This window comes from Pezoporus occidentalis, unplaced genomic scaffold (genome assembly GCF_034315485.1).
Source record: "Pezoporus occidentalis ecotype Australia unplaced genomic scaffold, CSIRO_AGI_Poc_V1 ctg207, whole genome shotgun sequence".
In the NCBI taxonomy this organism is placed as follows: domain Eukaryota; kingdom Metazoa; phylum Chordata; class Aves; order Psittaciformes; family Psittacidae; genus Pezoporus; species Pezoporus occidentalis.
This window is the reverse complement of record NW_026913932.1, coordinates 230,239-483,428: the sequence shown is the minus strand read 5'-3', so window position 1 is coordinate 483,428 and position 253,190 is coordinate 230,239. Positions and strand designations below refer to the sequence as shown.

Below are 253,190 nucleotides of genomic sequence, written 5' to 3'. Positions count from 1 at the left end.
CCAAAAGATCCTTGGGTGGATAGTTTACTCAAGGAATCGCTGGTTCCCAAGCACTATGGATGAGACTGCACAGCTTGACTTTGCATTGGTGATCCTGCATTCAAGTAGATGCATTTACCAGTGCAGAAATAGCCCCGAAGTCTGTTATGCAGGCTGTCCATCAATGCAGATAATGCTCAAGGCAAATCAAAAGTCTGGAGTGTTGTGACTGAGAGCTTTCAGGTATTATGATTTTTCATACAGTAAGGAATTGAGAATCTCAGTATTTTCTTAAGATACAAGAGCTGATGAAAAGTCCCTCTCTGGCCCCCAGCTGGACTAACATGAAAAACACACCTTAGACTGGATCCATCTTTGTATCAGTCAAAGAGTAAGGAGTTTTAAGCAAAGTTTTAATTGCCTCCCAACACAGAAGTTGAAAATACTGATTGTGTTCAGGGCTGTGTGTTTCAGCATGTTTTGTATTTTCTTCCCAGGAGACAGATCTAAAAAGGTAGAGTACTTGAGCTGAAAAGCAATTACATATTATACAAGATGTTTAAGAGCAGCTTCAAGGCCATCTTGGCAATCTCTTTTATTATCCTTTATTTAAGAGAGAGTAGAGACTAAGATCTCTGTCTTAAGGACAACTGTTCCCTTTGCTTGCCTCCTACCAGAGAGCTGGCAGGCTGTTGTGCATTCTCTCCTTTCCTTGCAGTTACCAATTTTCTAATTAAGTCTCTGTGCCTGCCCCCATTAAATCAATCAGAATGTCACCACTGTTTGCAGTGGGAACAGGATTTAAGGGCCAGATCTGCAGGAAAGCTCAGCGTCTATAATGGTGGCCAGGATTTCAAAGGAAGCGGCAATCACACGCAAGCCACTGTTGCTGTGAGAGCCTCTCCCAACCCTGCATTTGCCGTGCTGGCCTCAGCTTTGGGTGCAAAACACTTGAAACCTCCAGCTTTAGAAGCTAGCACTGCCCCAGTGAGCGCAGTAGCAATTAAGAGCTGTTAGCAGCCTCAGGAGAGGCAGTCGGCTCTCCTCCTTTCCCTGGCTGAAGCAGAGGGTTTGGCAAGTGGTTGAAGAGGAACATCCAGGCCCTGAGGTCCCAGGGACATGCTTGAAGTGTTTCTGCTAGGAGCAGGGTGAGAGAAGCAAAGCTGCTCATCCTGAACTCAGAGAGGGGTCAACGTTCTGGCGTGTGTGGTGTCTTTATGAACAGTAGGGTATTTTCTTTGTTGTGTGCTTTTACACCCAAGACATCACTACATCTGCCAACCACTGTCATCAGCAGTGTTGTTTCCAATGAACAGTCAGGCTTTCCCCAGACCAAATAGCATTTTGTTCTTGAGAAACAAATGTGGCAGTATGTCATCAGCCCAGCTCAATCACGCCTTTTCACTAAGGGGCCAGTAAAAAGAATGGTTTACTTGGACTTAACAGAAGGCTTCCTCCATCAAATGCTGATGGCCCTGGTCTCCGAGAGCCTGCAGGGCCTCCCAGGGACAGGCATATCCTGGCAAGGAGATGAACTGCCGAGTGTCCTCCCAGAGCTAAACCTGCTATTAACCTATTTAATCTTCAATGTATCAAATAGTTTCCCTATGCTTTAGTATATAACTGTTTTCAAAAATAAAAGTTTTATAGTTGATTTTCATCTTAGAAAATATTTAGTCAATAAAAGATAAATTTTATTATTCCCATGACTGAAAAATTATCTTTATGCTCTTACAGTAGGCAACATGCTTGAGTGCACACGTTTGTTGCTGGGCTGTGACAGTAATGCAGTTATCCGTACTAATATTTTCTTCAGCTGCCTGTTTCTTTTGTTGCTGCGCTTCTGTTGGTTTTTACTGTTCTTACTACCAGCTGTTGAACAGGGGTACTCATGGATTTATTGACTCAGGTGAGTTCTGCTATACTCCATTTTTTTATCTTATTTTGCCTATCTTTCTGCAAATCTTACAGGTTATTAGCATTGATTATTCTAGCACAATTGTTACCATATTGCAGATACAATCTGTATGTATCCACCAAGAGATAACTACAAGGAGGGCAAGAGACACACCTCAGCTTATATGGTTGCTGTACATTGTGTTCAAATGCCAAAGGAGTGGACTGACGTTTTGTGTCTGTGAACAGCCAAAATGCTGTAGTAACAGAACCCACAGAGATATGTAAAACTTATTAAAGTAAGGCTATGGAGGCAAACCCTCCGCTAACCACCGGACTGGTTTATTAAGTCTTGTTTCACCTGTTGTTGGACACATTTTTTAAAAAGTCCATTAAAAGTAGTGAAGCAGCTCTTTCTGATATATTCTGAAAATAAGCAGAATTTATGAACTAGTAATGTAAAATCCAGGCAGAAGTAGAGTAGAAATACAAAGAGCAAAAATAAGCAATGATAATAAAAAAGGTGTTGTCTATAACAACCTGGGGATAAGTGTACATGGTGGATTTTTGTTCTTCACCATTTGCACCCTATGTACTCATTTCCTATTGATACTGAAAAGCTAAATTCTGTTTTTCCAAAGGACTGAAAATCAAATCCATGAGATGTGCAGGTACCTGACTCACATGGGCATCAAGAGGACCTTGTTAAAAAACTCTGTGGGCCCAGGGTCTGCATCTCGGAGCATCTCTCACATTTGAGCTGCTATTTGGCAGCAAGGAAAGGTATCCAGATTTGCTTTAGTATTAATGATTGTACAGGAGAGTCAGTATGGCTTAGATTCAGATCCATGGGTGAAATTAGCCTCTGATGTAACTATTCATCTCAGTGAAATTGCAGCAGGGTTGATTATAATTAGCATGACTGGCAAATGTAAAGTACTGTAATTTTTAAAGTCCAGTCACGTGGGCTCATGCACTTACAGTGGTCAGTATTTTCCTCCCTGCATTTTTATTCAAATGAGACATTTGGTTAAAATTCACTGTTACAAACATGTTTATGTAATTTCTCAGAATTTTGTGCAATTTTCTTAGAAACCTGTTCTTTTTAGCAGTTTTCTTGTACTATGCAATATCAGACAGCATTTTCAGCTTTTTTTTTATTTCCCTGAAACATTAAACTTTCTAAAGATGTTTTCTTTTTCTTCTTATGACTAGGACCTGTGGGACTTTCCTGTACTCCAGCAGAGAACAGGAACCTGAAGAAACATAAGCCAAGAAGCTGCAATTTCAAACTGAAGTCATGATACGACAGTCCTTTCTATATTATATGTAGAACATACATTGGTTGTCATCGTGATGCAAAGTCTCTATCAACTAGAGTCTGGGGAGGATGACTAATCAGAGATAAGATTCGAGATAATTTACAGAAACTGAGCTGGTTTAGAATGTTGTACAATGTACCAACAGTTTAATCTTCATAGCCCTTCACCTGTAAAGTCAAAGCATTTAGGCTCATTTACACCAACCGCTCACATTGCAGGGTCAGAGACATTCAGAACAGCTTCTGACGTAACCTAGAATAGCTCTGCTTCTTGTTTTTTTTTCTTTGTGCAGTCACTTGTAGCTTTAAAGTCTAATGTCTTGGGACCTCATCAAGCTCAGAGAGAGTGCTGTGTGAGAGATCTGCAACAGTGCATTCCTGTTTCTACTCCAGAGGAGATGAGGTCTGTGATGTCTGATGCTCATCTTCTCTCACTTTGAGTCAGCAGGCAGGAGCTGTCTGTGTTCAACATTTGGAATGAAGGAAAAAAACATACGCCTGTCTGGCTGCAGCTTTTAAAATAGCTCTGGGAAGCTGCTCCCTATTGCTTTGGAATATTTTGCCCATTGCTAAAGAAGGTGGAGTAATGGGAGGAGAAACATACTGTGGGCAATAAACTGTAATAAGTGTGATTTATTTCATGGCTGCTACCATTGCATTTATGATGCATGTATGTCTAGAGTCTGTATCTGCATGCAGAAATGTCTTTGTGTCCTTACACTACTAGATTCCTGTAGTGCCCACAGCTAGCAGTGAGCAGGCTATCTAGTCCATTGAAATAATGTTTTTTTTTTTCCTTTAAAAGCTAGAAATATACCTTTTCTTCTCAAGATGGGGAGACGACTTAACTGGAGCAGTTACAGCTGTTTTCCTGCATGGTAGTCAACACATTTCTGAGTTCATAATATTTAGCTGAAGGGTGTATTTTGTCCAGTTTTCAGAAGGCATTTATATTACTTTGGGGAAAAAATGAACATTTTCAATTTGTAATTTAGTCTACTGGCAATATATGAAACATTTTTACACCAAGGTGTAGACTGTATTTTCAGCCATTTGACTTTTGGGCTGTAATGTCATAATTCCCCCAGAGCTGTTTGCTGAGGAAATGTGCCCACTTCTCCAGGGACTGAGCATTTGTCTGGGACACCATCAGTTTGTGGCAATTTAAAAGGCTGCTGCTCGCAAGTTAGAGCGCTGTGGCTCATGTACATTTCCTAGATTAGCCCAAAGTGAGAGGGAGTGTCTGCAATTAAATTAACTTTCATTTGGGTTTAAATTGAGTGAATTATCTAGCCATTTGAGCAACTCAAGAGAAAGTATGCTGCTGATGGCAGCACAGTAACTTAGCCAGTCACTGTGACTCAGTTGTGTTTAAACCTATGTCCAAAACCAGCTGTCCTTGCTCTACGCCTGCATCATTCTAGCCTGCTGAAGGAGGTGTTAGCGATCAAAGTGCAGAAGGCATGCTCAGACCTTGCTGGATACAGAAATGATGGCTCCAGCACTTTTGGAGGTATTGATGTTCAAGCTTGCATGTGCCGTAGCTTATTGATGTACACAAATAAATACTATCAATTCAGAATTTTCCTCTCCCAGTTCTAACAGTTTTTTGTTTACCCTTGATACCTTCAAAGTATTTCACAAATGCCTTTTGCTTTGTTAATACTTCCGCTATCATTCTGTGTTTGTGCCAAACAGGAACTGATCACTAGCACTGTGATTTGGCAGCACTTTCATAAGATGTCAATGAATGCACTGGGTTGTCACACCTAAAGAATTAAATCTCCGTGGCAGACTGCAGAGAGTCAGTCAGTTTTAGTCTCCCATGAATGAGACACAGGCCTTGGACTTACTGTTGTGTGGCTGAAATTTGATGAATCATTACACATCTGCTGAGTTGCTGTAACTATGCTCACAGAGGCACACAGAAAACACAAGGGAATGTGACTCAGCTTATACCTCATCAGGGCTGAACTAAAATGACCTTGTGCTTGCTCAGGTAGGAGAGCACACATCATCACTTGCTGCAAGGTTACTGGATAGCAGTGACATGGGAATCAATTCAGGCTTAATCAGGAGTATGGGCCTGTCATGGGTTCAGCAGTAGCAGTCATTTTTCCCCTTCTTGGTAGCTGGTGCAGTGCAATGTTTTGACTTTCAGCTCGGGAACAGAGCTGATAACAAACGATGTTTTGGTTTGGCCAAGGACTTTGTGAGCCTCATGCTCTGCCAGGGAGGAGGGGAGGCCAGGAGGAAGCAGAGACAGGACACCTGACCCAAGCTGACCAAAGAGGTATTCCATATGACAGCACGTCATGCCCGGGATGTAACTGGGAGTGAGCCGGAAGGGCTGGGAGACTGCAGGGTTGGAGGAGGTATCGGGCAGAGCTTGGTCGGGCTGGGGGGGCGAGTTATCGGTGGGCTGGTGGTGAGATGATGTATTCTCTTCCCTTGTTATTTCCTTTATCATTACTATTATTGGTGGTAGCAGTAGTGATTTGTGTTATACCTTAGTTACTAAACTGTTCTTATCTCAACCTGTGGGAGTTGCATTCTTTTCGATTCCCCCCCCCGGCCCCCCGGGCGCAGGGGGAGGGCAAGAACGGGGGGGGGAAGTGAGCGAACGAATTACCTGACTGAGTTTAAACCACGACAGTTCCCTTAATTGTTTGTGATCAAGAATGATTCTTAGTGGCATTTTGCAACAACAGGGAGTTGTTGCATTAGGCAGGGAGTCCTATGGGTGGAGTGTGTGTAGCTGCTTCCTTGTTAAATTTCTTTTGCAGTATCAACTGAGTATAAATTTCTTTCTTATGCCAGTTCCAAGCATTTGGGTAAAATTCATGTGTAGTGATAAGCAGCTGCTTTCTTGCATTTGAGTGGTGGATGGAGTTATGACTCTTGGGAAAACATAGCCTGTGATTTCTCCCAAGCACAATTTGAGGCTTATGAATAAAAGGAAATATTTCCATTGGTCATGTCTCCCTACATGCAACTGTGTGTGGCCTAAGTCAGCCAGCAGTGTTAGTAATTCCCATCCCATGGATTTCTGATCAGGGACAGCCTGACTGTGACTTCTCCTGAGTGGCTGCTGCAGAGACAAATGCTACACTGATGCTGCTCTCTTGTCAGAGTATTTCACCTTTTGTCTTACCTCCATTCTAATATAAGTTTTCTGGAAATAAAATATTCTTAAAGCCAGAGCCTGAATTAAAATCCATATGGACCAAATGCACCCTTAGTTGTCTATCCAATAGCTCCTGATTAAATGTTCATGGTTGAAGACAGGTGGTTCCCACAGGTGTTACACTGCGTTCAGCCTCAGTCCCAGGAAGGATGGTTGGGCAGAGCCTCTTCAGCTGTAGCATATTGTTGAGGTTCTTTTACAGCTCTCACCCTCCCACAGACATCCTATAACTCTTCTAAGGTTTCTCTAAAACGTAGGTTTCAGCAGTGTGGTTTTAACAGAAAAGGTACCCAAAACACTCATTCTCTTGCTGTGCTGGCGCCACCCTTGTGCTTGTATAGAGGGGACCCTCTCTGCTCTGACCATAGTAACAAAAGCGCATAAAAGCAAAAGCAGAAAGAGCACTTTTACACAGCACTCCTCAATACATGAAGAAGCAATCTTCCAGGACCAGTTACAGGCTTGCTCCATTACATGCCACAGAACAGTTGTCTCTCTGCATGCTGGTGCTTTTAAAACTGATACTGCTGTTGACTTAAAAGCTGTTTGTATTACATCTGTCTCTTAAGTATTAATTTCCATATGGAGAGCACCAAGGTGAACAAATCAAATGTACACCCACATCACTGGAGCACTGCTTTAGTGAACACATCCACTTGAAATTCTTACATCCCTGCCCATGTATTTTTTATTATCTTTTATATTTAAAACACCTACATAACATCATCAGTTTTTCTGTGGATGTGGTCACAATGGTTTGACAACCACCTTTGCACTGGTGTGGTACTGACAAATTACTGCTATACAAGAAATGGAGAAGAACAGTCTCCCCAGATTGGAGAATGCTGAGCGTATATTGTTCTGCCAACGATTTGTATTGTGGCCTTGGCTCAGTTTAGATGTTTTGGATATATATAGGTATATTCAGACTATCTGTTTTAGCACCAAAGGTAGATATAAATGCTTTCAAATCCAAGTTCAGAAGATACCTGGGGGCCATATGCAGGCTGCCTTTTATACATGCTCATATTTCTCTCATAGCTACTTCCTGGCTGGTCTAACAGTAGCTCTGTAGTGAGCATCTAAGTTGCTGTCAAAGTCCATGCACCATGCAAGGTGGTCTGAATACAGCCCTTTATCTCTTTGTTTCTGCTCCCTCATTTGTAATACAGGGACAGTAACATACCACAGCAAGGCTACAGAGAAGTTCAGATCCATGTGAAAAGGACAACATGGCTGCTTTTATAGGCAAAGATGTACTATGCTGAAACAACATTAGGGGACCTGGTTTTAGAGTTCACCATCTGCAAGAGCTTGCTCCAGATAGACTATCCAAGTCTATCCAAGGGATGTAGAAGTCAGCAGGAGTGTACCCTGCCATTCACAGCAGCAATTTTACATTGACTATGCTGAATTCCAGCATAGCTTTTCCCAGATGGCATAGTATTTTACAATTTCCTCTTGCAGTTGTCTGCTATTGTGCATATATATAGTACAACAAAGATGTACACAAGGGTGAATTATTGCCTATTCTTTGTTATACACTCTTTCCTGAACATCTGGGGCTTTACTTGTGCGGCATTTAGTCTTCCTCAGAAAAGTGTCTTTGCCTGGAAAAACAATATATGCAGCAGCTACAAAAGATAAGGAGAAAGAGAACAGTATGGCTAATGATGAGAACACCAACAGCAAAAATGTACAGAGTTTTGTCACAGTAATCCTGAGGCTGATGGAAAGGTGGGATGAAGTTTGGCAGGTACACAGAAAAAACCCAGTAGTTCCCAAGAATGAACCAAAGAAAGAGGAAAAGGCTGAGGGTTAGATGGGTGTAGTACTTGTGAGCATTCTGCCTCCAGGGATATTCGTCATCATCATCGTCATCAATCACAACGGACTTGGAAAGCAGCTGCCTCATCCTGGTTGAGTCGTACAGCAGGAGGGTCACCTGGAGACATTGGAAGAGAAAAGGGAGTAAGTCAATTGGCTGTGGAAAGTCTCAACGCATTCTGGTCACTGCCAGCCTTTGGGCCAAATTAAAATTGGATGTGGGAAAATCATGTAGGAGAAAGCTGAGGAGCCACAAATGAGGCAGATCCTGCTGGAAAAGAATGTATTTTTCCTCTACAGTTTATTCACCAGTGAGATTTAGGCCAGACATTGGAAAAAAACCTGCCAGTGGTAAGGATGGAAAGGCGTGAGAACAGATTGTGTAGGGAGATGGCAGCAGCTCCCACACTGGAGACTCTTAAGAACAGATTAGAGTAACTGCTAAATGACTTGAGTCTTTCCTGCATTGTAGTGGGTGGATTTGTCTCTCCTCATTATTTTTCATGGCTATATAGGTTAATCAGCTTAAATAAAATTATGAACAGTCTAGACTTTGACCTAAACCCCAAATAATTTGCTTCCAATACTTTGAATGATTCTGTCAAGTTTTCTTCAATTAAGCATCATTTTCCCAGATTGTTCCATTCCTGTCTTCAGTCAAAACCAGCAGAGAAACAGGTGGAATATCATGATACTGTGGGGATAGGAAGGTCTGGTCTATAGGGAAATGCAGCAGGACTCATCAGCAATGCTTAGAAGATTTCTGTTTTAGTCTCGGAACACGAAGTATGTCAGTAGGTTGACTGCAGTGCAGAGAAGCTTTAAAATTTGTCCCCTAAATGATTTTCTTAATTTTGGTATATTTATAGGAGAGGTATATACAGGGCTAAATGAGGATTTGGGACAAACATTGTGAAACCTGTGTTACCTTGCTACATTTGAAACACTTGGCCCAGTCCTCAAGGCACTAGCTATTGTAATTGCAGCTCCCCTTCTTAGGTACCTGTACAAGACTCCCTGCAGCGAGCTGTGTCTTTGGGAAAGGGACTTTAAGAAAGCAGCTGAGCAGGAAGTTGCCTCGGCCAGCCAGGAATGAAATTCAGAGAGAAAAATAAAAGATGTGGATTTATAAATGGCTGAGGGGAGGGACATACTCTCTAAATAGGGGTTCTCAGCCATGTTGTCTTTCCCAGAGTTATATTCTGTGCTCAATTTTATGCTTGAAATAAGAAAGAAGAGCACCATTTTACACCTTCTTCATTAGCCAGTGAACAATGGTGAGAATGCTGACCAAGGAAAACCCGTTTGGGTATATATTCTGCTGGGTTCAGGTTTTAGTCCATGTGCCCCATTTTTTTGAGGCAATGCTCAAAATCCAGAGAATCCAGGAAGAGGATTCTCTTGCTCCTCCCTGTAAAACTGTTCAATTATGTATAAATGATTCAATATTTTTTCACAAAACCAGCTTCTTTTTTTCTGGCCCAGATGTTGGCACCAGTTTATGAGAAACAGAGATTAAAGTCCCAGCACCAACTCAGGCAAAAAAAAAAAAAAAAGGTGTTTCCACTGAATGTCTGGCATCCAGCTGAGCACTCAAACAGGTAGGCTTGTTCAAGCCAGGAGAGCATCTTCTTCTCAGCTGGTCATTTATTTTAGGCAGGCTCATGACACACGGGAGGGGAAAACCTGCCTGGCCAGTGGGTCTGAGATTTCTGCACAGGGACTTGTGGCTCGACCTGCCGCTTTGTGGAGGTCCTTAGATTTGAGGTTAGCTCCGCACATAGGCAGATGCCTGTCGTCAAGCTTCACCAAGGTCAGCGATGGGAATGGGGTTAAATGGCAGATGAGCATCACCTTTGGGGAAGTCAGAGAAACCTCCCAGGTGGATTTATGGATCCCAACTGCATCTAACCAGTTTATGGAGAGTGTATTTCATTCTTACAGATTATTGCCTTACCAAGTTGTGATTGAAGCAAATGCTGGCAGTTGCTCACATTGTTAATAACTGTTGAACATACATTTATGGAGCAGCATGACATGAATTCAGCAGGCATCTCTGGATGCTGTGGAATGGATCAGTGGCCTTGGTGAATATCTGTAGGTCACCATTGCCTTGTAAAAGACGGGAGGTGGTAAAAAACTCGATCTGGGCCAGAGTGACTTGCCATTAAACAATATCCATCACAGGACAGCATTCATTCAGACTTCATCCTACACCCATTCTCTGACCTTTTAACTCTCAGACATCAATCAAATGTACTGCTCAGTGGAGTCGGTGCAGTCTGATGAATTTAACAGAGGCAGAGTTGAAAAAGGTGGAATTTGGCTACGGATAAAGAACTAGAAGATGATACAAGAGTAGATCAATCAAATTCTTACGAAATGTATTGTCAGACTGCAAAATGGTCAGTCCTGCTGTCAACTGAAGCCAAATTCAAGCCATTACTTGATGTCAGCATAAATATTAACTGATCCACTTACCATCTTATTTAGGGTAAGGAAAACTGACTTTAAACCAGGAGTAGCTGAGAAACAGTCAACATTTTTGATGAAGGCTTCAATTAATTAGCATGAAATTTTTCTCTCAATTCTGCTCTAATCTTCTCTAAACTATTATTAAATGAACCTTTGAGTATACAGATAGGCCACTGGTGTGATCAAATAACTAAGCATTTGCCAGTAGAAATCATAGCACAACATATTCCTTGGAACATGATTAAGCACTTTCTTTTTTTTAATCCATTTACTTATTTACTGACCAAAGGTCCTCAGGAGCGATGATTTGTATCCCAGTGATGCACTGCATCTTGGTTACCACTGTGAAAGAGTGCAGGGGAGGCTGAGACCTGCAGAGGAATATTCTTTCCCCTGTTTTGATCCTGGCAAAGAAAAGGGTCTAGAAATATTATCGCAGGGGACTGTAGCTAGCTCGTGTTTAGAGTGTCTACTAGCTGCAATATGCAGTGCTGTCAAGTGGGAGACTGGCAGGTTCCCTTTAAAGGGCCAGGCTGCCTATACTGAAACATTAGGACATGACCAACCCATCAGGTCTACCCTGTCTGGGCTGTTGGCGCTGGCCTCCTGGGAACATAGGTGAGTGCTGGGTTGCTGCTGCCCCCATTAGCTATGGAGGCCAGGCAACACCACCAGTGCAGATGTTCCCTCCCGCAGTAGCACTTGCTGTTCTTAGCCCTTCATGCCCCAGCGGTGCAGTTCCAAAGCTTTTCCTTCCCTCCCACCCCTTTTCCTTTGGCAAGAACATCTTCGGGCCAGCAAAAAATAGTTTTGCTTACTCCTGCTTAGAAGCCTTAAAGTAGCTCTGTAATCTGTTGTGACAAGTCTCTTCATGCACACAGACAGCCAGGTAACGCCATTTGCAAAGGAACTGTCAGAGCGGGGTAATCCTTTACCCTAGAGTCAATGCAAAATCATCTTTATAATGACCAAAGTGTAACATAGACATTGGGGTATACCTACTCATCAAGCAGCCAGGCTCAGGTTCAATAAAGAAGTGAGTATAGTCCACTAGAAGACAGGTAGTTGTGATTAGAAGATCCTGTGGTTAGAATATACTGTGCTTAGATTAATAAGCCCTGCTGTGATGCAGATATTTGTTTACTCTGAAAAGAAGCAATGGTGCTGCCTCTGTTGTTTTTCAGTCATTCTTTCTGGCAAGGTCAGACTGAGAATAAGTTGAGCTCTTGAAGGGCTGTACACCAACACCTGTAGTTTTATAGTATTCCTAAAGCTAGGAGAGTAGCTTCACTTCTTGTCCATCCTGTGTCTGAGAATGAAGGAGAAAGGTCTGGCAGGCTTGGAGGACCTCTTGTGAAAATAGGACCACATTTACCACAGGCATCCATGTTATGTAGTCATTTCCCTCAGTAGGGATTGCAGCAATGGTAGAAGCTGTGGTATAGGAGAAAGTCACACCACAGTGTGTAGGACAGTGCGAAGTGCTGAACTCATTAGCATCTCACTTCACTGATGGGTGTTTTAGGTGCTGGAACAAGCATAGTTCAGTCCTGAAAGCTCTCTTCAATACTGCATGCACATAGCTGTCTGGAGCCATCATTATCTCTTAACTAGCAAGTCAAAGTCTAGTCACACAAAGTATTTTTCACACATAGAAGGCACATTACCTTTAAGCTGCCAATCACGCCACCCACCAACAGATATAATGGAATTAGTGGCTGAACTGGGCAATCTTCCAAAAACTTCATTCCTGAATAGCAAAAATTAATGTTTGTTATCTCAAGTATTTAAATAGTGCAACAAGCTGTACAGTGAAAACTAAAAATGCTGTAAGTCAAGTGCTTAAACCCAAGACTTAATCTGGTGTCTGTCGAAATGGGGAATGAATTAAAGGAGGTTTGCATCTCCCACTACAGGAGTGAGGGGCAGGAACAAGCAAAAGGCAGGAAAAGGAAGAGAGAGATCAAAGGTAATAACAAGAAAGGTTGTTCTGGCATTACTGATTAGATCTGTGCACACAGGTGATTATCTTAAGCCACTGCATCTTTGTTTAACGAATGACTGACTGAGCCAGACCGGAAATTTTCATCATCAGTAGAAAAGTAATTGAAAATCAAAACTGTTTGTGAAAAGAAGGAATTCTGGTAAGCTTTTCCCAGGCCTTTCCTCCTCATTAGCTCCCATGAGTGTGACATGTTCGCAACTCAGATGTCTTAAAGCTTGGGAGCCAGTGCCTGTGGGAGCGCCTGGAACCATTTTAGCTTCCCAGGCAGCTGGTAGGAAACCACAGAAGCTCAAGTTTCCAAGATGTTTGGGTTGCTGGAGGCTAACAGCGTTGGTTGTTATGGAGCTGGGGATCCTGGCAACCCCCAAACCTACTGCTAGAAAGCTGGGTAAGTTTTAGGGAAGGAAGAGTGTGGCAGTATAAGGATGTTGTTGGCAGTAGACGCTGAAGCTTGTGATACAGGTCTGTGGCAGTGAGACTCATCTGTCCAAATATAGATGTCTGCAATGCAGGCATGCATATCTGAACTAGTTTTCTAGACTCTATAGTCAATAGGGAGAAATAGACACTTGTAAAATTCAATTCATCTCATCCTAAGATAGGCATTCGAAATAGGTCAGATGAGTTGGGCTCTGAAAGTGTCTCTTTCTCTCCATTGCTATACAGGAATCTAGAGAGCCAGCTGTAGATATCTAAAGTTAGCTGGGATAAATCCTCTGCCCAAATTTCTTAGCCAGTGGCATTTTTAGTCAATTTTAAACTGTTCATTACATTATAATTTTATGGTGATTGATCTTGTCTTTCAGGGCTTCAACTGATCAGTTGCAGAGAACAGAAAGGATTTTCTGTTTTCTTCTTGTATATGTCCTTTTCAAAGAGAAATTTTCACTTCTCTCTAAATAATCTGGGCTTTTGCTGGTCCAGAACATTGCTGATGTCCAAAACCTCTCCTGCACTTTTTTTTATAGCAATTATGCTGTATGCATTAACAGGTGTTGTGGACTGTGGTTACTTGAGTAGTTCTTACATTAGTCATAGGGTACAGGATGATTTGCTTTGTGTAAGGGCTGTGGAGTCCAGTGCACTCTTCTACCCTAAGTGTCTATTACCAGCCGACTCATAATTGAAAAGGGCTGGACATAGATGGATTTGGACTCTGTCCCCTTTTGTCCACTGTTGCAAGGCTGTAATTTTTTATCCCTTTTGCCGCTATGTAACAGTGAGACCTGCTCAGGCTCCCAGCTTTACAGGGGTGGGCAGCAGGGAAATCATCATGAATTATATCATGTTCAGAAAGCTGCTGCCAGGATTTCAAGAGTCCTTGGCCTTGTAATAGCCTGCCACAAAAGCAGCTGGCCAGGGATCTCAGGGAATACATTTAAGTTTAGGAACCTCAGCAATTACTATTTCCAGCGTGTTACTGAGATTTGGGTTTGAGGGGAAAAAAAACGCAAAACAAAACATGAAAATGAATGTGCCAGTTTGGCTTGGTTGGTTTTGTTTTTTTTCTCTTTTTTTCATGCAGCTATGATTCTGTTTTCAGACAAATCTATTATGAAGTTCTTTCATAGATGTAACATGACAGCAATCGGTCTTGGGAATGATTTGAATGATAAGCAGTGGCAATCTGTAGATTTGGGGGGAGTATTGCAGACAGACATGGTAACAAAAGGGGAGGGGAAACAGGGTAATACAGTAGTAACTTAAAAAATAGAAAACTATGGGTGAATAGGACCTACTGTTGACAGATGGGCACTGATATTTGTTAGAGTGAAATCTAGGCACATCATGTGCCAATCAGTTCACACAGAGCATGTGCCTGATTTATTTGGGAACACCAGAACTAGTAGGAGGGCATTGGTGCTAGCTTTTCCTTCCTATGAGTACCAAATATGTTTTCCTTGGACTGTTAAGGATGGGATGTATGGACTGTGAGAGATCAAAGCTCTGTTTCTAGTGCAATGCTCCCTGCAAGCCAGAGAAATCTGTGGTTTGGAGTGAAGAGCAATTGAACCTGGACATGACATAGACCAGCATATAAATCCAAATGAACAAACCAGAAATCTTTGCGAGCTCAGACACATCAAGGATGTCCAAGAGCTTGCATGTGTCCAAAGGAGAAAAAGAGATGGGAGGCTTGAGGGAGCAGAGGTACTTGCACATTTTACCTCTTTGTTATCATAGAACAACACTTCAGTGAGATCCAGGACACGAAGTATACCCTAGTGGAAAGAGCAGTTGTGAGTGCTCAGTGTATGAGCGTCTCTAAGGACACCATTTTGGGCAGTGCTGTGACAACAGATCACTACTAACCAAGTATCCTTGTGACTCATGATTATCCATGAAGTGAAGGGTCAGGATGAATGAAAGGCAATACAGCATTGGCCTCATTCTAGCTGCTTTGCTCTTCTCAGGAAGCTGAAAATGACTGAGTAAAGGTATCACTATCCCGTAGTAAAGGAGAGCTGCTGTATAGCAAGGCTAATGTGATGTCTGGTGCCCACTCCCCTCCTTCTCTTTTAATAGGAGGCAGAGGACAAAACATGCCAGGCCATTTTCAGTTGTTCCTAGTGGATGACTGCAGCTGCCATCACTTAGCAGACCTTGGTCAAGCCCTGGACTATGGGCTTCACACTAGGAGCTAGGTGCTGCAGAGGACTTTTCTCAAAATAATTGTGTTTGGGCACCATTTTATCAGAAAGCACATGAGCAAATAAGAGAAAACTTACAGAAACGGTGAAAGGCTGAAATGCAATGAAAGATTATGTTAACAGCTGCTAAAGGGCAAGAGTGGCCCTCACATAAACGTAGCGAGTCTGAGAATAGACATCAGACAACTATTGGGAGCACTTGAGAGCTGAGGAATTATTTGGTGTAGATGTAACCATGAGGAATAGTACTGGGGTAAATTTGAGCAGGGGAAAATTTTGATTGCCTATTGAGAAAATTATGTCATTAGCTTTCATGTGTGATTTAACTACCCTTGGGGAACACTGTGTATGAAGGAAGTCTAGACAATGTACAAGAATGAGATTTTGGGAGCAATCCTTCACTGTCCCAGAAACTAAAGCAAATTGTCAGAAGATGTCTATGAGGTCCTTCCATATCTCTGTTTTTAGAGTGTTTAGTGAAAAAAGGGGATTATCTCTACCAGTGACAGTTAGAAAGCTGCTAAACAATCTGTGGCTTGAACAATGTCACAGGTTTGGAACTTTGAAAATCTGCTGAGTCCTTTTCTTGTATCTTGATTTCTACTGTGATTTGCGGTACTACTAGATTTAAAAGTGTACAGGGTTAGCGTGTTAATGTTAATTATTACTGGGGTACCAGTTATTCATCTCTGAGTTTTAACAAATATTAGTATAATTTATTTGTTAACTTTTGAAAATACTTCTCAGTTTTTCTCTGCAGAAAGCAAGAGCCAAAATGACTGGAGGCACATCAATAAGTTATTCTCTGAGATCATGGTAACAGAATGTTATCAGAAAATCAGAGGCTTTTGCTTGGATAATAAATATCTGCATTTTGCTTGACATTTAATTTTCCTAGAAATGCCTCTGCAGATCTGTAGCTGCAGGAAGTGAATATCCTCTGACAACAGTATATTACAGTGACATTATCTCTTAATTTCAGTAAACTTTGAAAAAAGGGGCTCTGTATCTGATGCAGGAGATACCCAGAGCTCCAGGCTAATATCTTACCGTACGCTTTCTACTTCTCACTGATCTTAAAGGTATTATGAAATATTCCAAGGAAATTATAAATGAACAGATTCCAACCCTGCATTCATTTCCAGAGGGTTGCCTGTCAATATGCATGCAAGCTGTACCACACTTTGAGTTATACCTTCCCACCTCTCTTCCACTGCTCAGGCATATTCAGCCTAGGGAAAAGCTAAAGCTAAAGTCCTCTTAAGGGATAAATAGCAATTTTAAGTCATGAATAACCACAAGAACCTAAGTGTTGAGATGGAACAGTTCAGTCCATTTCCTTACTTTCTAATAGCTCTTTAATCCCTCATTAGAACTCCCTAATTCCTAATTAGGACATCCTAATCAGAATCCTTCCACAGTCTCTCACTGATACTCGGAAGGCCCCAGATAAAGGGTGCAGCACTGAACACTTTAGCTGAACACTTTTTTTGTGAGTTTGGCCAACTATACCTGCTAACAGGCTAGGTGCCCTGACTCCCCTAAAGGTCATCTCAATGCAGACACCTAGAAGAGGGAATGGGACTTTCACAGTCAAATGCAAGGGCAACACATGGCACTGAGCTTGGTTACAGTCCAAATCCAGGTAGGATGCATCTTGCCCATAGCATCTGCATGTAGAGTTCCTTTGTACCATCTTTCATGAACAAGGCAGAAGGTGAACAGCTTCTCAAGGACACCCATTTGGAATGACAGTAAGCACTCCTGAGGACAAGACTTAAAAATTGAAGTGCTTTGTTTACATTGGAAAAAGACATCAAAAATCCATGAGATGACAGCTGAAAAAGCTGAACACTGAATATAGGAGAGAACACTTCAGTGTAAATAAAAAACAAGAAGTGTCTGATAAAAAGCAGCACTAACAAAACCTGTCTGGGCTTACAATGCACCATAAACTAAATTGGAGCCAATGAGTTAGTGCAGAGAGAGCATGTTTCTTTTTGAGGTATGTTTACAGGAATCCTGCATGTTAGACAGAGGAGTTGAATATTCTGCACTCCTCAGCTGCAGTCCTGTGTTCCATCTTTTTTTTTTTGATGGGAGGAAAAGATAGTTACACTGGCCAGAGGCCAAAGGAGGGAGGCAAAAATGCAAAAAAAGAGGCTACAGAAACAGTGACCCGTGAGGTCAGGATGAAAAAAGCAGGTTTTGAGATCTCTGGAAAAAAAAGAGAAGATGAAGTGGGGTTATAATAGCAGCCTTCAAACAGTTCAAAGGTTCTCTTCCCAAGGACGGTGACCAATCTGTCTTTGTGACCACATAGGTAAGACAGGCTGTAATCTGTTTAATTTGCCATAGGGAAGATTTAGGTTGGATATGGGGAAAAATATTTTGTCTGTGAGAGCAATAAAATGCTGAAATAGGCTTTTGGGGAAGCTGTGGAATTTCCTTTAGCAAGGGCAAGTCAGACATCTGTCAGGGATGCTGTGAGCATGTGACCGTATCTGAAAGCAGAAGCGGGCTGGTGTCTCTACCTATGTTCCTCAAGAGGGTTACAACCCTGTGGAGGACGTGAAAGGACCAAAGGGAGCGATGAAGTGTAAGAAATTGCTCAGTTAATAAATAAATGAATAAATAAATAAATAAAATCTATGCTAATGGCAAGGAAAAGGTGATGCTTAAGAAAAGAAGAGCCTTGTGCAGTTTAAAAATGTATAAAATTCTGCCGTTCAAAGGATTTTCTTTTCCTTTCTTAAATATTTGATCTTGAGATGCTACTCACAAATCCAGCCTTTGGGGGGTTAGACAGAGACAGAGCAGCTGAAAACCAGTATCGCTTACAAAAAGCTGGAGAAATAGCAGCCTAGATCATCTCTTCTTCCCTTCCAGCCCTACACTTCTAAGGTTTTGCAGTGCAGTTAATACAGAGGGATCCTGATTAATGAAATATTCTGATGTGGCAGATTCTGAGCTTCCTCCCACAGACAGATCCCTGTACTGAGGTAAGACACTCTGGGGGGGGGGGGGTATTTAAGACAAATAGGGTCAGAATTCAAGCACATTCATTGTGGGCTGAGATTCTGTCTGAATCTGAAGTGTCAACACACAAGTTCAGCTAAGTTTCCCGACTCCCTTCTCCCTCTGGATGTATTAACCTGCCACACAGTCCTCGGAAGTTCCTGTTTTTAAATTGCTTTAGTAGGCAACTTACCTATAAAAGTCATGGACAGTGGTAAGACAAGGAAAGCAAGGAGCCCAAATATAAAGCATGCTGTGGATGAGAAAAGAAAGACAGTGTTATTGGGACTGGTTGAATTTCAGAGACCAGCAATTCCACCCAGTGCTTTGTAGATGCTGTTCATGAGGTTGTGTAGCAAGAAATGCAGTGCACTTGGTGGGGTGGGAATATCGTTTGTGGTGCAGCGTTTGATATGATGGGACCAGCAAGTGGCTTGTCACTCTCCCAGACCTCAAGCTTCTATTTTTTAACTCATACATTATTAGTCCTTGTATCAGTGGAAAAGCAAAGAGGGGCACAAACTGCTTTCGTTGCTGCTGCTCCTAGCAAGGGCAAAGTCTCAGCCATCACTACTACCTTAGCCACCCTCAGCTTCAGAGGCACTGCCAGGTGACTGTGCAGTAACAAGTAACTTTGCATCAGCTAATCCATGGCAACTAATGAGCCGTATCTGTTTACTAAGCAAATAGGAGCTTTAATGTCATTTCACTTAGTTTTCACTGATAGCTAAATAAACTGTCTTTATTGCAGATGTGAACAGTTTCTGGCTGCTTTAACTCCCTGAGCCAGCTCAGCTCATGAAAACAGAGGCAGCAGCTCCACTGCAAGGAGTGGGACTTGTCATTGTGATAGATCAGCTTAAGCTGCATGGAAGGATGCTCTTAGGGGTGCACATAGACTGTTCTAGCAGATGAGTGGATCTGAGGCGCTTAGTTACTCCCCAGAGGACTGCTGATGTATCTGAGCTCTGATACTTTCCCAGCACAGCCTGATGCTGCAGAGGATGAATGCTTACCTTTGCAGAAAGACAGAAACAATACCATCAAGAAGAGTGAGCAGCCTGTCTTACAAGAGCTGTCACCTCTGTGCCTAATCATAAACACTCGGCAATATTAAAGTGAAACGCTGCCCTGCAAAATGAGAGTAAAACATAATAAGGACATTCTGCAGCCAAGCATCCCTGCAGAGCGCTTCTGCAAATGGCTTAATCTGCAAGTAGATGCCTAAGGTGGCAAAAGGGCAGTAAGCAGAGGTGGGCATAGATTGCAGAGGGGCCAAGAAGGGCATGGATAAGAAAAGGAGTGTGATATCTCCTCAGAGGATTATGAAAAAAAATCTTTGAGCAAGCATTTGGGGTTGGTTTGGGACAAGCTCTTCCTCAGGCAAACTGTGTCACACAGTTCCTTGTGCCAAAGAACTGCAACCTCTGCAAGGCAAATGGCATCCTCCTCGCTGCGCAGGAGCGGGGACACTGCCAGCACCTTGTGTACAGTACCACTCTGGGAAACTGCAGCAGTGCCAAAGCATCACCCTCAGAGTGCCTTAGAGAAAAAGGGAAACATCATTGCCTCCATTTTATAGAAGGAGAAACTGAGACGGGGGACAGAGGAGCAGCATCAAAATTCAGGGCAGATCCACCAGGCTTTCTGACTCGCAGACACTTTTCATGGGAATACCCCATCCCCCACATGCTGCTTTCTCTGTCTGCACAGAACGAGGATCCTGCACTTGAGGATTTGGGAGACATCCTTCTTTCTCAGAACTAACGTGCTTGTTATCGCTATGAATTGGTAGAGACTGAAGATATTTTGAGTTAAAAAAGCATTTCTGTTCCTTTGTGCCACCCTCCTCCTATCCCCATCGGCCTGTCTCTGTCTCTCTCACAGTTTTTTCTCAGGCTCTCCTATCTCTTACAGGCAGTACAGTACAGGAATTCTTCTTCTGCTTGAATAGTGTCCTACACTTGACTAAGCTCTTTCAAACAACTCAGCCTAGAGCCTCCCTTTTCATCACATCACATCTCATGCTAAGTCTTCTTGCTTTGACATTATCTAGACTATTATTTTCATATTCAGAAGCAATGCTGTTGTAGCTGACTTGGGCTACCAACACACCCATGAACATCACCTGCACATAATGCCCTCAGCCTGGGCAACTCATTTGTCTGGTACCCAGATGACTGCAGTTCAGGTCTGCAGGAGTTGCATCAACTGCCTGCTGTTGCCAGAAGCTCTCTCATCACGGTGCAGCTCTCAGCAGTGTCGCACCTCTGTCTGTGGTTTAATAGCCACCTTCTGCTCCTGCCCTTGCTGCACAGGCAAGTACTCAGGACCCTGTCAGGAGGAGGCATCATGTAGTTTCTTAGTCATGCAGTGCTTGGTCTGTCTGACCCCTGGGGAGAGATGGATAGCTTACTGGGTAAGCTCAGTAAAAGGCTTGGTGAGGCCCATGTATGTGTGAGGCTGCACATCTGGCACACAGGTGTCAGTGTTTGCCTGTGTCTAGCATCTACCCTATAGCTTTATTTCAGAGGGGAGAAATGGGAGATAGGGACCATTTGGAGCTCAAGAGAAAGAGATAATGGTTCATTAGTTCCTCTCCCAAAGCAGTTGCTGGGAATGTATTTACTCATTATCTCCCCATTCAGCTACAGCCTCTTAGGTCTCGAATTGGAGGGGCAGATGTGTAGTCTGGGAAGGCTTCCAGATCCATGTTTAACAAAGTGAGACTCTCAACAATTGACTACACAACTGGCAGGGCCCCACAGCCACTCTCGGTGCCGCTAGCAGCACTGAAGAGCGTTATCCCCGAAGCGTTTGGGGTTTTCACAAAGCTGCTGCTCAGCCAGGAAGCAGCCACTCTCTGCCTGGGTTTGTCTGGGTTTTGCTGCCCCGTTGTGGCCCACAGACAAATTGCTTAAGAAAATGGTGTTGGCCTTAGGGCAGCACAGCTCAGCAGATAGAACCCTGCTGTCTGTGCAGCTTCACATGTGGGGCTCATGATATTTTTAACTTGGTGATATCGCCTCACAGAGATGCCCCTGAATCTATTCCTAGAAAAAGTAGCAAAAAGGGACTGTTAGTCTCTAAAAACAGAACAGGGTGAAGGAAGTGTCTCTAAGAATGACTTAGGAGAACATTCTGCTCCACAAAGCTGGTGTCAGGGCATCAGACAGGAAAGACCCGTGCTCTGTACCACCAAGGCAATGCATGGTGGGGCACTGGTGAAGTCCTCCTCAGGGAGGCATTAGTCAGTGAGTCCTAACGTGCCAGGAAATGGGTGAAGGGAAGAGCTCATGTCTGGGATCACAACAGAGGAAGAGGAGAGCAAGTGGCTCTGTATCTTGCACTTTCCTTGACATCTGTGGGCGCAGTGGGTGCAGATTTTGTCTCCTTCCCAGCAGAGACGTTTAGCTATTACAAATCTGCTCTTTAGCTGAGTTACTCCTGTCAGGGTCTTCCCAAAGAAGTAAATCAATTTCAAATCACCATTATAGTCTCTTTTCTATGTTATCTTATGGTTCCTCTTCTGCCTGGCACCTGACTCATTACAACTTCCATAACCATTCTTGTGCAGTGCAGCTCTCCCCCCCTCCTCCTGCTACTCCCTTGTTTTCTGTCCCCAGTTCTGTGCCTGGCCTCAGGGCACACAGCAGATTAGCTGTCTCCGGCATGTGGGACAGATCCAGAGGCAGTACTGGAGGTGGCACTAATTCACCTGTGGGCCCTCAGACTTTCTTTTGCTGCCATGATTTTTCAAAGCATTTGGAAGCTGCATAACATCCCAGGCTGTCCCTGTTTACTTTGAATATAGAGAAAAGTTTCTGTCTTTTCAGGTAAGAAGAGCTCTCATGGGATTTTCAGGAGTGATTTATGAGTACAGATCTCAACCTACCCACTCTTCTTAGGGTAGTATGCTAATACAGCTGTAGTGCAACCTGCTCAGTAGAGTGTGTGACAAGCTCTCTGATAATAAACACAGTAATAAATGAAGTGTTGTGTACATTACCATCACTCCCAAATGCTGTTTGGTCTATAGCTTGTCAGGCTCCTGACAAAAAAAGGAATATATATATATATATATATATATTTATATGATATATATATATATTTTATATGAGATAAACATATATATTTTAATATATATTTTATATATTTTAAATGAGATGCTACACACTTCCAAAAAAAATCTGCAGTTACCCCAGGATTTATCTGCATGAGCAAGCTGAGGAGCAAAACTCTGTGTGTAAACTCACATTACCCCCTTCAGACTCCCCATAGGAATGCTGTTGTGAAGGAGGCTGACTCTCAGCAGTGTGGATGTGAGAAAATTAGGGTCAATTGGCCCAGCCCCAGGAATGATCATGCCCCAAGGCAGATGCAGACGGTAGTTAATAGCTTAGTAGCAATGGCACTTGTCACACAAGTGTGCTGTGCAGCAGCATGGGCTGAAGTGCAGGCAGGTAGCAGATATTTTCATCCACATCTTATTCCTCCACAGTATCTTCAGGCATCCCCTGCAGTATTGATAGGGACTTGAAGAAAAGAAAGGATGCGGTATGTGTGGGTGCTGCAGTTGCAAAGTGAATCTCAATGGAACTCCCTGGGGATCCAGCTCCAGCAAGGCCATATGTTTTACAAACCAGAGAGGAGTCTGCCCAAGGGTTTGGTAGCTGTGGATACTGCATGTCTTTCAGGGATTTTGGGTGACAGGAAATGTCACTACATCAGGTGGGATATGCAGAAAAGACTTGATTGAACTAACTTTGAAGGAAAACAATTAAATCTGTTCAGCCTGGCTAGCCAAAGGCCAAATGAGAGAAAATAACCACAAGGTTTGAACACTCAAAAAGGACCTGTAAGTGGTGCACAGAGCTAAGAAAGCAGAGATATGAAATGAACTTGGGCAGAAACAAAGATTGCTTTGTCCATGAGTCTAAGTGCCATAGCAAGGAGACATATTGATAGAATAGTCTCCTGGGACAAATGGCAGTAACCCCACGTGGGGTGGTTTCATCTCTGAACAAACTGAATACTCAGCAGCTGGAGGATTCAGTGTAAGGAACAGCTAGTCCCATGGAGGTCTCTAGTCCCAGTGCAAAGCCACTGTAGGGAGCAAGGAAAGTGTGATAAAACTTACTTGAGACACAATCCAAGCTCGGGGTTTGCTGTCTGCCATCTCTGTTTGCTTAGACAGGGTTGTGTTACTGTGAAATACTTTGGTAGCCAGATAAGCTATGGCAGCGTCACACCACCTAAAACTGGAGGTTCCATCAGTGACACCAACAATGCTTCTCTCATCAGAAATGGTGGAGTAAGGAGGTGCCAGTAATCTGGGAACCTTCAAGACAGGGAGGATGTAGACAGAGATGCAGATGTAGGTGATTTGGGGTTAAGCAATGTTGCAGAGTGGGTTGTCTGGATTTTATGCCATGCCTCCAGCTACTGAACTGCAATCATGGTCTAGATCTAGGTTCTGGATTCAGCCCCTTGTGGTTAATTTGGAGATGTACTTTTAAAATAAGATTTAGGTGTTCTATAAAGAGCCACATAGTTTGCTTTGCAATACCCAGGGTAGTCAATTAGACATCTTTATTTTTGGTCAGTTAATTAAAGACTGCCCTAATGTTCTGAACTTAAATTGCTATACCAAGAATGGAAAGAATTCAAAAGATGCTGCACAGGTAGGTTGACTCTTTGGAGTCATTTAAATATCAGAAGACTACAGGGACAAATGTGGGGCTGTGCTGAAACGCTCTTTGAAAAATACACACAAGATGGTGAGAAAAAGTGAACTCCAGTGTCACCGTGCTTCAGGAGGGTTTGCATCCTGATGAACAGAAAATCAATTTTGGGTGCTTTAGCTGATCCATAGCTAAATCTGAGCTGATTCCGAACTTAAATGTAATGAAAAACTAAAGCTAGTGATTTTCCTGGAGCAGTATTTCTGGGTTGCCTTATTCATGGGCATCTTTGTTGGTAACTGAGAGAGTGCTTCCGTGTAAGAAAGCATACATGAGATCAGAACTAATCCCTTTCTTTAAAAAACAGTGTCAGAAAGATCATTTATTTTCTCTGTCATCATTAAAGTCTCAGTGGCAATTTAATACCAGCAGGGAATGGTGACATTTTGCTTGTAACAGGTAGGAACAAAAATCAGACAAAATAGCACTTTTGCCTTTTTTCATTGTGATAGTCATCAACATGCCCAGATCCCTGCTGCACGCCCTTTCTGTGGCTTGTGAGGGAGCCCACATCAACCCAATCCTACTCCCAAGGGCTTCTTGGAGTGCAGAGAGAGCACTGAAAGCTTTGCACCCCTCAGTGTTTGTCTCTCCCCATCCCTCCTTTCCCCTAGGGCAATGATGAGCAGGAACAAGTGGGGCAGAAAATACCCTCTCTTTCCTTGCCTGTGCTGGCTTCCTGAGGATGAGCCTGGTTTGAATGCAGGCCAGGGCTGTCTCTTCCCCGCCAGCTTGTTTTTCTCTGAAGGGTTGTAAGGCAGCAAGGAGTTTAAGGGGCTGAACCATTAATAAAAGGTCATTCTGAACTTTGAGAGATTTTCAATTGAAGGCAAAAGCAGGACTATAAAAGACCCCAAGGTAACAGCCCTACACTGGTAAATGCAGCAATTAGTGTGGGTGAAGTATCAGTTCCAGTGAGTGCTCAGGGGGTTTTCTTCTTCTCATATTTGAGTGGAATTAGAAATTGCTACTGCCTACAAGCAAAAGCAAAATGCACTTGCAACTCGGAGTTAAAAGGAGGTGCAGTCAGCGAGAGTAAGCTGCTTTAAAACCCTTGGATTTTAACCTTAGGCCAATGACACTTCTTTGGTCTTATAAAACCCCACCTCTGAAGCATAAGACTCCTGTGCCTCAGCCACCAGCCTAGGTCAGCTTTCTGTTGTGCTGCCTCTCAGAGAGCAAGAACCAGCTTCTTCTCCCAGTCCGGGAGCTGTTGGTTTGTTACATATCTCTGCATCCTCCACTATGTTAGGATGAACCTGTTGCTTTAAAACCTGGATGAGCCTAGGCTGTCCTGTGAAAAACCTGCATTCAGATAACTGATACTTCCTACCCAGAACATGTGGCCACCTCTGAGGGCTACCCATGCCTGTGTGCCAGGGACTGGGCAAATGAAGGGAACAAGACCCTGCTCCAAATGTCTCTGGGTGAAAGGGGGGGGGCTATTCCTGACCATACTCTATTGCCAGCCTTGTGTTCCTATGTCGACACACAGGCTGGCAGCAGTTTTGCTTTGTGGGAATTGGTTGTGGGGGACTTTGTTCCCAAGCTGACCACAGTGCTCTTTACCTGGTGTTTTTCCCTGCAGATAGTTCTGTTGGATTACACATAAGATACCAGTTGAACCAGGAGACGAACACAGCATATTGCTTAGGTTGTCTGCTGCAGCCCATATTTAGGTACTTGGTGGTGGTTGTATTTGTTTGAAATTTTATGCTGGTCTGCTATAATCTAAATACTGCAGCAGGGAGGCGCTGTAGGGACAGAGTTACTATTGTGCACTCCACCAGTGCCCAAAATTGCCTAGGAAGGAAATGCCTCAGAAAGGAGGGAAGGAAAGGGAACTTCAGTAGAAGATTCAGGCTAGACTTGTTACCGTCTGAACTCCTTCATATACCCGGCTTGGCAAAAGGGATACTTAAGCACAGAAGGTTACTACCAGAAGTGCCTTACCATTGCTGGCAATTTTTGATATGCACCGGTGGCAGGCTTTCTCCAGGCCAGCAGTCATTGTGAAGATCCTTTTTGGGTGCCTGTGGGGGTACAGAAATGAATATGCTTATGAAAAGTGTCTTTAACTTACCCAGAGTCACTCAGGAACTTTGGCAGGCTTTTTCTGCCCTCCAAAATCTCAGAGTATCCACAATCTAGACAGCACCCATCTTTGTCAGCTGTGCCTTTCAGCAGCTTTGGACTTGCCTACTGCTGATGCTAAAGCTTTGGGGTAACAAGAAAGGTGGGGAAAAAGTATTCATGCTGGCTTTCTGAAAACTTTAAAAGGTTCTATCTTGATTTTAATTGAGGTTGGGGCAGGACAAAGTGTATTTGACTGTTATGAGAAAATCCTGTGTAGCAGATAATGTTTGTTACACAAACCTCAGCAAAAAATACTTAGTGAGCAAAAATGATTTCCAGAAAAGGGGAGGAGAGAGGATGAAAACACGTTTAAGATCAAGGAGGATGCTGAAAATGAATATAGAAGAAAACCTGCAAGCCACAGGGAGCCCAGAACAAGATGCCTTTGATAAAAAAGCAGCTGGACTAGCACAAAAAGCAGAACTTTTACAAGGTGGGGTGGGGGGTGAGCAAGCAGCTAGGCATCCAAGGTCTAGGCGTCAGACAGTGCCGGACAGTTCAGTAGCATCCAGTGTCAATGGGAGAGTGGAAAGCTCTCTCACACCCCAGTCCTCAGCCTCTGGCCAGGGTCACCACAGGTTACCATCAACAGCAACTGTGATAGATGAAGGTGTGTGCAGAGGAGGATGGGACAGGGGAAGCTGCATTTCTGCACGTACCTCAAATTATCCTCTCTACATTTCCTGATGATGAAAGAGCAATATTTTAAGCTTAGCCTTATTCTGTTCTAAGCTGACATGAAGCCCACCCCAGTGGGATTTCTTGTCATCCAATATGGAGCCCAACCTGGCCCAGAGCCTACTAGGGATCACAGGCCCCCAGGGCCTGTGTTGAAGATAAGGATAGACTTGTCCCACCCAGCCTGTATGTGGCCACCCCCGCCTCCAAATCCTGTCCAAGCCCTACCAGACATGGCTGAGCAGAGCTGAGTGTCTCCTGGGAGTCTGCTTTCTCCTGCAAGCCCAGAGACCTATGAGCTGCAGCAGCACAGGACCCTCTGCTGCTAGGGGGAATGGATTGGGTTTGCTCCTCGCACGTTGTCATTGCAGTTTCTATTTCCCAGCAGAGGCAAGTCTGCCTTTACCTTGTGATGAGCAGCCAAGCAAGTAGCAGGGACTGAAGCTTTTGCAGACATCCCACCAGGTCAGTAACCCATGCTGAGATATTTGCATGTGGCAGTCAGGCACCAATATAGACATATCCAGGTTTCTAGTGCTCATCATAGCATCAGGCATCTCATGAATTCTAGCTCTCGTTTTCCAGCCCTCATCTTCATACTGTGCCACAAACCTCATATGATGGGTGTTACTGCCTTAATAAGCCTTGCAAATCCCAGTGGACATCTCAATCAAAACTAAACGATGGACTGGAAAGGAGATTATATGTGTGTGCCTGACCACTGGGGAGTGCATACTCCTCATCCTGGTCACCTAACCTTCTTTAGAAGAGCAAATACTGTGCTTTTGGGCTGCAAGTATTGACAAATATTTTAAGGAAGAAGGCAAGCACTGTCACATGCTCAAAGAAAACAGGAAGGGGGGAGGTATTGTGACAGCTTCCACAAGCAAATAACACATTAATTTTAAACTTTAAAACTTTTGGTGCAGATTTGTTCTCAGAAAGTGCACAAACAGGCATTCACTTTGAGCGTGCCATTGACTGCTGACAAATATATTCTAAATTATGCAGAGAGCAGTAATATTTCTTTACATAAATGTTCATGACTAGAATTGCAGCAGTAACTCTTACAGAAACTGTTAACAAAACCAATGCCATATTAAAAATTGGTTGACTACCAAATTGTGTTGAACAGAGTTGCTTGTGGCTGGGGATGCTGCATTTCTGTGAACAGAGGGTAAAACATACGTTTAGTCTAAATTTACTCTTATTTTATATGAAAGGAAAAAGACAAACAGAGGGACGACTCTGTATCTGGGAGCATGTCACCATCTAGTGATGGAGCCCAGAAATGACTGTGAATCAGAACTGTGAGTTTTAACATGTAAGATGAATAAAGTACATTACTGATGGCTGCACAAAGCATGTTCACACAAGGACACATCACACAAAACCACCAGGTGATGGTTTCAGTCCTTCCTCAGATATTGGTTTTGGCTCCTACAGGACTGAAAAATCCCTCAGAGAAGTTATGTTTGCTGGATAAATTGGTGTTGCCCCTTCCCCCATCCTTCAGAGGTTCTGCAGAAGTTGCTGTTGGTGTTAAAGATGAGTCTTTTCCTGTGTGATGAGAGTGTTAAAGTGCAATTCAACAGCCAGGTGGCTGGGTAACAGCTTTGTTCCCCAGCTGAAATAGTGAAACAATCACTGAAACTCACAGGAAACTGCAAGCAGCGTAGCATGAAGGCTGATGGCATGCAAAGGGAGGGTGAATGTCCTGCTGCCCAGTGCCTGCTGCTGGCTTGCTGGTGAGTTGGGAAAGTCACAGGCAAAATGGAAAACTCAGCCACAACTAGGAAAAAAAAAGACCAAAGCCAGCTTCTGTACCTCCCCCATTAGTCCTCTGGGGTTATTTGCCTGAGGTGAAGGGACCCCCTCCTGTGCTACAGGGGTTAGCAGGGGGCACAAGTTTCTGAGCCCCTTGCAGGGGGCTGGACCTCTCTGCACAGCCACTTTTTGGGGTGGCAGATCGTGATCAGCCACAGCAGAGCCACAGTACCCCTGCACCTCCCCCAGCCTGTCCAGCACTTCCCCACTCAATGCCCTCTCCACTGGTGGCCGGTGCCCAGGTCTGCCCCAGAGCGCTGGCTGCTCCCCGCCTGGCACTCATGCTGTCCCCCACACTGCTGCCTCTGTTGTGACTCAGAACAAGCGGCAGTGCTAAGTTCTAACACAGAGCCTCCATCCTGGTTCCTTTGTTATTTCAGCCAGTTTTAGCTGTGAACTGTTTTTCTCACTCTGTGAACATTATTCTCACTCTAAATGTTAAGGTAACAAAAATCAAAAGAAGAGGAGCAGTAACCAACTGTCATATCCCTGACCCACAGCAAACCTGAAAAGGCAGCTTCACACTAGTCCCACCATATGTCAGCCCAAACAAGAGTCACCTCCACACTTGTCCTACAGTGTTCAGTCTTCTCAAACTGAGCTCTGCCCTCTCCCAGCTTCAGGTGCCGCATTCTGCATTGGTGAACACAGCAGGGAGAGTTGCTGGGGCTTCCTAAGACCCTGGTTACCACTCAATGGCTCCTGACTGCCAGTGGGTTGTGCTGGGAGATAGTAGGTACACATGGGCCAGCAAGCCCCTCTGGAGCAAGGTGCCTTCTCGAAAGACTGCTAGAAGGAATGGTTTCTTTTTATCTTTCTAAAATATTCAAAGTCCTCTTCCAGAGATGGTTTCCTAACAGACCACAAAACCCCACTCTGGTTTTTATCCCAGCACATTTGCTTCCCAGCAAATCCCTCTTACCTGAGAGTGCCAGGGGTGCCAAATCCATTCACCTGTGTGTGTCTGGGAGACTAGGCAGAGGAGCCACAAAATCCAGCCTTCAGAGAGAGCCGTCTGGGCACGTCCTCTCCAGTGGGACCCCAGAGATGTGCTTGGCACGCAGGTGATGAGGTGCAGGGGGGACTCAGCTGCTTTTATTGCTCCTGTCCGCCCGCTCACACACCTCTCGGCAGCAGCACCGGGGGAGCTGTGGGATGAAGGAGCTCTTGCCAACAAAGCCCATCCTCATTAGTTTCCCCACTCCCACGGCTGGCTGGAGCCACAGCCCACCCTGTGCCGCTGCCGGGTGTCAGCAGGGGGAAGCAAAGGACCCTACGCATTTGTGACTGTACCACAGGAAGGAAAATAGAAATTTCTTTTAGAGAGTCTTTTATTTTGGAAACGAAAATAATTCATTTATTCAGAAATCAGTGCTGAGTGCAAAGTACTTGGTTCTTTCTTCACGCAGTTTCCCGTTCTTATCCGTGCAGCTGATAGAGCTGTTTGCAAAGTGCCACATACGTAACATCAATTGTTATCTAGCATACATGTCTTATGTCACCCTGGCAGAGATCTCTTAGGTGGTTACTTGCTAGGTCACCAGCCCATCGGCAGGTGACAATTTGGTACCTCAGGTCTAATTATAGGTGTGGCATCAATTTTTGGAAAGCCCTTGCTCTGAACTGGGTGAAGTGGGTTTGAGGGAGAGCTCCTCTGTGGGAGGAGTGACAGCATTAATAAAGACTGATTTACGCTTTGAATCCTTTTGGAAAGGCCCCACACAGGAAGAAAAGGTTATTTGCTGTGTTAGTCATCGGCAGGGAGCTGACAAAGTGCCTGCTCCAGCTCAGGAGGAACAACTCTGCCTTCAGCTGTCAGGTTTGCACAGTTCAGTGCCAGTATCATTCCCAGTGCTAAAGATCCTGCATTAAGGAAAGAGCATCCACACTGGGGTCAGCCAAGGGAAAGAAATGATAGTGTTTGATGACTAACTGTGTGCCACCGGGTAAGCAAAATGTATGTGCGTGTGCACAAACACAAGCACATGCTGGTTTTTGTACTCTCCATGCTTTTCCCTGCTGCATGGTCATCTGCACTGGAAAAAGCACTGACCACATGGTTATGTGACTGCCTGTTTTCCATGGCCTAGCAGAGTGACAGAGGTGAAATACTAACTCATCCCTGCTGTTGCATCCCTTGGATGCTCCTATTCTGAGCACAGGTAGCACCAGGGTTAGCAGAGAAGCTTGTACCACACCTGCAGTGCTGCCTGTTCAATCCCTACTCAGTCCAAACTAAGGTTTTAACGTATAAACCATATCACAGTCAAAGTCTTTGCTCTTCTGGTTTTATTCTTTAGGTCACATCTTTCACACACAATGTGAGGCTTCAGAGGTGGCTCTGTGGCTCAAGGAGATGCACTGCAGGGCATGGCACTGTGAGAATGCCACCAGATACTGTTAGATCTTTTGGATAAAATGGTGAGAAACATCATTGAGCACTGAAAGCAATGGATCAGAAAAGAGGTCCAGCCTCCCACACCAACAGCTTGGCACTTTCATGAGCCTTCAGCTCCATGGAAGAGGTAGCAGTAGCTCACAGGGAAGGTATCAGATGCAGAATGTGAGGTGGCAGCAAACACTGAACAGGGTAAAATCTCAACTGTGCCCACAGGTTGTTTCTACAGAAAGCCAGGCTAAAACAAAACCCTGGTGTGTGAAAAGTTACTAATGAAACTATTTATTTCCTTAGGGATGTTTGCTGTTTCTTACAGGAAAAAAAAAAAAGGCGAAAAAAGAAAAGCTTTATTTAATTTCTATTGAATGTCATTAATCAGAGATTGTCTCCCACTGGTAATTGAGAGGTGACCCTGTGCGTGCTTCTGTGTGTAAAGAGAATTTTCCTTGAAATAATAATACATTTATTTAAACCCAGTCCTCTGTTTCCTTGCTTACCTACTAAAGTGACAAATTGCCCAAATTAAAGTGAGCAAAATTTATCCATAAGCCCAGAATATTGACCAGGAAATTCCAGTGCTCATGAAACTTGTGATAAGAGAAAGTGGAATTACTAAAAGTATAAAAGCCAAAGCCCCCATTGAGGTCTATGTATTCTTCGTTTATGTCACTACAGAGTGTGCTGGGCAAACACATAGAGTTTGTAAAATCCTTTGGGAATCCCTGAAAAATTAAGTGGGGATTAGCTCCCCACACAAGGGCATAATAAAACTACTGAACATTTCTGTCTTAATTGTGTTTCGTGCTAGAGTAGAAGGGAAAGTTATCACAGAGGAATAAAATGCTGAACACTCCTAGCAGCAAAATGCCTCCTTTAATGTAATAGCAGGAATAAACCTCTCACTTCTAAAACACAGTTGACAAAAAAGGCTAATAACTTGTAAGGTTTTGCATACAATAAGAAAAGTCAAAGTGTATAAAGTTACTATAATGAAATATGATAATCTAAATCAGCAGTTTAATTTGCACTTCTGCAGACTAGAGCTAATACTCCCATTGCACACAGCCGTAATAAAATTCATTGTTCTACTGACAACAGAAGGAAACATTGTGTGTTTTCATTTATTTATTTCATTTTCTCACTCATAAAATACGCCTTTTGCAACCTGTCAATGCATTTACCCTCTGCTGGAGAATAGCAACCCACACTTGACATGGTATCTGTTCAACAGAACTGAAGACACGAATACTCCAAATGTGAGGACCAAAATCCCTACTTGTAGCCTTAACTCATGGGAAACAGAGCCATATGTTTAGTGTAGAGTAATTGTGGTAAGTGATAATGGGAAAAGCTGCAGAGGGGATTTCAAAGCAGGAATTCTGCAGTACAGTGAAGTGACCGCGGATGGGTTAGGATGGAGTTCAGAGCAATACTGACATGCTTGGAGTTAGGAGTTGTCTACCCATGAACTACCTATGTCATCCTAATGCAAAGAGCTTTTTCCCTTTGCTTCACTAGACAGTGGATCAGGTTCCAAGTTTTCCATCATCAGCGTGCAAATCTACTATTTGAGAACATGAATCGTAATATGTACTGAGCTTATATTTAATGAATGTAAAGCTTTGCTGGTCAGTCTTGCACAGTGACATATCAGTCATTTAATAGCTGTGAAGCCACTTCTCATCTGTTCTTTGATTCTGAGCTGTAAAATAGAGGTGTGGTGCACTTTTCCCCTCTATTGAATGTCTGTTTAGTCTGTTTTGGCTAAAGTCTCCAGGGTGGTCACTGTCCTGTTTAGTACAAGCAACACTCAGCCTGAGCTCCAAGGCTGGTGGGGCCCCTGTGGGTCATTGTCAGAAATAATAGTAATATTATGTGATGGCTTGATTAGTTCCCTAAATGCTGTAGGTATCCTGCCTGGCCTGCAGCCACCAGACCAGGAGGGTGTTTGTCTCCTGTAGGTCTTGTCTCATATCTCCTAGCCCTGGATAGATGTCCAGGGTAATCGAAGCACCTCTAGAAGCCTATATTTATCAGAACAGCTCTTGTATTGGCTAGGTCTGCACTAATGTGATGTGGGGCTGGGCACCTGCATTGTGTGTGTAGTTGCCCGTATCACTGACAGCCTCGTTCAGTTATCTGCAGTCTGGATCACAATGCCACCTCTGTAGTCGGTGTAGACAGGAAACGCAGGATTTGGTTAAGTTTGTGGTTATTTCTTCTGTAGGGCTGTGTCGGGAAGTATGTGCTAGAGCCCCCCATGCACGGAGAAATAACCCTCCCCTCTATGCATCTGTATATATGTACGTTTATGTAACACATTCAAATCTCTGTTTTGGGAGATGACATCTTGCCTCATGCAGTGCATCCCATAAATTAGGACACACCCCCACTGGTTCCTGATCCCCATCACCTGCTCAAAGGGACCAGGTTGTAGCTGAGAGGTTTGAGGTGGGAGCCCAGACTCATGGGATGCTTGTGAGAAAGGAGGCTGTGAGTGATGTGACATTTGGCTGCACGAGTGTCTCAAGTCTCACCAGATGGCACTACGTTCAAAGGTTGACTCTGGATGGCTCAGGGGAGGACAAGGTGTCCAAGCAGGAGGGGTAGAGGTGTTCACATGGAGTGTAGTCATTTAATAGCTGTGAAGCCACTTCTCATCTGATCTTTGATTCTGAGCTGTGAAACAGAGGTGTGATGCACTATTCTTTTCTATTGAATGTCTGTTTTGGCTAAATTCTCCAGGGTGGTCACTGTTCTGTTTTGTATAAGCAACACTCAGTCTGAACTCCAAGGCTGGTGGGGCCCCTGTGGGTCACTGTCATGAATAATAATAATAAAAACATGTGGTGAATGTTTTAGTAAACACTGATTACTTGAATTTATTCATCATTAGGAAAATAACAATATTGATATTTGCTGGAAGGTGGAACAGATTTTGCAAATCTGTTTTACTATAGCAACAGTAAAGAAGAAGAAACTGAAAAAAATGGGAGAAAAGCCATTAGAAAAGACAGAGATATGGGGAATCTGTTTTTTTTTAGATGAATTTACAGCATTCAGCTAGCTTAGCCTACTAAGGCCTATATACCAGGGATATATTTACCAAGAAAATAATTACATATACAAAATAAATTTAAATTAAAAAAAAAGAACAAATCAGTATAAAGGGGCTATGAGATAAAAGTTGTTTTCTAACCATCAGAGCAACAAGGATCAGAAACATCTCACTGTCTACAGAAAATGCCTTTTACTACGCAGGAGAACTATCAGACACTCTTCATCTGATCTGAAACCAGTCTGAAAATTCAGACTATTTACAGTTTCTCTGAGCTTAAATTCTTTAAATGAATCAACTGAAAGTCTTTTGGGGGGGGTGGGGGGGTTAGGTTTTTTGCTGTGTTTGGGGTAGGTTTGTTAAGATGATCCCTCACTATTTCTGGACATGCATGGCTGTACAGCATAGGCAGGGCTGTGTGCAGTGGTCAGAAGGCTGCCATGGAAAGGCCTCTGCACCATATTACTGCTTTTATAAGGTGATGACACGATGGAGTATCTGTGATTGAAGAACACTGAAACAGAGAAGTCCAGAGAGCTTTATTTTTTGCTAAAGCTGAGTCTTACAGAACGGAATTGTAACCAAAACTTGGCTTGATTCACTGGAAGGTGCCACAAAACATATGGTATGTATCTCATATGCAGAGCTTTGCTTAAAGTTGATAAAGATATTTTGTGATTCTGTAACTCCTGCCATCTCATTTTCTCTCTAAAAATGCCTGCTTCCCTCAGCACTTGCAGCAATAACAGATGGCCCCTTCTGTGCACAGTAACATTTCCAGGAACACAGATTCTCCCTTAACAATTTATCTCCACGTGGGCAGAAATTAAAGCCTTTGGACAGGTGAGGAAACCTGGCCAGACAGCTGCAGCATTGGTCAGAAAGTGATTGCTGCTATTTAGTGACAGATGAAGGACCACTGGGGCAGAGTACTTAGCAACCCACTTTGAAGACCCTGCTCATTGGTACACAGTGGAAATGGCAGTGTCACCACAGAGCAAAGCCTTTCCTCTCTCTGGGACAGCACACACACATGTGCACATACAAGTTTAACTGTTGCCATGTAATGAGTGGCATCTAATGATATATGTAGGGCATGGTCTCAAGTCCCACCTCTGCTGGACTTCTCTGGGAATCACATCCAGATTGCAGGCACCAAAATGATGCTGCTCAGTGTCCCACCTCTCATTAAGGCCAACAGAGAGCTGCTCAGTGGGGTCTGTGGTGGGATTCAAGTCACTGTAAAGTAGCACATGCCTATGCCCAGCTGAATTGCTCTCCAGACATTGCTGGCATGTAGACAGCAGCACTCAGACACCTGCATGCAGTCTGAACCTGAACTGCACCCCCATCTCATGACTTTGGAGGTTGTTACTGGCAGGAGTGATGCTGAAAGCACTTTTGAATAAAATCCATCTCCACATTTTACCAGGAAATTTGTATTGAATGGCAAAGGATGGGGAATTGAAAGCTTTGACCTCTTTGGCAAGGGAATTTACTTTGTGAGGAGGAAAGAGGCTATTGAAGAAAATCAGAAGAGAAAGAAATAATATATCCTGTTGCTGCAACTCCATGGATTAGTGGAAAGAGCTGGAATGTCAAATTTATACCCAAAGGTTTCACCATATCAGTGCTGCACACAGTGTTTATTGTGCTGTTTGCTGCAGTTACATCACAAAAACTTCTTGTTGAGAAAAACAGTGTTTTCCTTAAAATTCAGAAAGCACTTGACTAAATAGTATTCTTTCCATCACCAGTGTTTTACAGCTATAGTGTCAAATAGGGAGCTATAGCAGGAACATAGCACATAAAAACATTCTGGAAAGAAGAAACAGCCCCTGGAGGTAGGGATGAACCAAACTGAGAGAAGGAAAAACCTTTCTACAACCCAAGGCAAAACCTTTCTACAAACCCATTTGCAAAGAGGGAAATATCTCATCCGAGAATAAAAGGCTCCCTCGAGCAGGAAGACCTTCCTGCTGAACGGGATTGTATCTATCTGAACTATTCCTATTAAAAAAAAAAAAAACAAACAGTAATTTCTGAACTTTAGACAAAAATGTCAGAGCCACCCCACAAGGAAGAAGTGCTTTGGTAGAAGCTCCTTCTGGCTATAGCACCGTGACCTTTGAAGGTCTGAAAAAGCCTTGAAACAAAAAAAGCTGGAACAGATTTCCAAGGGTTATCTCCTACCAGTCATGGTGGTTTTTAATGTTGGTTTCTCCTACATTCCTCTCAAAGTATCTCATTCTTTCTGCCTGTCCTCAGTTGCTAGCTGAATGGTTGTTTTTACCATCGAGCAAGCTGGGTCGCTGAGGTGAATTTGCATCAAGGCCTCACAAACAGAAGTCGCTGGGACAGCGCTCTACAGCCAAACAGAAATCAAGAAACCTCTAAATTTTAATACAATTTACTTTGTATTAAAGTACAATACAACTTTGTCTGTCAGTAAAGCACCTCTTTCATATCCTGCAGTGCCAGTGGCTAACTTGCACTAATGCATTTCCAGTGTATATAATTAAACCCTTCCACAGAGTAGAATTTTGACTGACCAAAATTTCAAAGACTAGGAACAAAAATCCATGTTAAAATGCCTATTATAAAGGCAGACCTGATTTTCAAATACAGTCATCCACCACTTGATCCTGATGACTTTAGGAGGAGCATCCCATTTAAAAGTCAAACACCTCTTCTAAAGCAAGCTTTCAGGTAGATTTAGGATCACAGATTCACTTCTGAAAACCATCTGGTCTTGGCTGTATCTGTGCTCAGCTTTAGCTCCATCACTTGCACAACACAAGATACAGTGGCACTTACCTTGAGTGCCAAATTTAGGCATACAATCATAACAACATAATTTAAGCGTCTGCCTGATGTTTAGTGTAAGGACTATTCATGTTTTCCAGACAGTAACCAGGAGGAGGGCTGGTGAGGGTGGTATAATCCACAGACCGGTGTTCCTCAGAAACAAGCATCATGAAAATGAAACAAGCACCAGTTGTGGCTCATACTCTGCCAGGAGCCCAGAGACTCCTTCCAGCGTCACTTGACTTTCGTTCAATGGTTTCAGGCTTTGTGAAGTTATGTCACTGCAGGTGACCAGTGGATCACAGTCACCAGTGGGCATCAGAGACCCAACTGCCATAAGGACTGCACTTCTTTAAGTATTGCATGTCTCTGTGACAGAGTTTTACAAATGCTGACTTTTCCAGTAGCATGACCACAATTACTAGATCGCTTTGGGTTTTTTTTTCTTTCTGATGGTAGAGGTGGTAAGAGCAAGAAGAATACCAAGAACTGTACCAAGTAAAGACACAATTTTTTCAGTTTCATTTTATGTCTATACGTAAGACCTCACTCTAGTAAGAGAACAGACCTAAACCAGCATCAGTCTTGTTAGCCATTAGTTCTTCACTCCGAGACATATCTGCAGAAACCCAATGACTATTATTTTGATGACAGTTGAAAGAGTATTTGCAGACTTGTGGAACAAAATGATACAATTTAGTCATTTTCTGTGAGCTAGTAATGATGTTCTAATTGAAAAACATACTCTGGTATAATTATCCTACATCTTTATAAGCCTGCCACAGAAGCGCGGTAAAAGAACAAATGGGAATATTTTTACCATGCCATGTGAGAAGAGGCTCTCAAAGTTTTATTTGTATCACTTGATGCACATTCAGGACACAGAAGACTCATAAAAGCAAAATGAGTTTCTGATTTGGTCTGGTAACCTCTTGAGGCAGGATCCAGAGGAAGCTTTAGCCACATAAATCAGAGACAGATTTGAAGTGGGACTCTATGGGTGCCCCGTGCCCTGGTATACACTGGGATATCTTCCCCAGCTTCCACCCGCAGCTCCTCAAGGTCTCCTGTGTGTTATCTTCCGCCAGACCATCTGCAGATAGGTTATATATTCACGAGTGTCTCAAGTGCCCACCCTGTCACGGTGCCCTGAAGGCATCACGCAGGCACGGGACACTCCCTGCTCTCTCCTTCCTCACGCAGAGCAGAACAATGTTGCCACTAGCAGCATTGCATTAGCAAAACCCTCTGGGGCCTTTTCTGACTACAGCAAGGGATAGGCAAGCTTGTAATATATTAATAATCAAGAGGTTTTTATTTATAAGACAACCTGCTCCCTGCTGTGGAGCTGGAGGCACTGTGTCGTAAGTCATAATAAATGTAATAAAACTGTATAAATAAGTAACCAGCTTTAATCCTAGCTGTGGAATTATCAGGTAGATTAGGGAACGGAAAATTAGGTTCTTGTTTTCTCTTCATTGCTCAAGATTTGCATGATTCTGGAAGCTGTACATTTCAGGGGGGGATCTGTGAAGGGGCAGGAGACTCAGCCAAGGGTCAGATTGATGAGAGCGCCTCAAGCACTGGGGGAAAAGGGGAGTTTGTCCTCAGATTGGGACCTGCTGACTGGGGCTGGTGGAAGCAGTACAGTGCCAAAGGCTGGTCCTGGCAGAGCCACTCTCCAAACCAGCAGCACCCAGAGTTACACTGGGAAATGACTTGGGGAAATGCTGTCCTTTGGCCTGCGTGGCACAGGCTGACATTCAGGTGCCACTGCAGTTCATGCTGGCTGAGTCCTGGGCAAGGGTGTTCTGGTTTTCTGGCCACCTCCACAGGAGTCATTGGAAAAGCCACGAGAAAGTGAGGGCTTGCTGGCTGCTCAGAGCAGAAGATAATCTAACTCTGCAGTTTCTGACAACTCAGTCAGTGCCCGGTAAGGCACTGATAAATCAGCCCCTCAGATCCCCCATTTTTTAAGAGTGACACTTAACATTCCTGAGTCTTAATGAGACAACTGGTGCTGTTCCACCAGGTTTGGGCTTTGACTTCCCATTTTACTTCCTGCTGCTCTTGGAAGCATGAGGGGAGCATTTACCTGCTTGGGTGAGCCCCCTGCATCCACTGTGTGTCTGAAAGCAGTTTTGACCTCAGCCTTGCTGACATGGGCAGAAGATGGGGAAAGAAGTGGGAAGGATTACAGAAGTCAGCAACATGTGGGAAAAGATGCATGATGGAGGGAAAGTTGGCAGCAAGTCTCTCAGCAAGGGGGAAATAAACTTAGCAGTGTGGGTGTGGGGGTGTGTGTGGGGGGTGTGTGTGTGTGTGTGTGTGTGAGAAGAGCAATGGAGGGCTCACACAGGGACTTGGATTATTATTCACCTGCTGAGTTCCCATTGCAGGTGCAGTTACAGGAGCTTCTAACAGAAAATCCTTGATAACTGCAGTGCAACAGGTGGTCAATATTCAGCAATATTTTATGGAAGTGCAGAGCTGGTTCCCTCTGCTGAGCTGTGCCAGAGGAGCTGCAGATTTTCTCCCGTCTTGTGGAACTGAGCTCAGATGCATCACGTTTTTCAAGGCTGAGCTGTAAAGGCTGGTCTAGAGGCAAATCTACATTTGACCCTCTGAACCATCCAGGAGTGTGGGGGGAGAGGAGCGATAGTGAGAGGCATTCATCTGAGTCAAATCAGGCACTGAATTTTCCTGTGGTATGCTAGCATTAGTCCTTCAATACAGGATTTTAACATTGAAAAGGCTCAAGGACACAATGTAAGAAGCCTTTACAATTGCTGTAGAAGAGTCTGATGACTTCTGCAACTGTCAGGCATACTTAGGCTGTCACTCAAGCCTGTCACTCAAATTCAGTCCTTTGTGATCTGCTGTAGGATAAGTCTGCCTGTCCTGTTTAATTTTGCTCAAGTGAAATTATGTACCATGTCTTTTCTAAAAAACTCCATGAATATTTATTGCTCAGTGAATAACCAGCCCATAAAAAAGCCAGATGATTCAGACGGGGTAGGAATGCTTTGCAACCTCTGTTATCACTATTCTATTATTACCATGTAAGCCAGAGATGAGAATGACCTATTAGACCATTCAGTGCAACTTCCTGCAGATTCAGGACTCTTACCCATTAGAGCTTTATCATTAGATGATAAAGAGAAAAGAACCTTTCAGAAAATAACAGTATGCAAAAAGCAGTTGTCACTTACTATATTTTAATGTCAAAAAGCCAATAATGTATCCCAGTTATTCAAATCCACATGTCAAATTAACATTCATTTAAACTAAAATTAGGTGCTCTTTCTCTTTCAAAGAACTTGAAGCACATGAAATGCTCTTAGGAGAGCTCCTAGTCTTTTCTTCTTTCACAGCAGAGCAGAACAGTGTGTCCCTGGTGAGAGTGCTGTCAGTATAACACAACTGTGAAATTAAAGCATTACAGGATGCAGCACAGAGGAGCCAGAAGTTTAGCCAGAGAAATGCCTGTACCAATATGGGTTTAGACTGTTGGCAGCTCCCTTGAAAATACTCCATTCACTTAGTAGCTTCATAATGGTCCCTGCTTGGGTGCACTGCTGGAGAGAAACCACATGCAAAAGGCTTTACTGAGGCTGGTGGAAGATTAGAGGGCACCTGCTCTGCATCCAGCAGCTCTGGACCAAGGATGAATCCCAGTGACAAAGCAAATCTCTGCGAACTCTCTGTAGCAGTAAAGTAACGAGGAGAACGAATAAACTGCTGTAAGGAAAAGCTGGGTTACGTTTATCACTTCTGCAACATGCACATGGTGGCTTTCGAGACATGAAATTCAGAGTGAAAAAATACATAAATACATCTATTGGAAAAGCAGGTTTGCTGATCTGGTGTAGGTTGGCTGTCGGGACCAGGAAACCATAGGGCATCACTGAAGAACTAAAGGGTTTTGAAGCATGGCTTCACCTGGAGCTGGAAGACCTAAAGAAGCTGCTAAGGCCATGTGTGCCTCAAAAGCATCCATAGCTGTAACGCTCTAGTGCAAACACTCCTCTGAGCTGTTCTGATTAATTCCTAGCACTGTTGTTGCACAGCCATCACTTTCTATCTAGGGCTTTACTTATATTGGGATTTTTTTTGTGAGGTCTGAGGTGAACCTCCCTAACTGCAGTTTTGAACTATCTGTAGTCCTATCCACAGTGGAGACAGTGAATAGCTCTTCCATTTGCCACATGTTTGTCTGTCTGAAGCTCCACATTATCTTTAACCAAGTCTCCCTGGACTACCCCACCCCAACTCCTTTTAGCCTCCTTCACTGGCCGAGTGCTTTAGGTATCTGAAGGCTTCTGTCCTCCCTTCTGGTCCCCCTCAAAAAGATTGAAAAATCAGGGTAATTTGCAGCATCCAGACACAATCCCTGAAGATGCCAGAAGTCCAGGTTGCAGTGCTTGTTTCTCAAAAGAGATTCAGCCAGGAGTGAGGCAGTTGAGCCCTTCAGACACTAAGTATCAGTGCTGAACTGCACTGTTGCCTGTGTGTTCTTCCGCAGACCAATGCCACCACAAGAGCTCTGTTGTGTGCCCAAGAGTGTCTCAGCCCCACGTGCATGGAGAGCGAACGTGGAACTTAGTGGCACAAAGTCAAGCAGAACAGGCACCGTTGCAGCTTTATACCGCAATCAAACTTCCTGTGGTTGCTAGTCAAATGAAGAAGCATTAAAGCAGAACAATTACTGTAATTTCAGAGTAAACACAGTGATAAAACCCAAATAGAGGGAAACGTGGTGAACCTGAACAAACGTTATATGTTGGCAGTGCAATTAATTTAAAGTCAATGAGGTATGTGTGTTCAGTAAAGTTTTGAACACTTAGCAAGTCCTGCACAGAGTGATCTGACAAAGGGACACAGAAATCTGATGGACTGGCTGTGCTGCACACCCAGAGATTACCCACTTTCTGCTGCAGGCAATGCACTCCTTGCACTCCTTCCCTGGGCAACATTACAGAAAATGTATGTTACGGCAGAAGGGTCCCACTTTATCTGTAGTGAAAGGCAGCGCTGGCCTCAGGCACAAGCCAGTGAAGATGCCAATCAATCTGATATTCATATTTCTAGGTGATACTTAGGAGTCTTTTCTCTCCAAGTTTCTGCTCAAGCGACTCACAGCAGGCTATTTTCTGCTCAAGGCCACAACAAAGGTGGAAATTACGGACTGCAGCTTTGTACTAGAAACATGTAACAGCCCAAAGCCCAATGTGTCTTACACTTGCAAGCGTAAGTAGCAACTCCCACGCAGAGCAATAAAGAGATTGAGTCAGTCATGACAAATCGGCATAAACATTTGAGTGGGAGAAAGAATTAGCTCCTGAGCTCACCTGCACATATTTAAAATGCAGCATTGTCATCAGAAAGCATTCCCAGCGCAGCCGTGGAGCTAACTCGTGGGAGAGGCAGAACATGGAAAATGGTAGAGTCATTTAAGTCAACTAAACATGTCTACGTGTGTCATAAACCGGAATGGTAAGAGTGACAGGAGGAAATCTAATTTACTCAGTATGTGTATGTGTATGTGTGTGTGTGTGTATATATAGCTGTAATTTCCTATTCTGTGTGTCAGTCATTGCATAGGAGGCATGTCAAGAAGCTGGGAGGCAGGACTGTGACTCATGCAAATTGGAGGTGAGGAGAGCATGCAGCCACAAATGCCAATGCTGATGCTGTTCTCCCAGGAAGTTTGGCTGAATTCTTGAGAAGTTAGTACAGAGGGTTCTGTGGAAATTGAAGAAGGAGATAGAATCTGTGACTGAAAATATCAGATGGGGGTAAACAACCACACTTTCACCCATCAGATTAACGTCTAATGAGGGTCAAAGGAGAGAGGAGCCACAAAGAAACTGTATTTTTAAAACAATTCTAGAATCACATAAATCCACTAGACCAGATTGCTCAAAGCCCTGTCCAACCTGGCCGTGAACAGTGCCAGGGATGGGGCAGCCACAGCTTCTCTGGGCAACCTGTGCCAGGGCCTCACCACCCTCACAGGAAAGAACTTCTTCCAAATATCTAATCTGAATCTACTTTCAGTTTAAGCCCATTCCCCCTTGTCCTGTGACTACTTGGTCTTATAAAAAGTCCCTCTTGAGATTTCTTGTAAGACCCTTTACACACTGGAAGCTGCTCTAAGGTCTCCCCAAAGCCTTCTCTTCTCCAGGCTGAACAAGCCCAACTAATAGTGTTGAAAATCAATCTGTTTCTCCCTTTCTCTCTCTTTCTCTGCCTTCTTTTCTTCTTTTCATTCCTTTCTTTTTTCATCTTCTTGTATTTATTGATTAACTAGCAGCATGATCTGCAGAAAGGGAGGGAATTCCAGATTCTTGACATTTGTGGATTTGGTGGAAGGTTTTGGTCCTGATCCAGCAAATTTTTTCACTCTGTGCTGTCCCTCAGAATACTAGAAATGTTTCAAAGTCCCATAGAAACCCATGTTTAGAATGAAAAGAGGGATACCACTCTCATGGTTCACAGGCAGTATGAGAAGCAGGCAAGGGGAGCACTCAGATGGTGAAGTTGAGCACAAGCTGACACGGTTCATGATGTGGGCTTTGTCAAAATAAAATGCAGATTTGTGGCTGGGATCTTCAGAAACCCTGGTGGCAGTGCTGGAGTTGTAAAGATAAACACAGCTTGTATTTTGGATCTTTGGGTTTGCAACACAGGACACAGGACCACCACGCAAGCAACCAGCTTGGCTGCAAATTGTCCTCTTTTTGTGATATCCATGTGTGTGCCAGTGCATGTGTATGTTCACACTGACACGTACTGAGAGAGAAAAGGTGGCCAGGAACCGGTCTGTGTGTGCAGTGCAGGCAGAACACTGTGCCCCTGCCCTAGCCGTCCCCTGCACTGCCTCTGCTATTAGAAACATTGCTTCAATCACTAACAGCAGGAGCCGTGCAGTAACAGGCTTACCACAGTGTTAATGCTGTGGAAGCAAGTGACCTCACCGTGGGGCTGTGACAGCATACTTCTTATGCCATCACCTGCATCAGCATCTCGTGCCTTGCCATGCTGCTCAAGAATAGGATGGGAAAATTAATTAAAGAGCATACTTCTTTGGTCTGAATGGAAACACAACTGTCCACCCTCCACATTTTTAATGTGAGTTAAAGCACCATGATGTCGTTATCCCTCAGCACAGCTTTCTGAGTGCTTTGGTGTGGGAGCTTTGCAAGCAGAATTACCATTGTTATTATTATGATTCTTCGTGTGAAAGCCACATTTCCAGAGCTCTGGCTCTTAGCTAGCCTGAGAACACTGAAATAGAAATTGGGTTGAAAAGCTGTTATTTGGCTGCTCACCCTGCCAGTAAATTTCCAATTTATGTATGGGTTTTCTTCCCTGTTCTTCCAGATCACTCTGAGTGTTTGTGGCCTGGTGCTGTACTGCAGGTGGGAGGGAAGACTGTGAACCAAAGTAGCATCTTGCTGGGAGCACAGCGGGTGCCGCTTTTGTGAACATGCTCTCTCCCTGCTGACTCACAAAAAGCAGCTTTCCCTTCAGACTCTGTCTCAATTTCAAGCTGCAACCCAAACACATGAAGTCCCACTGAAGACAGGGATACATCCCCTGGTTTCTACTTACCTGTCATACATGCACTTAATTTTTGAAGTGACCTACACTGGCTTTACATCATATCACGGTACACAAAATCTTCTTCTTCTCAGTGGCACTCAGATTTGAACCTATGCAATTAGCAGCAATGTTTGATTTAAAAAGCCAGCACGAACAGCAGCCTGATGGGAGTCATTAATACTGTGAAATAATTGAGAGGTGAAGAAGAGATTCTATGACCTGACCCTTTGCGCTGATCAACTGGGGAGCAGCGTTTCCTTGGGAGCAGATGCAATCAAGGACTGATAGAGGTGGAACTGATTAATTGGGCAGATATCGCTTGAAGCACCCAAGGATGAATAGAGGGAATTTGTGTAAACCGATCTTCTTTCTAATGAAGGCATACATAACAGAGCCTGAAAGCATCCCTCCACAGGGAACCATCAGCCCTGCAGCAGCCTGCTGAAACCCAGCAGCAGCAGGGTTCTTTGCACTTCTGTGGTACTTCTATATTTATGTCGTATACATATATGGTGTATGGTGAATAGGTTCCACAGGTGAATAGGTTCCACAGGTGAATAGGTTCCACCTCCCTCCTTAGTCTCATGTTTAGACATTAATTATGGCATATACTTAATTTCCATTTAAGTAGGCCGGTTTCTTGCTAATTCAGCTTTTTCATGAGACTGAATCAGTTTTTCAACGCCTGGAATTTTCTCTTGCCAGTCCAAGGGTGCCAGATAACTGTAGCCCACACTGGAGTCATGGTCCATGGCTTTCCCTGAGGAGTCTTTTGCAGAGCCCTGCTTTCCAGAGCACAGATCTCTTGATCCTGAGGGAATAGTGATGCTTTCCTCCTGCAAGCCCAGCTCTGGAGAGAACTGTAGGGTTTTTCATGTGCATCCATGGCTGGGTGGGTTCGGGGTGGTGAGAAACAGCTCCTGGTGCTTTTTTTCAGGTCTCCACGCTTAACTTGCCCCACAGAACATACAAAAAATGTGCTACTCACCTCTTGGGTTGTGTTCCAGGGGATCTTAATTGTCATTTCAAGACCCCAGCCCTTGCACTGAATCTACACTATAAACCTTAGGTCTGGACTGAGGTCCAGAGCTTTAACTGTTGATATTCAGGCACCAGTGTGGTTAATGTCACTGTGCATGAAACTCCTACACATGTCCACAGGTCTGGGCTGGGGTGGCCTGTCTGACAGCAGACAAATGTCTCTCAGAGGCATTTTGGAGGCATTTCTCAGGGCATGACCATGGTCACCTTCTCCACTCCTTGGATGCAGTCACAGTGGAGGCCACAGAAACAGCAGTAAGAGCAAAGCAGTGCTGTACAAACCTCTTAAACATGACACAGTGATTTCCGATTTCCAGGCTCATGTCTGACCGAGTGCTAACCCCTGACTTCAGACACCTACACACCATTAAACCATACACTTAACACGTTCACACATGACGTGCTCATGTTCTTACTGCCAGCAACGGGGCCAACGTCTCTCGTGACAACCGTGACAAGAGGAATGCTATTTTTAACCCCATTACTGTTGATAGCACACTGTTGATTCCCATGTTATGGGAAACCTGTGGGCTGGACTTCCTACAGAACAGCTCAGTCATCAGGCAGAGGGCTGTGCTCCAGCAGCAGGATAATCTGCTCTCACCCCTCTGAGACCCACTTTGGCAGCAGGAGCCACCAGCTTCACCCCCATGGACCCCCTGCTATACTTTGTGTCCTGACCCTGTCCCATCTCCTCCCCTTGCTGAAGCTGCCCAGCCTAGCTCAATCCCAACCTTCCTCCTCAATGCATGGCAGGCTGCCTGGAGGCAGCAGCAGGTTATCATACAACCTATAGATACATGCTTTGAGAAACAGAGATAAAAAAAACAACAAAATGAAGCAGGCAGAAGTGCTGGCTGGAAAGGGAGGACACTGCAAGGAAAACCGAAATGGGTGTCAGCTACGGTCAGCACAGCCTTCCTCACTGTGTGCCTATTTCCCACTGAACATCAAACAACAGTGACAAAAACATGTGATGTTTCATTGCTAGAATGGCTTGTGTTTTAGGTAGAGACGTTGGACTCAGTTTAATGCTGGTGTGTGAAATTTTCAGCTTGCAGCCTCGAGAACAGAGACAATAACTGGTGCGGCACGCATTGCCAGTGCTGCTTATTTTTAGACTCTTGTAGGCGTTTGCAGTCATTTCAAAGTGCTTGATGATTTTTCACGTGCTTTCCCAGCAGGAATGAAGCTTGCTTCCTGACGTGGGGTGTAGTAACCAGTGGGCAAAAAAAAAAGACCAAGTGACTGTGTTTTCCCCCCAAGTCAGGGCAGATTCTGGGGACACAAGAGCAATTCTGAAGCTGCACAGCCATTTCTTCTGCTTTCTCTCTGAAGGGCTTTGTGATGTCAGCCAGAAATACTCTGCCCATTTTACCATGTTCTCAAGCAGGGACATGCTCCTCGGGGGTTGTAGGAAGGTTTCACTCTCTGATGTTGAGGCAGGGGCTGGTTTACTCCCTTGCATTCCTTGAAGGCGTGATGTCACCGGGACAGCATCGATTGAACCCAGATGCTTTAATTTCACTGAATAAGAAAACCTGTGAAATAATGCTTTTAGTGGGTAGCAGGCTCACAGCTCCTATGAGATCTGTGCTGGGTGGTTCATGGAATGATGCTGGGCTTCCACAGGACTGTGGCAGGGCTGAGCCAAACTCTGAAGGGACCGAGGAGCCGTGTGAGAGCTGGAGTGTATAATCACACTCACAATCAGATTCAGACCTGCCTGACACATACGCTTTGAAAAGTGCTTTTTACTCAAAGGTCTCTAAAATATGGATGAAATTCCTAGCACCATCTCCTGCAGTGCTTGGATGCTTTTCGTGGCCTGAATTTGGGCTCCTTTAATGGGACAGGGGGGAGAGTTCAAGAGATACAGAGGGAAAAAACAAATCATCTTTTAATAGAGTCAACCAATTCTTAGACCAAACATGTGTACCTGGCTGTGAATGCACATTGTCCATATTTATTTTTGTCTGGTGCATAGAGAGCCCTGGGCTTTAGGAAGAGCAAGATTTCAGGTGCCTAAATTGGCCTGTGCAGAGCAGCTGGCACTATAAAGATGGAAACATGTATGTGCACAGGGTTACAAGCACTGCATTTTCACTGCATTGTAATTTGATGGCTCCAAAAGGTGTGGTGGCATCATTTAACTCTAATCAACACTCCCCAGCCTGTCAGTCCACCTCATTTTTGGCTCTCTTGGGAGAGAGGGCTGCCAGCAATATGGTTCTGCTCACTTCTGTCAAGGTGGTTTTACTGATATGAAGTAAATGTGCCCTATGATGCTTGGAAAGGGCTTGGACATTGTCTGTATTGGGTTTGGGTGGCAAAATTTTGGTAGCAAGGAGGTTACAGGGGTGGCTTCTGTGGGAAGCTGCTAGAAGCTTCCCCATATCTCATAGAGCCAGTGCCAGCTGTCTCCAACATGGACCCACTGCTGGCCAAGGCCGAGAACACCAATGACAGTGCTACCACCTCTGGGATAACTGATTTAAGAAGGGGGAAGAAACCTGTGCAACAACCTCCAGTGAGAGAGAGGAGTGAGAATATGTGAGAGAAACATCCTGCAGACACCAAGGGCAATGCAGAAGGAGGGCGGGAGGTGCTCCAGAGCAGAGATCGCCCTGCAGCCCATAGTGAAATTAAAAAGGTCTGTGAAGTCTTGAGGGGCACAGATGTAGCAGTTGCCACTACCACAAAATTCAGGCATGAGCAGTATTCCCTGGTTTAAGTGGTTAGCATTTCCTGGCTTCCAGAAATCTAGTTTTAATCACTAGCCCTTTCCAAGTCTTCAGATGTTTGAAGTATGTGACCATGAACACAATGTACCAGAGAAAACCTTAATTCCCCTTTACCCAAGTTCTGCTGCAGGGTTTTGCTCTGAGTGCCATCCCACCAGCCGCTTCCAAGAGACTGGAAGTACCTTTTAGGTTACTGTACTGTGAAAATCCTCCCACACTAAGGGATCATTTCTGTAACTGTGAGGGACATCAAACACCACAAACAGCTCCACTGTATGCCCACAAAAAGAAAAGCCAGCACAAAACAGGAAAAGAAGGAAGCATCCACACAAAATCATGCTACTGTTGTGCAGTACTGTGGCCACATCACAGCCCCAAGGCTGGCATGAGTCACAGCCATGCAAGGACATTGAATACAAGAAACACAAGAAACTCATTATGGAATCTGAGTGTCCAGTATTGCATTTGCAATCAAAGGTAGAGATCATCCGTAGCATGATTTTTCTCTCATTATCCAGGGTCAGCCAGAAGAAAACATCAATGAGAGACAAAATCACCCTCTTGCTGGTTTTAAACATCAGCCACAGCCTCCACAAGGAGCTGGAGAAGCAGAGCTCTCTTTATTAAACTGTAAATTGCTGGTGCCATCTCTAAGGGATGACATTGGGCTGTTTACATTTCACTATATTAGATTGGCATTATCCTTTTCTTTTTTTCACCTAGTTTGACTAAAGAGCTGGATCCGGACTGCTTGTACCAGTTAAAGTCTTCAGCACATGAGGAGAATGCCCAACCAGCCATGCTCACCTGTCTCTCCATGATAAGGAATCGCTGCAGAGGTGGGATCCCTTCCCTACCCCAAAGCACTCTCTAGAAGCCAGGCTGGAAGCTGGTTACTACCCTAACTAGTACTGGTAGCTTCTGCTGTTGTTGAAGAGCTCATAGATGTTTTTATTTGTAGTGAGGGTCAGGAGGGAAGTGCTTACAAGTACTTACTGTGTGGGAAGGTCCAGATAGCAAAATACTACATCAGCTATAAAGCCTCAGGAGCAACATGGCTATCCCATTACACAGTTAACAATACAGTGGAACTGGGATCTTATGTTTTACGGGTTTTCTCAAATACCTGAGAATAGGAACTATGGGCACAGATAAAGATTCTAGCAGGGTTTAGATATGACCTTAACCTACTGTTTTTTTCTCATTATAATATTCATTCTTAGAAAGGACTTCTAGAGGATTTCAGGAATACTTAAGTGTTTTCAACACATGCACCATCTGCCTGCAGAAGATGCCCTGAAAATCTGCAGCAGGCATCCTGCTGTTCTGGCTGTGCTATCTCAAGATGATGCCATCCCAGAGTTGTTCTAGTGGGAAAGACCAGGGGAAGAGACCATTCAAAGAGGGAAAAGCTGTGTGAACACTTTCTAAAGCAAAGTGTGTGGTTGCCTAGAAAAAACATTTCTTTGCTATGCTGGTGAGTGTTAAAAGAAAGCCTGCACTGCTCATCATGGCAGTGTCACCTCCTGCGCCTCTACATTGTGGTGGTCAAAGCCCAAGCCCTTCTGGGCTCTGAAACAAGGATGCAGCTGGGTGATGTGGCAGAAAGTGGGCTGAACTGCACTGTTTAAAGGCAAACCAGCACATTCAGGCAGCCCTTAAGTAATGCCTGGGAATCCAGATGAAGACTGAGGGGCTGCACACTGCTCCTGGTGGGAGAAGCATGGCTAAGCTCTACCATTACCAAGCTTTCAGGAAGCGGGTGTCTCTGCTAGAAGTGTGAGGCCTCCAAGTGTGCTGGAAAGAGCAGAGACAAGCAGGTCTGTATCACTGAGTGCTCCCTCCCACCACTGTGGTGTCTTAACACATTACTCTTTCTCATTAGATCTTTCTTAGCAATGAACTGACATGGAGGAAAGCTGGTAAATGTTGGTTGACATTCATGACCTTTTGTCAGTTCTCAGCTTCTGGAGGCAGGGACAAGCAGCACATTCCTGTATGGCAACAGAAGTGGCTTTGGGAAATGCTTATTCCCAACACAGTGCCACACAGCCCCAGGCACAGGACCAGTCACGATGATAATAGCACATCTGATGTGAACAGAAGGACATGATGTCCACATGAGCTTTTGTGGCTGAAACACATTCCCCAGCTTTCTGAGGCCATGGGGAATGTTGGCTCCTGCCTCTGCCTGTAGCCAAACCAATCTCGTTGAGTAGAACAGCCATCTCACACCTCCCTGGTAACTGCTTTTGTGGTAAATAAAGTTGGGGCTGAATAACACTGATAAGGATAGCTTTCCTCAATTAATTACCTTCAAAATGAACTGGGATTCAGCCAAATGTTAAAGTCAGAGGGAAACTGGAGCTGGGCCATGAAGCAATGGAAAAGCTTTATCAGCACTTTAAGAGCTATATCATTTTCTTCACGAAACCAGATGGATACATCTTTCTGCAGCCATTTGCAGTCATTTCTCACACCTGAGCCCTCTATTCCTTTTGCAATTGGTATCACCTAAATCCTGCAATGGTATTTTAAATAGAAACTAATACAAGCTGAAAAACTGACATGCAGTAGGAAAGCCTGAGCCAGAACTTGAAAATATTAATAGAGTGAATGAGAAATAGCTTGTTTAGTCTGAAATAACTTGCTTTGTGTGGAAAATAAGATGGAAAGAAAGGCAAAACGGAAAGAAACACATGCAAGATGGACTGCCTAATATTTTTTAAGCACCAGATAGAAAAAGAGATGTAGGGACATCACTAATGACCAGTTGCCAACTAGATGTGATACCATTTACCACCACTCTCCAGGCTCTGCCATTCAGCCATTTTTTAATCCAGCAAAGAGTCCTCCTATGCAGGCCATGAGCTGCCAGTTTCTCCAGGAAAACACTGCGGGAGACAGTGTTAAGTGCTTTACTAAAGTCCAAATAGACAATGTCTACAGCCTTTACAGGTGGAGAACAGGTTGTGAAGGTATGCCATGTAGATGCTCATGTATCCCAAAAGTCTATGAGGTTGTTCCAGAAATAAGTCCCATTGTCCGACTGAAATTGGATGACATCTTCCAATGCCATCCCAAGTTTCTAGGCAGAAAAAGAAACCTGTGGGAAAGACCCAGATGTATGTCAGCCACTATTACATGTCTGGGACTAATATACCTGACTCCTGCTCTTCTGAACAGTGCACACTAGTCCACTTCAACCAGATCAGGGTAAAGAAAGGGGAGATGGATCTGAAGTCAGTGCATGGTGACCCGGGCCACAGTGTCAGCACCACATGGGACTGGAAAAATAAACATGACCCTGTGATCTGCTAAAAGTGCACATCATGCACTGGTGATGGTGAAATCCACCTGGAGAGGCAGCACAGGAGCTTTTTCTCTGTTGTTAAAACAAGAGAGGTGGTATGAGACCCTGATGACTTAGGCCTGGTTTCTCCAGACTCTGCCCTTGAGCTGCTGTGTATGGGGCCAGTTTTGCTTCCACACATGAATCCCAAAGCACGTTACACACAAGACACCAGCTGAACCTGCAGGGGAAGATGAGAAACAGAGAAGTCAAGTACTGGCACAAGTGGCAAATTTAAATGACCTATGTGCATTCTCTTGCCAGGCCAATGGCTTAAGCTTGGGGTGGCCTTATTAAGTAAATGAAAAGATAATTTCCTTTCTAAGGCAATAGAAGACTCTCAGCTGAGAAGAAACCATGGTCATCAAAGCACCAAACTCTGTAAACAGGAATCTTGGGATCAATAGAAAGGCAGGAAGAAAACAAAGAGCACTAATGTTCTTTCAGAGCAACAGAGGATAAATTGGGATAGCAGCTGACGCAGGGGAAGCAGCCATCAGGGGAAATGTGCTAGCACTTCCTAGCTATTGCTTTGGTACTGCCCTGTATGCAAGTGATGGTGGCAAGAGCTGGAATTACCTGGAGTATCATGGCTTGCTTTGTGCCTCAGTGCCTATCTGAACAACTCACCAGAATAAAGGGAATGTATCATTTGCCATGGTTTGCCATTTCTGTCTGTTTTTTTGGTTCTTGGATGTTCAAAGCCCTTTTTTGCTGAAGCCAGCATATGTGTTGCAAAATCTCTGTGGCCATTCACAGCACCAAAGGTGTGTATGCACAGCACCAAATGTATGTATGCACAGCACAGTTCATGAAAGGGGAAGAGTGTTAATAATGGTAAAATTCTCAGTACACCTACTGATATTTCTAAGCGTGTTTTAATTAATAAAGAAGTAAGCAGAAGAAGAGTACTCAGAGGAAGCACTGTCATCAGCTCCAATGGGTAAATGTGACACACGGATAATATACACACCTTGGCAGAACTTGTAACCTGCTCTTTTCATTACTCTTCAAGTCTCTTATTACAGTTTTCCAATGTGCCTCTTTTCTGACTTACTCATACGAGATGCTGAACATGAGCTGGTGAGAGTGGAAAGGGGGAAGAAGTTGTTGGGAAAATAGTCATATGTGTCTGATTCAGAGACCAATCACCTGTCTACTGGCGAGTTATGGTTTTGGTCATTTGTTTTTACAAATCTAGAAGTGAGTCCTTTTAAATTCCATTTTAATTTTGTTTTTTTCACAAACAAGCCAAGCAATCAGGAGAATAGGGGAAGACGGTGGTGAAGAGACATGGATGAAATGTAAAACATCTCAGACCTTACTGGGGTCAGAAACTGCTCAGGTCACTTCACCTGTGCCTCAGCTCAGCCTCTTGTAAGATGCCATCAACACTTTCCTTGTGGAATTGGCTTGATGTTTTGATCACCTTTATCTCAGGGTTTGCATTTAATAAATGGTCAGGGAGTTAAGTAACAGCATCAGTGACAGTGTTACCAAATCAGTGGTACACTTTTCTGTAGAGTTTGGCACGTTTCAAAGGAGGAAAAGAGGCTGCTTTGGGCTCAGCCTTGATTCACCTTTGTCCCCAGCTCTCCCTCTCAGCAATGCCATAGAGGCCCTGCCCAATGTGGGCCAAGATCCCAGACTGAAAAACTCTGAGCAAAGCTGCTTTGTTTGTTACTTTGAAGATCTCTCAAGAGCAAGGCTCTTTTTCTGCTGCCTTATATTTGTTCAACCTGCTTATTCTTTAAGTAAGAGGGTCTTTTTCTACATCTTAGTGTGCTCAGAAGTGTGCTCCCATTTCCTTCCCTCACTTTAGGCACGTGGAGCTACTGCTGTAGTCATTAACTTGTTAATGGCTTCTGCGGGAAAAGGAACTTCATCTGCCACCTCTTTCACTGAGGAGGTGCTGTGTGGAACCTGCCTTGGGTTTGATGGTTTTGGGGTACTCCCAGCTCAAACCCCAGCACCCATCTGAGTGGCTGAGGCTTCCCACACTCTGGGATCCCCCAGCAAAGTGCTCTGGTGGTCTGAAAATCTGGGTGCCTCCTCCCTACAAAAGCAACCCTCACATCCCAGTTTCTCCTTCTGTTCATTACAGGTCCTGTTGAGCAGCTCCTACCCTCTAAGATACCTGTGTGCCTTGCAAATATTTCTTCTCCTTGAAGTTTCTATTTCTCACCTTACACAATAGCACCATATAAGCCCATCTTTTATGGCCCACAGACCACATAAGTCATACTTTCCTGGCTACAGAGCGGTCATCCATCACAGTAGTCATGAGTGAAAATCAGGCACCCTGTTTTCAGGATAGACAGGAGTTGCCTCATGTCCCCAACCCCACCAGTGAGGCCAGACCAGGCTACAGCAAACCTGCGTGGAGGAGAGAAATGAGTTACAGCAAAATAGCTCTGCTCAGAGCATCCCTCAATGAGTGCTGCCATGGGAGCTTACACGTACCACCCACCGCTGGTTTTCTCAGCCCACCCATCCCAGTGGTGAGTACCTACACTGTCGTGGTTTAAGGCCAGCCAGCAACCCAGAACCACACAGCCACTTGCACACTCCCGCTCCTTCCTCCCCCTGCTCCCGAACGGATGAGGAGGAGAATTGAAATAATGTAACTCCCACAGGTTGAGATAAGAACAGTCCAGTAACTAAGGTATAACACAAAACCACTACTGCTACCACCAATAATAATAATGATGAGGGATATAACAAGGGAAGAGAATACAACTGCTCACCACCCACCAACTGATACCCAGCCCAACCGAGCAGTGATCTAGCCCTTCTTGGTAACTGCCCCCAGTTGCTATACTGGGCATGACGTGCTGTGGTATGGAATACCTCTTTGGCTAGTTTGAGTCAGGTGTCCTGTCTCTGCTTCCTCCCGGCTTCCCCTCCTCCCTGCCAGAGCATGAGACTGAGAAAGTCCTTGGTCAGACTAAACATTACTGAGCAACAACTAAAAACATCGGTGTTGTCAGCGCTGTTCCCAGGCCTAAAGTCAAAAACACAGCGCTGCACCAGCTACGAAGAAGGAGAAAAATGACTGCTACTGCTGAACCCAGGACACACAACAACAGAGTGCAGGCCTCTCCCACCAAATCTTCCCTTTCAGCACTTCTTGCGAGCTAAGGGTACACACTTTCTCACTGCCATATGGCCTTGGCCAGTGTAGTGTTAGCCAGGTCACCTTTACAGCCAAAATCTGCCTTTGCCATGGGTGCGAAGCAAGCAGCATACTACCCAAAAGCGTTGCCTACCTCCCCTCCTCCCTAAGATGGTGGTACACTTAATGAGCTACATGGTCTGTAAAGAAAGCAATCAAACAGCAGCTTCTGAGTAAGTTCCTTGCGGCACGAATATATTGGCAGGTGTATGTGTTTTCTTAATCATCTTGCCATAGTGACAGGATAAAATTCCCAACACAAACAGCAACTCTGCAGCAAGTATCTGACATAATTACAGTAATTATATTGTCTCCACACTCTCTTGTAAATCAGTGACAGTGTGTATTTAATGAGCTCTTTCTTGTTCAGCAGGTTGCTCCCAGCCACTCAGATTTGCAACTGTAATGCAGAGCTATCTTAACACTAACACCTTTCTGGGGGGACACAGGGGGTCTCTTGGAGCAGGATCTGACTCTGTACACCCCTCCTGGTGCCATTGGAAAGCACAGGTAGGCTTCAGAGAAAGCCCCTGTACAGGTCTGATTTGCCCTGGTGAGTAAAATGTTGTCAGTTCTGCCCGAGTGAGCTGGATGTGGTCAATGTGAGCACTGTCAGGACAGAACTTGCTTGTAGCCTTGTATCTCAGCCCACAGTGGTTTATTCTGTACAGTCTAATTCCATGCCCTGTAGGATAGCCAAGGTTTTCCTTGTCTCTTCACAGCAACCAAGTACTTTTGCAGCCCCTGGATGTCCAGAAAACTCTCAATCAGCTTTGCCCATGCAGAGGCACCTCTGGAGGCACAGCAGGACATGTATGGCAGTGCCTATGCTCTCTATGCATGGAGTGTGCACCTGGCCTGGGCTGCTCAACACATCCCCCACATCCTAGTCAATAGAGAGGTCATGGGGACATGACACATCTGGACCATATAAAAATCATCATTCTTCTGCAGAAAGCCTGTTACATTTTCACTCCAGCGGCAGATTTTATTGGAAGGTGTCCATGTCGTAGCAGGGGGGGGGGCTGGAACTAGATGATCTTTAAGATCCCTTCCAACCCAAACCATTCTGTGATTTATCATGTCTATCACTGGGAGCACATGATGAAGCAATCCCCCACCTGGCAGGAAAGCCAGCACAAACCCATGCACTAGAACATTTGCACTTGATCTTCGCTGCAAACTCAGAAGTCCTGTGCCTCCCTGGCTGAGACCCTTGGCTGTGTTCCTTGCTTCAGCCCCATAAACCATCCCGCTGACATGCAGGGACTTTGTAAGCCAGCTCCAAAAACAGAAAATGCGTGACACAAGAGGACCACACCACTCCTTTGTACCCAGTGCCCTCTCACATGAGGCTTCCCCCAGCCTTTCCCAGCAGAAGGCTTGGCACCAGCTTGGCAGGGACATGCTGGGTACCCCAAGGGGCCTGATTAAACCCACAGGCTTGAGCGTGGATGAGCAGACCCATGACTAAATCCAATTAAAATCATCACGGAGTGGCCATTCTATCTGCCTCCTTGCTGCCAGCCCACACCATGTGTGTGTTATACATCTGCCCCTCTGCACTCCCTGCTGCCTGCTGGGCAAGCAAAAAAGCCTCAGAGCTGCAGAACAGCTGGGAATTATGAGCTTTGCTGTACAGTCCCCTTGTGTTTGCTCACAGACAGAGGAGATCTTGCCTTCCACCTGCCACACATCCCAGGGTGCCCCCATTAGCCCTCACTCTAATTCTGTAAGAGTAGAACAGAGGTGAAGAGCTTAGGGGACATGGACACTCAGCCAGCTGTTCCCGAAAAACAGGAATATCTAAAATATAATTAGAAAAACAGAGAGAAAAATGATAATTTTAAAGCAATTTGCTTTAAGAAAACGTGCCACAAACCATCCTCTACCAAAGTAACAGCATGGGTCATCCCACTGATCATTGATCCCCAAAAGCACTAGTCCAGAGCTTCACCTAATGGGTGCCCCAAGGCCTTGCATTGCCTGGAGACTGCTCCTTTTCATCAGCTGGTATCACCTCACAGCTCCTCATCTGCCAGGGACTGCAGCACCAGGGGAAACTTGAGAAATCATCCTTCTGGGCATGAAGATAAACAACTGGTGGAATCAGATCACTGCATGGAAAGCCTGTGGATGGGCCATGGTTACCTGCAAAGCCTGTGTGCTTCTAGCTCAAGACAAGGAGAGGCATTAATCTGCCCCCTCCTGTGTTTGTGCCTGTCTGCGGCATGTGAGCAGGATGCTTTGAGCTTCACCACTCCTTTTGTTGTGACTCTCAAACGGTTTCCCACTGAAAACCAACATGCTTGCTGTTGACAAGTAGAGGAAATTCAATGCGACATGTCGGTGTTATCCGGTTTCCCATCCCTGTACACTATTGTATAATTTCACCACTCATTTGTTTTCTTTACACACAGGTGCATTTAGAGAAAATACAATCCATGGAAGAATATTTAGCCAGAGAAAGGTTGTAATCAGCTTTGACAGAAATCAGACAGTTTATGTGCTTGAAAATGTGGTAAGGGAGGAGGAAATGAAATGGAATAATTTCTTTCCCATGAACCAAAAAAATTTATGGCAAAACTACAGCATGAGAATGAAAAACTTGACAGGAAACACTGCTCCTGAGCTATTGTACTAAAATAACATGAAAGTCAAAGATCAGATTCATTAGACGTCTTCTGTGCTGCTCCTCCAGCCCTTTTACTGGACATGGCTCACAGGTGCTGAGAAGCACCAGTAACAGGCCAGCACTTGGCTCTGCCAGGGACTCTGTAGGCAGATGGACATGGTGAAGATAAGAAAAGTCCATAATTACGTGATGCAGAAATGCAGACGCTGTCCTCCATCTCATATGCCACTCCAATGAATCAGCTCAAGTTTAACAAGAGCACATGGTCACAAGTCTTACAAGGAATATCTGAGGAAACTAGGGTTGTTTAGTCTGTAGAAGGAAAGGCTCACGGAGGACCTTATTGCTTTCTACAGCTACCTGAAAGGAGGATGGAATGAGGAGGTGTCTGGTCTCTTCTCCCAAGTAACAAGTGATAGGACAAGAGGTAACAGCCTCAAGCTGCACCAGGGGAGGTTTAGGTTGGATATTAGGGAAAATTTCTTCACAGAGAGGGTGCTCAGGCATTGGAACAGGCTGCCCAGGGTAGTGGTGGAATCACCGTCCCTGGAAGTGTTTAAAAACTGTGTAGATGAGGCCCTCAGTGACATGGTTTAGTGGTGGACTTGGCAGTCCTGGGGTAAAGGTTGAACTTGAGGATCTTAAAGGTCTTTTCCAACCTAGCTGAGCCCATGATTCTATGTTTCGAAGTGTCAGGACTAGCACTTACATTTCTTTTTTTTTTTAACTATGTGTAGCTGTTCTAACTACCTTACATGCATTTATGCACATTTCACAGTAGTTTACACCCTAAGAAACTATGCAAATACAGTTAGGAAATCTTAACGTATTTTCCAGTTCATTTCAGGATGTTAAATAAAGTCAAATCCAATCTTTCTTCCACTTCTTTGGCACCTCTTTGGAGCGTGCATACGGATCCGGTAAATATGCACAGGCAAGCGGCGTAATCTTTAACCTGTCGTTGGGGGCTAAAAGGCTTAGACTAACCCAAACTTCCTTGTTTAATTGCGCTAAATCGTATTGTTTGCTAACCCCCACTCGTCTAAAAATTATGGGATCTTACATTGACAGTGTGATCAGTCCTCTAATTCAATAGTTTCACAGTTCATATTACATTCACAGAAGTAAAAGAAAGCCAGGCTGGAGAGAAGGTCAGTAGATTGTCCAGGTGAGCAGCCTGCCCCAAGGCAGGATTCACCTCTGGCCTAACACGTTGTGCCTGTTTGCCGTGTGCTTCTGAAGAGCCTCCTTTTCAATCTCTTCCAGCGCTCCACAATCTTTCCTGTTACAGGGTTCCTCCCTAGTGACTAATCTAAATCTTCTTTGATTCAATAAGCTTATTATTTCTTGTTCTAGCCACCACAAACATAAGAGACACTGGAAAGATGAAAGGAATCAATTGTTCTCTTTGTGTTTGGAAACTTGTACTTCAAGTATTCTGTAGTTAAACCTACTCAAACTCCTTCCATTTATCTTCTTATAGTTCTCATTCTCATGTACTTACATGCTCAGGTTTTCTAGATTTCTGTTAAATCTCATTGCTCTTCTCTGAACTGTTGCCAGTTTTTCCAGACAAGCATGACACACAGAAATAGACCTGATACTCTAGTTGATGCCTCTTCAGATCTGAACAGAAAGAGGTATTTCATGTCATGTGGATGATGCAGTCTTTGTAGATCTCACTTATTGTTTCTGTTCATTTTGCAGCACCACTTCTGGTTAGAACGGGTCACAAAATGAATGCCAGCCAACTATTTGACCTTTTTCTGCCAAGCTTTAATTCCTCCCTTTCCTGTTTGCAAAGTTTGTCAGTTCTGTCTAATTTCTCAAGACAGATTTTGAATCCTAATTCAACAATTAGGATTATCTATTTGCACCTACCCCAACATACAATACAGCCCTGTTTATTTCTCTTTGCTATATCTCCTGCCTGAAATAAATCACAAAGCAGTCGCAAAATCTCTCTCGTACATGTATCCTGCATTCCAACAATCACTGCTTCTGCTTTCTTTTTTGCAGCTGCTTTCTTTTTTGCTATACCCCTCCAAAAACAGAAAAGCAAAGACACAGTGTTATTTTCTTATTTGTTTGGTTTTTTTTTTAAATAACAGCATTTTTACTGTGAGCACTGGTAAGAAGACATAAAACAGTGAAACAGTAGACCATCTTCCCCATAGGGACATGTATAGGCACCTATGGCATATTTGAAAAGTGTGTGTGCTGCAAAAGTAATCTCTACACATATAAAGAGATTTTACAGTTTTAAAACTGATTTGTAATTATATTTAAACAGTGCTGTTGAAGTTTGCTATGGAGACCTCAAATATACCATGAGGAAGAGAGAATAGAAAGACCTGCCAAATGCTCCAAGCAGTTATTTTCCTCTCTGACTTGTTTTTAATTTTTACATCAGGAAGAGCACAATTTGAACACATGTTGGAAACAGCTTTATCTTTAGATCAATGAAAATAAGTGTTTATTTCACATTGTTTAGCATAGTAATTCCTCTTTTTTCATTTTTTTAGATTAGACTATGAAACTCTGGTCTGCTTAATTCAGAGTCCCGCAGGTGAGCAAAGCAGCACCCTGGGACTAGATTCAGTGCACCAAAGCCATTGATTCCTACTGTCCTAACTCTAAAAGGTGTTAAGGGATGAATTTGACAGTGATAAAGTTACTGCAAGCTTTGGTAAATATGCTAAAGTGAAAACAGGGCTGTTCAGCACCTTAACTTCTTATTAAACTGGAGCAAAAAGGGAAATTAAAACAAATTCAAAACATGAATACAAATTTACAGTAAAATTCAAGCTATTACAAATCTTCTTAGTTTAAGTCCTTTTGTCATCAGAAAAGGTTATTTATATGCTAGTAAATAGAAGTCCCACATTTTAAGGCCCTTTTTCCACCATTACCATTTAAACATTTGTCTCCCTTTTAAGCAAGCTGGGGTTAACTTACGCAATAAACTCACTCCATTCAACCATCCTTGGGTGACATGGTTTAGTGGGAGGTGTCCCTGCCCATGGCAGGGGGATTGGAACTAGATGATCTTAAGGTCCTTTCTAACCCTAACGATTCTATGATTCTATGCTGGAGTCACACCATGGTAGTGTTAGTTCTGCTCTGAGTCACACCATGGTAAATACCACCTTTGCTCGCAGTAGGATAAATTCTTCACTCTGTCAGAGGGAAGAGACAGACAAGTGCCCAATTCTCAGGAGCTTCATGAGGTCCTTCAAAGTATCCACAGGAAAATGATATGCTAATTTGGATCAGGAATTTTGTGGACTTCAATAGGAAAGGAAAAGTTTCTGGTGACTTAAAGAAATTTGTCCCAAACAGGATTATCTGTAAACATAGTAATAACTCATAGAAGATACCTTGTGCAACAATAGGGGAAAAAAAGAGCTTGCATGGAGCAAAAAAGAAAATCTAGGAGAGCAGAGGGAATGACAGAACAAGTTCAGAAATGCAAATGTGCATCAAACAGATGCAATAGTTGAAAACACACAAAAATCTTTGAAAGAGACTATTCAGAAAATTATAGTCAGCATTTTTAGTCCAAGGAGATGCACATAAAACCCAAAGACAAAGTGCTCTCAGAGTGATGTGACTAGTTAGGATTCAGTGAAAAAATACAGCTTCCTACCAGAGAGTCACTTATGCCATGTCTGTTTTCATTTGGACACAGAAATTATTATTTGGCAGCTCTGAAAACATTATTGCTTCAGATGCTCTTGAAATAATAAAGTGAGAAAGAATGAAAAGTATGAGATTTTGTGCCCAGCAAACACCAAAGTCCAGAAGAAAGAAACTCTTTTAGACCCTGAAAATTACAATTTTACATTATTTCACTAATTGCTGTGTGCAAAGGAGCCAGTTCATTATAGAGCCACAGATCCTTTCTGTGACGAGAAATAACTGGTGACTTGAAAAAAATCCACAATCCAACATTGAGCTGAGTAGCAATTGTTTTATGAGCTGAAGGAATGACTTTATTTGAAGTCTTGAAGCTCTTGGTGAAATAAGTCAGTCCCTGCCGTCACTAGTGGGGAGGAATATTTCCTCCTGTACTAAGAATACAGTGCTTCAGATGTACTGTTCTTCATCTCTTCCATTAATGAGCAATGACCACTTGTCCCCTTCTTCCTCAACAAACCCATTATGTTTCGGCAGCTTGTCTGCCGTCAAGGAAGAGAGAGATACTTGGCTAATCTGATCCCAAGGAGCTGCTCTGGATGAATCCCTCCTCCTATCATCCATTCCAATATGAACACTGATTTGGGAAGGAGTAAGTGGCTTCATGTGGCCTTGAGCTTGTGCTTCGTAACTTTCTGTGTCTGGCTTCTTATAACTAAGAAGAGAAAGAGAAAACATATTTACCACCAAACGATGAATGTGTAGACGTGTCTTCACATCAGAACAAATCAGAAACTTCTGATAACCCAAATGTTACCTGCACTTCAGACACAATGTCAATGGCTAAAAGTACTGGTCATACAGCATTAAGACATTTCAACAGTAGAAGAGAGGGACTCTCAAAGTGAGACTCTTTAAGAGTTTTTATGAGTTTGCTGAATTATGAAAGAGCTCCTAGTAGACAATTGCAGAGGAATGGATTCAATAACCCAAAATCACTTTCTGCTTCAATGTATTCTAGGTCAAAAAAAGCCCAGCAATGACAAGTATGCATGGTCTTCTTCATATACATGTATTATCTTGCTCTTTGGAATCTGAAGCTGTGCTCAGCTGATGTGAAGCTTCAAGAAAGATTATTGTCCCACAGAGTATACTGTAATACAGCTTCCATAAGTCTGAAGCCAAATATGTTTTGGGGGGTTCTCAATATCTAAACACAGTGGAGTCTGATAGTTAATGTAATCAGCACAAAATCAAAAGATTAATCCCTTCAATGAAATTTCTCATCCTTTGTATAATTACACACAGAAAAATTTGAGGATTAAAATCCTGTAGTGGTAGGGCTGATTCTGCAAACAGACATGAGTATGTATGCAGTTTTTATTCTAGACTGCCATCTCATTGAGCATTTGCAGGATCAGAAACATGATGCAGCAACAGATTTTGTATATTAGTTTATACTATACTACAGTACACTATACAGAGGATGCCAGCTACAGTAGAAATATGTGGAGGCTTGGACTAATTTCAGACACTGCGAAAAATCTTCTTTTTTTTTTTTTTTTAAGATGGCTACTCACAAAGCTGTTAAAAACAGGTTCACTGTAACTGCAAAATGGGTGCCAAAATGGGCACCCAAAAAACATAGCATAAAAAAATTACTAGAATCGCTAGGAGTTGTTTTTTTTTATAGTTGAGAAATTGTGTCCCTTCTAAAAATACAGAGCAAGATATTTTATCTGTAGCAAGCTGCAAAAGAATAAATACACTGCTTCTCTCTCAGGTGTGGTGTCCCTGTCCATGGCAGGGGGGCTGGAAATAGATGATCCTTTCCAACCCTATGATTCTTTCTCTCTGGCTAGATTAAATAGACAAAAAAATAAAATCAGGTACAAATCTAAAAAAAAATCTAATGCTACATTATGGAGAACTATCTTTTAAATTATTTTTTTCACTTGATACAGCAAAAACAGTGCTGATCATTATTGCACTTCCTGTTGAACAAGATCTCCAACACAGTTGTCCACATGGCATCCAGTGACACTTTTAGCTGCTAGTTAAGGAATGCTCAGTACTGTCTTAGTCCAGGTGTGTTCATAATAGTGACACCTGTCTCTTTTGGAGCCAAGGATTAGAAAGTACAGCCCCAAGCTAAAAGACTGTCACATACTTCTATTCAGACAAAGCCCAAAGTAATATTTCACTTGAGGCTCGGCAGCAGTGCTGCCTATGGTTCCCCAGTTGATGAATATAAGAGAACTTGCCATTTCAGCTGCAGGGAAGACAGCACGACAGACACAGAAGAAGCTGCCATTGCAGCTGATCCCATCCAAGGCTGAAGCACAAGGCCAATAGGCATGAACACACCTAGCAAAAAAACATATATGGACATGAGTCAGAACCACCTGTCTCAATACAGACATTTCTGTCCATGCATATCATGGATCAGCAGTTCTACAACATGACTTGCTGAGACCTCCATAAACACAACTGGACTGATATACAGATATTCACTTATTTTAAAATATGTCCCTTTCACTTCAGAGGATGACCTTTGCACCAATTCAGCCACAAGACAGTGGCCACAAGGCAAGACTATTTGTCCCTTCGCTATTCTGCACATAGGAAACAAAGCAAAAGCAATAGAAAGACAAGGTAAATGCCCAGGCAAAGCAGGAAGAAGTTAGTCATAAAGAAAAAGAACTCTTGAAGAAAGATTTAAGGAGGAATTTGGAGCATATCTAACAGAAGCAGAGAGAATATAAGCAGTGGGAGAGAAAATGTGTGATTCGGGGCCAATAAAAGAGGAAACACTAGGAGTGGAATGGTACCTCTGGTTAGAGCTGTGTTTGAATATACAGAAACTAATCCCCAAGTACTGCTGTGTGAAATAAAAGCATGCTTTTAATTTCATCATATAAGAATTTATTCCCAAGAGTTTAAAACTTGGGGAACAAAGGTTATTGGGTGGGGGTTTTCCAAAACATGTTTAAAAAAAAAAATATTTTTTTTGTCCTCCTGACAAGGTTTAAATACTCTAGGATTCTCTTTGGTTCTTTGAGCAGGAAATCCTGCGAGAGGCACCCCAGAACTCAACAGTGCTTCTGTCTTCAATAAACTGAGCTCTGGCAATCACATACCTGCTGCTATGGGTATTCCAAGCAGATTATAAATTAAGGCAAGAACCAGATTTATTCGTATTCTCCGAACTGTTCTCTTTGATAAGTGAATACTGGCAACTACATCCAGCAAGTCATTCTGTAAGACAGAAGAGCATTGAAAGTTTTCCACATGCAGTCTTCCAAATACCAAATCAAATATAAGAGTGTCAGTAATAAAAGAGTACAGGCCAAGACTGTAGTGCTCACTCGGATAAGAACAACATCGGCTGCTTCAATCGCAACATCAGTGCCTGTTCCAATTGCAATTCCAACATCGGCCCTGGCTAGTGCAGGAGAATCATTGACTCCATCACCAACCATTGCAACCTTCACCCTCCCATTTTGGAGCTCCTGGACCTTTGCAACCTTGTGAGAAGGAAGAACCTCAGCAAAGACTTTTTTGATCCCAACCTATGTATAAAGAAAGAAACAAAGAAAGAAAGTTGGTGATATGCTTCCATGCTGAAATGAATGTTCTGTTTGAAGGGAAAACAAAGATCAACCAAACTAATTCTGGTGGAGACAACACTTGCAAGCTACACGGAAAGCTTAAGAACAGCATGCCTTTGGCACAAAAAAAGGACTGATTACACCCCCCTCCATCTTTACTGTAGACATGCTGGCAAAATATGCTCTGCTATTAGTGTCATACCACACAAGGCATGTAGAAGTAGAGCTTCTGGCTCCACAGCACTGACAATAAAGGTTTAATGGTTAGAAAAGCCAGTTTTCAGCTATACATGCTGCTTAATGGACCAAAAAGTTTCAGTGAAATCATAGACTCATAGAATTATTTAGGTTGGAAAAGACCTTTAAGACCAACAAGTCCAACCCTTAAGCTGGCACTGCCAAATCCACCACTAAATCCTGTGCCCAAGTGCCCCATTTAAGCAACTTTTAAATACCTCCGTGGGTGGAGACTCTGCAACTTCCTGCACAGCCTCTTCCAATGCTTGATGACTCTTTCAGTGAAGAAATTGATCCTAATATCTAATCTAAACCTCCCCTGGCACAACTTGAGGCCATTTCCTCTTGTCTTATTATCTGTTTCTTGGGAGAAGAGACCAACACCCACCTTGCTGCAACCTCCTTTCAGGTAGATGTTTCCCCCTAAGCTGAGTTACTTCTCCAAATTCACCAAGGTGAACAGAGTTTTAGAAAGTCACCATGTTTTCTGGGGCTTTTTTTTTTTTTTTTTGCAGCACAGAGAGGCAAATACCTGAGTAGCAATGGCTTTTGCAGTTTTTCTGTTGTCCCCCGTTATCAGCACCACATCTATGCCCATGTTTTTCAGTGTGTGCACAGCAAGTGCTGCCTCCTGCTTGACAGTGTCTGCTATTGCAATCATTCCACAGAGCATGCCTGCATAAAGAAATGTCCTCTGTCAGAGGGAACTGTGGAGGCAAAGTGACAGCAAGAGAACAGGACTTCCCCTCCATCTATCACACCATAGCATCTTGTGAAATAACATATTCTGGCCAATATTGACACTCATAAGCCTAAAAAACCATCTACAGTTTTCTAGGTTATGGGCTTTTTCTTGCACATACGTGCATACTTTGTCATTTATCTCTTTCAGATCAAACAACAAACACCTTTGATACCTGTGCACAGGGAAGAAGAGGAGGAGGGTATCCTGTAAGCATGCCTGCCTAGTTTTCATGGTATAGACGAATACAATAGCGGGCCAGAGAAAGTTCTCGTTTCTGTGCCCAGGTCAGATGTTGAAGCCACTCCTCCAGGAGGAAGCATATAGAGTATCTGCTTTTATGTCCCCTAATCTTTCAGGGTTGAATCTCTATTATAATTAAGTACTTTCATACACAAGTGTTGTACCTGCCTTCCAATGCATTGATTCAATAGTGCATCCACATTTCCTTTATATGACTTACAAAATCTCACATTGTTTTATCACTGCATGTTACCTATCAAAAGTAAGTACTTAACTAAGTTTTGTACCCCATATCTCTATTTGCTGTCAATAGTAGCGATGGGAACACCAGCTGTATATCAGGGCCCTTATTTCCATGTTAAGAGGACTTTATTTTGCTGGCCTACTAAGGAAGCCCAGGCTGAGGACATGCAAACACTTCTCAAAATTGCTCTCTAGGAGCATCAGGAATATTTATTCAGTAGTTGAATCAGAGGCCCCATTTCCAGATCACAGATGCACTGGCAATCTATCGTCATTACTGTGGTGTCTCATAGTAAGGTATTGTCTGGGATCTCTTTCTGTTTAGCACAGAACCCCTCTGGCAGAACTCATTTAGTCTAATCTATTATACTTGAATGATCTAATGAATCATCATGTTTAGTCATGAAATGTTTTGAAATCAGTGATGCAATAGGTTGGCCTGTGATCCTTGAGCGATGTAAAGTTAGGATGGGACATGGCACTGCTTTTCTGAGCAACAGTCCTAGGCAACAGGAGATCCATAAAATAAAATTAAAAAAATTTTAAACTACCCAAAAAATTCTTATAAACACTGTTCTGAGTTGAAAACTTCTTTTAAGAACATCTTAATACTTGGCAGTTCACAAGCAGTTCTGAACTAAAAGATTAGTAATTTCTTGACGCTAAGCACCAATGAATTGCTCCAGTTTGTTTTTATCCATTCCATGGTAGGATTAACTGATGTTAGTAAGTCACACCAAAGAAGAGCAGTTACCATCTATAGCCACTAGTATGGCAGTCTGTCCTTTTGTTTCATGATCTGTCATTGCATCATTTATGTCATTTGCAATATGCAAGCCATTGCGTCGCATCCACTCACGATTTCCAATCAACACCGAGTACATGTGAGAAGCTGATGGACCTTTGTGCACAGACAGAAAACAAAATGAGCAACTCAAAACAGTGAACACGAGCCAGAGATGTTTGAGGATGACAATGTCAGGGTGCATTATCTAAGAAAACCTCTTCTTCAGGGGTTCTTTTGTGTGCCAGATTGGCATGGTCACACCCTGGACACAAACAGAATTAGTCTTGTTCAAGTGCTGCTGTCATGGCCAAACAGAAATGCACGGGCACTACCTAAGTGAGCCTCATAAAACTCTTCTCCCTCAGGCTTCAGTCTGTGCCTGTTTATACACAGAACTGCATCATGAACTTAATGGAAGTATTTGCGTTTGCCAGTTGGCATTGTTTTTCTGAGTAAGTGCAGTATTCATGGTTTGTAAATGCAATGCTGCTTTGTTCTCACAGCTAATGGCTTCTTTCTAATATAAAGGCTATTTCTGGTAAGAAAAAAAGTAGTTTTGTTCTAACAAAGAATGAAACCATACATAGGGCACCTCATTATGAATTCAATCCAATTTCACAAGAGCTGTATGAAGCAGGTGAGAAAATAGTACATTAACACCATTCACAAATGGCAGAGTTCTAATGATTAAAGTTCTTATTTCATTTACTTCTTCTAATAGCTTTCTCAAAAAGGTCAGGAGAGCCACAGCTTTCTGAAGAGAACTGATGAGCTTCTTAAGGAAGGCTTTAAATACTTTTTCTTTCCCTTCTACACTATAAAAGTGGCTTCCACAGAGCTTGAAACAAAACCAAATGTATTGGCCTAATCAAAGCCATGAGGCACCGAAACTCAGTTTGCAGATAAATCATGCTTCATTGTGCATCTGCTGAAAAGATTATTATTTTTTTAAGTGCCTTGAGAGATATATGAACAGAAAACAAAAGGTCCAAGTTAATATGGAACTAAAGGGTAGGATATAAAAAGTTGCAGTGAGATATATGCTAAATATATGCTAAATGTAACTGCTATAAATGGGGAGATAATGCTAATTGGCCAACTTTGCTCCCTGCTGGACAATTCTTCTATCCGAAAGGAACACTGCTGAGTATGCCTTAGGGCCTATGTATTGTGTGGACTTTTTGAGTACCTACCATTGTAGCACCTAAATTCTTATTTAGGTTTCTGAATTGCAGAGAGATTCAGAGTAGGGGAAAGAGAGCTTTGATTTTCGTTAAGGCCCATTTTTGTGCCACATGTTGTCTCCTTCTGCCATAAATCCACCTGTCTGTTGTTCCTAGCCCTATGGGATTGTTTTACAGTGGTCAGCACTGCTGATTGACTAGCTCTCCCATTGTGACTGGCAGTCACTTTGGTGGCAGACATACCATGTGATTCTGAGAGCATGACCAGCATGTTGTCTCCCAGAGGAGCACTGCTGTCCCCACTCCTGTTAGTGTCCAGCTTATCGAGACCCTCCTCGGCCATATCCAGGACAGCCTCAACACCTCCGACCTTGCAGCTGATGCCACAGCCTGGGACTGCCTGGAAGTCGGTGCAGTATCCCAAGCTCTGAGTACCAAGCTCCTGCAGATATAACCAGAGTTCATCATCAGTCTGTGCTACCCACGTGGGGTACAAATATTAGATAACCCCTGCTGAAAAGAGGCCTCATTTGTCCTCTTGACAACGACTGACTGACTGAAAAGCAGTATGGAGTATCCAGTAGCACAGAAGTTAAAATAAGGATGTTCTGGACATGCTGTGGTTTAGATTTCTAGAAAGAGGCAGCCATGCAGGTCACATCCAGGTCTCAGCCCTAGCACCAGCAAACTATAAAGGGCAGCTTTTCCTCATAGCTGAAAGATGAAGCAGTTACATTGGGGGTACATGGCCTCAGACAAGACTAGGAACTAAAGACAACCACCGTAACCATACAGCCACACAGCTTCTGAAGAGGTGTAACTTCTAATTAACCTAACAGGCAACTGGCTGTGGGGGATCAGGCCTTTTATATAAAGGTGATCTGTCTGGATTATAAAGGAACTGGGTTTTTCTGTTGAGTTAGAGAGAGAAGCCAGTGAGAACTTTCAAGATGAGAAAAGGGATTACCAGGATCCTATGAATTAGCAGAAGAATGGAGAAAATCATAGAATCACAGAATGGTTTGGGTTGGAAGGAACCTTAAAGACCATCCAGTTCCAATCCCCCTGCCACGGGCAGCGGCGCTTTCCACTAGATCAGGTTATTCAAAGCCCCATCCAGCCTGGCTTTGAACGCTTCCATGGGGCAGCCACAATTTCCTTGGGCAACCTGTGCCATCACCTCACCACCCTCACAGTGAAGAATTTTCTCCTAATGTCTAATCTAAATCTTCCCTCTTTCAGCTTACAGCCATTATAAAGCCTAAAGCCAAAATATTTATTTAGAAACAAGTTATTCTGGGTTGTCTCTGGAAGCTGTAAATACAACACTGGAACCTGGAATTTCAATGGTCTTCTTACAACACAGGGATGATAAGGCAGGCACTAAGAATATTAGCAAACAGTAATGCTGAGCAGCTTTGCAATTCATATAAGCCATGACCCAGTAATAACTGGTGCATGGAATGACTACAGAAGTGTCAGGGTACTAAGACAAATTTGAAAACAGAAAATATAAAATACCAGAAAGGCAACTGAAACATTACCCATATTCTCTTCTTCCTGTTGTTAACTTCTAAATTTTATCACTGAAAGATGTATCACTAATAAGTTTGATATGTTCTTGCCAATAAATTTTTCCATAAATCAATTAATGACTTGTCTTTGCAAACCGAAATTGTCTATTTAAACCACGCTTCCTATTTTGGTTACTATTCATGCTTTCATTCTTCCTGAAACATTTGAGGTACACATGCAGTATATAAATGACCTTTGAGGATTTGCAAAATTTGGGAAGACTAGAGTAATCTATTAATTCATTTGTGAAACTCACAAGTATCAGTTGCATAGTGAGGATTTAAAGCTTTTTGCCTAATCTATCCAGATAAGCAAGCGACTAATAAAAGCAACTAGTCGGATAACACATGAAATGTCACCACACACATTTGCTTCATGATGCTGTTTAAAGCATAAGTATTCCTCCTGCACATACATATTCCACAGTCCTTATTTCCCTACTAGTTCAGGAAAAACTTTGTAATATCTTGTTTGAGAACTCCACAGCATTATCAGAAAAGCAAAGCTTAGAATATGCTTTCTGGTATTGTCCAGACTAAGATGCACAATCATAAAATCTCCCAGCTTTCCAGTCTGTTACTATTCAGGCAAGCCTGTCCGTCTGGGACTTGCTCATTTTGTACAACATTGCTGCATTTGCACAGACCCCTTCAGGCCTTAGTGAATTGGAAGGATAAGTACCTCTTTGCAATATTTAGTAACTGCCACTCCTAGAGGATGCTCACTGCTGGCTTCTGCAGTGCCTACCACTGCCAGTACCTTCTTCAGAGAGAGCACAGCTGTGTCTCCCAGCAAAAGTACCCTCATGACTTTAGGAACTCCACAGGTGATGGTCCCAGTTTTATCAAACATTATAGTCTTGATCTGCAAAAAATAAACCAGAGTTACTGCCTAAGTCCTGGAAGCATGGAGATGCTCATATGCTTTAGGCACATAAGCACAGGCAAAACCTTAATAATCATTGGATTATACCCACACCAAGACAGAATAAACCTGCAAAAGTAGGGATTCGTGTATGTACCTGGAACTATATGTACAGTAAGTCTCCTTATGCTTTCTTATTCAATCCCCAAACAGTGATTTCACCAAAGCTACAACATCATCCTGTACCTACACCAGGATCTCAGAAAACACTTATTACAGGACTTGTACTGTCCTCTGTGTGAGCGTGTATGTATCTACATGCAGGATTCACATAATCCGCCTTAATCACTTTTACCACAAGGTAGATGATCAAAGGAGGGCTTTTACAAGTACTGTTCTAAACAATTAACAATAGCACTGGGAAGAGAGAACTCATTAATTTATTTGGTAATAGAGCAGGTGGGAAGAGTGAAAGAAGCTGCAACAAGTTCTGGAAACAACAACCTAACCAAAATCAACCTTGTACTATTCCCCAAATTCAGCAATCCCTTCTTGTTAGCCAGCCCAAGGGGTCTTGAGAATCGGGAATGAACCAAACAACACAGCCCCAAATACAATGAAACCCAAAGCTGAAGTCAATTCTAACCCTGAAGATAACACAGCACAGAGAAACACAAGAACCAGAAAACTCAACAAAGTAGTCACTAATTCTATTCCCAATTATTCCAACCCACCAACTTTGCAGAATCCAACAGTTCACCTGGTTTTCCAAGCCCTGATCCTAGTCTTGCTTAGATGCAAAAGGTAAAAGGTCATGACACTAATCAGCAGTGAGGTTTTGTTTGATTTTTTTTTTTCCAGAGACTTGGGAAAACTTCTGGTCTGTGCTTTATAATGTCCAGCAAGAATAAGAATTACCATACTGTTTAACTTATTCTTACCACCCTTTTCAGTTCAAGTGTTTGCTGTGTGTCTAATCCAGCCTACCATAACATGGTTTAAACACATTCTTTTGACTGGCTGTGGACACGTCAAACCTGTTCCTCCTTCAATCTCCCCGTCTTTTCATCAGTTTCCTTCCCTTGAAGGGCTTTTTCTAACTCCGTTCTATCTTTTTTCTCTGTTCTAAACCAACTTCAAATCATTCAGTTTTTCTCTTACATCCTACGTTTCAAACTGCTGATCATGAACAATATACATTTCATGACAGCCCTCTGAGGAAAGAAGTAAAACACTGGATTAATATTGGGCTCTTCTGCAGAAGAGGTAAAGAGAGTGCAAAATGCAGAAACTTCTGTGATCATGCAGAAGATTAGCAGCCTCACTTTTATGAGATTACAGAAACGGCTGACTCTCAACATTTTGCTATGGCTGCTTTGAAGAAAGAAGCCCAGATCTGTCTTCTTTCCCTTCATGACCAGCAACCAATAGAAAACAAATAATCAATATTCTTCAGTCTTTCTCTAGACCAGCAGGATTTTCTAGGAACCCCTTGCTGTGTAGCAAAGGTGGGTGAGCTGCAAAAGTATAGAATGAACTATTAACCTTGTGTGCCATTTCCAGGGGTTTTCCACCTTTGATGAGGATACCATTCTGTGCAGCAACACCTGTGCCCACCATCACAGCTGTGGGGGTAGCCAAGCCTAAAGAACATGGGCATGCAATGCTCAGCACAGTGATTGAGGTTTGAAACGCAAACCTCAGTATTAGTTCAGCTTTTGAAACGTCTTTGTTCTGATTCTGGAAGAAGAGAGAAGGGGCAGGGGGAAAGAAAGAGATGTATGATCGCTGATAGAAGACAACATAGTTGTACAATGAATCCTAGTCATTTCAAAAAACACATCTGCATGGAAACCTCCAGTACAGGAAAGCAATATATTATTGTTACTGCAACAGTACAAAAAGGTCAATGTTATGAATTGTTTATGGCAATATTTTCTATACGGTTTGCTGCTCAAGTACACTTATGTTTGACTCTGCTCTTGAGCTTCTGGGTGAAAATATAACTTTCCCTTATAGCTTAGTAAAGGACAACCCTATTTCTGGGTACACAGATTCCCACAGTTTCTGAGCATAGCAAACACACATCCTAAAGATAACAGAAGCTCATCTTTCTAAAGCTAAACCCACTGTCTGCCATCAGGAATAAGGATGTCCAAAAAAATTTAGGCACGATAAAAATGGCTCAGCTCCCTGCAACGCAGCTATAGATAATGTTTAGTCCACAAAGACTGCCAGTAATTTTAGTTTGTAGATACCACATGCAGAACTAAGGGGTAAATGAAAAGATATATTTATACCTGCAGACAGATTTTTATTAGTGTAATTATTTGCTCTGTGTAGAAAACAGCATATTGTATAAAAGTATTTACCAAACTGCAACATCAAACCCTACACACAGAAGGTATGTTAATTACACTGGAAGATATCCTAACACCCGAAATCATCTCTTACTGAAATTACTTACAGGAAAATATTTTTGAATAACTTCAAAATTTATAAACCCAATTGTGACCCATACTATCAATGTCACTGTTGAAATGATGATGATAAACGGTACAAAATATCCACTAAACTTGTCTGCCAGTTGCTGGATGGGTGCCTATAAGAAAGAAAAAAACAGATATTTGCATGTTTATGGTCAAAACACATAAATGTGCAAAGTTCATGAAGATGTCTGATTGATAGTCTATCTCATTCTTTTTTGAAGTCTGGAGAAACACAGTTTGCTGAACAAGTAAATATAGCAAAATATAGGATCTTTTTCTTATTTTATCAAAACCTATGAATAAAGTTTTTCTTTTATTTTCACCTTTGACATTTGAGCTTCTTCCACTAATTTCACAATCTGTGCCAGAGTGGTATCATTACCAACATGAGTTGCATTAACAAGAACTGAGCCATGTGCATTTATAGAACCAGCAATCACTGTGCTCCCAGGCTTTTTAGTGACTGGCATAGCTTCCCCTAGAAAGAAAAGGTAAAATAAATAAACAAATACTCCTAATAACAGTGAATATAGTCCATTAGGCCACAGCTCATTGTATGCTAGCAAAATCTGTATGCAAAGCAATAATGATTAGAAATCATATATTATCTCTAATGTCTCTATCTAGTCAAGACATGTTAAGTGGTGTAATACTTTTTTCTAGGTTTATTTCCAAAGAAAATGTTGTTTCTTTGGCCTTTTGGTCCAGTTCATCACCCTTCAAAAAGGCCAGGAGCAAATTGGTTGTAAAAGGAACTTCTAGGAATTTCTCCAGGTAATGCTTTGCATAGCCACGGGTAGTGGAAATAAAGATATAAATCTGTCTTTATTTCTACCACCCTCAGTTTTCAAAGACTAGAAAAGTTGCCTTTGTGGCAAAGCTCCTCTTCTCACACTGCCTCTCAAAAAAAAAAAAAAAGCTGTATACAATCTTTATTTTCTTTACTTTTAGGGTTAGTGATAATGACTGGTTCTCTTAAACTAAGGGCGTTTTTGCTCCCCAAGCAAAGTAAATACGTAACTAAAACAGGTAAGCCAATACCACTGTAAAGTTTTCATACCCTTTACTTATTTATAAGAATTGAACAATGCAGTTAAGCCTTATTACATTTATAAAATGAAGTGAAAATTTCAGAGGCTGTGAAAAAAGTCCCAGGACCTTTAATGAGCATCATGTTGTGAGGCTTTCTTTCCATCTCTTTGCCCTGGGAGAAGTCCTGTTCAGTGCCCATGCATACACACCCCAACATCTCAGCAATATTTCCCCATCACCCTTTAGAAGTTATTTGTGAGAAGGTATCACAGTATCACAGTATGCTAGAGATTGGAAGGGACCTCGAAAGATCATCTAGTCCAATCCCCCTGCTGGAGCAGGAACACCTAGATAATGTTACACACGAATGTGTCCAGGCGGGTTTTGAATGTCTCCAGGGAAGGAGACTCCACAACTTCCCTGGGCAGCCTGTTCCAGTGTTCCGTCACCCTCACTGAGAAGAAGTTTCTTCTCAAGTTTAAGTGGAACCTCTTGTGTTCCAGTTTGTACCCATTACCCCTTGTCCTATTGTTGTTTGCCACTGAGTAGAGCCTGGCTCCATCCTCGTGACACTCCCCCTTTATATATTTATATACACTAATAAGGTCACCCCTCAGTCTCCTCTTCTCTAAACTATAGAGACCCAGCTCCCTCAGTCTTTCCTCATAAGGGAGATGCTCCACTCCCTTAATCATCTTAGTTGCCCTGCGCTGGACTCTCTCCAGCAGCTCCCTGTCCTTCTTGAACTGAGAGCCCCAGAACTGGACACACTATTCCAGATGGGGTCTCACCAGGGCAGAGTAGAGGGGAAGGAGGACCTCTCTCGACCTACTAACCACCCCCCTTCTAATACACCCCAGGATGCCATTGGCCTTCTTGGCCACAAGGGCACAGTGTTGGCTCATGTTCATCCTGTCGTCCACTAGGACCCCCAGGTCCCTCTCCCCTACAAACACATTCCAGTGGAAATTCCTACAAGACCTTTGGAATAATGACAGTAGTATTTAGACTCTACCCATCTAATCACTAAGTTATTAAAAGTAACAAAACTGAGCAGAAATTCCTCAGTTTTTTAGGCTGTGTGCAGACACAGATTTGGCTTCAAGCTCACAAATACTGGGCGCAGCATCCATTAAGGTGGGAGGTTATGCACACAGCAGCTTTTGGGTTGTGTCTGCTCTATTTTCTTGTAAGAAATAATTCTAGAGGATTCCACTTCTTTGTGTAAGTGTAATGGAAGTTACCAGTAATGAGAGACTCATCTGCCATAGAAGTGCCTTCAATGACCTTTCCATCCACTGGGAACTTTCCACCAGGAACAACCTTTACGATATCACCCCTTTGAACCAGCTCAACAGCTACCTGCTCCTCCCTACAAAAGACACAAGTAGAACAGGCAGATTATTAACCCATCAAAAGAATAATGATGCTTTCACACTGACTACATCAAGCCTAGTCTTTGCACCGAGGCAAGCTGAAGCGGTTTTGGTTCACAAATAGATACCTGATGATAGAGTGGTCAGGTCCAAGAGTCACCACAGTGGCTTCTGTGGCTTGAAGAGATATAAGTTTAGCAAGAGCTTCTGAGGTCCTACTCTAAGAAAGAGAGATGAATGTTTAAGATACATTGAGATATATAAATGCTGATGCCTAATTAACACAATGAACTCTAAATGACCTTGTATAATACAAGCTACAGCAGAGACATCTGACTCAAAATTCCCCTCAATAGCTTTGTTCTATTCTCATCATAAATACACAATAATTAATGTGAAGCTGAGTTACCTTTGCTATGTGTTCCAGCCATCTCCCAAGAGCAATGAATACGAACAGCATCGGAGGAGTGTCAAAGAAAGTGATGGGGCTTTTCTCTGCCTTTTCAACTATTGCTACCATGAGGATAACACAGGAATACACATAGGCAATCGTTGTGGCTAGTACGATGAGCACATCCATATTGGCCATCTTGTGCTTCAGTGACTTGTAAGCTTGTACGTAAAAATACCACCCACCAAGAAACTGTTGGTGTAAGCATGGACAGATTCATATTTAGATCACAGCAGTGAAAACAGTACATAATACTGCCTACAGCAGAATTATAAACACATAGTAGGTAAGGGAAAGCATTGCTGTCTCATGCAAATTTTGTATTGACATAACTTTAGTGAAGTAATCTACTAGCAGACTGACTCCCATTGTCACCTTTTCACTTGCCCTTCCTTGTTCTCAAAACAGCTCTGCCAGTTAAATGTCATCCTTTCCCTCAGCAATGCAAGGTAAACAAGGCACTGAAGTTGAAGGTATTTTCCTACAGATACCCAATTAGTTTGCAGCTGATCAGGTATTTCTTCCTTTTAATACTACCTTCCCCACTTGGATAATTATCTGATGCAACTTTGTCAGAAGTAAATACTGCAAGCTATTACAGGATGGATAACTTGCAGAAAAGTGCCACTTTGTTCTGCATAGGTGGTACAGATAAGACAGCAGGCCTAATCCACTAAACCCTTCCAGTCTCCTGTTTTTATCACATCAGATTATATAAATGAGAGATTAAAGAGATTAATAGAAAGTAAACCCCACAAAGTCTGTGGACATACCTGAACAAAAGTGCACAGGACAAAGAAGAGAAGATTTAAAACAGATAATCCAGGAATGATGTTCTGTTCCAGCACCATAGACCCATGGTGCTCACCATGGGGTATTAGCATATAAATCATTAGGATTAAGACAGGGATACCAAACAGCAGGCTGCACAAGAAAGATTTCCTCCACCTGAAAAGTAGAAGCTGTAAATGCCTGGTTGTCATACACCCCACAATACCAAGGCCTGTGCCAACACTGTGCTCGCTGTGCCGGACATGGAGTATTAGTAATGTACTAACAGCTTCGGGATATATGGGGAAGAACCAACATTTTGGGACAGTTTCAAGTGTCTCTTATATGTTTAACTGTATAGACTTCTATCAGTTAAAACCCAAAACTAATGAAAGTAATAAAAGTACTTGAACCAAGTAGCAAATAGTAAAATTAAATAAGCTAAATTAACTGGGAAAGGAGGGGGAGTTACAGAAGATGATCTATACACATTCATTAGTGAGAAAGAGAAATACTTACTGCTGAATTTCCTTTTTATGATCTAGGTTATGTGCATTTGGAACTCTTCTAGCCACAGAAGCATGAAAGCCAATTTCCTTTTTATTGAAAGGGAGGGAAGAAGAGTTAGTTTTGATTAAACTATACATATTACTTATCACACACTTAAATGATACTACTTTTAGAAGAAATGCAAGAAAGGGACACTATTTCATATTTAATAAATGCCAACTTATTTTTAGATCCTACCAACATGAGAGGATATTTCAGACAGTACTCAAAATGTAGACTGCAAAGGCTTTCCGCTACCTATACATAAACACAGTGTATAGAGGCAGTGAATGTCACAGTTTCCTTAGGCATAGGAACCTCCTACTGACAGCTGGAGTTTCACTGCACTCCTCCTCCAGGGATATTTATGACCTTTCATCTCCACTGGAAAACTATGAGAGATTGGAAGAACCACAAAGGAAGGTAAAAATGTACAAGTCACTGGGCTGGCCAATCTTGTGAGCATCTCCTTATCACTACAGTTGAGTAGGCCAACCTGAAGTTGAACATCAAAGTGGCTAGAATTTGTTTAAACATGAAAACAACAAACTACAAGGCAAAGCATCCCCAAAACAAATAAAAGCAAATAGCCAGTTTTGACAGATGGTTCAATGTGTTACGGCAGTAGAATCATGCTCCCTCTCCCTAACCCCCACAAAAACTCCAAAGCATACTTGCAAGAACGATACATTTGAACTTTGTACCTGCACCATGAGATGCTCCTTCAACAAAATACACTTTACAGAACTACTTTGCCTGAACAGTCTAATAGTTAATATGTTAACCACTGCTGCCCCACCAATTCTGTGCCTTAGGAGCTTTTTCCTGCGTAAATACTGTAGAACACAAATGGCAGTTTCTGCTGTCCTCCTGACTACTCAATCGCATGTTCCTCACACACATGCACTCTTCTGGTGGGGCAGAGAAAGAAAAAATTTTGTCCACAACTTGGCCATGGTAATGACAGATTTTGTGATCTGTGTGGTTACTGTTAAGCCAGGATTCTTTTCGTTTAGTGGCTGTATCACAAGTTCTTTCAGTTTAAAAAGTTTTCCTCTGAACTGCTGTGGGAATAAATGCCAGTGAAAACAGAGATGTGTAATACTTGTGGTATGAGCTGTTGTAAAACTCTTTTTACAGCCTCTTTCACTGGCAAGAGAAAGTAGTATTTTTTTCTGAAGTATCAACACTTCACTGAAATGACAGGGAATCAGACACACGTGATTTTACACACAGAATTGCAAAGAATGAATATATGACACTTTTACCAGATATAGATAAGAAAGGTTTGGTTTTGCAGTTTCAAGGATATGTTTTCAGAGTAACAACCTGGGTGACTATGCACTAGGGTGGAGCACAGCTGCTTCACCATGACAGCATAAAACATATGGCAATAACTGTCATCTGCAAAAGTCAGTGAAACCTCTCAAATATTAAGTGCTTTGTTTCCTTTTTAACTTCACCTTACAATTGTTCTTACATAAAATATTTCTAAAGCCTACCTCAATTATTTTTATAATATCTCGAGGTCCAGTAATCTCAGGATCAAATTGGATGTGAGCTTTGCATGTGGCAAGTGCAACTGAGGCGTATAATATGCCATTAGTTCTCATGAGTTTGGATTCAATATTGTGAACACAAGAAGCACAAGTCATCCCTGTAATCTAAAGAAAAGACAAATTGAGGTACAGTTAGCAGTCCCCAACATTCATCTAATATTTGTGGATGAACATGAGACTCACCCTCCTGGTGTCAGAAAGGTACTAATGACTACTCAAGCTCTGCTGGCACTGGCCCAAGCCCTCAGAATGAAGATTTTTATAGAGCTGTCTTAAATGAAACAAAGCTGAGAACATGACTATATACTTTTATCACAAAATTCTGGAAGCAGCAGTTATAGTCACAGCTGTATATTTGTATAGCAGCACTTGTACACTGCATTAACTGTCACAGTATTGCTAACATAGTTCTATCAGCAGCTATACTAACATTACCAAAATCAAACTGTGCATGTGTGACTTTCTCGCTTACTTAAATTTTCCTGTGGCTTCACTAAGACATGTTCTTACTTCCTTCTCTGTTAGCACAACTGTTGACTGTTGCTATCTGTCTTTTAGTAGGTATGTGTCAGAGACTAAAAACAGACTTTTGAAGGATCTGTTCTTCATATAAACAATTTACTAATTTTACCCAAAGTACTCAGACCTCTATACAAAGTCCCAGGCATTATTAACACGTATTTGGTGCTACATTCTCAGTTGCTCAGTCTGTAGTGTTGACTGAAGTGCATTCACAGAAAAGTTCAATTTCATTTCTCTTTTCTATGGAAAACCTATTCTGTACATACAACTATCACTTTTCATTTCAACACCTTTGGACAGGTTCTTCCAAGACGAATTGATTTTGTCTTTTCAGCAATTAAGAAAAAATAGTGTCACCAGCCAGACTGACCTGCTGTAGCCACAACTCCTTAACCAGAAGCATTTGCAAGAAAATTATTTTTCCAGACCAAACCCGACACATAATTTCAAATATGCATGACTTACTAGAAGTTCCACATTCCCTTCTGTTTCTGCATGATCTTCTATGACAGTAGCACCAAAACCCAAATTCTGGATCAGCTGTGCTATTTCAAGAGGCTGTATGAGTTCTGGCTTGTATTTTACCTCTGCTTTACCTGCCATCAGTGCTACCAACACTGAAATAATCCCTGCAGTGGCAATAATAAAAAATATTAGATAATGTAGCTCCTTTGAGAGGAAGAAAAATAAAACATTACCAGTAAATGTCAGCGAGGGCTGTTAACAACTTAACAGATGTTATAAGCCTAATGATTTCTCTCTGCCTCCCAGTGCTGCTCCCTAGTCACAACAGCAAAGTTTCCTTTGAGATCCAGCCACACTGCAGCTCCCTTCAGCAAAGAGAACTGCAACGGTTACACACAGAGGGAGGTGAGCTTTGCTACGATCTAATGAGAAAAAAAAAACGTACAGAAGCAATCTTTACACTCATTGCTACAAGCTCTACCCTGGACTCTCTAAGTCTGGAAAGCCCTAAACAAACCCCACAGCACAATGATAGGCCTTTTTCTTTACTTATTTTTCCCTTTAAGTTGTTTTTTCATCTTCTTTTTGGGTGGGGTTTTTTTCTTTTTTTCTTTTTTTCTTTTTTTTTTTTTAGTTTTTTTTTGTTTGATTTTTCTGTTTATCTGCTTTTGGTTGTTGGTTTTTTTTTTTTTAATAAATCAACACACAGAAATCTGCACTTAGAATTGAAAAGTAAAATACAAAAATCACAGGCAAAAATAACTGTTCTGGAGTGCTAATGGTTTCTTAGATTTTTAAATCAAGGCAGCTAGACCACCACTGGGAGACTGAGGGCACAGTAATCAATAAGCAAAATCCTCCAAAGGCATCCCCACACAAATTAAATCAGACATTGCTGGGGCTCACCTGTTCATCTTCTATATGGCCAGAGGAAAGGCAGCTCCAGTGTGCAGACTTCTAATCTAATCAGCTTTGCTGTGCCTAAGTTAATATAATTACCCAGGCACTGGAGCCACACATTTGCTTATACCTGCTTTTGCAAATGTGACCTGAAAGGTAAGTTTCACATCACAAACATGCCAGAGCTCTCAATAGCTCTGGAAGAGATGGATTGATTTGTAAAGCAATAAAGCCCTGAAAATTAAATGAGAACCGTTTTCTTGTCCTGAGCCTTAGTTGAAATTTTTATCACATTGCAGCAGCTTACTGTTACAATATAACTATGCCCGCTGGGTTTGCCTACCAGTGCAGTAGGGTAGTTAAACAGTGATACAGTTACATTAGCACTAAGAGAGAACATTAAGCCTGTTTAACCTTCAGATGTTGTACCACAGCCTCTTCCATTAATCACATGGAATACCTTTTCCATCCTATAATCCCTTACAGACTCATTATTGTCATAGAATCATAGAATGCTTTGGGTCAGAAGGGACATTAAAGATAATCTAGTTCCATCCCCTTGCTATGGGCAGGGACACCTTCCACTAGACAAGGTTGCTCAAGGCACCACCCAACCTGGCCATCAATTAAGATTACAGGAAACTGAAATTTATTACCATCTTGTTTCTGTAAATTCCTCTCAATGGTAGACACACAGGATGCACAGGTCATGCCCGTGATTTGTAAAAAACACTTCCCAGCTGTGACTCCACTGGGCTGGTTTGGCCCATCAGGATGTGGTCTGTCTGGAGCAGCATCCGAGGAACAGCCTTGGAGAGGAGGATCTGGAGCTTGAGGCTGCACAGCAGCTTTGCTGGTGTCAGGCTGCTGCTTATGTTCTCCAGTGGCAGTATCTTGAATAAATGCACAATACACTGAACAAGCACTATTTCCAGTGAGATTGAGTGATGCAAAATTACAAACAGGTCACATTTATCAATCATGCAAAGTCTCTTGGTTGTTTGAAAGGTGACATAGTAATCTTGGTCTCTTCATGGAAATAATACATCTGTGTAACAATATATATTCACCAGTAGCACTTGCATGACCATTTAACCCTACAGAACCAGTTTTCCACTTTCAGATGGCAAATGATTCCCTCCAATTTCAATGCCTAGACCTGACAGATACCTCCACTCAACAAAGATATACTGCTATCTAGAGGGTCCTTATCCAGCACAGAGAATGCAGTCCAATCATATCCCTTCTGTCGCTGTTGTCATCTGTGCACAACACGTAGCACTTCATCTCAAACAAGGAAAAGGACGAGTTTCTCAACATGTTTCTCTTTATGGCACAATATTTACACTGCAAGTACTGCCAAATGAATAGTGGAAGGATTTGCAGCACCCAGATGACCTCAACACATACAGGTCTGTTGCACTAATTTTTATTCTTTACTAGATACTGAACAGACACCCAACAGCTCCAGCTGTGTTCACAAACTGCCTCCCTTTAGCAGAGGTTTGTATAAAGGAGCAAGAGTTGCTTCTGAACACATTAAACGCAGGGGATCCCCTCCTTTTCCACAGATAAATCAGGTTCCACCAACAAATTATAAACCACACAAATCATAATGAAAGACCACATATGGGCTCCTCCTCATTTGTAGTAGTACCACAGATTCAGAGGGATTAGACCTATGAGAAAAGCAAACAGGATGTGGTCTATTGTGGTCAAACTAAATCATTCTAGGTAAAGTACATCAGTATCTGAAAGCAAATCTGTTGAGGTGAAGCAGATAAATATTGCCACATCTGAAATTCACTAAAGAGGAGATTGTGCACCATAGCAAGTTCTTAAGAATTGAGCACATATACAAAACATACAAACTGTGCTGTAGCTACATGCTACATGTGCCACAGCTACATGTGGAAGCACCTGCTCCCACCGAAGAGTACCTGCATCTTGCTACTAACCTCACTTAAAGTAAGGCTTAGTAAAGTAGGGCTAGTAAAAATAACAAAGGTCAATGAATTCTGTCTTTCCAGTTTAAAATAATAATATGGACTTGTATACAGAAAAAAAAAAAAAAGGTGATTTTAAATTAAAGGGATTTCAATAAGTTTGTGAGGTTTAGTATTTTAGAAATGAAATGAACATAAATGAAAACATTTGGTTTGATAGATCTACTTACAGCATCCTGTAGACATAAGAGGAAACCTCCTCCAGTGGATAAGGGGATCAGCTATTTAAAGACCTTGTACCAACTTTCAAACCTTTGGGTTCATAATTTAACTCAACTTTTTCACCCACCAGTACAGTTATTAAGGGCTGAAATAAGGTACACCACAGCTGAAATCTCTCTCCCTTGCTAAGTGAGGTCATATCAGGTCATATCATAACCCTTAGAAAAAACAATGCCAAGAGTTTCTCTCCAGAAGAGAATCTCAATACGGGTGTCTCATGGAACAGCTTGGCACGCTACCCATGGAAGAAAGAACACTGTTACCTGTCAGTACAGAAGCATCAAACCCCATGTCTTCTATGGCAACTCTTAACACTTCTCCGTTAGTGACAGATGGATCATAATGTATGGTCCCAGTTCTGCCGGCTAAAGAAACTGCTATACGTTGCACTCCTTGTCTCTGTGATATGGTCCCTTCTATGGACTGTACGCAAGAATTACAGGTCATGCCATCAATCCTAATGACAGCCGTGCACATCGTGTCCTGCAGCGGCTCTATGAAAAGGTCGCGTTGGGAAGCAGGTGATGGAGGTGCTCCTTTGTTTGTTTCTGAACCATTAAGGAGGCATACTTTAAAGTTTCCAGGTGGAAGCGATTCAATAGCTTGCTGCAAAGCTGGCAGGGTAATTAAATTTGGGCTATACTGTACCACAGCACATTTATGCTCCAATGACACTTTAATACTTCGTATGCCAGGAAGATTAGATATGTTTCCTTCGATGTTTCTGACACAGGAGTTGCAGTGCATGCCTTCTACCTGTAGAGCCACCGTAGCTGTGCTACTCATCTTGATGAACCGCAGGTCTACTCCATTGCTCTCAAGACTTGCTGGTGTCTCCTTGGGGTTTGCATTCTGCAAGCGCTCAAGATCGAGGACACCCAGCTTCAAAGGGGCTGATTTACTTTTGATGGTGCAGTCATACCCCAGGTTACTTATATGGCTCTTGAGGTCGTCAGGCTGAATAATGTAAGGATAGTACGCAATAATAGCTTCCTGGTTACCAAGTGACACCTTGATTTTTGCCACACCGTGCAGCTTCCTAATCTTTCCTTCAATGTTGGTGGCACAGGACTGACATGTCATGCCTTCTACCCGAAGCTTAACTACTGCTTCTTTCAAGCATGACAAATTTACAGTTGCTGTTTTCGACCACTCTTCTGCTATGTTGGCATCAAAGCCCATATCCTGAATTTCTTTGCAAATCTGCTCAGGACTTATGTCTGACTGCAGATACTTTATTACAGCATTGTTCTGTTCAAGGGAGACTTTAATACTCACAATGCCCTTCACCTTGGAAATTCGGCCTTCTATAGACTGCACACATGATTGGCAAGTCATTCCCACAACATTGACTGCTACAGTGTGTTCTAGGGAAGAGGAAGAGGGCCCAGTTTCAAAGCTGTCCTCATAGCCCATGTTGTCAAAAGCAAAATTGTGTTTCATTGTAGGCTCCAGCTCACAGCCAGGGGGAGAATCAGTGGTGGACAAAGCCTAAGGAACAAGAGGCAAAATAAAATATCATGAGCCGTGTGAAAGCAGCAATATTCTGCAAGTCCTTTCAAGTCAGGCTATACAACCAAAAAGCTTCACGACGTTAACTTACACTTTGAATATATTACCACTGACCTATGCCTACAGTGATGAATCACATCTCCGACACTTCTCTTGAGCAGCAATTTAAAAAATATTCACTAGGGACATAAAAGCAAAATTATCTCAATATTTCCACCCCAACACAATCATTTAAAACCTGAGCTTTCTGCAGCCACAGGGCACTTTCACTATCCAGCCTGAGCCTTGCTCTCCAGGGCACATTGGCACAAAGGGTCATAGCAGAAAGTGGGCTGATCATCTGTCCACAAATGTCAGAAGCTGGCTCAGTCTGGCCAACCTGCTGCTGCAGGAGTTCAAACCAAACCAAACTGAAATGCCTACAGAAAACAGAATCAAGGATTTCCCAGAAGCCTGAAACAAGCCGGCATAGGGAGGACCTGTTGCCTGATATCTGAAGAGCTGTCTGCATGCAGGTCTTCGAAGTTAAAATCTGTATCTGACAAAGATTTTAAAAGACAGAACAACATTCAGATATTTCCACCATGGTTTAGTTTAATCTACCTCCTTCTGAGGCACCTAAGGAAAACCATATATGGAGATACAAGAACTCACTGATTTGATCCAAGACTCATTTTCAGGATGTAGTAGCCAGTACTGAAGTAGATCAGTCACAAGCAGACTATCTCTCAGTGAGATCATGGGCTCTGCCTTACTGGCTCTCTACAGTTTAATGTACTCAATTTAATTCAAAATGAATTATTAAATAAAAAAAAAAAGTTATAAAGGCAATGCTTCCTGCAGAATAGGTAATTGGAGCCCAGAAGCTGTTGCCTAAGGAAATTGCTAGTACAAAGTGATGAGAAAGATTGAGAAGGAGATGGACAAGTCCCACATTATCAGATTTCATGGAAAGAACATAAAAATTCATGTCTGTGACTTAAAGTAGCTTTAACTACTAAAAATTCAAATGCAAGCTACTATGACAAATCTATTCTCTTGCCTGCAAAGTCAGGGGCTCTCCAGCATTCAGTAAAGCGCCTGATGCTGGGCATTATTGCAGGGAGGGGCAGGAGAAGGGGCCACTAGATCAGCCTCAGTACCACAAATCTTGTTCCTACCACTGACAAGAAAACTCCCTCCTTGGTACCACAGAGCAGATGAGAAGCATTTAGGCTGCTTATTAACACTAGGCTGCATCGAGTTCATTTGTTGCAGTATTCAAAATTCATTAACTTGATTTTGTTTCATGCTTGGACAGCTTGAGAATAATGAGGTCTGGGGTCATGACCAAAATGGTAAAATATTAAGACAAATTTGCTTTCAGCCTTCTCTGTATTGTATTTATTAAAACAGACAAGGAGAAAATAGAGGGGATGTGGGTATATTAAAAAGAAAAACACTTCCCTTAAAAAAAAAAATCACCCCCCCCAAAAAAAAAACAACAAAAAGCCAAATCATTGAAGAATTTACCTTCCAGAAAACCCAGAAATGTGCACAGGTTCAAATACAGTGTTTGCAAAGCCTTTAGTATTGCTTAACAGCTTAAAAAAAAAAAAAAGAGAAAAAAAGAAGGCACAGATACATCTATGCGTGACTTTTCTAGAAGGGGTGTTGCTACACTAGATCAGAGCAAAACAGCAGGTTCATGTGAGGACACAAAGATGACACATGCAATGCGCCCATGATTTGCCTCAGGGCACATGGTAGGTCTCAGAAGAGGGTTTTCTGATAGCAGCAGACACCCACACATAAAATGGTATCAATGAAGCTGTATAGGAATTGAGGGACACCATCTGCAAGAGGATCAGAGAAGCAATTGCCTTCAAAAAATGCCAAAAAAAATGTGCCTGGAATTCCCAGGAATTACCCCTCTTGCTTGCTTCTACCTAGAGAGAAATCCCAATGAAATAATGAAAATGCAACTGACTCTTCATCCATAAGGGAGTGCAAAAGAACCAGATGCATTTACAAGCTATTTGTCTTACACACAAAAGGAGGCCTGCTTACTTTGAAGGGCAGGTGTACTCCAAACTGTTTGCTCTACCAGTCTCACACGTATTTCTACAGTGACTATACAAAAACTATGTAAATAATGAAAGCATGACATTATGACAATCCTTTTTCTCCCTTGCTCTGCACATAAAAGTTGCAACTGAACACACACAGCAGAGTGAGGCTCTAGTCTGAAAGCTATGAATTCCTGTGGAAAGCAGTGTTATAGAGCTCATTTAAACAATATAAAATTTAAAAAAAAGAAAAAATTGATAAGAAACACACTGACACAGAAGCAGTGGTAGCTGGAGAGAGCTTTAAAGGAAGCCCTAGAGTAGGATCAAAAATATTTGCATCTACAGAAGACAGCCCTGAACCAGACCCAAGGTGAGCAGTAACTGAAACTGCTGATGTGCCTGAACATGGAACCTGAAGCTCAGCTCCCCATATGGGAATTTCAGAGCATGAAGAAACAGCATGGGGAACAGCCCTTGATGTCCCACGTAGGAGCTGGAGCACTCATGCCTGCCTCGGGGCAAAGCAGGGCTTGAAGAAGCAGGAAGGGGCAGAGGATCCTGCTTGCCATCCTGACTGCCTCCAGCCAGCATGAAGGAGATCATTCAACAGGATTGTGCCCTGGGGCTGGACTAATTCTGTGGAAAGCGTTGAGGTGGAGAAGGGCAGGGAAAGATTGCTGGATTGGGAGCACCAAGTCTTGAGCCCCAGTTTGGCATGCAGCTCTTGGCATTACAGCAACGAGAGCTCGGCAGCAGGTCTGGTAGGAAAATTGGACATGGTCCATGGCCTGTGCAATTGGTCAGCAAAACCACCCCACCGAGTGCTGCCTTCAAAGGCCTAGTGCCCCACTTTCCCCGCAAATGGGCTATTTCTTCTGGGTACTCCCATTCAGAAGTGTAAAGGCTGAGAGTTTAACACAGCAGTGAGGGAATACAGAATAAATGTGAGAAAAGCAACTGAAAATAAAAAACAAACCAAAACAAACCCCAAAACCAAACAAAAACCCAAAAACAAAGAAGAAGAAACCCCAGCACTGGGCAAGATATATGCACACATGATGGCTGGTGTCTTGATGATGGATGGAATCCCACGGCTGTCAAGTCAACAAGGTTGGTGCCCTCGGCTTCATGCCCTGGCCACCAGCTGCCCCTGGCTGAGTCCCCATGCTGCCTCCATCCCTGTGCTCCATGGTCACCTCACGGAGTGGCTTGCCACCAGGAAAGCCATCCCTCTCCCCCTGAAGGGGTGCAGCCACCTCCAGAATACCAGTGTAACACTCTTGGCCTCTGCAGCTGAAAGCTGAGGCTGTGGGAGGCGCACCACACAGCTCCCAGAGCATCACACACATGGAGATCCCACACAGCTGCTGCACCCCTCTGGTGGTCCACCAAGGCTCTACCGCTCTCCATCTCCTTCACCTGGCCTATGGGGATGCCAAATTTAACTTCCTGAAATTCAAGCACCAGACTCCTCACCGTGATGCCAGGCAGTCAGCTAGCGAGGAGACAGGGCCCAGTCCATTCATAGAATCATAGAATAGCACCTTCCCCTCTGCCTCTCCCCATCTGCTGATCCAAGAATGCCGATGTCACTGAATCTCATGCACAGTATCTCCAGTGGTTTTGGGCTGCTCTTCTCCCTTTACATCTGCAGACTGAAAGGAGCTATCGCCCTCTCACCTTCAAGCATTGCCAAAGAACTGTCTTCTCTGTGCCACTGTTTTACCTTTCTTGCTTTGTTCTTTCACAACTCACTGATTCATGGCTTTGGATCCAGGCAGGCAGTAACACACAACTGAAAAGCCACACACTATTAATTAAAGGCTTCAGATGCTTTCCCAGTTTGTTATGGGCAGCCAGTGAACAAGAAAATGAGGACAGAGCAGACTCAGGAACATCAAAGATCCTGAGTCTTTGATTTCATACCTGCACTTCTGAGTGGGCAGAAATTCAACCCTCATCCTTCTTAACAAATTTCTGTGCAGCTTGTCCATTCACCTTGTTAGCTCATATTGTTTAAACGTATTAAATCTTAACTGGTTATTCTTCCTTCCCTCTTCACCCAAGTTTAGTGAAGATTAACAAGTGTCAGTAGCTACTATTTTCAGTAACTACTTGCAACATAGCTTGTTATTTTTCAAACAGTTACTGAGTTTTGAATGAGGGAAAAACCACCCTCTCCACCTGGATATTGAGATTCAATGAAAATATTACTTTAAAGCAGCCTTTATGTGCTTCTGTTTTCAAAATATTACATTGGCTCCCTAATGCTTCTGCCAAGTGACTGCTATTCCACATCTAAGAACAAGTTTCCGTAACAGTGATGAGGAAATATTTACGCAGTTGCAGCTAGTCTTAGTGAAATGAAACCTACACCATAGTTTAACACACCTTAGAGACCTTAACAGGTACTTTCAAATTAAAGGGAGCTATGTAAACCAAGCTCACTTTAGTGGGAAAGGAGAAAGCCTTGTCGTAAATGGATTGTTTCCAGTTTAGAATTAAAGCAGAACACTTCATGATATTCAGGATGACTCCAGTTCAAGCAAAATGCATATCCCAGTGAACGGAACACAGAAGAGAGATCCTTCGGTAGGAAGAAGTCATTTATGTCATGATTGTTTTCTAGCAAACGTTTATAATATAAGTAACTCAAGTCAGAAAAAGCTTTCAGCTATATTTGGTCTGTCCTAGCTGTTATTTTATTCCAGTCTGACACTAATTATTTAAGGTATTCTAAGCACATGCAGTTTCAAAGGATACAAAATTTGTTCTGAGTTTCTTTTCCTTAAATGTTCACAATATTCACTGATCCAAACTACACTGCTGTCATTTACAGGTCTTTCAAATAACAAAACCTCTTTTTAAAATAATAAATCTCATCATGTTTTTATCCACACTGATCTTTCTAAGCCTCTTCACAAAAGTTAATCTCCAAAAATATGACAGTTCTATACATCAATGAATTTAAAAAAAAAAAAAGATGTTGCCACAGATGTATTATCAAGAACTTCCACTAGCATCCACTTAGTAGCTATAAACTACTTACCTACAGTTAGGACCTTTTAATGTTTCTGCAACTTCTGTTATTCCAGAGAATACCTGGTATGAGCTGCTGTCAAACTACTCAAGCAATTGCAGTTCAAAAGGAGAAATACTAATAGGTTTCCTGACTAAGAATCCCCATGCTGTATTATTAGAGGTGAAGCTGAAAAAAATGCTCATTAATTACTACAGCATAACCCCTCATTAACACCTGCTTTCAAAGGTTACTTTCTGAGGACTTTGCATTTGTGTACGGCTTCTTTTGGGGCAGGCATCCATGCTGGGGATTGAGACAATTCAGATAAAGAAGGTTTAACCTCCTTTAATATACAATCCGCATCCAATATGCTCTGTTTTAAATTCTCCAGTTCAGAAACACTTCTTTCCTCCCAACACACACACACACACCAGCTCACTGACCTGTCTTTCAACTGCATTGACTTCTGGCATTCCCATGGAGTAACTCTGCAAAACTTTCTCTTCTTTCTGCAAGTTACTGCTTGCTTTTATCGGAGATCCTGTCTTGGACTTTTCACCAATAATCAGTAGTTCAGGCACATCATGAGCTGCCTGCCGCTTCCGAATAGACACCAGGGTTATGTTTTTGTTGTTCAAAGTAGCTAAGCAGGACAGTTCCCTTTTCATTTTATTGTCCAGCTTTCTCTCCATTATCTTTCTGGACTTTAAATATTGCAGTGCCAAAGGAAAGCTTTACGAGAGTGGTTATTCAGTGTCTTATCAGCCCCGCTTCTTTCAGCTACATTTACAATGGCTTGAAGAGTTCTGCCAGTCTAATCGACGTGCTCATTAGGCATTCATCACGAAATCCCAGATGTAACCTGTGATCCGTGTGTACACTGCTTGCTGCACTCAGCCACCTGCTCTTCCTGCCAGTTTAAATGCTTCCCACCAATTGGCATCCCTCGTGCTTACCAAATTGCGTTCTGCACTGTTAATCTTTGCACACGGCATTGCAGCAAGCTCAGCCAAGGCTGCCTTTCACAAGCTAGTCAAACATGACCTGTGTGCACCAGTGCATAATTAACTCAGCCAGCCAGGCATCAGCTCCTTGCGGCCATGTGCATAATCACAGCTTCTACAAAGGGCAGTGCTATTCCATTTCCTATGAAATTACCAGGGATTACTTGGATAAAATGTGGCCCATTCTAACACTGAAAACATGCCTATGATTATATCATTAGACAAGGTTCCTAGACCAAAGTTCTTTCACTCATTTAGGGCACAAGAACATTCATTCTTTGTTTCAAGGGGATGGGGGGGTGGAAGAATGAGTACAATATTTGTACTTTTTGAAATGTGCCTCTTTACCACCAGCAAGCTTTATTAAAAACCAAACAACTTTAAACGAGCAATTAGTGCCAGAAAGGAAAGAAAAAAGAAGATATTCCCTTTGGCAAACTCAGTTCCCCTTAAATCCTCTGGGCAACTACAGGAACATCTAGTTCAGACAGCCATACACACGATGGGTACAGCTACCAGTAGTGCCTAGAGCCAAGCTTGAATATATTTCTCTACTATTGCCCACAGCAAATTCACAGCGCTGTGTTAACCTGGTGAACACATCTCTAGTTCCCTAAGCCCACAGTAGCACAGCCCACTCCTGAAGACACCCCTGAACAGGGGCACACAAAGAATCGATATAATACAGCTGATGTATCAGCAGTTCACACCATCCCTGGCTGTGCAGTGACCTCACTGCAAAGGCAAGCCCTAAAATGATTGGTTTGCATTTAATCAGAACCTCTTGGATTTGTCCCAGAATTTAGTCCTATGTGGAGGTTAGCATACAGGGTCAAATCTGAGGGAGTCAATGACAAACACTCCACCTGTCTGGCAGGACAAATTCAGATTCTTTTTACTTGCAAAAGCAGTACATCCCTCACAGCCATGCCACAAACACAGTAGCCCAGAAAGCCACCATGCAGGACATTGGCATCCTGCCTTGTTTTCCTACCATAACTTCCCCACAAGGATGAATCCTCAGCTCTGCTCACACCATCCAGTTCTTGACTTCACTTCAGAGTCAGGAACATCTTTGAAAAAATAAGGCTTTCTGCCAGTGAAGCAAACCTCAAAATACTGTTGTAGCACTATTTCACATCATTAGTATATATGATTGGTGATAGCACTACACTTTAAAAAAGGGTTATTTTGAAAGCATTTTGAGAAATGGCCTTTCTAAAGAGCATTGCTACAAAGTGTAAAATATCTGTTTGTTTTGTATATATCAATGAAACTCTCAGAAACACACGTGTCTTCAGCTGGAACACTCTTCTGTGAAAGAAGACTGTGTTAAAGATGAAATATCTTCATTAATTACTGGTTTTGAAATAAGCAATTGAAAATCATATAATTTGGCTCACATGAAAATATTTCACTACAGTGTCTTTGAATACTAAAGCTACAACTACATACTAAATACATATGTATATGTCAAGTTAAAAACTATTTTCTGTCTTTCTAAAACAAAATCTGATCCCAAACCAAAGTTATTCAGCTCTGCATCCTAATTCTTAATAATGGAAATTTCAAATTCTAGATTGTCTTAGGGAAAAAACTTCCAGTTTCTGGCCAGCTCTAAAATCTATGCCTGATCCATACATCTCTGACAGTATCCTTACTATTAAAAATATCTCAAACCCTACCTAGCATGTTTCTACAAGTAACTAGTATTCATTAAATTATTCTGTGATGAAACATACTGTAAAAACAAGTTAGCATTTTTTCTTCTTCATTTCAGGTTCACCAGCAAAGCTCAGCTTGGGCTGACAGAATAAAGAGATATTTAGTAAGTATCTTCTCTACAATCCCCTTCAAACATCATCTTTTTTTTTTTTTTTTCTTCCAGCTTCTGAATAACTCTGAGGTAAAAATCGATTTGCATCCAAAAGCAGCGGAGATAAGTTCCTATTTAGTGCCCCATAGTCCTTTGCCTTTGGCAGAGCCCGAAACACCAATTTGGAGGTAGACAAGAAACATACAAGGTTCTGCTTTGAATACGTTCAGTCTTACAAGATACTTACCCACATTAAAAGAATTATTTGGCTGGGAAAGAAGTTTGCTATAGCTCTTCAGATGAAAGGGGCACAAGATATATTTCAACCAGTCTAGCTGATCTGAAATACCTAGTTTAGTTGCAGGTTCAAGCACAGGTATATGGCAGTAGCAAATGAAACCTGTGCAGCTGACCAAATTACAAGCAGCCCTTGGAGAAGAGGTACCATTCACAAAGCAGAAACCACTGAGCATCTTTTATAAAACTGAACCATTTCTATTTAACCTTAGTACACCAGACTGAAAGCTCAGAGATCCTGAGCCATTCCAACAACTCCACAACTCTCTCATGGTTCAGGAGGCAGTTCAGGAAGGGACCTGATGTTGGCACCTCAAGGGTGGCAATGGCTGTCAGGGCAGTGAGGCAGCTGTTGGGATTTAACAGCTTGCAGTCACCTGGTGCTGAACTCTGACAGACTGCTACTGGTTTCCAAATTATTTTCCCCATTCTGGCTCAATTAATTGCCCCTTAGAGTTAACAGAGTTAATGTTAATTGTGTAACCTGCTAATTGGGGGAGAGCAGTTTAGTTAGGGCCTGTTGCCCTAAGTTAAGGCAATGTCGCCTGTCTTATCTAACAGTATCATTCTCTGGGTCAAGGTTAGATTTTGCACAGCTTAGTTTTGCCAGGAGGAATCACTCAGGTTGGGTAACATGAGATTTAGGTGGCAAATAGCAATTAATGTCCGCTGCTTTTGCAGCTCTCTGTTAGCATACGGCAGAGATGCTTGCATTTCCATGTGAGAAAATGAAGAACATCCCAAGAAAATTGAATCCATTTGACTTAAAGTGTCCAGAGATGGTAAAACACAAGGTTTCCTCTTTACATTACCAGCTAATATCAGAGAATATGATAAACACACAAGAACTTTGTGTTTTCAGGTAATTTTTTTTCCTGGGTGCATTCATTCCTGGCTTTATAAGATGTTCTGGCCTGCATTTAATCCCTCTGGCTCCTATTTTAAGATGCCCAGAGGAAGCATCTTAAAATAGCCTTAATAATACCTTGAAAGATGAGACACTTGGGTTCCAGGGAAAAACTGAGGCCTAAGATAAGAGGGTCATATTGCCTTAATCTGACAGACAAGAGGAACCGGTTCAGATAAGTGCACATCACATCAATGCAAAGAGCAATGTAGCAGCATCACTCTAGAAATCCAGTCTGCCCTTGAATGTTAACCGTTTTCCTACTCTCCTCCTCAGATATAATTTTAAACTACTGAAATACAATGAACCTTGAGACATACGAATAATGATAGGAGCATTTCCCCCCCAGCAATTTCACATTTGTCAGTATTTTGAGTTCTTTTTAATTTGTCTTCAGGATGCAGTCAGCTAAAAGTTCTGAATTTTTCTCCCCCATCAAAACAGAGTTAGATTAACTTTGGGTTTTATACACATAACGTGACTGCAGGAACTGGAGCTTCAAGAAACAGAAGGGGGGGGAGGATGGAAAGCAGTGTGTTGCAAAGCTCCTAGTAACATCACAAACAACAGTGCTGGTAACTCACAGTTTTCAAGAAGTTGTTAACAGCATTGCTTGGGCAGGAATCCCTTAAACACCCAGCCCTTGTGTGAACAACTATTTCTCCTTCATCAGAGTCCTCGTTAAGCCAGAGGAGAAGTAGCTAGTAAAGGTATGCACTTTTTCTTCAAGCAAATCTCTATCCTTGCTCAGCAGTCAGTTTTTAGTCTTGCTAAGCAACACAAGCCTCACATTTTCCCTATCAAGTCAATCAGCTGCAGCTGAAAAGTTCAGTGGAAGATTGGTAAGATTCATGGTACATAACTACCAGCCTGAACTCTCCTAATTAACTGACATACTTCTTACAGTACATAAAATAAAATAAATTTGTAGCATCAAAGAGGCAACAAAACTGCCTCTTTACCTACATTTTCCCTAGTTTTGAGCCATGAAATCAGGAAGATAACTCTTTGGCTACAGTCGTAAGCAAACAGGCAGCTGTCAGATACACAAGAGTTTCTACATCATGACTGGTATATATATATTTTTTTTAAGAGATTAAAAAGCATGAATAAGAATATTATTTCTTACACTATAAGAAAAAAAGGAAACTGTGCAGAACTGAAATACAAGGAATCAAATTCCTACCTGCCACAAACAATATTGCTTCAAATCAAACAGTTCAGACTTTGGCTTCAGTTTTTCAGGAAGCAGCCTCAATCTTCTCTAAATATTTAAAAAAGCTTTGTTTGCTCTACACCAGCACAACCCAGCGGGATAGCACTTTTGTAACAGGGTCCCCAAATGCATACTAATTCTTTTTCATTCCACAGCTTCTAATATGATTTCAAATTGTGTGGACTTGGTACTTTGCTTTCAGTAGTGTGGATTTCGTTATGACCCTTTTTCTTATCTGTCTATTTATACTGCAGGAATTTGTTGTCAAGAGCCTGTAAACTACCAGGCTCATCATATTACTACAGGAAGAGGCACACCTTTTGGGTCAGGGTTTAAGTGCAAAGAACAATTGCAGTCTGCATGATTAATTTGAGTCCAGGTCTCAGTAACATTCATTGACCTAGCAGGGGCAGAGGAATGGCAGAACTCATCAAGCAGTGCCAAAATGAAACCAGTATTTTCAATTTTGTGTTTCCAAAGCAGGTTTCTGCTATTGTCTATGATTTGCTCTTGCTCAGAGCTGGGTTTTGGCTTGTAAGTTTGAGAAAAAAGCTTTTTTGAATTCCATACAGAGAAAAAGGACCCACATTTTATCCATCTTGACTGCCATATTTCAAATATAACTTGAGAATGAGTAATATTACGGAAGTAATTTTTTTTAAAGATGAATTTTAGAAGGCAAAAATACCTATTACATGTGAATTATATCAGTTGTTGTTAAAGATCATAGCTTTTGTCACCTACATTTGTTACCCACATTTAGAAATAAGACTCAAATTCTCAGTTCCAGTTTTATTTTGCAAATTTCTCAGTATTTGTTGTGACATTTTAAAAACACCTTTTACACTTGTTTTGAATAAATACAGTGGGAAGTCTCTGAACTGTGATTTAAGAAAACGGGAAGACTGATATTTTTTTCCCTCAAGTAAGCAGCCATTTAGTATGCAGAATGCAAACAAACAGCAGACTCTAAGATGCCCTGCCAAATCTACAGATCAGGAATGTAAGCCTATGTCTTAAGTGACCTCCACATGTTAGAGATAACCTCTAAACTGTCCTCCACTCTGGAGTCCACACCATTTAGATATACTGTTAGTTCCTTGCCAGCACGTGTTTCAAATCATTCTTGTAGTCATATTTGACAGCCAGAGATTTAATTTTGATGAGTCACTTGACACTATGTAAATACCATAAAGCACATCATATTTATAAGCATGCCAAAAAAGAAAAATCATCCACAAAAAATTAAAAAACGTAACTCCTATTTAATCAAGTATTTCTGGTTCTATGGCCAGTGATTAATCCCAAGCTAAACTGCTCGGCCTCTGAATAAAAGGTTGTGTAATCCCATTTAATTTATACACACCACAATCGCCTTCATTTCAAGAAAAAAAGACAAAACAGTAACTGGTGTTTGCATTAGAGATGCCATGTCTAAAATACAAACATAGTGCCTTTGTTAGGACAGGCTAGCTATGTAAAGGCAAGCCCAAATTCAATTCTTTTCAACTGAAGCACACAGGGCAAGGGCTTTGCTGCTCCCAGTTGGCAGAGATCCAAACTGTAACATATGTGAGCTGCCGTTTAGCTAACTGATATTTGTACAAAAATGCCGTTAGTTACTTGCTTTTCATTACTAGGATCTATTACAGTACTGCCCTGCCCAGGTCTAATATCTCTCATGAACTTACATTCAACCCTCAATCAAGATGCACAGTCAGAGAGGTGCCAGTTTCTATCAGCAGACAAAACAGATTTCCAAGTGACCATGAAAATACACCAAGTTTGCCTGGATAGAGCTGTACTGATTCACTACAGAGGCTTACAGAAACTAAGCAGAGAGATTAAAAATAGAGATTAAAACATATTTGCAGTTTGTTTGTTGGTGTTTGGGTTTTTTTCTGCTGGAATACCCTGGAGACATTCAAAACCCCCCTGGACATGTTCCTGCGTAACCTCCTCTAGGTGGCCCTGCCTTGGCAGGGGGATTGGACTAGATGATCTCCAGAGATCCCTCCCAACCCTAATGATTCTGTGACTCTGTGATAACAATTCCCTGTTACTTCAAATAACACCTGCAGCCTGCAACAAGTACTGGGGAAGAATTCAGGTGGAAATGTCTGAATTAAAGTGACAGACAGAGAAGAAAGTATCAACACAGGAAAATCTGCCACTAATTTTACACAATCTCTTCCATATGAACAGGGAAAAGGCAATACAGAGTAAAACTCTTTCTGTTTACAAGCATTTTTATCTGAAATATTTAACATCTGAATTGAAACACACAGCTAAAACCCTGCTTTCAAATGCAGATGGGTTTTCTTGGGTTGTTTTCTGTGGCATGCATACTAGCTCATCAAACATAAACTCACTGTAAAAATAGTGTTTTCTTATTGCATGAGCATACAGGAGAAACTGGAGACATTTAATACCTAGAGCTCATGGGAACCTGCAGTTCTGAGAAAAAGCAAACACAAAAAAGCTTTCCAACAGTGCAATGGGGTTTTTTTTCAGCTGCTGGAAATTCTGCTATTTCCAGAGTTCACCCCAGTTTGCTCTCCAGACAAAGAGTTTCTTCCAAGGACATGTTTAGTCAAAGCTGATGCATTCTGCAGTTCAGTATAAAAGAAGATAATCATCCTGAGAGTTGCTGAGCAACCTCCTGAGATTTCAGGATTCAGGCTCAGTTCATTTATCATTCCCCCCTGGTACTTCTGCTTGTTGACAAAAAGAGGCAGCGCAACAGGGAACTACTTTTAAGCAGCCCTAGTTCACCCCCCAGAGGAGAACCTTTGATTGAATCTACCCCAGGGGAAAATCACCAACCCTTCAAGCTTTCTTCATCCCCTGAATAGAAATAAGTCAGAGGAGGTGATGAGGCACAGTGTCTGTATCTCTCACGTCTAGACTAGCCAAACCATCTCCTCAATAATCATAACTCCCTTCTGTTCTGCTTCACAGCCAGTTTCTGGCTCCTTTCTCTTTCCTGATCAGTGCCAAGATGTGAGCACAGAATGCCCAACCATGCCTCGTCCTGGACTCATGTGAAACAATTTGGATTTTCATTCAAATAGCATCTCCCTCATTGCCTTAAACATGCAAAGAGTAGCACACAGAAACACATGGTCAAAAACGCATCTTGAACAAGTTAGTACAAGGTGTTTCTTTTTCAGTATGTGAACCCTTTGAAGTCTGACGATGAAGGTACCTAACTCAATAAAAATTTCACACTGTGAAGTTTTGCAGCTTCCTGAACAGTTTCATAGTTGATTTAAACATATGTTAAGGAATTCCTGTGAAAGAGATAGCCTTTCATGACCCCCTTCATGTTCTACTTAGGTGCAGATGGTAACAAAGACATTAGTATCTGCATAAGGGAGAAAGAAAAGCAGGAAGAGTCTGGGTCTGTTATTACAGACTCTCAAAAATAGCCCTCAGCCCCTCAAGAATCCCTGACTTTCAGCTGAAAAAGCTGGGATTTAAGGTGAGTCTATGTGTTATTTTGCAAGCTCAGCAATGTTATCAGTAGGGCTACACTATTTGCTGTCTCATTTTTGCCTCTGCTCCATGTCCTTCAGCCACCCTAAACAATGGCAGACATTCTGACTTTTCTTGCTGATGCCCATTTAGGAGAACTGAGAGAAGAGTCAATGGGAGGTTAAAACACTGGAATGATCTATAGGATTAAACTCCAACAGTGGAACTGATTTTCCTACATGGTCCTTGCCCGACTGGACAGTTTGTGTGAAAATAATCTGTTAATCAAAAGGTAGTGGTTCAACTAACTTATATTGCCTGGTGATACAAATAAACGTAATTTATAGGAGCTCTTGCAAAAATACTGTGTAGATCCAAGCTGCTTAATTATTTATTGCTTCTGCCAAACAAACAAAAAAAGGGCAGCTTTTGCTCACAGATACATGGCGTGAGCACCCATCACTAGAATATCTAGCTCAAAAGTAAAACTGACTGCTAAATTTTACTAGAATTGTTTATTGCAATTCAATATTACAACATATCAGTGCAAAAAGCCCATAGTGTTTTGTCCTAGAAATATTAGGGCCACAATCTATTTCAAATACTTGGTTTTTGCCTCACAAATATTAAGCACAGAACCAGTGCAACTTTATTTCTGTCTCCTATTACTACACAGTAATATTTAACAGCCTATCATAAGATGTGCAAAAAGGAAAAACTTACTGTGTATGTGAATGATCTAAGATTCCTTCTGCTAAAAACAGTCCCAGGCATTTTGGTAGATAAAGACAGCAGCCCTGAATGAGAGACTGCTACACAATGCATGTTTCTGAAAGAAAGTAACCAACTCTACAAGAAAGTATGAAAGACCACATGACTGTCATATGAATATCCTTACACAATATTAATCCAGTTTCTTTGTGTTATTACTTGCCAGTGGGCTTATTTTACCAAGTTGCTCATACGTGGAGTACACAGCAAGAATGAAAGTCACAAACATATACTTTAAAACTGTCTCAAATGCTTTACAGGCTTGCGGAGAACTTACTGTGAGTGGATTCTGCTATTTGTTCTGAATACTCCTCACTTCAGAAGTCCTGTTTGATTTTCCTTCAGAGTAAGGACCTTAAGAAGAAAGCAATTAAAGCAGGACAAAAATGCTTAAAGAGGCAGCAAGTGATTAAAAACTTGGTAGATCTCTGGGAAGGTGAAAACAAAGCCAACTTCATAACACGACTAGTTTAATTTCATTGGCATGTCAGCCACATGGCATTTCTACAGACAAGGCTTTTCATAGCATTCTCACTGCTGGAGTGGGAACACCAGAGACAGCTCAGCCCTGCTCTTGCTGAAGTTCTTGCTGATACCCTAGATGCAGATATCGTCTGATACATATGCATTCAGGTGGAGAAGCTGTTAAGTGGTTACAAGTCAAATGTGCTGGACATTCGCACATTAAAGGCATCCCTTGCAGCCCGTAAGGCTGTCAGCAACACTGTTTTCATACTGCTCACCTCAGACACTGAATACCCTGTCATTAAAGAAGAGTTAACAAAAGAACTATGAGTGTATGAATATGTCTGTGTTTTAATTACCACTAGAGGGACTAACTAAAAATAAAACAACTAAGATGATCAAGGTACTGGAGCATCTCTCCTACGGGGAAAGGCTGAGAGAGTTGGGACAGTTCAGCCGGGAGAAGGTTCAGGGAGGATCTCATCCTGAAGCGAGTGTGCAAAGAACATGGAGCTGAGCTATACCAGTGGTGCTCAGTGGCAGGACCAGAGGCAACTGGCACAAACTGAAACACAGAAGGTTCCCTCTGAACATCAGGAAATGCTTTTTCACTGTGGGAGTGACTAAGTACTGGCACAGGTTGTCCAAGGGGGTTGTGGAGTCTCCATCCTTGGAGGTGTTCAAAGCAGTCTGGATATGGTCCTGGGCAGCCAGTTTTAGATAACCCAGCTTGGGCAGGGAGGTTATAAAAGATGCCCTCCAGAGGTCCCTGCCAACCCTTCTGTGATTCTGTGAATGGTAGATTATTAGAAACAAGAAAACTAGTTGATACTCCCACCATCATGCAGCTTTCTCCCTACAAGCAGCAAGTGAAACTCAAAAAAAAGGTCAGTAGGTGTCTTCCTTACTAATTACACTTCTTACTTCCTGGAACTCTTCACCATTACTTAATTCTCACCTTAATTAAGCCGTGGCTAGCCTGCTGACAGGTTAGCTTCATGAGCTAAGGAAGATCCTGCAGCTTCATAAATACACTTCATCTAACATTCATACTTTCCAAGGGAGTAGCCATAAGCACCTTTTCAAGTCAGTGGGCAGGCACACAAATTTCATTGTCTAAAATAGACCAGATTTCTTGTTCCCTAGAAGAACTGTGCATCCTCTCTGAACCCAGGCAATTATCTTCAAATATTGACATTATGAGAGAGGTGATTTTGAGTTGAGAGATGTGAATTCATCAAAGATCGCTTCTGCAAACATCCCACATGCTTCTCAGGCAACTGCTCTGTTGGGGAACAGAAAAAAGATTAGGGGAGAGAAACCAATGCGAGTGGCACTCTGTTTATGAGAGCTGTTGGTTCAGAAACAAAATGCTATGTCATACTTGCTGAACCTCCAAACAGAACACTTCCAATTTACCTACTTACTGAAAGGCAGAGATGCCCTGGTAAAAACTACAGACAGTGGTATTTAGGACAGTTTAAATAAAAACACCAGTAAAATAACCAATAAAACTCTAACTTTGAAGGCCTGACACATTTCCAGTTTGATTCCCATAGAGTGAATCCTCATAAACGGCAAACTCGATCTGGGCAGGTCAGAATCAAATAGCCATTACTTAAGTTGAACTCTCCTGGACTTCACTCCTCTGCTTCAGGCTATAGCAATGGCCAAACAATGATTCAGCAGTTTCCAACCAGCACTGTTCTGACAAAGATGACACAAGCTGACCTTCATAACCATCCCCTAGGAGCTTCAAGACCTCAAAATGCTTGGGTGGCTATGACATGAAAGAGATCACAATGACCTCAAAGAGTCTGAAAGATGACGGGTTCTGGAAAGCTCCTGTTCAAAGAAACAGGGCATGAAATGCCCTCAAATTTTGGGCAAGTTAAATTTTGCAGAGACTGGAGACTGAGTTATATGGATCAAATTTGTCACATAGAGCATTTCAGTGTTTTAAAATGGAGAACGTGGTGGAGGAAAAAAGCATCTAGCAATATGACAGGAGATCAGAAATGTTTCGGCCAGCTCTGCCTAAACGCGTCCTCACATACAGTCTGGTAGTTTCATTAAACATGTCCCAGAGCAGAATGAGCTGCTTACATTGCTCCATGGGAAGCTATTTTAGAATTACAAAGCCTTGCTGCTTACTGACACATCATTAGTACCATTTTTTAAACCAGCACTGTTCAGTCTTATCTCTAAACTAATCCTTCGATTCGTGCCTATATTCCCAATTAAGACAAAACAGGAGACAAGGTGTATTAGACAGAGACAGCCTGGACATCCTCCAGTGCAAACTGTCCCCAGTGAGTGTGTTCGTGGGGATCCTTTCAGGGCCAGCAGCAAGGGCAGGGTTATTTTGGACATCCTGTCCTGGGCACCACAGCGTTGAAGTGCGCACATCGGCAGAGAGCAGACAGGAACCTCTCTATAAAGAGGGATTCGGTTACAAGCAGGAGACCGAGGCAGGGCTGCAAGACAGGACATCGAATACCATCCTCTTACGGCCGGTATTTAAAGACAAATTCTGCATGTGGTGAGTGCCGCGCTGGCTCCCCACCTACCGCACCGTGTACCCCCTGCGGCAGGGCTGCCCTGCCCTTGCCGGGCCCCGAGCCCTGCCTGGGGCTCGGGGGAAGGCGATGGCCCCTGAGAACAAGAAGAGGACGAGGAGGAGCAGCAGCAAGAAGAGACGATGGCCAGAGCCGGGTTGCGACAGGGAGAGAGAGACGGAGGCAGCCATGAGGGGTGAAGGAAGATCGTGAGGGGAGATGGTGCGGGGATATGAGGAGTAGCCATGATAGGTGAGGGGCGGCCATAAGGCGTGAGGGGTGGCCATGAGGGGAGATCAGTTTGCCCGCAGTGACATGGTTTAGCGGTGGACTTGACCCTAAACGTGTTTTCCGACCTGGTTGATTCTATGCCGACGGCTCCACTCACGCCAGCCAGGGGGCGCTGATAGCCCGCGTCAGACACGGCCACCCCCCCACCCGCCTGGACCGTCCCGCCCCTAGCCCCGCCCTTTCCCCTCCCCTCCGTCTCTCCCCCGAGGGAACCAATGAGAGGGCGCCAGTGCCTGGCTGGTCCCGCCTCCGCCCGGCGGGTACCGCCCCTTCCGGCGTGGCGGCGGCGTGCAAGATGGTGGCGGGTGGTCTGTGCCTGTGCGGGCTGATCAGGTATCGGGGCGGGCGGGTGGCCGCGTACGGCGGTGCGGCGCGGCGCGGTGCGGCTTGTCCTGCCAGTGGAGAGGGAGGGCAGAAGGACACCCCGCTCCTCCGCGGCCCCTACCGGGCCGCAGCCGCGCTCCCCCAGCCCCCCGAGCCTGCCCCATGCCCTCGTCAGGAGGGCAGGGCGAAGTGAGACGGGTCCCTGCAGCCGGGCTCGGACGGGTTAATGTGCTTTTCCGCTGCTTCATGCTGAGAATGAGAGCGTTGTCTTACGTGTCAGGCGTGACGCGCCGCCCGCCGTGGGCAACTCCTTCAGGGTCGAGTAAATTACGTTTGTTATAACGCGTAGCACTGCGTCCGGAACCAGGTGCTGTGGTGCGCTGATAAACGGAGACTCCTGTGAGAAACGTCCCGTTCCTGGATTAGGAGAGCTGTGCAGGGAGGTGGTGGTGAGCAAAGGGAGAACCCCTGTCAGTGCCTCAGATAACCTAAAACACGGGTCTCTACAGACAGAAACTGCTCAGAGCTTTTTTTGACAGTTGACATACCTCTTCAAATCCCAGGGGAATGGAAAATGCAGGTTCTGGACCTCATAGCAGCCCTCCTGTATCTGAGGGCGGCCTATAGGAATGCTGGGGAGGGACTTTTCATCAGGGACTGTAGTGACAGGACAAGGGGTAATGGGTTAAAACTTAAACAGGGGAAGTTCAGATTGGATATAGGAAGAAATTCTTTCCTGTTAGGGTGGTGAGGCACTGGAATGGGTTGCCCAGGGAAGTTCTGAATGCTCCATCCCTGGTGGTGTTCAAGGCCAGGTTGGACAGAGCCTTGGGTGACATGGTTTAGTATGAGGCATCCCTGCCCGTGGCAGGGGAGTTGGAACTGGATGATCTTAAGGTCCTTTGCAGTCCAAACCACTCTTATGATTCTATGCACTGTAGGCTGGCCTGGGTAACTGCACCAAGGCAACTCACACAGACGCAGGCCAAGCAGGAGCTTGGACTGAAAAAAAACTCTTATAAATCTATTTAAAAATCACTTTGCTAATTGTGTTGTGCCAGATTGCTAAGGGCAACCTTTACAGTGTCTATAGCACATGGAGATAGATGCAGGTATATGACATGAACAAATAGTAAAAACCTTGTTAGTTAACTGTAGGAAAAAAAATAAAAATCTGTGGCTAAGCAATGTAGAATATTTTTTTCCATAATTGCTGAAATGATGCACAAATAATTGATTTCTGAGATTAGAACTGAAGAACTTGCTGAACTCCCTGTAGCTCTACCTGTCAGCCTCTGTTTCTCAGTTTCATACACAGTATTTCTTTAAAGCAATTTTTTGGTTTAAAATTTCCGGCTTGTTTCAGATTGCTGTGCTCATTGTTAATCCCTGCATTATTTCTAAGTGGAATTGTGTGTGTCTGCATGGTGGTTCTACTGTGGGGAATACGGTTCTGGATACAGCAAAGGAAGAAACAGCTGACCTCAGCAGGAAGAGATGGGAAGCGGCCATTGCTGGTTGCCTTTTTTCACCCCTATTGCAATGCAGGTGGCGGAGGGGAGAGAGTCCTGTGGTGTGCCATAAGGACACTCCAGAAAAAGTAAGCATATATGTTTATCAGGTACCATATTATTCTGACATACTGATGGTATTATTTTTGCACATTCTGGCATTTTACTTATTGAAATAGGTATCATTAATCTACCTGTCCTACATTTTTTTTTAAATCTAAGTTTCACCCAGTTGCACCACTTCATCCTTTTACCCAGATCTTTCCTGCTGGGGCATCTCTCACTTCTTTCTCTCCTTGGGAGAACCACTCCTCCATCATCCGTTTTCCACTACTGGTGTGGAACATTGTATAGGCATACTTCATCAGAGTATAACTGATAATCCTTATACTTGCTTCTTGGTGCAGGAGGCAAAATGTTTTAATATGTGAGTTGAATGTAACATCGGCACACACATTGGCTTGCAGAGTCTCATGCGTTTTAATCATGCACTAGACAGACATCTCCTAGTGTGAGGCAGTGCATTCTTAAGTCTGTAGGATAATGCTGAACTCCTTTTATGTTTTTACTAAAAATAATAACTGTTCCCCAAGTCCTCAGCCATATATTTTTCTGCAGATTAGAAAAATCCTGTGGAAATACAAGGAAAAGTATAATTTAGTTAAAATCATTTCAGAGCTAGGCCAGTCTTTTGTTCTCACGTACTTCTTGAATAATTTTGAAAGAACAATATTTTAGTTTCATGTTAAAAAATGTGAAGAGTGTACAAAATTCTTTTCCTTTACTGTTGCAGGTACAGAAATGTGACGTGTGTGGTTTACACTGGTGATAGCGGTGTCACTGGAGAAGAAATAGTAGAAGGTGCTTTCAGAAGATTCAGTATTAAATTGACTCACCCTGTGAAGTTTGTGTTTCTAGAAAAACGCTACCTTGTGGAAGCTTCTCTTTACCCTCACTTCACTTTGCTGGGACAAAGTTTAGGATCAGTGTTTCTCGGCTGGGAAGCTTTGCTAAAGTGTGTTCCTGATATTTATATTGACTCAATGGGTTATGCCTTCACCCTTCCCCTCTTTAAATACTTAGGAGGTTGCCACACTGGATGCTACGTCCATTACCCCACTATCAGCACTGATATGCTCTCTGTCGTTAGGAATCAGGATACCAGATTTAACAACGCGGCTTTCATTACAAACAGCCCTCTTTTCAGCAGATTTAAACTTGTCTACTACTACTTCTTTGCTTTCCTGTATGGATTGGTTGGGTCCTGCAGTGATGTGATAATGGTTAATTCTTCTTGGACACTAAATCATATCCTTTCCCTCTGGAAAGCTGGGGCTTGCACTAGCATTGTGTATCCACCATGCGATGTTCAGACCTTCCTGGATATTCCACTGGCAGCGGAAAAGAGCACCTGTGAATATTCCATTGTTTCCATCGGCCAGTTCAGGCCTGAAAAAGATCATCCTTTGCAAATCAGAGCCTTCGCTAAATTGCTGAAAGAGAAGAGACTGGGACAGCAGCCATCCTTGAAACTTGTCTTAATTGGAGGGTGTCGTAACCAGCAAGATGAAGAGCGTGTAGATAACCTTAAAGGTCTTTGTGAAGAGCTGGGAGTTAGTAACAATGTGACATTCAGAATAAACATTCCCTTTGAGGAGCTAAAGAGACATCTGGCAGAGGCCACCATTGGCCTGCATACAATGTGGAATGAGCACTTTGGGATCGGTCAGTATCTTTCATCAATGTTCAGCCATTTATCCCAGCTGGGGACACAGTTGGGGAGGACTTCAGTTCATGATTAAGGCTTCTCAGTGTAGGTGTCTAAGTGTAGAGGCCTGTGTACCAAGCAGGTGTTCAGCTCCTGGGCTTGTCAGAGGCAGCCTAGCTGAAGTAAAGAATACAGGACGAATTCAGATGAGTAACCACTAGGTGCTACTGTAGCACAAGCTGAAGCCTGTAAATGTAGTAGATTCTTACTTATGGGCAAGCTCTAGGAGCCTGATCATGGAGTGAATCCCATCTGTGCTGCCCAAGATGTCCTGCCTCACCTGCAGCTATCAGTCTGCGAAGTCACAGGTCACCCTCTGGTCCTGTGTTAGGTTTGTCAGACTTCTGTACCCAGCAGAGCCTCAAAAGGCAGTGGGTGCTTCTGTTCTACCACCTTAGATTGTGCCCTGTTAGCTCCACTGTCTTCAGGGAGAGCTTAGACACAGTTCACATGCAGACATACATCCATGTGTGGAGATTTTGATTGTGTTTCACCTGCCTCAACTGCCATATGAAATGCCTAATTTATGTCATGGAGCTCTAGCTGCTGTTTCAGAGCTGTGAGTCTCCCATATATCCTGTCTTTTATTTGTAAGCCCCATATAGATGCCACCATTTAGCCTTGGTTATCTCATTGCACTAGGCACCTGTGCTAAGGTAGATAAATAAAGTCCTTAAATCAGTCACTGTAGCATGAAGCAGAACACCAAAGAGGAGCTGGCACATCGTTTACAGTATGCTGTCTTACAGCACAAAGGTATTGGGCTCAGTTTTTTGGGATTAGTTGAGTCCTGACCTTGAAAGGGAATGCAGGATTGCCCGTCTGCCATAAATCTACAAGAGGGGAAGTTAGCAAACTAGCAGCTGGATACTATACTTGCCTATAGTATGACTAAACTGCAGTTAATGTCACCAGACTTTATGAGTGCAAGTATCAGGAATAGCAGTTTATAGCAACTTGGTATAAAAAAATGCATTCTGAAGTGTCTCTTAGCAGCACCTCCAAAAAAATGGAAATAATGGTTTCTCATATTTCCCCCCAAAAACCATTTTAAGTAAATTTAAGAGTGTTAGAATCACACTGTGATTTTGCATTCCAGCATGATTTCACCTTCACTTCCAGTGGCTTTTTTCCTGTAAAAAACATGTTCTAAAACTTTGGGGCATTATTTATAGTTGGCGATTTTTCAGCTAGGGGAGACTTCTTAAAAATCAAACCAGACCTGGGAAGAACCAGCAACTAAAGTGATTTCTGAGGTCTGTTCTGGAACCATGGAGGAGAATTGAAGTTGACATGTACATTACACACTATTCCAATCCCACTGCATTTGGCTGAGGAAAACTTGCTGTCAGATTTCCATTTCATTAACACTTCTTCCATCAGAAATAGAGATTTTTACAAATGTAACGTCTTTTACGAGTTTGTTGTGCTGAGTTGTCAAAAGCTATAAAGTTTTGTTAATCTGCAAAATACTGAACTTCCAAGTGTCATCCGATTGAGATGCGCAGTCAGCTTTTCTCTCAGTATCTCTCTAAGTGCTAAAGTTCTTTAGTGTGAATGAGATGATGAATACAGTTATGATCAGCTCTGATTTTTAATTGTTTTTTTGCAGCTGCCACCATGCCATGAAGTTAAAACAACAATCACCAATTAAAGCCACTGCCACCAGTGTTGCAGCATTCTGTCACAGCAGGACAGAACTATGCAGGGTTCAGCCACAGAGCTGCCTTCCATGTTTATCTTTACATTTGTTTCAATATCTAGCTTTTTTTCTTCCCCCCACTGTTTATACTGGTGATAAAATCTCTCTTGGGTGAGATGTTACAAGAACCACAACTTGACCAGTTATATCCGATTTCTAATTTTAGTTTTGTGTGCTTAAGAGAAACATGTTTCAGTCCTTAGGACTGAAAAACTTCAGTATGTGTTTGTTAGTTTTTTGTTATGAGACCACTGACTCTGTGTTTTTCAAATTGCTCTAGAACAGCACCCTACAGTAACTTACAATTCTGGGTGAATTTTATTGTGGTTTTATTGTGGTTTCCAGTGCCTTACAGAAAGGCAGAGTCCATGATATGCACATTCGTATCAGCATGTTCTGTGTCTTTTACAGGAGTTGTTGAATGTATGGCAGCTGGCACAGTTATCCTGGCTCACAACTCTGGAGGCCCCAAGTTAGATATTGTGGTACCCTTCGAAGGACACATAACAGGCTTCCTAGCAGAAAATGAGGACAGTTATGCTGAAAGGATGGCTCATATCCTCTCTTTGTCTCCTGAAAAAAGGTTAGAGATCAGAGAAAACGCCCGTCGCTCTGTGCACAGGTTTTCTGATCAGCATTTTGAAGAAACATTCCTGTTATCCGTGGAGCCACTATTTAAATAAATGTCTATGAATAAAACTGTGAGTAAAATTAACTTTTTATATTTGACTAGGCGTTACCTGTAAATATGTCTATGACCCCTTTGTCCCATTCAATAAAGAGACTTAGTTTTCTTTCTGTCAGAGTATCTGCTTTATGTAATAGAGATTTTTTTTTTCACTGGGAAGGAAATGCTCCTGGAAATTCTCTGTTGACTACATGACAGTATGGTGCACTGCAAAACCCGTTAAATTTCCTTGTAGTAAGACTACATCTCTTAAGTTCTCTTATTTACCGAATACTTGCAGTCTCCACTCATTTCATGACTCTTCTCCCATAAGTCACACTTTTTAAAGTCAGCACTCCTGTTTGATGGCTTTTGTATCTAGAAGACTCCTTTCCCAGAATCTGCAGCACATTTTCAATTTGCTGTCCCCCATTGTGTGGCAAAACTCTATTATGTGGGATTTTAATTGTGACTGTGGAGATTTCATTACCTACAGTGATTCCTTTAGGTTAATCATATGGTGGGTTTGCTAACTTGCTTTTTAATAAGTGGCCCTTCACGCTATGACACTTAATGGTATTTTACTCTGCTGAAAGGTTTGTTTTCTGTTCCTAGGGAACAGAATGATCTAGATTAGAGGGCATAATTAAATGCTACACAAACATGAATGTTAAAGCCCTAAGCTACTGTTTATTATAAAACTGAATGCTATGCAAAAAATGTTAAGAAATTGGACATCAGCTTTTGTATCAAAACATACAGCCCTTTTCTGAGCCATTGAAGCAGTATATTTTAGCAAACTAAGAAAAGCTTTGTCATCTCCCTGAGACTTGCACATATACCCTGCATTTTTCTTTCCCCTGGTGTAACTGCCTGATCACATGTTTCCTGTGTTGCATTATCTGCTTTTGGCTAGGAAGGCTCCACAGAGGGATCTGGACAGACCAGATCCATGGGCTGTGGCCAGTGGTTCAACAAGGCAAAGTGCTCCGTCCTGTACTTAGGCCACAACAACCCCATGCAATGCTTCAGGCTTGGGGAAGAGTGGCTGGAAAGCTGCTCAGTGGAAAAGGACCACTGAGCATGAGCAGCTTGTGCCCAGGCAGCCAAGAAGGCCAACAGCATCATGGCCTGTATCAGAAATAGTGTGGCCAGCAGGGCCAGGGCAGTGATTACCCCCCTCCCCAAAATGATTCTGCAATTCCATGAAAAAGCTACTGAAATTAGAATGTGGTTTTCCCTCTGTTTATGCTTTGTCCAGATTATATGAAATTTTGTATATGAAAAGATAAGGTCAGAAGAACCTACTGTCCCGTATTTTCTTAGGAACTGGGTAATGCACAAGTCTCAGGGTGCTAATAAACCCGTTAACTGCTACTGTATAAAACTGCTGAGCAGTTGCTGATACTTATGTACGGTCAGTACCATGTAAATGAAATTATGGATTACAAAGCTGTATTGGCAGTACATAGAGATTATGAAAAGCTGGAAGAGCTTCTTAAAATAAGTTGATTGAGCTGGGGAAATACAGTATACTGACTAGGAGACTTTCTTACATGATACAAAAATGGTTAAAGAGAGTATGCAATCAGGAATTTGCTCAAGCAAGTGTTGACAGAGATGTCCCAGGAAGTTTAGAACAGATGAAAACGCATTTTAGTCTGGAAGAGAATTTTTCAACATTTAGACACCCGAAAAGTAGCCTGATTTTTTTTTCCTTTTAAACAAATAGTAACAATCTTCTGTTAACTTTAATTGAGCATTTAGCACTGTTGAAAAGCAGCTGATTTACTTGGCATTTAATATCTGCTATCCTTAAATTTTGTCACTGATGTGGCTAAAATTTCAAGCAACTTTTGAAAGAGTAACAGTGCCAGTGTTCTAGGTAGCACTGGCTTCCTGCTTGCCTTTTTCATTATCTATGTCAACACTAAGTGACCCATGGTTATTTTCTAAATCATCATCATCAGATCCTCCAAGTCGTTTGAGAGGTAAACTCATCTTTTCTTCATCTGCTTGACCTTTATTTACTGAAAGAATGGAAGATTCCATGGTTCTCTCTGCTGGAGAAGTTGCCACTTTTTCCGGAGATTCCTGCAGCTCATGTCTGAGTTCATCTTCAGAATCTTCAAAATTCCTGTAAAGTAAACCAAGATACTTCTATGAATTCAATATATCTTTGTTACAAAGCTTTCTCCTTTTGAGGCCTTTCAGTTATCTTTTAAACACTTTATATAAAGACCCTACAAGCGACACACATAATGTGAACATTTCTTCTTTCTCTGTGAGATTGTTTACCTGTCTTTGTAAGATGGGAGAACAGGAGCTGCAAAGTCACATTAATACTTCTGCATAACATTTTTAATGACATCCTTGGCATGTGACATAATCATTTACAGAATTAAAAGTTAAATTAGCAGAGTCTGTAAAACAAGTAAGTTTTATTCATGTATGAAATTAAAACAACAGAAGAAAAGGCAATGGAATTTGTCATTTCATTAAAACTGTTCAGTTACATGAATTTTTCTTCTGATGAGCTTGACTTACGTGTCTTCATCATCTGATCTTGGCTGAAGTCGGCCTTCATCAATAGTAACAGCAGAGTATGGTTCTGAATCATCTTCCTTGTTTTCTTTCAGAGGCAACCTAGTTAACCTCCCTTCATTTGTGTACTGGCTACCTATAAAAGTGTATGTAAAGTAATAGCAAATAGGTAACTGCTTGAATGTTTTTGTTGTCCAAATCACAATAATGTAAATACCAGGCTTCTGTTATTCTTGATCACACCTTTTAGTTAGTGGTTTGTAACTTCTGCTTAGTGGAACCTGTTGTGTTTGGTAGACCATAACCATGGAACTATAAAAATTAAGTAAGAAAGGCAATCAGATGTTAGTATGTTTAGGTTCCCAACACAGGGATCTGCATTTTCAGTGGAAAACTTAGGGGAGTACTGCTTGGGAAAAACTGAAAAACACAGTTGAATGTAGTTATGGTTACCTAAAAATGCTCACTTTCAGAGACTGAAGGGCAACCCTACCCTGAAGATGGGACAACAATGCTAAGAGTCGTTTCAGTATAAAGACTAATTTCTGTGTGTGATCCAACAGAAATCTGTCAGTCTGGGTAACGTCAGCCTGAGTAGCAGGACAGAACTGGGTTTGAGAGAGCGCCATGTTTGAATAAATCTAACTGATAAAAGCAACAGCAATTAGAATACCTGTGTGACTTATTCTTGCTTTAGTCTTATGAACTGCTGACATTTGTGGAAAGTGGTTTGAATTTAATTTTGTTGGGGCATTTTAGTGTTTTTGTTTCGGTTTTTAATTTATAAGCAATTAAGCTAGTCTTAGGAGAGGAATTTAGTTGGCATGTTTAGCTGGTTTAGCCTTCAGGATGGTGCAGTTTTGTAAGAGCTTGTTATGCTATGAGAAAACGTATATGAGGCATAATTATCAGGAGAGTGCTAACTGCACAGTTGCAAATGAAAAAGGTATTTCTCACGATCCATTAAAATTGTTGAAACTTGGCATGTTTGGCTGCCTTAAAAGTCCCATCATGCAATTACACATTCAAGTAGATTGGCAACTATGCATAAAACCATAATGTCTGGTTACATTTACAGTGTCTTTCTGTGGAAAATACTCTAGGTTTTTTAGCTAACAACTTTGCTGCAAAGTAAATGTCATTTTTAAACCAATCTGTTACTTTGGGAAAGTGCATTGTAGTGTGAGTTCAAATCTATTTTAGTGTCAGCTGTATCAGCATGGACCACCTTGTAAAGTAAGACATCACTGTAGTTTCAGTCACCATGTACTACAGTTTACAGCTCTTCTACAGAAATACATGTATTTGTATAAATGTTTTTTACAGGCTTCTTCAACCTTAACAGTTGCAGGGGCTAGATCTAGGTTTGTGGTACCTGCCAACATGCCAGATGTAGTAGCTCACCTCTGTCTACCAAAGCAAATAAAAGAATTTCATATGAAAGTAATAACCAGTAAGTATGGCTTATCCTTTTCCCTGCTACTGAAAACAGTGACATCCTGAAAGAGGCCTTTCTCTTCTACAGGGCAGAGCAGTGGCTGCAGGGACAGGCTGCCTTTGTTCTTCTACTTAGCCAACTACTTCTCATCACAGACCATGTGCCAATGGTAGAAGAAATAACACAGTAAAGTAAAACTTGCAAAATTAACAGTAACAAACATCCTACCTGTTTCTTCTCCAAGGTGCATGAAGGAATCATTAGATAGCTCTGCTTTGACTAAGATGTTCAGGAGTGCCCCTGGTGGTGTTCGTTTCCATTGCTTCCTGTTTCGTGGGATGTTTTCAGGCATAACAGTGTGATCAGCTGAAGAACGGCAAGGTTCTCAGGTCACTAAAGCATGAATGTAGCTTGATGCTGTCTTCTGTCAGATTCACACTTTCTAGTTTTGACACTGATTTCTTCCCCTTGGGTAATGCTGAAACCTACGGTTTGGGGTTTTTTTAGCTTTATGGAATACTCCTGATTTTTTTATACGTATTTGATCTGATTAATACTGTAGAGAAAAAATAGTTGGGACTATTTAGCCCCAGAAAATTTTAACATCAGTTTTAATGTTCAAGTAACTGCTTATTAAGCCTGGAATAGACAGGCCTAAGTCATTGAGCAGTCCTTGCTCTCAAACTTGTTGGCTTCCTGAGGCTGAAAAAGCTTCTCTTTTGTCTAAGACAGAATGAACAAGAAGTGGCATATTAACAATAAGATGGGGAAATACTTTTTAGCAGGGCCTGTTACAATAGGACAAGGGGTAATGGTTTTCAACTAAATGAGGGGATATCCATTCTTCACAATAAGGGTGGTAAAATACTGGCACAGGTTGCCCAGAGAGGTGATGGATGCACCATCCCTGAAGACACTCAAGGCCAGGTTGGATGTGGTTCTGGGCAACCTTATCTAGATGTTCATTGCAGTGGGGTTGGACTAGATGACCTTTGAAGGTCCCTACCAGCCCAAACTATTCTATGACTAATATTCTGCTTTGTCTTCACTGTGCATGTAAACTCCTCAGATTATTTCTTGTGTATCTGGGGTTCTGGGAGTATGCTGAATGCTGGAAGAGCTCCTTGGTTTCAGCAAACAGTCACTGGAGATGCCTGGCTGCCTGAGGAGATATGCACTGGTACTGTAAGAAACCTGCCATCAGCCTCTTCTGAAATGGAGCATCCCCACAGTCTCAGCTGTGTGCTCACGCACTTGGGGCTGTGTGGCAACACTAGTTTAGAGTAGCAGTATTAGTAGGAGAGTGGGAAAACAGAACTCCATCACATCCTGGGACGGCGTTGGCAACTGACTGCCCTAGTTCTTGTGTGTCAACTCAAGGCCTGAGGAAGTTGCACAGACTGGCTTTTTTAGCTGCTGTTACCCAGCCCACTGAGTGATTCATTAAATTCAGACCTTTTAATATGTATGAGCAGCACAACATGATTGCGATATTAGACAGAGGGGAAAATGACAACTGCATTCTATGATTTAACACGTACAATAACCTCAGTTATTACGAAGTCCTGCAATTAAAAGCTTGCCAGATCATGTGAATATTCTGGTATAGATTTTTTTTGGGCAAGGTCTGCAAGTAGCCTGGCTGAATTTTAGCAGCTCCCTACTTTCACTGAAAACCAAAACTTTCTTACCAAGTTCAGTTTCAGCCGTAGCAGGTAATACAGATGTGACATCAGCATCAGCTAAAAAATTCAGTGGTGTCTGAGGGGCTCCAGCTTGCCAACGTTTTCTGTTTTCTTTCCTGTCATCTATGTCATTGTACTCTTACGGGAATTAAAAAAGGAGGCAAAGTTATTTCTTTTTAAATAGATTTAAGTATAATTATAATAGTGTGTCATACCAAGAAACAGCTCATCAGATAAACTTGCTGTTTATCTGATAAAGTCTATAGCTTAAGTTACTGAATTTACCTAACTTCTATATAATTTTTCAGGATACTCGTTGCATTCACCAAGGAATACCTGTTTGGTATGCAGAGAGTTCTTCCAAAGCTCTTTCCACATGATCCTCATAAACTTCCACCAAGTTCTCCTTAAGATTCTCACCATCCACAAAAGTTAAAGTCTCACCGAGTTTATTGGGTACCTGAAGAAACAATAAGTTACTATGGAAAGAGAAAATACATACAGTACATTAATCACTTCTCACTTTACTGTGCTTGCCAGCTATCCTCATGTATGCAGAGGAAATATGCGTAATAAAAAGTGAACCAGCAGAACTCAAAAGTCATGTCGTGATTTGTGTATCAGAAGGCTGCACGGGACTGAAGAGATGTGAAACCACAGAATGACAAAATAGTGCTTTAGAAATTAAGAATATACATACTAGAAAAAATTGTATTTTTGACGTTGCTATTACAAATACTTAAAAAATTTTAATACACTAATAAAAATCTTCATAGGCAGCTATTACATGTCAATCAGCCACAAATGTCATTTTAATAAATGAAATCCATAATGTCTGTGGTCTCACTTCCACGTTTTCTAAATATCATCTGGTTCATCACAATATTATTCTAGATTTGTGACACAGTACTAGTGAAAAGAAACAGAAGTATATTAAAACAATTTACAAATTAAATTTGGCATTTGCAGACTAACTCAATTTTGAGATGAATTCTTCCCCTAAAGGCCAGTTTACAAAATTTAAATATCTGCACTCCTTCATCTTTTACCATGTGAAAGATTGACCCAGATATCATACAATTTTCTTCTAAGCAGTTATCCTCTTGAGCAAGGTCAGATCTATGCAATATGTCAACAAATCCTCCATAGGAAGCTTCATTGTAATGAAAGCAGAGGATGAAAGTAATGGAAACAAAATCTAGAGCTACTGTTGTGGTTTCAGATTACTAATGTAAATCCTTTGAATATAACTACCTCTGCTTCTTGAACGCTGTCCTCCTCAGGAACACATACATCTAAATTAATTTCAAACTTTACTCCTCCCTAAAGAAAAAAATCACACACTTAAGTAATTTATTTTATCAAATAAAAACATTTAAATAAATGTACACAATTTATATGGGAGTACAAACTTGAAAAATTATTCTTGTATTGAAAATAACTTTTATTTAACAATATTTTTCTTCTATTTAACAAGATCAGAGTAGAACAAACTGGACAAAAGGAGACTTCTCTAAATATAGTTTATGGCTATTTTCAAAGGATTGCACCCACTTTTGATTTTAAGGAAAGGTGTCTTTGATAATCATTTAATTCAAATCCTTGCAATACACAGCAGTTGGTTCTTAGAGCTGGTTCTCAATGAGTATTAAAATTTGAATACTGTACTGCTTCTCTGCAATATTTCACAAAAGACCTTTAGTCCACTTCACAATGATCTTATGGTCAGAAACCTTCCTGGTATCATCTTATGTGCATTTCTATTCAATTCCCATCCCCTTCTAGAATTTAAAAAGCACCATAGAGAATAATGCTTTATAACAAAATGTTAGAAATTTAGCATACTGACTTCACTTAAACTTTGACTAAACTTGAGTTCCCATACGCTACTAGTGGAGTTTGGTATAAAGATGAGAGGTAGGGATTGATTACTGTCTGGGAATATCTAAAGGGAGCCTCCCTCAAATTATCAGAAAAGCTCATTTATTTTCTTATTGATTCTATCTTCTCATACAAACTTGCAAACAGTAGACCACTGTCCTGGGTTCAGCAGTAGCAGTCATTTTTCTCCTTCTTGGTAGCTGGTGCAGTGCAGTGTTTTGACTTTCAGCTCGGGAACAGAGCTGATAGCGATGTTTTGGTTTGGCCAAGGACTTTGTGATCCTCATGCTCTGCCAGGGAGGAGGGGAAGCCAGGACTAAGCAGAGACAGGACACCTGACCCAAACTGACCAAAGAGGTATTCCATACCACAGCACGTCATGCCCGGGATGTAACTGGGAGTTAGGCGGAAGGGCTGGGAGACTGCAGGGTTGGAGGAGGTATCGGTCGGTGCTTGGTCGGGCCTGGGGGGTGAGTTATCGGTTGGCTGGTGGTGAGGTGTTGTATTCTCTTCCCTTGTTATTTCCTTTATCATTGTTATTATTGGTGGTAGCAGTAGTGATTTGTGTTATACCTTAGTTACTAAACTGTTCTTATCTCAACCCGTGGGAGTTGCATTCTTTTCAATTCTCCTCTCCGTCCCTCCGGGAGCAGGGGGAGGGAAAGAAGTGGGGGGAAGTGAGTGAACAAATTGCCTGACTGGGTTTAAACCACGACAACCACTCCTGACTGACTCTCAGGTAACTTGATTTCCAGAGCTACCGTGATAACACAATCATTTGAAATGTACAGACATAAGAAGAAAATGGAAAAAAATAGAGCAGTAAGGATGGATACCTTTGTGTTGTGTTTCTTTTCTAAGATTTTTTGGTCTTGCATATCCTGGAGTCTGACTTGTTTAAAGGTTTTCTCCATGTCCTGGAAGGAGAAAAAAAGCCCAACTTTAAAATGCACTCTTTGGCACCAGAATATGTGTATACCCTGTGAAAAAAAAGACTTGTGTAAGTCATAAATTTAGTCACTGATTTCCTTGTACATATATTTGTCAGAATATTCCATTCTTTGTCAATTCTGGCTTATCTGGCAAAAATAAAAATAGGCCACCTTGCATAAAGTGCAAAAATGATATTTCAGAAACCTGTGTTTGGACAATACAGTACTGTGTCCAGAAATAAATGCTACATCTTTTATTTTTTATGATCATATTCAAAATTACTCAGGCTGAACAGTGCAGTCACCCTACACCACGTAAGGCAAACCCTGACTGAAGAATCCTGATAGCTAGATCAGAGCTGCCTTTTCTTCAGATTAGACTGGGAATTTGCAAACTGAGATTAATTTGCATCAATTCAGACTTTTATTCATTTCACTTGAAGAGAAGTGGACTTCTTGTTGCAGAAGGGCATGTGTCTGCAAAGATCATCTGGTGTTCACAATGCCAATATTGCAAAGTAAAAGTGGAATAATTCTGAAACTCCATTCCAGTAGCTGCTTTGGTAGTATTTGATGAGAAAGAAGCGAAGGAGTACTGTAGCTGGAAAGCTTTCACTCTGCCTCTTCCTCTTGCTTCCCCCAGATTTTTTGTTTAAGTAAGGACTCCACATAAAACTGGATTCTAACTTCGGACATGGTGCTACACTGGACTGTCATGAAGTGCTGTATTTTCTGCACAGAATTCTTGTAGAGGTTTGCACTGTGAGTGGCTTCTTCTTAAGTTCACTCAGAGAGCAAGGAAAAGAAAAATACCACAAAAAGAAATCAAGTAAAAGTACATCCTAACATTTACAGATGAAAAATAATTACCAGAACAACTCAGGACTCAGCCAAAGAAACTTTCCAAGCTACTCAAGAAGGAAACCTAGGGAGACTTTCCCACATGGTGGAAGGATCAGGTGAGATTTGAGCTTTACCACTCTTCAGATTTGTCACAGAGAGTGAATCAAAGACCTTTAAGGACTTGCACAAAAAATACTGTTTAGACTAGGAGATAGTACCTATACCTGAAGCGATTCTTTTCCTGTTAAAGCTGTATCCTCAGTTTCAGACTGGTCCTCAGCTTTCCCTTGCCTCACAAGATAGGTTTTATCTTGTATTTTTCGATTCTCCTAGGGAACATTTTTATAAAATTTCAATTTCTAATTAAGTGTACTGGCTTAAACAAGAAAAAGGAAGTACGAGTGTGTGTATGTTTGAGCTCTGTTACCTGGTACACTCCTGCTCTAACTCTGAAATCTTTTATATCGTGGTGGTATTCCTCTCGAATTCTCTGCAATTGTTTCAGGTACTCCTGTTATAAAACAGTGAGGTAGAACACGTGTATTAGAAATACATACAGAAATAACAGTAGCTAAACAAAATACTCTATGAATAGCACACTGTGTATGTATGAGAAAAAGGGATGTATTCTTTCCTGCCAATTTTAAAGACTGCTTGCTACTTCATATTAGAAGACATTTTTGAGTTATAACTTTTCCAGGCTTTAACCTTTTTGAAGCTTTTCAGACTATCTTGCTAGCTAACTGTAGAATTATATCTAAACCAGCTAATTCCAAGAATAACCTAAGGATTGTCTGATGCTAAGGTTGCAACTCAGAAAGAAAGGACTGGAAATCAGAAGAACAAAAAAATTATGTAGTACATTTTGTATCGCAACCTGCTCCCCGAAATGAAATGAAACCTGGAAATCTTTTATTCCAGAAGCATTCCTATGGATGCTCCTTCCTTTTTGCTTTGCTGCAAAACCTTCAAATTTGGCCAAAATATCATTTCTGTGTTAAGAACATCTCATTTTATGAAGAGTCATAACATAGTGTTTTATGAGAGTCTATCCTAATTTGCTCATCTTTCTTACAATTGGACTAATCTGTAAAATTTCTTCCTTTTTTTTGGCATATTTAGTACAGACTTTGCTGAACTAAACAGCAACAGTTGCTGAAGAATGTGTACATGATGAGTATATTGCTGTTCCAAAGTCTGACGATTATGTACAAGTTATTATATTCACCCTTATTTTGGCATTTTTTAATAAATCAAACATAGAAAGATTAAAAGTATTTATGTATGTTCATGTAAGAAAGAAGTGTCAGTTTGTTTTCTCTGTCACCCAAAAGCAAAACCAGGAAAATATATTGCTTCTGTATATAATAATCTCCCAAAGTTATAATATGCCAAGCGAAGTAGTATGCATCACATGGTATTATATCACATTCTAAATGTCATCATATGACTTATGAACAATGAATATACATAAATGAATATTTTATCTGATTTGTAAATATGAGGCTTTATTGTCCTCCAGCAATAGAGGATCTGTTGTCCTCTGTTCAGTGACGTAACTCCTCCGATCTCAGTCGAAGTGAAACTAAAATCAAGGCCATGGTTTATGTAATTTTTATGGACATCAACTTTTGTGCAAGTCTTCAGTAGTTTATGTAAGATGGAACCAGATAAAAACAGCTTACATTATCCTAGTGTTCAGATGGAAAAGAATCAAATCTGACATATAAAATGCTATTGTCAAGGAGTGTAAGAAGACATCTTTAAGCAGCTAAGGAAGATATTTCATTTACCTGTTCTTTCATTTCTTTCTTTCTAGATATGTCCTGCTGATGGTTTTTGAGATGTTCTTTCTTTACTTTCTGCTGCTCTATTTGGTCATGATACAGGTCAACAGAGGATGGTCGCAGTCCCTGTGGATGTACAGATATATCCCAGACAAAGGAATTCCTTCACTGCTCACTTAATTCAGTCTCCCTCTCCCACTGAAGAGTGAAGTAAGTCAAGTGTGTATTTTTCGAAAGAAAAAGTTACAGTAGAATTTTATATTGCTGCAGTTTTCTATTAGAAGATGAAACCTCAATATGGGTGTTGTGGAGCAGATCAGGGAGTTCGCTAGAGCAGAACTTTCTACCTGTCAGTATTACAGTCTGCTGTTAGAAATCCATCTTTTGGATTTTCATTCATTTCCTCTTACAGATTTTATTCTATGATTCAGTATTTACTTACCAGCTGTTTTTCCACTTTAATCTTGTACTGTTGAGCTTCAAAACGCCTTTGAAGATATTCTGCAGGCCTGAGAGATGTCCATATACTACATTTTATTTCACAGACTCACTATCTTCTGCACAAATAATTCTCTATAGGTTCTATCACATACAAAAAAAAACAGACCTCTCTTTGTACTACAAATATGGATAAAATGTGGATAAAATATGGATAAATATGGCACAACAGTAAAATCAGAAAAAGTAATCATCCATTTCAGGCATTCCCCTTCCTATGACTTCAGTTATATTTGCCTTCTGAAGAGTGCAGCAAAGTCGTTTTATTGATAGATGGTATGTGAAAGTGTTAATGAAAATAAAGATGGTGTTCCTGATCCTCAAAATAAGTGAAAACTGTCACAGTGGAGGTTGTATATTCAACTTTTCTATTTCTTTCTCCCCTGTTTTGTGGTTACTAAATATTTACTTTTTTTTTTTATACAATAATCCGCAGTCACTTGTAAGCTCCCTGATTTCTATTTGGTTTATTTCCTATCTTCGGAATCCATTTATGCCCCAGAAGACTTTGTCCTTAAATAAGGCACTAGAAACTCAGCTCAGACAAGATGTTCTAAAGCTTAACTGAAACATTCTAAACACAGTTGTCGTCATTGAATGAAAACTAACGATTTGGCCAACCTTGAAAGAAGTATCCAAAAGTGGGCAGTATTAAAGATACCTTACCTTCCTTTCTCAAGGTTTTCAAAACTCATCCACACCAATGGCCAATCTTGGAATGAACGGGCTATCTCAAATTTAATAAAGTACCTTTACTTCGTAAGAGAAAAGTTTTGGAGTAAACAAACTGCTAGAGAAAGGGGTGTTGCACCTGAAACTAAAATACAAGCTCTGGAGGGAAAAAAAAAAAAACAACATTTTCATGGCCTGCCTTTCACTCTGTTCCCTCAAGTGGAGAGCTGCTTGTGGTCTTTATATTGATCTGATCCCAGAGGGAAAGACAGTACTTATCCTTAGTACAATTAGAAAGTCTACAAAAAGCCTGTGTTTTACTTCTCACACAATAAAATGCTGAGACTGGGGAGACATTTTGATAATGAATGTCAAACATCAGGACAGTATATTCAGACGGCACCTCTGGATACACAGAAACAGGAGTTACGTTGTTGCACAATTAACCTTATGTAAGAAAAATAAGGAAGACTAAGCAAAGAACAATTATACTGGTTGATCCATGTCCAGTGTTATCTAATCAGGAAGGCTGATTAACTCAAAACATGCATGACAGTTCCCCACTAATAAACAGAGAAAAGTTTACCAGTCAAGTGCTGGTGGTGGAGGTGCAACTTGTCCTTTTAGTTTGTAATATTCCTCAACTCTTTGGCTGACATGAGAAAGCTCATAAGGTGCATTAGCCCTCCTCTGCAAGTTGTCAAGCTTATCATAGTAATGACCATAATGGCCATGTGCTCTAGTACTTTCTGGCTCCTCTGCCATCTTAAATCTGGAGGTCTGTGTCTGAAAATATAATAAAGCATGTTAATTTACCTGCCTTCATTTGCATCAGTACAAGCTTGAATTAACTTCCTGTCCTCCCCAGTGTAAGTTGCACAGTAATACACACTGGTATGGTATAGTTAGTGTAAGTTTTCCCAAATCCTTTCACATATAAACCAGAAACTTCCTAACTTTTCAGGGCTTTATAATCTTACAATTGTCATTCCCTTCTCCCCTGTTCCATCAACTCCTGTCATTAAGCAGCAGCCCATATTGTTGCGAGAGTCAATCAGCTTTGTACTCTGTAGTGTCATTGCCCTAGAGTCACTTAATTGTTCTGAAACTTAAAGCACTGTATTTATTTCAGGGAATCTCATTTTGATATGTGAGAGCAAAGGGAACCTGGGATGTAGTTTGGGGCAGTGTATGCATTGATTGCTGCTTTCAGGGGATGTAGTTTGGGGCAGTGTATGCATTGATTGCTGCTTTCAGGGGAGCACTGTGGTACTCCACCATCTCTTTCATTATATGCCTGTGGGAGCTTGCCTTTCATTTCTCAACATCCTTACTGTGAAGAAACATCCCTGTGTTTCCACTATCTCTTCTATTTGTCATAGAAACAATGGAGAGAAGGTGCCACTGCATGGTATAAGCATGGTAAGGCATTCACAAACATTTCCATGGTAGAAACACTATACGGTGTATGACAAAAATGCTGAATTTTGCTTATTTTCTTAAATAAATTAAAAAACATCTAAGTATCCCATCCACAGATGATAAACACAGTAACTATTCCTCCCTGCTTTCCCTTTTAGAAACACTAAAACCAGGCTTATCTACCCATGGTATAGTCCAGATTACAGTAGAATATAAATTCCTATCTTTGTAAGAAAATTTTCCACTGGCAGTAATGTTCCCAAGGAAGAGGTAACCTCAAAAAGTGTTTATCTTATCCCTTATTGAAATAAGTTTTACAGGATGGCATCCAGAAGTATGGCAACCCCAAGCAATAGGGAGTACAAATCAGGCCATCCGAATAAATGTAAAAGGATTGAGAGGACTGAGAGCTATGACCAGTGGAGCAGGTGCCCTGGTGACTCAGGCCATGTAAAAGCCTGGGGCACTAAATGCCTTTTTTGCCTCAGTCTTTATTAGCAAGACTGGCCTCCAGGAATTTCAGGCCACTGTGACCAGGGTGGGGAGTCTGAAGCAAGGAAGTTGTACCCTTGGTGTAGAAGTATCAGATTAGAGAATACATAAGCAGATTGCCTTGCCTTCTGAAGATGATTAAATATTATGAGAATGTGGATGCACAGTACCTGAAAAATAGGCTGTTGCCCTCTTGAAGGAGGTTTCAATTCATTTCTCTGAAATAATTCCTGTTTCTTGACAGGCACCACCATTCCAGATTCTGGAGAAACTTGGTCCTGGGCTCTCCTTTTCTGAAGTTTATCTGTTTTTTAAGAATAACATATGAAAAGGTTCTATTTTGTCTTCTCTATATGATTAGTGATCATGTAGTTGCAAAACACAGTAATGTGCTTATACACAACAGGTTAGGCTAACAAGCTGTCCTTTCACCATCACCACTATGATCATCATGCTTCACACCTCCTAGGAATTCTGCCTTTCATTCTTAGAATGACAGGCTTTTGAAAGCATTATGATTTGTCACACTCATGTAAAGTGTATCTTATTGACTAGTTTTGCAAAGCACACTGAATAAAAAGGAGACATCTATAAACTAAACCACTGATTTCATGCTAGTACCAAGAACAGAAAACAGGAGGTCTGATTCATTGGAGGCTAGGTGACTACCTGCTTAGGCATTCCCTTTCTAAACCTTGGTATTTTATAAATCACTAGAAAACGTTACAGTACTTGTGAAATTTGGAAAGAAGGGAGAAAAGTGAAAAATTCACCTTGTCAGTTCCCCATGTAGGAGAGTACAATTATACCATTCCCGTTTGGTCAGTCAGTATTCTGCAAATACTTAAGCTGCAGTAAGGAAAAATAGTGTCTTTGCTAGCATGAAGTCATTTCTAACTGAGGTTTAAAACTTCCCTCAGTAATGACTGTGAGAGTATCATGTCTGGGAGATAAAATATATACAAATTATGAGTAATATATGACCATAGATATTTTTAAAAATTACTGATTTAGATGTTCAGGTGCCTCTGTCTAAATTGAATTAGTCCTGAAGGCAGATAATTGAAAATAAGCTGCAAAATAACATGGGTTCCTACACTACAAAAGAACTTTTTTTTTGGAGGGGGAGGAGGGGAAAGTCCATAGTGTAGTAAAGTAACTACATAGGTTTATTTTCACAAATCCATTTGAACTGCTTTGATATCCAAAGATAAATTTAAGGAATAATTATGACATACTGAAGAATATAAAATTAGGAAAAGGTCATGCTCCCAGAACTATGCCAGATGTTCAGCAGTTCATACAGAGATAGAATTTAGTCTCATTCATGTTTTCTAAGAATGTACATACATAATCTGGTCTATCAATGAGCACTAAATCCAAATAGAGTTAATTGTCCCTCCCAGTTTAATCTAATTTATAATATTTTGTAAAATATTTTTATTATTTTGTAAAAACATGTTTTGCACAGATTTTTGCATTTTTGCACATAGCTTGGTAAAATTAAGTCAGGATATTTTTCATGTGACAGACCTAAACTGCATCTAGACCAAAGCCTCTCAGTTTTGTAAATTTTATTCTTAAAAGAATTAAGCCTAATGTTTCAGCACTTTCCCACAGCAGCTTTTCTAGCTGAAAGCTGCTAATGAGTTAGTCTTAAAGCTGTCTTTTCCTGAACAGGACAGTGATGCACTGTCTGGTGTGTTTCCTCTCTTGCACTTCTCAATTTTTATGTTTGTGCAAAACTCTTGTATAAAAATGTGCAATAAAGGCTGCTGGAAAAAGTTATAGCCATCACATGCATCATAACTAAGAAATGCTAGTGTAGAATTAATGTTAAATAATACTGTCATTACCTTGTATCATCTTGGCTCCAGACTGTGATGCTGAAGGACATTTTCTATGTATCACAGTGTGACTGAGTTCTTCCTGTATTAGCTATGAGAAAAAGTATCTGATTGATAGAACTGTTTGTACTTCTTCGATGCAGTGTTCCCTCAGCAAGCAGCAGTACAGGCACTTACCTCAGGGGGCAAATACCTGAGAATGAGCTTCTGCAAGAAGGGCTTCCTTAGAATAGAATTAATAGATGGTCGATCTCTTGGAGATACTTTAAACAACTGGGAAATTAATATCCTCAGATCATATGAGTAGTTCGGAGACACTGGGTGAAAACGGCCTCTGCAAATCTTCAGCATCAGCTGGTGCAAACTATTGCCTTCAAACTTAAAATGAAAACAGTAAGAAGAGGACAGTAAGTACTGTTGGTTGGAAATGATGGACTAGACACCCGAACTTGAAAAAACGTTCTTGCTGACAGAAGCCCTGTGCTATGCAATCTCCTCATACTTTCTTTCTTACTAACTATAGTTTGCTGTGTAAAATTAATATATCCACTATCTGATTGTATTTTCTGATTACATTCTCCTTGTTTCAATTGCACAACTTAGAAGGTCCAGCAGCTTTTGGACCTGGAAAAGTTTTATTCCTACTATGCTGTCATACAAGAACAGAGAAGCAATTTTTCCAGAATGAAACAAGTTTTATTTTACTAAAAGCTGTCAACAGAGACCTGCATACATAGCCTTCACCTTCAACCACACATAGCGTTCACCTTCAAAACCTCCCTCTGCCTCTGCATTCTGTGTTCTCCCAGGCACTGATCCTGATTTTTAACAACTGAAGCCACTCAGATAAATCAGCACTCTGAATTCAGATCTCTTCATAGTTCAGCAAAAATAATTTTCAAAGCAAATTCTCATTTTATTGACATGGCTGTTTTGAAGGAAGCGTTGCCAAAATTTGCCTTAGCTTCACTTGCGTTTCCTGTCCACATCAGCATCTGGTCCCTGCCTTCAAATAAATGGGCAGCAATACAGAATAAACCACCTAATATTTGTAAGAAGTAACATTAGTGTTTTCTCACTTTGTGAAATCTGAAATTTTCCTCCACAGTACTCCCTTGCTCTCAGGTCAGCACAGCTGCTGTCCCTATTAGTACTGTTCTTCCTTCTTCAACATCCAAGCTCAGTAAATTGTCAGCTTCTGCTTTGTGCAGGACTGACCCTTTTCCTATTGTTGGGATTAGTCTTCGCTGTGTTTCCTTCTCCACATAATACTCATAGGCTGAGAATTATCTGAGCATCAGATCAGGCTGAGGAAAACACAGCTTCCTGAAAATACTATGTTGGTTATATTCTGACATGAAAAAATATGTTTAGGAAAATGCTTCTGGGGACACAAACTGCTTTCTGGGGGAATGTGGGTTTCAAACTCTTTAATACATACAGATTGCTAATTTTAAATAAAAATAAGAAAAATTATATGCCAAAATCCTAACCTTGAAGTTTGGCTTTAGTTCTTTTTATTGTTCATCTGCCTTTTGAAAGATTTTAGTATTTATTGAAATACTAAATATATATTTGATGTGTGTATACACACACACATATATGCAAGTTGCAGAAATGCAGTATAATGCTTTGTACTTTAATATGCACAAAACAGACACACTGAAAAATTAAGCACTAGCAGTCATTCTTTAATATCAATAAATAAGCTGAAAGAAAGCCTAACAGCTGACTATGAATACTATTATTACTATAGTTTTTCTAGGCTGTCCACTACCTGTTTCAATAGTATGATAATGATTTGAATCTCTGATACTTACAGGATGCTTTAGCGCACATAGCTCATAAAGCACACAGCCGAGAGACCAAATATCTCTGTGAATAAAAAGGAATTAAAGTTTCAAGGAAAAGACTATAATATTTCCATACATGTAATCAGTACGTCTTCTCAGCTCTCAGTTTTATTAACATTATTGCATCAGAGATTAATAGTGGTGCAAATTTTAATTTTTCTTAAGATGCACTGAAAAGAACAACTGGACATTTCTTTTTAGCTGTGGTACCAATGTTTCTATGATACCTAACTACATACTGCCATTATCATTGGAAAAGGCACATGATGTAAAGAATACCTGCTTCACATTCCTAGCAGGATGAAGGGCAAAGCTATCTCCAGCTGAGTTGCTAGATAAGGAGACAATAAGGTAGTAAACTTGTGTGAACAGCAATTAGAGCTGAAATGCTAGTCTTGGCTCCAGAACATTTGGTGTTCATCACACCTCCCCCCCACACACACAGAGAAAAGGGTGTAGCTCAATCACCTCCTGACTTTTCAGTGCTTCTCATCTGGTATTTTGTGTTAAGCCTGGGTAAGCCTTTAAAATTCTCAGACATATTTGTCATTCCTGCAAGTAGCTACTGTGGAGTTCCAGAATTGCCAACCTAGCAGCTTTCCTTCTAGTGTATTTTTATAAATTACAAGTAAGTGTACCAAAAATTCACGACCTTGGAACTGAAAAAATCCATACTTGCATTGGTCACTACATGTTGGAAACACAGAAGGAAATTTAGTATTTGATGAAGAACCAGATAAAGCAAAGGAAAAAAAAATAATCTACTTTACATTTCACACCACTACTAACAAGGAGTATTAAAAGAGGATTAGATTTAAGTTTAAAGTACAAGTAATTTTATAAAAACAAAAAATATATTTATGTTAAGCCTTTAGATGAATCATAACAGATTCCTGATTATTCTAGACACTGTGAGTTAAAATATTACTGAGTGTTGTACAGTATAACACAGTTATTGTATATTGTACACAGTAATACAAGACTTCACAAGGGTGACACATGAAATTCCCAGTGCCCTGCAAAATACTGATTTAAACCATGACATTGCTAAAATAAGTTATCTTGTGCCTGCATGCCCTCACACATAAGCATGTGAAGGAAAGACAGAGACTTACGTTTTATTGTTGTATGGTTGATTTTCACAGATCTCAGGTGACAGATAATAGGGGGTCCCTACACAGGTATGAGCAAACTCTGTAGTGCTAATGAAATACAAAGAACAAAAATGTTTATACACGGAATACATCCTATACCTAACAAAAGTCCAGTTGCTAGAATCAGAATAGTTAGGGCTGGAAAGGAACTTAAGATCATCTAGTTCCAACCCCCCTGCCATGGGCAGGAACACCTACCCTAGACCATGTCACCCAAGGCTCTGTCCAACCTGACCTTGAACACCACCAGGGATGGAGCATTTATCACTTCTTTGGGCAACCCATTCCAGTGCCTCACCACACTCACAGTAAAAAACTTCCTCCTTATACCTAACCTAAAATTCCCCTGTTTAAGTTTAAACCCACTGCCCCTTGTCCTATCGCTACAGGCCCTGATGAAGAGTCGCTTCCCAGCATCCTTGTAGACCCCCTTCAGATATTGGAAGGCTGCTCTGAGGTCTCCACGCAGCCTTCTCTTCTCCAGGCTGAACAGCCCAAACTTTCTCAGCCTGTCTTCATACGGGAGGTGCTCCAGCCCCTTTAGCATCCTACTAGGCTAGACACATCTCTTATTTCATGGCATGTGTTAGCATAACAGAAAAATCATAGTGTCAGGCATTTTGTTTCCCAGACCTTTTGAACAAGCCCAATCCACAAGCAATTTGCATACTCAGGTTACATTCAGACTGCTCATAACCAGCCCTACCTAGTGTAGGTCACAGACTAATTAAAAAAGGTGCTTACCTGTTCAACTGTCTTGCTATGCCAAAGTCCCCAAGCTTTGCTACCTTTCCATTATTGCTAAGGAAAACATTCTGCAAAAAACCCCAAAACTCACATGTGAAAATTAAACATGGCAGAGCTTCTTAAGCATATTTTTTCAAGACAAAAAGTACGCCCTCTCAGTACCAGTTTTACTACCTGTGCTTTTACATCTCTGTGTAAAATCTTCTTGTCATGAATATGCTTCAAGCCCAAAGAGATCTGCACAAACCAACTCAGAATCTGGAGTGGAAGTTAAAGGGAAAAGATACCTATAAATTCACGTGAATTTAACGTCCAATAGGGCATCTTACTGAAATACATTAAAAAGATACGATAAAATCTAAAATATGTAGAGCATATACATGTAAAATATCAAAAATAATATTTTTACAATTAATGCCATAGACTTTTCCTTTCCTTTTTTAGTGCTATCACAAAACTAAACAGAAAGAGATACCTGTTCCACTTTCACCACCCCCATCAGGTTTTCACTGGCTGCGACAGGACAAGTACTTGAACAAAGACTCGCATCAAAGAATAGAAAGAATACTAGACCTTTATTTAGAGATGAGGGAGTTCAAATAACAACTAAGACAGAATTGAGAAATGTCTTCTTAATCCACAGTGGCAGAAGTCATACCACCCAGTTATCACATTTGTACACTTACTAAATGTGGTTCACTAAAAAACAGTATGAGTGGTGACCAAAGGGAGCTATGAAGATACCTGTATACTAAGTAAGCACAAAGGTTCATCCTTTGTTGTTGACATAGAACAGCTCTTAAACATACATTTAATATACATGTGTTTTATTGCACAACGGCATTCGGACTTAATTTGGAAACAAAATTACAATGTGATTATATGCTTCTCTATTTAGGAAAATTGATGGTCATGAAAGACTTTGATTCAAGTAATAATCTCCTATTCAGTAATGCTTCACATAAGCGTATGATTTCCTGAATAGGGATGATGCCACATTTCTTAAGCATACATTAGAAAATATGAAGATATTTTAATGACATAATGTTATATTGGGTAATTTGCTTTCCTTTCATAATTAGCAAATGCTATCTTTAGTTTCTATAATCTGTTTTTATGTCCATACTTCATTTGCCCTTCTTTGAACATATATTATTTTATCTCATCGTCAAGGGCATTGCGTGTATTGGTTTTCTCTTGTGTTTTCATGATCTGTAGTTTTGTCCTATCTTTATTTTCTCTCATGTTCTCCCTACCTCTAGTGTGACTCCCAATAGGATCTTAAAATTCATTATTACTGAAGTAATTCACTTCCAATTGGCTTCTACAGTAAGGAGTTCCTCTTTTACAACTGAAGCAAAAAGAAGAGTCACAATACTACTTCCTTTTTTTTTTCCACTTCTGTGCTTTAGAGTATATTTCCACTAACAGACTGGATACTATTTATGTAGCTTCTACATACATTTTCATTACGGCTACAAAAGTAGAAAACTATGCATGATTAAATAACCTCAGAATTCAGTACACTAAGTCAAATACATAAGAGAAAATTTCCTTCAGAAAGCTACATTACCATTTAAAAGATAGTCTTTATGGCTTATTGAGTATACTACAAAGAAAAAGTGCAGCCACAATGGAAGGAGCAGTGAGAGGAAAGGGGGATAAAAAATGTCATCAAAATTATAGTAATGAATTAACTTAAGGTCTTAAAGTAGTATAAAAAGCAAGCTGTAAGATTCCATTAAAATTACCAGTTTCTTTAAAACATTCAGTTATTTTAACAGGCCAGAAAAGAAACAGTTGCTAGTACTGGATAAATCAAACCATGTGTTTTACATAGTAAGTCCTTTCCTCTAAAGAGAAGTTCTTTTACCTGGTCCTCGTCAAACAGCACTCCATGCTGCATATTTATCCGCATCATTAAGTCTCCACCATCACAGTATTCCATCACAATATAAAGCTTGTTCTTTTCTGAAAAGTACAATTTTTCCTTTATTACTCATTAATACAGCAATAAATTATTTTTATTTTATAAGGTACTTGTTTCAAACAGGGGTAGCTAATCTTCTATCTACTCCTCCCTTTCAAAGAGTAAATGAGAAAAAATGGATACTTCCAGTGAAGCTTGATGTAAAAACTAAGACACAAAAATATATTTAAACAGAGACTTACCAAAATATTAAATACATGAGAAAACTCCCAAGAGACCACACTGATAGAAAGACAGATGTTCTTACAGGCAATGCTTAGCATAATGCTTCATAGTTGGGATTGTTCCCCAATAATTACTAAGTATAGAGTTAGGCTTAGGGGAAAGGTTAGAAGCAGACAGTGTCCAAACAGTAGAAATAAACAACAGGGACTATTTTATATGGAAAATCACCCTATTCTTACCACTCTGAGATCCAGAAAACTACCAGATTTATGTGTCCCTTCAAAAATTTACAGTCCTGATCACAGAAAACAATCTGAACACAAACCATAACATTAATTACATAAGGCATTGCTTATGACAGCCATCAGCAGGAAAAATAAATACAGGGAAATAGCTCTTATGGAGAACAGACTTTGTTCTGTCTCTTTCAGTCCTGAAGAATTCTGTATCCTTGAGTGATCCCTCAAAACATTGCTTAAGAAAACAGGCCAAAAGGACTTCTTTCTTGCTATACTCAAAAGCTCTCTTCTTTTATTGACTCTCCCAAAAAATTCTCATTAAATTCTGGAGTCCTATGACGATCAAGACTAAAGTTCAGCTTAAACTATGCAGACACTGCAGAATGTAGCATTTATGCCATGATACCTTAGGTCTCCCACACACACATGAAGAGGGCAAGTGATGACTGAATTTGTTACCTCATGGTCACTTTTAGGACTTGGAACCTGTCCCCAGTGGTAAGTAAGAGGTTGAGGATAGGCTTAAGTTTGGGCAAAATTAGGAAGGTTGGTTTCGCTCCTTTAATCACAAATCAAACAAAAATTTTAAGAATAAACCTTGCAAAGAAGCATAGAAGGTTACAATATTTGCATGCTTCATCTTGGCCAGAAGAATTACTTCTTTCTGAGAGGCTTCTTTTTCTTTCACAGGCATCTGCAAAGAATTAAGAAACTATATGCTAGCAATGATATATTTAATTCTTTTCAAAAACAGTTACATTGTTATCAAACCATTTCCACAAATACGAAAAGACAGTGTACCAAGGTGATTCAAAAGCAGGTGAATGCTTGGAAACATACTGGAAGGAGCAAAGTCAAGCCAAATTATGACATTATACAAGCAGGCAAATGTCTGCCTTTAAACTTTTTATACAAATGCTATTACTAAGCCAGCTGATGGATAGAGTTCAACCCTGAAGTTGAACTTCCTTTAAGTACTTGAAGAATAAGGATCTAGATGACTGTATTTCTAATATGGGTGATCTCAAAAGAATAAAAAGACAAAAAGTTCTTCATTTTACTGGTGTTACAAGTTTTTGTAACATTTTGGGCAAACTTTGCCCTGTTATGTTAAAAGGAAAACTATTTGGCTCATTGTGATCACATTTTCATCAATATAAGTTCTTAAAAATTCATGTCTCTCAGTATCCAACCATCAAAATGTCCTCTTACATTTATAATAAGTTTCTTAACCTCAGGAAATTAAAAGGTTTAGATAAATGGATCACAGGATTGTGATTTGTTATTTCAGTGGCAATAGTTTCATTGCAGTTGAATCCTTTACAATAAAATCTGAATTAGATAGTGTCTGGCATTGAACATAGAGAAAAGTTTTTGAAAGAACAAAAACGAGTAAGAAGTAAACACAATTTCAAAATATGTATTTCGTCTATGCTTGTAAAATCCTTATATTAGCACAGAGTACAGTCTTCAGAAAGTTTAACTCTATATAATGAAGATAGAACTACAAAGGAAATAAAATATAACCCAAGTTCATACCCCTGCTGAATGCAATTAATCAGGTAAATAACTGCTGTTACCATCTGGGGTTTGTTGTTTTACCTTAGTTAAATCGATCTCTTTGATAACACACTGCTCATTATCCACTTTTACTTTTGCCAAGAATATTTTGCCAAAAGATCCTTCTCCAATTTTTTTAATGATTTCATATTTATCCATGATGTCTTCACCTTAAAGCAGTGGCTAAAACGAAGAAGTCCCCAAATTAGTATAGCACAATTAGTGCTCTAAGAGTCATTTGTGCTATTGAAATAGACACTACCTTTTAAAACTATCATTTTTATCACTGCCTTTTATAGTTTATCAAATTTTTATTACTGCTACTGATCCTTCCTAAAAATGTCATCTCCTGGAAGTCTGCAAATTATTGTGGATCTGAACTTTCAATAAGCAGCAAGTTTACGAGTGTCTCATAAAGAGAAGCTTGAAGCTTAGTTTTAGTACACCCTAAAGTTAAAACACGAGGCAGTAGAAAGTACTATGTGAGATTATATGATTTTGGGACTCATTATTTCCTGAAGTTAACAATACTGTAGATTTGTTCTTTTAATGAAGGAAAAAAATTAAGTAATGTGCTATTTCATGTTGATTCAGTTGAAACTGATGTGATCTAATGTTGGCAGCAAGATGAACAGCCACTGCGCTCTGCAGGGGACCATAGCCAAGTGCAGTTGGGCACCAGCAGTCCTCTGGAAGCCGCTGACAGAAATGACAATGTCACCAGGTACCTGCAACATATCCATACGCAAACCTACACAGCTAAACATAAGCAAACACTTTAAACTGTTCTTATTGGTTGGCCTGACTTTTAGAAAGGGAGGTTTGCTAAGATCTAGGCTTTTCCTGCCAGGAAGGCCAGGCAACCTCGGGAGCCCGTGCAGGCTCTATGACAGGCGTTTCCTGAGGGCCACTTCGAAGCGCTGGCAGGCTGACCCTCAGGCAGTTACAGTTTAGGTGTTTGGGTCCAAGCCAGCTCCTGTTCGCAGTCGCGGGTGAGAAGCAGCACCTCGGCACAGCTGGGCCTCTCACACCGAGCCAGGGTGCGCTGCGCTCCACGGCCTTGCCCCTCACCCGCCCGGCTGCCCGCAGTACAGCAAGGAGCCAAGGCAGGCCCCGGGCGCGGCTCGACAGACGTCACCCGCCGAGGTGATGGTGGAGGCGGCCACCGCCTCCCTCGCAGCGGGACCTACACGCGGATGGTGGTGTACAACCTCCTGCTCTGGGGCTGCGGGACCGGCACCGCGGGTGGCCGAGGGAGGGGAATCCACCGGGGGTACCGCCGTACTCGCCGCGCTGAGGAATCACGCTCTGCCGCTCTCCCCGCCCTGGCTGTGGTGCCGTCACCATGGCGACGAGGCGCGCCAGGCGGGCAGGCCTTGTCTGGGCCTCTCGTCCTTGTGGCCAGGCCCGGCTCCGGGAGACGCGGTACCCGCATGCGCTCGGCCGCGTTCGGAGCCCCAGCGCCCGGAGGAGGAGCGCTCCCCGGACCCTCACCCCCCCGACGGAGGCTGGCGTTTGAAGCGGCGCAGCGGCGGAGAGCAGGAGGAGCGCTATTTCCCTCAGGCAAACCGCAACCATCTCCCTGCTTCGGGTGGCCAGTAACAGGAGTTGGGTGGCCCAAAAGAAAGGCCCGACTGCCTTGAATGCTCGGCGGAGCCTCACTTACCAACCTACGTGCAACAACTGATTTTCCTAAATCGAGTCTGTCTTGGCGGTGACAGTAGCTGGTAAATGATCTCTCCCTGTCCTTGACCCACAACCCTTTCATTGCATTTTCTCTCCCCTGTCCAGCCGAGGAAGGGAATGATAGAGCATCTTTGGTGGGCACCTGACATCCACCCGCCGCGATGTAGTTTTTCAGTACATAGTCAGGAAGAAAAACTTCACATATTCGCATAGTGTTGCACTATCTCTTTGAAATACAAGGGGGCAATCAGAACAGCACTATTAGCACTAACGCTTTTAGCCTGAACATTTCTGCAGTTCTCTTACCAACTCCAGATACATTTGATATCTAGATTTGCTTAGTTATTATGCAAGTGTTCTAGGTAAAAAAGTTGTCTATGCATTTTACACCCTCAGTTTTGTGATACAGAAAAGACTGAAATAATTTAATGACCACAACTATTAACAACAATAATTTAGATTACAAATACTGGCAAGCCTAACTTCACTTACTGTAGGTAAATCTGAGCATTCAGTCACTGTGTTTCAATAACATTTTCAGAATGGCAACATGTTTTGAAAAATATACTCAGTATAGCTGAGCCAGTCTGTGCTATAATGTACCCATAGGTGATGTCTTGGCCACTGAGACTTAATTTTCATCACCTGAAATCTCACAAGGACTCTAAAAGCTAGAATTATGCCCAGACTAGATGTTTTCAACAGGCTGTTGTGGAAACAATGTCCCTGAAGCAAAGAAAATGCATTAATTTTTTGCAGTATCCCAAAACATAGGAAAACAGGAGATGTTTTTCAGTTGGTTTTGTTTTTGACAGAGCTATAAGGTAATCCACTTTGGAACTAAACTGAATATGGAAAGCATCAGAATGTTACACTGCAGGGTTTTCTTGTGCACTTCCTACCAATCTGAACACAGGTGACAGCTGATTTAGTAGGCTGATCTATTGATTAGCATACTAATGATTTTCCATATGAACTTTTCTATAATACGGAACATTCTAAAATACTAAAACACAAATACTGCACTTATATTTGGATAGTTACCCTACTTTCTTTTTATTTGAGCTTCCACCAGCCACAGCATTGCCTGATATGTTAAAGAACAGGTTCAAGAGTTAATACCTTTAGCAAACATTTGTGGTAAATTGGTATTGCAGTGGTATGACAGCACCACTGACCAAGCAGTAAAAATTATGTGAAAGCTTCTTCACACTTCTGTCAACATAGCTCATTCTCAACAGGGGGTCCCTCTATACTCTTCAATTCCACATGCATACAAATTTTTGGTGTAGCTAAATTTATTCAGAAGAAAGAATCTAATATTCTCTCTAAAAGTTAAATTATGAAAATAACTTGCTTCACCATATTCTGGGAAAGAAAACACTGTTCTATTTAACATATATGCAACACCTAAAAGTTTTGATTATTTTAAATTTATAAAGTTTAATTCCAGCACAAATCTTAAGACTTACAATGTATGTACTGCAGCTTTGCACTGTACTCATGTTGGAATATAATATAGACCCTTCAAGTATTTTTCCATACATGATTGTTATTAGATTTTAAAATAATTAAAACTTGAACATATAATACTAATCCTTTCTAGCTGTATTTAAGGTCTTACAATTTCTACTCATTTTGTCATTCCTTCTATCACCAAACAAGTTGCTCACTTACCCTTTGGTCTTACTGCCTTGCCTTCATGTTTTGGGTATTCCGTACAACAGCACGTCATGCCTAGTATATAAACTGGAGGGAGTTACCTGGAAGGGATCAATCACTGCTCAGGTCCAGCTGGCTATCGATCAGCAGGTGGCAAGCAATTGTATTGTGCTTCACTTGTGTTTATTGGTTTTATACTTTCCCCTTTTAGTTGCATATTCTCACCCCCTATTATTTCCCTTATTATTTATAGTATTATATTGTACTTTAGTTATTAAACTACTCTTATCCCATGGGTTTTACGTCCTTTCAATTCTCCTCCCCATCGCACCCAGCAAGGAGGGAAAGGGCTGAGCAGCTGTGGTATTGAGTTACCAGCTGGGTTTAAGTCATAAACCCTGGTCAGCACATGAACCAGAAAATGCAGCAGTTAATCTTCCACAACAGAGAACCAGAAGGCCCTGCTTAGACCATGTCCTGAATTGGACACATTTAATGTGTTACTCCTTTTAGTACTGCAAGTGGATGCTTGGACTAGCATGTCAGTGATCAGGATTCTTATAGTGCAATAGTAAACTTTGTTTTCTTGTCAGATGCATCCTGTTATATGCAAAGAGCTTGTTCCTTCTGCAAATAGAATATTCTAGCTAGCCATAAGACAGATCTGTTTAACACTGAAATCTGAATACTCAGGTAGGATTTAAGCTACAGTTCATGTAAATGCTGCATACTGAAGTTATGAAAACACTCAGCATCTGCAGAATATGAAAAATTCTGCTCTGACAGTTCACTTAAGAACAGACTAAAATAATGTTCAGAATTCCAGTCTCAGGCCTATAGCTATATTCTATAGCCATTAGTTTCCAACCTAAAGCCCATAAATAAAGAACAAATACAACTCAGTTGATTAATTTAATAGGTCTACCACATTACAGACTAATGCAAAACCAATATTAGAACAGTCACATAGTAATGAGTGTATCAGACCTTAGCTAAAACAACACAACAGTTTAAATTTAGTGTTCACCTTACTAGCTGGTTTCAGTTTTAGAAACTAAATGTTGTAGTAGACATTGCCCTACTGGAATGACTATGTTATTATTGTTTTTTAAGCTAAAAGTTAGATTGTGCAATGCTAAAAAATTTATAGGAATTGCAATAGGGAAACAGTAGGTATTAGCAATATACTACAACCTGTTATGTGAAGTGTTATGCCTACTCCTTAATTCAGTATTTAATGAAGCATATTTAACATGAAGACATTGATGTTTATGAGTACTAAACCAGACCAGATTTGCCAAGATTTTGAAAAGGCAGAAACTTGCAAATTCAAAAGTTTTGTGACTCTGGCAGTATAATTTCATCTTAAGTGATCTATGCAAGTTTCAGGTAGCTCCTCTCAAAGCTGCTAAAAACACACACACACACCCCCCACCCCCCCCCCCCATCTTCTTAAAAAGGATCAATCTTTAACCCCCATGTAGCATTAATGCTACTTTTTACTCTACTTCAGCACTTGTCTCTTCAATCACATTGCTCTCTTTGTGGACAAATGCAGTGGCTTTTGATTCCAGTTCTCCTAGCTGTTCAAATGAAGAGACACGTGGATCTTGATCTTTAACTGTATCTGACAGCTTGCACATCTTCTCTCGAATACGCTGAGAATATCGCAGAGGGGTTACAATTTTCAGGTCTTTAGCACTGGAGTAATTTTCCTCATGGTGCATCTTCACACTTGGGAAAAGAAAAAAAGAAATTATCACTGAACATAGGCACACCATCATATAAACTATCTCTGTAGCATCTAGCAGGTGCTAGCAAACAGCAAATCATGATTCCCATTTACCCCATTTCCATAGCCGAAGGAAACAGGCTCTTTCCCAGTCATACAGTTAAAACAGATACACAACTCTTCTTGGGAAAAATATTTTCAGGGAAAATTCCTGAAATGAGTTTCAAAAGGAAGATTACCTCCTATTCCAGCAGGGGGGAACTATTCTTCCTGCTATGAGGAACAGCAGACAGCTAATGGAAGTCCATCTATAGCAGATGCCCAAGCTGAGCACAACTTTAGGTCTGCAATCTTAGAAGAAACTTTGTGGCAAAAAGAGAATTTAAATATAGTCTGTTTTGTCCTGAGATTACTACCAAGATTTTTACCTCAAGATACAATTAAGAACCATTACAGGACAGTTACATCTTGTTCATTTCCATGTTATATGACATCTAACCACATCTACGTTTGAATAGGGGAGGACTAGAGTCACCTTTATTTTTACCTATCTTAGTGTAGAACTGCTACTGCCATGTTGCCTCTGGGAGGGGATTCTAATACTGGAATTTATGTCTCTGCCACAGAGGTCGGATTATTCTATAGTGAGGCATTCAAATAGCAAAATAGCTTGAATAAGGAGGAATTTATTTTTAAAAAAGACTTCACCCTGAAGGAAGAAGAAACAATCATAAAAAAAACACCCCAAACCCTTAAATTCTTGAAAGCTTTTAACCAGGTGTTCATAGATGTGGTGCCTCCCTGTTTCAAAAGGACAAAGTGTCTGTTACCCCAGACACTGCAAGTTTTCCATAGTGACCTGAAGTAATCTTACCTTTCCAAGTGCGGAGTGGTAGGTTGACTGCATCTCATTATAGAAGATGTGTCATTCTCCTTCTCAGGAGTATTAACTGTTTGGACTATATCTTTCACCTTATCCTCATGCTTCTCTTCTGCTTCAGATTTTCCTTTCTTTTTCGCACGTTCTTTAGTCTTGTGCTTTTTATTCTTTTTTGGCAAGATCTCTTCCCTTGGTTTCAAGTCTAAATCCATTTCTTTTTTGTTCACTTCACTGCTAATCTCTGTTTTCTTGTCATCACTCTCTGCTTTTTGGCCATCATCAGAACAGATATCCTTGCAGGCCTTCTGAACCTGCTCTACAGATGGATTTGGTTCCTTGCTGACTTCCACTACCTTACTTAAATGAAGGTCTATCACAGCTCCCCCTAAAATTGAAATGTTGAAGAAGTACAGCTGTGGTTAGTTACAACTAAAGAAAATCAATGTTTGAGAGATCTACACAATCTTAAAGCTCTACATGAGAATGAAAGATAAGTATGCTTTGAGTAGGAACCACAGCAATGTAAGTTACTAATAATGCAACCTGAGTACATCCTGATGAGTCATTCTCAGCACAGCGGGTCTCAACAAGTATTTCAGTCAGCTTCTGTTATCAAATGCTTGTCAGGTTATGTTATATTCAATAGGAATGTACATAGCTACTTTGCCTCCAAAATCAGAACATATGCCACCTTTAACTGACACTATGACATAACACAACCATGCAACTGCTAGTGAAGTTTACATGTCAAAGCAGCAACTGATATTTAGCTCACAAAAATATTTACTTTTTGATTATCAGGCTAAGATGGGCAGACAACATTGCTTTGATAGAATTTAAGGAGGAAGTTTGGATATGAAAGCATCTCCGCTACTCTTTTTAACATGCCCACAATTGAAAAGAATTGGTCAATATTGTTTTCAAAGACAAGTAAATATAAAATATCAGAGAGAAGTGTCCATGAAATAGAATACACTATAAGCACAAACAGTTTCAACAGATAGCTTGTGTTACCTGTCATGCCAAACATTTAACTAGAGTGGAGTACTTGGACTTACCATCCTCAGACTTAAAAAGGCTTTTGTTATTTTTCATAGTTTCTATTAGTGTGTTTCGCAGTTCATCTTTAGGCTGGGAAAAAAAAGTGGTATTGTTTTAGGAAAAAAACTCCAAAATTAATCATAATTTCAACTTATTTGGTATAACAAGTATTACAGGTATTACAGGAAAATCAGTATAGACCATATGATATCCATGTTACAAACCCTATTTAATGCTGTTTAGACATAAGTTGGAACAAAAGTGATCCCTATATTTTCTGTATTGAGTGCACTACGGCTGTATTCGATGCCCTGAAGTGTTGCTGGTAATAAAGTATAGAATTAAGCCCATCAATGTAAAATTAAGTTCTGTTCTGGGTTTCTCGTGATACTAGAACTCTCAGTCCTTAGTTTCTTCTAGGTCATATGGTATTTTGATGATCCTAGACCTTTCTCCTTGAAAGTAGTAAGTATTTACAGTGGTTACAGAGCAAACCAAATCTGATTTTTCATGTTCAACTAGGTCACATGGCTCTTCTTCTAAAATGAAAGGATTTACTAAAATCAGAAGTAGCTGTATTTTATCTATATACCACACTTTTATGCATTTATATTCATTAATCTCAAAGTTCAAGACAAGCTGCTCACCACTGCTCCTGCCAAAATGGCCTCCTCATAGACAGCAATAAGCTTTTCAAGAGGACCCATCTGTTCAAGACGCATACAGCAGATCCAGTACTTTGCAAGCTTTTTAGCCTCAGGAATGCTCTGTGTTAGACATTCCAGCATGGCACGTACTTCATCGCCTTGACATTCCTAAAGTCAACACAAGAGCAGAGATTTAAATACAATGAACATTTTGAGGTGCTCTATTTTAGCTGGTTTTGAGCTAGAGAACAAGTATTTTTTTCTTTCTTTGGCAGAAGAATTCTCATTTGTAAGGATTCAGCAGTTCTTCCAAATGAGAATTATTTGTACACTATTGTAAGTAGAAGGGATGGTAGAATGCGTAGACATCTTCAAAACTACTTAAACCAGTCTTTTTCAGATGTCCAGGCACATTTCTGCAAATGCAAACTTGGTTTAGATTACTTCATAGGTACTCTCATATTACAGCTTTTGTACTTTATTATGTTACCATATTGCCTGATCTTACTGGGTAGTTCAGCAAGTTACTGAAGCTTACATAACATCTAATGTCTTTAGGTGTCAGCAAAAAGCTATGATATTGCTTAACTTGAGGAACAGTTAGTCCTCTGTATCTGATTCAGAGGTCCAGCATGCCGATAGACCTTACATGACTGGAACTTGGTAGGCAAGGGACTGAATACCTGTTCAGTTAACTGCAGACATTCTGAGAGAGTCTTGTTGACCTTTTCATTGTGTAATACATGCTCTAGAGAATCACCAGATACTTTGCTTTTAAACTGGGGTTCCAGAAGCACATGTATTGGAGGTCTCCTCATCAATTTTCCTCTAGATGTTCTCCATTCATCCAGGCGAGCTCTGCATATAAGAATATTATTAGCTGAAGTGACAGATGTTTTATCATTTTTTACATTGACTGACACTAACTAGGATTAAGTTATACAAAGATGTACTTTCCAGATAGTCCTCGAGTCCTCTCCCTTTAATCATAAAAGGAATACAGCTGCCATTTATACCTGCATGGAAATTTCAGAACCACACATATTGCTATCTGCTTTAGGTATCTGTCAGGTCAGAACATTTTAATCTCTCTCTTTCCAGCATCAACAGAAGACTTAGGCTACAGACCCTTTTCTTCAAGGGAGGATAAAAAAAATGCTTCCGATTTATCCATCTGTGCCACCTCTCCTCCCTAATCCACTTCAAATCAGAGTAACTCGAAACCATCTCTAAAGAGACAAAGCATGGGGAGCCCAGAACAACCTCATCACATACATTTATACATCAGTTTCACTGTTTAAAAGCTATTTCGGTCTTCATATATATTTCAGCTCCATCCCTCTAGACAACCAGTTTTTAGTAAATGTGACTTTCTACAAGGAGCTCTATTATATTAATTTTAGATAATGAATCTTCACTCCATCATCCAAGTTGCATTCAACCAAGCTGAAAAATGTCATTGCCAAGTGCTCTCCCTCAGTCCCTAAACATGCTCTATATACATTTTCTATTTATAACCACGCAGGACAAGCTGTAAGCCTGAAGAGCTGCTGCAAGAAGTCTGAATCCTGGTTTCTCAATACTAAGTCTACAGTTTTACTTTGCTGCCCTTGGGCATCAATTCTTTTATTTTCAGTGCATTTACAGCAAGAAATAGATAAAAATAGATATTCTTGGAAAGAAAGTCTAGATACCTCCTAAAAATCAAGCTATGACAGTAACTGTTACCTTCTCTCTTCTGCTGACTCTTTCAACAGAACAGATGTTCTGTTGCCATTAGTTTTAGAATTCTGCCCCAACTTTGTAGCAGGAACAACAGAAACCAATTTTGCAGGAACTCTCAGTCTTGCATCTTCACAATAATCTCCACAGTTCTTCACTCCTAGTAATCTGCAGTCAGAATTGTTAGAAGCAGCCTTCAGTGGCGGTGGTCCCCTTCCACCATTCATTTTTTGGACTGTTACTTTCTTTGGCACTACAGCAGATGTCAGTTGCCTTTTCTTCAGACCAGACTGGGAGTTCATAGCAGCTTTGTCAGATGGGTTGCTCTGGAGAGGGAGGACACCATTCGGTTTTACAGAATTACGGTTATTTGTGGCTTTGCTGGTCTTCAGAGCTTCACTACAGGTGCTCATGGACAAAGAACTTGCTGCTGGTTTGGCAGCAGAGGGAAGCAGCCTCTTGTCTGGGAAAGAACTCTTTCCCACCTCACTTTTTGGTGCTTTTCGGAAGGAGTTTATCTTGGACTGGATAACTTTGCCACGATATGTACCAAGCACTGGTTTCTTTGGTAGGCTGACACTTGAACTCTGTTTTTCTGCCAGCAATCGTTTCTCTTTTATGCTTTTTATTTTCAAGAAGCACTTGGTAAGCGACATATTCTGCGATTTTATTTCAGTAACTTCAGACTTGGAAGTATGTTCTTCAGGAACATAGTCTGTCCCCAGTTTGGAATTTGTCAGTGTGACTGTGGAAGAGTTAAAAATAACATTTTTTTCTAAGGGTTCGCTTGATTGGTCCCATGACAGTTCGTTAGCGTTCTCTTTATTTTCCTGAAATCAAAAGCATATCCATGGACATGTTACAAGTACATTCATGCTGCATGTTATTTGTTTCCAAAGAGGTTTTCACTCATTTACAGGACTAAAGTGATTAACTGTAAACGCCACTTTGCCACTAAGTGTCTACAAAAGTAGTGTATATATACTGAGTAGAATATTTGTCAACTATTATTGTAGAATTCACATTAAAAAAAAAGTAAGAAGGCCTAATCTGAGGGCTACACTCTTCCTATAGAAACAAAATTCTCTAAATAGCTACTGTCTTTTAACTGCCAAAATCACCTTCTAAGGAGTCAAAGTAGAAATTTGCTTTGGGCTGCATACAGTCAAAAGTAGTATCTCAGCCTGCATAGTCCATCATTTAATGGCAGCACCACTCTACTCCTTACTGTGGGTAGACTTATTTATAAGGTGTGCATATATAAATATAAGGTGAATAAAACCTTCAGTTAGGGCATTAGGATGTTACAAGAGCAAGAAGTTTTCTTACTAATGAGCTGTAGGATGCCGTACTTATGAATAGACTCGTGAATTTTATACAGCCTTACTCTACTCCCTGAGACTCTCAACTCTATGTTCTTATCATAACCCTAGCCCAGAGGCCATGAGAAGTGGAACCTTCGCTTTTCCTCTAAAAAGGATGTTCTACAGCAACCAATTCAGCATTATCCAAGTAGCAGCTTATGGAAGACTGAAAGATCCAAAAAAGTATGGGGGAAAAAAAATAAATAAATGAATGACACATGGAAGAGTGCAGAAGCTGATACCATTCTCCTGTAAGGAAGATGCCCTCAAACTGTAAGAAAATCACACCGCATCTCATTTCCTGGTCTGTCATTTAGGCTTAGAAGTTAGATTTGACTAAGCCAATAACTAAAGCTTAAGTAGAATCATAGAATAGTTAGGGTTGGAAAGGACCTTAAGATCATCTAGATCCAAACCCCCTCCATGGGCAGGGACACCTCACACTAAACCATGTCACCCAAGGCTCTGTACAACCTGGTCTTGAACACTGCCAGGGATGGAGCATTCACAGCCTCCCTCAGCAACCCATTCCAGTGCCTCACCACCCTAACAGGAAAGAATTTCCTTCTTATATCCAATCTAAACTTCTCCTGTTTAAGTTTGAACCCGTTACCCCTTGTCCTATCACTACAGTCCCTAATGAAGAGTCCCTCGCCAGCATCCCTATAGGCCCTCTTCAGATACTGGAAGGCTGCTATGAGGTCTCCATGCAGCCTTCTCTTCTCCAGGCTGAACAGCCCCAACTTTCTCAGCCTGTCTGAGCACTTAGGAGGTGCTCCAGTCCCCTGATCATCCTCGTGGCCCTCCTCTGGACTTGTTCCAACAGTTCCATGTCCTCTTTATGTTGAGGACACCAGAACTGCACACAATACTCCAGGTGAGGTCTCACAAGAGCAGAGTAAAGGGGCAGGATCACCTCCTTTGACCTGCTGGTCACGCTCCTTTTGATGCAGCCCAGGATACGGTTGGCTTTCTGGGCTGCAAGTGCACACTGCCTGCTCATGTTCATTTTTTCATCAACCAACACCCCCAAGTCCTTCTCCGCAGGGCTGCTCTGAATCTCTTCTCTGCCCAACCTGTAGCTGTGCCTGGGATTGCTCTGACCCAGGTGTAGGGCCTTGCACTTGACATGGTTAAACTTCATGAGGTGGGCATCAGCCCACCTCACAAGCGTGTCAAGGTCCCTCTGGATGGCATTCCTTCCCTCCAGGGTATCAACCGAACCACACAGCTTGGTGTCATCAGCAAACTTGCTGAGGGCGCACTCAATCCCACTGTCCATGTCAGCGACGAAGATGTTAAACAAGACTGGTCCCAACACCGATCCCTGAGGGACACCACTCGTTACTGGTCACCAGCCAGACATTGAGCCATTGACCACAACTCTTTGCATGCAGCCATCCAGCCAGTTCTTTATCCACCGAGTGGTCCATCCATCCAATTGAGGTCTCTCCAATTTAGAGACAAGGATGTTGTGTGGGACAGTGTCAAAGGCTTCACACAAGTCCAGGTAGATGACATCAACTGCTCTACCCCTGTCCATCAGTTCTGTAGCCCCATCATAGAAGGCCACCAAATTGGTCAGGCAGGATTTCCCCTTAGTGAAGCCATGCTGGCTGTCACCAAGCACCTTGTTGTTTTTCATGGGCCTTAGCATGCCTTCCAGGAGAATCTGCTCCAAGATTTTGCCAGGCACAGAGGTGAGACTGACTGGTCTGTAATTCCCCGGGTCATCCATTTTCCCCTTCTTGAAAATGGGGGTTATATTTCCCTTTTTCCAGTCGTTGGGAACTTCACCTGACTGCCATGATTTTTCAAATATGATGGACAGTGGCTTAGCAACTTCATTTGCCAGCTCCTTGAGGACCCACGGGTGGATTTCATCAGGTCCCATGGACTTGTGCATGTTCAGGTTTTTAAGATGGTCTCAAACCAGTTCCTCTCCTACAGTGGGCCCAAGGTCTTCATTCCCACAGTCCCTGCATCTGCCTTACAAGACTTGGGTGGTGTGTTCAGAGCCTCTGCCAGTGAAGACCGAGGCAAAGAAGTCATTCAGAACCTCAGCCTTCCCCAAATCCTGTGTAGCCAGTTCTCCCGAGAGCTTCCTGAGGGGGCCTACATTGTCCCTAGTCTGTTTTTTATTTGCTATGTACCTGTAGCATCCCTTCCTGTTATCCTTAATATCCCTAGCCAAGTTTAATTCTAACTGGGCCTTAGCTTTCCTAACCTGGTCCCTAGCTTCCCTGACAACATCCCTGTACTCTTCCCAGGCCGCCTGTCCTTGCTTCCACTTATTATAAGCCTCTTTTTTTCCTTCAAATTTTCCTCAGGAGCTCCTTATCCATCCAAGGAGGTCTCCTGACCCTCCTGCTCCACTTCCTTCTAGTTGGGATGCAACACTCCTGAGCTTGTAGCAAGTGATCCTTTAATATCAACTAAGAGTCTTGGGCCCCCCTGCCCTCTAGGGCTATATCCCATGGAACCTAAGCAGGTTCCTGAAGAGGCCAAAGTCTGCTCTCCTGAAGTCCAGGGCAGTGAGCTTGCTGCATGCTCTTCTCACTGTCCTGAGGATCTCAAATTTGACCATCTTGAAAGTACAAAAGCTGTTATTCCAGGAAGCAGTGTAGTTTAACTCAACTTAAAAATCACAAGATAGTAAAACAGACTGATGTGTCTCCCTCCGGGAAGTCTCTAAAATTCCTTTGAAGTTAAGGTGTTTTGCTTTCTTCCTCACATGACTTCAGGTCTCCCAATCTTTTAGAACCCAGACTCAAACCAATCTAACATGAACACAGGTTTTATGTTTTGGTTTTTTTCGTTGTTTTTTTCTGGGGGGAGGGGGTTGTGGGTTTTGTTGTTGTTTTGGTTTCTTGTTGTTTTGCTTGCTTGTTTGGGGGTTTTTTGCTCCCTCCCTCACCTTTCCTTGAAAGCAGGTCTGGAGAAGAATCTGTATTTTGTTATTTCTAAGCAGCACAACCATGTGTATCTTAACTCTGGAAAAGTGACACTGAATGATAGAGGGAAAGTATTCCTTTCAACTCTGATTAGGTATTAGCATCTACTTCTGATTACACTATATTTGCCAGCTTCACAGCTGAGCCACCACATTGTCAACAGTTTTGTTAGGCTGCCCTCTTACCCCCAAATAACAGAGTACAACAGAATTCCTACTCTGACAGAAAACCTTGCTCATTTTTTAAGCAACTTCCTCAAAGACTGAAAATACATGCAAAAAGCTCCAAGAGCCTCAAGAAAAGTTGTTAAAATTTAGTCAAATTTCAGCAATAACAGTATCCTCCTTAACCCTTTTTTAGCCAGGTACAAACTGAGTATCAGTATAATCCACTACATACAGTAATGCGACAGCTCTCTAAAAAGCATGTAATAAGCAGCCCTTGACTAAAGTTTAAACAAACTGCACCTCTGCACCTGCAAATTATATGCGCTGGAAATCATATAGCCAAAATACAGTTTAAGCAAGTGGAATGTTATAGCCACAGAAACAGAGTGCCATCAGTATTGGAGTATCAGTCAAAAACTTACCATTTCTGTCTTTGGAGATATTGAGAAATGTATTTTGTCTTGCAGTTTATTGCTAGTTGCTCTCCTTGTTCTGCTACTGCTTAGAGGAAAAGCAAACAAAACAAAACTAAGACATCGTAAATCACCCTGCAGTGTAACAAATAAATGTATCTTCAGAGTGAGTTCACACGGTCCAGTGTGGCAATCTGCAAGCTGAAATCATACTGAAGCATTTCTATTCAGCTTGCACTCTTTCTCCAGAAAAAAATAAATGCTTAAGCAATCACTAATCAGAGCCCAGGCTGAAAAACATCCTTTCTTACACCATAAAAGAGCTGGCTAACAAAGGGGAAGGAAAAGAGAACAGACAATTTACTGCAGGTATCATTCTCATGTTTAAGGATGAGCACCAACCTGTCTGGCCTGGTGCATCTGCTAGAGAAGGTCAAGTTTCTAAATGCTGCTGTTGAGGGGGAAGGAGGAAAAGCAAAAAGAGTTGAAGCTCAGCTACTGCATCATCAGAAGCCAGGCCATTTGAGGCAAGTCTAAACAACGATACATAGTTCCTACCACACTGACGGGTTCCAAAACCTGCAGTCAGGCACCAGAGCTGGCACCAGACTACTCAGTGAGCAGCAAAACCACCAAGACCAGTATCGTCTCCTAGCAACTATGAAAATGTATTGACAGCTCAGAAGAAAAACACCTCAGTTTAAAATTACAAATCCATATTTTTTCTCAAATGCTTCATGATGCATTATATGAAACATGTCTCTGGAATGTGGATCTCTGGTGGAAGAGAAGTTCAAAACACTTTCTGTTCATTTGTGCTGAACTACATACCTAGAATCATAAAATGGTTTGGGTTGGAAGGGACCTTAAAGATCATCTGGTTCCAAACCCCCTGCCGTGGGCAGGGACACCTTCTACTAGACCAGGTTGTTCAAAGCCCCTAGATTCTGTGGTCATACAGAGTGTAGTCATGCTATTCACCTATAATAATCCATGCAAGCATAGGGAGCAGTGCTCAGCCCATCCTCAAGTAAGCACCTGCTAGATGCGAGCTCTGAGTAGAGCTCCATGTGTCTCTAGGCCAACCTGCTCGCACATAGCCAGGTCTTGTTTTGGGTACAGCTGAGCTGGGCCCAAGGAAAGGCATTTACCAGTAAGCAGTTTGATTGCATTGATACTGTCAAGGAAGAATCACAAGAATCTTTTAAGAATCATAAATCTTGCATTTCTTTGTATTAGTTGGTTTTATTATTCTACTTTTACACGTCCCTTGCCACATTGCAATACTTTTTTTTAAAAAACACATCTGCCTCTCTAATCTGTGTTTGGAAACTATGTACTTTCTTAATTCACCAATCTGAGTTAACACGAATACTCCTCCCTTGGAGCACTATGTACAGTTCTGGTGTCCTGAACATAAGAAGGACATGGAACTGTTGGAACAAGTCCAGAGGAGGGCCTACGAGGACTGGAGCACCTCCCGTATGAAGATAGGCTGAAAAAGTTGGGGCTGTTCAGCCTGGAGAAGAGAAGGCTGCGTGGAGACCTCATAGCAGCCTTCCAGTATCTGAAGAGGGCCTATAGGGATGCTGGGGAGGGACTCTTCATTAGGGACTGTAGTGCCAGGGCAAGGAGCAAAGGGTTAAAACTTAAACAGGGGAAGCTTAGATTGGATATAAGGAGGAAGTTCTTTACTGTAAGGGTGGTGAGGCACTGGAATGGGTTGCCCAGGGAAGTTGTGAATGCTCTATCCCTGGCAGTGTTCAAGGCCAGGTTGGACAGAGCCTTGGGTGACATGATTTAGTGTGAGGTGTCCCTGCCCATGGCAGGGGGGTTGGAACTAGATGATCTTAAGGTCCTTTCCAACCCTAACGATTCTATGATTCTGTGTGACCAAAAATTAACATTCCATTTAGCAACTGTATCTTTCCATCAGATGATCTTCTGTAAGCCAGCCAAATTGAACATGAAGGTACATTAGTGAAAATAAGGATAATCAGTGACTTTGAAACGCTGCAAAAAGCGGTCTGCATACCATGTCACCAACGACAGAGAATACATGTTACAGGAGCTGATCAGAAGTTACAGAATCATAGAATTGTTTAGGTTGGAAAAGACCTTTAATATCATCGAGTCCAACCGCTAACGTAGCGCTGCCAAGCCCACCAGTAAACCATATCCCTAAGTGCCACATATACACATCTTTTAAATACCTCCAGGGATGGTGACTCAATCACTTCCCTGTGCAGCCTGGTCCAGTGCTTGACAACCCTTTTGAAGATATTTTTGATAATATCCAATCTGAACCTCCCCTGGTGCAACTTGGGGCAGTTTCCCCTCACTTGTTATAGAAGCAAACAGCAAAGTAGCATCTGAAGGAAAAGCTCTCCATATGAAAACAGTCTCTGGAGGAACAGATTATATACTTCATTAATTGCATCTATTATGCATTTGGTTAAAAACTTTTAGTATTTGCTGACAATAAAAGGACTTTAGGAAACCCATGCTGTCACTAGTTACATCACATGGTCTCACCTTTTGGTTGAGGTTCTCTGCAAGAACTATTTGTGTCTTTCCCACCAACCATGGACCTTTTTTAAAGGTATGTAAGCTATAGTAGAAGTACTACCTGATGGATGCTTCCTTTTCTTGAATGGGCACACCAGAAAAGGTCTTTTTCCTAGATAGGTATTCTTCAACCTTTTGCCGTCTTTGTACTAGTGGGTTTAAAAAAGAAAAATAAAGATTTACTACATTTTCTGTTATATTAGTAATACCAAATTTTGCCTCTCAAAAAAGGAAATGCAATTAGAAATGTATCAAGAAATGATGAAATGTAGACACTGTGGATAAAGAAAGTTTAATATTCACATCTTATGATGTCTTACACATTCTCTCATTTCTTAAGAAAAGCTATTCAAGGGGCGGTTGAATGTAATTTCACAGCTATACAAGATGGTTGGTTTGCTGCATTAAGCTAAAAGAAATCATGATGGGAAGAAGTCCAGGCTCACTCTTCTACCTTCTGGATGCCTGACCAGTATTTCACACATTGTTGGTTCAGCAAGCACACTTTGCTTGTAATGCAAGTATAGCACACATGAAAAACACCATGCACTTGAATCTGACCATTGCAAAATCATTCGCTTCTCTTCCATCTGCACAAATGTTGGACCAACAGCAGTGTTAGTAACAGCAGGAAATGATACTGAAAAGGTCTGAAGCCAGCTGTCACTGTCTTAATACAGAGAGTGATTCCAGAACAGGATACTTTCTCATGTTTTCAGTGGCTTACTGCGTGCTAGAGACTTGCATCTTTCATAAGACTATACTGTTGTTCTTTTTCAGAGAACATTCCTTGTTCATGTAGGGAGTTAGTGACCTTGGCTTGCTGGAAGCAGCTGGGATAAGACAGCCCTGCCACCCAAAGGAATCTCAAGCATCTACAGAACCAGTCTAAACAGTTAAAACTCCAAATCTCAACAGTTTCATATGCAGTAGGATGTGAGAGCAAGAAGTTGGAGCATTATCTTTGACTCAGAACAATAATTACTTTATGGTATTCAGAACTCATGGCATTGCACCATCCCCCAACATAGGCAGGGCTCACTCAGCCGTGGAAGTCTCCAATGAACTCACATATAAACCCCCACTTCTGCCCCTTCCAGGCAGGCAGAAGTCGCCTTTTGAATCTCTTTGCATGTGTTCATTATCTTTCATGTTTTGTCCAAGCCCACGCTGCATGAAGCCCTAGAGGGTGCACGCATGGCCTGCTTCTGAAGAGGTGCACACCAGCGGGGTACCTGCTAAGAGACGCTGCAGAGCAGCGATCTCAGTGTGCATCCCAGAGCATCCTAGGCACCTTCTGCTTCTGAAATTCGAGGCCTGCGGAGTCCAAAGAGCAAAGCCCCGTCAAAGCAATTCCGCTTACTGAACTTGCAGAAGGCAAACCGGTCAGAAAATAACGAACAGAGGAGTACAGGTGTATGTCGGAGCATTTGCATGTTTCAATAGGATGCTCTTAGATTAAGACGTGCCTTTTACCGTGAAGAAAGGCTCTCGCTCCAGAAGCCCTGCCTGGGGGCGAGCATTGGCCCCAGCTCTGCAAGAAGAGGCTGAGGTCTCATACCCTCGCTCGCACCGGTCAGCTCTGAAACCACGATCGCGACGGCCGCTACCAAGGCCTGCCCGGTTTCCTACCTTTCCTGAGGCGCTCGCCCCCTCCTCCCTCTCACCGCAGAAAGTGGCCAGCTCCCCTCTCCCATCGGTTCCAGCTGCGGCCTCACCCGGCGCTACTCGGAGCAGCAACGAGGGACAGCCCCGGCAGAGACCGGAGGGCGCTCCATCCCCGAGGGGCTCGGTACCCACCCTCAGCCTTACCTCTGTAGAGCGGATCGGACCTGCGGCTGTCCGGCAGCCAGGGCACCGAACGCGCCGCCATCACCGCCCAGTATTAAGCTGGTCGTTGCGGGGCCGTTTGAATCTACCGCCGCGCCGCACCTCCCGACTGGGCCGGCCGCGGGGCTTGAACTGGCCAATGGCGAGAGGGGAGGGGGCACGCCGGCAGAGCGCGCGCGGCTGTGACCGTTGGGCGGGTACTCCTGCCGCGGCGGGAAAATGGCGGCGCGCCCTCAGGCGGCCGCTAGGGGGCGCGGGGCTGCCGAGGATAGGCCCTGCTGTGACGGCGGCTGCGGGCGGGGAGCGGCGGCCGCGGCTGCGGCCTGCTCTGCCGAGAGCGAGGGAAGGGAAGGGGCTGAGACATGGACAGGTTCTCGTGGACCAGCGGGTTGCTGGAGCTGGGGGAGACGCTGGTGGTGCAGCAGCGCGGCGTGCGCCTCTACGACGGGGAGGAGAAGGTGACGGGAGCGCTCCCGCTCGGGGCCCCGCGGCCCTGCTAGGCCCAGCGAGCAGGGGGAGGGGGGAAAACGTCTCGGCCGTGGACGCCGGCCAAGGCGGGCGGCGGTGGGGGACGTGGCTGCGGGTAGTATCCGGGGGGGGGGGGGGACACGGGACGCGAGGAGGCGAGGCGTGAGAGGGGGCTCCGGCTGCAGGCGGAGAATCCGTCAGCGCTGAGAGAGGACAGTACTGATTGCTCCGGGGTCCGGCCCAGGGAGAGGACTGTTAGGGAGGTGATCCAGGCTTTGTGGCTGAGAAGGGGCTCGAGCGGCGTGTGCCACACGGGCGCACTGCTGGGCATGTGTAGCTGGTGACACTGTCATGGTGTCCCCTATGTGGGCTGTCACTTCCCGTGTCAGGGCTGAGCACTTCTTTGATGTCATGTATACGTGTCGTACAATTCACACCTGTGTCATCCCGGTAGATGTAAAATGCCTTCTAGCTCTGCTCCTGAAGGGTGCTCTCTTGCATCGTTGGACAGGGTGCTGGGGCATATAGTCCAGGCCAAGCTTTACCTGAGAAGATGGGACCAGATGATCATCGAGGTCTCTTGCAATCTGATATTCTGTGATTCTATCAATATCCGAGCCTACCCACTTACTGCTTTGCTTCAATGCTGGACTAAACTCTTGATTTCTTATTTTTATCACATGGCAGTAGTTGCATACCCTCATAAAAAGCTGCCTGAGGTTTTGCGTAGGAAGCAATTTGCTAACGCACATTTCTCACATAGTGATTGCTGTCTGATAAATAAAGAACTTCTAAACAAGCAATACTCGTGTGATCGGAAGATTTCAGACTGTGCATAGCGTCTGTATAGTGTAGGTGGCGCTGCTTTTTTGTATAACTTCCACTTTCTTTGTCAACACGTAGTGTTCCAAAGCCAATAGCCCTGTTTAAAACATGATATTTAAGAATGTTTGTGTATCTTGCACATATGGAGGGAGGATCTTTCAGGATATCCTAGGGGGAAAATTTATGTAGTTGAAAAAGGAAGTTTGTGTATATCCATCTAGGCCTTTTATACTAATTTCTCCATTGTTTCCTAAACTTGATTTATTGTGTTTTCTGAAAAAAAAGAAAGTGCTCTCAAAATATTGGCTTGTTGCATCTGATCGCTGTGTTGTGGTAATGTGTAATGTTTTCAAGATGAGTATTTATGCATTTTACTGGTTAAATTTGTTGTTGATATGTTTAATTTTTCCTGTTTAGGTAAAATTTGATAGTGGAGTATTACTGCTTAGCACACACAGGCTACTTTGGAGGGACCAGAAGAATCATGTAAGTCCTACTTTTGTCTCTTTCTATGCTATTCAATTGTAAATGCCATAATAAACAACAGATAGTTTGCCACTGAAGAGACTGCACATGGAGAGGAGGTTTTTCTTCCCTTTGTGAGTGTTTTGTATTAGAAGTGTAGTCCGTTTTTTGCCTCACAGTAGAAAGAAAGTTACGTTCAGGAATGATCTTTCACCCAATTCTGCTTTAATAAAATAATCATGCAGAGATGAGGAGGGATGGGAATGAATCATACAGATTTTCCTTTTCTGCAGAACAGAAATAGAACAGAAGAGTCTGCTCTCATACACTAAGACGTGTTGGATTTAAGACTGATGTTGAATGTGTCAGGCAGATCATCATATTAACTCCTCTCCCATACTCCTTGTCCAGCAAGACCTTTTCTTCCTCACTGCTTTCAAGTCCAAGTTTCCCTGTCTTCTGCTTCCACCATGCCATGACTTGCTAATGGGATGTGGTTTGTGGCAGTATTGTTTTCTCTGGGTTTTACCTTCCCAAGTGCTTGTTCCTGCGCTGAACCATCCCTTCAAGAAGCCAGAACATCTGTCTGTACTGCTATGGAGAGCTGACTCAGAGCTCAGGTGACAATCAGAACTGCAGTGTAGCAATACTGCTGCTGAAGCCACAGACTGAGATTGCAGGCTGAAATTGAAGACAAAACACATGCAAAACTCTAAGTAGACTGTGACAGCATGCACCATTTCACAGTTGCAGTTAAGGAGAAGTCCTAATCTGAACCAGGTTCGATTATGCTTGTTTTAGACACAGTATTTTAGAAACTTAGCCCTGGAAGCCAAAATTTAGACAGAGCATGTTCAGATGACAGCTTTTTAAAGGCAAATTATATTCCACTGGGCTAGTTTAAGCAAGGATAGCTGAAGCACATCTCGCACCCAGAAGCCTCTCCCTACCAAATACCACATCCTTGCTCCAGAGCAGGGAACTACTTAGAGCCTTCTGAAGGTAAAGTCACTGAGGATGTTCTTAATTTGGCAAAGCGATATATTTTTTCTTTACAGATTGTTTACAGGAACAGCAGAACTATTTTTAGTACTAATTTTTCAATATGTTTTGAGAGCTGGTCCCGGGGTGGGGTTGTTGTTAAACAAGTTGGGGGTTGATTGTCCAGACCATGACCTATTCTCTGTAAACTAACTTTTTGGTTTGGGTACTGTCAGCGTGAGATTACTTATCTGTGCATCTCTTTTTGAGAGGTGGGCATGTACTGCAACATGCACTGCTTCTAATCTTCTGGCTTGGACATTTTGCTTGCTTGGAGTAACATTAAGCATTATGGTTTCAGCAAGTCTTGCAACTGTCCATATCCCTGTTCTCTCCTTCCCCACAAAAGGATGACATTTGTCTCTTTTTCCTGACCTCTCACCCTGCTCCTAGGCCACATGGTTTCTTGTACTCTTCCCAGGTAGATGAATTTGCTAAATCAACAGAGAAGAACCTTTGAGAATAAAAAAAATAGTTTCAAGTTTCAGCAAAGATTTTGACAAGTTCCAGGCTTGATTAACAGACAGGGCAGAAATATGTGTCCAGGATGTTGGCAGAAATTACCCAGTTCTCGTCAGGGACAAATATAGATCACTGGTGTGGTAAATCAAGCTGCTTCTTTTTCACGCTCTTAGGACTGAAACATGGGTAGCACAGTGCCCTTTTATTTTCATGGTGAGTTGTTGGCTAATTTCAGCTGTGATATAACATCAGCCTTAGAAACCTTACCTAGCATACCCAGAATAAACCTGTAGAGAGTTCCTTTTTTTTTTTTTTTTGGTGTGTCAGCAGACTTGAGTAATAAATGAGGCACTTGTCATTGGGTTAACATAGCAAACCGTTGTACAAAGCCAAACAGTTGTGTTTTATGGCTGCTGTTGTTACATACCACCTGCAGTTGAACAGTATCAAAAATACAGAGATTTGCAGAGGGAAAAAAAAAACAAAAGTAAATCTTGCACGTTTATTACATAGCTATATCTGTACAACATTTTAAGTGATAAAATCATGCATAATGTGAGTATGAGACATTAGGAAAAAATCCCAAATAAACAGCATTTTTAACACATCTCTCTTTTTGTATTGCTTCTCTCACCAGAAAGGGGTGATTCTAAGACATTATGCTTGCATTAAGTTCATAACTTCCTAGCTGTGAACTAAATGAATCAATCAGTTTGACAGTATACATGCTACATATGGTTGGACTCTTTTGGCATGTTCAAAACCTTTTTTTAACAGAAGTATCATTTTGCCTGTGTTTAAAGTGTCCAGAACTATGTGAGCATTTTGCCAAGCAGTAACTCTTTTCTGTAATGGCTGTAGAATCTGGAGCCACAGAAGGATCTAGATAGCTTGTATTAAGAGGTTTTGTAACAGAAAGTGCAACCCATGTTCTTTCCTAATGATGGATTTACTCATTAGTTAAAGTCTCTGCATATCTGCTTTGCTAATCTCCAATTTAATGAGTATTTAATTATTCCATGCAGAGGAACAATTTTTGTAGTAGGGATTGAGAGGGCCCTGTAATGGTGTTCATTATAGCTTGGTGTTAGGCACAGCTTCTTGGCAGATGGAAGAGAGAGGTTCCAAGAGGGAGCACAACTTATGCTTCCTGTATCGTGGGTGACCGTCAGTCACCAAGCTGTGTTGCAGAAGATGATGTTCACCAAAGGATATTCACCAAAACAAGACCAGGCACCTAATTAGGTGCTTTGTTGAATCACCCCCCTGAGCAATTTCTATCTCAAGCATATAAGTTTAGCCTATTCTCCCACAGATGGGTACAGTCTTGTTTCTTGGTCTGCTTTGTTTTGTCTAAAGCACAGTCCACTAAATGTGTGCTGAGATGCATCAAGTACTGGATTAAGTCAGTGGGTGTGGGATAGGTGGAGAAATTCCTCTTCCACTTGGAGGATAGTCTAGCTGTTTAAATATTCAACAAAAGCACAAAAGACTGGTGCTTTTAGATACTATTTTAGCTCCCAAATATCAATGCAAAAATGTTAAGAACCCATAAGTATTGTTCATTCAGGGATAAGCTGCAGTAGTGTCAAAATTTTAGTGTGGAAGTTTTGAACTTAGATACCAAAGACTTGTTAAATTCCTGAGTCCTTCTATGAATGAGGTGTTAAAAGTAGGCAGGATATGTCTTTAGAATCATAGAATAGTTAGGGTTGGAAAGGACCTTAAGATCATCTAGTTCCAACCCCCCTGCCATGGGCAGGGACACCTCACACTAAACTATGTCACCCAAGGCTCCGTCCAACCTGGCCTTGAACACCACCAGGGATAGAGCATTCACAACTTCCTTGGGCAACCCATTCCAGTGCTCACCACCCTTGCAGTAACGAACTTCCTCCTTATATCCAATCTAAGCTTCCCCTGTTTAAGTTTTAACCCTTTGCCCCTTGCCCTGGCACTACAGTCCCTAATGAAGAGTCCCTCCCCAGCATCCCTATAGGCCCTCTTCAGATACTGGAAGGCTGCTATGAGGTCTCCACACAGCCTTCTCTTCCCCAGGCTGAACAGCCCCAACTTTCTCAGCCTGTCTTCATATGGGAGGTGCTTCAATCCCTTGATCATCCTCGTGGCCCTCCTCTGGACTTGTTCCAACAGTTCCATGTCCTTTTTATGTTGAAGACACCAGAACTGCACACAATACTTCAAGTGAGGTCTCAAGAGAGCAGAGTAGAGGGGCAGGACCATCTCCTTTGACCTGCTGGTCACATTCCTTTTGATGCAGCCCAGGATACGGTTGACTTTCTTTAATTTTATTTGTATTTGCATTGATTATTCCAGGAGTGCTGCATTGCTGTACCTCTGTCTCAGGTCGTCTTTATTGAAGAGCAAGCAGCTGGGATAGGAAAAAGGTAAGGTCATTGTCTTTTTCAGATTGATAGTTTGCACATGCATGTTATGTGAGGTACCCAAGATTATATATTAATTCATGGTAGGTTCCATTTGCAATCTAAGTTTCCAGACTGACAGCTACAAAGACCTTCTTGCCTCACTTGAGGTCAAATGTGTAAGAGTCATGACAAAAGAGTGTCTGATGTGATTTGTTAAATAACTTTCCTGTAATCGCTAAGCAAGTATGTGTTCTAGCTTAGATTTGATTAGTCATAAATGGCAACAGTGATTTTTCTGGATCTAAATTTGAAAGCTAATTCTAGTCTTTTGTGCCACAGAACTGGTTGGGGATAGAAACTGCCATGTATTACACGTTTTTTCATGACCATATGAGTGATTTTGAATGTGGAAATGCTAGCAATAGTTAGAAAGAACTCAAGTGTTTCCACTTACTTGAATAACTAACTCAGTATGGTATGTGTATAAAGAAGTGTATAAGCCAGCAGCATGCCCAGGTGGCCAAGAATGCCAAGAGCATCCTGGCCTGTACCAGAAATAGTGTAGCCAGCAGGACCAGAGAAGTGATTGTCTTGGCACTGGTGAGGCTGCATCCTGAATACTGTGTTCAGTTCTGGGCCCCTCACTGCAAGAAAGGCATTGAGGTGCTGGAGTGGGTTGAGAGAAGGACAATGAAGCTGGTGAAGGGTCTGGAGCACAAATCTAATGAGCAGTGGCTGAGGGAACTGGGGTTGTTTAGCCTGAAGAAAAGGAGCCTGCCACTCTCTTTCTGAAAGGAGGTTGTAGCGAGGTGGGTGTTAGTCTCTTCTCACAGTTAAGAAGCAACAGGACAAGAGGAAATGGCCTCAAGTTGTGCCAGAGGAGGTTTAACTTGGCTATGAAGAATAACTTCCATCACCAAAAAGGTTCTCAAGTGTTGGAACAGGCTGCCCAGAGAAGTGGTTGTGTCACCATCCCTGGGCAGCCTGTAGATGTGACATGGTTTAGTGGTGGACTTGGCAGTGCTGGGTTAACAGTTTGACTTGGTGATCTTAAAAGTCTTTTCCAGACTAAATAATTCTGTGATTCTAAGTTTCACAAGAAAAAGAGAAAAAAAATAATGCAGATATATATATGTAGTTGACAGCTGCTTGCAGCCTACAGAATGGGTGAGGTAATATCTGAGGGTTTCCAGAAGAAATCAGGTAATTCACTAATAAAGACCCTTGAATAAGTATCAGTACAATGAAATGGGAACGGTGGATTTACAGTCGTGCTGTGATAGCAGTCTGTTATGTTCCTAAAAAAATGCTATCGCAAGGTTTGTTTTGGTGGTAGGTGTCGTTTTAGACTGTTATTTCCATGCATGTTACCTTTGAATGTTGGTTTTGGACAAATTGACATGCAGTGTTTGCAAGTGGGATCCAAGTGGGATAGATTAAATGTAATACTGAGACCTTTTGTTTTCCTGTGACAGAGATACTGTATTTTGGCAGTAGTTACTGCAAGTCAAAAGCCATCTCAAATACTAGTTTTTATCATAACTAAAAGGTTTTTCAGAATTTGCTACTTCAAATGTACAAATTTGTCAAATTTATCTTTTTTTAGGAGTTGGTGGTGCATACTTTTTAAATTTTTGAGATGTTTCAGAAGTTGTTTTCATGCAAGATCTATAGTATTTAGTCAGAATACTTAAATGTTAATGCACAGTCATAAAGCATTATTGACGTACTTCAGCACCTATGTGAGATAAAGTTAATAAAAGTTTTGATTAAATAGTCAACTTTGATCATAGAAAATTTTTTTTAGATATTACAGAAAGTTGCCACTTCTCTTTCCTTTTTCTTAGTGCTAAAATAGTGGTTCATCTTCATCCTGCTTCTTCAAACAAAGAGCCTGGTCCATTCCAAAGCAGCAAATATTCCTACATAAAACTTTCTTTCAAAGAACATGGGCAGATTGAGGTAAGTTTTGTACCATGCAAGCCCAGCACATCAGATCTTTGGACATGCTTTTCTCCTCTTGCTGTGTTAGTGATAATTTTCCATGATCTTTCCATGTTTGCCTTTGAGGTGGAGCTTTTTCAATACATCCTTTTTGAACACAAACGTTACGAGGCTTCAGAGTTCTATACTTTGATTAAATCACACACATAGAGTTCTAGAAATGTTAAGAAGCATTATTAGGCTTTTTTTCTTATGTTAGTACTTTTAATGTAATGTTACACTTCTTTTTTAAATCTTTTAAATTGACCACAGGATTTTCCAGAATGACATCTCCAAAATCTGTTAAATGTTTAACAGAATAAAAGATGTTTCTTTGTACTTAATGCTTTACTGAACAGGAATCATGCAACTTACTCCTAATCATCACTCTAATTTTAGTGCTGAATACTTTCTGTTGCCTCAGAGCTTTGTTTCATTTTATGCCTTACAAATCTTTAATTTATTTTTATCTACACTGAATTTCAAAGGCTTTGAGCAGGCTGGAAAAAAAAACATGCTCTATTTTTAAAAGAAGGCTTATCCTAAAAATTGTGAAGAAATCACACTCTGTAAATAAATCTTGCAGTATATGATCCTCACTTGAAGAGACTGAGAACTTTAACTTTGATATCAGATTTTCAACTTGGAATTACTTATAAATGCCTTACAAACGCATGTGCTTGATTAGCCTCATTCATTGCTTTGTGAGCAGTTTTCGGTTCAGGATGAGCATAGATTTATGCTTTGTTATAATTGTTTTGGTGTTTTGCCTAATTGTAACCTTGTTTATTTTCATGTTGATGTTCATGTCTGAAAATCAAACATACAATGCTTACTGGTTCCTTCCCCAGCATATCAATTACACTCCAGATCTTTTCTTTATAAATTTGGAATGCTTTCCTGTGAACCCTGAACGACCATAAGAAGGGAATGGGTTTTGTTTCTGGATTTTGGTCAGTGGGATACACTTACTATTAACTAATGCCACATTCTGTTATTAGCAGTAAACAAATAAGTGTAATTGATCTGTGTGGTTTTCTTTATACGGCTGAACTAACAAATCAATAGTAATCGTATTGTTCAGCTTCCCTTCCATTTAAAAGCATGCCCTTAAGCAAACCTTGACATTTTTAACTTTAGCATGTTTTGGAACATTTTTGAATATCTGAAGAAAATATTTTACAATAGAAGTACTTAAGCAAGTTTAACTTGTAACTACATGGCTCCTCCACTAATGCATGTGTTTTTGAAGATTGGACATTAAGAATTTCCTGATAATGAATGTTGTACTGTGGATGGGTAGGTGTGACCATGCTTTGTCTGACAGTGAAATTTATTTAGTCTACCACCAAGATGCTAGAAGTATCCAGAAGTACTCCACACGGTTTATGAAACTGAGTTGTCACTCTTTAATGCTTGCAGTTCTATAGACGATTATCTGAAGAAATGACACAAAGGAGATGGGAGAACATGCCTACTGGTCAGACCATTCAAGTTAACAGGGACCCACAGGTATTTGCAGAGCTGCCGAGCAGAATCTGTATGTAATCTCTTGGTTCCACTTCTTGTTGTCCCCTTATACTGCAGCTGGCATGTCTCTCTAACCAACATCATGGGTACAAGTGGAAATTCAGCTTTACTTTGCCTGTTTCTTCACTGGAACAAATTAGTTCCTCCTTTGCATTTTTCACCTGATAGAGAACATTTTACCATCTCTTTCTTGAGTGTGTTTAGACTTGAATGAGATCAGTTTTTTTAGTGTAGTGACACACATACACACACAGTTGTGCCAATATTATACATATTTGCATACATTTTTATTCAGCATGAGTGATCGAATGAAGCTGAAAGATTTTTGGTTTTAGTTGTGATTTACGTTTTATTTTTTTGTGGCTGGAAGTCAAATATACAACACGTAATTTTTATATAACTCTCTAGAATCTATTTAATTCTTTGTGTTCTAAATGGACAGTGGTTATGGAGAATCTCTGCCATGTTAAATTGCCTTCTTTATCTGTCTTTATACTTCTAGGTTATAAACTGTGATAAACATGTAGATGTTGTTTCATGTAGTACTACATGAACAAAGTAATGATTTAAAGATTGTTCAGTGACTAATCACATATGTTCTTTGTAAATGTAGTACCTATAAATTTTGTTGCATTTGGACTGATGGGGAAGCCTGTGTCAAGAATCACTTAATGAGAATGCCTTACCTCTTGTTCTTATTATTAAACCATAGCAAATGGTTAACAGTAGTGGTAAGCTTTGCAGTCAGAGGTCTGTGGGATGGCACCACTGTAACTTAGGTACCAGCCTTTCTAAAATGCATTTGGCGTCAAGTGAAAGGTTCACCATCACCTCCATTCTGATATCTCTCAACAGTGTAAATTAGACTGTACTTAGCATCATGTTTCTATGGCTATGTTTTTTCAGGATAGATTTCTTGAGATAATCATGTTTAGATACGTATTTCCACAGGTCTCATATGGATGTTCATATGGACTGGGAGGCTTTAATTGAGATGAGCTGTGATGATCAGTCGAGATCAGGCTATTAAGCATCTTCATATTAATAGCTTCAATAAAATAATCTATTATCTGTCTACTACAGCAAATTCATACATGTTTTACACTTACTGTGTGTTTTTTTGCACTGGTTTAAAAAATATTTTTTCACGAAATAGATGAAATATTGTATACATAATACTAGCTCTTTGGGGGAACATTTCCTGTCTTATAATGTAAGGTTTTTCACAGAGAGGCGGATGAGAAAACTTAGCATTTCCTATTTTTATTCCTTTCATTATTTTCTTTTGCAGGCAGGAAGAATAAGGGCTGTAGGAATTGTAGGGATCGAAAGGAAATTGGAGGAAAAGAGAAAAGAGACTGACAAAAACATTTCCGAGGTAAATACACTGAATTTTCAAGGTCAAACACCTGTCTGAACCATTTACATTCATTCACATTTTCTTTTAGGGGCAACTGAGACTATTTATTGTTTCTTTTGGGAAGTCTGAATTGTTCAAGAGTGTATAATTTACAGTTATTTACCTTGTTTAACTGGTTTTTCACTATATGTAAAGATACTTCGTTTAAGCAGTTCCTTTCAAGAAGGCTGTTCTTTGAAACTAAAGTGTGTATTTGTAAAATTGATTTTGGTAGAATTAGAAATATGAGTTCAGTAACTTTTCATCAAGAAAAACAGGACACAAAGGCACGTGCAGAAAGAGGCTATTACAAGTTTGGGGTTTTTATAGCTAATTTTGGTTTCAATTGAAAATTTAATATCTGTTAAGAAAAATACGCTGATCCAAGTGTCTGCACATAACTGTGGTGAAGTTAGCTTTTAATGTTATATATATTCAGGTTTTAAATGTTGGGTTTAGTCTTATAGTTACCATAACCTGTTTTACAGTCCAGGCATCAGCAAGATCTTACAAGTATCTTTGTGAAACACCTGGGCTTGGTGGAGCCATCCTTTTCTCCAGAAACAGCACAGTAGTTGAATTTTAGATACCAGTACTGATGGACAATAGGCAGTTAATTTCTTCATATATACCAGGGAGCAGTATCCTCAAAAATAGGCTGGTTCTGTCTTGGTAGTAGAGATTGATGCAGAAACATAACTGCATGCAACAGGTTCATTTTCATGGAAAAGCTTTATGGGTTTCAGTATGCCACAGTGAAAAAGGCATTCACTGATCTGGTACGTAAGAAAATTATAGCACCTTTGCAGGCTGTGTGTTCTTTCAGATACTGGTAGCATTAAACGTTTTCCTTTCTGTTTATGAGGAATGTAATGAATGAAGTTCTGTGTGTAGTTCAAAAGGTATTGTAGTTATGTGCATGTGTATATAGTTCAAAAGGTATTGTCTGGTTATTTTTTCCTTTAGTAGCTTTGTCAGAAAGTAAAAGAAATCCATTTATATGTGTTGTATGAACGGAGGAAAACCATGACTTGTAAAATCCTGCCTTCCTCCAGCTTTAAATGTTGTAAATGACTTAATTTGAAAAATGGTGCCCTGGCTTCCAGGAAAAGGCTTCCTGCATCTGCTGTTCACTGCTGATAAGAATCCAGTTCTTTAGCCTTTTGTTTATCTGAGGAAGTTCCTGTTAGGTGTGTACACATTCCCCTTTGTTTCCTGGCCTGCCCTCGGTGAGTCAGGCAGAGGAGGAGTTAGACACAGCATGCTGTTTATTTAGCTAAATCAAGGGCTCTTTTGATGAGTGATGTTTTCATGCAGGTTATAGAGATTAGAAATAAGCTGGAAAAAGCCTTGTTAGAAAACATTTTGTTGATACCTTATATAAGTACAGCAGAAGGACTTTGTTTTACATTAGAGATGGGGAACTCTATAGTAAATGATGGAATTTGGTAGATTAGGAGGTAAGAAAAAAAGTTCCAAAGAGGAGCTTTTGTTCTAATAGTGGTAGGTTATTGTTATACAGTGGTATATTTTCTGTTCTCACGTTGGACCTAGGCTTGTCACACTTAATTCTGGATACCTAGCTCAGGTGCCAAGTGTTAAGAGCCTAAACTTCTCCAGTTAGTGGAGAAACAGTGGCATCATGGGGAGGGGGGGTTCAGATGAAAAGCAACCTTATACATTCTTGGAAGCATCTCCCTTTCTTCTTCGTATGTTGAGTCTCAGACCAATAAGCTACTAAGTAAGGCGCCTAAATATAGATGGGAACAATTGGGTCTTCCTGCACAAACTCTGCTAAAATGTGTCTTTCCAGTAGGGGATCAGACAGAGTAAGCTAGGAATCCAATAGAAGCAATAGCAGGAAGCTGTAGGCAAGATGTATCTCTGGTCATTTGACATACTCTAACTTCTTTACTTGTGGCTGGAGAAGTTGGGTGCTGCTGTTGGGCAAACTTTAGCAGAAGAGGTTCAGGAATCACTCCCACCTTCACTGGGCGTGTTGTCATGTATGTGAGAGAAGTGGGTGAGAAGGCTAAATTTGTGTTGCTGAGTTTACGAGGGAGTTGCTTTTTAATGCAGTTGCTAACTCTTCTTTTTTTCTTAGCATGAATTTCTTAATGCTAGTTGGTTTTCATTACTAAAAATTTTGAATTTCAGTATACCTTCAGCTTGTTCTTAAAGTATGTTTTATTTAAGCCTAAAAATGCCTTTTGTGACTTGTAGAATTGTTGCATTTGAGACCATAGCGCTTTACTAAGCTTAATAGACTTGATGTAACTATGGTCCTATGGTGGGTGTCCAGTTCACTGCAATTTTTTTTTTTTTTTTGAAAGAGGAGTTTTCTTAGGTTAGAAAAAAGTTGTTTTGTATAAGTAATTTTCTGTTGCTCTGGGAGGCATTTTGATTTTACATCCGACAACTAGAGTTTTCAGAGGATATTTTTTATCTAGTTTTTATCTTAATTTATTTAAATCTGATGTTTGTCTCGTGAACCTTATTTAATTCATTTTTGAACTGGTTTTTGTTTATCGTGGTAGAACCACTGCCTAAGTGTATGACACTTTTAAATGAAGAGATGTTGCCACACATTTTCAGAGGTGTTGTCTCTCCAGTTAAGCATGCATACATGTTAAAGCATATACCCTCTTCCTCGCTCATTTGAAATTACCATTTCTTACTAATTTAGTAACATCTACTGATGAGAGGAAAATTGTCTTGTCAGGAGGAGTACTTCTGTAGCTGGCTTGCTGCTGGCCAGAAACAATAGATCTCCCTGAGTGAGGGTTAACTGTTGGAAGAAAACCTACCACCACCATCAAGAAACCTTCCCCAGCTTTAGGAGAGCATAATAAATTTGGACAATTTAATCTTTTCTGGGCCTCAGTTATTGTTGTTCCTTCCTATCATATGGACTTCATATTGAACTAGTGTTCACATACTAGGAAAGTGTGTGATTGTTTGCTTCTTCTCTGCATTCTTTGTTGTTCATGGATTGTGTAATTTTGATGTTAAAACCTGATATACACAGACATATCAAGCAATTATATATAGTATTTACGAATAGCTTGGATAAGTGGACAAGGGCAGCTTGCTGTATCCATAAAGCTGAATGTTGTAATTATACTGATTTGCATTGTTTGCTTTTCATTTCAGGCTTTTGAGGATCTCAACAAACTAATGGAGAAGGTATGGCATATGTTACTTACCCAAGTAGATTTATGCTTGTTTTCTCAGTTTTAAGCATGCTTTTCACTGTCGAGCTGAAAGTTGACTTATCCATATGTCTTTCTTAATAGGCTAAGGAGATGGTGGAATTATCCAAGTCAATAGCTAATAAGATTAAAGAAAAACAAGGTGATATCACTGAGGATGAGGTAAATTGTTTGATTTTAAAGTCAACAGAAGTGTTCCTATGCAAAGCAAAAAGCTATCCATTTAATACATGTAATGTTAATAAAGAACACTTCATGATTATTTTTTTTTGTGATTTAATTCTACATAAAGTAAAAGGGATTTACTTGTTTAGTGTTAGCTTGTCTTTTGACCCCTTTTAAAAATAATGATTTTATTGCCTTTGCGTAAATTTTTGTATTTTTGAGCTCTGCTGGTCAAGAAGAAATCGTATTAAGTCTTCCCTTCTCTTTGCTAGTAATTGGCTTTATTGGTAGTAAAATGAATGTATTTATTCATTAAAACTGTATGATAGTAATAAAATCAAAGACTTTTAAAAACCAGAATCATTCACTAGGTGATGTACTTTTAAACTTGTTTGTTTAGACTATCAGGTTCAAGTCCTATCTACTGAGTATGGGTATAGCTAATCCAGTTACTAGGGAAACATATGGATCTGGTACACAGTACCACATGCAACTGGCAAAGCAACTGGCTGGAATACTGCAGACACCATTGGAGGTAAAGTACCTAATATTGCACCAGCATTTTCCATGTGTTGCTAAATTTTGATAGAAATGTGTTTTGACTGTACTACTGTGCCTCTTTTTAAAGCCCCAGATTTAGCAGCACAGCCTCATATTCAGTGTTTATGAAAGGAATATATATCCTCTTTCAGAATAAGAAAGCTTAAATGTAAGTAAAAATTTTTCTTTGGAGTAATGGCAACTCAAGTTCTAATTTGCAAAATATCAGTGATATTCAGAAAATCATACTAGCAGTCCTTCTTCTGTTTGAACAGCCCTGATTTCATCCATTGCTGCAGAATATTACTTTTATAAGGAAAGAGTGAAACAACACTGACTTGGAAAATAGAAGTAGTCAGTCTTTAAACTCCTTCAAAATTACACATTTTGCAAATGTAGCACAGAGTTATTACATAGATTGCCCCCCCTTAGTAATATCTCATGTTTTAATTGATCCGAAGCTATTAGAGAATTCAGGAGTCTCACCAAAAAGTTAGATTTCATGTTGCAATTTACAGGGCTATATGTCTGCTAAAAAGCATAGATGTTACAGTATTCTTGCGAAAGCTGTGTGCTACCTACTATGATGAGAACAGAAAACTGAGTGTGTCTGAAAAGTAAAAAAACAGTAAATTGATTGATTGATTTCATATATTGAAATTCCTTATTCCTGAGATTTATTCTTTGCTTTAAAACCAAAGTAATTCACATTATTTGGGTTACAGTATCAGTGGTTTGCGTTTTAAAATGATTACAGGAAGATGCATCATAAAAAACTTACCTCACACAGCAGAAATAAATAGTATTGCCTGGGTAGGTTTTTTTTCACTAAGGCCTATCAATGAGCTTCTCTGTTTTACCTGTTCAGTCAAATGCAAGTTGAGAGACTGTGTTTATGAGATTAATGCTATTTCTCTTACCAGTCTTGTGCTTAACACAGGAGCGAGGAGGGATCATGTCACTTACAGAAGTGTACTGTCTGGTAAATCGTGCACGAGGATTAGAGGTGAGAAATTGGGTTTATTAAATATTTCATAAAGTACACTTCAGTAATAAGGTAATTAAAGGAAAAGGGTCAAAATATTCCCTACCAATTGCTTGCACTACCTGTCTAACAGCATGAAGTGATCAGCCCTTTATTAAACTTAGGGGTTTTTTACCATTTTCCCTTCTCCACTTCCATGTAATTTTTATGTGTCCTCTGCAAATTGTTATAACGTATGCTATTTTTTGTAATACCATATAAAAGGGAAAATCCATCTTCATTGTGAAAGAAAACTGGAAGGATGGAGAAAACTAAAAAATGGTGAATGTTTGGAGTTTTTACAAAATAGATCAATTTTTTCTGTGAACAGGGCAAGAAGGATTATTACAGGACACATAGTCAGGAAACAGAAAAGAGCATAGAAGCCAAGAAAATAGACTGCACAATACAAAGAAAGAAAGCTAGAACAGTATTGTGTAGCCTGGTCTGTTTTATAGCTGTTGTTACTAAAAGTGTTTGTTTTGGTGTTATGGTGTATACTTGAAATGCAAGCTGTGAATAAGTATGTTTTACTATTTTAATAGTTGCTGTCACCAGAAGATTTAGTAAATGCTTGTAAGATGCTTGAGTCACTGAAACTACCACTAAGGTAAAGCTTTACAGATGTATTTATAAAACATGGCACTCTTCAAGGCAGACTGTGGTGTTTTGATGAGTTAGTTTACCTGCAGTAGATTGTTTTTTGTCTTTTTAAGTAAAGTTATGCTTTGCTGAAAGAATGCTGCTATATGCTCCAACATCCTCTCTACATTAAAATACAAATTTTTAACCATGGTTTACTTTGCTAGGTAGGCAATATTTTTTTTCACTTCCAATATAGTTTTTTCAGACTGGGACAAGTGTTTACTAAGCCCTGCTCTTTTCAGTCTCTGTAGATTTTTTAAAGATACTTTTAATGTTAAGTTAATTTTACAGAGGGTTTTATTTGTGTTTGTTTTCCTTTTGTAATGTGGTTATAGATGTGGGTGCATTAGAAATGTGACCATAGGTGATGTGAGCAGGGATTTTAGTTACTTTGACTCTGTCTTTGGATTTTAGGCTTCGGATATTTGACAGTGGTGTGATGGTGATTGAACTCCAGTCTCATAATGAAGAGGAAATGGTAGCTTCTGCTTTAGAGACAGTAAGTGTCTTTCATTTCCTTCAGTGTTCTGACCGTGCTGAGGAAATTTAAACACATTAGGTATAAAAACTTAAGGTACAGGATTTCCTTTTGAGGTTTTGAAATACAAAATATTCCACTTTAAAATCTAACAGTAATACTAAAATAGCACTTTTCATCTTCAAAGTGCTGTGCAGGCAATAATCTGAAGTCATTGCTTTCTCCTCAAGGGATAAAGCATTTTTCCATCTCTTTTCAAGCTTCCTTAACCTTCAGCCTTCCTCTAAATCTTTTGTGCTGTAGGATGAATCCATGGCATGTATTAAGCACTTAATTTAACAGAAGTGGACTTCAGACTGTACACAGTGTGCTTGTAGGCAGTGAAAGTAGCTCTTAATTCTTGTTTAGCTTGGGTTTATTTCATAAAAGAGCACAATGTATGTGTAACATCCTGTACTGATTTTGGTGCTGTGAAGAGCACTCGGAGAGTAGCACGTATATAATTAAGCTTAAGGAAAAAATAGTATAAATTGCTTGGTGAGGTAAACCTTTGTGATCTTGCTACCTCTGAACTCTTTAAAGTCCTGCATTTGTCCATTAGTCCATTATCTGTGGACTAATGGACATATTGTCTATGGATGTATTGTCCATTAGTCCATCCATAGAGTCCATTATTTGATGCATTTTCCTGTGTCTTTTACAGTGGGATGTATTTTTTTTTTTTTGTTTTTCATAAAGTTGAATAAAGGCTGATTCAATGTATCCAAATTTAAATATCAAAGTCAAAACCGACTGACTTGGGCAGTCGAGATAAAACAGAGCTATCACAGACACTTTTTCACATGATACGTGGGGTAGACTCTTCAGTGTGTTTTGTATAATTGTTACCATATAGCTTTCTCTCATCAAAAAGATTTTTAGATGAGAGAAATGTATGCAGCTGTCTAAAAGATTCCATCCTAAATTATCAAAACTGAAATCTTTCAATGTATGTTAGTCCTTTCAGTTTATTTTCTTATATTGACAGTAAAACACTTAAACCATTTTAGTTGCTTTTTTCTGATTATTTTTTGTTTTAATTAATTTGGTGCCTTCAGTAAGAGTGCTTATCTCTTTGAAAGGAAAGGAAAAACCTTTTCTTGATAACAAATGAGGTCAACAGCAAAAAGCAACAGATGGTGGATTTATTACCCAAGTGCCATTTTTCTTTTATTTTCATAATATGAAACTCTGACTCCATAGAAAAATGTAAGGGAGAGGATTTGAGTGAGGAGGGCTAGCCTATAAGAGAAGATCAGACTTGTGGCCAGAAGCACCCGGTGCTTAATGTATCATGTACAGTAACATGAAACTTCTGAAAAGAAATGAAGTCACAGGCTTTCAGACAGGAGAGAGGTTTTGAGCAGCTGGTGAAGACAGGGGGTCAGAGGAACCCAAAGTCACCCTTGGCAAGAGTAGTGGTTTAGGAAGGAAAGGTAAGTATAATAATAATACCCATATGCATATTAAATTGTGTAGCTGACTTCCATTACCCAGATGTGATCACATAGCTTCATAATGTCTCAAGTTAGGACTAATTTAATCTGAGTTTCTGTAAAAAGACTATTGCTGAGAATGATGCAGAATAGACTCCTCCCCACCAAGTCAGATGGGAAGCAGGAAATGACAACTTCATCTGGATCAGTGGAGAAATGGAAGAATTATTGATTTGTAGGGTAAGAAAACACGTTTATCTGTGAAATTCAATGCAGTAGCAGTAAGACTAGACTTCACACCTAATATTTTAATACTGCCTATGCAATCTTTGTGGCTTTAAACTGAAAAAAAAAGGTTGAATTAAATGAGATATTAAGAAGTTCTTTACTGTGAGGGTGGTGAGGCCCTGGCACAGGCTACCCAGAGAAGCTGTGGCTGCCCCATCCCTGGTAGTGTTCAAGGCCAGGTTGGACAGGGCTTTGAGCAACCTTGTCTAGTGGAAGGTGTCAACTGCCCATGGTAGGGGGCGTTGGAACTGGATGATCTTTAAGGTCTCTTCCAACCCAAACCATTCTGTGATTTTAGCATGCATTAACTATCCTGGCTGAAACAATGGTGCCAAAGTTTTGAGTCCCTGGACTGAAAAAACAGTTATCTTTTGTGTCAACTGAATGTGATGGTGGACTCTTACTGTGCCCTGTAGTATGCTGTAATATCGGGTGGAGTACTGAGGTTTGGTCATTTTTCTATAGGCAGTAGGAATATTTTAAGTCACATGAAACTCAAAATTCTGCACTTCCATCTGGGATGACTTAAATTTCTGAATCTGTGATCTGCCCTGGATAGGTCTTTTATTTCTCATTTAGGCTTTACTGTTTGCAGAATCACTTAGTATAGTTGGGCTGTGTAAATACTGGCTGTGACAGTACACTACTGTCTGAGCTATTCGGGTTTTTCCATTCATTTCATCCCAAGGTATCTTAAAAAATTATATTTTTTTTGTGATATATTTTTTTTACAGATTTAACTCTTTTCTACTTTCTTTCTTTATACTTGGCAATTTTACCAGGACACAAGAAGAGGTATTTGTAAGGGGAAATACTCATAATTATTTGTACTTTTTAAAAATGCAAACAAACCGCTTGTCTCCACAAGGGATTTGCTTACCAGTTTATCACTGCCGAAGGCTAGACCTGATTCAGGAGCTGAGAGAACTTGACTGTTCTTTTAAGGCCAGTTTGTTTATCTGTGTATTTGTTTTGTAACAGGTATCTGAAAAGGGTTCTCTCACAGCTGATGAATTTGCTAAGCTGGTGGGGATGTCTGTTCTCTTAGCCAAAGAAAGGTCGGTAATATTTGCTGTGTTTAGTACCTTCACTACTATGTGTCTGCCAGTAACACAGCCGTCTTCTTTTGCTTTCTCTAGGCTGCTTCTTGCTGAAAAGATGGGCCATCTTTGCAGAGATGATTCAGTGGAAGGCTTGAGATTCTACCCCAATTTATTTCTGACACAAAGCTAATGCAGTTTGTGTACAATTCGTTGTGTAACGGTTTAGCAAGTGAACAGAGAGCAGAACCCTTCCAACAACTGACCTTACATTTGTTATTTTGTTATTCAACTGCAACAGTGATGAACATTGCAATGCTTTGCAGTTCTCAGGTATTTCATGTGCTGAATCCTCTTACGTGGAGCTGAAAGGAAATAGGAATCAGTCAGAAGCATGTGAATTGTCTCAAGTTTCAAGTTTTGTTTGATGTGTTCTGTAGTTTCTCGTTAAGGGAAGTCAGATTAAGATTTCACACAAGTGAAAAGAATATCCTTGTAGTCTGCCATGGGGGTTAGCACCCAAAAGACAGGTTACTGCATACCCTAGTTTGTTTATGTCTAGAGCAACAAATTAGATATATCCATAGTGATAAGAAAAGTGACTTTGATGTGTACCGAGGTATAAGGAACAAACCTAGTGTAGCATAACCCCTTCTCCCTGAAGTGATGAACAGTTTTCTAAAAGAGGACCTTGGGCTTCTTGTACTTTGTGACAGAAGGAACCTGCTGCTGGACAGATTAACCTATGTTATGTGAATCTAGAAAATGCAGTGTTTGTTTTGTAATGTCTTATGCTAATAGCTCAGATAGAAGCATTGTTAGCACAGACTTCCTCCCTTCTCTTCCCTTGCCATCTTCCTTCCTGGCTCATTATGGTGCACTTCGGTGCCCTTTCTCTGTCTTCTCTTCACATAGTGGAGCAAAGTAGCCTCCTGTCGCTCTACTAGACTCCATTCTTTAATGTGTTGGGTTTTATTTTCTGCTTGTATTGAAAGATCATTTGTTTGTTTCATCAGCCTTTATCTGTTTTGGAGAGACGGCTTACTTATATATGAAAATTAATATACTTTCAATATTGAAGGGAGGAAGAAGACTATCACCCTGTGTTTAATAGTCATGAGGTATCATATTGTTTGGTATTCCTCACCCTGTGTTCACACTGAATGCAATTTGATAGTCTCAGTTTTCATAACTCCAGTGGAGTTGTTACATTACTTGAAGATCTGTTGTCATGGTAATAACGGTAAGTGGATGTTCACTATCCACGTCACTTACATTTTTGGCATTTTGAAGTGACCAGCTTTAATAAATAACAAAATTAATGCAGGCTATGGGCAAGACAGCACATAAATAACTACACTGTGGTCACAATGGCTAAATTGATACTACAAAAAAAGGAGGAGAAAGGCTTTTAAGAGCCTGCACATCCTTTCAGAACTACTTCAGTATTACCATAGCTTAGACAAGGGTTAAGAGCCTGTCAATGAGGAGTTCAGTGCAGAGATCCCTTCAGTGATGATGACTTTGGGTTATAGGATGCTCATTTAGATCCAGGGAATTGTGTCCTCCTACCCTTGTCACAAGCAAATGTTTATGCAGTTTTCCTTTAGGGCAGTTTTCCTCTGTTTTATGGAGGTGCTAAAACTAAGGTATTTGGCAAAATTGAAGGAACCAGTTCCACACTGTTCTTACTGTGTTCGCCACCTAGTATCATCTCCTCAGGAGCCTTATGGCTTGATGCTTTTCTTCATCCTCTCCACAACCCACAGAAGAGACCTATGTGAGGTACCCCAGGCATCACACATCTATGAAGGGACTGAAAAGTGAGAAATTCAGAAGAAAAAAGCTGGTTTGTGACAACTGTTTCTTTTGCCTGATACCCGAACTTGTAGAGGGAGACCAGTGGTTTATGGGCCTGAACCTCTCCCCACAAGGGGGCATGTCTTCTGTAGAAAGAACAAACCAGAAAGGAGATGCCAAGTGAAAGCTCCCAGCCTCTGTCCTCCAACCCTGAGCATTTCATTATCTTAATTAAGCAATAACAATACAGCCTATTTAGAATGATGATACTTTCTCCAGCTTTTCTTTCCCAAGTTTTGTCTTTGACTTTTTTTTTCTACAGGGAAGAAATCTGAGAGGTAAATTGTATAGCTGGTTTAGAATTTAAATATATACGTGTGAGAAAATGACTACTAGAAAGTAATAAAAATGAAAAGATTTTTCTTAAATAGACTGCTTTGTTGTTTTTTTCATCCTAAATATTTTGGGGAGCTTTAAAATCTTTACACATCAAAATCTTGTGGTTGTATGGGGCAGGTTTTTAAAGCATGTCATGTTTTTGCTGCCTCATTTTGTACCTAAAAGGGTACAAGATGGTTTTGATTTCAAATTAAAAGGCAGCGTTAAATGTAATTAGAATGCCCTGGTTCTGTTGCTGAGCAGCCTGCGACCCATCCCAGCCAGAATCACAAAACCACTGATGTCTACACAAGCACAAGTTTCACAAGGGAACCAGTCTGAGTGAGCCAAGCATGTCTCCTGTGCTAACACTGGAAAGGTGTTTGACGCATGTTTTCCCAGCTGGAAGACAACAGCAAGCCTATCTGTGATACCATACTGAAAGCCCGTTGTTTGGCAAACAAACGGAATGACATGTTTATGGGTGTGTGGTACTTCACACTGAAGCTGTCATTGCCAAGGCCTGTTTCCGTTGGTACTACCCACAAAAAAATCTGTTGACTGTCTCAAAGCAAAATTAAAGGAGAGAGGAAAATAGAAAAGTTGCCACTCACAGATCATTCTAGTTAAATACAGAAGGTGTCTATATGAACCTTTCATGTTTTGATTATTCCTAGGGTATTTGTGTTACTATATCTGAAAATTATCTCCTTTTGCCAGGGCTGCCCGCTTACACAGTCCTTTGAAGAGAGGTTTGTAACAAAGGTCTGTTCAAAAAGTACTTGTTTGGTTTTTTTTTATGGAGCAATTTTAGATGATGATTACATTTTTCATGTGAAAACATAAGCCTTCTTACACCTCTGATAGGAAAAGAGCACTGCCCAGGAATCATATAGAATATTTTGGGTTGGAAAGGAGCTTAAGGTCATCTAGTTCCACCCCCGCTGCCATGGACAAGGATCTATACATCTTTTCCATTTCTCCTTTGCATGTGTTTTCAGGAAAATGGTATTCAGCCTGTGGAAACATGGATCTAATCTGACCCATATTTCTGAAGTTCAAACTTTTTTATTTCCTCTGCAAGATATGTATGTCTGTGTGTGTAGTTGGAAGTCTTCAGAAGTGTATCTTTACTAATTGTTACTGGCTGCATATATATAAACTCTTCTATGCTCAGTTCTTTTAACCAGACTTTGACAGTTTGTCCAAGGGTCCTGACTGTGCTGCTTGTAAGATCAGTGAAGTGTTGTCACCAAATTCATGAGAACAGCAGTGGGAGACAGTGGGAGCCTGTTGCTGACAGTTGAAGCTCCTGCTTCCTTAAGCCCAGGAGGCTCATTTGCAACTGGGAAGTTCTTTCAAAATACCCACTGAAAAGGCAGGAATGGCTGATTCAAAATCATTTGAGGATTTGATTGGCAATCACTGCTTTCTTTCAGAGGAACCCCTATCCAGTGGCTTGGGGTTTGGTTTGTGTTTTTTTTTTTTTGAGCTAGATTCACAAACCTGTCAATTACATTCATTGCTTCTCCTATTTTAGCTGCTCCTGTTTCATTCTAATTCTCATGCTTCAGGCATCCGCATGAAATACAAGGCACTCTAGTTCCAGGTCATCTTCTGCTGGGAAGACTTCAACTATTTTCTATTCTCCCAAGAATGAACTGCAAGTACTTATGCTGAGACGATACTCTGTGCATGTCTGTTGGCAACACTGGTCTTTATTTTAAGGAAATACTCCAATGCTTTTTGGAGCAGAGGCCCAAGTGTCAACCTGCCCAGCAGGCATGAGAGTCATTTTGCTTTGTGGTTGAGAATTAAAGTATTATTCAAATACTAAAAAAAAAACAAAACAAAACAAACTGTCCTGGGTTCAGCAGTAGCAGTCATTTTCCCCCTTCTTGGTAGCTGGTGTAGTGCAGTGTTTTGACAGAGATATTCTTTGGCAGTCAAAACACGGCACTACACCAGCTACCAAGAAGGGGGAAAATGACTGCTACTGCTGAACCCAGGACACAAACCAAACACCAAAACAGAAAAAACTTCAGGAGTGAGAGAAGAAACCAGAACACCCCCTAGCCTGCTAGTCAGCACAGAGTAGTGAGAAGTAGATCTGACAGAAACCACCCTGTTTCATACCCCTGCTGCAGAACAAAGATGAGCTAGGATCATAGGTCTCCTGCTTTCCCACTGAAATGCCATGATTTCAAATTCCCACTGATGAAAGGGCAGACTAAACCCTGCTCTGCCATGATCAGCAATGATGAACAGCAAGTTCTAGGCTGGAATAGTCATAGCATCTCTCTGAATCCAGTCCTGCTCTGACCATGAGGCTCAGATTATTTAGACGTTCTGCATTGTTTTGTTCAATTCGAAGTATTTTATGTACTTGGAGGGTTTCACTTGGCTGATGATGAATTATCATACAATCACAGAATGGTTTGGGTTGGAAGAAACCTTAAAAGATCATCTAGTTCCAACCCCCTGCCATGGGCAGTCACCTTTCAGTAGACCAGTTTGCTCAAAGCCCCAAAATCATTAAAATTAGCTCAGGGAGTAAGTAAAGGGAGGAACTGATATAATCTAAATGCTGTTGCACTGTATTTTTTAAAATCAAAAGTCAAATAAAATGGTGCTCCTGTGTTCTTTGCTTCATACATGCAGAACACTCCCAGAAACTCAAAGCCAGGAGTTGTTATTTTCTTCTAACCAAACAATTTGCAGGAGGATACATGCTGTGTGAAGTACCTTCTTTTTGCAAAGAACAATAAAGGCACAGCATAAATTTGTGTCTGTTGCTGGTACAGCATTTGTACGGTGGCTATTTAATGATTCACTTCATGTAGGTAGAATTCTTTTCAAATGTTGCCTAAATATAACAGTATTTGACACGGTGCATGAGAAACGTCTGTTCTTCCAGCCAGACTCAGCAGTTGTGTGTGTGTGTGTGTGGTGTAATTCCCCAGAGTTTCACTTCACATCGGATGGAGAATTTGAGGTGTGTCCTTAAACTGCAAAGATACTGTGGTTTGATCCACCCATTAAATGAGAATGGGAGGACTCCCACCAACCTCAAACCCAACCTTTGTTGTAATTATCTAACACTGACTAGTTAACAGCTCTGAAAGTGGCTGCAGTGGGTATGGCCCAGCTCTGACAGCACAAAGGAAGCGCTTAAAAGATATTATGGAACCAGATCACAAAATGTTTTGGCCTCATTAGTAGAAATACTGAACTAGGCACAACTGTTGCAAAGGGACTATTTTTGATCTTTCTGCATTCCTATTGTTGTTTCCACAGTGTTTTGGGAAAGCCTGAGATAAGGGTAATTTTCTTTTCCATTAGGACTATGATCTATTTATAGCTTACAAGGCCAGATTAGACTACTGACCATCTTGCTTGACCTTTTGGGTAACAGAAGCTGTAGGACTTCCCTTACTTCATTTGTGTTTGAAGTAGAACCCCTTTTGTCGGATCAACAAGAGACTGCAACTGTAGGGAAATCCCACTGCAGCTCTGGGCAAATTATTCCAATGACTATTACCTGTTGTAAAAATGTTTTCAGTGTATGTCATCAGAGTTTGGTTAGCTTCAGCTTCTAGTTGCTGGACCTTATATTTAAGAAGTCCCCTATTATGGGTGACTTCCCTTCATTCCAGGTGTCCTTAAATGTAACTGTTTCTTGAACAGATAAATCATTTGGAGTTCTGCCCACCACACTGTTCTATTTTCTGCTCTTCACAGAGTTACCCATTGTTCTCTCATAACCTTAAATTCCGAACACCAGCACTGGACCAAAAAAAGCTATTGTAAAAGTATTGGTTGCAGAGCTAATTTGTGTCCCCTGGCTTTATACTCGCAGTCTTCACATACAGACTCCATGCCACGCTATCAAACATGTGCTTGAACCTATGTTTGTGCTCAGTCCACTCCCCAGCCACACAGCTTAGACACAAATACAACTTAGATCATAGAATTGGTTAGGTTGGAAAAGACCTGTAAGATCTGGTCAAACCCAGCACTGCCATGCCCACCACTAAACCATGTCCCTGAGTGCCACATCTACATATCTTTTAAGTACACCCAGGGATGGTGATTCCACCACTTCCCCGGGCAGCCAGTTCCAGTGTTCAACAACACTTTTGGTGAAGAAATCTTTCCAATCTGAATCTTCCCTGGTGCAATTTGAGGCCCTCTTCTCTTGTCCTATTTCTGCTGAACTCTCATTCCTGTGGGCATCTTAACAAAGAGGGAAAGTGGGGTTTGAGGGTGGTCTCCTGTAAACCTGCACTAGGCTAAGTGCACTGCAGCCTGGCTTCCCAGTGGGTGTCCAAAGCTAGTCTTGTCTTAAACATGGCATAAATACTGCAAGCCTGAGCCATAGTGAAGTTATTAGCCAACAGGGTTGATGGAGGAGCTCAGGACTTCAGATTAAGCTTCCCCAGCAGCTTACGGATGCTTTCCTGCAGATTTGCTTCCTCAGGCATTGTTCTTCATGCTATAGTTTGTATGACTACTTCTCATAGTTACAAATAAATTTTACTTGATCATCTCTTTATTTTGACAAGATACCAAGGGTAGCTACTCTCTCCCCAATTTTTCTACAAGTTTCGTGTTTCCTCATAGCAACTTGGTCATACTTCTTGTGCTTGGTCATACTTTCAGGTGGGATATTGGCAAAACTTGTAAAAGTAAGGTGACATCTTTCTCAGCTCAAAATCTGTGCGTAGCAGCATGAACTAACTGATGTGACAGCGGGAGCTCCAACTACCTAACAGCTCAGTATGATCTCCAGATCTTTGTAAAGTAATGAGTATCCAGGAGGGAGCTGCACATCCTGTAAAGCATGTCCTGCAGTCTTTGTTCCTAGGTATGTAATTTTGTGGGAGCTATATTAAAATACGTATTGTTTGCTAAAGCCCAGCTTACTCAGAGAGTGTTCTGTGATGTGTCTTCAGGACTTACCATTCTTCCAATTCATGTTATCTGAAATCTTGAGCAGTGAGGATGTTACATCTTCTTTTAGGTCTTCGATAAAAGTTTTAAATTGCTGACACCTAATCCATGCTTAAATCTTTAAGTAGATGTGTCCTGCATGAAGATGACACATTAAAAGGACATTTTGAGACCAATTAGTCAACATTTAATCCTTTTAATGCATGCTGGGCTAAATTTGCAGAAGTGTCCCTGGTGGAAATGTCAGGGGTTAGCAAACCAAATGTTCTGTGCAAATATAAAGTATTATTACATTAGCATTGCTACCTTTACTCACCAAACTTGTGACTTTATCTAAAACACATTTCCCACCAACCTTCCACCCACCAGGGGACCAACCCGTGTCAAGTGGTGATGGTGCTCTCCCTTTTTATTATCAGCTTGTCCATCCCTGTGTCTGGAATCAGGGAAGGCTGACAGGTCTCATCAGCCCAGGCTGCTCTCACTTTACAAACGAATAACCCTTCCCACAGACAAGCATTCATCCACTGGTCAGAAACCTCCACAACATCTCCAGACTGACTGACTGGAAAAACAGTTATTACAAATTGATGGATGTGAGTTTATCCAGAGATGCTGATTCTAAGTTGTTTAAACGGAGCTGCTCTTATTTTCCATCCTCAGGCTTGCACTGGAACAGAAATGTGTTCATAATATGGCTCTATCATCTGCTTTGCACCCCAAAGCAGAACAGAGATATTATTGAACATCTGTGTTTCTTTTGCATTCCAATTGACAAGTCAAATCTGTCACATAGCAGTAGAATGGAAGAATAGCTGCCACTCTTGTTCCAAATATATATCAAAATCAGAAAAACCTTTATCACTCAACATCAGTGGCTGCAGATCTTAAGTTCTTCACCAGTTTTATTTCTACCAATTCCTGACAATTTTACCTTTTTTCCACTTATGTTTATTAATTTAAATGTCTTTTGTAGTTAAATTATCAGTATTCTTGTCAGTTCTCCAGTCAAGACTGTAGGTTTTTCAGCCAGTGCAACCTTTTTTCCTTTTTTGATAGCATAAGGAATGCTCTTGAACAATGCAGAGGTATCATTTCTAAAAGGACACATTTTAGTTTCTCCTTGTTTCCAGCTTTCAGAAGCTTCCCCTTAAAGCACCGAATATTTATATGACTGTTTTGACCCTCACCTTTTTTATCGCAGATGGCTAGCTTGTATCCCAGCCAGCACTACTTTGGGGGTTTCACAATTAATTCTTCTCTGCAGTGCTGACGAGGGCAAATAGAGATTTCTCTGGCCTGCACAGTTTTCTTTCTGAGTAAGGATATTATTACTGCTCCTGTTAGGAAGCTTGAGGTCATTTTAATATCAGCAAGAGGAGACTTTTAACATATACTGCACAGATATAAATCACACACAGTATCACATCTCTCCCCCCTATGCAGAGCATAGAGGGAATTCAGTAGCCACCCGTTCTGCTTTCACACCTGGTGGTCTGCAGACAATATGTGCAACTATACAATCTTGGGTTTATGCCAATGGGGAAAAAAAAGACATTTTCTTCTCAATTCAACTGTGCTAGCAGGGAGGAGAGAGCCACAAACCAGCGCATCACCTTATGCTCACTGAAAACCACCAACACAGCCAGTCTGGTGGTGCTCATCAGATAAATACCCTTAATTTGCTTCGGGTAAAATCAGGCAGATCAGTTTCAGCTCATCGCTGGAGTTGGGACAAAGCTTCAGAGAGATCTTTGCGGGGGACCTTAAAGCAGCTTTCCAGTACCTAAAGGGGACCTACAAGAAATCTAGAGACAGACTTTTTACAAGGGCATGTAGGGATAGGACAAGGGGAAATGCCTTTGGATTGAAAGAGTGTGAATTTAGATTAGATATTAGGAAGAAGTTCTTTACTGAGAGGGTGGAGAAGCACTGGCACAGGCTGCCCAGAGAAGCTTGGCTGCCCCATCCTTGGCAGCATTGAAGGCCAGGTCGGATGGAGCTTGGAGCAACCTGGTCTAGTGGAAGATGTCCCTGCCCATGGCAGGGAGGTTGGAACTGGATGAGCTTTAAGGTCTTTCCAACCCAAACCATTCTGTGATTCTATGATTTAACATGGCTGCTCTAGGCTGGTTAAGCAGGGCGCAGCTGCCCACACCCTCAGACACTGCCCATCACTACATGTACAAGTGCTTTCTGCGCAGCTGCCAGCAGCTGGGAAACAGGTATTCCCATTTTCAGGGGCTGGGATGCTTTTCCCTGCCTGACCTTCCTGTCACGGCTGCCGTTATCGCTTCAGCCATGCAGCCACCTCAGTGCAGTGGTTAACGGGGTCTGCACTCAGGTGGGATCCGTCTGCATGCTCTCGCTTGTTCATCACACTGGCGGCTGGTGCTACAGATCAGCAATTAAAGGTCACCCTTTGTATCCTTTGGTGTCCAAATTCATTTTGCTCTAAGTGTTGTGGTTGTGGGCTAAATGAGTATTTGTCTGCTCCCACTTTCTCCTGTCCCTTCGGTTATTAGTTTCTCACTCTCCAGGGAGACCAACTTCAATGGCCAAGAAACCAGCATTTCATCTGCCACTAGCCAGATGCCTCACAGACCAGCTCCTCTGAGGTATTTTAATGAAAAATATGTTCCTGATGAAATTTGGATGGCACGTTAACAAAGACAGATCCTAGTCCTTAGCATCACAGCAGGTGTGTTATGTGCAAACATAATCCAGTGTGCTTCAAAGGGTTTAATAACGTAGCTTTGTGTATTTATCCCGTGCTCATCCTCCTGTTATCTGGGGTCTTTTCAATTCCTGTCATGTAATCATAGGGGTGACTTGTGTTTTTTAATCAGTATTTTTTGGACTCTGTCCCCTGTTGGAAGTGTTGACACAAAGGCGAGATGGGTCTAAGGCAGCACAGGGGTGTGTGCAGTGACCTGAGCTGCAGTCTCCGTTTTGTTTCTGGCTTTACAATTTCAGCATAATCTCAGCAAATCAGTTTACACTGGTGGAAAAATTAAGACAAAACCTTTTTCATCAGGAGCAGGGAAAAAAAGACCAAAGATCCCTCATAACTCATAAACACTCTAAGGCCACTGGATCAAAGGCAGTATAGTAAGTGCAAAATACTGTGATATGAGTAAAATATCTTGCCACATGTTCCAGACTCTCTCCTGCTGTGTGGATTTCTTTACTTTCCCCACTGCATTGGTGGAGGAATGACATTTTTTTTTTTTCCTTAGCGATTAAATCTTTAAGAAGTTGTGCTCATAGAGGGAAAAAAGCCTGGCAGTGCACTCACCAAAATAGGATTTTTCAGATGTCAAATGCAGGCAGCAAGTGAGACTGGACTTTCAGGCCTGAGACTTCAGCAGACGTTTTGGAGCAGGGAGCCATTTGCCACACACTTCCGCTGCTCAGAATTTCCCATCATCTGCAATCTCCTTACAATATTATTTTATCACAACACATGACTTATTACCTGTTTCACCCAAAACCAAACCCAGTACCATGGCACATCCACTGTGTCAGCTGGCACCTCACATGATCCTTGTGAAACAAGCTCCTGACATGACTTAGCACCTATATGTCTGTGTACCTCCATGGTGGCACTGCCTGGAGCTGAATCCTTGCTGTGAGACAAGTCACACAGACCAGGAGCAGGCATGGGAAGCTCCTTGGCATTCAAAGGAAGGGCTCAGCTACATCTCCGTGAGATCATGTAGCTGCCAAGTGGCTGATGGCAAAATGCAGTGACCTTCACTTACTAGACTGGACACACACAAACGTGTGTATCCCTTCACTTCCAAAAAGCCAAGCAAACATCTTACAGACACAAAAAGATGAGTTAAAAAAACTGTGCATGCCTCCATTAAAACAAAACAGACTTCCAGTACCTAAAGGGGGCCTACAAGAAATCTGGAGAGGTGCTTTCTGCAAGGGTGGTAACTGGATAAGGGAGAATGGCTTTAAACTGAAAGAGGGGAGATTTAGATCAGATATAAGGAAGAAATTCTTCCCTGTGAGGGTGGTGGGGCACTGGAACAGGTTGCCCAGAGAAGCTGTGGCTGCCTCATCTCTGGAAGTGTTCAAGGCCAAGTTGGGCAGGGCTTGGAGCAACCTGGTCTAGAGGAAGGTGTCCCTGCCCACTGCAGGGGGGGTTGATCTTTGAGGTCCCTTCCCACCCAAACCTTTCTGTGATTCTGTGATAATATTAGGAATCTGGTTGTTCAAATGAAAATGTTCTAAAACAGCCTGGAATATCTTTGTGACACATCAATACTCCACTTTTTGCTGTCCAGAATAGAGTCTGAGTTCTTCAGCAAGTGTTTATCTTTCTTTCCGGAAAGTTTTTGATGGTGCTCCAGATGGCAGAATGCCTGCGAGGCTTTAGCCACAGCAGACCCAGGCTAGCATATGGAAAAGGGTTTTAGCACAGGTTGATCAGAGCCGAGTGACAGCGGGAAGGCTGGGGACAACAGGGGGCTAGGGCAGACAACAACCCTAATTGACTGCTCAGGCTCAGCATTCATGTGGCGCAGGAATACTTGTGTGGAAGTTGTATTTTCTTGGTCATCTGTATGATACAAGTTAATCAGGAACAATGTTTCGGTTTAGTTTTAATTTGAACACTAGAAGTCAACAATTACTTCCTCTTGGGCCTCCACCTCATGCCCACGCTTGCTCTAGATGGATTAGGGAAAGCAGGAAGATGCATTACGCATAGTACTGGCTGACTTCAATGCCCCTTGAAATCCTTTTGTAGCTTTGTGGGTGTGTGGGTATCCATCGGTCTGTATTTAAATCCCAGACTCTATGTCAGGGAAATAAATTTAACCACAGTTTGAGATAAATGGGTGAGTCTGTTGCATAAAAACAGATGGAAAGGGTTTGGTTTTTTTTCTTTTTTCCAAGAAGTCTTTCTGCAAGAGAATAGTTTTATCCTGTCACAACAGTCCCTGAATGTTATCCACACACACTGGACATGACAAATACCCATGCGTATGTGACCTCTGGGGCTGCAGATGGGCACCTTAAGGAGCTGGTGATGCTCTTTGCTGTTGATGATTGTATGATCCCCCATCTTCACTGCTGCAGGTTGGCTCAGGAAAGTGGCCTCCTGTTTGCCTGCTGCTCTGTTCATAAGACAACAACCAACACCAACACCTGGCTCAACATCAGTGTGCAAGCTCATGCGTGGATTGATGGCAAAATGCACGCAGCAGGATTTTGTGGTGAGAACTCTCTACTGACCATAAAGGAAGCTTGTGGAGAGGTGTAAAAGGTGGAGATCACCACGCACCTCTGGAGAAACAGCAGCTTCGGCAGGTTTGAAGGTCTGGCCTGCCTCCCTGGTGCTCCCTCAATTCACACCATGGATCTCCAGCTTCTTCACAGAATTGTATCATAGAATCAAAGCATAGTTTGGATTGGAAGGGACCTTAAAGATCATCCACTTTCAACCCCCCTGCCATGGGCAGGGACACCTTCCACTAGACCAGGTTGCTCTGTCCAACCTGGCCTTGAACGCTGCCAGGGACGGGGCAGCCACAGCTTCTCTGGACAACCTGTGCCAGCGCCTCACCACCCTCAGTGTAAAGAACATCTTCCTAATGTCTAACCTAAGTCTCCCCTCTTTCAGTTTAAAGCCATTCCCCCTTGTTCCATCATTCCACACCCTTGTAAGAAGTCCCTCTCCTTATTTCTCGTTGGCCCCTTTAGCACAGGAAGCTGCTTTAAGATATCCCCAGAGCCTTTTCTTCTCCGGGCTGAACAAGCCCAGCTCTCTCAGCCTGGCTTCACAGGAGAGGTTCTCCAGCCCCCTGCTCATCTTTGTGGCCCCTCTCTGACTCACTCGAGCAGTTCCACGTCCCTCTTGTGCTGGGGGAGTCCATGACTTCTCACCCCGGGACCACATAAACCGCACCGTGCCACATAAAGCACTGCTGGAGCCCGGGGTACCGCGGAGCCTTCACCGGGGCTGGCCGGGAGCCGGCGGTTCTGCGGGTGACCTCAGCGCCTCCCTCCCTCACCGGGCTGCCGCATTCCCCTGGAGGCCCCTGTCCCACAGGGACCACAACACCCCGGCGGCGGCCGGGGGAGGGCGGCCCCGGCGGGGCAAGGCTAGTCCGGGCAGGGCAGGGCAGGGCAGGGCAGGGCAGGGCTGGGCAGCGCCGCGCCTCACCGGGCCTCGCCGCCAGGGGCGCGGGCTCCCCTCGCACGGCACCCGCCGCCGCCCCGCGCCCACTGACAGCCGCCCTGACAGCCGCGCGGGGCCGCGCTGCGCCGCCATTTAACCCTCCCCCCGCCGCCGGAGGTGAATGAGTGAGGGAGCAGCACTTGCTTGTCTAGGGGCAGTCCCGGCGGCGTTTCCTCCGCGGGAAGGATCCCGTTCAGCCCCGTCTCGCCGGCGGCGCCGGTGCGGCGGCCGCTCCGCCCGCGCAGGGCAGCGGCGTGGAGGTGAGCGCGGAGCGGGCGGAGGGGAAGCGAGTGCCCGCGGCCCGGCCGCAGCTTCCCCCGGCGGCGGGGCGGGGATCCCAGGCCTGGGTGAGGCGCCGTCCGGCCGCGGGTGACGAGGGGCTGGAGCCGCGGGGCTCGGGTGGGCTGTGGGGAGTGCGGCGGCACGGAGCGCAGCCGGCGCAGGCAGGGGCCGGCCCTTGGGTCGCTGTGAGGGGTGCCGGCGGGACCGCGGCGGGGTGGCCGTGAGGCTTGGTACCGGGGTGCTTACAGACCGTGTGAGGTCAGGTCCCGGCTGTGGATCTGTCCTCCCCCGAGGCGGTACCCGAGAGGCAGGGACCGTCCCGCTTAGCAGCCCGGGTGCTGTGGCACTCCAAAGTGCAGGTAGCACTGGCGCCTAGAGTAGTTGTAGTGGGTTTGTCGCTCCGAGTCTGTGGTAAGTAGCATTAATTTTAGAGTGTTTCCAGTACGTTTAGTGATTTCGACTTTAGACGAGTCGCTAGACGAGATGAAACCATGTGGGTATACGACAAAATCAGTGTAAAGCGTAGGAGACAGCTTCCCGGTTCTCTTTTCAGTCCTGATACTTTGTGATATTTCAGACCTGCTTCTCAAACGTATTTCTAATTATTTCGGCTGTACAGTGTATATTCCCCATTCTGTGGTCTTTAAGATAACCCCACCAACAGGGGAATTCCAGAAACAGTGAGCAACATACGTATTTAAACAAAACATCTAAAGGGAAAGGAAAGAATGGATGACTGCATTCCAACCCTTATGCCATAAGGGAATGATCTAATATATTTAATTCTTTGCATTCATTATTTATTATTGCTTGGACACCTTCCCAAATTTCCTATGCTTAATAAACTTATTTTCATTGTACATTTTCCAAAGTAAATCTCGCCCTTATATGCAGTCTGCTGTAGTCCTTAGGTTTCAAGGACAGATGTTGCTGGCCAGCTAGCTCTTGAATTGCTGAATTGATATCAAAAGGAGCTGAGAAATCCCAGAATTTTGTGAGACCTGACCCCAAATGCTGATGAAAATAGGCTTTACTGGGAAATTATTGGGTTTCCTCTTGCACACAGAGGATCTGGTGCTGTCAGTTTCAGCCTAGTGAATTTAGATGCATAATTTTAATAAAGCCATTATCTGATAACAATGTAAAATTGTCTGATGTGTAAATAAGAATGAAGGATGCCTTTGAGGATGTCAGCTCTAAGCCCCCTGCTGTGGCAGGCATCACATACAGACTTTTTTTGCTAAACTCAGTATCTTCTGGAAGTGGTGTCTTTTTGGCCCTGACCACTCTGAGTGGTCAGCAGTGATTAGATTCTGATAAAATGTGATGCACACCTGAGGTGCTCCCTTCCATGTGAAATGGGGAGGATTATATGGGAAGCTCTGAAATTCCCAGCAGGTGGTAACACTTCAGTAGCTGCTTAATCCCATTGCAATAAGCGAACGCTGGTTGAAAATAATTAATCTCTTTCCTGCCACACAGATAAATTATCTTAAATTTGCGGAAACATTGCAGATGCACATTTCTTTTTGCTGTTTGTGCTGCTTGGCATCCCTCAAGTGAAATGTAGGAAGAGTTTAGGGATTTTCAGGCTTTTCCATCTCTAGCCTATTTTACTGTCAGCCTCATGCATAGCCAGAATTTTGCAAATTCAGGTTTTAAATGTGACTGTAAAATGTTTACTAATGGACAGCTATTAAGGAAACTGGTTTTCAGCTGGGATTTTTTTTTTTTCCCTTTACATTCCAGCAGCATTTTGCTTGCTTTAAATGACAATAAATGACTAATTTTTTGACAGTATCACTCCAGACCAGAGCTGGTTACTGGGGCAGGTGCAGCTGCTTGGGCAGGAGGCAGGCTGGATCCCAAAGGATCAGTCCTCAACCTGACCCCTGCACTTACTCCTTCCCTGAGCCCTTCTTCTGCCTTGCCATTACATGTGCCACAAGCCATGTTGGGGAGTTCTGTGCTGTGGCTGGTCCCCTGGAGCTGAGGGGTCTGGGAGTCAAGGAGGGAGCAAGGCTGTGCTTGGAGGAGAGTTGAGCAAGGACAGGCCTTTTCCTGATTCCTGAAGGAGAATGGAGCTAGGGCAAGAGAAGGCTTGGCTCTTGCCAGGGATTTGCAAAGAGGGGACTGAGGATACCAGTGGCTTGGGCAAAATATGGGATCCATCAGTGGCATTTGCCTGTGAATGAGGCTCCAGAGCACTGAGGTTTTGAGTGCTGTGAGTTTGTGTTCTCATTAAACTCGCTGCTTGTCATGGAGCAGCTGATTCATTCCTGATGGCCCTTTCTTAACTGTAGGTGTCATTTGCCTCTCATCTCCCTTATGAAGGGGGAGTAGCTGCTCAATGCTATACTATTGCAGCTAATAAAGCTGGTAGCTGGTTAGCTGTGCTAAATCAGCAGGTGACAGCACTCAGAAGGGTGGCTGGTTTGTGAAATGCCATGTCTGCTCTGTGGCCTTGGGTGCTGCTGCAAAAAGTACTGGGAGTCATAAATCCAGTTGGCTTGTGCTTTGTTGTTGCTTCGGTGGGTGGTTTGTTTTGTTTGTAAAACCAAAATACTTTGATTTTACTGACATAAAGAAATAATGACGTTATTTAAATAGATTAATATATGTGACTCTGGTAGTATCTATAACCTATTCTGTTACTTCAGTTGCAAAAAATACTGTAAATGAAATTGTCGTGTTTGGTTCTTGCACAGTTCCTGACACTGTGGTGCCTGTAAAGCCTCGCAGTTCATGATGGATTTGTTCATACAAGGTAGTGAGGTACTGTTTCCAGAAGAGAGCTGCAACACAGGAAAACTAAGTGGTGTGACCAAGACTGCACAGGAAAATCTGTTGCAGAGCAGGGACTTGGAAGTTTTCCTGTGTCATTTGCTTTACACACAAGCCTCTTGGTCTTCATTTCCAAGGCGTTTTATGGCTTATCCCCTCCTCATCTGTCATTTCTAATTCCCTTTGGAGAGGAAGCTTTCCACTTCCAATCAGCCCATTACACCGTCTCTTGGAAGAAGAAAGCATCTTTTTATGTTGCTGTGCTTCTGCTGCGTCTCACACAATAAAGCCTCAGTTCGTGCTTGTCCACGAGAGCAATAAATTAAAAAAGCCAATTATTCAAAGTCTGATAGCCTTCTCTGGTCAATCATTTTTCATCTCGCTAAGTTAATGAACTTGAGGCAGAAGATTTGAATAGAGCAGAAGCCATTTAAGCTGTACTGTCTGCCTTGAAAAGCAAAATTTTATGTATGGAAAGTAGAAGAATAATAGAGCAGAGGGCAGGAGGCAAAGATGTGGAGAGTTCTGAAGACCTAAGAATGAGAAGAAATTAGAAAGAAGTTGGCTTAGGGAGGACTAAGAGGAGAGGGGAGAAGTCTGAACCAAGCTTAGAAGTCAGTGTAAGGCCTGTCCAAAACTGAGGCAATGTGAAAACAGGGGAAATTGAAGGAGGGAAGAGGAACAAAGCTGCAGGGAAGGAGAGGTGAAGGGGTGTGTGTAGAAATATTACTCCAGAAACGGGGCAGCAATTCTTGTGTTCAAAACTGCTATTAGAATTGAGCTAGCAAAGGTGCAAAAGCTCAGGGAGGCTTTGTGGAGGCACTTTGATCAGAGCTTTGTTCAAAGACTGGGCTGCGTTGCAGCTACTGAAGTAGCTGTATGTGAGGTGGGAGGGCTCCCTCTGCAATGCAGGGGTAGTGGAGGCTTGTGGAGGGTGAAGTGGCCCCGGGCTAGGCTTCCAGAGGTACCTGATCTCACTAATTGGAAGTTAGTTTTGGTACTGGTTCAAATACTCCAGTTCTAGCCTGGGTGTTGCCTGCAGTGCTCGCCGAAGTCCTTTTCCCAAGGAAGCCAAGATAACACAGAGGGAAGGAGATTTTGGTCTGACAAATGATCGACATTACCAAAACACCCAAGGGCCCTGGCGCTGGGCTCTGTCTGCAGGCTTGGTTAGAAGGAGTCTCTGTCCTGAAAAGCCTGTATTGTAAATACAGAGCAGGAGAGATGGGGTGGGAAAGAGGGGAGCAGATTAATGCTGCAGTCTGCTGACATGGTATGTATGGCGACGGCAGGAATCGGAACAGGAGTCAGGTCTCCTGTGCCTCCCACCAGCTCCCTGTCATGTGAACCATGCTGCTTTTCCCTTGGTTGGGCTGATGTGCAAATTAAGATGTAAGGCAACTATCTCAAGAGTACTCTCCTACACAGGCTTTTTTCTTTCTTCCCGAGGATTTATTCTTCTATCCATAGCTTCGTTTCCTCTCTGCAATGTGTCACTCATTAGACTGAGATTAGGATTATTTGAATTTCACCTGTCAGTGTGTGGTGCTCTGAAAGAAGTATTTATAAAAATCATTTGAAAAATACACATCTGGGAAGGTTGAAATGGAAAGGACCCATTAAATCATCCAGCACAGTCATGGTTGTGGCCCACAAAGCATTTTTCTCCTCTTTATTTCAGGGCAGTGTACAGCAATGCTGCATAACTTGTGCCGTTTTCCTTGAGCAGTTTTGCTAGAGGGCAAGGCATCTATCACAATTATTGTCTTTTTTAAATGAATCTGCTTTTATTTTCTTCGACCACTTTGATTCTTTGCTTTGACTAACTGATGAGTGATTAGTAGTGACACAGGACAGGAGCAATGTGCCTGCTGCCGGTACCCTGGGAGGCAGGCTGGTTTGCCACCGCCCTCTGCTAGCAGCCCGCCCTGTCTTGAGGCATAAGATTTGTCTTCCTGTAATTTGTGGCATATCAAGTGAAATTCTGGGTGGTGGCGGTATCACTGTCCCTATCTAATGCTTTTTGGAGCCTTGTCAAGTTCCTGGACCAGATGATGATTATTCCCTTCGGATACATACAGCTACTATTGTAATGGGCTTCTACTGAGCAAAGCCATGCTGTTAGTCTTTTCTTAGAAATTATTCTCTCCAGCCACTTGGAACAGAGAACAGTTTAAAAAGCTTTCAAATAACATGTCTGCTGTCTTTTAGTTCTACAAGTCTAGCAAAGTTATTGTTGAAATATTTCATTTGTGATTCCTAAAGACAGCTTTGCCATACCTGATTCCTACACTTTGCCTTTATGCTGTGCAGTTTTGTTCGCTTCTAACTCCTGCCTGCTCCAGTGGCAGGTTTTTCTCATAGAATTGGGTTGTAAACTTAGCGGAACAAGAACTTTCTTGCATGTTTGCGTGACGATGAGCAAAGTAGGACTGACTTGCTGCTGTTCCTGTGCAATACAAAAGAGCAATTCTTGTATTTTGAGAATGGTTCCCCTGAGGTAGATCTTCTCTTTTAGATTCTCCCCTATTTCTGTTTCTGAAGCAAACTATTGGTTTTGCTGCTACCATTGTGCTTCCAACCTGTTTTATATGATTGTTATGAGACCCATAAAAACTAGTTTAAAGCACATGGACATAAAATCATGAAATTTGCCAAAAAGAACTCTATTTTTTTTTTTGGCTTTACTAAGACTACAGAGAATAAAAACTTAAAAAATGAAGGAACAAAAAGTGGTAGTTAACACCTTCTCCATCCAATCAGTCTGAATGACATAGAAGGTGATTATAGATAACTAAATATATTACTGAATAATAGGGCAGTTTGAGGACCAATATGGTAGTTTCCTAAGTCTCTCACATGCTTGAAAGCAGTTGACAGGAATTCTGTACCAGCAATAAATCTTCAATATCTGTATGTGCTGAAGTCAGAGTTGCATTTTGTATAAAATACTTGTTATTTTGCTATCAGGAGTCTTGATCTTAAAATAAGACATGCACAGCAGCAGTTACTGCAGTGCAAAGGTAAATTGTGATCTGTCTTTGTTATTCTGGCCCAGGAGCCGACATTTCTGGAGCGAAAAATTATTGTACAGTGGATTATAGTTGTGCTTATTCAAATTCATTGATACAGTTATTAGTAACTGTTAAGTAAATGGAAGATAAGTGTTGTTTAATAGCCTGGGTTTTTTGCTTATTGGTGGGATGTCTTCTTTCTTGTATTGTACAAAGCAAAGTCAATACAGCTGTAATTTGTAAACTTGCAGGTGGTGTTGGAAAAAGTGCCTGCACTTTGGAGCTGAAGAAGGACATGAGGAGTAAAAGGACCTGGGATCTCACTGGTCAGAATGAAACAGATGTTGAAAGATTTTTCAAATCTATTGTTAGTAGTGCTCTGTGACTATGGTGAGTATTACAGCTACCAAGGGAAAACTGTGAGATGAGTATTCACAAAGTGTGTTTGGATGGTAGTGTTTCCAGGTATTGGCTGAAATCAGATTTCACAGAAGCCACTGCTGATATGCACAGAATATAGTCTAGATTATATGAACTGTGTAAACTGGCCCTTTAGATCAGAGTGGCAGGAACTTTTCCTGCTCTGAATTTGCTCAGAGAAATAAACAAGATAAATGAACAGATTTCTGTGGGCGCCGTTGAGGAACTGGCTATGTTAGAAGCAGGAACTGGAACTCTGCTCTCTTGTAAGACTCATATTTTGTAATCTTTAATGAACATTGTGGAAGACAGACCTTGTAGGTATCCATACCAGTTTGGGTGGAACTGTGCCACACACCTACCCATTTCTCTCCATTAACTGTAAAATGAACCTGTGATGGTCTGCTGAGATGTAAGCATATACAGTGCAGGCAACCTCCCATGACTGAGTGAGTCCCCATCTGATGGAACTAAGCTGCCATTTAAAGAACTTTTGGGAACAACAGAGGTTTCTTCCCTCTGACTGTATAAGAAGTAAAGGGATGGTATTTGTACTCATTCAATTTTAGTAATGTAAAATTAGGCAGCTAGTCAAGAGGCAATCAGTTTCATTTGAGTAGTCCATACATAAGTCAGCATATCTTGAATGCAGCTCTTACCCATCTGCAGTCTGAGATGTATGGAATGAAAAATCACCTCCTTCTCACCATCAGCTGCCAAGGAGGGAGATCAGACATCTTAAGTTCAAGTTAGGTAACTACGATATCTGCGAGCTGAGGGACATCATATTCATGGTGTCTTGTCTTTTTCAAGAATGCTCTAAGTAGGAAGTAGATTTGCAAAAGGAATTAATTCCTTATTGCACAGTGAATGAGAAAATTTGAAAATGGGACTCAGTTCCTAAATAATAGATATATTTTTGAAAATCACATTCCTAATTTAAAAGAAGGCATTGTTCTGACAGCCACGGTACATTGTCAAACCATGCCAAAGGATTAACCCATGCACTGCTGAAATGTCTATAGCATTAAAAAATAAAGGAAAAAGGATTGTTTAGTCCGCATTTATGGAATGAACTATGGTAGCAGGTAGTTCACACACCAAAAGGCTGAAGAGATCTTACATAGGAGAGAAATAGACCAAAAATGTGTGCAGTTCTCCTTGTCGAAGTGAGAAAAATCTGATTATAGGGAATGACTCAATACTAATTATGCTGCTCATGCCTCTGTGCTTGCTGCCTTTACTCTCTGGAACAAGGGATCACTAGAAAGTTAAAGAAGCTAGAACTGCCATATTTTAGGTGAGCTACGTTCCAGTAAAGGTGGAAGCATTTGTTTGGCTTTCAGTACCTTTTCTTCTTTTAATAAGACAAAGTTAACTAGCCAGGCTGGGAACACTGCACCGAGTGGGGAACACAGTGAGGTTAAGTATTAAATTCACATAACCCAAGAAGTGAGGTGAATGACTGTAATGTCCACTGGTGAGCCAGCCCTGTAAGCATTCACGACTATTTGACTCAGAGGAAAAAGCTATTATTCCTGAACTTTATAGAGCGTGGCACAGTAAGTGATTACAAGGTGCAGTTAAAGAGCTAAATCTCTGCTGCAAATTTTAGGTGCATCATCTTTTGCCTTATTTCCAGTTAAAGAGTAGTGCATAGTTCAGAAAATTATTTCCAAACAGTTCTGCATATACACGTCTTTGAGTATCGCATGCATGCAGTTTTTAGATAACTATTTCACTCATACACTTTTCTGTTTCAGACCAAGACTATTTTTTAAATGATCCAGTATGCACTGGAAAATTACTGTAATGCTAAAAAAAACCCTAACACACAACAAAACAGAATCCTCATTTCTGATCAGTTTTTCTGATGTGTTTGTTCTTAGCTCTGTCCTATTAGTGGCTGACAAGCCAACAGCACAACCCAAGTTGGCTTAAACACAATTAAAAATAAATAAATATCATAGTAGCATGCTCTAGTAATTCTTCTTGCTCTTCAGTGAGAACAGAGATTTTCCTTTTGATCTTTCTAAGCGTGAGCTCTTGCAAAGACTCCTCTGGAAGGTTTTTGGCACCACAGCCAGGCTCCATTCAACAGCAGACCATTGTAATGACAACCAAAAATATACAAATGCATTGAAAGCTACCCCTGACTGTCTGTCCAAACAACTGGGACCGAGTTTTGGCATGTGGCACAGTCATGCACTCAGAGTGGGCTGGAGGGCTGAAGGAGCTTGTGGTGAAAGCTGGCTACTTCTGACTAGTGCGTTTTGGAGCATCATGAAAAACTGCTATATGGGCTGTCCAGGAGTGCCAAGTTCTTGTGTTATTAACCAAAGATGGGGGAAAAGATGTTGTGAACTGGGGTGCACCAGCCAGAGCTCTGTAGTGCTGCAACAGCATCCTCACTTTCCTCACTTCCCAAGTGATCTTCATGAGGGTTGATGGGAGCTGGCCTCTCTTCAGTCCTCCTGCACACATACACGGTAGTGTTACTTCAAACCTGAGGTATTCCATATAACAAAACAATGTAAGAGAGTTAAGACAGTTGTAAAAGAGAGCAAGGGCAGTGGAGAAATAGGTACAAACACTGATACTTTTCATTACTATCCCTTGAATATTTTTGCTGTAAACTTAAAGCTTGAATTTGAAATTTTTCATTAGGGTTTTTTTGCCATGGTCTGTTTTCTTTTTCTCCCTGTAATATTTTGGCTAAGTTGAATCCGGGTGATTCCTTTGTAGAAAAATAGATAATTTTGACCATGTTCAAAGAAACAAAGCCCCAGCAACTTGCAACCATTTCACTGGGAAACACAGCTGTGAGAACTTCATGCTTGTTACAGTGCTCACAGTGGCCTTTCTGCTGTCCTTATGAAGATTTGCCCAGACTTGGTCCAGATGTAAGTCCTTGCAGATGAGTTAGTGATGAAGTTATCTGAAGGACTGAGCATGCCCCAACTCCTGCTGCCTCCTCTTGTCAGCCCCATGCAATACTGTCTGCTGCAGGCCAGGGCAGCAGAGTTCCCCCATATTTGTAATATTGGGCACTAGAGTTGCTTATCCTGTGATCTCTGCTGTCATGCTAGCAGTGAGCAAGAAAATTTGCTGGAATTACGGAACAGCAGAAGTTAGAAGAGCTATAAGACAAGGAGACAAAGGCAGGAGTCTGGAGAATTGTGGTAATGATAATGGAGTTAGGGTAGTACCCAAGAGATAGTGACAGTAGGTAATGGTAGGAGCAGGACTGGAAAATATGGACAGGCACAGATGACAGAACCAAAACGTGAAGAGCAAGGCAGATGTGTTGCTGGGCTATTCATAGAGTGCCATTTTCCACAGGCATTTAGGGTCTGTTTCCTTCTTTCTGAGTGTCTGAGTTGAGATCAGGTTTGCTGGGGTGCCATGTGCTCACCACAACTGGGACCAAGTGGGATCCTGCTTTGGATGCTTCTGAAGGACCACTGTATTAGAAATCAGGTCCTAGCTTTCTCAGGGCATTCACAGTTAGTTGACACTTGGCAGTTTTCACCTTTGTGCCTATGCCTTGGTTCCTAACACACAAAACAAGAATAGTGACATCCTCTTATCTTTCCAGGACATTGGAAGGATAAACTCGTTTATGTTTCTAATGCATGAATATACTATGATAAGTGCACAATAAAAGAGTCTGTGAGGGAAATGAATAATTCTGCGTTATCGGGATGGGGTTTAGATGGTGAGCAGTCAATGATACAGGGGACCACCCATGGAAGAATGAAAACAAAAGAGCCCTCTGGTAAGGAGAACCCTCCATGTGCCAAAAGCAGCATCATCTTGGGGAAATGCAAATTAAAGACGGAATTACAGTGCATATACGTAAGACCATATGCATGATTTATATGTGTAAGGCTGTGCATGCCACCTTCATTTGGACTTCATGCATGTGGCTGGAGTTGGTTATTTTAAGGACGTGTTATAGCTGGTGGAGAGTAATGGGCTCTTTTAGTGCACACTGTACCTCACTCAGGTGTAAATGTCTGTAGCTGGTCAGATCAATTTCTTCCTGAAAAATTTTCCCTGCTGACAAGAAAGTGAATCCAAGGTGACTAACTCATATTGAAGCTTAGAGTGGTAGGCGTCTAATATTATGTGAGATGAGTCCTGCTACTCCTGACTGCTGAGTGCTTGCCTTGGCAGTTGCAGCGTTTTTCCAGCAAAGCGGGCTTTGAGGTAATCTTAAGACATGTGTAACAGATTTAACAAGTCAAAGCATTGTTAGTTGATACTACTTAAGAAAGGATTGCTTTAACTGAGGTTTTACACTTCCATAGGATGTTCCATCCAAGATTCAGAAGCCTTTTCCCAGACAATTAATTAAATAAAGAAGTTACACAGCATATTCTGTATATGGAATGGATATGTGCAGCTCCCATTTTTCAGATAAGCTTTCTGCATCTGAAATCTCTTTTAAGTTTCAAGCAACACAGGAAAGCTAGCTGAGCTGAGAAGGGAAGTGTGATCTTCCCAGTCCATTGCTTTTGATATCATCTCTCCCCACTAGTTATGGCACATCTCGGTATAATTTGGCAACTTGCACAAACATGGTCATGCAAGAAGTGCATGTAGAAAAAACTGTGCCATTTATAATAAAATGATGTAATTTGGACATGTTGCACCATATCTGAGACAAGAAAAGTGCTGCAGTCACGATCCCTGTTATTTTCAGCTCTCTCACTCAAGTGGCTGCGATGCAAATGAGCAAAATGAAAGATTCATGAGACAGAGGAAGAGGGAGGCTTCAAAAAGCATCATGCAGTCTTCTTTATTTAATTTGGGGGACATTTTTCATGTTTCTGTTTTAAGACACTGCCATCCTTTTTTTGCTAAGTTATACCTAAAGAAAGTGGAACAACAGCTGGCCACTGTGGACTTTAAGAATTGGTAAGTGAAAAGTTGAGAAGTCTGAGAAACTATCCCGGTAAGTGAAATTTTCTGTGACTTCTGGGTTGTTCAGAGGTTTGTGGTTTTTTTAACCTTGTTTTTAACCTTCCTGAGCATGTTACTGCAGTGGACTCTGAGCTGCAGCAAACCACGTCCCTGGACAAAGGAGAGGTGGTGAGGTTTAACTGCTGTAGCTAGGGCCTTCTTTTGTGGGCGTTGTTTGTGTGTGAATTGATTCATTTTAAAGTGCTTGAGAACCACTTTTAAAATATCCACTTTATAAATCTTTGTTTTCTTCCATAAAGTATATAAACAATCAGTTGTCTCTTTGGCTCTCCTTTCAGTTCTCGGCGAAGTGCAGTATCTCCTGTTGGAGCATCCAGGTCATGTAGCCTTCAGCAGTGACACAGTGTCTGTGGAATATCAGTCCTCTAGTGGTGGTAATGTGACAGCAGAGCATCTGTCCATCCTATTGCTGGATGCCAGCACCAACAAGATAATTGCAAGAAAACAGCTTCCAGCAAATCAGTCCCAGGGGAAGGTAGAATTTGAGTGTTTCCATTTCAAGAGTGCGGGGGACTTCTTGTTCAGAATGGTCTCTCCCAGTGATAACAGCAGTGTTGCCCAGTGGAGCAGAAGCAGGGTGTCCACCCTCCATGTGGAATGGCCTGTATTTCACATTGATTTGAAGAAGAGCTCAGAGGTGCTTGGGAGCTCCCTTCAGGTTGGGCTTTTTACAAACGAGCAGCTGTGTGCCATGAACGAGACAGTGGTCTCACTGGATGTGATATTCACCAGCACCCTTTATGAATTCGGAAGAGTAAGCTCTGATGAGACTCTGGGTATTAGAACTAGCAAAGAAATCCCGCTCTCTAGGTCCCAGTGGGTAGAGTTTGATTGCCCACCTGTTAGTCAAGAAATATACATCACTGTGTTACTGAAATCATTAGAAACACATTCCATCATTGCCTCCATAGGACCTATAGATCTCCTCCACAAATTTGGGTACAAACTGGTTGTGGCACCAGAAGCAACATGCAAAACTTTGGTTCAGGTCTTCATAGTGTCTCCACCATGCACTTCTATCAGCGGAAAAATTGTCGTCTATAAAGAGGCTCTCAAGCATCCTGCTCAAAGAACAGCCTGGCTCTATGAAAACACTCTTCACCCAGGAGACAACAGGACAGAATTTAACTGCACTTTATTTGATGTGGGGAAGAACAAATACTGCTTTGACCTCTTTAATGTCTCAAACCGAAGCCTTTTCCCAACAAGAGTTAAGGAATGCATGATGATCCAAAGGAATATGGGTTTGTACTGATGTTTGTCCTCTTTTAGCCAAAATCAGCACTCTTCCCAGCCACCATGGGTGATGATAAATAGGTTTAATTGTGGTGTCACCTGTTGGATAGCTACTTTTTGGGTCTCTTACACCAGACAAATGGTGTAAATGTCATATGCAGTGGGAATGAGATAGAGTAGACTGTTAGGTAGAGGCATACACAAGGACATTTGGTACCCAGTGTTACTGAAGTAGCTTAAAACTGCACTAAGTTAACACTTAAGTACCAACCCAAACCATTTGGGGCATTCTGAATGATGTATCTCTCTAGTCAAGGCAAAACTGAAACTTGACCCTCTCAGTGGATCACACCCACTGGAGACACTAAAGGTAGGATTAGTCTTAACTACATCAGAATGTCTAAAAGCCAAGGGTCCAGCACTGAGTAGTTCTCTAGCTTTTTAGTCAAGAGGGACAGGGTGATTCATGGGTATAGAAGAGAAATGGGCTGAATACTTACCTGTGTCTTTTTCTCTAGCCCATTTGCTGTAGGAGTTAGGTACGCAACTTTTGGTGAGATGAATCAGTATTTGGTCATGGTGAAAGACACTGTTGTGTCACTTGGACAGCTTGCAGGCTTTTCAAGTAGCCTTTCAGCACGTCTCTGCAGACCAGGGTGCATTTTCTGACCCATCAGGCCACTAGGCAGATCATGGGTCACATTTGTATAGCTAAACTTTTCCTCCCAGGAAAGATTAGACTCATACAAACTGCCAACTAGGACCAGTCTGTGGTTCATATAGTCCTTTGGGCCGTGACCACGCATGGTCTGGGAGAGGGTTGCTTGACAAAAGCTAGAACCATGTCCAGGAGTGTTAATGTGATCATATAATCACAAGACAGAGCTTGAGCCCATTCCTCAGCCCTGTTTAAGGAGCCATCTATACATTCTATTTCCATCTATGCATCTTATACAGCTGTAGCTTAAGAGGTGGCAGTCCATGCTTTGGCAGAATCTATAAATCGCAGTTGCATGGCAGAGGAAGCAGGTGAGCCAAATGTCCTTCTCATCCTTCATTTGTGGATGGCAACAATGGTGATGGAGGGGCTGTGTGTGCACGAGGGGATTGGATTGAGTTAGGTTGTGTTGCCTACACCCTGGGACAGAAGAGTAAATGTTCTCATGTAGAGTAGGCTTGTATCCATAGGTAATGTATTAGTCTTTCCCATCTTCACACTTCAAAGAGTTTGGGTTGAAAGGTTTGAGATGTACACCATTTTATACACCTCCCCACCCTCGTCTCCCTGAAAAGGAAGTGCAGAAAAAAAACCGTCATTGCATTTCATGGGCAGGTATCTGAGTGGGATCAGCAGGAGACTGGGAGTGTAGGACATGCTCCATAGCACACAGTCCAGACACAGCCTATCTTAATTAGGTTCTTAGTATCATATGCTCTTACATAAATTCTTAAACTGCTAGCTGTTTAATGAATGCTTTGTGCTAAAAATGACCTCTCTTTTCACCACATGCCAAACTGTATGTAGTTCTTCTCATCATCTTAACTTCCTATCTGCATTATCTGTTGGCACTCTCTCTCTTCCTTTGGCGTAAGAAAGTCTATCTAAAACTGAAAGCATATTTTCTTAGTGGAGATAATTCTCAAGGAAAAAGGAAAAGAGAATCTAATTCTTTCTCTGTGCTTGGGTGGTGTGTTACACTGATGTGATCTGGATAATTACCCCTGCAGGTAAATGCCTAGGATATGACATAGATACGTTTCTGTGCCCAGTATTTAACTGTTTTAATTGATGAGATCCACCTTAAGTGATGACTCCCTGCAATCTGCTTTGTTTTCTTGGGTTCCCCAATAGCACTATCCTTACAACTGCAGTCGAAAGAATCGGGCTACGCCTGTGAAGAACAGAGTTAAGTCAACATCTGCCGAGTTAAAAGTGTCACATCTATAAAGCCGATGAAAGCGAAACCATGTTGCATAGCCATAAATAAAATGTCAACCTGAAATTAATTAGGTGCAGCGCATCTGACTGTGCCTGTATCTGTGGGACTTCAAAGCCCGTAAGCAGTGTTTGCAAGAAGCATGGTGTTCTGGGAGGGGTGCATCTGCCTAAAACCACAACAGGCAGAGTGAACCTGTGCTGCCTGTGATGGCCATCTGCCTCCTGGCTGGTTTGAGAAGCCCCCTCCTGAGCCCTCACCCTGCAGCAGGGCACTGAGAGATGGTGTGCACAGACCCAGGCCCCGATAGCTGCATAACATTTGTGGCTGCTACACAACAAACACTGCTCCTCAAGTCACTTACTTTCTGCTTTGGACTTCTTGAACTCACTCGGTTTAAGAGAAGGATTGGTGATAAATCCTCTAGTCTGGGCTCCTAGGCAACATGGGCCATCACTTTTCATCCAGTTGCCCTGGCACTGAGCGCTGCAGCTAGGCTTTGCATTTGACTGCCACTTACCCTCCAGAGAGTTACTCAGTCTTTTGTCGAAGACACGACAAAACAGAGACCTCTCTGGTAAATTCTCTCAATACTGTGCTCTGATTTTGCTTTATTTTTCTAAAAAAAGGGAAACTCTGTGTTTCATAACTAAAGTTCATTTAGCTTCAGTCTCTAGTGACTAGCTCTTACTCTGCTGCTCTCTGCTAGATGAGACAGCTGTTTCCTATGCACTCTCTTCCCCCTGCAAAGGTGTTTGCACATCCAGATCATCTCAGTCCTTCCAGATTATCTCCATGTTCTTTTTAATAAACTGAAAAAGATTGAGTCTTTAATTGGAAGGCATTTTGTTTGGGATTTGATGACTTTTCTGACTTTTGGCTCCATTTCCATTATTTTAAGCACTTCTTTTTATTTGACAACAGGGATACCAGCTTTGGGTGCTGTGTTCAGAAGTCCTCCTCACTGATGCTGCTTTGAGCAGAACCACTATCCTTACCCACACCTCTGCTTTCATTCCATCAATTGCATTAGCTGATTTTGCTACAACTTTTACCCTGTAAACTCCTGTTGAGCTGTTTTCGCGTATGACCTTTTAGTATGTAGTCTCCCATCCTGCAGGTACAATTTGTATTCCTTCTTCCTATGTTTTGTAATTCGCTGATTAATGTCTATTTTGCTTGGGTTACCGTAACATGCAAGTACCATACGTTGCTCCATACAACTGCACTATCTACTTATGCCATCACAGGAGTGACACATTCTCAGTAATGGTTTTATCTTTGTTTTCATGTCAACTAGGCAGGCATTGTACAGCACTGAGCCTTATATTAATCCCTTTGGAACCTATCCAGGTGCATTTATACTCGATGATGGTTTTCTGTTGACAATTGCATATCAAATCTGTCACTCAGCCAGTTCTTACTTCATTTAGCATTTGCTCTGTTATTATGAAGCAGAGACATCGTCTTATAAAAGGTCAAAGTACCTAATCATTATCTTCATCCAAACCACAGAGGATGAGAAAAAATATGATTTTGCCGCACCCATTATCCATAGATCGGGCATCAGTTATATTCCTGACCCTTTGGCAAGCCTGCTCCTTACTCCTTATCGCAGCCAGGTTTAGTACAGCCTATGGAACAGGAATCTGACTTGCGTCTGGTACAGGAAGAATGTTCCCATGGCCCCGAGTGGGCCAGGGCAGCAGCTTCAGAATGAGTGTTGCAAAAATGCTTGTGCTATGTAAGACTATGAATAGATCTATTAAAGGTGGGCTGTGAGCCAGCACTTGTGCAGCTTTTTGTAGACTCCCAACTGGAGAACCTGTGAAAAAAATAACAGCGAGATGCAAGTCACTTCATTTGTGTCAGTGGAGTGTTAGCTGTTTGACACAGGTGACTTAGGGAGGGTCATGCAGCTAACTTTTTCTCTGTGTTTGACTGTCTTATTTGAATGTCTGAGGTAGGAAGCTCATCTTACTCAGCAACAGATGCATTGCAGGCTCATTCTTTTCAATGCTTTATCCTGTGCTTTGCTTATGTGGATTTTAAGTGTCCCCAGCAGTGAAACTTCTGCACTCCTTAGAAGGATGTTCCATGTCCTAGCCTGTATCCCCGTTGAAACATATGGAATGAGACTTATAAAATCAATCAGTAATGCTACCGCATAGAAACAGGCATATTTTCTTCATATTTCTGGTGTTAATTAACTTAATTTTACAGTTCTTTGTTATACTCCAGAGACCGTTTTCAACTTTGGTGTGAAGTCTTTCACAGTTGCCAACAGCAGAGATGAATTTTGTTCATCCAACTTTTGCTGACTGTCAAAAAAAATCCCTACTGGTAGCTCAGCAGGGCATAAGAAGTACAGTTGTTGCCTGCAGGAGGAAAGAGAAAGGTAGGGGAAGACCTTCTGAAGGGAAAAGTAGTCAGTAAGGGAGGAGAGGAGTAAGTGGAGTATCTAGAGGTCAGGCAAGGACACGCAACTTCTATAAAATACTTGCTCCCTGAATAAGACTCTATGAATCAGACCTGCCTATCCGTAGGAAAATCTGGGAAACAATTAGCTGTATTGCTTGAATCTGCACCTGGCTTGCATTTATTTTGGAACAGACAGATGGAGGGGACATGCATGTGCCAGGGCTGGTTTGTACCAGTGTCCTGTGTCACTGAATACTTCTTCTCCACATCCCCAGCATTTTAAGAATAAATTGGGTGTTACGGACCTGGGATAGCTCTTGGTTTCTGAAAAAAAGTTTAGGCTGTGCCTCCACAATTCTTAAAGACACCTGTTTGTGGGGAGAAGATGGCAATATGCACAGGCAGAGTCGAGATTTTCTTCCTTTAAAGGGTTCCTCATCCTTTCATCGTTCAAATTAGTAACCTGTTGGAGCATGCCACCATTTCAGTGCACCCAGGCTTCATTTCCATGGAAACAAAGAAACACGGAATGGGTGAGAAGGGTGTTTTCCCAGGTCTCATCCTAACAGCAGTACAATGTGTGTACACCTGTGCTCAGGACCTAAAAGCTGATCTCAGCTTCCACAAATACTCTGCAATGCCCCAGGCTAGTGTAGCTGTTCACATGAGCCTGTAAATCATCAGTGGGTTTGTCCCATATTAGAGGTCTTGTTGAAGGTTTAGGACTATCCTGCGTGTCAGACTGGAAGGATGATGCTGAGCATTCCTCGCTGACTGCACTGTTGGATAGCACTGCATGCTCAAAGTCTTACGAACACGAAAATTTGTGGGGAGATAGTTATATGGAGCAGCAATTAACACAGTTAATTGCATTTATCTTTCATGTTGGTAGATCTGCCAACTATCAGCTATGTCAAACTAACTCATCAGTTTGAGGTCTTCATGTCGATAATTGATTTCTCAATTCTGTGTGAAAAAAATCACACTTCTTAGAGCTGGTTTGCAGTGCACACCTTCTGGTTTCCCCCTGGCACTTTGGATCTGTTTGTCTTAAATGGAAATTAATCATTTCATTTCCTTGGGGGAGAATAAAGTATGCTTAATTTTCTTTTACATTCTGGTAATTGCAGGAGGTTGCAGAGCAAGTCACAGGAGTTTAAGTCTCTGGGTTTCATGGGAGCTGGAGCATTTCCTGCTCTCTGCTGGTTAAGGCCCGTACTCTTAGCCTCAAAGCTATGGATGCCAAGTATTTATGCTAAGGAGCTCTTTTGTCCTTTGCTGAAGGCAGAGTCAGTGAAAAGTGCCCTGGAGCAATGGGCACATCATAGGTTTAACGTCAAGATTGTAAAATTACTCATCCTGAATGTTCTTGTACATTGAAGCCCACAGGCATCAATGTGGAGGCTGCCAAGCGCCCTCCACTATCGCCTGTATTAGCACTGGAGGCAACTAGAACCTTTCTGGGTCTGGCTTTATATCTGACTAATTAACAGAAGTTTAAATGAGCAGGGAATATGGAGAGAGAAATTATGACAGGGACTCACCAAGCTGCTCACATAAAGTAGTCTATGAGGAGGTAGGTGCTTCTCCACCTAGCCTTCCTTCCTCTACCAGTGATTAGGGACACTGCAGAAATCTTTCATGATACTGGTATGAAGAAGAGTGTCATGAGATCCCCAATACTGTGATACCATGAAGTCTTTTTCAGGAGGGATCCGTGAGCCACTGACTGACTAATGATGATGGTAATTTTGTCTTGCTGCCCTCACTAATATCTCTGCTCACTAGCTGATGTGATTTTGCAACTGTCCAGAGTTTGTATCTTTGCGGGACTTCTTACTCCAACAAACTTTCTCAGTTCCCCCCTCCTTGGCACCCTCTGACTCCCTTTCCTCCTGACACCACACACCATCCAGTCTTCATAGAATCATAGAATGATTTGGGTTGGAAAGGACCTTAAGATCATCCAGTTCCAACCCTTCTGCCATGGGCAGGGACGCCTCACACTAGATCAGATTGCTGCTTAAAGCTCCGTCCAACCTGGTCTTGAAACCTGCAGGGATGGGACATGTACAATTTCCCCATGGCTTCCTGTTCCAGTGCCTCACCACCCTCACAGTGAAGAATTTCTTCCTTATATCTGACCTGATTCTTCCCTGTGTAAGTTTGAGAGTCTTAAACAGACTTTCAAGTTAGAGAGACTTAACCAGAGTTGTGCTCCATTGCACACTTCCTGGGAACTGGGGTGGCTGCAAACTGGAGGAGTGAGAACTCAGCCTGCCTTTGGGCTCCTCTCCCCTGTTGTAGCAGCTCTCCAGCTCCAGAGACAGAAGGGTGAAAGCCGAGAGGTGCTCACAGAACACAAAGTGAAAGACAGCCTGAGATCACAGATATCGCAATGCTGTGGTAAAGTCAGTGGCAAATAGGCAGGACAGTCACTTGGCGTTGTGTGGGCTTAAAACTGCAGCACCACCGGGGTGTCTCACTGTGCCCATCTCTACTCTGCATTAGGCAAGGCAGATGCACTGGAACATGCATGCACACAGATGTGCGTGAGTATGTGCCTATACATGCTTTACAGCCTTGGCTGACAGCACAAGAGTAAGCTCAAAACCTCTGGGCGCTATCCTGCAGTGCAGGTGAGTACCTGCACACAGGAGAGCAGCCCCACTGGTTCTGTTAAGCTCCTTGTATTGACGTAACTCAGACTGGCATGTTCACAAAAATCTGTAGGACAGGGCCCAAAGCAGGTAACATTTCATGTTTGTTAAAACACAGCTGTATTCATTTTTGTTAGAGACTTTTAATAACTCACTATGAACAGTCCAGCAACTGATGTAACAAGGGTCTACAGGGATGCTGGGGAGGGACTCTTCATTAAGGACTGTAGTGATAGGACAAGGGTAATGGGTTCAAACTTAAACAGGGGAAGTTCAGGTTGGATATAAGGAAGAAGTTCTTTACTGTAAGGGTGGTGAGGCACTGGAATGGGTTGCCCAAGGAAGTTGTGTATGCTCTGTCCCTGGCGGTGTTCAAGGCCAGGTTGGACAGAGCCTTGAGTAACATGGTTTAGTGGGAGGTGTCCCTGCCCATGGCAGGGGAGTTGGAACTAGATGATCTTAAGGTCCTTTCCAACCCAAACCATTCTATGATTCTATTCTATGATTCTATGAAATCATAAAGCCATTTCCAACACTGTCTAGTCCTTTGACATAGTAACTTTGTCACTGATGAGGAGCTCAGGGGCATCGTAGCAGCAAAGCAACTGTCATAAAATTAAAGAACATGACCAGCGTTGACAGAAGCAACACTATAAATTATTTGAAAGAGCAAACTTTAACAAACCTAATCTAGGTTTTTAAATTATTGTCTGTTCAGCTGATTTTCAACTTTATCTGTGAGTGACAAAATGGAATTAAGAGGTCTATTGTTTTTCTTTCTGTTACACTATAGGAGGATCCTCAGGGGGTTTGTCCTTTAAAATTGTACCTGGGCTTGTGCATTAGTTTGGAATTGAAAGCTGTGATCCTGCTTCAGTGTCACAGCTGTCAGATACAGGCAGGAGCAGTCCCTTTCTATCTCTGGGTTCTTGCTGCTGTAAAGTTTGAGTGTTGAACACTGGATAAGGATGTTGTCTAAGCAAAAGAGGTATTTCATTACACATTAAAAGGTGATAATGTTTGAGGTAGTATTAGAACTTGACTCCACTTAAAATAAATAAATGAACCAGGAAAATTTCATCTCGAGTTAATTGCCAAACCATAAGCAATAAAGCAGCAGAGACCTGGAAGCTGTCAGGTGAATGATTCAGTAACACTTTTGTGTGCTGAGAAGATAATAGAGAGAAACCGATACTGCCATTAGGCCTTGTAGACTTACCCTCCTTTCACAGTCACATAAATCAGGAGTAACTACACTTAAGTCGATGAAGTTATCCTGCTGTAAAAGCACTATTTGTCAGGCGGGAATTGGATGAATATGTAAATTACTAACCCATTCCAGAGATTTGTGGATTAGTTTCTATTTGCTGTGGTTCCAGGAAGAACTTGCCTGCCAGTTGACTGACCACTGTGTTGTTGACTGGCACTGGAGTGGATAAAGGAAAACAAGGAGTGGGAGTTTCCCCAGACTGTGATGGGAACAGGGGTGGGTCCCTGGATGCTGCTTGCTCTTTTGGTGGTTTTGGTTATTTACTGCTGTTTCTCTTAAATGAGAGAAGACAAATGGCTGTGTCTTTAAAGGTAAGGATGCAGGTGCATTCCTCATTGCTCTGAGCTTGTGTATTTGCAGACACGTGGAGCCTGTGGCAGCCCTGGAGTCCCTGCAGTGTCACCTGCGGGGATGGAGTCCGGCAGCGCTTCCGAGAGTGCATCACCTCCTCATCAGCCAAATCAGGCTGTGCTGGATCACCCAGCGAGACTTCCTTGTGTTCCCTGGAGGAGTGTTTGTGTAAGTATCATCTCTGCTGTCCTCTTCCCTGTGGTTGCATATCTGCCCTAGCAAAAGAAAAGGGTCTGTTATTAGGACTTTGTAAAATGGAATGATTCTGGAGGGGTGTCACATTCCTGTGGTTGATGGAGTAGGGCAGGAGTCTACATGCAACTGGTGACAGGTCTCCAAGCCATAAGATTTTGGTATTGTGGGTGCCATGGAAGGGGTTTAAAATCTCCAGAGTGGCTAGGGAATGAAGAAAGACTAAAGGAGAGATCTTGGGGCTAGCAAAACATAGAATCATAGAATGGTTTGGGTTGGAAGGGACCTTAAAGATCATCTATTTCCAACTCCCTGGGAACCAGGGATGGGGAATGGAAGGTGCCCAGGGACTGTGCAGGCTCCTATTCTCTTAGGCTGTAATTTAACAGATATTTTAAACTATTACAAAGTGATCAATGCCTTACCTCTTGCTTTGGCTGCTTCCGTGCACTTCCTTGTGCTGGCAAAAGTGTAATGTGGAGTACTGGAATGGAACCAGGCAAAAATTGGCAAGTTTGGGAATGTGGGTAAGCTGTTGCCATGCTTCTGCCACTGAAAAAGGGAAGGATGACAGAGGGGGAGAATGTGTAGCTGGAGCAGGAAGAGGGCAGGACTACTTTTTAAATGGAGGCGTTGGCTTGAACCAGCTTCAAGGTGTTGAATGAAGGCCTCAGAATTGTACAGGCAGGCCTGGAATGTGTTGTGGAGCACTGTAAGAAATGGGTTGTATTGAACAACAGGTTGGGTGAAGGGAAAATATTAAAAATGATATTCCATGAAGCCAGGTATTGCATTTTGTCAGTGTTTGTGCAGCACATAGGGTATTTTGACAGCTTGTTGTTAAAGCGTCTGATGTTTTTAATGACTGGAAAATGCTGGCCATGTAGGTTTGCTTATTTTGTAAATCTGCAAGTGTAAGCAGAGAAGAACAACTCAGATGTTTAGGGCCCCAGCTTAAAACTAATGCCCTGATCTAGGCCTGGTTGTCTTCTCTATGGCAAACCCTGTTATGCTGGTGTGGGCAGTAATGCCAGCAGAGAAACAGTGAGGTAGTTGGTGTTTTCCTAAAGCTGATGCTGAACTGTGCTGTTCCATGCTTGTGTTACCTGCGGGAGGGGTATGTCTGTAAGTACGCTACTTGGCTTGGCTCCTCTCTGGCTAGCTTCACCCCACTCCTCTGGATCCCGGAGAGCAGTTCTGGTGCACAGAGTTCCCTGAGGGGGGTCCATCCACGTGGAGCATGTCCTGGACACCTGGTTTGTGTATGCACCTTGGCTTTACATGCATGGAGATGACTGGCCTCTCTGGTGCTTCTCGGAGGTGTCACTCTTTCCATGCATGTGTACAACTATATAAGGCATATGGTGGTTTTCAAAGAGGTCAGCAATCCTATGCATACCCAGGGCACATGCCTGTGGCAGTCTGGTGGTGGTTATACTATCTGACAGCACTCAGAAGGTCTGGAAAATCCTCAAATTCCATCTAGGTCTCTGGGTTAATAAAAAAGGTTATCTATATATTTTGTATATAGGAAGCACAGATGCACAGGAGGCCTGCATCTGCACCCATTGCCATGGGATCATCTGAAGGAATTGCCTCGCTTCTCTCTTGCACATGGTTTCTAATCCTCCTGTTCCCACATCAAGCAGCTTCCTTTACAGAATCACCTACAAGATTTTATCTCATTGAATCTTAGACTGCTCAGGAAGTGACTTGGTGCTGTGATCTTACAGTGTTCATCTGCTGCCTGATCTCCAGCTGGGAGTGTCACCTTCCCACCCGCAGACTGTCTGCACCTTTCTGGAGCAGGCAAGCCTCTTTTTCAGCATAATTTATGTTTCAAGTTATTAGTCCAGCAGATGGAGCAAATAGCTGAGTAAATGAAACCAGCACACAGTCCAGGGGCAGAGGTACATGAGGTGGAGAAAGAGCAAACCTAAGGGACTAAGTCCTGTTTTGAACCTCACTCTTAGCTTTCTGTTCCAAACAATACATCACAGTGTCTTGAAACTCTTTAAAACAAAGTCTTTAAAAAATAACTGTAAGCAAACAGGACTGGGAAGAGGATGAGCAATGAATGAATTGCTTTGTTGCAGTGGTACTGAACAGAGCAGATGCTGGTCCTACCTTCTTTGCTGAGGTCAGCATGCTCACTCCCTGCTCAGGCCCCCAGAACAGTAGTGCTCCCTGCTCTGGCACAGTGACATTGGGCTGGATGAAAGTTTTAGAGATCCCCCAGTAAAGATCCAGCAGGCATTGGTCTTGTTCTTTGAGATGATGCTGGGCTCTCAAGAGTGACATGAAGATCAAAGTGGATCCAGTAGCAGGATTTCTGAGCGATTGGGGCTGTCAGGTAGATCTGAGGCAAAGAAATGTATCTCTTGCCCAACCAAGCACTCTGCACGTCTGTTATCATAGCAGCCTGAGACCTTCTGGCCTGTGTTCATCAGTGTATTTGTACATTGTGCACACCCTCCTAATACCAGCTTTCTGTTGAATGAGTGTCCTTCTGAATTACGGGAAGAACATGGTATCAGCTTCTTGTTATTCTGCAGGCACATTTCCTATGCCTGGACAGTCACAGTGGTGCAGGCATCTGCCAAGTTTTACAACAGACTTTCTTTCACTCTGATGTAAGGCTTTGGGTTCTGGATAAAACTAGAGACAGGGGCAGGGTTGTTAACTGGTTCAGTGTGAACTCACAGCTTTATGGCCAGCTCTTGTCAACTACATCTGTGCAGCCTTATCCTCCAACAGCATTGTCATGGCCTTACAATGCTGATGTTGAGCTGTAAGCAATTGGGGAGTGCTAACACACACTGGAATTAACTGGTGGACCAATTCATCCACTTTCAACCATTCTCAGGGCTGCCCCTAAAATGCTAGGGACCTCATCCAAAAAAAGAATTATTAATCTCTCCTTGGTTCAGCCATCTCTAATGTGGTGCAGTGCGCAGGTGAGAGGTTTAAATAGGGCTGTGGAAAGATCTGTGATGTTCACAATACAGGTTAAAATCTCAAACTGTAAGGAACCCATAGACATCATCGAGTCCAACTCCCTGCTCCTTTCTGGACTACCTAAAACTAAACCATATGACTAAAGCTTTGTCCAGATGCTCCTTAAACTTTTAAAAGGCTTAGTGCTGTGACTGCTTCCCCAGGGAGACTCTTCCAGAGACTGACCACTCTCTCAGTGAGGAAAGGCCTGCAGGGTGTTCGTCCCTGTTTGAAAGCCCATCTGCAGTCCACAGCAGAAGAGTGTCAATACTAGCATGCCAGGGGCACCAGAGCAGTGGCCTTCTCAACTAGGAGCTCGGGGTGGCAGGGGAAGGTTCCAGCCTCTGCAGCTGCGACACAAGGCAGTGGTAGAAGAAGCATGCTCAGAGGACTGCTTTGAAAGTTATGCTGCCCCGGCTGGTGCTGCCTCTGTGCTCTTCAAACTCACTGCAATTCTCACTCCCCTTAAGCTCTCATAAAAGTAATTTTAAAGTGATACTGAAGTACTAGCCTGGGTTGGCTTATTTTATGGTACTTTTCACCAGGGGATCTTAATGTACTTCACAAGGGAGGGCAAATAGTGTTACCCATTTTACACCTATTTAGGAGTGCCTTATGGAAATGGCAGAACAGGCAGAAGTAATGATGACATTTAAAAGTTCTGTTGGAGCCTTGGTTTAAAGTAAGTAGATCTGTTCCTGCCATCTTGAAGTCATCAGTAATAGCTCATCTCTAATGAGCAAATTTTAATGGCAGACAACTTCCTGTACTGTGTTAACTGGTTATTTTTAATTTGTTGTAAGGTATCCATCCTAAAATAGCAAAATGCTGATGACAGTGCAGCTCTGATTGATAGACATGTGTGCTCTTTGTTACAGCTGTGAAGCCTCCCACCCCACCTTCTGTCCAGCCAGGAGAGGACCAGAAAGCAAATAACATAGTGACCATCACAGGTATCTCCCTGTGCTTGTTCATCATCTTTGCCACTGTTCTCATCACCCTCTGGAGGAAGCTCTGCAGAGCTCAGAAGTGCAGCACTGCCGTGCGCCGAAACTCTGTCCATTCCCCTGGCTTCCGGAAGAACTCTGACGAGGAGAACATCTGTCAAGGCAACAAGCAGCGGGACAGCTTCGCTGAAGGAGGGGATGCCCCTGTTAACATTCCTCTGACCTACAGGCGAAGCCTCCAGTTTGCCCAAGAAGATGATGCCTCTGGAAGTGAGAACTTCCAGCCAAATGCCCAAAAAATTATCCCTCCTATCTTCAGCTACCGCTTGGCACAGCAGCAGCTGAAAGAGATGAAGAAGAAGGGCCTGACTGAGACCACCAAGGTGTACCATGTCTCTCAGAATCCCCTCACAGACACGGTTGTTGGTGCCACCACGGTGCTTCCGCTGAGCGGAGAAAACCAAGAGGAGGCAGCAGCAAACAAATTTAGGATCAAATCTCCGTTTCTGGAACAGCCAGCCAGTCAGCCCAAATTCCTGGGGGAAGGCTCTCACCCTAGGCTGGATTTTCCATTCTCACAGGCCAATGCTGCAATGAGCCCTACCCACACCTTGGTAAGAAGAGCTCATTTCAAGCACCAGGATAACAGAGGGGACTTGCTGGAGAGGGGTTGCCACAGAAACCCGCAGTTCAGAAGAACAGCCAGTTTCCATGAGACTAAAAAGGCCAGGCCTTTCAGAGAGAGAAGCATGTCCACCCTCACCCCCCGGCAGACTCCTCTCTACAACTCCAGGACCAGGACATGGGACCAGGGCTTGGAGGACAGGATACGGCCAAAATCGAGGAACACTAATCCAACTGGTGAAAAGCTGGATCAGCCCCACAGCGCTGTGCCAGGATGTGAACTGCAGGGCCATGGGACAAAGTGCCACCACAGGGCAGGGCCCCTGGTGAAGAAACTGGACTTGGTCACTGACCACCAGCCTGCTGGTCAGGAGAAGGCAGCTGATAAGCCTGAACCCAGTCGAAGCAAACGGGGCCCTTCACCTAACCCCAGAGGCACATGGCAGAAGGAAACAGGCTCAGCTGGCAAGGATAATTCCCAGAGAGTCCCAGGTGTAAGCCCTGCCCAGTACCGAAGGGACAAGTGCCAGAGCTTCCCCTTGGATCCTGAGTTTGCCTTTTATGATAATACTACTTTTGGCTTAACGGAGGCAGAGCAGCAGATGATCGACCTCCCTGGGTATTTTGGCTCCAATGAAGAGGATGAAACAAGTACTTTAAGCATCGAGAAGCTGGTGATCTGAGAGACTCACTGTGGCCCTGCAGGAGGGGCATGAGGGAGAGAGGATCTGCAGGATCTGTTGGCTTGTGGTGGAAGGAGCAGGTGGAAGGAGCAGTGGGAATTGTGTTACTCCCACGCAGAGCAGGAAGGAATAATGCCCCAAGTCTGGCTTGTGGGAATACATTCCTTTCTAATTACTGGAAAGTGCTTCCATATCATTTTTTTGTATGTATGTGTGTACAGTTCACACAAAATACCCCGGGAAAGCACGTGTTAGTGGAGGCATGACACAGAAATAGCCAATAGTTTTTATTGCATAAAGCAGTCATGTTTTGTGCATCATATGTGATGGATGCCACTGATCTGGCCTTTCTCACCTTGTGGACCATGTACTAGTAGATAATAATGCCCTAAAGCATCCATTGTCCAGTATCCTCAATCATCTGTCCTAATTGGTGAATCCTTGCCCATTTAGAAAACACAGACATCAAGTTGTGAGCAGTTTCCATAACTTTTATGGTAGTCAGTATTGAAGAGTGCCGATTCATCGAAATTGCTCAAGTGAGTCATATGGTGGTGTTTATTTTAGCTGCTTGCATGAAAGTGCAAACAATTGATGCTGAATACTTGGAGTGAATTTAAAACTGAGGGGGCACTTCTCACCCTTCAAGGTTTTGATACTTTCCTTCTGTCAATATTTATACTACAAAATCAGTGATGTACAGATATATGCAGGAAATGAGTAGAAGAGGCATGCTACTGGGAGGGCAAAGAAAATGGATAATCAGATTTAGAGTCCTCACAGAAATGTTACTTGCAGCATCTAAGCACCTCTAAAAGACAGTGAGAGAACTGCTGAATCACCCACCCTTTCCATAAGCATCTTTGCCTTTATTAAACTTTTCAGAATGTAAATACATTGACAATAATACTGCTACAGCAAGCTCAGAATAAATTATGAGCAAAACAAGTGAACAGCAAATTTATTTCATGAATACCTGGTTTGTGAGCAGAAACTAAAACTGGCTTGACAACATCTGGTGCTTCCCAGAGAATCCTATGGTGAAGCACAAAAGCTACTTTGGGTGTTTGATTTTGTCGGGCTTTAAAACCAGAGATCACAAATTGACAATTACACACTGCTGCAAGTATTCAGAGCTGGGTTGAAACCCCAATTAACAACAGAGACAGAGCTCTGGCCAGCAAGAATGACTCAGAGACTTTGCTTGCCATTTGTTAGGATAACCATCTCTTCAGGGAGTTTGCAAAGACCAGGGAAATGCGATTGGGCAAAACCAAGAAAAGACGAGATGCTGCCCATGGAGGATGGAATGAGAGAAGGTAGGTTCGGGCAGAGGACTGTCTTAACTCTCCTAGAAGGAGCCCAACCCGATGTGGGCCTTTAACCCCTCTGTGAGTGTGAAGGAACACTTACCATGTGTTCAGTTCTCTGGCAGTAGGCTGCTGTCTTTCTCAAAACTGCCTTTCTGAGCAGAAGGATAGCTTTCACAACCCCACGCTTCTGTTTTTCTCCACACCAACAACAGTTTTAAAGGAAGAACAGCATCACTGTGTGTTAGCCAGTTACCGACAGCACCCCACTGACGTGTCCAAAGCATGCCGAGGTAGCCTCGAAGGCACACAGTGATGGTCGTGCTGTGACAGCCTTGGGGGAGCAAGGCTTGCAGCTTTGGCTGCCGGAGTCAAACCCTGCTGTGTGAATGGCCTTTCTGATGGGTAATGTTTTGCAGCTGCTGCTGCAGCACTGGGTCTGACTTGCAGGATGCTGTGAGTTCCCTCTTTCCCAGGAGCTGGGCTAGCACACTGCATTGTCGACATTCAGCCGTTTGGCACAGTGTGGTGTTAGTACCTGCTCTGCATTGCCATAAGCTGTCAGCTTGAAATGCTGTTTAAAGCATTTGAGACCATGTCCACACTTGAAGAGTGATCCAGAGCTAACCAAATGTAACAAGTCTTCAAAGTGACTTAAATGAGCTGGAAATCAGACCTCTGAAGCAATTGCTGCTCAGGTTACTTACCACCCCTGTACTAAGGTAAAGCCTGCCATGTGAAGCACATTCGCCCTGAAGCGTCAGCAGGGCTGCAATATCTGTTTATGGATTTGGTGAGCCCTCTTAGCACGGGTGACCTTGGAGAAAAGGGAGATCAAATGTACAGCACAGCCACACTGAGCAAGCATTCCCCTAACCGTCAGTGGGAGTGATGTGAGCCTGGCGGTAGCCCTCAGATCAAATAAGTACTAGCTAGTGGCATTTTACCCTTCCTACTGAGATAAAGGGGGTTCTGAAACACTTCCTGGGGTTTGCTGTGGGAGTTGCAGGGTCCTGCACAAAGCCCTGTGACCTGTGTCTCTGAGGGGGTTCCCCACACCACAGGAGGGCAGAGGAGGGGAAGCATTGTTCCAAGCCAGGTGCTGCTTCCTGCAACCTTGTCTTAGTGTTGGGCTGCATTCAGAACAGATACTGTAATGCATTGCATGTACTTAGGTGCATCTTACGTCTAAGACAGCAAGGCAGACCCCTTTTCTCCCAGCTTGTCAGGTCTGGGCCCCTTTTATCTCTTTTTCTTTCTCTTAGAGAAAAAAGCACCATAACATATCGATGCTGGCTGAAGGCAGCTCAACTGTAATGCCTGCCTCTTTGTATTGACACAGAGGGAAACAAGCTCTGTACTATAGACTGCTCACTGCTCCTTCACTGGGGAACTGGACTGGCTAGTAGTTATCTGTCTCAGCCCTGTTGACTTTATTTTCAGCTTGGTATTTCTGTTATTGATAGCTCCATTATCGGATGGGTTATTGGCTGCTCAATGAACTGTCAAACCACTAATACTGTCTCTTTGGTGCTGTAGTTGATTTCCAGCATGCAGAATCGTGCATCACTGGTCTGCAGTCTATACCCTGCTTCCATAGCCCCTCTACCAAAGAACAGGATTTGAGTATCATCTGCCAGAAGGCATTAATTTATTTCACTCATATGTCTCTGCCTAGACAAAGATTGTCCTTGCTGCCCTCAGCACTGCATCAGTGGCCACATGGCTATAACATGTGCAAAGGGATTCCTCATGTTCCTAACATGCAGTAACAACCTTGCACTAAGATTTTACCATAGTATAAAATACAGAAGCAGTGATCAAAAAGCAAATAGTTCACAGCCCTTTCTTCACAAGGGCAACCTCATTTCAGAGAGGGAGTTGCAAGTTTTGTTCCTTGTGGGTATGTGGGAAGAAGGTTTTAGGATCACTGCTCCCTGGAGTGCTGGCCCATTGCTCTCCAGTGTTCATGTCTGCAACCACTGGGATCTCTAAGAAGAAGTGAGAATGGAGTCTACCTTTTCATAAAGCAGAGGAACCAAACCAAGTTTTGATACTGAACCTTCACATGTCTCTGCATTGTCTCCAGGACAATTTGAGCCCTGGAAATTAAACTTACCTTACAGAGACTCTCAGCTGCCCAGGACAGCAGGTGTAAAAGTACCAGAACCAACACCAAAAGAAAGCATGTCTCATATTATGAGCTTTCTCAAGATTTTAATCCAAATTTCTGTTCAAGTTCCTACTGTTGAAAATGAGATATGAAGTGTTAAGACCTACTCAGATGGTTTTATTTCACCCTCTATGGATATATAATACAAATTACAATATGTATGGATCTAAAAGCAAGTAAATGGAAAAGAACAATCAGTTTAAAAAAAAAAATTGTAATTCAGAAGAAGAAGTAGGCTCATTTTACAGGTAACTGATTTGCATCAAGCTGATATTACTGTTCATTGTAACTGTTGTTATTAAAAACGTGTGGAAAATAAATTTTCAGAATCCAATTTGTGTTGCTCTTTCATTTCACTCCACTGATACATGGAAAGCAGTGGGCCTTACGGTTCAACCACTTTCCACTTTCACATTCCCCTTCACTAACGCAAAGTTAGTAGTAAATTGCACAAGAATGTACAAATGAATCATGACTCTGTTTTACAAACTCCTAAGAGTGTCTGTGCTTATCTTAAATACAGCAAAATCTGCCTCATTTTAATCTGGGGCTTAAATCTGATTGGCAGCATTGTCTTTGCATTAATATATTGCGGTGTGCTGCAGAAGCGGATCTGCAGCGCGAAGCACTTGGCAACCAAACCCAACACCCACGCTATCTGTGTTGTGGGGATTTACTTTGAAGTAGCCTTAGTCTGGATTCACATTAGCAGTTGTAGCATGTCACTGCCTTGGCTTCACACTCTCCAGGAGTGTTCTGCAATTGAAGTGTGGCATTTGGGGACCATAGATACAGCTGTTGAAACATTCTCCTGATTCACTAATGTAGGTAGACCAGATGAAGTGCGGTTCACCATCACCTTGTTTTTTATGTTCTTGTAATCGAAGCACTGATGGTTAAAATCAGGATGAGAAGGACTGGGCCCTTCAAGAGTACAGATAGCTAAAAGGACATTCTTAATCATTCAAGGTCCAGAGAGCTTTTCTAAAACACTCTCCAATGAGTGCTGAAAATTGCTGCATTTATTTCATGACTAGATCCATATGTTTTCTTTCAAATTATTGTTTGGCTGTGCTCAAATAACTCACAATGTTAACTTCAGCAACTCCAGTTATCACAGTGCAGGTTTGGTGGTTGGCAGGAGCAGAGGGCTGGCTGTTAACTTGTACAATTCCCTTCAGCCTGTACTTCTTTTTTTTCCAAAGCAGCTGGTTTCAGCTGCCCTGACTGTTCTCACCATCTCCACTCTCGCTGTCAACAAAGAATGGAGCCCTGATTTTCATGGCAGAGTATTTTAGTGAGTACCACACCCCATGCCACGTAGACCAAACCAAGCCATCATCATGGGGTCCATTGTACCTTCCTGTTCTGTAGTACCGGCCATTGAGATTCACAGCATGGCACCTTGTAATGATGTAGGAGAGGGAAAAAAGGAGATGAAGTTTAGTGTGGGAAGATACTGCACCATTCCAGTGAAGTACAATTTTCACACAACATAGATTTAGAAATAACCAGGGTGGGATTTGTTGACAGATTCAGACACCTAGATATATCTGTCTGTACTGAACTGGTTATCTAAACTCCTACAGTAGCCTATGGAGATCTGGTTAATGCATTTAGTGGAACGCAGAGAAGTATGTGGGTCATCCCAAAGTAGACACCTACATTTCTCAGATAATTCAACATGTTGACTCCTTCAAGTGTATTAACTAGGGACAGGATCCAGCTGCCTAAACAGAGAGGTGGAGAGCCATTTGGTAGGCTCTAGCTGAAGTGTAGGCAGCTATGTATTGGCACCTAAAAATGTAGATGTCTTTTGATAAAGGTAAATCCCACTATTGATATACATTTTTGTAGCTCCACTGTTTTCAATTTGCATGTGATGAGAGGCAGTCAAAGAAGAGGCACATCCTGCCCTAAAGCAGAGAAAAACTGAGCAGTGTGTCCATGCTCCCAGGACTGATAAACCCTACTCCCTGTCTGTCAATGTGTGGGGTGTGCCCAGCTAGCAAATACATCACCAGGATTCTTAAAGGGTAGGTCATGCCCTAGACATGCTCCAGAATAATGTCCTATGTACATGCTTCACCTTGCAGTGACCACAGTTCCTTTTTTTGGGTTATGACCCAAAGCACATTAAGGAATTTTAATAGGGCTGTTTTCCCCTCTAGATCATTCCTCCATATGCATTTATAGAATCATAGAATAGTTAGGGCTGGAAGGGACCTTAAGATCATCTAGTTCCAACCCCCCTGCCATGGGCAGGGAAACCTCACACTAAACCATGCCACCCAAAGCTTCATCCAACCTGGCCTTGAACACCGCCAGGGATGGAGCATTCACAACCTCCCTGGGCAACCCATTCCAGTTCCTCACCACCCTTACAGTAAAGAACTTCTTCCTTACATCCAATCTAAACTTCCCCTGTTTAAGTTTTAACCTGTTACTCCTTGTCCTATCACTACAGTCCCTAATGAAGAGTCCCTCGCCAGCATCCTTGAAGCCCCCCTTCAGATACTGGAAGGCTGCTATGAGGTCTCCACGCAGCCTTCTCTTCTCCAGGCTGAACAGCCCCAACTTTCTCAGCCTGTCTGAGCACTCAGGAGGTGCTCCAGTCCCCTGATCATCCTCGTGGCCCTTTTCTGGACTTGTTCCAACAGTTCCATGTCCTTTTTATGTTGGGGACACCAGAACTGCACACAATACTCCAGGTGAGGTCTCACAAGAGCAGAGTAGAGGGGCAGGATCACCTCCTTTGACCTGCTGGTCACGCTCCTTTTGATGCAGCCCAGGATACGGTTGGCTTTCTGGGCTGTGAGCGCACACTGAAGGCGGCTCATGTTCATTTTCTCATCGACCAACACCCCCAAGTCCCTCTCCGCAGGGCTGCTCTGAATCTCTTCTCTGCCCAACCTGTAGCTGTGCCTGGGATTCCTCCAACATTTATTCTGACCTTTTTTCTGAAAATCAATAGCCCAGTTTCTTACAGTGAAAACAACTTACCTGCTTTCCTTCATAATGGAAGAAGCAGATTGCTTTCCCTTGAGGATCTGTAGGTGTCAACATCTTAGGTTTGGTTGTGTGAGATGGCAAGATCACATAGCAACCTCCAGCTGAGTAAGGCTGACAAGTCCTCTTGGCTGCGCCCACACCTTCTGCATCCAAGAGGAATCGACTGCTTTCCTTACCTGTTAAACCACCAGCCACCCTTGTTCTCAGATGCACAGTTGCCTGCCAGGAATCGATCGTGATCCTTGTCAGATGTGGTGAACTGCATCCCTCTGTGAGAGGCTGACCACTGATCTTCAAAATTGCTCCCACCAGACAGAGCGTCGCCAGCGTTACCAGAATAGGTGCCAAACCATAACCTGTAATTGTCCTGCAGTAATATGTGAAATATGTCTTTGATATCAGCTCTTTCTGCCCTTCCTCCCATTTCTGAGATCAAATTTGCTCTGGCCATTGTATCTACTGTGAAAAGCATGACTGTTGAAGCCAAGGGTGACTTCTGGTCCCATGCTTTAGTGATCCTAGTATAGCTCAAGGCAGGATTTAAACTTCTAGGAGGGATTGCTGATTACTGCTGATGCTACAAAGGGCTTCAGGTTTTATTGTCTTTCAACAGCCATTTGAAAACTAAACATACTGGAAGGCTCTTCCTAGCTCATCAAGAGCAACTTGGCAGGAAACCATGCCAAGCAGTTGCCTTCACAAACTGATCAGTTTCAGTTAGAATAACTCCTAGGATGTAGGAGAACCAGGTTCACTTTCCTTGCAGGGTTTCAAACCTGCATCTCCTCCCTCACAGAAGACTCCTAACCATGAGGCTGGAGGCAAATGCATGTGGGAATCCCTGTGCCCTGCGATAGAGAGACTGTAAGAGAGCCCATACACATGATCCTGTCTTGGATCTTGGCTTGGGCACTCAGCAGTGTGAGGAAGAAGTCCCAGGCTTATGTCCCTGCTCCCAGGGCTGTTTGTCAGTCAGCCCAACCAGGAATCCCAGGGAACCAAAGCAGGTGAGTTTTGCAGAGTTGCAATTACAACCCTGATACTGAAGTCTGATGCTTCATGTGCAGATGCCCCACCCTCACAGACAAAACAAGCAAATCACTCTGCTCTCCGTTCCGTACCTGCTCATTTGCAAGCTGGAAATTTTCATAGACTGCATAACGTCTTTCCCCATGCCAGTCCATCAGGTCAATCTTTAATGAGCTCTCTCCTAAACACAAAGTGATGTCATGTTAGAACTATCTCATGCAGATTGGAAAGAAATCTATGGAGGGAAAATACTTGCACCTCTAGTGAGCAGGTCATAGATGTGGTCATTGCCCAGCCAGTATTCATCATTCCTGTCCTGGAATTTCCCAAATCCCAGTTTGTAATCATCCCATTTCCTGCAGTGAGATACAAATACCAATTTCAGCACGTGAGGGAACTAGACAGTTTGTGACACTTGGCTATGGAAACAAGTAAAACTTCAGCTGTACCTCTAGACACTGTTTTCTACAAGTATCTGATTCATTGCAAGCTGAGCTGAGATTTGTCACTCTGCCTTAGAATTAAATACAACTTGCAGCTAGCTTCTGCTAAACCTGTGCACACATACATTGGGATCAAACCTTCATACTGCCAGATGCCATGCTTGCAGAATGAGGTTGTCAGTTAGATGAAAAGGGAAACCAGCAGCTGTCATACTGGTCTTCAGCAAAGCATGTGATATTGTTCTTCAGCAAGCCATAATTGAAATGCACTCCTGGCTGGAAATGAATGTTGCAATCTAAAATATGCTGCATTCCTGGATGTATGATGTGGTATGGTGAAGAATCAGAAATTGAATAGAAGCTGCAAACAAAAGCTTCCAGATGGAGTTAAAAGCAAAATATCTGGGTTTGTTTTGTGTCATGTTCCATTTAAATCTACTTTTGATGCATTGACCACTCCTACCTCTGCTTTTTTCACATGATCACTGTTTGGATGTGGTAACTTGTCCTTCAAAGATATATACTTTTCATCAGCATTCTCTGCCTTCATCTTTCTAAGAGAAATCTCCTGCTGTTACTTTCTCCCCATCATTCTCTTAAAATCTCCTCTGTTATTTATGTATTATTTTAAATATTCACGTATACTTCTGTGTATCATCGTTTCCAGTTTTACCAACCTCATGTTTATTCCCTCTCTCATGTTACTGGGGATATTAACTCTGCCTGACCTTCATACTAGTCAATGCTTCACTTCAGATTGTTTTCCCTTCACCTGTGTTGAGAGCTGAACTACCATGGCTAGATAGCTACCATGCTCTAGGCAAGCCAGCTTAAAGCCAGTTGAGATTCCTTTGCAATGGACTGCACTGACTGTAAGAGACACGAGACATGCCCTGAAGTTGTGTGTGCTATGATAGTGAATTAATCTGCATGATGATATTTCTTTTTAACTGTGCTACCAGAGCATCTCTCCTTGTGGAGATTTCCAGGTGAAAGTCACCTTCCTAGAATTTTGCATAGAGAGAGGACAATCTGGACCAGTGGTCTGGCATCTTTTTGAATGATCTGAATAAGAAAACATGTTACACCATGCTGAACAAAAAATCCTGATATGAGAATACGTTCAACAGGTATCAGTCTGTGTGCTGACAGCAGATACCTGCCCATTTGGAGCCTTCAACAGTCCCCATTAATGATAAAACCAATATACACACGTATACACTTAAATACAGAGAAGTCATGGAAAAGGCATTATAGGTCCATTTTGAGAATGGCCTCCTACTACCTGTATATACCACTAGATTGTCCTAATGCAAAGAGTTATCATCACTGAGTATAGTCTTGCACATCCTGCTTCTAAGACAGGGTTTGCCAGGCAGCAGGATGGGGTGGAAGCTGTAGGTGTGACTGTGAGCCCTGTTGATGCACCCACCTGTTGAAGCTCTCCTTGCCATTACTGCGCCGCTGGATGACGGTCCAGCCCCCGCCATCAGACATGTCACAGTACACCAGGAACGGCTCTTGGTCTGCCCTGGGCCTGATCCGGTAGTAGCCGTTTTTGGTGTTCTTCCGATCATACACGGCAGAGCAATCTGGGCAGAACAGTACCAACTTGTTAAACAGGGCAGGGGGAAGCAAAGGGGTACGCGCAGCCTAGAGCGGACATTGCTGAAAGGCTGCCTGGGACAAGGACAGTTGGCCAGCCTGTATACAGCTCTGCAAGCCCTGCAGAGCCAAAGCAAATTGTCCAGTAAGGTAAGAGCATTGCTGGTTGCAAACTCCTGGGCCTGACAAAGAGCAGCAAGGTTTGAGAGCCTTTACAGCTATGCCCTCTGAGGGAGTCATTCCCAAATCTTCAGTGAGACATGAGATGGCTGCAGTGCAGGCTGGAGCTTTGGAATAGGAGTGATGCAGGACCAGAACTGGCTCTGTCAGCAAGACTTTGCAGGGAAGCTGATTTCCACTTGGAAGGTAACCTCAGATGTACTTCAGATTGATCAAGGTCTAAGATTTCTAAAACAAGAGGCTAAGCGCCTGTGACGAGCTCTACCAGGGCTGTATTGGGAGAGTTCCTTTCAGGACCCCAGTGCTTCACACTTTCAATATAATGCCCATGAAGGACAAAATCTTGATTTCAGTGCTTGCAGTTGAGACAGATGCTCTGGGCTCCAGTAAGTAACTCAAGGAAATGGACTCTTCAAGAGCAGGACCCATCTCTCCCTAAATGTCTAAAGTAGGTCTCATAGCAAACATCTGAGAGGTGCCTGTCCAGCTCTGCACCAGGATACCAAACCCAGCTGCAGGTGTCTGGCTGTACCTGGGTGGTAGCTGCCTGAAGCTGCCCAACTCACTCTGGCCCCAGGGGATGTCTGTTGGTACCAAGGCCACCACTGTTGGCCAGTCTGCCCTTCTCTTCCCATGTATCTCAGTTTTAAAACACAACACACTTTAAAAATGTTAAAACTTTTAGCAGAAATAAAATATGACACATGGGGCATTGCAGGGAAAAACAAACACCATGGTGAGCTGAAATTTCCACACACACTACTGTAGGCTATACCTTGGTCGTAGACTATCAAATTTCCACTGGTTGTAGGTAAAAGCATCTTATGCTGCATGCTCCTGTTGCCTGAGAACAGCCCACTGCTTGTTCTATGGTAAGTGTTCTCCAGGATGTCCTTTAGTTGTAGTTCATATAAGAAAAGCAAGTCTTGAAGCTGTTTTGACCTTTGTCTTAATTTATCGTTGTCTAGGAGGCAGATATCTTTTTCCTATGGAGGAAATAAAAGAACACACCCCACCCCACCCCCCACCCCCCCTTCAGTCAGTGGTAGGAACAGGGAGGCAAGAGAGAGCAGTATCTGTCTCCTGTTGTCTCTACCATGTCACACTGCCTCTGTGGATCAAGATCAGTCGATGGTGGTCTTCTGAGATACAGAAATCTTGCACAGCAAGGGCTGTTGAATTGAACCCAATGGAAAAGGGTTTTTCTACAATGACCGTGTCGCTGCACAAAGCATCCCAGAATATGACCAGATATACAGAAAATTACTTTGGACAAAGACAGTATGTCTCAACTCCCATTTAATGAACTCAAAGGGGTGTGTACAGACTGTGAATGATAAACCATTGAGAGGTTGTACAGACACTAGGTAAAAGATACACACCGAAAACCTGGGTGCGGGTGAGCCAAAGCTGACCAGCAGAAGGAGCAGCAACCAGGGCATCATCACACTCATTTCTTATCACCTGAAAAGAAGCATTGACAGGCTGCAGAGGAGGTTTCTTTGGTTCTTCTCACAACTTAATCCCCCCTCACAGTCATGTTTAATTCCCCAGAAAATGCTGCAGGATTTGTTAAAGAGGTTGCTTGAAACTACAGGCAGTACAAAACCAGGGGAAAGATGTGTGTCTGGGAAAAGCTGAAGCACCAGTGCAGTGTGCTGACAGCCACTGGACTTCAGTGGAAGAGATCTCTGCTGCCAACCTGCCCCAGCATACAGACGGGGCTTCCGTCAGAGAATCTCAGCTAGAAAAAACACTGAGTTACTGCCACTGGGAACATTCAGCTGAGCACAGTGATCAGCACAGATTGTTCGCAGGGTGCTTTGAAAAACAATAAAAATCAGAAAGAGTTAAAAAAAAAATCCGAAAAATAGGCTAAAACTGACTCCCCTGCTGCACATCTGGAAGTGCTGCAAAAACTTGGCTACCCAGCTCTTTCCTTTAAGCATCTATGTGCTTTGTTTCAGCTACGGCTCTATTAGAATTCCCAGGGAGGCTGAGGCTAGGGCTGCTTCCAGAGCCAGCAAAGCTGTTGCCACAGTGGAGCCATCTGCCGGGCTGGCCAGGCAGGGCCCAAAGCAAGCCGAGAGAAGCAGCACTCCACGGAGGGCACCTATAAAAGATGTCGTGCAGGTGTGTGCCCCAGAACACGGCACTTTTTCAGCTCACAGAGGAGTTCAGGGTGACAGCAGCCCGTGATGCTGGTGCTTTTCATCCACACCGCCACGCAGCCATGCGGGTGGCTACAGCACAGAATTGGGCTCCACACAGGGCAAGTGGGTGGAGGCAAAATGCCAGGAGGAAGGATGGGTTTGAGCGATGGCTCCTGGAAACCAGACAGCACAGACCGAAGGAAAAGAAAGCAGCTTCATCCACACCTTTATCAACACATGAAATGCACATACCTGTAACTCGCCTTCCCTCCAGACCTCCTCCTAAGATTATCTCCCTTAAAAGTCAACTGCAAAAGAAAGTGATCATAAATCTGGCTGCATCTCTAGAGGTTGATGAGATTTTCATCCTCAGATGGCCCATGCCAGGGGTGCAGATGAAGAATGTCTCACAGCACTAGGCAGTTGCACAGAAAAGATACTTGCAATTCCTTGTGTGATAGTTACCCAAAGCCCAGGTTGTCTGTTGTTACCCAATATTCATCCTGCTGCTTCCCAGTGAGGATAACTGCCAGTGAGGTTTCTATCAGCAGTGCTCTCCAAAGGAGAGGGGCTCTGCTGGTTGCATAGTATTACCCACCTTATTTGACTAGGAAGCTCAACCAAGACTGACTAAATGTTTGTATGAATCACTAAGACTAATGCTCCCTGTGGGAGTTTTATCTCATGTTTAATACAGCCAGGCTCATTTCATGAAGTCCTGCAAGGTGGAAAGAACATAGCTTTTGTGTTTAACATTCCTTTTGTGGTTTATTCTGGTTTATATGTAAAAGTAGAGCACAGTTGTAATGCCAAAAGAGCTGCTAATCTGAAGCAAGAAGCAAATGTGGGCGTATTAAGCAAGATTTGCTATTTGACTGAAGTCTCAGGAGGTTTGCAGTTGTGTAACTCTCCTCTGAGCTGGATAATAAGATTTGCTAGTTAACACAAACAAGGACATTTGTGAAAGAGAGAAATAAAAAATCCCAAACAAACAGATGGGTGCCTCCTTTTGCATTATGGCCAAGGAATTACAGATTATTTTAAAGAAGACAGCAGAAATTTTCCACTTTACAGAGATATGTTCAGAGGATAGACTGGGGTCAAAAGACAAGGTATATAAGCCCGTAGTTAAGCTCTGTGTTAATCTCCAGGAAAACAGGACTGTCCAGCTATTACCAAGTACAGCTATTCCGTTTATTTCTTAAACACTATTTCTTAAACACTGCATTCCTCTTCTCCCGCAAGAACACTGACCCATTTCACTGCCAAAGGATTATGAAAACAGTGCTTTACTCCTCACTTGTTCTCTACACCCATTTTAGGCTGGTTTGGCAGCTGTGAAATTATATGCGTGAAACATTTCCTCATGAAACTCAACCCTTTGCTCTGCCCCTTTGGCCAGGGGCTGCAGCCAACAGTAGGGTGCTGGGGTATTGTGCACCTGGGCACAGGGGGCTGCACAGCCTCCCCTGGGCTCCTCCACAGCAGTGTCTCTTTCCCAGCTGGAGCCAGCCAGCACTTACGATGCTGTGAACCAGTTCATGCTCTTGCCTACATGATCAACAGCCTCCTCAGCCCATGAGCACCTCCTGCTCCTAGGTGAGATCCACAAGAGGCCTCGTTCTGTGAGTGGCAGCCACTCCATCCACGTAATGGAGTCACGGTGTGGGAAGCATGGTCAGCCCTGCAGCTGCCTGCAGAGCGGTATGGCTGTGGAGTACCAGGCCCCATGTCTTGGAGTTCTGCAGGTCCCTAGGTAGGAGGGCAGTGAGCTGCAGTCCTGGTGGGACTCACGTGTGTATGTGGCATGACTGCAACTTTGCAAGAACAGGACTCAAATTCCAGCCCTCCTTCAGGGACTCCTCAAACGCCTCTCATAGACATCTGCAGCACTCTTACACACTCTCTATGACTCCACCAGTGTTAGCCTCACCAGTGTTTGCATGTGAAAAAGCCAGTCAGCTGGAACATGTTTCTTGCACATCTGCTTCACAATGAACTTATTTTCCCAGGCTAGATGAAGCTTTAGGAACATTTGAAGCACAAGAGAGGGGTTGCCATGAAGCTGTGTTCACGTGAGGTGGGTTTAGCAGGAGGGTGTGTTCATGTACTGCTCCACTGGCCTGGAGCTAAAATAATCAAGTCATTATAAAGAATGTTGGACACTGTGTGATCATTGATGTTGTTTCCTCACAGATGCTGAAATCCCTAGGCAATGCAACTGCAAATGCTCCTTTTTTTTTTCCCTGGAATACACATGCTTCCCACATATTCTGCAGTGCAAATTCCTGTTCAGTTACTTGGAAGGAGATCAAATTACCTTTTAAGATACTCAGTGATCTTGTCAGCAAATAATAACAGTTTCATTAACCAAAAACCTCTCCACCCTCCTCCACCCTCCTTCCAGCAAAAGTACATAGGTGCTGAATAACAGTCGTGAAAAACTATTACTCACACATTAAATGCACAGCAAGCACAGGAAGAATGCAAACTGATGGATAAATATGAATGAGGAGAGTGGCTCTGGGGCAGCTCTTGGTACTCCTTCAGTCCCGGGGCACTGGGCTCCCCCAGAAAGAGTAGGTTGGGATAAAACCATGACCATGACATATGATGGACATTCACTCCCTGAGAGCCCAGCTGAACTGCAGCTGGATGACAGTGGTGGCATCTCAAAACTCTTCAAAGACACGTCTGGAATACTGTGTTCAGTTCTGGGGTCCTCAGTACAAGAAAGACAAGGAGCTACTGGAGAGGTCCAGTGGAGGGCCACAAGGATGTTCAAGGGTCTGGAGCATCTCTCTTATGAGTAGAGATTATGGGATCTGCGCCTGTTTAATTTAGAGAAGAGCAGACTGAGCGGTGATCTCATTAATGCATATAAATATCTCAAAGGTGGGTGCCAAGAGAGTACCAGACACTTTCCAGTGGTGCCCAGTGACATGACAAGGAGCAATGGCCATAAACAAAACCACAACAAGTTTCACCTCAATATGAGGAAGAAACTCCTGACGTTAAAGGTGGCAGAGCACTGGAACAGGCTGCCCAGAGGGGTTGTGGTGTCTCCCTCCCTGGAGACATTCAAAACCCACCTGGCCATGTTCCTGTGTAACATGCTCTAAGTGGCCCTGCCTTGGTAGGGGAACTGGACAAGATGATCTCCAGAGGTCCCTTCCAACCCTAATGATTCGGTGATTCTGTGACCAGTTCCTCATGTTTTGTTCTTAAAAGGAGCAGGGACTAAATGAGGTAGACTGCTTCAGACTCCAAAGCAGTTAGAGACCTGAGGTTTCCAAAGCAAGAATCTGACTGCCTACCTGTGATCTGAGAAAATGCAGAGTAGGCTGAAGCCAGCTCCAAGCAAAACAGCTCATTTGCACTGAATCCAGGTGCTTTATGCATTTGCCATTGTTTTTATACTATTTCTACCATGTCCCACCTTCCATGAACATGGGCTCCATTGCAGGCACTGCAGATCTGGAGATATAAGGGGTCCACAGGCTCTTGATACCTGAGCTACTAAATATCTTCTGTAGGAACCTGGATGCTAGATTTTTTAAGACAAAGTTAATGTATGAGGTCTGAAACAATTTTTTTTTTTTAATCTAATAATAAAGGGTTTCATCAAAAGTAAGATAAATGTAGAAGATTGGGATGACATCAGCCACCACAGTTTCAATCTACCAAATAACCGAAACCAGCACATGTGCATTAAAAGTCTGTGGTTTGTGAGCAAGGAGTAACCACAGAAATGTGTGTACAAAGAAGGACCAATGGCAGACCATGAAACACACTAGATCTGAATGTTTTGATAACGTTCAAAGAGCAAAGACATAATTCAGTCTAACTAATGAGTCTGCATGCAGCCTGTGAGTATCTAATGGGTTGACACAACAAACGTAATGAGTTTGGAAGATCCTGAGGGCAAGCACAGGTCCCCTGGATCTCACATCAGGAATAGCTGTACCAAAGGGAATTAGTCACAAGGCCAGAGGGAGTATGTGGATTATCTGCATGATCTTCTACCTACCTCAGGTCAGAGAACTCCCTGACCTAATTCAGTCCCATTTGAATGAGAGCATCTCTTTGAGAAAAAGATATTCTGGTGCAAAATATTCAGTGCTTAAAAACCAGCCATCACCTTAGCATGCTCTTCCACTGCTTAATCACCCACATTGTTAATTATTATTGGTTTTTTGCCTTAAATCTAAATCTGCCAAGTCACATCCTGCAGCTCTTTAATCTCATGCTGCTTTACTCTGCAAAGGGGAAGAGCCTTCTGCTGCCAAATGTCTTTTTCCCTGCTCAAGGCTAGGTTCTGTGATTGCCCCAGCTGGGAAACCAAACCCTGGTTACCTGCTTTGGCTGCAGGGGGAAAGCCAGCAGGGTCATGGAGCAAGGGGTTACATGGAGCTTGTCCTGGGCAAGGCTGGGCACCATGGCACAAGCACATCCCAAGGGAAGGGGCACTTGTGGACAGGGCACTTGGCTGGCATGGAGAGGGAGGGCAAACCCAAGCTTTTCTCCTGAGGTGATTCCATTCAGGGTTGTTAAATGCAGAACACATACATAGAGGTGCTGTAAGATGTGGGTGGTGTTTGGCAGGGTGTAGTGGATGGAGGTGGTCTCACTAGGCTTGTTGAGGGCCTCCAGGGACTCCAGTACTCCTCTGCCTAGATTCAGGATCCCAATCCAGCCTAAGGAGGAGACTAGCAGGCAAGATTTGTGGCCAGGACAGTCCAGGGCATGCACAGGAGCAGAACTGTAGGTCTTGGAGGATCTCTGCAGCCCAACAGAGTGATGTTTGATCAATTTAATTGTCTCTAATGTTAGGCAGCTGCTGAGAAAATATCTTTCTAGATCTAAATTTCAAAGTTTTAAGACTGCTTACACCTCTTTTGGGGCACCAAGACCTTTTTTTGAGATCCAGCCCTGAGCAACTGTGATTAAGCCACTCCTTGTCTTTTTTTTTTTTTTCAGAAGACAGGCAGCTTTGAGTGCATTTCATAGACTTTTAACTCACATGATGATTCTTCCCTCTTTCTTCTGGAATTGTGGTTGCCAGGACTGGAGACCTGAGAGCAGATAGGAGCGAAGTAAAGAGATCAAGCAGTATTTCCAAACCAACATCTTTCCTGTCTGTGGATCAAAGGATCTTGTTACTCCTTTTGTCACAGCCACATCTCACAGTCATCTATGTCTGGCTGCTCCCCACCACTACCCCAGGATTTTTCAGAGTTACCTGTCTTCATGACACAGTTGCTGATGCTCCAGGCCTGTCCTGCCTGCAGTCAGGATGATTGTGATTCACAACATGAGAAGTTAGTCCAGAAGTGCTTGCAAGCTGTTTGACAGGGACACAGGTGGCAGGTGCCTTGCAGTGACAGTTAGTGGGACTGTAAGTAGACTGATGATTTTTTAAAAGCTATTGCACGGTCCTTTAGGTACCAAGGGCTGAAAAGCACCATCCTGAGGTCCTTTGTTCTGAGACTGACAGTGGGCGTATGGAAAAGCATGTTGCTCGCTCATCTGAACTCACCAGATGTTACAATTTACCCTGTGCTACGCAGCTATTCATCTGACTGACCACTTTCCCAACTGCTGTGTCAGCTGCAGACTTCATCCCATGGGATTTTAGCCAGGGCATAATTTTAAACAAAACAACAGAAATCAACACAACATTAAGCACCATAAGACAACACCCAATCCCTGCAGAAACTCTCTCTGGAAAGAAATTGCTTATGGATGGTTCCCCTTTTAAGACTAGTATGCTGGGTTTTCACCAGTAATGAACCATATTGAGTTTATATTCTTCTACCTCTTTAATCAAAGTGATTTTCTAGCCAGACAGTTGCTTACTGTCTGCAACAAAAAGCAACAAAATACTTTTGTCAGTAAAACTTGTAGTCTTGGTTTAGAAATATAAATCAGTTTGATAGGAATTATTTTTCCTAATCCCATGATGATTGGCATTAATTATCATTATTACTAAGACTCTTTAATACTTTATTAGTTGAAACTCTGTCTACTCTGCTCTCATTTCAGCTGTGAGCAAAGCCAAGATGACCGATCTACCAGCATCAGGTCATCTGACCTACCTGCTTTTAATATTGACAGAAAATTGATTTCCCCTCCCCACTTATCTGTATATTTTTGCTATCCCAAGAGTTAATAAAAATAAAACTACTTTCCTTGGTTATTTCTCTTAAGAGTTTCAGACATAAATCAGCCATGCCTATCAATTTTAAAACCTGTCAAGCGAAGAGATTCTGTTTACTACCCTCCCTGTTATTTTTGGAATGTAAAGTATGTTCATCACCCCTCTGAGATATGCATACTTCATCCTACTCTCTATCCAGTATGTAACTGGACTACTTACTGAACGTTTCAATCTCTTCTGCATTTTGATGACAATTCTGGTACTTCACACTGATGAATAATAATCAAGGGATCAGAACTGGATTTTGATGGCTCTTTAAATGTCAGTGTCATGAGTTAACCAGCAAAACATAATGAAAATGACTGATAAGTCTTGAATTTAAAACAAAACAAAACAAAAAAAAAACAGAATATTTTCAATGCTTTCCTTTTATTTTTAGCTTTATGAACCTTGCCCTATGCTTTTCTCCACTACCTGAGAGCTAGAAATTTGGTTTTATTACTTTAGAAAAAAAAAAAAGGTTGTGTTTTTATTTTAGTCATCTGAGTCCAGAAGTTAGGGTTTTAAAAAAATTGAGTAACCACCTGGCAAATCTTCTACAGCATCACCAATGCTGTAAGATTAGCAACATGAAAGGCACAGTTACAGTGTTATCACTGGCAATGCAGCATCTATCTGTTTGATGAATAATGGGAAGAACTGGCTTTTCTAAGTGCAGCCTCTAGCAAGCTGGTTCATTTACAGCCCTGGCATTCAGTCCAAACTGGAAGCCTCCAGCCCCTCCTGTGACTTGCTGTAAGTTGTTCTGTGAAAAGTCTGCTTCTATATCCAAATTGCTTTCACACCTTGGTGCTTTCAGAGCCCAGGGCAGGGGAAACGAGACTTCTGTGTTTCTACAGTCTTCTCCAGTATGGCCCTTCTGTTTAGTCTGCTGCCCCAAAATGCTCCCTATTCTCATCATTCATCTCAAAGATTTTATTTCTTTTGGGCAACGGGCAGCCGGAAAGGTTCCTGCCACCGGCTAACCACATCTACCCCTGTCCAAGCTCCAGCAGCCTCTGCAGCAGCCCCCAAAAACTCGCTTTGAGCTCCCTCTGCTGCCGACCGTTCAGCAGAAAACCTTTCCAGCGCAGTCGTGGCCCCAGCAGCAACACTTCTCTGTGATCGTCCTGCTCAGGGATTGCTTGTCACTTGGCTGTTGACAGGCGATGCGGAAGGCGTGAAGCCCCTGCAGAGATTATCACGCCGTAATCTGTCCCACAGGCCCCCGTTCTGCAGACATCAATGCTCAGTGTTAGGTGCCTGCCCTGGATGGAGCAGTCGCTGTCACGGGCCGTGGTGGCTGGACTGACCCACAGCCCACCTGCATCGCCCTCTCCCGATCGCCGCCACGCCACGGAAAATGCATTAAGAAGCATCAAGGCGCGGCAGCAAAGTTTACAGCGCCCGAACGGCGGAGGCGCGGCCGGTGCGGCCATGGCTGCTGGCCTCCTCGCTCCCGCGGGCCTGTGCGGGCCGGGGCCGGGACCGGCGGGACCCCGGAGGGGAGTGCAGGCAGGCCCTGGCCCGGCTGCTGGCCCGGTGGGCCCCGGGAAACACCAGGTGCTGCGGGTTGCGGGAGTCAAGGTGGCGGGCGGTGCCGGGAGCGGCTGCAGCCGTCGCCACGGCACTGGGCGGGCGCGGCCCCGGCCCAGGTGCAGCCGTGCAGCGCCGCCCGGCCATTTAGCCTCAGCCCGATAGGGCTGTGGTTGTGTTCGCGCTCCGCTGCCTGGCCTGGTCTGGGTGAGTGGGGCTCTACGGCCCGGCGGAGGCGGGAAGGTCGGGGGACTGCCCGCAGGAAGTTTAGCGCAACTTTCCGCTGAGTGCGCGGGGCGCCGGGGGCGGGTGTCAGGGTTCGCGCGCGCGCGCGCGCGCGCGCGCGCGCGCGCGCGCGCGCGCGCGCGCGCGCGCGCGCGCGCGCGCGCGCGCGCGCGCGCGCGCGCGCGCGCGCGCGCGCGCGCGCGCGCGCGCGCGCGCGCGCGCGCGCACTTTGAGCAGCGCTGAGGTGAGGGGAGAGCGGGCTTCGACGGGCTGGGACACCGCGGGCTGTCCCACTGTGGAGCCCGCAGGTTCCGTGTGGTGCCCGCTGGGCCGGGGCTAGGCCTGCGGGGCCTCTGGCGGGAGGGAAGCAGTGTTGCCGACTCGCCGGTGCCGGCCCCGTTCCGGGGCGCGGTGAGGCTGCTGGGGGGACAGCATCCGCCGCAGTGAGAGCCGCTTCCCACCCTGGGGCTATGAGGCTGTGCCTGAGAAGTGACTGCCGCCCGGCGAGGCGGGTCTCAAGGAGGGGAGAAGCGTTCGGACCGTGATGTGTGCAGGGGCTTTTGGTCCCGCTCCCCGGGGCTTCCAGTCCGCGCTTGGCGGAGCAGCCTGGGGCTGCATCTTTCTCGGAGGTGCTAGCTGTGGCTCTTCTGTGTCTCATAGCTTGAAACAGTGAGAAATGCCTCATAGTGAGGTAAAGATGCTGTTTTAAAGTTGTCACTGTGGTATGTTAGGTATAGTAAAAAACCCCTTCATCACACTGCTTAGTGCACTGATTCTCAGTAACCTTATAGAGAAGGACTGTTTTGTCAACTGGGGTGGAGGGAATAGTTGAAAACTAAGTAAAGTTTGTCTGCTGGTAACGTGACTATGTGCTGTAGAATGCTGGTATTTACTGTTTCTTGTACTGATCTCCCTTTAACTAGATGTATGTCTCTTAAGACCAGCAGAGCAGCAACAGGGAAAATGACAGTTGTGAGGTATGAACAAGGGGCAGAGCTGACAGGAGCATCGAGGTGAGTGAAATGAACTGTACCAGTGTGTGGGTTTGGGATTGAGGTATGCTGTATGTGGTCCCCTACCTAGAGTTTCTTAGTACTTTAACAAAAATAATGGAGTGCTTGAGGCTTATATAGCTTACAGTGTTTGTGTTCTCCCGCCCCAGTGCTGTTGTTTGAGAGGAGTCATATCTTTGAAATGCACTGCTCTGATTGACTTCTTGAGGCAGTTAAAAGGTACAGAGCACCTAGCCCTGATTTAATAAATTTATGGGATTAAAGCTCGCTCACTCACTTCTAGCATCCAGAAACACCGTTGAAGTCTCTTATAGAGCAAGATGCTCTTGTTCTGCTCTCCCTGAAAGCCTCAAGTCTGAAGTTCCCTTTAGCTGTGAACAGTCAGAAAAGCTTATGGTTTGATGGAAAGTGTGTGGGGTAGACACAAGTTATTCTAGTATATCTTTTTTTCTCTTCCACATGATTGTCAAAGACTGGATATAGTAGCTTGTGGTGGAGAGCTTGTTCCAAATTGGACAACAAGTGGATGTAGAGTGCTTAGCAAAACAAACTCCCACTGAGGAAAGCATTATCTAGGACTGAATTCTTGTGTGAGAGCACAATGGAAGCGGCATGCTTGGACTTTGTTCCTGTTTTCTTTTGTGTTAAAGATTGGCTTCCTAACCCAAATGGCTAATGTTGTTCATTCTTGTTTTAATCGCAGTAGAGGATAACAAGGTCGCTTTTGGTGCACTTCATATATCTATAAGGATAAGCAAGCGACTTGCAGCAAACTAGCTGTAGAGCTGTTCATTGAGTGGAACCTACCAAGTAACTGTCCCATAAGAATAGCTGGGAAGCAAAGCTGAGTGGCCGTATATCAGTGGAGTTTTGCTTCAGTTCTAGGAACAAAATGAAGATACTAGTATCTGCAGATGGTGAAGCTGAAAAATAAGGCTTAAATGCCAAAAGTCTTGGGGTGGAATCTTTTCTCTGTTCTGCCTGATATTGAGTGCAACTGGTGAATCATCAGTACTGGTTGCTGAAACTGCATGCTGGTGCATGGGTCCATTGCGGAGGATGAAGATTACTTGGGTCTTCTGAGTTGTTACACCAATGCTTCAAACTAATGCTAGGTTGCCTCAGAACAGCATGGAAACATCAATATTGAGCATGTGTATGTAGTTGCTGCTGCCCAAGAAGCAATGATGTCAGAGACAGAGCCACAGCAAACACTGTGACTGTGCTGTTATACAGCATAATGTTTCTCTGGAGGAGGCTTAATTAGAAACTCCTGGATTTGGATGTTGCTTTCTCTGAGGATATCATGTGGCCTTCAGAGCTTCTCAGGTGGCTGAACAAAAGCCTAATCTAAAGAGAAGATTTTAAGGAAGTTATGGCAAGCAGCCACTACCACCAAAAAGTGCTGTTCTAGCACTAGCTCAGCTGCTGCTCTGGTCTTCCAGTTTCCGGTCTGGTATCCTGCTCTGCACAAAAACATCTCTGTGCTATGGCTGTTCCTGGTGAAAACATTTGTTCTCTGAACAAGTAGTGTACTGTAATAGCATTAATGTAATTTGGACTCTCAGAAGCAACTTTGCATGTATATATGTGTGTGTGTATATGTTTCCTACCAGAGTCTGGATTGTTAAATCCTCAGCAGGCTCTTGGGATGCTGAACTCCAAAACCCTTAATCCTATTGCTGAACACATATATTCCCTTGCTCCCCCGAAAGAAACTTCTGCAAGATAGATTGCTAATGGAACTAGGTCAGTACAAGCCAAAAGGTTCTGCTGCTCCAATGTAGAAGTATTTCTTCCACTGGTACTATACCTGTACTCTGGCCCAGTCTGCTCCTCACTGATTAGCTGACAGTTAATCTTTTCTCTGGAACAATGAAGGATAGCAATATATAAAGTTGACTTCCCTATCGATATGTGACTTGTGTTATTCCTTTGCCAGCTCTCCAACAGCAGAAGAGCCCACAGTAAAGATTGATGATGGCCATGATGAGGATAACAGACCAGATAGCTGTTCCAAGTAAGCTAATAATATACTAAATGCCTAGTGTATCCCTAAAGTGGAAATTGTTGAGCCAAAGTAAGCAGGCAGGTGGCTTGCTGAAGTAGTGATAAGCCCAGTGAATCACTTGATATTGGCATTTGCTTTAGTATATAATGAAGACAAGTAAGTTCAGAAGCTTCTTTATGCCTCTAGAGATGAAAGCCCAACCTAAGAACTAGCTACAAGCCCATCATATTATGTAGAATGGGGAGTCCAAACTACTTTAAGCTTTCCCAAAAGAATGATTTTTGGGAGAGCACAGAAGAACAAATGCTGGCAAGAAAATAAGATGAATGAGTATCTGAGGTGAATAAGCATCATGCCATAAAGACTAAAATGTCTGAACTTGCTAGTGGTTAACTGTTCTTGAAGTAGTTATTTTCTAGTGGTGTTTAGCTCTTGTCACCAGATTACTAACTCCTATAGCATGCTTAGTTAAGTCACTGATATATATTGACTTGTTTCTCTGCAGCTCAAGAACAGTAAGACTAAGCCTGTTATCTCAGGTCTTCAATGTGACAACATGTCTGTGTAGAATTTGGGAGCTGACATTTACAAATGTGTTTTACAAAAACCTTTAGCTAAGGACATGAGCGAATGTGCTACATCTCAACTGATGTAAGATGCTGGCAGGCCGAATTGGAGTGGTGTGTATGTATTTCAGTCTTTAGTGTACCTAATAAAGGTACCTGTCCTTAGGCTGTGGAATTTGGAGTCTAGGTGTACCTGTTCTGTTTGCATTGCAGGATTGACTGGGACAAGAGAACAACAAACTGCTAGCGCTGCAATAATTACACTTCCTCAGATACTAGGCATTCATAAATGCAAGGAGAAGCCCCTGTATACTAGGTTGCCTTCAAGACAAGACTTGTTATTGCATCCTTGACTTCTGTGGGGAAAGTGTGTACTACAACTTATATATCCTTCTTCTTAAGGATGCAGGTGTTTGCTTTTTAGATCTTGAACCTAATAATGGTGTGGTTTAATTTGATAAGGCCAGCAAGATGCTTCCTCATCACTTCAGAGATACCTAGCCTTGTCTTAAACTGAGGTGTTAATGATATGCCCAAAGTGAAATGCAATGCTCAAGTTACCCTAGAGGAAAAGAGTAGCTTGGACAGGGTCACTGGGGTGCAATATGCATTACTGAGCTGACAAAGGCTTCCTGTAACAGTGGTATCTGGGGAGAGGAAATGTAGTAGCTGTATATAACAGGGAAGATAAGATAAATATGCAAACAAAAGTATCTACTGGTACTTTTTGTCAGTATGTCAGAACTTCTGGTAGGTTCTATTGTTAGTGGTATACTTGGACAACGTGTTTTCTTATAAGTGTCTAAGAAAAGACTATACTTACAGTAGTTAAGTAGTCTTGGGATTACTTAACAGACTGGTAATCTGTTTTTCAAACTGTTGGAACTTGGCATTTGCAGGTAGTTGCTTCTACCTTAGTTCTTGGTGTAGCCTAAGGAGACTTTCAGCTAGTAAGACAATTACACAAAAGCCTGGCTTTAAACCAGAAGGCGAAAAGCAACACATGATAATCTGTAGCTGAAAACAGAGGTGGAACCCTACTAGGGCTGGAGATAACTCTCAGTATTGCAAGAATTTAGCTTCAGCTCATTTTCTTAAAAGGCACTAAAGACCTCGATCTGAAAGCCAAATTGGTATTTCCTTCTAATGGTAGAAGAGGTATTTTTCTTCCTCTATTCCAAGAGCACTAAAGCAGTACCAGAGCTATTAACAAGTGCAGTTTTTTCCAGGTCTAGAAAAAAAAGAAATGTCTGATATGATAAGCTAATATCTTGAATAACATGACACCTTAAAAGTTGTTTATCCTTTAATCTTCCTCTTGACCAATAGCTGTTACATAAGCCCACTTCTTAATGCCCAGTTATAAGCTTTAAGCCAGACTTCTAGTGTCATTGGAATTATGACACTGAGTAGTGTTATGCATAAGTGCATACTATCAGGCTTTTAGGGGCTGATGAGTATTGATGAGCACTTTTTCTATGAAGTGGTCAAAGCATTGCTTTCAAGTACTGTCTTAACCTATATTCTTCATGAATAAAACTGGATAATTGCTTTTAAAGAAAGCACTGCTATACAAAATTCTAAACTGAAAAGAATGTGAACAAAAGAATGTTAACAGTGCTTTTGTGGCTAACATCAATAGCAAAATGTCACTTGATTTGATGCAACTTCTCTTCTCTTGCAGTGCACTTAGGAGAAAAATTTCCCCATTTGTGATGTCATTTGGATTCAGGTAAAAGCTCATGCCCGTGATCATATGGGCAAGACTGAAACAGTCCTTATTTCTGGTGTGAGAACTTGGAAAATTCCTTGAGCAACAGTGGCTCCAGCCTGCTCTGTATGAAAAATACTGAATCCTATCACCCCCAGAAAGGATGACTTGAGAAAAGTACTTTGACTGGCAAAGAAACCTTAAACAGCTGGGGCTATGTTCTCCAACTGGAGCTGGAAGTCAGAACTGTAAATGCCGTTGACCTGGATAAAAGCTTTTTAATGACTTACTCCAGGCTGTGACAGCCTTTGAACAACCAGCTGGTCAGTTGTATGCAATCTAGGTGCTGGAACAAGGTAAGCTGTTACAGTCAGTATAGCCCCTTAAAAGTAACTGTCTTTATCATGACTATAGTAAGTTAGGAGTGTGAGAGGAAAGTGAGTAAGCTGGAAGACAGCACTGACACCTGTGTGCCTTAAAGCATTCCAGATCTTCAGCACTTCTAGGTAGCTGTGGAATTATAGGAAAACACAGCTGAGTCTGCGTTAAATATACAGTTCCACATGTATTATATACTCTATGCAGATCACTTAAATGCAGTTGGAATCCTGCTTATATAAGCATGCTTCAATCCTGTATATAAAAGACATGCTTTGCTGGAACAGGTTAAAACAAAAATCTGGGCTTATGCTTTTTGGTCAAATGTCAGAAATTCATTCCTACCTCTTGAGCTCACTAATATCTTTCTTTTTGCAGAGTATTTGGAGTTGTGCTTATTGTTGTGGACATTATAGTTGTAATTCTGGATCTGGCTATTGGTGAGAAGAAGGGTGTTAGAGAGATACTTGAAGGTGTTTCCCTGGCAATAGCACTCTTCTTCCTCGTTGATGTTCTCCTGAGAGTATTTGTTGAAGGGTAAGACACAAGCAAATGCTGAGTTGGTGCGGCAAGTCCTCAAGCTAGTAAGGAAGCAAAGGATCACAAACAATGCCCCCATCTCTTCTTGGTTGTGTGTGTTGTCTGTTACTCTTCTATAGAATAATTGTAGAATCATAGAATAGTTAGGGTTGGAAAGGACCTTAAGATCATTAAGTTCCAACCCACCTGCCATGGGCAGGGACACCTCACACTAAACCGTGTCACTTAAGGCTCTGTCCAGCCTGGCCTTGAACACTGCCAGGGATGGAGCATTCACAACTTCCCTGGGCAACCCATTCTGGTGTAATAATCTGTGAAATGTTTGGGGTATAAATAAGCACTTCAATTCTATCAGCTTTGCTATGACTGATACATGTAGACTAGGTGTATGATTATTTTCGTAGTGAGTCTTCGGTGCTCAGTATCAAGAACTACTTCAGGAGAACTTGTCTCTAGCAGTACCTATGTGTAGGTGATTCTCTTCCTGAAGATGTATTTCAGTATTTGTTATCCATATGGACATCTCTCTAAAACTCTTTTGTTTCAGCTTCAGGAACTATTTCTGGTCCAAACTGAATATTTTGGATGCATTCATAGTGGTGGGCACTCTGTTAATCAACATGACATACTCCTTCTCGGGTCTTGCTGCAGCAGATCAGATACCAAGGTAAGAGTGGTATGGCAGTTGTTAAACATGAGCTTTCTTCATAGTCTTCTAAGAATTTTCTTGGGCACCTCTAAGCTAGATGTGTGCATTCTAGATCATGAATAGTGATAGTATTTCATGGTACAGACTATTGAATAATAGAGACATTTAATTTTGGTCTACAGTTATACTGTACACTGTCCCCATCTCAATGGCAGAGATTATCTAAGCATATCAGTTGAGGTAGCTAAAAGTGAATAGAGAGGCCATCAAATGCTCTGATTCCAACTTCTTGGAGGAAGGTATGCAGCAGTCCTGAGAGAATCTGAAGGTCAGAAACATGAGTTGGGTTATAATAGCAAATGCAACAGACAGCTGAAGGAGGATCTCCATCTAGTGGATCTTGACAGTGTGGCAGCTCTTTCTATTTCTTGTTTCCTCCACCTTGCTTTTCCAAAAGCCCCATAGTAGTACATATTGGCTTTTTCAGCTGTGTCTTGGAGAGGGGAAATATGCTGATTATGTGTGTAAATTAATTCAAGTAATATTTTCATCTTTCTTCTGTAGCTTGATCAGATGATAATCTGTGAGAGGAGTCCATTTGTGCATGAGATCTTCCCACCTAACACTTCAGTAGTGTCCAGTAATTCAACTAATTTCCAGTAGCCTACCTGGGATTTACCCCTTTCTTTCTTCATAACTATTCCTCAAGAAGCAAACAGCAGTCTTAGAGCACCTGATACATCTCAGAATAATTAGAATTTGAGCAGCTTTTATGTGGATAAGAGTATATATGTGACAAGTAAAAATTCAGTGGCAGGCCATAAAGGTAACATGCCCTGATGAAGGAATATGGTCTCTTACTTCTAATCTTGTCTAGCTGGGTGTGCATTGGGGTAAGTTACCCATTTCCTTGAAGTCTGACTTGTAAATAAGAACATCGGGGAATGAGAGCGGGGTCTAGGAGCTAATGCCTAATGTCTAATTTCCTAAAGGGCAGAATGCAAACTGCTTTAATCTTTAAGAGATACTTCTCAGATGTAGTTCAGGCTGGGGAGAGGGGCTTTGCAGTCTTCAATCCACTGTTGTTTCATCTCCTTGGCTTCCAGCTTCTTGGCTGCTAGCTCCAAGGGAGCTCTGTTTGAAACCAGCAGAGTTATCCTGGGCTAGGAAGAAGCTTTGGGGAAAAAAAAATGAAACTCTCCTCTTGGTGTCCAGGACAGCCTTGTTTTGCTGACTTTAATCTCTCCATCAGTGGAGAGCAGACTGTCTTTAACTAGAGGTTTGTCTCTTACTGCAGGTATTCACCAGGGTTCTTAACTAAGTGCATCAGGATCTGAAATAAGTGTGTGTGCTCCTTAAAAGCATGTGCTCACTTAACTCCTTCAGAAGTGAATGTTAGTTTTCCATAGTCCCTAAGGGTATGTGAAAGCAGCTGGCCCTGTTCAGTTGCTTTGGTAGAACCACTCACATAAGCATTTTGCCTGCTTCAAAGTTCAACGGCAGTTCAAGGTTTCTCAAACCAAATCATCAGCTCTAGTTGCTGAATGATTAAACATGGGGTTTATACTGATCTGTCCTCAGGTTTCTTAAGGCATGACCTTGTCTAGCTTCTCTTTTCAGCTATTTTCAGGTGGTTACTTATGTTTAAATATGTAGCTGAACAAGCTTCAAGGAACAAGAATTTGGGGTTGTCATAGGTAGTGTTACAGGAATTTGTTTCTCTGCAGAGTTGCCTATGAAAGTCTGAGCAAGTAGGGATTTCCTAGTTCTGTTTCCTAGTTCCTAGTTAGCTGTTCAGAACATGTACTCCCCCCAAAAACTCAACAATTAAACATGGTATTCTTCAAGCACAGTGTTCTTTCTCCAAAATGAGCCTGAGAAGTCCTGGTTAAGTATATGAACAAAGCTTTAAACTCTGAGGGAGCTTTTAAATAGCTTTAAGCTTTGCATTTAAGTTTAATTGTGTTAATTTTCTTTTGTGGTGAATCTGACTCTAATCTAGAATGGTCACTCTCTTCCGAGTTCTGAGGATTGTCATCTTGATAAGAATATTTCGCCTGGCTTCACAAAAGAAGCAACTTGAAGTGGTGACCAGGAGAATGGTAAGTTGGCCTCTTGCTATATCTAGGCTGCTATTACTGTTTCCAGCACTTTCTCCACATAGCCACCAGTAGCAGCAAGACTACCCACAGCCTGTTGGTCTTCAACTCAATAATAGTGCCTAAGCAGCACATCTGTTTAGTGTGCATGCCAGGGTACTGGAGCTTTGCCTCCAGCTTCAGCATAGCTAATCATTCTTAGCTTTGCTCAAGTAAGCAGCAACTTGACCTGAAAGGCCAACATACTGAAGTGATTGCACCATCAAGTGTCTCAATTAGTAATTTCTAATTTGTGTGGTACATAGACTGTTTTCCCTCCTATAGAGGAGGATAGGAATTTTAATGCTTCACTGCTTATTCCAGGTGAAGACAAAACAGCTTAGCTGTTGAAGCCATATCTGCTGTAAATGCCTCTTATCTTTATCAGGGAACTAAAGTGGTAGTTGAAGCTTTAAGTATGTCCTCTTGCTCAGGAATAGGCAGTCTTGGTTATGCTGCCCTTAACTTTCTTCTTCCTTCCCTCAGCCCCCAAACACTCAAATAGTGATGATGGATTCATAACTGCAGCATTCTTTACACTAGAATGAACTTTGATACTTCAGAATAAAAATTCTGTACAGAGCTTCTATGTGAAGCTAATATAAGAAACATTCTTGGTTAATGCTGTGAACTTTGCTGTAGCAAAATCGGGCTCTGCTACTGACTTGACTTCAGAGTCTAGATGGTTGGTTTAGTTCCTGGTAACAGGCAACACTTGCTGATCTCTGGCATTTCTCTGGAAGATTAACTTTTCTTTCTTTGGCAGGTCTCTGAAAACAAAAGGCGTTATATGAAAGATGGCTTTGATCTGGATCTCACTTATGTTACTGGTTTGTGGAAACAAATGAAACTTGGAAGCATGTTACATCCTGCTAAAACTAGTTATTGGGTTTATCTAAAACATTGCCTGTATTTCATGTAAAGCACTAATGAAAATTAAGTATGAAATCAAACCAGGCTTATTCCTTTTCTGTGGGATTTTGAAATATGGATTCCTGACTCTGACCCTGTTCTCAAAGATTAACCTTCCAGGAGAGAGGTCATATGTGCTGTATGTATTGATAGAAATTCTCCTGAGGCCTAGTGAACCAGAGCTGAGAAACTGACTTACTTTTTTTTTTTTTGATTCTGTGGAGATTGATGCATAATAGTAGTTGGTGCTTTGGGGAGCAATTATTGCCCTGCTCTAGCTATGCTAAATGTAGAGCAAAGGCTCTTGGAAATGAGTAGGTTGTTCTTATAATTAGGGTAGGAGTAAGCAGTTTCATAATGATACTGCTCTCAGTCATGTCGTTCTTACATATGGGGAGACTTTCCCTGTTACTTCAGCTTGCTGTCTTTTCCTCAGATCGCATTATTGCAATGTCGTTTCCATCTTCTGGGAAGCAGTCTTTCTATAGGAACCCTATAGAGGTAAAAATCTCTCATTTACCAAGTTCACTATTTCTGAATGATTTTTTCACTTCTGGGTTCCTACTAATTTGCATGTGGACTAGATAAGTCAATCCTAGTTCTGCTGGTTTGGCTGGTTGGAATGACCAAGTGATAGTCTCCACTGTGCTGTACTGCCTGTGTTGTAGTCTCTCAGCTGAGTCTAGTGGGATGTATCTCACAGTGTGGACACATTGGTGTTCTGAAGCTCCTGTTCTTTAGGAGTGCTTCAGAGAACCAAGTCAGTTCTGTCCTAGGCTAGTAGTAGTGTGATTGATAAGAAATATCTGTTCATCTAAATGAAGATGTTTAAAAGGTCTATATAATGCTCTTTTCAGAGCTATGGCAGCTGATATTGTAGAGACCTAAATATGTAGGGCAGAGAAGATGCAGTAGTACTTTTATTCCAGGCAAGAACCCAAGTTGTTTGGCTGGAAAGGCCTGCTGTCCAAAGGCTATTTATGAATGCAGTTGCTGACCTGTGCAGGTTAGTGGTTGAGGCAGCAGTGCAAATACAGAGTAGAGACCTAACTACTCTGAACTCTTGTTGCTTTAGGAAGTTGCAAGATTTTTGGACACCAAACATGCAGACCACTATAAAGTCTACAATCTTTGCAGTAAGTATACTTAGCTGCTGACTACACTGAAATACAGCTAAAACAGAAAAACATCTCTTCAAAGTATGCTGCTGGCAATAACAGGTCTCTCAGAATATATAATCTGTCAAAAGGACATAGCTGTCTCTAATTACCGTCTGTCCTGAAAGTGGCTGTTGACTTTGAGTATCTAATGCTGTCCTGGAATTTGCAAAAGAGGTACCGAAGGCCTTGCAGTTTAGGCTTCCTTGCTTATGCTGAATTATTGCCTTAGTGTTCTAAAACATTTTATTGAAAAATGAAAGTGGAAAACTAAACCTGGGATAAAAGTTGGGGTGATGTTGGAGAATTTCCTAACAAAGGTTTAGAAGAATGAAGTGGAGGAATAGTTAAATGCTCTTCTACTTAGAGGTGGCTAAAAATACCCCAGAAAAGTACTTCAGAAACCACTATCCTGTGGTTCCTGCTTCATAGCAGAGCTGGAAGCAGGGTATGATGAAGGAGTACTGACACTTGAAATCCTGAAAAAGCAAAATTGTCCTCCGGCCAGCAGAAGGATAAATAGGGATCACATATGAGCCATTAGGGTTACCACTCTAGCTGGTGGCTGCTGTGGTTGACATCCCTGCCATGGGCAGGGACAGCTCACACTAACCCACTAAACCACGCCACCCAAGGCTTCATCCAGCCTGGCCTTGAACACTGCCAGAGATGGGGCATTCACAACCTCCCTGAGCAACCCATTTTAGTGCCTCATCACCCTAACAGGAAAGAACTTCTTCCTTATATCCAATCTAAACTTCCCCTGGTTTTAATCTGAACCCATTACCCCTTGTCCTATCACTACGTGGCAGGGATGTTGGAACTAGATGATCTTAAGGTCCTTTCCAACCCTAACTATTCTATTCTATGGTAGTACATCAGAACACTGTCAGATAACATAATAATCCCTATGGAAAGGAATGGCCATCTGGATGTGGAGATGAATTTTAGCTTAGGTGAGAGGTGTGAAACTAGAAGCTAAGCAAGCATGGCTTTAGCTAATTTACCTCTTTTTTTCCACTTTGATCTGTCTGTCTGTACTACTGCACTTTAAACACTAGCATATCCTCAGGTGAGCAGCTGTGTGTCCCAAGCCACTTTATTTGTAATCCTACTTCCCTTCCTGGCATAACTTCAGATTTTTCTTTGTAGGTGAGAAAGGCTATGATCCCAAGTACTTCCACTACAGGGTAGAAAGGATCTTTATTGATGACCACAATGTCCCAGCACTACAGTGAGTCTTGTCAAGAAATGCATACATCATGGTAGCTCTGTGTAGGCATTTGCTTTGATCTGCTGACTTTCCTCTTATCTAGGGACATGCTGAAATTCACTGCCAGTGTCCGTGAATGGATGAGTCAAGATGAAAAGAACATCATAGCAATTCATTGTAAAGGAGGCAAAGGTAGGACTGCTCATGTATAATTGGTGTGTACTACAAATTACACCTTACTCTTACCATGGCTTCCTTTGATATGTAGCCTTAAACTATAACATGAGATTGGTTTAGAGCATAACTTGACAAATTCTGCAGACGCTGACTAGCAACAGTATAGTACCATATGTTTAGTATCGCACAACCCCATTTCTAGATAACCCAGATTGGCTTTTAATCGAAGGTGGCATCTGATCTCTTAAAATGTTCTTTGGTAACTTCCTGCTGTCCTGGCTGCTGGGACAGCAGTTCCCCAGGAGAGGCTGGGAATAGGGAGCTGCTGGAACGGACACTATCAAAAAGAGTTAAGCTTCTGCTTTGGCTCCCTGGTAGCCAGTTACCCACACTGAATATCCTGCATTGTAATATGCCTCAAGCTTTTTAATTGCTGTGGGGGAGAGAGAGGGAATCATGGGATTGTTCAGGTTAGAAGAGATCTTTAATATCATCCAACTGCCAAGTCCACCACTAAACCATGTCCCCAAGTGCCACATCTACACATTGTTTAAATACTTTCAGGGATGGTGACTCCACTACTTCCCTGGGCAGCCTCTTCCAGTGCTTGACAACCCTTTTGGTGAAGGAATTTTTCCTAATATCCAGTCTAAACCTCTCCAGGCACAACTTGCTGATCAGCATTCCTGCCCAACTTTGTGTTGTCTGCAAACTTAAGTGAGGGTGCACTTGATCCCTTTGTCCAGATCATTGCTAAAGATATTAAACAGAACTGATGTAAAAGATAAAGATATTTATATAACTGATATAAAATATATAAATTTCTTTTATATATCGTATAAAATATGATATTAAACAGGCCCCTATACTGAGTCCTGGGGAAACACCAGTTGTGACCAGATGCCAACTGTATTTAACTCCATTCACCAACACCCTTTGGGCCTGGCCATCCAGCTGGTTTTGTTGTTTTTTTGTTGTTTTTTTTTTTACCCAGCACAATACACCTGTCCAAGCCATGACCAGCCAGTTCCTGTGGGAAATGGTGTCAAAGCCTTTGCTAAAGTCTAGGCAGACAACATCCACAGGCTTTCTCTCATCTGCTGTAAGTGGGTCACCTTGTCATAGAAGGAGATTTAGGTTAGTCAAGTAGGACCTGCCTTTCTTAAACCCACACTGACTGGGACTGATGTCCTGTACATACTGTATACAGAATGGGTTGTCCTGTACAAGCTGGTGGTGGCACTCAAGATTAAATGCTCCTTAACTTCTCCCTGGGTGTTTTAGGTACTGCTGGGCCTGAAGTCAAGGTACACAATGTTATGTGATAGGGCAATGTGATCTTATGGGAGCAAGATAGTCAAAGTTACTGCATATGAGCTGACCTGTGGGTGCTGTCTGCTACCTGTGGTAGTGCAGGAGCTGTTGAAGTGCATAGATAGCTGTGCAAATAAATCAGACTTCCCTGCAAACATCTGCTGCATCTTTAGCCACCTGCTGTTATTACTGCAAGTACTTGGCTTAAACCAGTGGTTACTTAACATGAAGTCTCCCCCAGTCTGAACAGTAGCTTAAAGGTTTTGCAAAACTCAATACTGAAACTACCTGCAGGCTAAAGCCAGTTTGAAGAACAAGTGTAGGGAGGGGTGACTTGAACTCTGAGCTTTTTTTGTTTTTAAACTCAAAGCTGAGACAATATAGGAATGTTGTGCTAGCAGTCTTGATGCCGCCTTAGTGAGGTTGGAGGTGGAAAAGTTGGGGCAGAGAAGCAGCTCTTGACTTAAAGACTGGCACTTGACAATGCTATAACCTCATCTAGCAGGGTGTACTTAACACTCCCCCCATTGCATGGAGTATGAGATAGTGGCCAGCTTCCTAAGTGTCTCTAGTAACATTACAAAGAAATGTGGGCACTGCTTTTAATAAACAAGTCAACAAACTGCAGTATCTTGTCTTAACTCATTCATTCTGGAAATACAGGTACTTGACTACTCTGCTGTCACTTAAAACTTCTGAAATGGAGAGAATGGAATAATTTCATCTTCACAAAATCTCAAATACCTTTGAACTCCTGTAGATCACTCTGTCTCTTATTTCTAACGCAGGGAGGACTGGAACAATGGTTTGTACCTGGCTCATAGACAGTGACCAGTTTGAGAGTGCAAAGGTAAAAAATGGTGGGGTTTTTTTGATTCTTTTAGTATTCAGAGTTCTTTAGAATCTACTTAATTGGTGAAATGAAATGCATCAATACTTCGCAAGAGCTCCATACTGGAAAAAGGACACTGAACTGATGCTTTGTTGTTTATAACAGAGTTCTTTGTTCTTTTTCAAAATAAAGTTCTTGCAAATCTTACTACTAGGTAAGTTCCTTTCTGACGAAGACTATTGTTGATCAGGAAGAATAGAGAAAGTAAAACTGAACAGATACCAACTCTGAAGCATTCTTTTTGGAGGCATAATAGATATAGGATTTCAGGCAATACCTTTCTTGAACTGTAGGTGGCTTCTGAGCATGCTCTACTAGAGATAACATTGTTTTTAAGTGGTCTCCAAGTAGTGTGAGGCATCAAGAATTGTCTTGACTGCCAGTGTTACAGCAAGAAGCCCTTCTGGGAAAAGGGAGAAAGAGCAAGTCCCAGCCAGGACAGATGCATGTGCTGTTTTAGCTTCCCAGATCCAGTATACCAATCTGGAGACATGGTCTGCAGAAGGCCCAGGTCACTCAAAGTAGTCTGGGCTGACTGTGGATCCATTTAATCACTTGTTTTTTCTCAGTTTGCTTTGTGAAGATCTGAATTAAGATCAGCTTGATCTGCCGCAGACCACTTGAATACGTGTGGTTCTAAAGCAACTGCTTAGAAAGCATATTGTTCTCCTTCACTCTTTCATGGATGGCAGACTTTATCTGACTTCCTAATTAGTACTTTTTTTATTCTAGTTAAAAGCCTCCTTCAGAAGGTACCAAAACAACTATTGCATATTTTTACTTGCACTCCCTTATTGGAATTGACTAATGGAATTCTAGTTTACTGCCCTCCCTTCAGTAAAGGGGAATGGTGGTGGGATAAATATATTAACACTTGAAGTTATTTTCCTATGTAGGAAAGTTTGGACTACTTTGGGGAGAGAAGAACTGATAGAAGCACAAGTACCAAGTTTCAAGGAGTTGAAACTCCATCCCAGGTAAGCTTCAGCAGGTCCAGTAACAGTAGCCAAACCAACATTACTCTTGCAACTGCTTATGCTACCCTGCCTCCTCTGCCTTGTTTCAGATGTGGGTTCCTACATGCCGAACTCCTGAACTTTCTGTATTTGTTCTTTAAAGGTTGGAAGACCATCTAGTGGCAGGGTTGTGCTGCATTGTCCCCTCCCTCCCTCACTTTGTCCAAGTACATCCCTTATGCCTTTCTCTGCATAATAACAAATCTGAATTATGTTATTTAAGATAACAGAATTGGTGAGATAAGGGGAGCTTTCAGTCCAACCCCACTGTTCAAGCAGGGTGAGCTAGAGTAGGTTGCTTAGGGCTGTGTTCAGCCAGGTCTACATTACCTTCCCAGATGGGGACTCCACAACCTCTCTGAGCATCCTGACAGGAGCATGATCCTGTAAGACAGTTGGGCTGTTATCAAGGATGCACTGAAGCCTGCAGCCTGGCCTGGGGAAGGGCTGTGGCACTGATGTGCCTGGGTGGAGAACTGCATACTATAGAGACTGCATTTACAAGGAAATACTAGAGTTATTGCCTCAGACCACAGTTTAGGGCTTTGCTCATTCTGATTTACTGTGTACTGTGGGGTTCAGAGGTGCGAGATGAAGCTGGTGACAGAGGTACATCAGTTGCTGGTATAAAATAGAATAGAGATACAGCTGTCCTACAGAATGTGTTTCTGTAAAATGAAAGCATCTTGTACATTTAAACATCCTGCCCCTTAAAAAGCTACAATAAAAAAAGCTCCTCACTTCTTGCTGAACAGAAGTACAGAATTCCTCTTGGAACATGAAGTTTAAATATTGCTTAAAATGTAGATACTGGATTTGTCTAGAAGATTATTTGAACTGGGGAGGGGAAGGAGAACAAATGGCTACTTTTCTCTCAGCTTTGCACTTAGAGCTAAGAATTTAGGATTAAGTAGATCTTCTACTCTTCTTTTGCCTAGAATTAATCTGTGTGGGTTACAGAAACTGCATAATTTGTCTGGGTTTTTGCATTACAGAGTAGGTATGTTGGGTATTATGAGATCCTGAAAAACAAGTATAACTTGAAACTCCCACCAGAGAGACAACTCAAAATAAAAAACCTCAAAATCCACTCTATACATGGTAAGAACTCTTGAATTTGGGCATTCCTCTATCCTACTCCTATAATAGGCAGCTGATGTCTACTGTCTGTCTTGCAAAGACCATGATAGGAATGTAGATTTACTGGGATTTGAGAATTCCAATGGCACAGTTAAAATACAACGAAAAGCAACAGTGAAATTGCCCCATGTGTTCTGTCACTTGTTGGGTGTCTAGTCCAATGGTGGCTCACATACAACCTGCTCTGTTTTGTAAGGGAAATCACTTTCCAAGGGAGATTAACTCCACATGTGGAACTTGATCCCTACTGTTTCTGCACACAGGTACTGGTAGTCTTGATAAAAGATTGTTCTAAGGGGCTACGTGGTCTTGGGGACTTCAAACTGATGTTCTTGTTCAGTCGGTGGAACCAGACTCTCCATTAGACTGTTCCTGCTTCGTATCTGCTTTGAAATACAGCTTCCAGCCACTGAATCTTGAGCTACCTTTAGGATTTGAGTTCTCAAGTCTATTACAATGTATTCTGGAAAGAAGGCACTTTTGAATAGTATTTCACTTGGTTTTCATGACCACTTATGTTTCCAGCTAATGTATGTGCTCTGGTATAATGCAACTCTTTCTTTCCTAGGAGTTGGGAAAGGCAATGGAACTGATATGAAGGTGCAGGTGATAGTGAGGAAGCAAGTTGTACTAGAGTGTATATGTGCCAGTCAAGGAAACTGCAAGGTGAGCACTATGAAATCATGTCAGTTGAGTCACAGAAGATGAAAGCTGACTTAGAGGTCAAAAGTGTCTTCCTGTAAAAGTTGAATATTGGATGTAAAACTGTCAGATTAAATGGATGTTGTAAATTCTGAGAGGATGAAAACGCTAAGCTTTGCTAAATCACTATCTTACAACTACTTTCCTACAAAAGATTTCCCTAGAAGTCACTTAAATGCAAATAGCTTGCTCTAAGTAGCTTAAATTGTTGGCTTTTACTGTAGCACTGCTATTGTGTTTGTAAGCCATGAATGAGTAGCAAGGTACTGCCATGAATTGGTCCCTTGTCTCTCTGCAGCCATTTTTCATAAAACTAACACTTCATTCTGTTATCCAGCTCTTCTTTGATGCTGAAAATGACTCTGTAGTCATTGGCTTGGAGGACAGCCCTGTCATAAGTGGTGATGTGAAAGTCAGATTTGAATCACATTCAGTAAGTATAACAGTGTAAAGATCTTTGCTTGAGTATGAGGAAAGGCTGTGGTTTGCACTGCAGCTGGGTGCTGGCTGTGCTGTGTGGGGCAGGATCTGTGCTCCTCCCCAGTGACTCCTGCTCCTCCCCTGGCCCCACTGCAGTGAGTGGTGCAACAGTTGTTGCTGCATCATCCTATGCAGGCAGGGGAGACATCTGGCTGTTCATATAGTACAACCAAGACATGTTAGTTGAGCACCTTCCACTAGACCAGATTGTCCAAAGCCCTGTCCAGCCTGGCCTTGAACACTGGCAGGGATGGGGCAGCCACAGCTTCTCTGAGCAACCTGTGCCACTGCCTCACCACCTCTGTGGTGACGAATTCTTTCCTAATATCTAATCTAAGTCTCTCCTCTTTCAGTTTAAAGCAGTTCCCCTTGTCCTGTCCCTACATGTTCTTGTAAAAAGTTTCCCTCCGGATTTCTTGTAGGCCTCCTTCAGAGAAAACAGTGACCTGGGTGTGATGTTGGGCTCTTCAGGGGTACTGGCCCTGGCACTTTAGCTTTGTAAACTAAATTACTGAGGATGGGTGGGTACTCTTGCTCTGCCAAAAAGTCCTATTGTCTAACAGAGTCTGTCCTTAGGATCTCCCAAAAGGCTATGATGACTGCCCATTCTTCTTCTGGTTCAACACTTCCTTTATTGAAAATAACAGGTAAGCAATCGTAGTGACTGCCTTGAGATCCTAACTTTTAGTGTCTGAATATAGCTAAAAGTTCATAAGTACAGTACTAATAGCTGAGATAGCTTGGCTTGTCCAGCCTGTCGTAGCTTCTGTGTGGGTACTGGTCTCCAGCTCTCAGCTGGAACTGGAGAGCAGGCAGTTGGTACATAATTGCTTGCACTGTGGCAAGTATTTTAAACATGTGATATCTTAATCAACTTAATCCATTAGACTTTCCTCAACATTCCATTATTAATGAACTTGAATTCGAAAAGGTAATGCTGACTTTCAAACCAAAGGCAACTTGGCCATTCTCTGTAGCATGGCTGCCTGAGAGGCTGGAACTCATTCAGCAGCTTGGCAGGCAAACATTAGGACCAGAGTTAGAGGTACTGATGCTTGGGATTCCAAAGAAAGGCTCTTTGACTGCTTCTCATGCTTTTATTAGGAATTACTGTGGTTGCTCTTGTTGAGATTGGAACTCCTGGGGGTGCTCCAGCCAGTGCAAGTTGGTCTTGTCTGCCTCTCTAGGGAAGCGATGAAACAGAAGGCAGAGACAGGAGATCCTTCTCTTCTGTTTACCAAACTAGCCAGATTTAGACAGAGGAACAGCAAACTTCACATAAAGATAATTACTGTGTTCTCCGTAATAGGAAGAGGAAGGAAGGAAGTTTAATTTAATTGATCCCATCAGAGCATGAGGAGTGATAGCCATAAGTATGTTCATAACTCCAAACCTAATTTGCTGAGCCAGCATTGTCCTTTCTGCCTGGAGAATTCTGGTAGACCTAAGGTCACTAGGCCTGGTCAGAAATCAAATGGCTGTTAAGGCAGTGCCGCGGTATCTCCAACTCAGCCAGAGCTGATGTGCAGGTGCTATTAAGTAATATTTACCAAATTCATGTCTAGTTATTAAAAGTGGAGAACATGCCTGATGAGCTTGCTGAGTACTGAATTGAATCCTTGCTATTAGGAAGGTCAGTTATTAAATTCCTGCCACATGCATCCCACCAGGAGGCCTCTAGCTGAATGTGGCACAGATGTTACTCTTAACAGTCTTGCTTTGTGGGGCAGAGGAACCTGACCCACAAAGCTGTGAAGCTGTTTCTCAAGCTAGATCAGATCCAAAGCCCTGTGCAGAGGGGCATGGCTTCTGTCTGTCTGAATTAAAGATCTAGGGCTATAGTTAATATTCCAGGGCTGAGCTTGGAGTTCTCTTGGCTGACAAAGGAAAACTGTGGTTTAGGCTGTAAGATGTGCTGCTGAATTTTGTCTTTCAGACTCTACCTTCCCAGGAATGAGCTGGATAACCCTCACAAGTCTAAAACATGGAAAGTCTATACTGAGACATTTGCTGTGGAGGTGAACTTTATTGAACCATAAGGGAAAAAAAAAAAAGACTGAAAAAAGGGAAACATGTAAAATTAATCTCTTTTCCTGGAGAATGTCTTGCTGTTTCAGTATACAATGAAGCAGTTACGTTTTGATGTACTTAATGTATTTCTGTGTAGATACAACTTGTCAAATAAATTTACATGAAGTTCTGTTATGCAGAGCAATAATACTCTGAAGAGTTACTTAGTTTCAGCTGACTGTCGTGCCAATGAGCTTTGGATGCTTTGGTGATTAGGTGTTTCCACATACAGGTAATCCCTTCTTTATTAAGCTGAGACAATTGTCTTCAAGAACATTAACCTGATGGTGGGTGGAGACCAGCAGTCTGCAAGAGGCTGCTGGAAAAATCTGACACACCTTCCTTCAGCATCAGGGTTTTCCACAGGTCATTAGAATATTGGAATCTGAAGGGAGACATTGTCTACCTGTGCCAGTAGAGGTCTTGGTACTGAACCACTTATCAGAAATCCAGTGCTGTAGGGTTTTGAGAAACACTTAGCCTGGGAGCTGACTGGGGGTGGTTTGCTCCTCTGCTGTTTCTCTTCCTTGCAGAGGGCTGAGATGGCCATATGCCCAAACCCTGGATCTCATCAGTTTGTGAGCACAACAATGTGCTCTTCTGTAGAGACTCATCATGTCTTCCTTGAGAAACATGTGTTGAGCTGTTGCTTCTGTAGTTGTCTTATTGTTAGGATCCAAGAGTTATGGGGGGAGGGACATAGCTTTCCATAGCTAATACCTAGTTAATGAAGTAAGATTTCCCTGAATCAGCTGTTGGAAGGTCCCACAGTGTTGGAAGCCGCTGCTTTCAGCACTTCAAGTGTGGAGGCTTGAATGACCAACAGTATTCCACCAACTGTCTGCAGTTCTAGGTGCAGGATAGAGTGAGCCTGTGTGACATGTAGCCCAAGCTCCTTTGCAAAACAGGTCCAGCTAGAGGTGGCTCACAAACCAGTTATGTATATCTCCCTAGATAGGGTTCTTGCAGAAGAATTAATCACTGCTTTTCCTTCCAGACTGGGATTTTGCATGTTGCAGACTGTAGCTGCTGCATCTTGTCCTGCTCTTGTGTATCTCCAGAAGTACCTGGCTCCATCCCCTCCCATGAAGGAGGTGACTGTAGGTGGCAGCAAGAGCTCTCCTCAGCTTTGTTATGGGTTGGCAAACTCGGTCTTCACTATCCATCCTTGTCCTCTGCTTGACTTGCTTCACTATGTCACTGCTCTTCTTGTATTGGGAACATGAGATTGGATACGAGATTCCATGTCTGCTCTGACAGCTGTGATAGGTATGAGCAGAGGGTCAGAACTGATTTGCTGGCTCTGGAGTCTGCTGCTGCAGCTTAGCCTTTGCTGCAAAGGTTCAAATTGTGCAGTGCTGTTCCTCAGACTAGTGTTGCTTAAGAGACTGCAGGTGTTGCACATAAACCTAAGGAACTGCTCCTCAAGGCCAAGGGGTAAGCTGGCAAAGTTAATGTAACCCCCATCTCTGGTATGAGAAAAGGAAGAGATTCCTGCTTACACAGGAGTGACCACAGCTGTATCAGTGGAGGGTGATGGTGCAAGAAGGCAGCCAAGGTCTGCCTGCACTGAATGTACTAGGAGCTGAAAGAGTATGTCATTTTACTGCAGCCAGAACTGGCTGATGATTGAGTTTTTTGGCTTAGCTCAGGCAATTTGATATTGCTGTCCTAGGATGCCCTTTCTGAGAGCTTGTACGGCAGTTAAGGACAGCTGTCTTCCTGCCTATGGAGTAAACTAATCTGTATAGCAGCAGTGAAGGCTGAAACAGCAAGTCAGGTTGCTGTTGATTCCTGTTTAAACAGGAATGAGTAACAAACTGTGTAACATTTTTCCTGAGAACCAAGAACCACTGCTCAGAAGATGGTAATGCTGGCAGGAGACTTAACCTTACAGTGTGTATCATGCCAATCTGCAATCTAAGAACTTGGAAGTTGAGTTGAACCTTAATATTACAACTGACTGGTATTAACAAAGCACTAGGCCAAAAGGTGAACTAGAGGCTTTATTTTCCATAGTAGGTTAAGAAAAATCTGCAGTTGTTTCACAGCACCTTGTTAGAGGTGTGGTTTTAAGGGCTTTTTCCATCCACTGATTGCAAAAGCACTTTGATTCTGGAAGAGTAGTGATACTGACTTCAACCTCTCTTTGCACCTCAGCAAGACAAGCTTGTTAAGCATTGTTGCACAAACAACTGTCAGGCACTCAGTTAATCAAATCAGACTTTATTACCATGAAATCCTGTACCAACATCATGAAGTTCTTAGCTGAACAACTGATACATGTTACAGCTGAAGTAGCTGTGACCAGAAAAATTACTGCTTACATCACCTTCAAACAAGAAACTCAAACTGCCTGTTTATTTCAGCCACGGGCTTCTTCTTGTATGTTCAGTTCTAAATACCCTGCTTCTTTTGAAGCTTCAACTTTTGTATTAAAAACTGCAACCATGAGCTTTAAAAAATGAAAGCAAAGACAAATCTAAGAAATAGATTGAGGTATTCCACTGATCTGGAGTCAGTCCTTGCCTTTTTGTAACTGGCAGAAGCGCATGTAAATCTCTACCCAAGAGAAATAGTACAACTTTGGAAAGGGACAGTCTAGCAACTCTGTTAAAGCCTCATCTTCCTACCTGAATTATCTGAACATTTGGTATAAAGTACTGATGATGCACAGTATCATTCCCCATGTGCACCAGTCAAGCAAGGTAAATTGGTGCAGTAGTCACTGAAGATTCTTCAGCCATGTCCTGCTTTAAAACTGCCTCTTCTCATGGGTGTATGAAAGGGAGATGAACAGTTCCTGCTGCACAGGAAGGCTGGAGAGGCAAGAGTTTCTGGAACTGCAGCACATGCCTTTCATCAAGAAGGCTGTAACAGT

At 42.3% G+C, this 253,190-nt stretch overlaps 9 protein-coding genes across 24 annotated transcripts; 4 read left to right on the top strand and 5 right to left on the bottom strand.

The window, feature by feature from the left end:
• Positions 1-7,018: 7,018 nt before the first annotated feature.
• On the bottom strand, positions 7,019-30,044 carry TMEM272 (transmembrane protein 272). 2 transcript variants are annotated; one of them, XM_062618935.1, is made up of 5 exons: positions 29,667-30,044; positions 26,057-26,136; positions 18,553-18,612; positions 12,353-12,435; positions 7,019-8,328 (listed from the first exon to the last, which is right to left on the bottom strand). In XM_062618935.1, the coding sequence occupies exons 2-5, from the start codon at positions 26,112-26,114 to the stop codon at positions 7,966-7,968; spliced, it is 564 nt and encodes a 187-aa protein (XP_062474919.1). In that variant the 5' UTR covers positions 26,115-26,136; positions 29,667-30,044; the 3' UTR covers positions 7,019-7,965. The 2 variants fall into 2 exon arrangements, with proteins under 2 accessions (XP_062474919.1, XP_062474920.1); XM_062618936.1 differs by lacking the exons at positions 12,353-12,435; positions 18,553-18,612; positions 29,667-30,044 and having other exon boundaries at positions 26,057-26,139.
• Positions 30,045-61,522: 31,478 nt separating this feature from the next.
• Positions 61,523-90,568, bottom strand: ATP7B (ATPase copper transporting beta). Of its 7 annotated transcripts, none has more exons than XR_009964839.1 (21): positions 90,059-90,564; positions 83,294-84,521; positions 81,459-81,716; positions 79,903-80,066; positions 78,859-79,020; positions 77,327-77,403; positions 76,810-76,984; positions 75,995-76,228; positions 75,714-75,805; positions 75,454-75,581; positions 73,501-73,655; positions 73,156-73,290; positions 72,234-72,428; positions 70,506-70,688; positions 68,493-68,691; positions 67,033-67,179; positions 65,583-65,725; positions 64,571-64,774; positions 64,343-64,460; positions 63,373-63,569; positions 61,523-61,917 (listed from the first exon to the last, which is right to left on the bottom strand). XR_009964839.1 is itself a non-coding variant. In XM_062618933.1 (21 exons), the coding sequence occupies exons 1-21, from the start codon at positions 90,305-90,307 to the stop codon at positions 61,653-61,655; spliced, it is 4,614 nt and encodes a 1,537-aa protein (XP_062474917.1). In that variant the 5' UTR covers positions 90,308-90,565; the 3' UTR covers positions 61,523-61,652. The 7 variants fall into 7 exon arrangements, 2 of the variants coding, with proteins under 2 accessions (XP_062474917.1, XP_062474918.1); XR_009964840.1 differs by having other exon boundaries at positions 81,459-81,695; positions 90,059-90,563; XR_009964843.1 differs by lacking the exon at positions 90,059-90,564 and adding an exon at positions 89,643-90,024.
• Positions 90,569-102,630: 12,062 nt separating this feature from the next.
• On the top strand, positions 102,631-108,520 carry ALG11 (ALG11 alpha-1,2-mannosyltransferase). The gene is made up of 4 exons (XM_062618931.1): positions 102,631-102,750; positions 104,108-104,341; positions 105,046-105,977; positions 108,134-108,520. The coding sequence occupies exons 1-4, from the start codon at positions 102,713-102,715 to the stop codon at positions 108,403-108,405; spliced, it is 1,476 nt and encodes a 491-aa protein (XP_062474915.1). The 5' UTR covers positions 102,631-102,712; the 3' UTR covers positions 108,406-108,520.
• A 947-nt stretch (positions 108,521-109,467) lies between these two features.
• Positions 109,468-133,965, bottom strand: NEK5 (NIMA related kinase 5). 4 transcript variants are annotated; one of them, XM_062618929.1, is made up of 22 exons: positions 133,805-133,965; positions 131,176-131,272; positions 130,058-130,155; positions 128,359-128,442; positions 128,182-128,252; positions 127,399-127,485; positions 126,251-126,305; positions 124,608-124,808; positions 124,440-124,521; positions 122,754-122,887; positions 121,256-121,455; positions 119,942-120,008; positions 119,506-119,625; positions 118,140-118,223; positions 117,937-118,041; positions 116,774-116,854; positions 115,311-115,379; positions 114,393-114,516; positions 114,063-114,194; positions 112,593-112,737; positions 110,937-111,044; positions 109,468-110,526 (listed from the first exon to the last, which is right to left on the bottom strand). In XM_062618929.1, exons 1-22 carry the CDS (start codon positions 133,904-133,906, stop codon positions 110,271-110,273), a joined length of 2,502 nt encoding a protein of 833 aa, XP_062474913.1. In that variant the 5' UTR covers positions 133,907-133,965; the 3' UTR covers positions 109,468-110,270. The 4 variants fall into 4 exon arrangements, with proteins under 4 accessions (XP_062474913.1, XP_062474911.1, XP_062474912.1 ...); XM_062618927.1 differs by lacking the exon at positions 133,805-133,965 and adding an exon at positions 132,181-133,190; XM_062618928.1 differs by lacking the exon at positions 133,805-133,965 and adding an exon at positions 132,181-133,190 and having other exon boundaries at positions 110,937-111,048; positions 112,600-112,737.
• Positions 133,966-136,385: 2,420 nt separating this feature from the next.
• CKAP2 (cytoskeleton associated protein 2) lies at positions 136,386-150,949 on the bottom strand. Of its 2 annotated transcripts, none has more exons than XM_062618925.1 (9): positions 150,787-150,949; positions 149,036-149,123; positions 146,416-146,494; positions 141,515-142,338; positions 140,470-140,644; positions 139,787-139,954; positions 139,157-139,229; positions 138,093-138,483; positions 136,386-137,220 (listed from the first exon to the last, which is right to left on the bottom strand). In XM_062618925.1, exons 1-9 carry the CDS (start codon positions 150,845-150,847, stop codon positions 136,986-136,988), a joined length of 2,094 nt encoding a protein of 697 aa, XP_062474909.1. In that variant the 5' UTR covers positions 150,848-150,949; the 3' UTR covers positions 136,386-136,985. The 2 variants fall into 2 exon arrangements, with proteins under 2 accessions (XP_062474909.1, XP_062474910.1); XM_062618926.1 differs by having other exon boundaries at positions 146,416-146,491.
• A 121-nt stretch (positions 150,950-151,070) lies between these two features.
• Positions 151,071-172,459, top strand: VPS36 (vacuolar protein sorting 36 homolog). The gene is made up of 14 exons (XM_062618923.1): positions 151,071-151,262; positions 152,515-152,583; positions 156,403-156,473; positions 158,300-158,414; positions 159,858-159,947; positions 161,257-161,343; positions 164,518-164,550; positions 164,661-164,738; positions 165,142-165,276; positions 166,222-166,287; positions 166,851-166,915; positions 167,365-167,449; positions 170,173-170,249; positions 170,331-172,459. Exons 1-14 carry the CDS (start codon positions 151,167-151,169, stop codon positions 170,422-170,424), a joined length of 1,161 nt encoding a protein of 386 aa, XP_062474907.1. The 5' UTR covers positions 151,071-151,166; the 3' UTR covers positions 170,425-172,459.
• An 11,086-nt stretch (positions 172,460-183,545) lies between these two features.
• THSD1 (thrombospondin type 1 domain containing 1) lies at positions 183,546-211,318 on the top strand. The gene is made up of 5 exons (XM_062618917.1): positions 183,546-183,818; positions 189,890-190,028; positions 195,326-196,291; positions 204,932-205,090; positions 208,990-211,318. The coding sequence occupies exons 2-5, from the start codon at positions 189,971-189,973 to the stop codon at positions 210,363-210,365; spliced, it is 2,559 nt and encodes an 852-aa protein (XP_062474901.1). The 5' UTR covers positions 183,546-183,818; positions 189,890-189,970; the 3' UTR covers positions 210,366-211,318.
• A 2,626-nt stretch (positions 211,319-213,944) lies between these two features.
• LOC134163772 (fibrinogen-like protein 1) lies at positions 213,945-226,565 on the bottom strand. Of its 4 annotated transcripts, none has more exons than XM_062618920.1 (9): positions 225,588-226,565; positions 222,523-222,578; positions 221,500-221,581; positions 220,893-221,103; positions 219,765-219,924; positions 218,148-218,245; positions 217,982-218,070; positions 217,037-217,227; positions 213,945-215,252 (listed from the first exon to the last, which is right to left on the bottom strand). In XM_062618920.1, exons 3-9 carry the CDS (start codon positions 221,569-221,571, stop codon positions 215,063-215,065), a joined length of 1,011 nt encoding a protein of 336 aa, XP_062474904.1. In that variant the 5' UTR covers positions 221,572-221,581; positions 222,523-222,578; positions 225,588-226,565; the 3' UTR covers positions 213,945-215,062. The 4 variants fall into 4 exon arrangements, with proteins under 4 accessions (XP_062474904.1, XP_062474905.1, XP_062474903.1 ...); XM_062618921.1 differs by lacking the exon at positions 225,588-226,565 and adding an exon at positions 224,726-225,092; XM_062618919.1 differs by lacking the exon at positions 225,588-226,565 and adding an exon at positions 222,869-222,919.
• Positions 226,566-230,103: 3,538 nt separating this feature from the next.
• LOC134163770 (phosphatidylinositol 3,4,5-trisphosphate 3-phosphatase TPTE2-like) lies at positions 230,104-250,457 on the top strand. 2 transcript variants are annotated; one of them, XM_062618916.1, is made up of 19 exons: positions 230,104-230,216; positions 231,154-231,243; positions 233,186-233,263; positions 235,505-235,552; positions 236,288-236,446; positions 236,997-237,116; positions 239,101-239,200; positions 240,003-240,066; positions 240,585-240,649; positions 241,224-241,284; positions 242,458-242,539; positions 242,622-242,710; positions 244,798-244,859; positions 245,798-245,878; positions 246,913-247,018; positions 247,626-247,723; positions 248,097-248,192; positions 248,816-248,886; positions 250,176-250,457. In XM_062618916.1, the coding sequence occupies exons 2-19, from the start codon at positions 231,158-231,160 to the stop codon at positions 250,276-250,278; spliced, it is 1,569 nt and encodes a 522-aa protein (XP_062474900.1). In that variant the 5' UTR covers positions 230,104-230,216; positions 231,154-231,157; the 3' UTR covers positions 250,279-250,457. The 2 variants fall into 2 exon arrangements, with proteins under 2 accessions (XP_062474900.1, XP_062474899.1); XM_062618915.1 differs by lacking the exon at positions 230,104-230,216 and adding an exon at positions 230,898-230,921.
• Positions 250,458-253,190: the final 2,733 nt, after the last annotated feature.

Excerpts from the sequence above, each read along its gene's own strand:
- TMEM272 (XM_062618935.1), bottom strand. The coding sequence starts at position 26,114 with ATGACTGCTGGCCTGGAGAAAGCCTGCCACCGGTGCATATCAAAAATT. Across the intron at positions 18,613-26,056 it reads ATCAAAAATTGCCAGCAATG|CATGCTTTATATTTGGGCTC; the intron begins GTAAGGCACTTC and ends TCTCATCCACAG. Across the intron at positions 8,329-12,352 it reads GCGTGATTGGCAGCTTAAAG|GTGACCCTCCTGCTGTACGA; the intron begins GTAATGTGCCTT and ends CAATGTCTCCAG.
- ATP7B (XM_062618933.1), bottom strand. The coding sequence starts at position 90,307 with ATGGAGAGAAAGCTGGACAATAAAATGAAAAGGGAACTGTCCTGCTTA. Across the intron at positions 84,522-90,058 it reads TCAATGCAGTTGAAAGACAG|GCTTTGTCCACCACTGATTC; the intron begins GTCAGTGAGCTG and ends CTTGTTCCTTAG. Across the intron at positions 68,692-70,505 it reads TTACTAAATATTGCAAAGAG|GAGCTTGGTACTCAGAGCTT; the intron begins GTACTTATCCTT and ends TTATATCTGCAG.
- LOC134163770 (XM_062618916.1), top strand. The coding sequence starts at position 231,158 with ATGTCTCTTAAGACCAGCAGAGCAGCAACAGGGAAAATGACAGTTGTG. Across the intron at positions 236,447-236,996 it reads CTGAGAGTATTTGTTGAAGG|CTTCAGGAACTATTTCTGGT; the intron begins GTAAGACACAAG and ends CTTTTGTTTCAG. Across the intron at positions 241,285-242,457 it reads TAAAGTCTACAATCTTTGCA|GTGAGAAAGGCTATGATCCC; the intron begins GTAAGTATACTT and ends TTTTCTTTGTAG.
- CKAP2 (XM_062618925.1), bottom strand. The coding sequence starts at position 150,847 with ATGGCGGCGCGTTCGGTGCCCTGGCTGCCGGACAGCCGCAGGTCCGAT. Across the intron at positions 142,339-146,415 it reads TATCTCCAAAGACAGAAATG|GAAAATAAAGAGAACGCTAA; the intron begins GTAAGTTTTTGA and ends TTTTGATTTCAG. Across the intron at positions 137,221-138,092 it reads ACCACTCCGCACTTGGAAAG|TGTGAAGATGCACCATGAGG; the intron begins GTAAGATTACTT and ends TCTTTTCCCAAG.
- THSD1 (XM_062618917.1), top strand. The coding sequence starts at position 189,971 with ATGAAACAGATGTTGAAAGATTTTTCAAATCTATTGTTAGTAGTGCTC. Across the intron at positions 190,029-195,325 it reads AGTAGTGCTCTGTGACTATG|TTCTCGGCGAAGTGCAGTAT; the intron begins GTGAGTATTACA and ends CTCTCCTTTCAG. Across the intron at positions 196,292-204,931 it reads GATGATCCAAAGGAATATGG|ACACGTGGAGCCTGTGGCAG; the intron begins GTTTGTACTGAT and ends GTGTATTTGCAG.
- NEK5 (XM_062618927.1), bottom strand. The coding sequence starts at position 132,297 with ATGGATAAATATGAAATCATTAAAAAAATTGGAGAAGGATCTTTTGGC. Across the intron at positions 126,306-127,398 it reads CAACCATACAACAATAAAAC|AGATATTTGGTCTCTCGGCT; the intron begins GTAAGTCTCTGT and ends TTTTATTCACAG. Across the intron at positions 114,195-114,392 it reads ACTCTCTGCATACCAAACAG|AGTACAATGACATAGATGAC; the intron begins GTATTCCTTGGT and ends AATTCCCGTAAG.
- ALG11 (XM_062618931.1), top strand. The coding sequence starts at position 102,713 with ATGGTGGCGGGTGGTCTGTGCCTGTGCGGGCTGATCAG. Across the intron at positions 102,751-104,107 it reads TGCCTGTGCGGGCTGATCAG|ATTGCTGTGCTCATTGTTAA; the intron begins GTATCGGGGCGG and ends GGCTTGTTTCAG. Across the intron at positions 104,342-105,045 it reads ATAAGGACACTCCAGAAAAA|GTACAGAAATGTGACGTGTG; the intron begins GTAAGCATATAT and ends TTACTGTTGCAG.
- VPS36 (XM_062618923.1), top strand. The coding sequence starts at position 151,167 with ATGGACAGGTTCTCGTGGACCAGCGGGTTGCTGGAGCTGGGGGAGACG. Across the intron at positions 151,263-152,514 it reads TCTACGACGGGGAGGAGAAG|GTAAAATTTGATAGTGGAGT; the intron begins GTGACGGGAGCG and ends TTTCCTGTTTAG. Across the intron at positions 156,474-158,299 it reads GCAGCTGGGATAGGAAAAAG|TGCTAAAATAGTGGTTCATC; the intron begins GTAAGGTCATTG and ends CCTTTTTCTTAG.
- LOC134163772 (XM_062618920.1), bottom strand. The coding sequence starts at position 221,571 with ATGAGTGTGATGATGCCCTGGTTGCTGCTCCTTCTGCTGGTCAGCTTT. Across the intron at positions 219,925-220,892 it reads TTTGATAGTCTACGACCAAG|ATTGCTCTGCCGTGTATGAT; the intron begins GTATAGCCTACA and ends TGTTCTGCCCAG. Across the intron at positions 218,071-218,147 it reads CTATGACCTGCTCACTAGAG|GAGAGAGCTCATTAAAGATT; the intron begins GTGCAAGTATTT and ends CTTTGTGTTTAG.